We start from the raw sequence: 249,004 nt of genomic DNA on the forward strand, positions 1-249,004 counted from the left end.
ACACTGATGAAAGAAATTAAAGACTATACAAACAGATGGAGAGATATACCATATTCTTGGATTGGAAGAATCAACATTGTGAAAATGACTATACTACCCAAAGCAATCTACAGATTCAATGCAATCCCTATCAAACTACCAATGGCGTTTTTCACAGAACTAGAACAAAATTTTCACAAAAAGTTTTGTATGGAAACACAAAATACCCTGAATAGCCAAAGCAACCTTGAGAAAGAAAAAAGGAGCTGGAGGAATCAGGCTCCTGGACTTCAGACTGTACAACAAAGCTACAGTAATCAAGACAGTATGGTACTGGCACAAAAATAGAAATATAGATCAATGGAACAGGATAGAAAGCCCAGAGATAAAACCATACACATATGGTCACCTTATCTTTGATAAAGGAGGCAAGAATATACAATGGAGAAAAGACAGCCTCTTCAATAATTGTGCTCAGAAAACTGGACAGCCTCATGTAAAAGAATGAAAATACAACACTCCCTCACACCATACACAAAAATAAACTTAAAATGTATTAAAGACCTAAATGTCAGGGCAGAGACTATAAAACTCTTAGAGGAAAACATAGGCAGAACACTCTATGACATAAATCACAGCAAGATCCTTTTTGACCCACCTCAAGGAGAAATGGAAATAAAAACAAAAATAAACAAATGGGACCTAATGAAACTTCAAAGCTTTTGCACAGCAAAGGAAACCATAAACAAGAGGAAAACACAACCCTCAGAATGGGAGAAAATATTTGCAAATGAAGCAACTGACAAAGGATTAATCTCTGAAATATACAAGCAGCTCATGCAGTTCAATGTCCAAAAAACAAACAACCCAATCCAAAAATGGGCATAAGACCTAAATAGACATTTCTCCAAAGACGATATACAGATTGCTAACAAACACATGAGAGGATGCTCAACATAGCTAATTGTTACAGAAATGCAAATCAAAACTACAATGAGTTATCACCTCACACCATTCAGAATGGCCATCGTCAAAAAATCTACAAACAATAAGTGCTGGAGAGCGTGTGGAGAATAGGGAACCCTCTTGCACCGTTGGTGGGAATGTAAATTGGTACAGCCACTATGGAGAACAGTATGAGGTTCTTAATAAACTAAAAATAGAGCTAACATACGACCCAACAATCCCACTACTGGGCATGTACCCTGAGAAAACCATAATTCAAAAAGAGAAATGTACCAAAATGTTCATTGCAGTACTATTTACAATAGCCAGGACATGGAAGCAACCTAAGTGTCCATCGACAGATGAATGGATAAAGAAGCTGTGGCACATATATACAAGGGAATATTACTCAGCCATAAAAAGAAACAAAATTGAGTTATTTGTAGTGAGGTGGATGGACCTAGAATGTGTCATACAGAGAGAAGTAAGTCAGAAAGAGAAAAACAAATACCATATGTTAACACATATATACGGAATCTAAAAATAAAAAAGAAATGGTCTGACAAACCCAGGGGAAGGACAGGAATAAAGATGCAGACCTACTAGAGAATGGACTTGAGGACACGGGGAGGGGGAAGGGTAAGCTGGGACGAAGTGAGAGAGTGGCATTGACATATATACACTACCAAGTGTAAAATAGATAGCTAGTGGGAAGCAGCAGCATTGCACAGGGAGATCAGCTCAGTGCTTTGTGACCACCTAGAGGGGTGGGATAGGGAGGGTGGGAGGGAGATGCAAGAGGGAGGATATATAGGGATATATGTGTACATATAGCTGATTTATATTGTTATACAGCAGAAACTAACACAATATAAAGCAATTATACTCCAATAAATATGTTTAAAAAAAAGTGTACAGATAAGAAAAAATAAAACTGGCCCTCATCACAAATGACTTGATTGTCTATGTAGACGTTGTGAAGAAATCCATAAAAAGGACATTTTGTGGCATTTTCTTACCCTTGCCTCTTCCCTTTTCTGGCACAGGACAGCTCAATCAAATGGAACCTGCTCTATTCCCAACTCCTCCCTTTGGATTAAAAAGAAAACACTGGAAATGGCTTGCAACATTCTCGTTTGTCTGGGGGCTGCCTGAGGGAGTGGTTTCTGTCTATACTGACTTGAAGTACTGAAGGAAACGGTGGCATAGTTGGATACCTGGTTGGAGGCTGCTGAAAGAAGTAGTTGGCACTGTGGTACCTTAGAGCTGCAAGAAGTCTATAGTTACATGTGTGCCTTGGGGCAAGAGAGTATAGGCAGAGGAACACAAGAGAAATGCTAGGATTCTGAGAAGACACAGGGGAGAAAATATTAGGTAATCAAAGGCATTTAAAAGCAACTGTATTTACCAGGAACTGGAACAAAAGAAAACAGCAACCCCAGAAAAGTTTTAAAAGCACCTGGCCTCTATGCCAAGCTGATAAGTAAAGGTCTACCCTTTTATGAAGTCTGTCCACAAAGACTTGGAGAGGTGACTATTTTTACATGCCCAAATCTCAACAAAAGATCACAAAGCACACAAAGAAAAGGGAAACATAGCCCATTCAAGGAAACAAAATTAATCTCCAGAAACTGACTCTAAAGAAACATAGGTCTCTGAGTTACTAGATAAAGAATTTAAATCAACTGTCTTAAAGATGTTCAATGAGTTAAAAGAGAACACAGATAGTTGACTAAACAAAGTCAGGAAAATGATGCATGAACAAAATGAGAATACCAACAAAGAGACAGAAATTATAAAAAAGAATGTAACAGAAATTCTGGAGGTAAAGAACACAATAAATGATTTGAAAAAATTTACTAGAGGGGTTCAACTGCATACTTGAACAGGCAGAAGAGAGAATCAGTAAAGTTAAAGACAGATCATTTAAAATTATCTAATCAGGAGCAAAAAGGGAGGAAACAAGAACAAAGAACATGAACAGAGCCTAAGGAACTTGTAGGACACCATCAGGTGGACTAACATTCACACTACTGGAGTTCCAATAAAGAAGAGAGAGAGAAACGAACAGACATTATTTGAAGAAATAGCAACTGAAAACAGCCAAAATTTGAGGAAAGAAATAGACATACAAATTCAGAAAGTTCAAGAAATTCAATCTAAGATAAATCCACAGAAACTCACACCAAGACATGTGTGAGTCAAATGTCAAAGACAAAAAGAGAGTCTTGATAGCAGTAAAAGAAAAGCTACCCATCATGTAAAGGGAGTCTTTATAAGATTATAGGCAGATTTCTCAGCAGAAATTTTGCAGTTCAGAAAACAGTAGTATGATATATTCAAAGTGTTAAAACACAAAATACAGTATTCAGAAAAACTGTCAGTCAAAAATGGAGAACTTTTGACATTTCCAGATAAACAAAGGCTGATGGCATTTATTACCACTAGACCTGCCCTACAAGAATGCTAAAGGAAGTCCTTCAAGTTATAATGAAAGGACACTAGACAGTAACTTGAAGCCATACAAAAGTAATGAGTTGTGTGGTAAGGATAATATGGACAAATATTAAAATCTGTATTATCATAATTCTAGTTCATAACTCCACTTTAAATTCTTTTATAGGATCTAAAAGATAAATATAAAAATAATTGTACATTTATCTTAATGGGTACAATATAGAGAGATATAATTTGTGAAATCAATATCATAAAATGGGGGTGGAACTGTAAAGGTGTAGATTTCTTGTATGTTATTTAAATTAAGGTGTTATCAGCTTAAAATAGATGTTATAACTTTAAACTGTTTTATGTAATCCCAATCACACGTATAAATAAAATATTCTTAGAATATACAAAAAATAAATGAGAAGGGAATCACTTCTCATTTCTTCACAACAATTTTTATAGTGAATTTTTTTCACTATAAAAATTAATGAAACACAAAGAAAGGAAGAAAGAGAGGAAATGAGGGACAAAAAACTACAATACAAATAACAGAAATATTACAATACCAGAAAACAAATAGCAAAATGTCAATAATAAGTCCTCTCTATCATTAATTACTTTAAATGAAAATGGATTACACTTCTCTATAAAAAGACATAGATCAACTGAATGGATACAACAACTGGATTTGACTCTTGCTGTCAACAGGAGACTCACTTTAGATCTACAAATGTACAGAAGTGAAAAGTTAAAGGATGGAAAAGGATGGTCCATCAAGTACTAACCAAAAAGGAGCAGGGGTGGCTATACTAATAACAGACAAAATAGAATTTAATTCAAAAACCTTCACAAGAGACAAAAAAGAACATCATATAATGAAGAAAAACTTAATTCACCAAGATGTAAGAATTGTAAATGTACATACACCAAACAGCAGAAATTCTAAGTATATGAAGCAAACACTGACATAATTGAAGGGAGAAATAGGCAAATCTACAACAGTAGTAGAAAACTTTAATACCGCAGTTTCAATAATGGATAGCCGGACAAAAGCTCAATAAGGAAATAGTAAGCATGAATGATACTGTAGACCAACTGCACATAACAGATATATATATATATAGAATACTCCACACAACAGGAGTAGAATACACTTATTTCTCATGTGCACATGGAAAATTCTCCAAGATAGATCACATGTTAGGCTATAAAACCAGTCTTAAATTTTTTTAAAGATTGAAATCATGCAAAGTATCTTTTCCAATCACAAAGGAATAAAATTAGAAATCAATAGTAGAAGAAAGAGAAAAACTGGAAAATCCACAAATATATGGAAATTGAACAAAACATTCTTAAACAACCAATGGGTCAAAAAAGGAATCAAAAGTGAAATGAGAAAATATCTTGAGACAAATGAAAATGTAAATGCAACATACCAAAACATATGGAATGCAGCAAAAGCAGTGCCAAGGGGGAGGTTTATAGGTGTAAACACTTACACTAAAAAAGAATGACGCTCTCAAATCAACAACCTATATTTTCTCCTTAAAGTACTAGAAAATGAAGATCAAACTAAACCTCAAGCTAGAAGAAGGGAGGAAATAAGAGCAAAAATCAATGAGATAGAGAATATAAAAACAATAGAAAAAAATGAAATAAAGACTTAAAAAAAAAGATAAAATTGACAAACCCTAAGATAGACTAAGAAAATAAAGAGTGAAGACAAAAAATCAGAAATGAAGAGGGAACATTACAAATGATACCAAAGAAATTAAAAGGATTATAAGATACTATGAACAATTGTATAAAACAAGCTGGATGATCTAGAAAAATAGATAAATTCCTAGAAACACACAACCTACTGAATCATGAAGAACTAGAAAATCTGATCAGACCTGTAACTAGTAAGGAGGTTGAATCAGTAATCAAAAACCTCTGAAGGAAGAAAAAAAACAAAAACAGAACCACAAGGCTTCACTGGTGAATGCTAGCATACATGTAAAGAAGGATTAATACAAATTCTCCATGAACTTCCAAAAAATGAAGAGGAGAGAACACTCTCAAACTTATTCTATGAAGCCAGCATTAACTTGATATAAAAGGCAGACAAAAGCACCACAAGAGAGCTACAGACCAATATCCCTGATGAATACTGATGCAATAATCCTCAGCAAGATACTAGCAAACTGAATTCAACAGTACATTAAAAGGATTATACACTAGACCAAGTGGGACTGATTCCTGGAATGAAAGGATGGTTTAACATTCATAAATTGATCCATCTCTAAATTAAAATAATGTAGGGAGGAAAAACATGTGATCATCTTAATGCAGAAAAACCATTTGACAAAATTCAACACCTTTTCATGATAAAAGAAAAAGGCAACAACAACAAAGTAGGAATAGAAGGAAACTACCTCAACATAATAACAGTGATATATGAAAAACCCACAGTGAACATCATACTCAATGATGAAAGACTGAAAGTTTTTCCCTCTAAGGTCAGGAACAAGACAAGGATTCCCACTTTCACCACTTCTATTCAACATGGTACTAGAAGCTCTAGCCAGAGCAATTAGGTAAGCAAAATAAATAAAATTAATCCAAATTGGAAAGAAAGAAATAAAATTATCTCTGTTTGAAAATGATAAGATCTTATATGTAAGGAACCCTAAAGATTCCACAAAAAGATCTGTTGGAGCTAATACATGAATTCAGCAAAGTAGCAGGATACAAAGTCAACACACAACAATCTGTTGCATTTCTATACAGTAACAATGAACAATCTGAAAAGAAAATTATGGAAGCATTCAGTTTACAGTGGCATCAAAAAGAATAAAATACTTAGGAATAAACTTTATCAAGCAGGTGAAAGACTGTACAATGAAAACTAAAAAAACCTTGTTGAAATAAAGAAGACATAAATAACTGGAAACATATCCAATGTTCATCAATTGAATGATCTAATATTTTTAAAACGTCAATAATGCCCAAAGCAATTGACAGATTCGATTCAATCCCTATCAGTATCCCAATGACATTTTTTTTTTTTTGCAGAAAATAAGAAAACCTATCCTAAAATCCAATGGTAGTTAAGGGACCCCAATAGGTAATGCAATCTTGAAAAAGAACAGAGCTAGAGGATTCACACTTCCTGGTTTCAAAACTTACTGAAAATCTACAGTAATCAGAACAGTGTAGTACTGGCATAAAGACAGACACATACACCAATGGATTAAAATAGAGAGCCCAGAAATAGACTCTTGCATATATAGTCAAATGATTTTTGACAAGGGTGTCAAGACCATTCAATGGGGAAAGGACAGTCTTTCCAACAAATGATGCTGGGAAAACTGGATATCCTCATGCAAAAGAATGAAGTTGGACCCTTACTGAACACCATATACAAAAGTTAACTCAAAATGGACCTAAGACCTAAGTGTAAGACCTAAAACTATAAAACTCTTAGGAGAAAACATTTAGGGTGAAATCTTCTTGTCATTGAACTTGGTAATTATTTATTCACTATGGTACAAAAGTTGTAAGCAACAAAAGACAAACTGGACTTTAGGTAAATCTTTTAAAATTTGTGTATCAAATGATAATATCAACAAGGTAAATTGGCAATCCACAGAATGGAAGAGAATATTTGCAAATCATACATCTAAAGAATTAATATCCAACATATATAAAAAATTCCTAAAACTCAACAACAACACAAACCACGTGATTCAAATATGGCAAAGGAGTTGAATAGATTATTTCTCTAAAGAAGATATACAAATGGCCAATAAATTCATGAAAAGGTGCTCAGTATCACTGATCACTAGGGAAATGCAAATCAAAACTATGATGAGATACTACCTCACACCTATTAGAATGGCCTACTATCAAAAAAAAACAAAACAAAACAGAAAACAGCAGATGTTGATGAGGATGTAGAGAAGCTGAAAACCTTCTGTACTGTTGGAGGGAAAGTAAAATTATACAACCAATGTGGAAAACCCTAGGGAGTTCCCTCAAAAAATTAAAAATGTAATTACCATATTCCACTTCTGGGTATATAATCAAAAGGATTGAAAGCAGGGTCTAGAAGAGATAACTGTACACCATGTTCATAGCAGCAACATTCACACTAGCTAAAACATGGAAGCAACCCAAGTGTACATCAATGGGTAAGTGAAATGTGGTATATACATACAATGGAGTATTATTCAGCCTTCAAAAGGAAGGAAATTCTGCCGTATGCTATAACATGGATGGATCTTGAGGACATTATGCTAAGTGAATAAGCCAGTCACAAAAGGACAAATACTGTATGATTCCACTTATATGAGATACCTAGAGTAGTCAAATTCATAGAGACAGAAAGTAGAATGGTGGGTGCCAGGGGCTGAGGAGAGGGGAGAATGGTGAGTTAGTGTTCAATGGATATAAAATTTCAGTTTTATGAGATGAAAAGAGTTCTGGGGATGAATGGTGGTGATGGTTGCAATCATCATGAATATATAACTACTGAACTGTACTCTTAAAACACTTAAGATGATAAGTTTATTACTACAAAAATAAAACTGAAGAAAAAAATTATCTATCAAGCCATGAAACAACTGGAGGAGCCTTAAATTATTACTAAGTGAAAAAAGCCAATCTGAAAAGTCTATACACCGTATGATTCCAACCATATGACATTCTGGAATAGGCAAAACTATGGAAATAGTTAAAAAGAAAAACAAAAACAAAAATCCTTTCAGTGGTTGCCAGGGGTTAAGAGAGAGGGAGGGATGAACAGGTAGAGCACAGAGGACAGGAGAGTGGGGTGGGGCTGTTAATGGAGCCACGTTGGTGGGGTGGGGGGGTGGGAGGAATGCGGATGGGAAGAGCTAAGGGAGAAGCCTCTCTGCTAACAGCAGAACCCTACCAGCCCAAGAGAGCACAGAGCCTGCGCCCACCTTGGCTCCCTTCCCACCTCCATTCCTGCCTTGCCAGGTGAGCCAATGACGGGATGGAGTGGGGTCAGCTGCTGACGTGGCAATGTAAGGTCACAGTGCCCAGGACCTAGGCGGTTGGGCTTAAGGATTGGTTGAGTGGCCATGTTTACTGAGTCTGCAGAAGGTTAGTGTGTGTGTAGCGGGGGGAGCTGGGCGGGGAGGCAGTTCACTTTTGGAGATGTTTGGTTTTTAGATGAAGTGTTTTGTGTTCAAGTAAGATCTAAGGGGTGGATGTCCAGTGTGCGGACACCGTTGTCTGGAGATGAGGAAAGCAAGGAGGGCTGGATTCACCAGCATGTCTCTGTCACCACGTCCGTGAGACTCGCTGAGAACTAAGAGGGTAGTGTCTGCTGTCCACACGCTCCAGCTTCAGCTCCTCCCCCACCCCAGGAATGGTGCTGTGGTGGAGCAAGTCGGAATCCTTGATACGTGCGCACAATCAGGTTTTCCCGGCAAACTACCTGGGCTTGTGTCCATGTCTGATGCAGCACTGACACGGTTAGTAGAAACGCACACACCCGCAAGAGCATGGAGCTGCCTCCACATTGAACTGGTTCAGAGGGCTCTAGTCTTAATGAAGTCTTTGCGGGCACACAGCCGGGACAGAGAAGGGTAGTTCTGCCCTCCGCCAAACACCAGGAAGGTGGCAGGGCCCTCACCCCCTCCCCCAAACAAAATAATGAAACAGAGAGCGCCTCATCCAGTTCTGCTTTTTATTGATGTGTGTATGCAAATGAAGGGAGTCCTGAAAGACTGAGAGGTGCGGTCCCGCAGGGCCGGGCGTTCAGCGCACCTGGGCCAGGTTGTGTTTTTTGTACAGCACCGCCCGCCTCTTCTCACGTTCTCTCACGAACGCGCGCAGACTTGCGGTGGGGAAGGTCACGGCCGCAGGCTGGGAGCTGGCGGGGCCCTCCTCGGTCAGCCACGGGCACTGCAGGCAGCTGGACGCACATGGGCGGCCCCTGGAGCGCGCGGGAGGGTGGTGTTAGCCGTGCTCCCGCCCACGACGGGCAGGTCAGGTCATAGGGGGATGGGCCAGGCAGGGTAGGTGGGGGTGCCTACCAGGGGTGCGCGCACAGCGTGCTTCGGAGGAAGGCCACAGCGCCCCCGGACAGCCCCGCGTAGCAGCGGCTCAGCTGGATGAGCCCCTTGCGCAGCCCTTTCTGCAGGTCTCGCATTCCCTCGCTGCTCACCGGGTACTCAGCGCTCAACCTGAATGGGTGGGGGTCAAGTGACTGAGGTCATGCTCCATGGATGGGAGTCACAGGGACCTGGGGTCACCCTCAGTGTACCCCAGGCCTGCCCTTCCAGCCAGCCCTCCCAGTCCACAGGGCATGTGGAGACTTACATAATGAAGGCCGTGACACCTATGGCCCAGATGTCGGTCTGTGCAAGGGCACCCTGGCCCTCTAGGAGCTCCGGAGCTGGGGAAGGCATGGGTGGGGGTCACAGGTGAGGGGCTGGGTGTTTGCAGTGGAGCAGGCAGGGAGACAGGGCTGGGGGAAGGGCTTGCTCCTGGCACCCCCCTCCCCCAGATCAGGCTTGGTGTCTGCGCCCTGCGTACCCATGGTCTCCATGTAATCCTTGAACCTCTCCGAGGGCAGGACCCTCTCCTGGGCGGAGATCTGGGCGTTTCCAAAGTCGATAACCTTGAGCAGGTTGTACTCTGTGACAATCATGTTCTCGGACCTGAGGTCTAGATGCAGGATACCCTGGGCGTGCAGGTACTGGGCAGCACTTAGCATCTGCCACAGATAGTCCTTCACCTCTGATTCCGAGTAGGAGGACCTGGGGGCAGAGGGCCAGTTAGGGGGCATGTGGGGAGGGGCACCCAGGCTGTGTCCACAGCCGAGGGGCCACGGGGAAGCACCAGACTTCCCTGCTGGGCTTAGGAGGGAAGGCCCAGCTCTGCTGAGACACCCTGGTCAGCTGGCCGGTGCAGGCGGGCCCCGGAGGTGGGCCAGAGGTGGACCACAGTGCTGGCGGCCAGGTCCTGAGCCCCGAATCCAGGCCAGGCCCCGCCCTCTCACCTCTCGGCCAGACAAGGGAGCAGCTCAGGCCCAGAGCACAGCTCCAAGATGAGGACCAGGTGTCGGGGGCTGAGGTAGGCAGCCTGCAGCTGCGCCAGGTGGGGGTGGCGCAAGCCCTTGAGGGCCTCGTATTCCTGCAGCGCGGCAGTCCTGTCCTCGGGGTGGCAGGGCACGATCTTGGCAGCCAGCACGCGCCCACTGGCCTTCTCCCGGCACTGCCGCACCACGCTGAAGCGGCCCCTAGGGAGGAAGCACGGGCCAGGCTGGTGAGGGGCCAGCCCGCCGGGTGGCCCAGGCCGGACCCCAATCTCAGAGAAGCAAGCCCAGGGGGAAGGTCCAGGAGGGGCTGGCAGATGCACTGAGGCAAATGCAGGTGGAAGTGATCAGGGGGAGAGAAGATGGGGCTGGGGTGGGAGCATGAAGAGCTAGTGGGGCCGTGACGCTGCCACGCGCTCTCCCTGGAGGGCCCGTACCTTCGGATCTGTGTCTGGAAGGCGAAGGTCTGCTTGCTGGGGAGCGGCTGGGCTGGCCCTGAGGCACCGCTCTCCTCTTCAGAGGCTGTGGGAAGGGGAAGCCGATGACTGGTGGAGGGCACCCCTGCAGCCCCATCTCCCCCAGCCTTTTCTCCATCACCCCTTCCCTCTTTGAGCCCCCGAACACTCTGACCTCTCATTCCTCAGGCCATTTGTGGGGGGGGTGGGCTAGCAGGCAGAACCAACCATCCCAAGTGAGCGTGTGACTCACTGAAGTGGCAGGGCGCATTCCGTAGAGCCCTGCAGAGTGGCTCACCCAGGTGGCTGGGCCCTCCCAGGAGGACCTGCTCCGAGGGGCTGCTGTAGGGGCCCATGCCCGCCTTGCTGACACAGGCCGTCCGGAAGGTGTACACCCCGCCCCGAGAAAGCTTGCCGGTGAGGTAGCAGCAGTCAAAGATGTCTGAGGCCAGTGTGCTCCAGCTGCCGCCTGGGCCACACAGGAGTGGGTGAGAGGCAGCCCAAGGCCTCCCCACTCCATGTCAGGGTGGAGAGGCCCACGCAGGCCACCCAGGGGTGCAGAGCAGCCAGGTGCTTCCCCACGGTCCCCCCACAGCGACCCCGGGGCCCCCCAGGATGTGAGGATTCAGGAGTGGCCCCATACCTTCCAGGCTGCACTGCACAATATAGGTCACAGGGCCATACGACTCCACAGGCTTCCAGACCAGCAGCACCCCGTCCGCATACACCTCCCCGATGTCCGGGCGTGGGGAGGAAGAGGGGCGCTCTGCAGGGCCCACAGACAGCAATCTGAGGCGGGCTCCCAGGGGTTCTCTAATGAAGCTCTGAGCCCCAGCCAGCCCTGCCTCATCCTCCTGCACCGTGCTGCCAGGCCCCTGAGCCCACCCTCACTTGGTCCAGTTCATTCAGAGGTCCCTTCCAACGCTGACTAGCAGGAGGGGCTCAGCGCCTCTCCTCCGAGGGGCCTCAGGAGGTGTCTGCCCTACCCAACCCCGCCAGGCTCCCCTTCCACAGGTGCCTGCCCAGGAACCCCATGGAATGGCCCTTGCTCACAGCCCGCCACCAATCCCAGCCTCTAGTCAGAGGGGCCTCTCTTTTGCTGGGCTGTGGTGCAGGGCTCGTGGGGGTTAGCCCCCTCTGGGGACCAGGTCAGAGGTCTGAGAGCTAGGCCTGCAGCCTCTGTCTTGGCTCCCCCAGAAACACACCCCAGCACTGTGTTTTGAGAGCCTGGTTTGACTATAATAGAGATACAAAATGGGAAGCCGCCTCTTCCTGCATTTGCTGGAGACACAGGGAGGGAGGTACCATGGGAAATGCAAGGAGAGGAGCACCCAAAGAGGTGTCAGGGAGAGGGCCTGGCCGGCTGTGTCACCCTGCATCCCCTCCCGGATGCCTCCTGCGTCCCCTCCCGGGAGTCCCGGGCTGCAGAGCCGGCTACTGCCTTCTGTGACCCCTCCAGGCCCTGGTAGTGCCAGGATGTGGATGCCTGGGTGGTGAGCGTCACATTCCTTGGGCCCTGCTCGGCCCACGCACCTGCCTTCCGGAGGATGGCTGTGGTGGCCGCCGTCCCCAGCGCATTGTGCACACTGCACGTGTACACGCCCAGGTCCTCGGCAGTCACCACCAGGATGGTCAGCAGCTGGAAGTTCTTGAGCGTGGAGGAGATGAGGAGGCGGCTGCTGCTCTCGAGAAGAGCCCCGTCTGCAGCAGGATAGAGTGGACCTCGAGAGAAGCTCCCCACAGGTGCCCTGCCTCATGGTCACACCCGGGGCCCACACCCTCTCTGAGCCTCAGTTTCCCTCTGTACAATGAGAGTAATGCCCTAAAGGAGCACCCCCTGCCTCCCCGCCCCTCAGCCTCAGGAGAGCTCTTTACCTTTACTCCAGGTGGCCTGTACAACTGGCTGGGCCGACACCTGGCAGGCCAGAGTCACAGATTGGCCCAGGACCACCATCTCATCCGAGAGCTCCCTTAGGAACGATGGTGCTGGGGAAGGGAGGTGAGGTGAGCTTTCAGAGGTGACCCTAAGCCTGAGAGCAAGGCCTGGACTCCGCCGTGGGGATACAGATGAGCCCCACCCCCAAGCGGCTCATCTCCAACACTAGCACCTACTCCAGGAAGGCTTCCAGGACTGCAGGGCCATGACTGCTGGGGCACCAGAGTCCCTCTGTGTACTCAAGACCCCATGCGTGTGAGCTTCCCCCCGCCATGCACTGTCTTGGCAGGGTTCCCTTTCCCCACAGTAAGGTTCCTTGGGCTGCAGTGGGGGCCCAGCCCCCGGGCAGTGTACCCACCTCGGTCCCTGCTCTTCAGGCCTGATAGGCGGAAGGAAGCTAGGCCTGCCTTCTTCCTGGGGGGGCCCTCCTTCTCCAGACCTGCAGTACGGAAGTGGCCATGAGAGGTCACACGTTAGGGGCCTGGCTCCTCTGGGAGCATGGGAGGAAGGCTCTGGGGCCCCTTGTGGCCAACTGTGGGATTCCCATGTGGCAGAAAAGCCCAGATCCCAGGGGGTCTTATTGAAAACGACCTACATCTGCTGCAGAGGGCACCACCCTCCCTACACCATCAGCATCAGCCCATCCTAGGCAGGGCCACCACAGACAGGTAAGGGCAGCAGCTCAAGGGGCCACAGGTGCCTGGGGAGGCGTGGCTGAGGGCCCAGGGGTCAAGGATCAGGGAGGGCTGGTCTGGTTCCTACTTCCGCAGGGTTGTAACTGCAGTTGAATTACAACTGGGCCTCACATGCACATGGGGAGGGATCGAAGCTGCAAAGGTGACCTCGAAAACAAGCCACTGTGTCCCGGGAGGTGTGGGCAGCACCGGGACAGGGGAGGGCTTCCTGCATCACTCAGGTGAGCTCCTGAGCTGTCCTGTTGGACAAGGAGACCCAAGGTGCAGAGCGGGGAACATGGATGTGCCCAGTCCTGGGGCAGGGTGGGGGTAGTAACCTTCAGGCCTGCCCCTCAGGAGGCGGGAGATGTGGGCCACCGAGGCCCTCACTCTCTGGCGTAGCCCCAGCTCTGTGGACTCCTCCAGCAGCGATTGCCTCCCGGGGAAGTGGAAGGGCCTGCTGGAAGGGGGTGACCACTTGCGCTTCCTGCCACCAGCAGCCTCCCCGAGCAGGGCCTCCATGTCCTCTGGCTCCTCTGTGATCTCCAGGCTTGCTGGCGGGCCCAGAATGCCCGGCCATGTGGCCTCTGGGAGCTCAGCCAGCTCCTCCCCAGCCTCAGACTCAGGGGAGGGTGGCAGCTCTGGCTCCACAGGCTTGGGGACCTTCTTGAAGATCATGAACTCAAATGGGAGGTATTTGATGTCGTACAGGTCAGACAAATTGAGGTAGGCAGGATCCACCTCCGAGATGTCCAGAGACACAGTGTCAGCCGCTTCCAGGTCCCTGGACAGGTCCCGGATCTGTACGAGCGACACCTGAGAGCCCCCACTTAAGTCTTCCCGTGAGCTCACCTCCTGGGAGGCCCTCGGGAGGGCCCTGCCACCCTCAGGTAGAGGCACTGTGCTGGCCTGGGGTGGTGGGCTCTCGGCCCCTGCCTCCTCCTCTTCCGAGGACTGACAGGCAGCCCAGGACATTCTGGCCCACAGGGGCCCCTGACCCAGCATGCCACCGGCATCCCCACCAAAGGCAAAGGTGCCGTAGCCCACTACCCCCGCGTAGCCCCCTTGGAATCCCAGGGAGAACTTCCGTGTGGTCGCCAGCTTCCGAGGCCGCTGTGGACTGGGCGAAGACTGGGACAGGCCCTCTGTCTCCTGGGACAGGCTTTCAATGTCCAGGGAGGGGCCGGGCTCCATGCCCATATGGGAGGCTGGCTCTGGGGGTTTGGGTGGATCAGGCCTCCCGGCAAGAGGGGTGTCCTTCAGCCCTCTCTCAGAGTCTGACTGGGGGCTTTCTTGGGCTGGGGAGGGGGAGGCCTGTGGCTTTCCTGAGAAGAAAGGGCTCGGGGATGTCAAGAGCGGCTCTGTGCAGTGCCCTGGAGGAAAGGAGCCAGGAGGTTGTGATGCCAAAGCAGCAGGGGTGCCACAGTCCTGGGGGGCAGGACTCCTCTGGGGTTGAAGGAAAGGGGCAGCCTGCCCTCCACAGCTGTCCTGCAATGACCCCTCTTGCTGAGCGGAGCACCCATCACCACCGGTGGACGGAAGTAGCCTCAGCCCCTGCAGGGGCCCCTCTGGATGCTCCTTCTCCCTGGCATGTGCATCCCCTCCCGGCATGCTCTCTCCGTGGGCCCCCTGAAGGCTCGAGGGGCCCAGAGCGGAACACTGCCCCTTGCTGCAGGCCTTGGCAGAGGGGCTGGCTGTGTTCCGCCCGTCAATGTCCAGGGAGCGGCTGAAGCCAGAGGCCTCCTGGGTGCTTGCACTGGGCATCCGCAGGGAGGTCTCAAAGGAGGGTGCTTCGGCCATCAGGGTGGCCTGCTCCTCCCTGGCAGCCTCCTCCTCCAGCGCACGGTGCTCCAACAGTGGCTCTCGAAGGCCGGGCAGGACGCCCGAGAAGTAGCCACCCTTGAGAAGGTGCCGCCGCCGGGCGGGGTGCCGTCTGCTGCCTGCGGACAGGCCCCCTAGCTCTGGGCCCTCCCCCACCTGCTGGTAGAACAGGCTTCGGATGACACTCTGCCGGGGCACACAGCCCAGGGCAGCTGGTGGCTGTGCACCCTGGGGCGACGCTGCGGCGGGTGGGCAGGCCTCGGCCTCCTCAGGCAGGCTGGCGGAAGGCCGCAGGAAGCCCCGGGGGTGCAGCAGTGGGGAGTGGGTCACCGGGGAGGGGGGCAGCGACTTGGCCCGGGCGAACGGTGCCAGCTCGTTGTCGGAGGAGGAAGAGCTGCTGGAGGAGGCACTGATATCACCACGCAGGTGCCGGGCCACCCCGAGGGATGGGCTGTCGGGCGGGCCCTGGAGCAGCTCCGGGATGGAACGCATCACCAGGATGGACTTGTAGCTCATCAGGGAGCGCTGGGGTTGTGGAGGACAGGGGGTCGTCAGCTGGCTGCCCGCTGCCTTCCCAGCTCTCGGTGGGCCCAGAGGGGTGCTCAGGAAATGGTGGGCATTAAAAGACGTGGGCCCAGGGCTCTGCCAGTGTGTCCCCATCTTGGCAGGGGTGTTGCCTGTTGCCCCACCTCACCCCGGTGTCTCAGGGAGCAAAGACCTGAAATGAAGGATGCCCAGCCCCACTTCCCTGCTCTCCCAGACCCAGAAGGGGCACACACAGCCAGCCAGCCAGCTCTCTGGGCCTCATTCCCCTCTCTGGCCTCCCACCCCCTCCACACCCCACCCCCTCGCCCCCTCCACAGGGCAGCACAGCTCACCTGCCAGCGGCTGCGGGCCAGGAGGAACTTCAGCTGCTTGGTGTTGATGAAGTGGGCCTCCTCCGCAGGCACAGACTTCTGGGGGAGCCCAGGCGAGAGAGGCATGTTGCGGGGAGACCCTGGTGCACCCTGTGGCCCAGGCAGGCCCCCATTCCTCTTGGCCTCATTTTCCCTCCCCGTGAGCCAGGCCAGCCCGTGTCTAGCCTACTCACCAGGAACCAAGGGTGGGCAAGGCACTTGGCGGCACTGGGCCGGGCCCTGTGGAGAGAGGAAGGGCGGGATCAGTCCAAGTGGTCACTGGAGCAAGAATGAGGACCTCAGGCAGAGGGAAGGGTGTGTGTACTCACTCCACGGCCTTCTGCAGAGCAGCCTTGATAAAGCCCTGGGCATCCTCACTGAGGTGGGTGGCCATGGGGCTACTCCAGGACACCCGCCCTTCCAGGACATTCAGAAGGGTTGCTCGGTCACTCTCGCCAGCAAATGGGGACGAGCAGGTCAGGCTGAAAGCAGAGACATGACTAGCCTTCAGTCGGGACCTGAATTTCTGGGTCCATGGGAGGCAGGGTGCCAGGACAGGGAGTGCTGGGTCTCATGGGGATGGTGGTGGCTGGGGGCTCCCAGCCCTGACTAGAGATGCCTCTGAACACTGTCATCCAGCCCTGAGAATTCCAGCATATGTCTCAGATTTGCCCAGAGATCCAGGCTCAGCTTGGAGCTGGGATCCAGGCTAAGCCTGGAGTGGGTATCTGGTCCCAGGCTGGGGTGAGGCTCCAGGCTTGGTCTGGGATAGGGATCAAGGGTCAGCCTGGGGTAGGGATCCAGGCTCAGCCTGGGGCAGAGATCAAGGGTCAGTCTGGAGGGGGCACCTGGCCTTAGCCGGGGGTGGAGGAATAAGGGCTCCACCTGTAGAGGAAATCCAGGCTCAGTCTACACCACCGGCGTCCTCAGAGCAGCAATAACTGTTATAAGGGGGCTCTGGACAAATTACCTATACCCTTTAGGGAAATAGCTCAGTGCTCTGCCCCGTGACCCAGCAGAGCTCCCTGTGACAGGGTGTGTGTGAAAAGCACTTGGCAGAAACCCCTTATCGGAGTTGGCTGACTGCATGTTCCCAAGATAGTTGCCCCTTAGGTCTCGGGTCTCTGATCTGAGGAGCAGCCAGCAGTTCAACAGCTTCCCGTGGGCCTGCTGAGGAGGGGTCTGGGCCGGCTTTGGAGGAGAGAGCCGACAGGAGCCGGGGTCTGCTCACCTGAGGTAGGAGATGACCCCCATGGCCCTGCAGGAAAAAAAACCACCGCCGTGAGTCACCCCAGACCTGGCCCGGTGAGGGGGAGGAGGAGGCAGAGAGCGGGTGCCCCCCACTCACCAGATGTCGGAGGCCTCGCTCACAGGGGTCTGCTCGATGATCTCGGGGGCCACGAACTCAGGGGAGCCGTATTTGCTGTACTGCGGCTCTGCCGGGGTGATTTTTTGGGCAAAGCCAAAATCGCAGATTTTAATGTCTTCCCGAGCAGGGTGCACCATCAGGATGTTGGGGGGCTGTCGGGCAGAGTCGGGAGTGGGTGAGGCCGTACCCTAAGGAAGTGACTCCCAGGGCTGCCGGGCCTGGGGAGGACACTCAAGGGTCTTTGAGGGGCTGCCCCACAAGGATGGTGAGGCCAGCACGGGGTAGTGGGCAGCCCCGGGGACAGGTTTCAGTGCCATTTGGGGACAGCTTCTGCTCCATCGGACCTGCACCCCACCTGAAGGGGCCGTCATAGCATAGTGAGCTCCCAGTCCCCAGAGGCGAGGAAATCCTAACAGGAAATTTGGATGTGTTGGGCCTGCACCCTCTCAGCCTATAGGCTCCAGGCTCCCACCTGCCCCTCACTGGGCTCTGGGGGCGCCAGGGAGCCACATACCTTTATGTCCAGGTGGAGGATGCCTTGGCCGTGCAGGTAGTGCAGCCCCTCCACCAGCTGCTGGATGTAGACCTTGACCTGCAGCAAAGGCTGGTGCTCAGGTGAGCCAGCCTCGAGAACCCCCTCTACTTACCTCCCTGCCTGCTCCCACCCACACTGCTTCCAATTCCCTCCAGACCTGAGCCTGGGACGGTGGTCCCGCAGGGCAGGTCACATGCAAAGCCTCACGGACCCCCTGTAGCTGGGGGATTCCTCTGAGCCCCAAGGCGGGGCAGGTTTGGGTGTGTGAAGCAGCCTGTGCAAAGCAAGAGGCGACTGGGAGAGCAGGCGAGGCCTGGCCAGCTAGCTCAGTGCAGTCTGGGGTGGGGAAGAAGCGAGCCCCGGGCACGGGACGGCTCTGAAAGCCCGACGGGAGCTGCAACACCCTGTGAGGCCCTGGAATACCCTAGAAGGTCTCTGAGGTGGGCAGTACTATGCTGGGGAGCTAGTCTGAGGGACAGGTGGTCTGGGCCGGGGAAGCAGGAGGCCTGGCCAGGCATGCAGGCTGCCCTGAAGCTGGGTGGGCAGCCCAGGCGGCACAGTCACCTCGGCCTCTGTCACCACACTCTTCTTGAACAGGCGGTCCAGCAGTTCCTCCGACGAGCACCTGGGACTGTCAAGGAAAGCTCTAGGGTCTGGAACGCTCATGGCCTCACACCGCCTGGGGGGAGTCTTATCTAGGGGCGGGGGGCGGGGGGAGCTACTCTAGGGAGGCTAGTGCTTGCAGTTGAGGAGGATGTGAGGGACAAGATGCCCCAAGTAGAGGGGCTGAGGCCAGTGGGCAGCAGCAGAGTGGGAGTGGAGGTATCCTCTCCCCTCTGCACAGAGCCCACGTGTGCCCCCTCCCCCCGCAGGGGGCGCTGACTGGGGAGGTGGGGGTGTGGTGAGCACACACGGCATTCAGAGACCCTCAGCTGGGCCACGAGTGTGGCAGATGGATCCGGTAGGGTGTGTGCCCCTCCTTGGAGCATGGGTAGGCATCCGAAGCAGCGTCGGCGCTTGGGGCCTGCAGGAGCCAGGTAAGAAGTCCAAACTTCCTGCTGGAAAGGCAACGTGGACAGCGGGAGGAGCCCACAGGCGCACGTCTCGGACCTTCTGGACGCAGCCCTGCCCAAATTCCTGGCCCAAAGGCCTAGGAGCTATGAGGTCTGTGCAATGTGTTTGGGGTCGGGGAGGGGGTTAGTCACAAAGCATCGAGACGCCAGTGTTACCGGCTGCCCCCATGAGGCAGGCAGGGCTGGGATCACCAAAACCACAGGCCCCACGCAGCCCTCCTGACCCCTGTGTGTCTGGGGCACATCCCCCTCCCCCCACCACCTTGCACCCTTGGGGTGAGACAGGATACAGCTCCAGGATGAGGATCAGGGTCTTTCGGGTCTCAAACTGGTCCAGCAGTGCAGTGACCAGCGGGTGGCTCAGCCCTGCTAGGATGTCCCGCTCCCGATAAGCCTGGACACGTGTCCTGCTCCGCAGGGGAATGAACTTGGCGGCGCAGGACATCTGGTTGCCCTTGTGCTGCACCCTCTTCACGAAGCCGAACACACCCCTGGGAGGAGGGTACAGCGCGTTGGGGGTGGGGTTCCTGGGGGACGGGGTTTGGAAGGGGGCAAAGCTCCTGAGAAGGCAGGTTCTGGGAGAGCAGGGGCTGGGGCTGTGGGTACTGGAGGGGGCGGAATTCCCGGCAGGTGTGGGGCAGCAGGTACTCTGCGGGCAGGGGCTCCGGAAAGAGGTAGGGTTCGCAGGAGGCAGGGGCTCCAGAAGGTGAGGGCTGGAGGAGGCAGGTACTCGGTGGAGGCGGGGTTCCGGGAGGCAGGGTGGGCTTCTGCTAGTGCTGAAGTGGGGATTGTAGGGGTGCAGTGTGGGGGAGGGCTGGGAGCTCCTGGATGGAAACTCTGGGGTAGGAACTCCGGGAGGCTGCGGATGAGGGTCTTAGGGGGTGGGGGTCCAGCGGGTGAGGCTCCTGGGGCTGGGATGGGGGGCGGGCAATACCTTCCAATTTCCTCCTTGACCTCGTAGAAGGAGTGCAGTTTCCTCCTAGAGCTTTGCTCACTGTCGCCTGTAGCCAGGGAGGGGGAAGCTGTAGGTGTGAGCAAAGATGACCACCCCGTCTCTCTGTCCCCCAACTTTATAGTGCCCGAGCCTGTGGGAGCTCACAGGACCCCCATACCCACAGCCCCACACGCCTGCGTGGAGCCAAGACAGGCCTGGGAAGGGGTCCCCCACTCACCCCCATGGACCAGCAGCTCTGCCTTGCATAGCACCTGGCCGCCAGCGTTGTGGGCCAGGCATGTGTAGACACCAGCGTCATGCTGGGCCACATCCCTTAGTACCAGGGAGTACGTGGTCCCTTCCTGCTGCTGGCTGAGCCGGGGGCCATCCACCAGCTGGGCACCGTCCTGGAGACACAGGAGGGCAGGGAGGCCATCAGCCCACCATGGGTGACCCCAGCACCACGGCCCAGCACGACCTTCAGTGAGTGCTGTGTCCAGTCCAGTGGGGTTTCACACACTCCCCCTCCCGCCGGCAGGCCCCCAACCCTGGCCTGTCCCTACCTTATACCAGGTCACCGTGGGCTGCGGGTTGCCCTCAATGACAGCCTGGAATTGCGCCACGCTGCCCCTCTGGGCATGCACATCCTCAATGGTGACCTGCATGGATGGGGGCCCTGGGGGTAGGGGAGGGAGCCGTTGGGAAGGAGCCTGGCTCTGTCCCACCACAGCCTGTCCTGTGTTGAAATCTCTGATCCCTGGCCTACTTTCACAGAGACCCAGGTGGGCTGGCAGTAACCCCAGGTGTGTCCTGGTACCCTAGGTGGGCAGAGAGGCCCCGAGATATACCCCAGGGTGAAAGAGCCCACCTGCCTCCCAAGTGAAGGTGACCCCATCCTGACTCCCCCCAGGCCCCTGATGGTCCGGAAGTGCTTCCTTCAGTCTAACCCCTGTCTCTCCTGCTTCAACCTTGGCTCTCTGAGGGCAGGCTGCACAGAATATGCTAACTCTGAGTGGGGAAAAGGTCACTGCTGCCTGCATCTCCCCTCCCAGTGATGCCTTCTGAGGGGACACAGGGAGAGCGGGAGCAGGGGCCCTGGCCACAGTAAGGCTGGGCCATGCCAGGTGGCTTTGCAGGCCCCTCCATGCAAATGTCCCCCCTTGCCCAGGGCATGGTGGGCACACGTGTAAAGTGCCGGGCCCCCACCTACTTGTGGCATACATGTCGCTGGCCTGGTACACATATGTCCTGTGCTTGGTCTCTGTGAACACGTGGCTGTGGATGTCCCAGAGCTCCGTTGCACCTGCCCTGGGGCAGGCAGCGCCCTCCAACCTGGGGCCATGGAGTGGAGTTAGCTGTCTGCCCCACCCTTCCACTTTTGGGGTATGGGAGGCAGAGCTTCAAGATAAGATGGGGGCTGCAGCAGACTCTTTGGGAGGGGATGTACAGAAAGGGGCCCCAGCCCTGGGTGAGAAGGGAGCTCCCCCAACTTCCCTTGCTCCAGGGGTGGCCTCTCCTCCCTGCCCTACCCTTGGGCTTAGGGTGGGGCTGGTATGGAGAGTGCAGGGGTGCTGGGATTCCACCCCTTACTCTCCTGTCCCCGTGCCCGACCCTGCCCCCAGGATGTCCCCTCACGCCAGCCAGCTGGGGAAGTTACCGGATGGGCACCACGCGTTCCTGGACCTCAGCGTGTGCCCGAGAGTTCTGCTCCAGGCCCTCATGGGAGAGACGTTGCGGCACCTTCCGGGGCTCGCCTGGTGGGAGGCAAGGGGCCCAGTGAGATGGAGCCTGGGATAGGGCTGGAGACAATCCCTCATGACTTGCCTCTGCATCGACCTCCAGGGCCCAGAGGAGGGGAGGACAGCCAGAATAGGGGCTCCAAGAGCACAGGATCCGTGACCGCAAACCTAGAGCTCCAGCCATGCAAGTGCACTTCAGCCCCCTGGGCTGGGGGGAGGGGCCCCATAGCACATTCCAGGGGTCTGGTCTGCCTGGGGCACTGCTCACTTACTGTTCCTTCCTATTCCTCTCGTCCTCCTGGTCTCCCTCCTTCTCCTCTCCCCCCTCCTCTTCTCTCCCCCTTTCCCTCCTCTCCCCCTTTCCCTCCTCTCCCCCCTCCCGTCCTCTCCCCCCTCCTGTCCTCTCCCCCCTTCCCTCCTCTCCCCCTCCCCTCCTCTCCCCCTTCCCTCCTCTCCCCCCCTCTCCCCCTTCCCTCTTCTCCCCCTCCCCTCCTCTCCCCCTCCCCTCCTCTCCCCCCTTTCCCTCCTCTCCCCCCTCCCCTCCTCTCCCCCTCCCCTCCTCTCCCCCTCCCCTTCTCTCCCCCTTTCCCTCCTCTCCCCCCTCCCCTCCTCTCCCCCCTCCTCTCCTCTCCCCCCTCCCCTTCTCTACCTCTTTCCCTAATCTCTCCCCTCCTCCTCCTCTCACTCTCTGTTCCCTCTTCCTCCTCACCTTCCCAGGAGCGCAGGGTACCCAAGCTGTCCCCTGAGGGCTGACCACAGGAGGCCTTTGGCTCCTGGGACAGACATGCTCAGGGTGGGAAGGACCTCCCAGAACCCATCCACCCCTCTAGTTTCACAGGCTGAGTGAGGGGTGGGCCTTATCCAGAGTCCCCAACATGTGGAACCATCAGAATGTCGGGGGTCCCCAGGCTCTGCTAGTTCACCCCCATGGGATGGGCACCCAAATTAACCAAGGTTGGTGTCAGAACGGAGGGGAGGTTAGGGGTGGGGGGGGTGGTCCTGGAAGCAGGTGGTACTTTGCCTTCAGCCTGCTGCCAGGCCTCACCGGATGCATCCCCAGCCTCCACTCCTGGGGGATTCTGGCCGGCCTCCTGGAGTTCAGGTGGCCCCCCAGGTCTGGGGCCGGGGCTGGTATGTTCCCCTGTGGTGGGTCCCGGAGCCTCAGGGCACATCAGTGTCCTCTGGATGGATGTGCTCTCCTGGTCCTCTTGCCCCAGAGCACCTGGGGGTGCGATGGCAGCATCTGTAGGAGAGGCAGGTCCACGCATAGGAGTAAGGGTTGGCCTGAGCCCGGGGAGTGGGATACTGCCCAGATGAGCCAACCCCAGCCAACCCTTCCCACCTTCCTGCTCCAGCCACACATTGGGTGCAGGAAGGGCCGAAGGTGGAGGCCCCTGAGAGAAGAAGGGATCCCGAGACTGTGCCAGGGGAGATGGCACTCCAGGCAGCAAGCTCAGGGCTGGTCCACCCGCGGGGTGTTACACACATGCCCTCACAAGAATGTCAGTTCCTATAGGGGCAGCTGGGCCTGGACTCCCACCCATCACTCTGGGTGGCCCCTCAGTCTCAGCTAGTCTCATCCCTTCATCCTGGGGCTGGCCTTGCTCTGTAGCCCACTCTGGATCCTAGGGTACTGGGTCACCCAGGCTCAAGTGGACCCAGCCCCACAGTCTAGGGAAGCTAGGGACAGCCAGATTAGGAGCCATGAACTCCTCAGAGGGTAGGCTGCATTCCTGCCCTCCCAGGGCAGCCCCTGTCCTCCACCCAGCAGCTTTCTCCCTTCCACCTGCAGCCTGGCCTGACCCAGACCATTACACTCTCACCTGGTGCCAGCCCCGGGAACCTTCAGACTCTCCTGTGTCTCGGCTTCCTGCCCTCAGCCTTCAGTGCAGCTCCCTCCTCCACCTGGCTGCCATCCCCGTGTGGCCATTCAGAGATGCCCACCACTCCATTTCTAGAAGGTCCCCCTTTACGGAGCTCTCCCCTGCCTCTCTCCTGTTGATCTTCTGTATCCTAGGGCCCACCAGGCTGAAGAGGCAACTGGGCAGGCTGCCATCCGTTTGCCCTCTATGGCGTTGGGGCAACCATCCTGTCCTTCCCCACTCCAAGGAGGTCATCAGGAGCCCTGACACATCACACCCCCATGTCTGTCCTGACAAAGGACCCAGCTGCACAGGAGGCCCCCAGCAGGAGCAACCACTATGTGCTGCCCCAGCCACACTGTGTGCACCTGTCACCAGCCCCTTAGCCCACATGTGAGCAAGCCGGACAGGCGAACTATCACGTCTCCACCCAGGATCCCCAGGACTAGCCAGGACCCACAGGTCGATGCTGAGGGTCCACCCAGGGCTGTCAACGGAAAGGGCCTGGGCTGTCCACTGGTTGGTCTCCAGGGCCAGGCCAGGAGGGCCCCTCCCTCCCGAGTCATCGGAGTCACCAGGTGGAGAAGCAAAAAAGAGCAGAGCAAAGACAGTGCAAGGAACCAGTTTATTAGCATCATCAGGGCCGACTGACGGACGCTGCTCCCACACAGAGACCCTGGCCCACCCTGTAGAAAAGGCCTAGGAGGGTCTGTAGAGCTGGGCCCCACACAGGCCTCCTGGAGGCCAAGAAAAAACGTTCACGGGTAAGATGTGGCTTGGGGGAAGCCCCCTATCGAGAGGGAGGCTGGAACCCCCAGCCTGGGTGAGAGGCAGGGCTGTGCCAGGCCTGGCCACTGGGCAGACAGGGCCTATGTGGCAGCCACTGCCTCATGAACGGAGCAGGAAAGATGCCCAAGTGCCTTCCCTGTGCCTGGAGCCCCCGAACCCAGAGCTGCAGTCTGCGAGTCACTCCGGCCAGTGCTCTCAGAGCAGCTTCGGTACACTCTGAGATCACAAATGTGTGCAATGTCCTCAGCTGAAGACCGAGTCCTGTGAGGTAGGAAGCACCCAGGGAGGAAGGGGAGGGAGGTGTCCTGAGTTGTTGGAGAGCCAGGGCAGGGTCAGAGCACACGTGTCCGAGGGGTGCCAGCTCTGGGACTCTCTCCTGAGTTGAAAACCCAGGGCAGCTGTGAGGTGAGTTGATGCTGGTGCCAGGCAGGGTCCTCGGCCCCAAAGCCATTTGCCTCTTTCTGCTGCCCCATGCAACCACGGCAGCTTAGTCAGGGGTGTCCCAGCCCCAAGAGTCTCTCGTCTCAATCCTAGCCACCCAGCTCCTGATGGTCCTGGCCTCAGCCCTGGGAAGGGCTAGGGTCCACGTCCTCATCCGGGCAAATGTGCAGGGTGACAGTCTCCCCCACTGTCCCAAAGCTGACCGTCTGGGTGGAAACCTCCGTTTTGAAGCTGCTCTGGCCACTGTCCACAGAGTGCTGAACCTGAGTGCAGAAGGACGGCTTCCGGGACATGGTACCTCCAGCTCGGGCCTCCTGAAAGCAGAAGGAGATGCCCCTGGGGCCAAGGTCCTGCGGCCCTGATGGAAACGCCTCCCGGGAGCTGGGCGTGCGTGTGAAGAAGCCAGGGGAGGTTCGGGAACCTGGCGGGAGCCCCACGTTGAGCAGGACGGGCTGCCCCACGGTGGGCTCGCTGATCTCTCTCTGAAGCACTGAGATTTCACAGGGCGGGTCATCGGAAGCACTGGGCGTGGGGCCGCTGCAGCCAAAGGTCTCCCCTTCCTGGGGCACGTAATCCTCCAGGTCAGCCAGTGTGAGTGCACGGCCGTTGTGTGTGAGGATCTTGGGGTCCCGGCCCTGAAGACCATCGGCACTCAGGGGCTCTTCTATCTGGTAGGTACCTCTTTCCTCTGTCTCCTCCAGGGGTGCCTCCTCTTCAGCAGCCCAGGGAGGGGAAAGCTCAGGGGTCCCTGGCCCCGTTTCCACATGGAAGACTAGGGGCTCGCCAACACTGGCCATGGCTGGGGGCTCCTGGGTCAACAGCTTGTTGTTGGAGTTGTTTGTATTGGGGTCTCCTCCAGGCATCCTGCCAGGCAGTGTGGAGAGAAGCCCCTCCGAGCTGCCAGGCGTCTCTCTGGCCAGAGACGCGCCCGTCGAGCCAGTCTTCTTCACCCGAACTTCAATGGTCTCCTCGACCTCCACCCATTTGGGCTGGGGCCCAGCGTCCCCAGGCAGGGCTGACACGTGGGCCTCGGGCTCCGTCACGTACAGAGTGGGCACAGTGGGCCTCCAGCCTGGCTCTGCCTCGGGCCTGCAGGATTGGCTGGCTCCTGGCGAGGGCAGCAGCTCAGGGGCCAACAGGCCTGGCTTGGGCAGGCTGGCAGGCTGATAGGAGTGGGAGGGAGACTTGCTGGGGGACTGGCGTCGGCCACGGGGGCTCTTCACCACAGTGGTAATCGTCTCCTCTCTGTGGGGAGAGGGCCGAGAGGAGATAGGCACAGAGACCCACAGCCTCACCCAGCGCCCTTGCCATCAGCACATTCGGGGGCCAGCGAGAGAGATCAGGTTAATGTACAAGCAAGCAAGTGGCGAAACTGCATAAACTAACTCCTACACGTGGGCTTAAGCCGGACCTCCAGATCCCCATCCAGAGAACCAAAGAAACAAAGCACAGAGTCTCATCTGGCCAACCTCAGGCTCTAGTGTACAGATCTCAAAATGAGGGTTGAGGCATCAGGGGAAGCCCATGCTATATCACGCAGGTACCTCCAAACCCCAGACCGGTTTGTAACGTCATGTGTCAATCTCCCCTCCTTGTTTATGGCTGTCTCATTTTGGAGACACCAGCCCTCCTTACAGAGCTAATGAAGGGGTGCAAGCCACACAGCCCTCCTTGTTGAGCCCATCAGTGCTTTGTGCTTTGTAACATGGCAGGAGGGTGGTGGGGGTTAGAGGGGCTTTCAGACGGCAGGTGCCTCAGTGATCCTCGGTTAGGGACAGGCTGGGCAGCTGATGCCGCAGGCGCAGGAGGAATGTCAGAGTCTTGACCCGTGGCCTGTGCTCATGGCCTCCAGGTCTGGGGATGTGAGGCCGGGCAAGGACACCTGGCTCTAGGCATGGCTTGGCCAGTCATGGGCTGTGTGACCTCAGACAAGTCCGCCTCCCTCTTGGGCTCCATTTCCCAAAACAGGAGGGGGATGGAAGGGGACGAGGAGATAGAACTCAAGTCCATTTGCACGTGAGTGTGCATGGGGCGCTGGCCAGGGACCTTGCAGCAATTCTGGTGGATGGGTCTGACCCCCTTTTACAGGTGCAGACAAGGCTGAAAAGGGCTCGAAACTTGCCCAGAGCCAAGAGTCAGAAGCCCACCAGTCAGTCCAGGCCTTCCTATGCCAACCAGTACACCAGACCTTGCCAGGTGCTGAGGGTGCAATGAGTAATAGGCAGGGAGCAGGAACACATTTAGTAACACACAGCTCTCCTGGGCCCCAGGACCTGCATTTCCTCTCGGGTTCAGGCAGAGGGACCCGGCATGCATATGGTGGCAACTCAGTGCTGTCACCAGCTGCCTGCAATGACTAGGACTTTGTCTGTCTCTTGTTCAGCTTTACTTTTGTCTAACTCACAGCTCCATACAGGAGCAGTTACTCCCAGGCATGGGCCCAGAGATGTGTGGCCACACCTTGGGGTACACAGCAAGTACAGATCCTGCCTCCTCCAACCCTCACCCGGTAAAGGGGAAATGCCATGCCCCCTTAACTCACGGGGAAGCTGAGGCGTGGAGACATGGCCTACTCAGGGCCACAGGCCTGCCTTCCTGCTTCACGCAAGACTCAGTGGCACTAGGCTTGTCCCTGGCTCAGAGACTGCCCAAACCTGGGCAAGGCCCCATCTGCTGGCCTCGCACTGCCTGATTTGCTGAGCCAAGACAGTGAGTCCAGTGGAACTGGACAGCTGGCTCACTCCTCCTAAATGCACCCCCATGCTCCGCTCACTGCTGCCCCCACGAGGGCATGTAGGCACCCTGCTCTGAGGCCACTGGCACAGCATTTGAGGCTGCCAGGCGGCAGGGGTCTCTCTCCCGTTTCCTTCTGGTACCCCTTGGCTCCCTAGAGCCCCTCATCGTGCCGCAGGTGCAATGTGTGGCGTGCCCTTGCTGGGACGCTGTGCCAGGCAGTTGCCTCTCTCCATCCCTCAAGATGAAGGGGTACACGCTTCCTTGCAGGGTGAGGGTTGCTACCTCCCTAAGCCTGGAATAGACTGCCTCGGGAGTTACCTAGTCCAGCCTCCCATAAGCACGAGGACACCCTAATGCCTCCTCAGCGGGGCTGCCCGGCCCCATCTCTGCTCCTTCCTTTTGTCTTCCGTAAAATGTAAATAACACTGCTCCCCTCACAGATGAAAGGTAGAGGTGATCTGTGTAAAGCCCTGGCATGGTTGCGTACCTCCAGGGATGGGACTTACTTCTGCCCCAGGCAGACCCATCTATTGTGAGGTGGCAATCTGCTTTGGGGGAGAAACGAGAACGTCACGGAAGGGTTAACCCAGGAGCTTATCAAGACGGGATTCTCCAGCGATATCACCACCTGCAGGCACCTATAGGAGGTCTTATGCCTATGGGGAATTAAGAGGTTCCCCATCCTGGAGCCTCCCAGTCCCCTGGCTTTAGGAAATCATAGTCTTTCTTCCTCCTGGATTTTACAAGCTCTTCCACCCATCTGCTTCACACATCTCCTACTGGAAGTCCTTCCAGATTATCCAGGTCAAGACCAATCCTGCCTTCTGTGGGTTCACCTAGCTCTGGACCTCTTGTATTATTTAATTATCAACAACATGCGTGGCTTCTCCTCAGCCTTGAAGGCACTGAAGGATGGAGAATGGGACAGTGGGTGTGGCACTGAGGAAATGAGTTCTCGGCTGGCTTCCAGTTGTGAGCCACCCTCAGCAAGCCTCCTCTCTTCCCTGAACCTCAGTGTCCCCATATTCCTAGTGTGAGGGCTGAGTTTGGAGACCTCTGAGGGCCCTAGAGCTGTGCTGTTCACTATGGTTATGCTATTTTAATTAACTTCAAAGTGTTGAAAATCGAATAAATTTAAAAATCTAGTTCTTCAGTCACACTAGACAAGTCGCCACACGCGGCTAGTAGCTGCTGTAGTGGGCTGTGTAAATATAGATTATTTCCATCATCACAGAAAGTTCCATTGGACAATGCCCTAGGGTATCCTAGGGTAGCATTCTGCCTCTAGTACACTGGGGGAAGCAGCTTTCAGTCCCTGCTCCCCGCTAACTGGCATGATTCTGGGTCCAAGCCCTGGGTGAGCCACTGTGACGTACACAGAGTAAGTCTACCCTGCTGAGGCAACGGGGCCATGAAAAGGGTACTTAGACCCTGGAAGAGACAGCTTTGAAGTGTGAAGGTAGCCAAGGGCCCGGGGGAGGTGAATGCCCTGGGAGTATCTGCGAGGTGTTGGCAGTCTGCGTGGTGAACAAAGGCCATGTGGGCAAAGCAGTCAGGCAAGCAAGGGGCCAAGCTCCACAGGCAAGGTCCAGGGAGGTTAGTGGGCATGCAGGGAGCACTGCAGTCAGAAGGAAGGTTAGGAACACGCCTGCACTTACATGATGACGGTTTTCTTGGGGACTTTAGTCTCCTGCTCAGTGACTACAAAGAAAACAGTCGGAATAGCGAGGGTTACAGATCAGCCGGTGTTTGGGGGCTGAGCTATCTGAGTGGCATGGCAGGGTGGTAACCTGCTCAGCTTAGGAAACTGGATCCAAACCCTGCCTGACTGTGTGGCCCTGGTAGCAATGTCTCAGCTTAGAGTCCCAGGTCCCTCATCTTTGAAATGGAGGTGATAATGCCTGCCTTGAGTGGCTGGGGAATGAGGAGTTGTGATAACAGTGTGTCCCACGTGAGGGAAGAATCCCTCTTGAGGGGTTCTTGCAGGAGCTTCAAGGAGAGTAAGGGCTCTGTCTAGGCTGCCCACACAGAAATCCAAGCTTTTCCTTCAGCCCATGTGCCCAGGGAGCCCTGTGAACTTGTCAGGCCTGAAGTTCCACTTTTCATAGAAACCGAGGCCTAGAGAGGGAAAAGGAATGGCCTGTGGCTGATAGCCAAACTGGGACCGGGGTGGCTGGTGCCTATTTCACAAAAAAAATCTAAAGACCAAAGGGCGTCTCTCCAGGGCAGAATGACTCCGGAGTCCTAGAGGTAGCACATCTGAGTCCTGTCCCTCTGGGAGTGACCTGAGGATGCCTGAGCAGGGTCCTGAGCTCTGAGTGAGCAGGGAAACCTAGGTCTTCCCATAGGAGCACCCCACAAATTCAACTGTCTCTTGACTTTCCTAGCTTTCCTCCTTGCTGGAGCCAGCAGGATACGGCCTGTGGTTCCCATTTTGCTGATAGGGGACCCACGTCCCAGGGACAGGGCGGGACCCATTGGGGACCTGGCAGCAACTACTCCCCACCATCTCGAGGCCTCTTCCTCTGTAGCTTTTGGACAGGGTGAGGCTTGGCACAGAGATGCCTCTCCCAGCCTTGCCCAGCTGGATAGCAGGCAGCCCACCAGCTACCAGCACCCATACATCTCAACAGTCCCTCTCGCCATCCTGTGGGGAAAATTGAGGGGGAGGCTCAAAAAAGTCCAGTGGCATGGCCTGGGGCGCACAGCCTCCTAGTTCCTGGTCGATGGGATTTTCTGCTCTGTTGCAGTGCCACATAGAAAAAGAACTTCCCTTAGATGACTGTGGGTATCTTAACCTCGTCTCCGGTTAGATGAACGTGAAGTAAATGTACCAGCTGTGTCTGTATGGCACTTGGGAGCCACATTTACTGTGCGTGTTTGTGTGTGTCCATGCTAATGTGTGTGTCTGCATGCACACGTGTGTGTGTCCGTATGTGCTTGTGCAAGCTGCCTCCTGGAGAGAGACGAGTCCACTGGAAGAGAGAATGGGATCCAGCCAAAATATCCTGTGTGTTTAGACTTAGTCGGGCCCAGAGAGCACCAACTTGTTGTGGTCTGTAGTCCAAGCAGTGAGAGATCCAGGGCTCCTTGCCTCACCCTCCCTGACAGGGGCCTCATTCTGTTGCTTTTGCGGGGGGGTGGCTAGGGCACCTGTGGGCTGCTACATTCCTGGCACCTTTGTTCCTGACCTAACCTGCCACCAGGTGGCCTCTGGGCTCCAGTGAGTACTGGCTGTGGAAGGGGTGCAGCTGTGCAAAGTGCGGCTCCTGGCCCTGCGCAGTTTCACAAGCGAAAGGGCAGCGCCCCACCCCACAGGGCCAGCCAGGGCCCGTCCTGGCTGCAGAACCACCGGGTTAATGATGAAGCGGCAGGATAGGGTTAGGAAGCAGGAGGCAGCGGGCTCCAATTCCAGGGTCTGTGAAGACTGGCCTCTCCTCATGAGGCACGAAAGCCATTTCCGGCACAGGTGGGCCGCCCGTCCTCCACACCCTGTGTCCACGGGACCTTGACAGAGACCCATCATGACAATGAAGTAAATAGCTCTGTAGGACGTGCTTGTCACCAGTCGAGAGGGTGTGCTGAGGTGCATGCTGAGCCCTGATCTGTCCGACGTAAGATGCCACAGGGCAGGATAGAGGTGCTGGCAGATGCCATGGGGCCCTCCGATGGGAACCGGCTGGACCGGTGCCCTTTGGGGCTTGAGGAACAGGATCCCTGCCCACGAGGGAAGGAAGAGTCCCTAGAGGGCGTCAAAGGCCACAAGGCTGAGCTCCTGGCGCCAGGTGGCCGACTCTGTGAGGGTCCAGACAGACAGCAGCCCCTGCACATTGGGCCCTGGGAGGGATTGATCCGGTGGCTCAAGGCGTCAGAGAAGCCAACTTTCAGGACTTGGGAGGACACGTATCTCCCAGCCCATCCTACTGTGAGAGCTGCAGCTCCACCAGCTTTTTTAGTACAGCTTCTGCTTGCATGCCCCCGAGGATGGGAGGCTCAACATCTGTCCTGGCAGCCCCTTCCGGGTGAGGCGGTTCAGACTGGGAGAAACTCTCCCTGGGGCTGCTGCCTGCCCTGGGCCATCCCCGGGCTGGGCCCAGCTGGGACCCTGGAGCCAAGCGTGAGTGGAGGAGTGAGGCATCTTGCCACCCTTCACCTCCTGCCCGGGAGCACACGGCTCCCTGATGAGGCCCATTCTGCAGCCCAGACCCCTCGCAGCCTGGCCCAGGCCAGGCCAGGGAGGCCAAGCCACGGCATTCTCTCTTTTCCTCGGCCAGCCCCACCCAGTGTGGAAGGATCAGGACCCTGACACCTGTTCCCTCTCCCAGGAGCCAAGTTGGGATCCAGCAGCCTGCTTCTGTGGAGCCGTCCCTCTTACCATCCCTGCCACCCATCCTATAATACCCCTCCGACCACTGCCTGGCCGGCTTCTCAGGACCCAGGTCTGGGCTTTGTATGCACTTGTTATTCCCCCAGGGATGGTGAGCAGGGCTTAGGGCCCCAGCCCCTCGGACTGCCCCTCCAGCCTTCCCCAGGCTCTGGGTTCACAGCCCACCCTCCTCCGGCCCACATACATGCTGCTCCAGTCAGGAACTGGCAACCAGTGCTTGCCCCTCAACCTCTGAATCCCCTCCTCCGTCCTTGCTTCCCCTCATCCAGGAAGTGTGCTCTGATTAGAGGCGCTGATGGTTTCACCCCACCTGGCGCTGCCCAGGCATAGGGCGGGTCCAGCCCAGGCCGAGACTGGCAGAGGAAGCACTCACCTTCCACGGCAGCGAGCTGCTCCACGTGGTGCTGTTCTCGGGCCTGCAGCGCCGGGCTCTGCATGAACAGCTCCGCGCCGCCCCGTTTGGAGCCCAGCCGGTTCACCAACTGCAGGGCAGACAGCAGAGGCTCACTTAGAGCCCGTGGCTCCCCAGGGGGCCTGGGCAGTCTCTTGGAGGCCGTACAGGCCAGCTGTAGCATGGGGGGCCCACCACGGCTGTTCCTAGAGCTGCAGAGCCTGACCACAGGGAAAAGGGTACCGGGCGAGCCACTGTGTCCCCAGCGCTGACCAGGAGCTTCCTGTGATGGTGGGGACACTATCTGCTCTGTCCAGTGTAGTGGCCACGTGGGCTCTGAGTACTTGAAATAGAAGTGAATCTTCACCTAGAGTTAACTTTAACTGATTTAAATTTAAATCACTGTGTGTGGACAACAGTGACCGAAATGGACAGCACAGGTCCAGAGCTGACATGGGTCCATTTTTTCCCTGAGAGTTGCCATGCGGAGCAGGCCCCACACTTCCCCCATGAAGGCTGCCGGCAGCAGCAGTAGCTAGCAGCCAGGAAGAACCACAGCACACACCTTCCCCAGACCATTGCCAGCTCCCCCCGGGCCATGGGGACTGAGGGGGCTCCACCCAGGGCCCGCCTCCTCCGTCCCTGTCTTCTCAACATGGACAGTGGGTGACAGTGGCCTGCTGTCCCCTCATCATGGACAGTGGGTGACAGTGGCCTGCTGTCCCCTCATCATGGACAGTGGGTGACAGTAGCCTGCTGTCCCCTCATCATGGACAACGGGTGACAGTGGCCTGCTGTCCCCTCATCATGGGCAGTGGGTGACAGTGGCCTGGTGTCCCCTCATCATGGATGGTGGGTGACAGTGGTCTGCTGTCCCCTCTCTCATTGTGGTCAGGAATGGTGGTAACCAGGCAGGATCCCCAAGACAGGTCCCCTCAGCCCCCTCCCCCTGGGCCCACCCTCCTCACCTCACACTCATAGAGGCCCAGGTCCTCCTTGCCAGCTGCCTGGATCTCCAACACCAGCAGGCCGCTGCGGGGCTCACTCAGGGTCTGGTATTTGCCCCCAGGGGTCAGCAGGGCCCCATCCTTGTACCACCTAAAGCCAACCCCGGGGGTGGTCAGGTGGGGTCTCCCCAAGTCCCCCATACTCAGGACCCTCCCCTCACCCACCCTGCAGATCCAGATGTCCTTACAGAGGACATCCCTTACATCCCTCTTGAATGCCACCCACCCAACATCCTCTGTCCTCCTCGCTGCAGCTAGAGCTGTGTTCAGAACGTGCTGCAGCCCCATCACGCCCACTTCTCATCGGAAAGGCTGAGGTTCTGTGTCCAGCCTACCCCAACCCAGTGAACGGGCTGCCCACCCTCATTTTTCAGGCAGGCAGGATGGCCCCAGGGCAGGCCCACCTGCCCACCTCCACCCTGGTCCCAAGCTGCCTGGCCCACCTGATCTGAGGGTGTGGGACACCTTCGATGGTGCAGGTGATCTGGGCATCTTCTCCTTCCACAAAGGGCACTGCCCGGACCTTGTTCACAAACCGAGGCGGGACTGCAGGATCCAGCGAATGTGGGGAGAGGGGAGAGAGACAGAGATTGAGAGATGGAGAAAGAGACAGAGACACAGAGAGAAAGAGATAGACAGATAGAGAGAGACACAGAAACAGAGAGATGCAGACAGAGGAACAGAGATACAGGGAGACAAAAAGACAGAGAGAGACAGATAGATAGAAGGAGAGAGACACAGAAATGGATACAGAAATACAGAGAAAGAAACAAAAAAGAGATGGAGGCAGAGAGATGGACAGATAGAGACATAGAGATACAGAGAGAGACAGAGACAGAGAGAGACACCATGACGGAGCAGGACCCCACGCCCACCAGCGAGTCCCCCGACCTCAGTAAGATGTTCACACCCACCCCCTGCCAGCTCCATCCACAGGCCCGTGCCCCCCCCATGAGGGCTGATACCCTTCCAATGCCCAGAGGGGGGGCCTGGGCACTCACACTCTGGCCTTCCCCCCAGGGCTCACCTTGCACCAAGATCTTGCCCAGGGAGCTGGCATTGCCAGCAGCACTGGCTGCAAAGCACATGTACTGGCCAGAGTCGACACCAGTCAGGTTGTCCAGGATGAGGGCACACGAGCCATCAGGGTCTTCAATGAGGATGTGATGAGGGTCCACGTCTACTGGCTTCCCATCTGGAAAGGAGAGGAGGGCCGTCACAGAGGGAACCCCAACAGGGACAAGAGACTGGGCCTGCCTGGGGGTCACAGTCGCAGGGTTTGATGGAGGAGGCTGCCCCTGCAACACAAGAGCCAGTGTGGGTTCCCTGCCAGGGGTCTAGCCAGACAAGCTGACCTGGAGCCCTGGATGGAGACGTGGCGCACCGCCCCCCATCTGCTTCCCCAGACCTCGTTGGGCACAGTGTAGCCTCTTAAAGGCAGGCTCTTAGCTGGAGGCAGGGGCCAGGCTGGAGGACCCAAACCCAAGGAGAGGACATCTCCTTCTGATAACCAGACCCTCAATCACCTCACCAATGACTCTGCAACTATCCAGGGGCCTCCAAGGTACTGACCCCACCTAGTAGACATACTCGGACACCACCCATTTCTTTCTTTCTTTTTTTTTTTTGTGGTTCGCGGGCCTCTCACTGTTGTGGCCTCTCCCGTTGCGGAGCACAGGCTCCAGACGCGCAGGCTCAGCGGCCATGGCTCACGGGCCCAGCCGCTCCGTGGCATGTGGGACCTTCCGAGACCAGGGCACGAACCCGTGTCCCCTGCATCGGCAGGCAGACTCTCAACCACTGCGCCACCAGGGAAGCCCCCACCCAGTTCTTTAATCACCCTCATCCAAATGGCCATCTAACATGTCCAGCTGTAACACGTTTCTTATCTGGGAGAGGGATGGTGAGATGTGCATCTTTCACTACAAAGAATTCTTTCCTCCATAAATATGTAAAATTTCATAGCTGAACACTTTCCAATAACTCTGTACTTTCTGAACAAGGTTGTTTAAGTTATAACAGTTCATAAGCAGCACCTTGACTTCTGATTCACAGGGAACCTTAAGAAACAATTTAAAAATATATCCCCCCAAAAGCCTCCAGCTATCACCTCATTTCTCTGTGCCCCTGTATGATAATTCCAGGAAAGAGTTGTTCTCACTCTCTGTCTCCAGGTGCTTCCCTTTCCATCCTTTCCCAAACCCACACCTCTTGGCTTTCGCCTCGCACACAAAACAGCCCTTGACAAGGCTACCGGTGACACTGTCAATCTGTGGTCAAATCTCAGTCTTCATCTTGCTGTCAGAAGACAATTCTCCATGGACTTCTGGCATTCCTGCACAGTCAGATCCTCTGGGCAAAGACACCTACCGCAAGCACTGACACCCCAGGAGCCATCCAGGGCAGCAGGAACAAGCCCTCACCTTCCTTCTCTATGAGACATTTGCTTGTCTTCCAGGGCCATAAGTCACTTCTTGCTCTGGAGGGAAGGATGGGAAGATGTGCCAGTAGCCCCAGAAAAGCTCAGCATCTCCTAAAACTTGGGGGTTCTCTCTTGTGGTACAACCCACTGCATGAAGCTGACATCTGGTCCCTGGATGTGCAGATCAAGGCATGGGCAGCCCACGCTGCTTTTGCTGTGAGAAACAGCCTTTGTCTCTGACCTGGGGTCTTGTGTCTTTTGTTTGTATCTGGCTGGTAGGCTGGCTTGCTGGCTTGCAAGCCAAGAAACATCTCACAGTTTCTGATCTGCAATTTTGGCAGCAAGGAAGGGATACCTGTCAGAGACACAGCATCCCAAAAGAGAAAGAAAGTGGCCTGTGGGCCAGTTAACAGAACATGAGGGAGGTCCACAGGAATCAGTGGTGAACATACTGACCACACTTCATGGTCAGCTGGGCAGGAAACAGCTATTTGCTGTGAGTGGAGAGAAACTGAGCAGGTGGCTGCAATCTGAGCACTAAGTGGGCTCAGAGACAGACACTTGAATAGTGCCTTGGTGGATCTACTCTTTTCTTGCGGCGGGGACACTGCTGGTTCAGCCTCAGGCCAGCCCCACTTCCCAACAAATATTAGAACCCATGCTGAGTCCCAGGAAGGTTCCATTCCCTTCTTACCCCAGTCACAGAAACACACACCTACACCGAGTGCAAAGAGAGAGCCATCACCAATCCTGATGGGCAGAATGCAGGTAGGAGCAGGGCGAGAACTCAGGGGTGAGAGGCATGGGCACCAAACACGTGCAGCATTCTTTTAGAGTTAACAGTAAAGGACCTCAGTGTTTGCTGTGAACCCTGGCTCGGGACAACTCCCTGATATAGACAAACCTCTACAGGGAACCATCAATAGCTGGCACATGGGCTCGTGGCACCTGGATGGTGTCTAGAATGCTGGTGACACACTGGAGAAGGTGATCCAAAGAGATGTAAGTGCTTCCTGACAGGTGGCTCTGCCTCCTTGGAAAACCTACTCAGCCCTTATGGGAAGACCCAGAAAGAGGATGGGAGGTGTTACCATGGCTCTGGGCCAGTGGAAACCCCTGCTAAGTGGATCCCATCCAAAAGGTCACCACCATGCAAATTAAACCCCAGCCAGGCAAGGGGCACAGAGCCCCTGAGAACAATGTGATGTGGTTTCTAAGTCAAGCGGTCCCTGAAGCTAAAACAGATGGGATCAGTAGTGACAATCTTGCTGCCCGTTTAGGGCTTTGAGTGAGCCCAAAACACTGGATATTACTGAGCTATGGAAGTGTGTCTTGTTCCATCCCTGGCCCCTTCCTCGTCCTCCACCTTCACCTCTGTTTAAGAGAAAAATAATCAGAAGATGGGGCTTCCCTGGTGGCGCAGTGGTTGAGAGTCCGCCTGCCGATGCAGGGGACACGGGTTCGTGCCCCGGTCCGGGAAGATCCCATGTGCCGCGGAGCCGATGGTCCCGTGAGCCATGGCCGCTGAGCCTGCACGTCCGGAGCCTGTGCTCCACAACGGGAGAGGCCACAACAGTGAGAGGCCCGTGTACCGCAAAAAAAAAAAAAAAAAAAAAAAAATCATAAGTGGGCCTTCGTCTCCCTGTGCCCAGAGGGACCAGAAGCCCTACATGCCCATCTGATATGCCAGGCACCTGAGGCAGGGGGAGAACTTGGATTTTGATGGCTCTGCTGGACACAGGCATCTGATTCCACTGATGGGATGTGAGCAAGGTTCCCAGAGAGCAGGAAAAGTAATGTCACCTTGGGGTCAAGTCAGGGTGCTGTGACTGTGGCTTCTACCTCTGTTCGGAATTCCCTGCTCCACACAAGGGTGGGGACACCCTACACTTGGATAGGTGGCTATAGAGCATGTAACCAGGTCCAGCCCAGCAACCTGTCACTTCCCAAGATTGCCAACAGAACCCCAGGAGGAGAAAGGAAGTTCCAGGCCTCCTGGGTGATGTGAAAGGAGCCAAGCTAACGAGAGAGGCCGAGTCCAAAATCAACAGCCAGAGAGAGTGGTGGCTGGCAGGAGATTGTCACCAGCCCAATCCAGTCACTGGTCCTGTGGCTCCAGCTGGCTTGGACAGGGTGGCTGTAACAGGGTCTGCTGTGCAGGCTAACAGCTCCTGGTGGGAGTCCTGGGCATTGCAGCCACCTGCTTTTCCTTCCTGCTGGCATGCAAGGACCAAGACCAGAGGTCCCTGCATTCGCATGGGCATGATCTCTAATACACATCGCTGGTGCTCTCTGCTCCCTGCTCGCTGCCCCCCCGGGGGGGGGGGGCGCGTGGATCAGGACTTGGCCCTCACCCCCGACACTCAAGCTTCTGCCAAATGAATGACATTTTGCTGGCTGGTGAGTCTGATTTCTCCTGCCAGATGCTACTTTTCCTGGCAAAGGTTATGTGCTCACTGACCTTGAGATGTTGTGAACGCCCTGGCTATGTGGTTTGACACTTAACAGGCTATAGACAGGTGGGTTGAAGACACCCTTCCTTGGGTCCGTGAACCATGGAGGCAAAGTGAGGCTACTGATAGGGCTCCCACCAGGGTTCCTGTGTGGAACCGTTGCATTGCACGTGGCACTGAGTTCCAGTGCATGCCAGACAGGGGACTGCTGAGAGAGGCTCTGAGATGAGGGGGGTGCACATCACTTGGGGTGGACCCCCCATCTAGCAGATGGGTGCCTCTCAGGGCCATCTGTGGTGTTTCCAACTGAGATGCTGCTTTAGGTCGGTGAATGGCCAGCTCTGGCCACACCACATGGCTGTGTACGCTGCCTGGACCACCTGCGGTTTGAGAACCTGTGTCGTCTCTCACAGAAGCTGCCCAGCATGAATTGACCGTCTGACTGTCCCTTGCCTCCTCTACTCACTGGACACAGCTGTCCTCAGAGGGGGTCAAAGCCTGCAAGCTGCTCACAGGGTAATGGTCAGTGGATTGTCTGGATACAGCTGGGAACCTGGGATCCCACTCTGACTGTTCCTGGGCATGGTGCATCCCTCATTCCCCTCCGATGCAGCCCGGCGGGCACACTTTCCTGGGGGCAGCCCAGCTGAAAGGTGGCGGCTGAGGGGCTCATTCTTACTTCTAAATAACTTTTATGGGATGGTTTTGTCTCTCTGGACACATCGTCACAGGTGCAAGTTTGGGGTGTGAGAAGGGATGGCAGGGAAATGGAGCTGCACTACATATGGGTTCTGTGAGGCAGCTGGGAAGGGAGCTCCACAGACACCAGGACCCCACAGACTCCAGAAGGACGATCCCCAGGCTGCTGCGGGGGACCAGCTGCTGTTCCACTGACTCTGGCCTGAAGCTCTGACAGTGGGACTGGGACGGCCCCTCTTTCATGTCCCAGCAAAGTGCCCCTGCATGTCTTCTCCAGCCCCATCCTTAGCCATTCGTGGGTGAACAAATGCCCCAGCTGGCTGTGAACAAGCAGGACAGGAGGACTGACTTCCCTGGGACAGCTCCTCCAAAACCAGGACGGACTCGGCTACTGGGACTGAACTAAGGATTCAGGATTTACCTGCCAGCCCGGAGGAGACCTACCTGCCAGCCAGGTGAGGCCTAATAAGAGTATCTTGGTTTACCTGGGAACCTGGACCATGCCAGATGGTCTATGCCACACTGTGATTTAGGGTGGGGGCTTTAGGCCATACTGCATCAGCTTGACCTCAGAGGGGCCAGAGATTGAGGTCAGCCATGCAGGTGGTCAGCCTACGTGAATGCCCCAACAGAAACCCTGGACAACAAGGCTCAACAAGTGAGCGTCCCTGGTTGGCCACACTCCGTGTGATGGCACACATCTGTACTGACAGAAACAGGCATGTCCACACAACTCCACGGGGGGGACATCTGGACCATACCTGGTTCCCCAACTGGACCCCACCCCACGTGCCTCTTCCCTTTTACTGCAGTAAACCAGAACCCTGAGTGGAACGGCTCTGCTGAGTTCTGTGAGTCCTAGTGAATCACTGAACCTGAAGGCGGTTATGGGACCCCCAACCTTGCAGTTCGTGTCCAGTGAGAATGGTCTTGGGCTCCTGACCTCGGTGTTCCTGGGGACCCCCAAACTTTGCAGCTCCCATCACACACAGAGTCAAATCTGAGACCCACACGGCAGCCCTCAAGGCCCAGCATTCCCCAGCCTCATTCCCCACTACACCTGCCTCAGTGCCTCCCCCTCCCCTGTCCTCCTGGAGCCTCACTGCCTATTTGGAGTTCCTCCAACATGTCTGCATGATGACTACTCTCTGCCCTTCACTCTGCCTTATTTCTCTGGCTGGTCACAAATATTACACATTTGTCTATGTGCTTGTCATCTGTCTCCTCCCCTAGAAGGTCAGCCTCCTTGGACAAGGTTGATCTGCCTGTTCACTGCACCTTCCCTGCACCTGGAATGGTACCTGGGCACTCAGCACAAACATGGCAAATGAGAGAGCTAATGAGTGAGATTCGGTGGTGGGCAGAGTCACTGCGTCAGAAACACGATGCATACCTAAGCAGCCTCCGCCTCTGTCCCACCTCATCCACCCGTGCACGCTGGCCAGCCTGTCTTTGATTCAGGAGCAGGAGACTGGAACAGGAGGCCTGTCTCTTGTGTCCAGCCCCTCAGCCTGGGCATTGCAGCCACCCGCTTTTCCTTCCTGCTGGCATGCAAGGACCAAGACCAGAGAGGTCCCACCCTGGATCCCTGGTCCCCTGCCCAGCCTGATTCCCTCTGGGCAGCTCTTGCTTGTTGCAAGATCAGTATCCACTGGCCCCCAAATGCCTACCTTTGTACCAGCTCACAATGGGCTTGGGTGTGCCCGTCACACGGCAGGCTAGTTTGACTGTCTCGCCCAGCTCAGCCGTGCAGTCGGCCAGCTCCTCTTCAAATTCCGGGGGGCCTGGGGATACATACACAGGGCCTGGAGCACTCACCCGTCCCCTCAGGTGCACACCTGGCAGGGCCACAGCCCCATGACCAAGGATGTGGTTGCAACAGATACCACCCCTTGTGAGCCTTTATCCATAGTACCACACTAGGGCCTGGATGGGCATTAGGGTGAGCGACACAGGTTGGCTGTATACTGAGGAGTGGTAGGGACTGTGGAAAAAGAGGGCATGTTGAAATGGGATCGTCTCTCCTGTTCTAAGCGAGGAACTTCCGGGCCCTTCACATTCCTAACACAGTCTGGTCACCTGCCTTGTGCTGGAAAGCCCCAAGTGAACCTCGAGGCTCCCCTCAATTCTGGTCAGGGCCAGCCCTACACTCTGACTAAGGGCTCCCGAGAGGCTGGGCTAACCAAGGGTAGAGAGAGCCACTTGCCCCAGAATCGAGCCCCTTCCCTTGTGCCTGCCCAGGTAGGGGCAGGGCGCCAGGGCTCAGGACCTGCCAACCTGGGTGCCCGCAAGCCAGACCGCCAGGCTGAAAGGTTCAGCCTCCCATCCAGCCTCGCCTCATGAGCCCAGGCACTCACGCCACACGGGCAGGGCCAGGCGCTGCTGGATGCCACAGATCTCCTTCACCCAGGAGTTCTTGGTGATGACCGTCCGCGCCTGCAGCAGGTACTTGCGTACTGAGTCCTCCCGCTCGTGCCAAACCTCGAAGGCACGGTCATCGCCCTCCACCTTGTCATTCAGGTCGATGCTGCTCAGCTGTGGGGGGAGGATGCAGGCTGAGCCATGGTCACCCAGGACTGGGCTGCAGGACCGGCCAGCAGCCTCCACCTGCCTGCACATCCTGCATGGCCTCCCTCTGCCCACCCAGGCTCCGCTGGCACCCTGCAAACCTTCATCATGTTCCGGAAGACGTAGCTGAAGGTGTCAGTGCGCGAGTCCCGCTTGGGCTTGCAGACCACCAGGTGGTGGCGGAACAGGAAGACATGCCGGTGGTGGCCCTTCCACGGCATCCGCGCACCCGGTGTCCCCTCCCACACAATGAAGTGGCCCTGGGAGAGCGGTGAGCCTGTGGTCAGCCATGCCCAGCCTGGAGTCCAGCCCTCCACAAGCCCTGGCCACCTGCCCAGGCCCTCCACTGCACCCCTAGCCCCAGACCTGGCGGATGGGCTCGCCTAGAGCCTCCAGGGTGCCCGGGTAGTTCTCCATGAGCGACACGTGCAGCTGGTTCTCGGCACGCTGCGGCAGGGCTGACACCACTGCGTAGGCCTGCTCCAGCAGTGCACAGTTCTGTCCATTCCGCGCCTTGTTGCGGATCAGCTCCTGGGGGAGACTGCGGGTCAGGGCGAGACCTGGGGTGGCTGGGCATGGGGGTGGCCCCGCAGCCCCTGGCCGGCCGTGCCTACCTTGAGGAGGGCCTGGTACTGCTGGACCCGTTCCACCGGCTGCTCCAGGAAATGCTGCAGGGATGGCGGGGGTGGCTGCGAAGGATCTGCGGCTGACAGCACCTCCTCAGTGTATTTCTGTGGAAATTGCAGGGCTGGGTTCAGGGCGGGGGGGCACAGCCTCCAGATGGCTTATGTCCCCAGAGCCCCAGAGCTGGTGGATCAGGGTCCCACACACAGACCCTCCTCCCCAGGTGGGCCCCACCGCTGCCCCAGGTGATGGCCGGTGTCACTGTCTAACAGGTGAGCAGAGCTTGGGGTTGGGGGGGGTGACCCTGCCCGCTTTTCTAAGCTAGGGGCCAGGGGGCCTGGGCAGGCTGAAGTGGGGCCTGAGCAGGGTCAGGGAAGATGATCTAAGATCTGGAAGCCAGCATCAAGCCTGGCGAGTGGAGGCAGGGCTGACGGGCAGAGGAGCACCTTGTAGAACTCCTGCACGGCCGTGCTGACCATCACCGACTCAGCCTGCACTCGGCCCACCAGGAACTCCAGATACTTCTCAAAGGCTGCCTGGTTCTTGATGAAGCACATGGCCACGTCGTCATCCGTGTCACAGCTATGCAGCTCCTGTGAGAAGCTGCCATGGAGGGGAACAGTGGTCAGGTGAGGGCTGACATCAGGACCCTCACCCACGACCCACAACCCAGCCCCAAACCCTCAGGTTTGGGAAGAAACAGGCTCCTTCCCAGGGCCGGGTTCCTGCAGATGACAGTGAGTGTTCTGGGCTGTGAGGGCCACGCATATGTGGTATTGCAGGGTGTGCACTTATGTGCAGGTGTGCAAGCACGTAAGGGAGTACGTGTCTGTGGGTGTACATGTATTCATGTGTGTGCCATGTACATGTATGCCCACATGTGAAAGGCTGTGTGTGAGTGTGCAGGTATGCACATGTACTTGTGTGTGCCCATGTACATGTGTGCACACATTTCTGGGGTATGTCTGTGTACTTGGGTTGCAGTGGGTAGATGTGTCACAGGCACTTCCGGGGATAAGCCAGGTGCACGTGCCTGTGTTCCTGGGGACATGTGTGTACAGGAGTGTGGTGCACCAGTGGGTGAATCGAGTCATCAAAGGTTCTGTCTCTTCTCGACTCCTGCCCACTCTCCTGAGGTACAGCCCTGTCGGTACACACATGTGCGAGTGTGAGCATCCACGTGTGTATGCACATGTGTGGTGTGTGTCCGTGTGTGTAGGCATGTGTCTTGTGCATGTATGACTTGTACGTGCACACATGTATCTACACATGTGAACAGTGTGTCCAAGTGTGTGTCTAAGCATGTGTGGGTATACATGCATGTACACACAGACAGGGGAATAGCCTTGAGGCCCACCCTGCATGCCCACCTGCTATGGAAGTGACTGATGTCCTGCACATTTCGGAAGATGACTGCCTTCTGGCTGGCCACGGCCGTGGGCACGTGGGGGCAGTGGTCCAGGTACTTCATGTGGTGGTTCTGCAGGAACTGCAGCTTGCCCACAAAGGCCTGCTCCGAGCTCAGCAGCTCCTGGATGATGGAGCTGGGTGGGGAGACAGCCATGAGGGGAAGACCCAGGAGCTTAGCTGCTGAACCAGGCACTTCCAAGTCACATGCATCCTGCTGCCCACTTTCAGAATGGGCCTGGCAAGCTGGTGGAGGGAGGGCACCCTCACACACCAGGCAGCCCCACCACACGAAGTTTCCAGGCAAGGTCCCGCCAGCTAGAGGCAAGCCCCAGGGCACTTGGGTGTAATTAGCATCCTGGAGGCCCCCCACAGGAACCCAACTTCCCACAGTTCCTGCCCGGTGGCCCCTCACCTCAGCCTCGTCTTGTACTCATCCTCCGACACAGCCTCCCCGGGGAACTCAGGGGCCTCAGCTGGCCCCCACTCAGGTGACAGCTGGTGAGAGACAGGAGAGGGTCATAGACAGCTTGAGCACTAGCCTGTCCTTCCAGGGCAAGGCTCCCGCCTTCATGGGGAACGGGGGTACAACCCCAGGACCACCCTTCCAGCCATCCAGGTACCTTGAGCCGCTTGTCCAGGTAGGCAGGAGACACCCAGCCTTGCCGAGAGAGGCTGGACTTGGTGGGTTTGGTGCGCACAAGCCAGCGCAGCGGGTGCGCCGAGTCCAGTACCTCCACATACTGGCCCTCCCGCAGCGAGATGGCGTCCTGCTCAGCCCCCAGGGGCAGGTAGTCAGCCGTGACCACATAGATGTCAAAGATCTGGGGGGGAAGTCACTGAGTCAGACCTGGAGAGGGGCCAGTGGGCCTCCTAAGGCCCCAGGCTACAAGGCCTCTGGAATTCAGTGGAGAAGAAGCAGCCATCCTGAGATTCCATGAAGTTCTAGAACAGGCTCAACCCATCTCTACTGATGGAAATCCTACCGGGAGTGCCAGGTGGCCCACCCCAAAGGGACAAGGAGGAACCTCTGGGGTGCTGGGGGTGTCCTGGGTCGCAGTGGTGATATTGGCCACTCAGGTGTGTGCCCACCTCCTCTGCCCCAGCTCCCCCGGCCCCCTACACCAACTCCACCTTCACCCTGTCCCTGACACTCTCATACCCCCTTGCCCACCCTGCCCCACCCCTCGCCTGCCCATGCACCTCTCCCCGGTAGTCTCCATCCTCGGACTCTGAGGATGACTCCTGGACGCTGGAAGAGGGGCGTGACCGGCCATGCCGGGGGGACGCGGACGGCGTCTTGGACTCCTCATCGCTGTCACCTCCAGGCACCTGCAGCGTGGCTGGGGGACACAGGGCACATGATGCCTTCGAAGGGCCTGCCCCCCATGCTGCCCTCCCATGGGTCTACAGGGCGTTCCGGTGAGGAGGGGCCCCAGTCCTGGGGGCTCAGTCACGGCCACCCCTGGACCTCACTCCATCACCAGCTACCCTTACCCTGTGTGATCTTGGCCGACACCATCTCTGTGATCTGCGACGTGAGCTTCTTCAGGAACTCCTCCGTGCCCACCTCAGCCAAGGACAGGTGGCCACAGGCCTCTGATGACGGAAGCTCTCCTGGGGGCCAGACCCTAGCTCAGCCAGCCATGTGCTCCACAGATGTGCCCGCCTCCAGGCCCATCCTGGGCTTGGGGGTCAGAGCAGCCAAGGGACGCACAGACTCGGGCCAGAGCTGCCAGAAGCAGGGAAGGCTGACCACAACTAGGGGTCTCTTTGGCTCAAGGGCAACTGAGCCAAGGTGTGACTTAGGGGACCACAAACTCAGGTATGACAGTGGGGGCAGCAGGTGGCTGTGGGGAGAGCAGGCAGTCAGGGGACAGCAGGTAGCCAGCATGGTTGCAAGGCGGTGGGCAGGGGAAGCTGAGGGCAAAGCTGGGTAAATGGTCAGGCTGGGGTTGGAGCTTGGAGCTGTGGGGTCCCCAGTGGGGTTTGTGCCAAACCTCCATTCCTGTTGGCCACTTGGCCGCTGGTCTGGGAAGGGGCTCAGAAGGGACGGAGATCACAAGGACCTCAGCCAGGCAGTATAATACGAGGGCAGGTCCTGGACACTGAAGGCAGGGGGCAGGACCCCAAATTGCGGCCCGAGGGCTGGGGGGGGCCAGACCCCTGGCAGCTGTGGTTTGATGGCTTCAGGTCGACCTTGATGGAAGTGGGATCCTTTGCAGGTGTAAGGGGCTGGGAGCAGTTGCTGGGGTTACGGGGGAATGAGGGCGGCTTGGGATGGGGGCAGCACAGGGAAGGGAGGGCTGGGTGAATTAACAAAGCAGGTCAGTGGAGAAGTGATCCCAAAGGTGGGCAATGGGTACATGGGGTGCACAGCTCCCTCCTCTCGACTTCTGTGCAGACTCAGTATTCTCCATAAAATAATTTTTTAAATATGCCAAGGTGCTGGGGCCCTGTGCAGGTGGCCAGGAAGCAGCTGGACATGTCAGGGGGCAGGCACACTTAGAGGCTGGGAATAGGGGGACCCAGCTTGAGGGCAGGGGGAGAATCCCTGACAAAGTAGGGGCCCTGTCGGCAGCATATCCAGCACCCGCCTCCCCGAACTGCCCCCATGCCAGCCCTGACTCAGCAGCTGCCTGCTCCTAGGCACCCATACAGCCCCCTGGTTGTGAGCTCTAAGTCAAGGGCTGGCCCAGCCCAGGGGCCCCCACGAGCTTCCACATCCTTGAGGGTCAGAAATGGCCCGGAGACCAACCAAAGCTCAGAATTAGGCCCATAAGAGGGCAGGGAGGCCCAGCCCAGAGCCAGGCAAGCAGGTGTTCCTAGGGCCACACGGTCCTGGGGCCTGCCAGCTGGGCAGCCTCCTCCACACCCCCTGTCCCCCACCCTGCACAGATGTGTGCCCACTCAGCCTGTACCTTTCCTCTGCCCAGCGAGGTCAGTGAAACCTGAAGGTTGCGACATCTGTTCAGAAACAAGTTGGGTCCTAAAGGGGGAGGAGGTATCCTGAAGGGCCTGACAGAAAAGAGGGTCTGGGGGCAGTGGGCCTTGATGCCACAGTTGGGGCCCTGGGGAAGTCCTCTCTTTACAATGGGGACCCAAGCCACATGGCCCAAGAGGGCCAGAGCTGGGCTGGGATCTGTGATGGGGCTCCCTCCCAGCAGCAGCACTGCCCCCCACCAGGACCAGGACCCCACTCTCCCAGGACCTGCACTCCCAGGACCCACTCTCCCAGGACCTGTACTCCTGCACTCCCAGGACCCACACTCCCGGGACCTCACTCCTGGCCCCTCTGCCTCTTGAGCAGCCCCTCACTCACCCCTGCAGGAAGGTGGAGATGAGGGCCTCCTTCACCCCGGCCTGCTCCTCTGCTGCCCCAGCCTCCTTAGGTACTGTCAGGAGAACAGGGTGAGCGACCAGGATGACACCTCATACCCTTGAGCTCTGATTCTGATCGGGACCCCTGCCAGGGATGCCTGGACCACCCCCCAGGGGGCCTTGGCCCTGTCATCTGGAGCCCCGAGGAAGACTGTGCCCAGTGTTCCAGCTTGGCCCACAGTCATCCCACCACTGGTAGGGATGGGAATGGGGTCTGCACTTGACTCACCCGCCCTGGGAAGAGCTGAGAGTGACCCAGGAAGAAACCACTCAGGGCAGCAGGGGGCTTCTAGGAGGGTCTCAGCTAGCTGAATGGAGCCCACAGTGTAGGGCGTGGGAGCTGGCCCATGAGCTCTGAGGCTGCACACTACCCACACTGCCCCTCTCCCACTCCTGGCTGGGTCACCCATGCCCACTCACAGCCAGAGACGTGCAAGCTTGCAGAACAGAGGGCTTGGCCAGCAGTGTTTGTGGCGATGCAGGTGTAGGTGCCCTGGTGCTGTCGGTCCACATCCAGAAGGACCAGGCTGTGCTGCTGGGCAGAGCTGGCCACTGTGTAGCCCGGTGTGTGGCAGCCAATCCACAGCACACCCTGCTCAGCCTCCTCCCGCAGCCAATGCACGGCTGGGAGCGGGTCTCCTGCAGGCAGGAGTAGATGGTGGACAGTCTCCCCACACCAAGAGGGTGGCTCTGGGAGGCAGGGGTCACCTCTGAGCCTCCCTAGGAGGGTCCTGAGTGGGTGCAGGGAGGGGACCTCCCTGGGGGCTCTCCTGAGTGGGACAGGGAGGCAGGACATCTCACCTTCAACCTTCACTGAGAAGGTGATGCTCGAGCCCTTCTTCACCTTCTTGGAGGTGAACTTCTCCAGGAATCGGGGTGGCACCAGCTGTTGGTGTACATCTGGAGAGACATGGGGCGGTTGGTGGTAAACAGTGCAGAGCCCCAATTCCACGTGGTCGTCCCCCTCACGCACCCTCACGGAACCTGTCCCCAGGGTCCACCCCACCCTCCCTCCCTCTGCCCTCTGGAGTCGGCTCACCGAATGCTGGCTTCTCTTCTGGTTCATTGGGGCCTGAAGAAAGCACAGAAGTCAGATCTACAGCTCCAAGGTGCCCCCTCCCCTGAGTGGGCCTGCCTAGCAGGGTGTGAGTCCCGAGGGTGGCCCCGCCCACTCCTACACACAGCACCTTTCCTAAACCTGGCCATGCAGACATGGAATTCACTCAGTCCCCACGGACCAGATGGAATGTTACCCATGCCCGCCCAGGAGTCTGGGGCGTTGCTCTGAAACTAACTTGGGGATGCTTGTGCTCAAAACGCCACAACTGAAGCAATGCCACAGGCAGTGTTGGGTCCCTAGACCAGGGCAGATTTGGGCAAGACTTGGAATCACCTTGCAGTGCTCAGAACTTTGGAAAATAAGGAAGTTAAGACCTCTACTCCCCCAGTTACTACCTGCCTCTTCCTCCACAGTCTACGGAGGGCTCCATGCTTGCCTGGGCCTACTCCACCAGCTAGCTACCCTGCTTGCTGGTCAGTTTTCATGGGCCCCACGCCCTCTAAGGGCCCATGTTCTCGGGGAGCCAGCTTCTGGCCACCTGTGACTTTTGCACACAGGGGCAGTGACCACTGGGCCCTAGCTCCCAGGCTTGCCACAGCATGGTTTATAGGTGAACATCAACCTGGGTGTGGACACCAAGCTCTGCTGCAGCCCTGAGCACCCACCTCGGACCAGCAGCCAAGCAGATGAATAAGCAGCACCCACGGTGTTGCTGATGTAGGCCGAGTACTGGCCAGCATCCTCGCTGGTGACCGAGACAATCTCCAAGGTGTGCAGTGTCTTCCTGTCCGTCATGCAGATGTGTGCAGATGCAGTCAGGGGCTGCCCATCTTTGAACCAGTACAGTCGAGGCGTGGGGTAGCCTGGGGCCGCAGGGGGAGTGGTTAGCACAGGGCCACAGCCCAGTGGGCACCATGCCCTCCACAAGCCCTCATAGACCCCTGGGTGATCTAACCCTAACCCTAACCCTCCCTCTGGTGGGAGGCAGCTCCCTTCCCTTCATCTCTCTCCCCCTTACCTTTCACCTTGAGCTGGAACTTGGCCAGACGCGTGCCGGGGGCCACCTGGAGGTCTTTCAGGTCCTCCACGACCTGCGGCAGCTGTCCCTCCTCTGGGGTAGACTCTGTGCCCTCCTGCTCCCAGCTGGCAGGGAGAACCAAGAAGGGGCAGATGTGAGATGGACCAGTGAGGGGTCCAGGACAGGAGGGGACCAGGGTCAAGCATGGATGGTTTCTGAGGTCTCCTCTTTCCTGGACAGAGACTGCCATGGCCTGGTTGAAGGCTCCAGGATTTGGATTCTGTCAGTCCAAGCCAGCATTGCCACCCCCCGCAAAGGGCCCAGGACCACCCCTGCATGACCCTCTACCTGGACAGGTAGCCTTGGGCGCTGAAATAGGACGAGGTTTCCGTGGCATCAACAGCAGTTTCGTAGTCGGTGCTGGTCACTGAGGATGAAGGGTGGAGCTGAAGCGAGGCCTGCACCCCATCTGCCTGGGGAACGGGCCCCACCCCAGAGGCTACCTGATTCTCACTGTGCAGCCATTCCTGGGAGCCACTCACACTTCTGAGTCAGAAGGCATGGGGGACACAGCTACCCTATGGCCCCTCCTTGTCCCCAGGCTGTTACCAGCCCATGTTTCCAGGCCTATAACTAACTACAAGACCCAACAAATTATAAATACTGGGCTTCATAAATAGCAGGCAGTGGCAACAACAGCATCTTCCAGTTCCAGCCAACTAAGGAACAAGGATAACACAGGCCTCAAAACCAACAGCTGGGACTTCAACTTCTAGCCACAATGGAGAAGAGGGGCTGGATTTACCCTCTGCTAAGGTCTGAATGTTGTGTCCCCCCAAAATTCATATGCTGAAGTCCTAACCCTCAACATGACAGTGTTTGAAGATGGGATCTTTTTGAGGTGATCAGGCTTAGATGAGGTCATGAGGGTGGAGCCTAATGAATGGGATTAGTGCCCTTATAAGAAGAGACCCCTTCCCCCTTCCCCCGTGTGAGAACACAGTGAGAGGATGGCCATGTGCAATTCAGAAGAGGGCTCTCACCAGCACCCAACCATGCTAGCACCCTGATTTCAGACTTCCAGTCTCCACAACTTTAAGCAATAAATTTCTGTTATTTAAGCTGCACAGTCTATGGTACTTTGTTATAACAGCCTGAACTAAGACACTGGCCCCCTGAAACAACCAAAGGAAAACAAACACAATACACAAAACAATGGTTGTGATGTTGTGATTTATAATAAGAAATATGTGTTTGGTCTTCCTCCTGTTCCTGACTCAGAGCTCCTAAACCCTTGGAATTTCCTAAGTGAGGAGAGGCACAGAGGTGGGGTTTTTTATGTTAATGAAGTGATTTTCCAAAAGCCCCTAAGGATGGGGGCTGATTGCCAGGGTAACCAACCATGTGACTAGAAGGTTGAGACCCCCTGACATCCAGGGAGGGGAGAGGGGCTGGAGATTGAGTTCAATCCTAGGAATAAACCTACCTAAGGAGGCAAAAGACCTGTACACCAAAAATTATAAGATGCTGATAAAGAAATCAAAGACGACACAAACAGATGGAGAGATATACCATGTTCTCGGACCGGAAGAATCAACATTGTCAAAATAACTATACTACACAAAGCAATCTACGGGTTCAATGCAATCCTTATCAAATTATCAATGGCATTTTTCACAGCAGAACAAAAAATTTTACAACTTGTATGGAAACACAAAAGACCTCGAAGAGCAAAAGCAATCTTGAGAAAAGAAAAAAAACGGAGCTGGAGGAATCGGGCTCCCTGACTTCAGACTATACTACAGGGCTACGGTAGTCAAGACAGTATGGTACTAGTGCAAACACAGAAATATAGATCAATGGTACAGGAGAGAAAGCCCAGAGATAAACCCATGCACCTATGGTCAACTAATCTATGACAAAGGAGGCCAGAATATACAATGGAGCAAAGACAGCCTCTTCAATAAATGGTGCTGGGAAAACTGGGCAGCTACACGTAAAAGAGTGAAATTAGAACACTCCCTAACACCATACACAAAAATAAATTAAAAATGAATTAAAGATCTAAATGTAAGGCCAGACACTATAAGACTCTTAGAGGAAAACATAGGCAGAACACTCTTTGACATAAATCACAGCAAGATCTTTTTTGACCCACCTCCTAGAGTAATGAAAATAAAAACAAAAATAAACAAATGGGACCTAATGAAACTTAAAAGCTTTTGCACAGCAAAGGAAACCATAAACAAGACGAAAAGACAACACTCAGAAAGGGAGAAAATATTTGCAAACGAAGCAACTGACAAAGGATTAATCCCCCAAATATACAAACAGCTCATGCAGCTCAATATCAAAAAAACAAACAACCCAATCAAAAAATGGGCAGAAGACCTAAATAGACATTTCACCAAAGAAGACATACAGATGGCCAAGAGGCACATGAAAAGATGCTCAACATCACTAATCATTAGAGAAATGCAAATCAAAACGACAATGAGGTAGTTTTCACCTCATACCTGTCAGAATGGCCTGCATCACAAAATCCACAAACAATAAATGCTGGAGAGGGTGTGGAGAAAAGGGAACCCTCCTACACTTTTGGTGGGAATGTAAATTGATACAGCCACTATGGAGAACAGTATGGAGGTTCCTTAAAAAACTAAAAATAGAACTATCATGTGACCCAGCAATCCCACTACTGGGCACATACCCTGAGAAAACCATAATTCAAAAAGACACACGCACCCCAATGTTCATTGCAGCACTATTTACAATAGCCAGGACATGGAGACAGCCTAAATGTCCATGAACAGAGGAGTGGATAAAGAAGATGTGGTACATATATACAGTGGAATATTACTCAGCCATAAACAGAACGAAATTGAGTCATTTGTAGAGACGTGGATGGACCTAGAGACTGTCATACAGAGCGAAGTAAGCCAGAAAGAGAAAAACAAATATCGTATATACCGCATATATGTGGAATCTGAAAAAACTGTATAGATGATCTTATTTACAAAGCCAAAATAGAGACACAGACGTAGAGAACAAACCTATGGATACCAAGGGGGAAAGGGAGGGTGAGATGAATTGGGAGATTGGGATTGACATATACACACTACTGATACTATATGTAAAATAGATAACTAAGGAGAATCTACTGCACAGCACAGGGAACTCTACTCAATGCTCTGAGGTGACCTAAATGGGAAGGAAACCCAAAAAAGAGAGGATATGTGTATATGTATAGCTGATTCATTTTGCTGTACAGTAGAAACTAACACAACACTGTAAAGCAACTATACTCCAATAAAATATATTTTTTTAATCACCAGTGGTCAATGATTTAATCAGTTGTGCCTGTGTAATGAAGTCTCCATAAAAACCCAAAAGGATAGGGTTCAGAGAGCTTCCCGGCTGGTAAACACATGGACACTGGGGGAGAGTGGCATGCTTGGCCCTGCCCCTTGCCACACGCCTTGCCTATACGTCTCTTCCACCTGGCTGCTCCTGAGTTATACCCTTTTATAATAAAGCACTGATCTAGTAAGTGAAATGTTTCTCTGAACTCTGTGAGCCACTTTAGCAAATTATTAAAACCCAAGGAAGGGGGTCATTGGAACCTCTAATTTATAGCATGTAGGCCAGAAGCACAGGTGACAACCTGGACTTGCAGTTGATATCTGAAGTGGTGGGGGAGGCAGCCTTGTGGGACTGAGCCCTTAACCTATGGGATCTGATGCTATTTCCAGGTGGATGGTGTCAGAATTGAGTTGAACTGTAGGACACTTGGCTGGTGTCTCAGAGAATTTCTTTTTGTGGGAAAGAAAAAAACCCACACATTGGAATTGGGTACAGAATCATCAGAATGGTTAAGGTGAATGAAGGACAGTGATGCATTAGAGATAGGAAACAATGGTGAGCCCTATAATTGCCCCAGCTTCCTGACTTAAGTTTACGGGAAAAGGAAGCTGAGGCAGAGCCAGGCAGACCCTGAGTTGAGGAGACAGAGCTGATGTCCTGAGAGACAAAGGCAGCCTGTGCCCATGGAACAGAAAACCAGAGAAGAGAAAGCTGCACAGAGAGAGGGCCCCCTCCCTCGAGGATGCCACAGAGCACTGACTGGCACATGCACACAGGAAAGAGCCATCTGAAAGGACTGGAGGAAGTAGCACCAGAGGAGCACAAGGGCTGGAATAATGTCTGTTTGCAGTCAGATTAGAAACTTTCTTAATTCACAGGGCATCAGGTTGAGTACTCAGGGACACTCTCACTTCAGCAGACGAAGATGATCAGCTTTGGACTGAGCACTGCCTTGGCCCCACATAACAAATCACACAAGCCAGACCCAAAAGGATCGAGCTGCTTCCAAGTAACACACTGTATTGCTCAAGAAGACCTGCAGAAACACAAAATATCCAGCTCCCAACAGGGTTAAATCCACACTGTCAGGCATTCAGCCAAGACTGTCCGACATGCAAGGAGGCAGGAAACACACAACCTATGATGTGTAGAATAATCAATTGTCAAAACCAAGTCAGATTTGACACAGATGTTAGAACTGGGAGATAAGGACATTAGCACAGGTATTAGAACTGTATTCCATGTGTTCGAAAAGTTAAGATGAGATATAGAACATATAAAAAAAACTCAAGTAGAACTTCTAGAGATAAACAATACAATGGATGGGATTGATAGCAGATTAGATACTACAAAAGAACAGTGAACATAAAAGCATGGCAATAGAAACTATGAAAAATGAAATGCATAGAGAAAGAAGAATTTTATTAATAAAAATGGAAAAGGATTATTAGTAAGCTATAGTACAACTTCAAGTGGCTCGATTATTTGTAACTTAAGTTCCCAAATGAAGGGGGAAAGAAAAAATATTTGAAGAAATAATGCCTCCCCCAAATTTCAAACTTAATGAAAACTATTAACCCAAAATTCCAAGAAGCTCAATTAACTGCACAAGGAACATAAATGAAGACAATTGCACCAAAGACTATGATCAAATTACTCAAAACCAATGACAAAAAAAAATCTTAAAAAGTATCCAGAGATCATGTTTGCAGAAATTGACAAGCTGATCCTAAAATTCATAAGAAAATGCAAGAGACTCAGGATGGTCAAAAAATCTTGAAGAAGAACCAAGTTGGCAGACTCACAGTTAAAAATTTCAAAACAGTATTATACACGGCTACAATATTCAAAACAGTGTGGTAATGGCATAATGACAGACATCTGGATGAATGGAATAGAACTGCGAGTCAGAAATAAACCTACACATTTAATAGAAATTCGTTTCCGACAAGAGTTCCAAGACAATTTTATGAGGGAAAATAGTCTTTTCAACAAATAGTGGCGGGACAACTGGATTTCCACAGGAAAAAAATGAATTGGGGCCCTTACCTCATACCATATACAAATATGAACTCAAAATGTACCAAAGACCTAACTAAATATGAGAGAAGAAAGCATAAGTGTAAATCTTTATAACTTTGGATTAGACAATGGTTTCTTAGACGTGATAAGTAAAGCACAAGAAACCAAGGAAAAAGTAGATAAACTATACTCCATCAAAATTTAAAACTTTTGTGCATCAAAGAACAATCAAGAAAGTGACAAGACAACCCACAGAATGGGAGAAAAGATTTGAAAATCATATATCTGAGACAACTAGGGCACGTGCTGGATGCTGGTGGGGGACCCCGATGCCCAAGGAGACAGGAAGAACCCCCAAGCAAACCGGCAGGACATGAGGGGACTGAGGGGGAGGAGAAGTGGAGGCTGGACAGGGCCAGTGCCCGTGAGGGGTGGCTGAGGGGGGGGGAGGGGTCCCCATGCCTGGAGGGACCCGTGGGGGCTTGGATCAGAGGGGAGTGGGCCCAGCGTTTCCCGTGCCCAATCGGCTGGGGAAGTCTGCCCAGCTCTCGGGCCAGGTCCTACGCCCTCAGAGGTCCCCTCCAGGCCAGGTTGGTCCTGGGGATGTAGGAGGGAGGCCTGGGAGATCAGGAGAGGAAGGTGGGAGGGGCCCTCTGGGACTAGAGGAGCAGGAAAGGAGCAGAGGGCATTTGCCCCACCCACTCGAACCAAGGAAGCCTGCTGGGTTCCAAGGTGGAGTCCTGCACCCTCTGAGACCAGAGGTGGGAGACATGCCTGGGCCCCTTCTGTTCTGTTGAGCCTAAGCCCCACACCCCACAACTCCCAGGGCCTTTTCCAGCCTTCTGGGTCCTAGGCATAGGCCCCACCCACTGCCTAAACCTAGACCCTGCTTAGGCCCTGCCCTCCATAGCCAAGGCCTTTTCCACCTTTTTTTTTTCTCCTCCTCTTTTTTACTACTGTGATTCTGTTTTACCTTCCAGTTATTGTTTCATCTATATTTTTATTTTTATATTTTTTCTAACATATCTGTTAGTTTCCTAATCTAATTTTATTTTTTACTTTATTATTGTTTTTGTTTGTTTGTTTGTTTTTTTGCTGTCCTGTGTGGCTTGCGGGATCTTGGGTTCACAAGCTGGGGGTTGGGCTGAAGCTCCTGTGGTGGGAGGTCTGAGTCCGAACCACTGGACTAACAGAGGAACTCAGACCCCAGGGAATATGCATCAGAGTGAGGTCTCCCAGAGGTCCGCCTCTCAGCAACAAGACCCAGCTCTACCCAACAGCCTACAGACTTCAGTGTTGGAAGCCTGAGGCCAAAAAACCAGTAAGACAGGAACACAATCCCACTCATAAAAAAAAAAAAAGAGATAGCAAGAAAAATATGTCATGGATGAAGGGGCAAGGTAAAAACCTCCAAGACCAAATAAATGAAGAGGAAATAGGGAATCTACCTGAAAAAGAATTCAGAGTAATGATAGTAAAGATGATCCAGGATCTTGGAAATAGAATGGAGCCACGGATTGAGAAAATACAAGAAATGTTTAACAAAGATCTACAAGAACTAAAGAACAAACAAACAGATGAAAAACAAAATAACTGAAATGAAAAATACACTAGAAGGAATCAATAACAGAATAACTGAGGCAGAAGAACGAATAAGTGAGCTGGATGACAGAATGGTGGAAATAACTGTCGAGGAGCAGAATAAAGAAAAAAGAATGAAAAGAATTGAAGACAATCTCAGAGATCTCTGGGACAACACTAAACACACCAACATTCGCATTATAGGGGTCCCAGAAGAAGAAGAGAAAAAGAAGGGGTCTGAGAAAATATTTGAAGAGATTATAGTGGAAAACTACCCTAACATGGGAAAGGAAATAGTCACCCAAGTCCAGGAAGCACAGAGAGTCCCATACAGGATAAACTCTAGGAGAAACACACCACGACATATATTAATCAAACTAACAATTAAATTCAAAGAAAAAATATTAAAAGGGAAAAACAAAAAATAACATACAAAGGAATCCCCATAAGGTTAACAGCAGATTTTTCAGCAGAAACCCTACAGGCCAGAAGGCAGTGGCAGGATATACTTAAAGTGATGAAAGAGAAAAACCTACAACCAAGATTACTCTACCCATCAAGGATCTCATTCAGATTCAACAGAGAAATCAAAAGCTTTTCAGACAAGCAAAAGCTAAAAGAATTCAGCACCACCAAATCAGCTTTACAACAAAAGCTAAAAAAACTTCTCTAGGCAGGAAACACAAGAGAAGAAAAAGACCCACAAAAACAAACCCAAAACAACTAAGAAAATGGTAATAGGAACATACATATGGATAATAACCTTGAATGTAAATGGATTATATGCCCCAACCAAAAGACACAGACTGGCTGAACAGATACAAAAACAAGACCCATATATATGCTGTCTATAAGAGACCCACTTCAGACCTAGGGACACATACAGACTGAAAGTGAAGGGATCAAAATAGATACTCCATGCAAATGTAAATCAAAAGAAAACTGGAGTAGCAATACTCATATCAGATAAAATAGACTTTAAAATAAAGACTGTTATAAGAGATAAGGAAGGACACTACATAATGATCAAGGGATCAATCCAAGAAGATGATATAACAATTGTAAATGTTTATGCACCCAACATAGGAGCACCTCCATACATAAGGGAAATACTAACAACCATGAAAGGGGAAATCGACAGTAACACAGTTTTAGTAGGGGACTTTAACACCTCACTTACACCAATGGACAGATCATCCAAACAGAAAATAAATAAGGAAACACAAGCTTTAACTGACACAGCAGACCAGATAGATTTAATTGATATTTATAGAACATTCTACCCAAAAGTTGCAGAATACACTTTCTTCTCAAGGGCACATGGAACATTCTCCAGGATAGATCACATCTTGGGTCACAAATCAAGCCTTGGAAAATTTAAGAAAATTGAAATCATATCAAGCATCTTTTCTGACCACAACGCTATGAGATTGAAAATCAATTACAGGAAAAAATTGTAAAAACCACAAATACATGGAGGCTAAACAGTGCACTACTAAATAACCAAGAGATCACTGAAGAAATCAAAGAAGAAATTAAAAAATATATAGAAACAAATGGCAACACAAATACAACCACCCAAAACCTATGGGACACAGCAAAAGCAGTTCTAAGAGGGAAGTTTATGGCAATTCAATCTCACCTCAAGAAACAAGAAAAATCTCGAATAAACAATCTAACCCTAACCTAAAGCAACTAGAGAAGGAAGAACAAAGAAAACCCAAAGTCAGTAGAAGGAAAGAAATCACAAAGATCAGAGCAGAAGTAAATGAAATAGAAATGAAGAAAACAATAGCAAAGATCAATAAAACTAAAAGCTGGTTCTTTGAGAAGATAAACAAAATTGATAAACCCTTAGCCAGACTCATCAAGAAAAAAAGGGAGAGGACACAAATCAATAAAATTAGAAATGAAAAAAGAGAAATCACAACTGACACCGCAGAAATACAAAGGATTATAGGAGACTATTACAAACAACTATATGCCAATAAAATGGACAACCAAGAAGAAATGGACAAATTCTTGGAAAGGTACAATTTTCCATGACTGAACCAGGAAGAATTAGAAAATATAAACAGACCTATCACAAGTAATGAAATTGAAACTGTGATTAAAAATCTTCCGACAAACAAAAGCCCAGGACCAGATGGCTTCACAGGCGAATTCTATCATACATTTAGAGAGGAGCTAACACTGATCCTTCTCAAACTCTTCCAAAAAATTGCAGAAGGAGGAACACTCCCAAATTCATTGTACAAAGCCACCATCACCCTGATACCAAAACCAGAAAAAGATATCACAAAAAAAGAAAATTATAGACCAGTATCACTGATGAACATAGATGCAAAAATCCTGAAAAAATACTAGCAAACAGCATCCAACAACATATTAAAAGGATCATACACCATTATCAAGTGGGATATATCCCAGGGATGCAAGGATTCTTCAATATACGCAAATCAATGTGATACACCATATTAACAAATTAAGGAATAAATACCATATGACCATCTCAATAGATGCAGAAAAAGCTTTGGACAAAATCCCACACCTATTTATAATAAAAACTCTCCAGAAAATGGGCATAGAGGGAACCTACCTCAACATAATAAAGGCCATATATGACAAACCCACAGCAAACATTATACTCAATGGTGAAAAACTGAAAGCATTTCCACTAAGATCAGGAACAAGACAAGGATGTCCACTCTTGCCACTCGTATTCAACATAGTTTTGGAAGTCCTAGCCACAGCAATCAGAGAAGAAAAAGAAATAAAAGGAATACAAATTGGAAAAGAAAAAGTAAAATTGTCACTGCAGATGGCATGATATTATACATAGAGAATCCTAAAGCTGCCACCAGAAAACTACTAGAACTAATCAATAAATTTGGTAAAGTAGCAGGATACAAAATTAATGCACAGAAATCTCTGGCACTCCTATACAATAACAACAAAAAATCAGAAAGAGAAATTAAGGAAACAATCCCACTTACCATCACAACAAAAAGAATAAAATACCTAGGAATAGGGCTTCCCTGGTGGTGCAGTGGTTGAGAGTCCGCCTGCCGATGCAGGGGACATGGGTTCGTGCCCCGGTCCGGGAAGATCCCACATGCCGTGGAGCGGCTGGGCCCGTGAGCCATGGCAGCTGAGCCTGCGCGTCCGGAGCCTGTGCTCCACAACGGGAGAGGCTGCAAGAGTGAGAGGCCCGCGTAATGCAAAAAACAAAAACAAAAAACAAAAACCTAGGAATAAACCTACCTAAGGAGGAAAAAGACTTGTTCTCAGAAAACTATAAAACACTGATGAAAGAAATCAAAGATGACATAAACAGGTGGAGAAATATACCATGTTCTTGGATTGGAAGAATCAATATTGTCAAAATTTGTCACTATTGTCAAAATACTACCCAAAGCAATCTACAGATTCAATGCAATCCCTATCAAACTACCTACCAATAGCATTCTTCATAGAATAAGAACAAAAAATTTTACAATTCGTATGGAAACACAAAAGATCCCGAATAGCCAAAGCAATCTTGAGAAAGAAAAACAGAGCTGGAGGGACCAGTGTTCCTGACTTCAAACTATACCACAAAGCTACAGTAATCAATGCAGTATTGTACTGGCACAAAAACCAAAATATAGATCAATGGTACAGGAGAGAAAGCCCAGAGATAAACCCACACACATATGATAACCTAATTTACGATAAAGGAGGCAAGAACATACAATGAGAAAAGACAGCTTCTTTAATAAGTGGTGCTGGGAAAACTGGACAGCTACATGTAAAAGAATGAAATTAGAACACTCCCTAACACCATACACAAAAATAAACTCAAAATGGATTAAAGACCTAAATGTAAGACCAGACACTATAAAACTCTTAGAGGAAAACATAGGGAAAACACTCTCTGACATAAACCACAGCAAGATCTTTTTTGACCCACCTAGAGTAATGGAAAAAAAAACAAAAATAAACAAATGGGACCTAATTAAACTTAAAAGCTTTTGCACAGCAAAGGAAACCATAAACAAGATGAGAAGACAACCCTCAGAATGGGAGAAAGTATTTGCAAATGAAACAATGGACAAAGGATTAATCTCCAAAATATACAAACAGCTCATGGAGCTCAATATCAAAAATCCAAATAATTCAATTAAAAAATGGGTGGAAGACTTAAATAGACATTTCACCAAAGAAGACATACAGATGTCCAAGAGGCATGTGAAAAGATGCTCAACATCACTAATTATTAGAGAAGTGCAAATCAAAAATACAATGAGGTATCACCTCACACCAGTCAGAATGGCCATTACCAAAAAGTCTAGAAACAATAAATGCTGGAAAGGGTGTGGTGAAAAAGGAACCCTCCTGCACTGTTGGTGGGAATGTAAATTGGTACAGCCACTATGGAGAACAGTAGGGAGGTTCCTTAAAAACCTAAAAATAGAGCTACTGTATGACCCAGCAATCCCACTACTGGGCATATACCCTGAGAAAACCATAATTCAAAAAGACACATGCACCCCAATGTTCATTGCAGCACTATTTACAATAGCCAGGACATGGAAACAACCTAAATGCCCATCGACAGATGAATGGATAAAGAAGATGTGGCACATATATACAATGGAATATTACTCAGCCATAAAAAGAAATGAAATTGAATTATTTGCAGTGAGGTGGATGGACCTAGAGTCTGTCTTACAGAGTGAAGTAAGTCAGAGAGAGAAAAACAAATACCGTATGCTAACACATATATAGAATCTAAAAAAGAAAATAATGGTACTGATGAACCTAGTGGCAGGACAGGAATAAAGATGTAGACATAGAGAATGGACTTGAGGACACGGAGTGGGGCACGGGAAGCTGGGGCAAAGTGAGAGTAGCATCGACATATGTACACTACCGAATGTAAAACAGATAGCTAGTGGGAAGCAGCAGCATAGCACAGGGAGATCAGCTTGGTGCTTTGCAATGACCTAGAGAGGTGGGATAGGGAGGGTGGGAGGGAGACTCAAGAGGGAGGGGTTATGGGGATATATGTATGCATATGGCTGATTCACTTTGTAGTAAATCATAAACTAACACAGTATTGTGAAGCAACTGTACTCCAATAAAGATCTATTACAAAAAAAAAGAAAAGAAAAGAAAAAGAAAATCATATACCTGATAAGGATCTATCAATAGTACCCAGAATATACAAAAAACTCTTACAACTCAAAGTTTAGAAAACAAAGAATCTAATTTTAAAATGGACAAAGTATTTCTCCAAAAAAAGTTACACAAATGGCCAATAAGCACATGAAAAGATGCTCAATATCATTAGTCAGTAGGGAAACGCAAATCAAAACCACAATGAGATACCACTTCACATCCATCAGGACGGCTATAATTGAAAAGATGAACAAAAACAAGTGCTGGCAAAGATGTAGGGAAATTGGAACCTTTGTACACTGCTGGCAGATATGTAAAATGGTGCAGCCGCTGTGTAAAAGAGTTTGTCAGTTCTTCTAAAAGTTAAACATAGAGTTTACCACCTGACCCAGCAATTCCACTCCTAGGTATAGATCCAAGAGAAATGAAAACGTATGTCCACACAAAAACTTGCACATGAATGTTCATAGCAGCATCATTCACAGTAGCCATAAACCAATGGATAAACATCATCCAATGAATGGATAAATCATCCATATACAGTGAAATATTTTTCAGCCATAAAAAGGAATGGAGCACTGATATTTATTACATGAATAGACCTTGGAAACAAGCTCAGTAGGGCTTCCCTGGTGGCGCAGTGGTTGAGAGTCCGCCTGCCGATGCAGGGGACACGGGTTCGTGCCCAGGTCCGGGAAGATCCCACATGCCGCGGAGCAGCTAGGCCCATGAGCCATGGCCGCTGAACCTGCGTGTCCGGAGCCTGTGCTCCGCAACGGGAGAGGCCACAACAGTGAGAGGCCCGCATACCGCAAAAAAAAAAAAAAAAAAACAAGCTCAGTAATAGAAACCAGACATAAAAAGTCACATATTGTATAATTCCATTTACATGGAAAATTCAGAATAGTCAAACCCACACAGACAGAAAACAGATTAGTGGTTGCCAGGGGCTGGGGGAGGGGGAATGGGGAGTGACAGTCGATAGGTATGGGGTTTCTTTCTGGGATGATGAAAATGTTCCGGAGTTAGATGGTAGCATAACCTTGTGAATATATTAAAAACCACGGAACTATACATTTTTAAATGGTGAATGTTATGGTGTGCAAATATCTAAAAACTTTTAAATCCCAATAGAAAAGATAAGTTATGTACAGAGAAACAAAGATAAGAACGACATCATATTTCTCATTGGAAAGAATGCAAGCTAATAGATGGTGGAGCAACATCTTTAAAGTATGGAAAGAAAAACTTGTCCTAGCAAAAATATCCTCAAGAAAAGCAAAATAAAGACATTTTTCAGATATACCCACACTACAGAAATTGCTAAAAGATGTCCTTCAGGCAGAAAGAAAGTGTTACGAGATAGAAATCTAGCCCTACATAGCAAAATAAAGAGCTTGGAAACGGAACTACTTAGGTAAATATAGAAAATCTCGTCTTATTTAAGATACTAGACTTGTTATATTTAATAGTTTTATTTTCCTTTTTGTTGAGAGAATTATAGATTCTCATGCTGTTCTAAGAGATAATACAGAGATCCCATTTACTCTTCACCCAGTTTCCAGCGATGTTAACTTGTCTCATAGCTATAAAAGGTGACATTGTTATGATCCCTCGATCTTGTTCAGATTTCACAAGTTTCACACGAACTCCACTGAGTATATGTGTGTTTGTTTAACTTTATGCAATAAAATGAAATTGTATCATAATTGTTGCACATGTTAATAATTTGTTCCTTTTCCTTGCCAAGTAGTATTCCATAGAATAGCCATACCACAGTTTGACAGTTGGGTCATTACCAGTTTTTGGCTATTGGGAATAAAGTTGCTATGAGTATTTGGGCACAGGTTTTATTATGAATTTGAGTTTTTATTTCTCTGGGATAAATACCAAAAAAGGCAATTGTTAGATCATACAGTAGCTACATAGTTTTGTGAGCAACTGCAAACTGTTTTTCAGAGTGGCTGCACCACTTTACACTCTCACCAGCAATGCATGGGAGATTCCATCAGGGAAATGGAAATAAAAACAGGCACATCTTCCGTGTGCTTATTTGCCTTCTGTATGTCCTCTCCCTTGAAATGTATGGAAAGGTCTTTTGCTCCTATTCTAAGTGGATTTTTAAAAAAATTTTATTGCTTAATTTTGAGCTTTCCTTTACATAGTTTTTAGTCCTTTATAAGATATGTGATTTGCAGGTATTTTCTCCCAACCCATAGCTTTTCATCCTCAACACCTGGTCTTTCTCAAAGCGAAAGGTTTGAACTCTGAGGAGGTCCAGTTTACCAATTTTTCCTTTTATGGGTCAAGTCTAAGCAGTCTTTTCCTAGCCCTGGGTCCTGAGGATCTCCTCCTACTTTTTTCTAAAAGTTTTATAGCTTCATATTTTACATTTAAGTATTTAATCCATTTTGAGCCAATTTTCACATAAGGTCAAAGTTCATATTTTTGACTACGAGTGTTCAAATTACTCCAGCATCATTTGAAATTCCATCCTTGAATCTGAAATTCTATCCTTACTCCATTTAATTGCTTTTGCATTTTTGTCAAAAATCAGATGGCTATATTTGTACTGAAGCTGTCTAGGGCCCGCCAGGAATCAGGGACAAAGACCAAATATATATTTCTTATTGTGCCACAGTGCCGTTAACCACCCACTGCGCCCATGGGGTACCTCCAAACCTTTCCAGGTTCCTCCCCAGCCCAGCCACCTCTCAAGGGGGCTCCAAGAGAACACTCCATCCTCCACAGACATTCCAGCCCCAAATCCTGCCTGGCCTGAGGCCAATGGTCTCCAGCACTGCCTCTCCCAGCCAGGATCCCACCCTGACCCATCAGACCCGAGCGTGCACTCACGGTCCACGCGGAGCTCCGCTTTGGTAGAGGACACACCCACGCTGTTCTCAGCCAGGCAGCGGTAGACACCCATGTCTGCTGGCACCACAGCTGTGATGATGAGCTGGTGGCCGCCCTGCTGGTCCTCACTGATCATGTAGTGGTCATTCTCCTCCAGCACCCTCCCGTCCTTGAACCAGCGCACACTGGGCACGGGCTGGCCTGTCACCACACAGTCAAAGCTCACGGGGTACCCATCCAGCACCTCCTGATTCTGTAGCTCGGTCAGGAACACCGGGGCTGGGAGGGACGGGCAGGGCATACAACACGTTAGCCTTAGGCTCCCCCAAGTTGCCCCAGCTGCCAGCGGTTCAATGTGCGTGATCTGCACATCACCCATTCACATGAGCGCTCACAGAATGGGCGGCTAAACAGAATTCTGTCTCTGCCAACTGAGCTCTTCCCTCCGCCCCATGCTCTAGAAGAATCCTCTCTTCATTAGCCTGGTTCCCAAGCTACCATGAGGCCAGAGAGATAGCAGACAGGAAATGGGGAAGAAGGGGAAGTAAAGGGAAGACCAAGGCTTGTTGTCTGGGATTGGAAGCACGCTAGTAGCTCAGGATTAAAGAGGAGGAATGATGCTGTGGGTTATTAATGATACTCCCTTTGCTGTTCCTAGGGAGATGCAAGTAAACAGTGAAATGACTTTTTAATTAACTTTAGTTGCTGGAGTGGGAAATGGGGTTCACGCTGGACTATGTGGAACCCCGCCTTTTGTACAGATTATATCTGAAACCCTCACGGGGGAAGAAATAACCCTAAACTCTAGGGTGTCAGTATTCCCGAATCCATTTCACAGAACAGAACTCTGAGGCTCCGAGAGGCTAATCAGTAGCAGGCAGAGCGGGGATTTCAGTTGAGCTCTGTCTAACCCCAAAGTCAGGGCTCCTCCCAGCTCAGTGGGCTGCATGTGCGAACAGCCAGAAGCTAAAGCCCCTTGAGCTAAACCTCCTTGAGTTTTCAGCTGACCCTGGTCACCGCTGCTGCTTTCGCTCTTCCTCTCCCCCGACCCCTGACCCAGGCAGCTTGCAGACTCACCTGCCTCTGCGGCCAGTACTGGCTCCGGAGGCGCTGCAGGGGTGGGGGCCACCTTGCCAATGCGCATCTCCACCCCATGCAGCCCCTGCTCTGACAGGCTGATGTCCACTCTGTTGTCCAGCGTGCCAAACATGTCCCGGAAGCAGGTGGCTGCCCGGCGGGCCTCGGCAAGCGTCTCGAAGCGGATGCAGATGGACTGTTCATCTTCGCGGTATGTCTGCCAGTCCCCAGGCTCCTCGGGCTCTGCCTTGCCCTTGTCAGCGCTGAAGATCTCCTCGTCTGAAACCTCTGCCGGGCCCTTGGTGCGGAACAGGCGGTGCAGCCGCCGGGCGGCCCGGCGGAAGTTGTCATCCAGCTCAGTCCCGGAAGAACTCTCGGTCTCACTCTCCATCCCACTGACCACCACACAGGCACTGTGGGCCACACGGCCAAACTTGTTGCTCACCTGACAGGTATAGTGGCCAGCGTCGGCCCGGCCCAGGCTAGTGACCAGCAGAGAGCAGGTGCCATCCCCAAGCTGGTCAATGTGGTGGTGCCGGCCATCCGTCAGCCGCACACCGTCCTTCAGCCAGTGGGCATGCACATCTGTCTTGCTGGACACTACACACTCCAGACGCAGGACATCTCCCACCTGTGCCACGGTGTCCCCAAACGTGTGGCAGAACACAGGCCCCTCCTGCTGCTGTATCTCCTTCCGGACCTTATAACCCTTGAAGGCAGCCTGGATCTTCACTGCTGCCTTGTCCACGGATAGGTCACCCAAGTCCCCAACGCTCAGGTCTCCTGGTGGTGGGGGTACTGAAGCTGGCTTCTCCTGCTGCTTTTGTGGCTTCCCAGAAGGGGCGGCTGGGGCCTCAACCTGTGTGCACAGATAAGGTGGGGCACCTGAGGCCCGGGACAGGGAAAGGATCGTGTAGGGACACACACAGGGCAGGGGGAAGCAGAGCCCAGGTCTCCTGCCCCAGCTCCACGCCTTGCTCCTGCATGCCTGCTGCCTGCTACCTGCTGTCAACTGCACTACCTTCACTGAGGCCAAATGCCTGATGGCTTCTGTTGCTTCCAAAAAGCAAGCCCACCCTCCCTAAAACTGCTTTCCCCAGAGCAGGACAGAGTTGTGAGAAATACCAAGGAGAGATAGGTTCCAGCTCTTCAGAAAAGAAGTTTTAACAGCCAGGTGGATGGATGGGTAGGTGGATGGTCGCTGGATGGGTAGATGGATGACCAACAGATGGGCAGATGGTGGGTGGGTGGAAGAAAGGATAAACGGATGGTGGATGGACCGACGGACAAGAGCGGAGAGATGATGTGTGGATGAATGACAGAGTGGCAAAGATCTAAGAGACCCAGGCCTCTCCTTGTAGGTCAAGCTGGAGACTCACCTTGCTGGCCAGTGGTGAGGCAGTGGCCCTCCCAGCCTTCTTGAGGTAGGTCACCAGGGAAGGAGTGCCCGCACGGGACTCGTCGTCAGAGCTGGTGTGTGAGAGGTCAGCCTCGCCGGTGCGTGCCAGCTCGTCAGCTGTGGAAGAGTCCTCCGAGAGGTCGGGAGCCTCCTGCTCTACCTCCTGCCGCAGGTGCTGCGGGCGTCCGTCCTCCTCGGGCAGCTCGCTGATGGAGTCCAGCGTAGGCTCTCGGCTCATGCGGCGCTTCCGGGCCAGGGCCTCCCACAGGAGATGCAGGTCGCCTTCCTGGGCCGCCTCAGGGGGCAGGCTGGGCTGTGTGGGGACCTCATCTCCAGATTCTGGGGTCAGCACCACTGAGGAGGGCAGGAAACGGGTCAGTCAGGCAGGGACAGAGCCATAACCCCAGGCCGGCCTTAGCTACTGACCACGGTTCCCCTTATAGGCCTCTGCTGCCTGCCTGGGCCCCCAAGAGTTCTGATGCACCCTGCGTACAAGGTTTTCGAGGCTCCGAATGGCCCTCTCTAGGCCTCAGCATCCCCTGATCAACCCAGACCTCAGTCTTCCTCCTGCACAGGAGGGGATGACCACAGGGAACACCAGGCCAGGGTCAGTGCAGGTGCAGGGGGCTCAGAGTGGAGGGCAGCTGACAGTGGAGGGGAGCTGAGAGTGTAGGGGGCTCAGAGTGCAGGGGGCTCAGAGTGTAGGGATCCAACGCTTTAAAGAACCAGCAGTGGGCACTAAGGGCTTCATTGGCCAGGATTCCACTCAGAGAGCGATGTGACCTCAGATGCCAATGATGTGGGCTCTGACAGGAGGCTGAGCCACAGGGATCTGTGCATCTCCCCACCCCGGGCCTCAGTCTTTCTTGGTGTGAGGCAGTGTCCTCAAGAGGACCTCCTGCAGTTCCCCGAGAGAACCAGTGAGCAAAAGAGCTGGCCCACTCCACATCCCAGGGCTCCTCCCTCCACTGGGCACGTTGGGCCCTGGAAGACATACCCTGGAAGGCAGCAGCCGCCACAGAGACAGGGTCCCATGCAGGGGCGCAGCGATACTCGCCCTGGTCCTCCGCTGAGAAGTCCCGAATCAACAGCGTCTGCTGCCGACCCCGGCTGAGAAGCTGGAAGCGCCCACTGGGCTGGATGCGCTCTGTTCCCTTCAGCCAGATGACCTCACCAGCCTCGGCCACCTCACACTCCAGACACAAGTCCTCCCCAGCTGCCACGTGCCGGCTCTCAGGGGCAGGGGGTGCAGGCGTGGGCTCCCGGGGCTCTGCTGGGAGAAATAGTCAGGAACAGGAGGGGCGCATCAGTAAGGACGTGGGCAGGGACCCCTAGCTTAGAGAGGCCTTGAGGTCTCCAGGCTGGACCCCCACCATTATAAACCAGGACCAAGGCAGCAACTCACCAAGCCTCACTGTCTGGGGCAGGTACACAGGCTCCCCAGCGCCTGCCGCGCCCACTGCGGCCACACGGAAGCGGTAGGTCTCCCCGGGGACCAGGCCATCCACCAGGCACTCGGGCCCGGGCACCAGCTCGTGGCACAGCTGCCACTCTCCTGTGGCCGCTGCCTTCACCTCTACCCGATAGCCACAGAGACCGCCTCCGCCGTCATTCGTGGGAGCCACCCAAGACAGTGTCACGGAGCTGCCACTGCGCCCCACCACCTCGGCGTCCTCTGGGGGATCGGGGAGGCCTGCGGGAGCGGGCAGGAGGCACAAGGTCAGTGCAGCGGCTGGCAGTCAGCACCCGCAGCCCCGCCCATCCTGGGGTCTGCTGGTGGGGCACAGTATGGTCCACCCCTCAGAGTCCTGTGAGCAGCTGTGCCCTACAGCCCGGCCTTTCTGAAGGGGCGAGGATGGAGCATTTAAGTCACAGGAAGACTGTGTGCCCAGAGGCCACCGAGCATGGGGGGCCACGGAGAGCCCCCAGCAGCCTCTGAAGCTGAAACCTCCTGCCCCCCGACCTGTCTCCCCGAGAGCCCTGGACCCGAGCTGCAGCAGGCAGACCCAAGCCACCCACCCAGCACAGCGAGCCTCGCAGAGGCCACGGCATCACGGGCGGCGAAGGTGACCTCGCCGGCGTGGTGCGGCCGGGCCCGGTGCAGCAGCAGGGTGTGGTGGTTGCCTTCGGCGGTGACTGTCCAGTCTGCGTCGTCAGGCTGCACCGAGGCTCCGTTTATGTACCAGGTCGCCTCACCCACCGGCACTGTCTCACTGAGCGTGCAGCTGAAGCTGGCCCGTCCCCCGGCCAGCACGGCTGCGTCCCGGGGTGCCTCCAAGACCTCCAAGCGCCAGCCTGCGGGGCGGGGTGGCAGTGTGAGCTCAGGGGCCAAGGGGTGGCCTGGGGCGGGGTGGGGCTCAGAGACACCCATGCCACCCCCTCCCGTCGCCCCCGAGAAGAGGAGGGCACCAGCCTCAGGTGGGAGTGGCCTCAGAGATCAACGTCCCCACGGCTACCACCCCGTGCTCCTGTAGGCAAGTCTCAGAAATTGATGCCCTTCCCAGAGGCCCCAGCTTCCCCCCCAAACCCCGCACTCCACCCCTGACCAAGCAGCTGGGTACCCAGTGGGAGGAGTCTCTGAGACCCACGACCCCTGCTGCCCCAGCCCTGGCCTACTACCCACAGCCAAATATCCAGTGAGAGGGGTCTCAGTAACCTATGCCCTCTCCTAGGACCCCACCCCCCTCGCACCCCACAGTGTGATATCCCGTGCTCGTGGAAGGGTTCCAAGAGGCTCATGCCTCCTGCATCCCTGGCCTCAGCCCCTCCCACTGCACCCAAGCAGTGAGGTATCTGGTATCTGGTGGGAGAGGTTGAAGAGTCCCAAGTTCCCACACAGTGGCCCTAGCCCACCCACCCCCGCCCCCTGCAGCGTGTGGTATTTGGTAGGATGGGTCTGAGAGACTCACACACAGCCTGTGGTCCCAGCTCCACCCCCAGCATCCCTGCAGTGGGTGATCCCATGGGAGGGGTCTCAGCGACTGACCGCCCCCCTACATCCCCACCCTCCCACACTCTTGCAGTGGGGTATCAGTGGGAGGGATCGCAGAGAACCACCCTCCGCCCTTGGAGCCAGCCCACCCTCCCGACCCCACAACTCTAACCCCGGACTGTGAGGAAGGCAGATGTCACCACGTCCCCCGCCAGGAAGGTCACCCGGCAGCTGTCTCGAGGCCGCAGGTTTTTGAGCAGCAGCAGGTGCCGCAGGCCGTTCTCAAAGTAAACCACCTCGGCGTTCTCAGAGGTGCGCACCGGCTCATCATCCAGCAGCCAGGTGTGGGTGGCCACCTCCGGCTGAGACAGGAGGCACTCGAACAGCGCCTCACCGCCCTCAGGTGCCTCCACGTTTTCCAGGCCTCTCACCACAGTGTTCTTGGCTGCAGAAAGAAGGTGGCTCAGGGCGTTCTCAGGGCTTCTCCAGCCCAGCACCCCCAAGAGTCACGTGGAAGAGCCCCCCTCAGGACAAAGGGCCTAAGAGAACTCAGCCAGGTGGGGGGCGTCTGGGTGTCCACCTGACGTAGCCACACAGGGACTTCCCGAGGCCCTGCCCATCCCCATGCCCTCACCAGCCCTGCGGCTGGGAAGGAGGGTCCTCCCCACCTCACATGTGAGAAGCCTCACGAATGTTCACAGACTGAAAGTTCACTGGCAGCCACAGCCGGGCTCAAACCCAGACGGAGGCTTATGCCTCTCAGCTTTGCTGCAGCATGGGGCTCTGGAAAAGTGCTCCATTCCTTTCCTCCCCCAGCCAGGCTGGCAGACCTGTCGGGCTCTCCCCTCACTCACTCAGACCAGACAGACCTCTGCCCTAATTTTCAGCCTGACCTAATTCTCCTGTACATACAGCCCAGGGGTCAGTCATAAGCAGCTATGCATTTTTCCTGGAAGCCATGATGTCAGGCCTGGGCATGCCAAGCCCCAGATCCAGCTCAATGCCTGGTCCCCAAGGGCTTGCCACCTCCAAGAGTCAATTCCCATGACAGGCCACCTGGACCCAAGGTGATCCAGTGGGCTTCAAAGTCCACGGGGGCTTCCTGAATGAGGTGGATCTCTGAGGATGGGTAGGGGAGGTGTCCAGGCAAGGGAAGAAATAAGAGGGGACACCATGATGGGACTGAAAAGGGATTCGTGGCAGGGGGTAGCAGGGAGCCAGGCCAGTGGGGTGAAGGATGTAAAACAAGGTGGGGGGCGATAGGCAGGGGTAAGGGCAGGCAGGAAAGGAGCACCACATCACCCAAGGCTGTACAGGATGCCGGGGAGGTCTGGCCTTGACCCACACGACAGCAAGGAGCCACTGCGGTCACTGAGGGGGTGGCAGCCTGGCCGAAGCTCCAGGTCCACAGCCCCAGCTGCTGTCTGGGGTATGCACCCCGAATGGAACCAGCACAAAGCCCTGATGCTCCCTCCTAGCTCGTCCACAGAGTCCACACACCCCTCAGGCAGGGGTGCCCACTCTGGACAGGGGTCCCCGAGGAGTTAAGAGGGGAGGGCATCTCAGAGCAGAGGACCCACGGGGCCCATCCACATCCCTCTCCTTGCCACCCTCCTGGCCCTGGTCTGCTCACATCACAGACCAGACTCCCCCCCATAACCCTGGCTCCTTTCCTCCCTAGGTCAGAACTGACAGAACCAACGGGGACCTAGGAGTGCATCCCACATCTCCACTGTGCTTGGACGGCCGCGACCAGTCCCATCAGGGCTGCAGCTGCTCTTGGCCGCGATGAGATGGGTCGCGGACAGGGAGAAGGCTGGGCCTGCAATCAGCGCTGGAGTTCACCCTCCTTAGCTGCTATCCAAGGATCAAGGCTGCTTTATTTCTATAAAAGCCCAGATATTAAAGCAGCAGTGGTGAGCCCCTGAGGCCTCCCTCCTGCCACATCTCCTGCTTCTCTGCATTTTGTTCTCTACTCCCTGCCTGAGGCCTGAAGGCTCTGCCCCAGATGTCCACAAGCCCCCACCCCCGCTGCCTCCTTCAGGCCCAGGTCCACACTGCAGCCCCTCCCCACAGCTCTTCTCACATTTTCCTTCAGCTCCCACAGGAATGTTACCCCCTGAAGGGAGAGAGTTTTGTCTGTTCACTGCTGTGCCCCCAGGGGCCAAAAAAAAAAGTGTTTAAAAACTTAAGTTCTTGAACTAGTGTGTGAATGGGGTGTGAGCGACCTCAGGCGGCCAGTGGCCCAGACCAGGTCCCACCTGCTCTTCCCAGCTTGGATGGCCCCTTGACCACTGCCTGCCAGCTGCCAGCTCACTCACCACTGGGAACCTTTCAGGTTTTCCCCAATAGAGAGTGGCTTCAGCCAAATGGCACCTCCGCCCCTGCAGAGCTGCAGCCCATTGTCTCCCCTCCCTGGCCCCCCATAGGGTATCCTGGCTGTATTGCAGGTAGGGAAGTGGGGCTCAGGGCGTCCTCTGAGTGACCAGCCCGGGAAGGGGCAGAGCTGGGGTCTGAGCTCAGTATTCGTGGAGCTCAGCCAGTGGCCCTCCTCTGCTCTAGGACACAGCCCCGTCTATGGCCACACAGGTCCCAGGCCTGCCCACCCCACTGCGTGCCTGGAAGCTGCCTCCCTGCCTGCCTCTACCTCCACCCCTCCCCCACAGGCTGTGCTGGATACAGATTCTTCAAGCAGCCTCTGCCCTTGTGTTTTCTAGCTGTGCTGTCCTGTCAGGCTGCCTGGGGAGGAGAAGGGGTCTGGGTGGGTAGGCTCAGAGCCTAGGAGCTGCTTACTGGGGTCCCACCTTTCTAGCATGCTGTCCCTGCCTGCCATTTCACCACCATGGCTCCACGTGAACAGCACCATAGCTATGCTGGGCCTGGGGCTGCCCGCCAGACGGCCTCACCTTGCACTTGCAGCAGGGCCACCACGCGGGTGCCCGCGGCCTCACAAGTATAGATGCCGCTGTCGCAGGGCAAGGCCGGCCTGAAGGACAGCCGGGCCACGGTCCAGTCCTGCTCTATGATGACACGGCGCCCATCAGCGCACACCTCCTGCTCGTTCTTCGTCCACGTGGCCTGCACGGGCCGTGAGTACTGGCAGAGGAGTTCAGCCGGGCCACCCTCCTCCACTGCCAGGTCCTGCATGGCACTGACCACTTCCACTGTGGGATCTGTCGGCCGACAGGCCAGGCACGCGTCAGCTGGAGCAGTGTGACTGCGGCCCACCCACCCTCTGCAGTCAGCATCAGCGACTCGGAGGCCAGCAAAAGCAGGGCTGTGGTAGAAGGGGGACTCACCCCGGTGACCCAGGGCCCTCCATGTGGGGCAAACCTTGCCCCCATACACCCCCGCCCACAGCAGACTGTTGGCTCAGTCTCCATCCACTGGGCCTCTCCTAGCCACTGTTTCCCCTGAGCCCTCACTTCCTCTAGCCCAGGGCGCATGTTGCCCCAGTAGGACACAACCACCACTCCTGAAAGCCCTTGGGCCCGTTCGGGCTCCACAGCTCCGATGGGCACTTGGCACCCCCAGCCCGACTTATCCCTTCTCCAGGGGCCTTGTCGCCCACCCCCTCAGGGCTCCCATCCCATCCCCATCTGCTGAAATCCTATCAACAAACGGTTTGTCCCTCTGACCTGGGCAAATGTCCACATTTATTCTGCAAGAGCACGGAGGAAGCCAGTTGACAAATATGCCAGTCGAAGCCACACTGGGCTGCTGTGCCAGAAGTGCCCAGTGCCCTCACTGGGAGGGGGGCTGAGGGGGTTCCCTGGAAGCCCACTACCCTCCCCAAGGACTAGCTCTTTCCCAGTAAAGGTGCAAGACCCTGACCAAGCCAACAGCACAGGAAGCAGCTACAAGCAAGGACAGTGCAGGCCATGCCCGGGGCTGGGAAAGCTGCCTTCACCTCTAGGCTGCTCTCTGGGTATGTGACTGAGGGAGGGGCAACCGCAGAGTGGTGGCCAGGTGGGCAGCCGTGCCCAGGGCCCTATAAGCAGGTGGGAATGGGGTCGGCCTCCAGTTTCACTGCTGAGTCCAGCCTTCTTTCTCATCCCCCAGGTGGGACTGCAGCCCGCCCACAGTGCGCACTCATGGTACACACGGAGAGATGCCCAGTCTGTGTGCTGGAGGCCAGTCCCTGAATTCCCACCCTGGGAGCCCGCAGGAAGCGTGCAGGGGCAGCAGGGGCAGAAGCTCCAGCATAGGGCAGGGTTCCATCGGCTGGTACCTTTGACCAACAACTTGGCCCTGGAGACCAAGGGCCCTGCCCGGAAGGTGATGGTGCCTGAGTCAGCGACCCCCAGGCCTGAGAGCGTGAGAGAATGGAAGGTCCCATCACGCACGGAGATGGCACTCTGGGGGCCGTCCTGCAGCAGGGTCCCATCCAGCCACCAGTGGGCCTCCGGCCCACCCGCACGGGACACCTCACAGGAGAATGTGGCCACCTCCCCCGCAAAGACGTCCACGTTCTGTAAGCCACGTACCAGGCACGGTGCTGCCTCTGTGCAAGAGGGTGAAAGGAGGGGAGCTGGGGGTACCCTGGGTCTGTGGGGCCACCCTGAGGTCCACCATGCTGGAGGCAGCCTGGGGCTGGGGTCTAGAAATCTACCCAGGCCAGCTGGCACACCTTGCTCACAGAATGAGACATGAAGACCACCCATAGCCTGTGGAAAGCCAGCTCAGCCCCCCTGCACCTCACAGCCCCCTTCAGAACATGTTCGGTTTCATCAAAGGAGACCAATGACCTGCAGCTCACCCTTTTCAGAAGGCAGAATTGACAAGCCCCAAGTCCCATGGCTGCCATCTTTATGGGGTTCGGTGTGGGATAGAGAAGAGAGGTCATGGGGTTCACCTCTCTGAGATGGAGGGGGTCTGCTCAGGAAGTGAGCCTTCCTTCCTGGGAGTGTGGAAGCAGATGCTTCTCCCATCCCCAGAGGGCCATTTGTCCAGATGTCCCCTAAGGTCCCTTTGGCCCTAAGATTCTGGGGCCCTAATGCAAAATGGCAATTTCCCCCTGACCTGTCACACAGCAGGGCGTGAGCCCAGGGGGTTTCCCAGATGCCTGCACACCCGCCCCAGCCAGGCTCTCCCTCAGAAGCCCTCCACGTCCCTCCTAGGCATGCACAATCAACCCTCTAGTCCCAGGCCCACACCAGCCCCTCCATGTTCTCCCAAGAGCGCACATCTAACTGTATCCCCAACCTGCTCCACCAGCTCCCCATTCCCATCTTCAGCACAGTTCCCAAGCTTCCCTGTATCCCACCAACCACCCATCTGCACAAGCTCATGCTCATGGCTCTCTGCCTGAAGCCATAGCTGCTGTCTGTACATGAGCCAGTTTGCCCCAGCTGGGGACACCAGGTTGAGAGGGGCCAAGGCACTTCCCTCAGTGGGATCTGCAAGACCCAACCCAGCTCCATGCTGCCTCTCACAGACACCCACGCTGATGAATACATGAGGCCCCTCCTGGCCTGACTCTGCTCAGGACACACAGGATACTGCCCCTTCCCATCACTCAACTTGAGGGCACTGCACTCTGGAGACTTTCCCAGCCCCACAGGCCACATGAAGACTCGAGGTGGGGACACCTGGGACTCAGGACACACTGTCTCCATGTACAACTCCCCCAGCAGATTGGGGACTCACTGAGGGGAGAGCTGCAAATGGCCCCTCTTGAGGTAGATAGTAAATATATGATGGACAGACAGTGGATGGATGAGTGGATGGATGGGTGAGTGGATGGATGGGTGAATGGATGGTGGATGGATGGACAGATAATGGATAAATGATGGCTGGCTGGATGGCTGAATGGTAGATGGATAAACGGATGGATAGGTGGATGAATGGGTAGATGGTGGACAGATGGATGAATGGATGGACATAGGGATGGATGGTAGTAGAATGATGGTTAGATGGATGGATGGTGGATGGATGGATGATTGATGGTGGATAGATGGTGGACAGGTGGGTAGATGTTAGATGCATGGGGAGATGGTGGCTCGATGGACGGATAGACGGATGAATTAATGACGGATAGATGGTGGATGGGTAAATGTATTGATGGTAGATAATGGTGGGTGGATGGATGGATGGACGATGGATGGTGGATGAATGGATGGATGCTGAATAAATGGATGGACGGATGGATCGAAGGATGGATGGAATAGAGGGGTGGATGGATGCATGCATGCATAGATGGATGGGTAAATGGTGGATGGGTTGATGGCCAGTGGATGGTAGATGGACAGGACCAGTATGAGAACCAGGAGTAGGACAGCAAGGGAGGGTCTCTCATGGCCAGGTATCCAGAGATGACGAACTCTGGGGACAAGGTATAACAAGTTGAAGGTCCTTAAATCCTATTTGCATGTCTGGGCTCAGGTACACTATGCCCCAAACCACTCACGTGTCACAGGTGTGCTATTGTATCAACATCTGGGAGCCTGTCAGGTATGCAGGTGTGTGTAAATGTGGACAAGAGCACACAAACCTGCATCACAAGGAGTAGCTATATGGAGGGTACAAGTCCAGAAGGCCCTGCCTCCATCTCAGGGCCCAGGTCCCCAGCAGCCAGACTCCCCATCTCCCCTCCTACACACAGCACTGATCCCACACAAGGACCCAACATACACCAGAATTTCTCAGGCTGATCTTCACTAGCCCACCTCCAGTGGCTTTAGTGGTCAAGAGTGGAAAACTGTCACCCCACAGCAAGATCACTGCTGGAAGGCTCAGGTTTCTGGCCTTACCACCTGCCAACGGTTCCTTGAGTAGGGAAACATGGACACCTACAAGCAGGAAGGCTGGGTGTAGGAGGGGGCTGCCCACCTGTGACCTGCAGCTGGGCCTCTGAGCGACATGAGCCCACTTGGAAACTGATGGTTCCGGCATCTTCAGGGGTCACCTGTGGAAGCAGAGATGGGGGCATCAGCCCAGCAGTGCCATTTCAACCACCCCTACTTTGCAAGTCCCCAGCCCATTTCCACTGGAGTTGAAACCTTCCCTCTCCCACCCCTGGGGGGTGGGAAGGCCCCTGGATGCATTGCAGGGCACAGGCAGGTCTGGGGAACACCACCTTGTGCAGGGTGAGCAAGTGGAGTGTGCCATGCTCCACTGTGATGTCGTTCATCTCGTTGGCCTGCAGGGGCACCCCTTCCAGGGCCCAGTGGGCCTCCTGGCCCAAGGCCCTTGACAGTCGGCACTGGAAGTGGGCGTCCTGGCCCTCGCTGAGCTGCACATCCTGCAGGGACTCCAGGATGGTCACCTCAGGGGCTGCATGGGTTGGGGGTGGGGTAGAGGCATGGCATCAGCCTCCGTGTCTGGGATGCCCCTCCCCCACCATCAGGAGCACCTCCCAGTCCCCAGGGTCTGCCCCCAGCACCCCTGCCCCAATCCCCGAAGACAAGCACACTGGGCACCACTCTACCCCAACATTTTGGGTCACCCCAGAATCACTCATTCACCACCAGTTCCCCATCCTCAAAGGCAGGAAACCTTGTCATCTATCACTGTCCCTTGACAGGGCCTGGCCCAAGGAGGACCTGGATGTTCTGGCCCCAAGCGCAGTGAGCAGTGAGGCCCAGCTCCTGCTACCTGTGACGGTGAGTTGGGCAGAGGACGTGTGGGGGCCCACGCGGAAGGAGACAGTGCCCGCATCCTCGGGAGTCACGCTCTTCAGCCGCAGTGTGTGGGTGCGGCCACCCCGCACGGCCACTTCTGTCACCTCACTGCTCTGCAGTGGCAGGCCCTGGAGGCGCCACTCCACATCCACGAACCCAGCCCGTGACACTTCACAGCTGAACTCTGCTTCTCCGTCGGCCTGCACCTCGGTGTCAACCAGGCCCCGCACAATGGTCACCTCAGGCTCTGGAGTGTGGGCAAAGGGGGCCTTTACCAGCCAGGTCAGAGCACCTGGGCCAAGCTCCCATGCCCCCCGCCCCAACTCACCTCCAGGAAGCCCTCCCAGGCACTCTCATGCTCTTCTCCTGCCACACAGCCTCTATCTGCCCCACGTGAGATTCATCACCCAGCTGGCTCACAACACAGCTCCCTACCACGACACTGAGCTACTGGGGACAGAGCTTGGGCTGGGGGCACCTCTGTCTGGAGGAAGCGGGCAAGGGACTGTGGGGTGGTGGGCTGCTTTTGTTCCTTCCCCCACCTGTGGCCAGCCCTGCCCTGGCTGGGACACCAGGGAGGCAAGACCTTCAGGACAGACAGGCAGGAGCTCACAGAGGGTGGCCCAGGCCAGGCTGCCCCACCTACTGGCAGGGGCGGGAGGCAGGGCAGTGTTTAGGGCTACGGTTTCCTCACCGTCGACGCTCTTTTCTAGGGGCACCAGCTCCAGAGTGGTGCAGAGAAAGCTTGTAACCCCAGGGGTCTTACAGCCACCCCAGAACAGCACCCGGCAAGAGGGGGTACCGTGGTGGGCCAGGTGTGACCCCAAGGCAGCTATGTGGGGAGTGGGTGTGGCAGGGAGGGCTCACCTTTGACTGTGAGGGAGGCCAAGGTTTTCTGGCTGCCCACCATGCAGGTGTACTCGCCCGTGTCCTTGGCCTCAAGTCCGTGGATCAGCAGCTCACACGTGGCCCCCTTGCGTCGCATCTCATACTTGGGACTCCCTTGCAGTTCCACACCCTCCTTGAGCCACAGCACGGGGACCCCAGGCTCTGAGTCATTCAGCTGGCAGCACAGCCGGGCCACACCACCCGCCTCCTGCTCTGCACTCTGCAGCTCCGTCTTAAACGTGGGCCTAGGGGCTGGGGGGTCAGGGAGGGGCTCTTAGGGCTGCTCCTCAAGGCGCCTGCCAGCTCCATGGGGGCTGAGGGGCCCGGGGAGGCCAGGGGCCCTGGGAAGCTCACCGCGGACAGAGAGGCTGGCAGTGCTCTGTGCATGGCCTGTGTCGCAGGTGTAGGGGCCGGCATCCTCCTGCTCTGCACCGTGCACCAGCAGCTCAGCGGCTGTGCCCTCCAGCACCATCTGGTACTTGGCACAGGGGAAGAGCTGCAGGTAGCCCTTGCGCCACTCCACGCTGGCACCTGCCCGGCTCAGTTCACAGCGCAGGTGTGCTGTTGCACCCTCGTCTACCTCCTGGGCCTGCAGCTCCCGAAGGAACCTCACGGGTGCAACTACAGGGGTGAGGGAGAATATGAGGGCAGGTGCAGGAGCAGCTATGAGGGCAGCGGGGCCCAAAGGCGTGCAGCTAAGGCGGAGGGGTAGCGGGGGAGAAGAGCTTCAGGCCAGGTCTGCCCCGCATTGCACGCGCAAGCCCATGTCACCTCCAGGGTGGAGGTGCGGCCCTGACAATCTCCCACAGTACGTGGGGCCAGCCTCGGGGCCCACCTGTGACGGTGAGGGTGGCACTGGTGGCCTGGGAGCTGCAGGTGCAGGTGTATTCTCCAGTGTCCTCCCGGCGCAAGTCCTGAAACACCAGCTCCGCCACGTGGCCCCGCTGCTGTGCCTCCCAGCGCTCATCAGCCTGCAGCTCCAGGCCACCCTTACTCCAGACCACAGTGGCACTAGGCTCAGACAGCTCACACCGCAGGCTGGCTGAGGTGCCCTCCTCAGCCTGCAGGCTCTGCAGTGGCTTCCTGAACACCACCTGTGGGGCTGTGGGGTGGGGGTCAGGGGGTGGAGGGGAGAGAGAAGGTCAGCCCCGAGGCTGGTGCCCAGCCAGGAGACTGGCACCCCAAAACCCAGTCAGACCCACCCAGGACCTAGGCCAGTTGTGGCCTGTGGCTTCACCCCAGCTGCCCGACCTGCCCAAAGCACCCAATGCCACGGGCTCCTGAAGGCTGTGGGTAGAAGTAGAGTCATGGGCCTGGGTCCACTCTAAGGGGAAGGAGGGACTGAACTGGGGGCTATAAGAGGAGCTCTGGATCTGACCCAGGCTATTCTCATGCTAATCTCCACCCAGGAAGCCCACAGACAAGCCTGTATCCCTCCAGGTCATCAAGGTGGGGGAAGGGGGATCTCCTTGGACCCCTAGGGCGGGGCCATGACTGTCAGATCCTGACTAGAGGCTTTGGGGTATAAGGAGAAAGTTGACTGCATTATGACGGGTGGAGGGAGGGGAATAAGGTGGGAGCTCTTTCCCTACAGCAAGCATAAGCCATGTGAGGTCATTTGGCTGGAGATCAGTACGCAGACACAAGGACACTGAACAGAGCTCTAACGGGGGAGCACAAGGGTGACATAAAGAAACTGCACATGGCACAGAGGAGGCAAGCACTCATGGGGGGCCAGTGTGGGCACAAGAGACAAGGGCACAAGTACAGGCACCCAAGTGAGTCCACAGGGCCATCTTTACCCCTAATGGTCAGCGTGGCAGAGGTCCTCTCCTGCCCGCACACACAAGAGTACTCCCCGGCATCCGCCATAACCAGGCCATGAATCTCCAGCTCACACACGGCCCCGTCCTGCCTCAGGCTCACTCTGTCCCCGGCTCTGAGGATCTCGGGCCCCTTCCTCCATTCCACGGGGGCTGCCTTGCTCAGTTCACAGTGCAGCATGACCATGGCCCCTTCCGTGGCCTCTTCCTTCCTCAGACCCTTTGTGAACTTGGCAGGAAGGCCTGGAGATGGTCAGAAACAAACACTATCACGCTCTCTGAACACACAGAAGAATCAGGACGTGCACAGTACAGAGAGGACACAAAACCCAACTGGACACTGACCACCTGCTGGGTGTGCCCAGTACACACTGTGGACTATGACTTTTACAGGTCCAACCTGTACATGTGCCACACAACAGACAGGGACCATGACAGGGACAATAAAAGAATTATGGAAGGAAAAGGATAGTGAGACACAACAGTAGAAAAGGAAACTGAGAGCAGAGAGGTGATGGGCAGCCACCAAATGCCAGTCCACGTGGTCACATGTGGTCTTTACCCCTGATGGTGAGCGTGGCTGATGTCTTCTCCTGCCCACACATGCACGAGTACTCCCCAGCATCCTCCACGGTCAGGCCACGGATCTCCAGCTCACACACGGCTCCATCCTGCCTCAGGCTCACTCTGTCTCCAGCTCTGAGGGTCTCAGGCCCCTTCCTCCACTCCACAGGGGCTGCCTTGCTCAGCTCGCAGCGCAGTGTGGCCGTGGCCCCTTCTATGGCCTCCTCCTTCCTCAGACCCTTTGTGAACTTGGTGGGAAGGGCTGGGAAAGTCAGAAAGACACAAACACTATAACACTCTCTAAAGGCACAGATTAGACAGGACATGGACATCACAGAGAAGACACAAAACACAACTGGACACGGGCAATGTGCTGGGTGTGCCAAGCACACGCTGTGGACTGGGGCTTCCCTCGGCCCAGTCTGTTCAATGTGTGGCTGTGACACCTTCCGCAGACTCCTCAGGCAGCATGTTTGTACGAATCTGCTGGGCAGGGCTGGAGAGGGTAGGACGGTGTGGGGAACATCAGATTCTCCGGAGATTACTGGGGAACAGCACATGCCTGGATGGAGTAAAAGACACAGACACTAACAGGAAACAGGACAGAACGTGCAGTGACATGAGGGGTGGAACGTAGCTCAGATGTTGGTTGCTCGTGGTTCACACAGTAGCCCAGAAGGAGGAAGGAATTCTGTGGAGTTATGGGAAGAGGGTGGCACTGAAACAAGGAAGGTAGGGAGGATAAGTGCAGGGTGATGCCATGAAGTCAATAATTGGACAACAAAACACAGCTCTGCTTGGCCACATGGGTCTTTACCCCTGACAGTGAGTGTGGATGAGGTTTTCTCCTGACCACACACACACGAGTACTCCCCGGCATCTGCCACAACTAGGTCACGGATCTCCAGCTCACACACGGCCCCATCCTGCCTCAGGCTCACTCTGTCCCCGGCTCTGAGGGTCTCGGGACCCTTCCTCCACTCCACAGGGGCTGCCTTGTTCAGCTCACAGTGCAGCGTGGCTGTGGCCCCTTCCATGGCCTCTTCCTTCTTCAGACCCTTTGTGAACTTGGCAGGCAGGCCTGGAGATGGTCAGAAACACACAAACACTATCACCCTCTTTAAACACACAGAAGAATCAGGACATGCACAGTACATACAGGACACAAAACCCAACTGGACATTGCCCACCTGATGGGTGTACCCAGTACACACGGTGGACTATGACTCTTAAAGTTCCAACCTGTACATGTGCCACACAACAGACAGGGACCATGACAGGGACAATAAAAGAATTATGGAAGGAAAAGGATAGTGAGACACAACAGTAGAAAAGGAAACTGAGAGCAGAGAGGTGATGGGCAGCCACCAAATGCCAGTCCACGTGGTCACATGTGGTCTTTACCCCTGATGGTGAGCGTGGCTGATGTCTTCTCCTGCCCACACATGCACGAGTACTCCCCAGCATCCTCCACGGTCAGGCCATGGATCTCCAGCTCACACACGGTTCCATCCTGCCTCAGGCTCACTCTGTCTCCAGCTCTGAGGGTCTCAGGTCCCTTCTTCCACTCCACAGTGGCTTCCTTGCTCAGCTCACAGTGCAGCGTGGTCGTGGTGCCTTCCGTGGCCTCCTTGCTACTCAATCTTCTTATGAACTCAGTAGGTAGAGCTGAGGACAATCAGACAGACACAGACATCAGAGTCATGGGAGAACTTCAAAGGCAGCACATGACAGGACAGAGGAAAAGACACATACTCCTACAGGATAATAGGACAGAACCTGCAGTGACACAAGGGGTGGAAAGTAGTTTAGATGCTGGTTTCTCGTGGTTCACACAACAGCCCGGGAGGGGGAAGGAATTCCGTGGAGTTATGGGAAGAGGGTGGCACTGAGGTGAGGAGGGTAGGTGGGATGAGTACAGGGGGATGCCAGGAAGTCAATAATTGGACAACAAAACACAGCTTTGTTGGGCCACATGGGTCTTTACCCCTGATAGTGAGCGTGGATGAGGTTTTCTCCTGACCACACACACACGAGTACTCCCCGGCATCTGCCACAACCAGGTCATGGATCTCCAGCTCACACACGGCCCCGTCCTGCCTCAGGCTCACTCTGTCTCCAGCTCTGAGGGTCTCAGGCCCCTTCCTCCACTCCACAGGGGCTGCCTTGCTCAGCTCACAGCGCATCATGGCTGTGGCCCCTTCCATGGCCTCTTCCTTCCTCAGACCCTTTGTGAACTTGGCAGGCAGGCCTGGAGATGGTCAGAAACACACAAACACTATCACGCTCTCTGAACACGCAGAAGAAACAGGACGTGGATAGTTCATAGAAGATACAAAACCTAACTGGACATGGACCACCTGATGGGTGTGCCCAGTAAATACTGGACTGTGACATTTAAAGGTCCAACCTGTACATGTGCCACATAACAGACAGGGAACATGATGCGGACAACAAAAGAATTGTGGAAGGACAGGAACAGGATAGTGAGAGAGCAGGGTAGAAAAGGAAATTGAGAGCAGAGAGGTGATGGGCAGCCACCAAATGCCATTCCACGTAGTCACATGTGGTCTTTACCCCTGACGGTGAGCGTGGCTGATGTCTTCTCCTGCCCGCACACACACGAGTACTCCCCAGCATCCTCCACAGTCAGGCCATGGATCTCCAGCTCACACACGGCCCCGTCCTGCCTCAGGCTCACTCTGTCCCCGGCTCTGAGGGTCTCGAGCCCCTTCCTCCATTCCACGGGGGCTGCCTTACTCAGTTCACAGTGCAGCATGACCATGGCCCCTTCCGTGGCCTCTTCCTTCCTCAGACCCTTTGTGAACTTGGCAGGGAGGCCTGGAAATGGTCAGAAACAAACACTATCACGCTCTCTGAACACACAGAAGAATCAGGACATGCACAGTACATAGAGGACACAAAACCCAACTGGACACCGACCACCTGATGGGTGTGCCCAGTACACACTGTGGACTGTGACTTTTAAAGGTCCAACCTGTACATGTGCCACACAACAGACAAGGACCATGACAGGGACAATAAAAGAATTATGGAAGGAAAAGGATAGTGAGACAGCAGAGTAGAAAAGGAAACTGAGAGCAGAGAGGTGATGGGCAGCCACCAAATGCCAGTCCACGTGGTCACATGTGGTCTTTACCCCTGACGGTGAGTGTGGCTGATGTCCTCTCCTGCCCGCATATGCATGAGTACTCCCCAGCATCCTCCACGGTCAGGCCACGGATCTCCAGCTCACACACAGCTCCGTCCTGCCTCAGGCTCACTCTGTCTCCAGCTCTGAGGGTCTCAGGTCCCTTCTTCCACTCCACAGGGGCTGCCTTGCTCAGCTCACAGTGCAGCGTGGCCGTGGTCCCTTCCATGGCCTCCTTGCTTCTCAGTCTTCCTATGAACTCAGCAGGTAGGGCTGGGCAGGGTCAGATGAACACAGAACATCAGAGTCTCAGGAGAACTTTGGCGACATGACAGGACAGAGGATAAAACAGACTCCAACAGGACAGCAGGACAGAACCTGCAGTGACATGAGGGGTAGGAAGTAGCTCAGAGCTGGTTTCTCATGGTTCACACAACAGCCCAGGAAGGAGGAAGGAATTCCATGGAGTTATAGGAAGAGGGTGACACTGAGACAAGGAGGGTGGATGGGATGAGTGCAGGGGGAAACCAGGAAGTCAATAATTGGACACCAAAACACAGCTCTGCTTGGCCACACGGGTCTTTACCCCTGACGGTGAGCATGGCTGAGGTTTTCTCCTGCCCACACACGCATGAGTACTCCCCAGCATCTGCCACAACCAGGCCACAGATCTCCATCTCACACATGGCTCCGTCCTGCCTCAGCCTCACTCTGTCCCCAGCTCTGAGGGCCTTGGGCCCCTTCCTCCACTCCACCGGGGCTTCCTTGCTCAGCTCACAGTGCAGTATGGCAGTGGCCCCTTCTGTGGCCTCCTTGGTCTTCAGATCTTGGATGAACCGAGCAGGTAGGGCTGCAGAGGATTAGATGGACAGAAACCATCAACCCCTCAAAAGGACTGGGCGTATGACCGGAACATTCAGGATGAGAACAGAAGCAGCAATGTGGAGGACATGTGAAGAGACAGACCAACGCATATATGACAGTGTGATCATCTTGCATCTTTCCCAGTGAGGTGCAGGGTGGCAGGGGACTGGTTCCATCCAGGCCTCTTGTCTTCTCAGAGTGCATCTGTCCTACCTATACCCATTCATACTGTCTAAGCACTGACCTCGTCTGCTCCCAGAGTACGAACCAGGCTCCTCCAGCTCATACATGCAACAATGCAAGGTACATCTCTCCTGGGAGAACCCCCAGAAGGCACCTTCCAGTCATGACATCAAGTGCCCCACTGACATCCCTCAGTTGTGCTCCCCACCCCAGGTAGAGTGTCAATCCAAGCACTGCCCACATCTGGGCTCACTGCATGCCTTCCCTGCCCACAGCAGGCCCCACCTCATCCACCTCGCACATTCCTTTCCTTACCCCACTGGACTTGCACTCTCCTAGTTCAGGTCTCCTAGACCCTAATGGATTCTAGCTGTGGCCTTCTAACCATGCCCCAAGCCCTCCAACCTGCAGTCTTCTCCTCCATCCCAACTCCAGGAAGAGTGTGAGCTTCACAAGTTATAGCTGACCAGAGCCCACCCTGGTTACAACCTGTTGTGGGGTGAATAGTGTCCCTCAGAAATCATATGTTGGAGCCCTAACCCCCAGGACCACAGAATGTAGATGTATTGGGGGATGTGGTCTTTAAAGAGGTGACTGAGGAAAAAGGAAGTCACTGAGGTGGAACCTAACCCAACATGACTGGTGTTCTTGTAAGGAGAGGATATTAGGACACAGACACACACAACACACAGAGGGATGACCATGTGCGGACATGGAGAGAAGATGGCCGTCTACAAGCCAAGGAGAGAGGTCTCGAGGGAAACCAGCCTTGCCCACACCTTGATCTCAGACTTCCAACTCCTAGGAATGGGAGGAAAAATTTTTCTGATGTTTAAAGCCACTGTTATGTTGTTAAGCCATTCAGATTTTGGTATCAGGAGTGGGTCGCTACTGTAACAAATACCTAAAATTATGGAAGTAGCCTTGGAACTGGGTGATGGGTCGCAACTGGAAGAGTTCTGAGGTGCATGTTAGATAAATCTAGATTGCCTTGAAGAGATTATGGGTAGAAATATTAATGCTAAAGGTGCTTCTGGTGAGGCCTCAGATGGAAATGAGAAATGTGTTATTGGAAACTGGAAGAAAGGCAATCCTTTAATAAGCAGCAAAGAATTTGGCTGAAACGTGTCCCAGAGTTTTGTGGAAGGTAGAACTTACAAGTGAAATTGGATATTTAGCTGAGGTGACTCGTAAGCCAAGCATTGAAGACACAGACTGATTGCTCCTTGTTACTTATGGTAAAATGTGAGAGAAAACTAAGTTATGTCAAAGAAGGAAGTATTTAAGCAAACGGAAACCAAAAGTTGAGGATTTAGAAATTTTCCAGCCCACTGAAATTGCAAAAAAATGAGAATGCCTGTTCTAGAGAGAATACCAAGGGTGTGGCTGGAAAATCATTCAGTAAAGAGATTATGAGTGTGAGTCCTGGATCCAATCAGCCACCTCAGCAAAGTCAGGACTAGAGATGGAATTATCCAGGAAGGCTGTGTGGAAGGCTCTTGTCTGAAAGCTTGGACTCCTGTGAATTGTAAAGAAGACCAACAAGGCTTTTGAGAATTTTATATCAGCAGAAACCCTGCCAGCCATGACTTAATCAGATACGGAAGGGACAAAATGATGGAAGCTGGGATTTCTATAGGATGGGCCAATACAGCTATCCAGCTGGGAACATGTGCTATCCTTCAAAGTTGGGAAGAATAACCCCAATGGCAATTCAGAGGTCAGCAGGGATGCCACTGCATCCATGGTCCCAGAGGGCCACGCCACCTCTGTCCAGGGCCAAGGGGGTGAGGTCACCACTCTGGTGGGCCCAGAGACAGAGCATTGAGCCAGAGGATCATTCTCCAGCCTTAAAATCTAACAGAATCTGTCCTACTAGATGCTGGGTTTCTGTGAAACCAGTGGCCTCTTTCTTCTTTCCTATTTCTCTCTTTTGCAATGGGAATATCTATCCCATGCCTGTTCCACTGAAGTGTTTTGGAAACGTATAACTTGTCTGATTTCACAGGTTCAGAGCTGGAGAGGAATTTTGCCTCAGGATGAATCGTAACTCTAGTCTCATACATACTTGATTTAGATGAGATTTAGATTAGATTTTTGACTTAGCTTGACACTGGAATGGGTTAAAACTTTTGGGTTTGGGGGATGAGGTAAATGTACTCTGCATGTGAAAAGAACATGCATTTTGGGGGACAAGATGACAGAATCATGTCTCCCCTCAAATTCATATGTTGAAGCCTTAACCCCCAAGAACTCAGAATGTGAATTTATTTGGAAATAAGGTCTTTTTAGAGGTAATTAAGGATAGAATGGGGTCACGGGCGGGGGGGGGGGGTACTAATTCAATCTGACTTATAAGTGTCCTTATAAGAAGAGGAGATTAGAGCACAGGAACACACAGGGGATGCCCAGGTGAGGACAAAGGGAGAATACAGCTGTCTACAAGCCAAGCAGAGAAGCCTCAAAAGAAACCAACCCTGCAGACACCTTGGTCTTGGACTTCCGGCCTCCAGGACTGTGAAACGATAAATGTGTGCTGTTAAGTCACCTATATGTGGTATTTGTTATACAGCCCAAGCTTTCTGAGACAGAGCTCTTCAGAGCCTCCACACAATCTCCAAGGTCAATCAAATGCTGTTACCACACACAGGAGGGCCTGGCCTGTCTGGCCACCTGCTCCCTGAGCCCCTCAATGCTGCACCTCAGTCTTTCTGTGCACATCCGTCACTAACATGAATGACTCCACTCCACACCTGAGGTCGAGACCCCATGCATACCCACAGCCCCAGCCACGTGCCAGTGGCCCAGAGCAGCTCTCCTGGACCATGATGCCTCCCTGGGGGTGTCCTCACACCACCTGCCCCTTGGGTCTGTACCCGCAAGGTCTAGACAGGGCTGGCCAGTGCGTTTTGTGAGATGGATCAGACAGACGGTGATTGTAACCCTAAGACGACAGTGACGTTGGGAGAGCACAGAACAGGTGGCAGAGAGAAGTCATTCAGGTGGCCACATGCAGTCTTTACCCCTGATGGCCAGTGTGGCAGAAGTCCTCTCCTGCCCGCACACACACGAGTACTCCCCGGAGTCCGCCACAACCAGGCCATGTATCTGCAGCTCACACTTGGCCCCATCCTGCTTCAGGCTCACTCTGTCTCCAGGTTTGAGGGTCTCGGGCCCCTTCCTCCACTCCACAGGGGCCGCCTTGCTCAGCTCACAGCACAGGGTGGCTGTAGCCCCTTCCATGGCTTCTTCATTCTTCAGACCCTTTATGAACTTGGCAGGCAGGGCTGGTCAGAAAGACACACACACAATCACACTCTGTGAGCACACACAAAAGGCAGGATGCGAACAACACAGAGGAAGCACAAAACCCAAGCACACATGGGCCATGTGCTGGGTGTGCTGAGGACACACTGTGGTTGGTGGCTTCCCTCAGCCCAGCCCCTTCTGTGGACTCCTCAGGCCTAATACTTTGTATTAACCTAGCAGGCAGGGCTGAGAAGGGTCAGAATGACATGGAGACCATCGGATTCTCTGGAGAAGTTTGGGGGCAGAATGTGACAGGATGGAGGAAAAGACACAGACTCCAACAGGACAACAGGACAGTACCAGTGGTGACACGAGGGGTGGGAAGTGGCTTAATTGCTGGTTTCTTCTGGTTCACACAACAGCCCAGGAAGGTGGAAGGGATTCCACCGCCTTATGGAAAAAAGGTGGCACCGAGACAGGGAGAGAACGTGGAATGAATGCAGATGGATGCAATGAAGTCAATAACTGAACGTCAAAATATGGCTCTGCTTGATCACACGTGGTCTTTACCCCTGACAGTGGGCATGGCCAAGGTCCTCTCCTGCCCGCATATGCACAAGTACTCCCCAGCATCCATCATAGCCATGATCTCCAGCTCCCACACGGCCCCACCCTGCCTCAGGCTCCCTCTATTTCCATCTCAGAGGGTCTCGGGGCCCTTCCTCCAATCCACAGGGACCATCTTGCTCAGCTCACAGCACAGTATGTCCATGGTCCCTTCTGTGGCCTCTTCATTCCTCAGACCCTTTGTGAACTTGGCAGGCAGGGCTGAGGAAAGCTAAGAAGTCACTGAGAACATCAGACTCTCTCAGGCGACTCTGTGTCCAGGACACCACAAAAAACACACAAACTGCAAAAGAGCACAGTATGAACAAGTGGACAAATGCACAAATGGTGATGGAGGCAAATGCCCCAGAGGGAACAGAGAACACAAAGCACTGGACATGACATCTACTGGACAGGGAAGCAGGAGCCATGAGACAGCTGGGGGAATCCAGTTGAAAAGATACAGAAAGCCACAGGATCCAACAGGGGAGGTGGTGACATGGAAACAAGTCCATTTGGCCTCACGTGGTCTTTACCCCTGACAGTGAGCGTGGCTGAGGTCCTCTCCTGCCCGCACACACACGAGTACTCCCCAGTGTCCGCCACAGCCAGGCCACGGATCTCCAGCTCACACACGGCCCCGTCCTGCTTCAGGCTCACTCTGTCCCCGGCTCTGAGGATCTCGGGCCCCTTCCTCCACTCCACGGGGGCCGTCTTGCTCAGCTCGCAGCGCAGTGTGGCCGTGGTCCCTTCTGTGGCCTCCTCCTTCCTCAGACCCTTTGTGAATTTGGTGGGCAGGGCTGGGCAGGGTCAGAGTGACACAGAAAACATCAGACTCTGGAGAATTTCGGGAGATCAGGATGTGGACACTTGACAATAAAACACTCACACTTTGGAGCAAATAAGGAACAAAAGCTTGGACCCACAGACACATGGGTAGGTGGCAGTGCATGGGGGCAGAGGACAGACTAGGCTGAGCCCATCTAGATACAAACCAGCAAGGAAATGGAATCCTCAGTGAGGACGTCATGACATGGACAGACACATAGAAATGGCCACAGTGCCCACAGGATGGATGGAAAGGGACAGTATTCAGAAGGGATGTCCTCTCAGCATCTTCCATGGCCCATCCTGCCTCAGAGTGTATCTGATGCCAGATTCAAGGGCCCAGACCCCTTCCCCCACTCTACATGCCAGGCTGCCCAGCTTACACCACACCATGGCTGTGGCCCCCTCCAGGCCTCATTTCTTAGCAATTTTATGATCTTGAGGGATATATCTGGGGACGGAGACACAAAGAGAGCTACCTAAACTTTCCCACGAGTTTGCACCAGCACTCCCGCCTTGTTAACTCCTGCTGCTGCTGGGGCCAGAGCCCCGGCATGACTGGGCCTGAACAGGACTGACAGAGCTAGGAACACCACAGCTATAAGGGAAGCCAAAGCCACCCTCCTCCTGGCCTGTCGTCCTGGAGTAGGTGTCCTTGGGACCTGCATACTCTTAAAAGCAGCTCTCTTGGGCTGCTTGCAGCTGGTCAGCTTGGGTCCTCCGCTCCTTGGCCACTGGTGGTGCCTCGTGCAGTGCAAGTTGCTCTTGACCGTGAGATAGGCCTCCAGGCCCACATCCCCTGTGGTCTCCTGGTGGGTCTGAACAGCGTGAGTGCCCAGTGTCTCTGCGCTGGAGACGCTGCACTCCATTCATGAAGTTCAAGGTGGCATGGTGGCCTGGCCTCTCCCCAAAGATCCGCGTATCTGTGCACATGACGGCCCTGCCCAGCCTCCAGAACCCTCTTCAGGGTCCACCTTGTCTTGTGAGCATGGCCCAACAGGGCCCAGGATGTGAGGCCCCTGTGCACCTACAGAGCTGTCCTTCCTTCTGCGCTGAGATGCCCCCGGGCCCCTTCATCAATGTTGCTCACAGGACCCTCTTAGGACATGGTGGGTGGCCTCATCCTCTGTCCCATCTGCTACCCCCACAGGAAGTGCCTAGGCCCTCACTAGGGCAGGCCCCTGAGGACCTGGACCCCCAGCACAGGGAGCTGACCGAGCCACACCACAGCAAAGCCCCGTCCTGAGTCCTCATCTCTGAGGGTCTCAGGCCCCTTCCACCACTGCATGGGGCTGCCTTACTCAGCTCACAACACAGCACGAATGTGGACATGGCTCCTCCCATAGCCTGCTCACGCTTCATAACTTTTTTGAATTGGCTGGTCAGGCCTGGGGAAGGTCAGACGGACACATAGACTGATGGACTCTGGAGCTTGCAGACAAGGAATGGGCCACAGACACCATGCTGGCCACACAAGCACCCGTTGGAAGGGGGGCCCCGAGGGGACACCAGGCAAAATGCCCACAGTGGGCTGCTCTGATGCAAGGGGACTCCCACTACCCCACTTCAAGGATATCCACCCAGCTGGCCGTCTTCCACCCCACAAAGGAAGTGGCTCTACTGGCCCCTAAACACATGGGCCAGCCCTCCTGCTCTAGCTGACTGTGCCCCACCCTCAAACTGTGACCTCTCATCCCATGTCCCAGCCACAGGTCACCACGCCACGCCTGATGGACCCCCTTCTGTGGCAGTTGCCTAGAGCCAGCTTACCTGCCACAGATGCCAGACAGGAACCCCAACGCCAGCACGGGTGTCCACCTGCCCTTCCTGACTCTGGCTCTGCGCCTCTGTGCAGCTCTTCCTGCCCCTCCTTCCTCTCCTTCCACAGTCAAGCACTGTCCATACCCACTTCACCTCCACCCTATCCCTACACCCAGCCTCACCTCTCCTAACCACCAGGAGCTGGACAACAGAACCTAGGACCTCCCATCATGGCTCTCCCATGGCCCAGCATGCATGTCCCAGCTTCCACCTCTTGACACCCCGTTTGACATCCCACCCTCGAGGGCCACGCTTTGATCGACTTCCTAGCTTCTCTCTTGGCATGCCCCCTCAAGAGGACCATACTTCCACTCTTATACTGTGTGGGTGCCCTCCTTCTCTCCCTCAGGCATGAGCCCCTGAGAGGAGGGAGGACCGTATTCTCTGCTCTTTATCTGAGACGAGCCTCACAGAAGCAGGTGCTGGGAGACTCGTGCTGCAGGAATGCAGGAGATGCACACAGAAGCGAAAGACTGTACACAGACAGGGCAGAGCTCAAGGACGTGATCAAGCCCTCAGACACGAAGCCACTGCTCCATGTGGCCACACACAGTCTTTACCCCTGACAGTCAGCCTGGCCGCTGTTCTCTCCTGCCCGCACACGCACAAGTACTCCCCGGCATCTGCCACAACCAGGTCACGGATCTCCAGCTCACACACGGCTCCGTCCTGCCTCAGGCTCACTCTGTCTCCAGCTCTGAGGGTCTCGGGCCCCTTCCTCCACTCCACAGGGGCTGCCTTGCTCAGCTCACAGCGCAGCATGGCCGTGGCCCCTTCCATGGCCTCTTCCTTCCTCAGACACTTTGTGAACTTGGCAGGCAGGCCTGGAGATGGTCAGAAACACACAAACACTATCACGCTCTCTGAACACGCAGAAGAAACAGGACGTGGATAGCTCATAGAAGATACAAAACCTAACTGGACATGGACCACCTGATGGGTGTGCCCAGTACACACGGTGGACTGTGACATTTAAAGGTCCAACCTGTACATGTGCCACACAGCAGACAGGGAACATGACAGGGACAAAGAAAGAATTATGGAAGGAAAAGGACAGTGAGACAGCAGAGTAGAAAAGGAAACTGAGAGCAGAGAGGTGATGGGCAGCCACCAAATGCCAGTCCATGTGGTCACATGTGGTCTTTACCCCTGACGGTGAGCGTGGCTGATGTCTTCTCCTGCCCGCACACACACGAGTACTCCCCAGCATCCTCCACGGTCAGGCCACGGATCTCCAGCTCACACACGGCTCCATCCTGCCTCAGGCTCACTCTGTCTCCAGCTCTGAGGGTCTCAGGTCCCTTCCTCCACTCCACAGGGGCTGCCTTGCTCAGCTCACAGTGCAGCGTGGCCGTGGTCCCCTCCGTGGCCTCCTTGCTTCTCAGTCTTCCTATGAACTCAGCAGGTAGGGCTGCAACAAGGTCCGATGGACACAGACATCATCTTCATCCCCCCACAAAGGATGAAAGGGGCTGTATGGAACCACATAGGGTCACATGGGCAGAGTTAGTAAGTATACTTACCCTGTACGGTGAGCCTGGCCGATGTTATCTGGTCCCTGAAGCAGCAGGAGTACTGCCCGCTGTCCTGAGGCCGCAGGTCCCGGATGAGCAGTTCCAGCATGGTACCCTCCTGCCGCAGGCTGTACTTGCCTCCAGGCTGCACAACCTCATCTCCACGACGCCACTCCACGGGCATGGCCACCGATGACAGCATGCAGTGTAGTGTGGCAGCACCACCCTCCAGTACCTCCATGTCCTTCAGCCCCTCTTCGAACCGCACTGGCTGAGCTGTGGACAGGCATGAGCTCAGCTCAGCCCTCACCCCGCTGCCTCCTACAGGGGTCTCCCCTGTGGTCAAGCATGGCTGAGAGCAGCAGCTGCAGGGTGCAGGCAGGCCCACCTCACTGTCTACACTGGGGGCTAGTGACGGTGACCTCAAGACCTCTGCCTCTCCAGGAGGGTGAGCCAAACAGCAGGAAACAGAGAAGGGTGGAGTGTTATGGGCTACATTGTGTCCCCCAAATTCATCTGTTGGAGCCCTAACCCTCAGGACCCAGAATGGGGCCGTATTTGGAGATGGGGGTCTTTAAAGAGAAGACTGAGGTTAAATTACGTCACTAGGGTGGGTCTTAATCCCACAGTATTGGTGTCCTTACAAGAAAAGGAGATTAGGACACAGACACACACAGAGGGATGACTGTGAAGACACAGGGAGAAGACAGCTATCTACACGCCAAGGAGAAAGGCCTCAGGAGAAGCCAGGCCTGCCAACACCTTGATCTCAGACTTCTAGTCTCCAGAACTGGGAGACAATAAACCGGGAGACACGTTTTTTTTATGCTACTCAGTCTGTGGTATTTGTTACCCAGAACCCGAGCTGACTGAGACAGATGGAGATGAGCCAAGCCAGGAGAAGGGAGACACGGTGACGTCAGAACACAAAACAAAGTTGGGAATGAAGTAAAAAAGAGATTGCTGGTCAGAAGACCGAGAGAGGGTGAGGGATGCTATCAGGACCATCAGAGACCCAGAGATGGGCAGTAGAGAGCAGAGTGAGATGGGTGAACTGCTGGAAAGATACAGGTGGACAGAAGGAGCCTCAGAACAGCACCCCCCCCACACACACACACAGAGGGCAGAGATAGACAGGGTCAGATAGAGTCCTGGAGTCCCCCTTGCCGTTAGCAAGACAAGAAACAGGGGTGCCCAGAGTGCGGCTGGAGGCTGCCCAGCACCCCCTCCAGGGGCTCACCATGGACCCTGACAATGGAGCTGCTCCAGGCACCGCCAGCCTCACACTTGTAGCGCCCACCGTCCTGAAGGGTGGTGTCAGTGATGACCAGTTGGGCTCGGCGGCCCTCATAGCTCAGACGGCACCGGGCCGACGGCCGCAGGGCCTTCCCGTCCTTGGTCCAGCACACAGGGTTGTCTAAAGCAGCAGTCTCACAGACCAGGGTCAGATCTTCCCCCTCCATGACTGTGGCATCTGTGAGCTCCCGGGAGAAAACACCTGGCTTCTCTGAAGACAGAGAGGGATGCATATGACACTTGTGGGCTCCTGCAGGAAAAGCCCCAGGTCTCACTGCAGACCAGGCAACACTCCTGGTCAGTGCCCACCTGTCCCCCTCAGTCTGGGCTGCAGACAGGACTGCTGGGGGAACAGGACAGGCTCTGTGTGGCTCCACATACCAGAGGGGTGGGCCCAGCCTCTACACTGACCTTGAGCTCACCTCTGCATACCATGTGCAACAACGCATCTTGAAATAGTGCCACTCAGCCTCCCAAGCCCCGCTCCCTGGGATCCAAGGCCCCAGCCCATGGGAAGTCCATGGTGCCTTCTCTGTAAGCCCCAGGGCCTCACCCAGCGTGTGGCCAAGCCACTGTCTTGAGGTTGCATGCTTAGTCACACAGACTGGCCCCCACGACGGCACTGGGCACATGCAGCCTACCTATGACCTGCAAGGCAGCTGAGGTCCGCTGGTCGCCTGCCTCAAAATGGATGGTGCCTGAGTCCTTGAGGGCCAGCTGCCGCAGGGTAAGCACATGGTAGCCACCTGGCTGGACCTTGATCTCACTGAGTTTGTTGGCAGACAGTGGGGTTTTGTCCAAGAACCAGTGGACGGGCTTGTAGTCGGCAGGGGAGATACGGCAGCAGAAGGTGGCCGAGGAGCCCTCCTGCACCTCCAAGTCCTTCACGTCCTCCGTGATGAGCACTTTCTGGTCTGCAGGGACACAAACGGGCATGTCAGTGACCCTCTGGCCAGCTGCCAAGGGAAACAGGGTGCTCCCAAGACCTGGGGTGGGCTCACGACAGAGATCGAGCAAATGACTCTAACGGGCTCCGAATGACAAAACATAAAACGGTAAGTGGATCCGAGCTGAACTGTCCAAAAGTATTTGTTTTAGATCCATCAGTGAGCCCCAATCCACCTCTGGGGTCCTTCTGCAGAGCACACAAGGTGACCCACTGTAAGGGCCCCTCCATTAAGCTGTGCTCCCTAACCTGTCTAGGCCAGTTATGCCTGTCACAGAAATCCCTTAACGCAATTAAATTTTGTATTAACAGAAGAAACGAGTGTGAGAAAAGATGCATGGCTACGATAACATTTAAATTGAATGCATTGGAGGACTGACAACGTGAATCGCTAGAAAAAAAAGTTTTGCTCTTGTCTTAGGTATGGTGAAACCTTAGGAAGAAGTTATAAATATAGAGATAGATTGGCCGCCAGATTCCTTCTGCATTCACAGGTGTCTTGAAGCTATTGCACACCAGAAAGCATAGAGAGCACATTAGGAGGGCGATGTACACAAAAAGAGATACGGAATTCTGATTCGTGAACTGATACACAAAGCAAAGGCTCTGGCTGACACTATTAGACTGGTACAAGTCTGTGTGTTTTAAATGTTTTTAAAGACCATATGTTGTTATCATAGGACACTCTGACTTTTTTAAAGTATGAACATCTACTGGGTTGGCCAAAAAGTTCGTTCGGGTTTTTCGTAGCATCTTACGGAAAAACCTGAACGAACTTTTTGGCCAACCCAATACTTCATTAGATAGCGGTGCTTCTACTGCACTACCAAAATGTTTTCACTGAGCTCAGTGGATTCACTGTATTTCACCGAAAAAACAGAAAGAAATCAAGAGTGAGGCTTCTTTCTTATTCTTTTGGGTTTTTTTTTTCTGTGGAGAGACCCCCCCAGGAAGGACCTCCACCTGACTTCACCCTGGACACCGGCCCTGGGATCTGGAGGGCTGGGCTCAACCCTGCCCTGATGCCTACTTGTCCTACAACCCTGAACCAGCCAACAACCCCGAGTAGAGGCCCAGTCTCCCTATCTGTGAAGTGGGAGAGTGATAACCCTCACCCTGCCTGCCAGGTGAAAACTGCTGCTCCAACCTGAAAATTTCCCCGAGCAAGTCTCCTTCCACAGGAGCAGAGGCGGTACCTCTGCATGTAAGTACATGCAGAGCTCATGCAGGGGCACACGCTGGAAGGGTTCCAGCAACATTCATCCAGCAAATGGAGGCACAAATAAATGAGGGCTGCTGACTCATTTACACAAGGCCCAGCTGGGAGCGCCAGAGACAGGACCACCCAGGACAACTCCCCTTGGAGATGGGGAAACCAAGGCTGGGTTTGTCTAGGGCCAGGCAGAGTTCTGATCTCTTCCCATCTCCAAGTCTACTTGAAACAAAGCTTACACCTGAGCACACCATGGGCCTTGAAATATAGTGTGCAAATGAGAGCAACAGCACGGTGACCGGGCCTAACCTTTCACCAGGAGCCGAGCCTGGGACTGGGCCTGGCCAATGTCACAGGTGTAAGTGTCACTGTCCGCCTTCTCCAGGGCGCTGATGGTGAGCCTCAAGGCCAGGCCCTCCTGGCTGGGAGCATGCTTCTCCGAGGTTTGCAGCTCTGTGAGGCCCTTGCGCCAGGTCACTGAGGCCGCGGGGCGCTCCGTCTTGCAGGCAAACACAGCTGTGCCCTTCTCCTCTACCTGCAGGTCAGCCAGCTCCTCCGTGAACCGGTTTGGCTTTTCTGTGGGAGAATGGATGGGAGGGAGAGGCCTGTGCAGACCCCATGTAGGCCCTCAGGACAGGAAATCACTCCCATCACAGGTGGTTCTCCTGGCCCACCCACAGAACCTCAGGGACCTGAGCAAGCCCCTTCCCTGCTGGGCGCCCCTCCATTCCTGCCTGGAAAGAGAAGCCACAGGGGCTGTCCCAGGGTCTCTCATGGGGGTTACCTTCCACTCGGAGGCTGGCTGTGCTTTTGGAAGACTCCGTCTCACACGTGTACTCGCCAGAATCTTTGAGTGAGGCTGCATGGATGACCAGCATGGCTCGAGTGCCTTCGATGAGAAGCTCATACTTCCGACTCTTACGAATGGCTTTCCCATCCTTCAGCCAGCGCACTGGAGTCCCCTCCCGTGACAGCTCACACCTCAGCACCACATCCTCACCCAGCATGGCCCGCTGGTCTTCCAGTGGCTTCGTAATGTCAACTGGCCTCTCTGAAAAGAACAGAGATGGTGGCCCAAGAAGCATGGCCGCAGCTCTACCCACGGCCACAGCCCTAGCCATGCCTGGGGTGAGGGCAAGGCAGGCATTCAGGAACCTTCAGGCTCTGAAGGTTGGGACCACAGAATCTACAGCTCTAAAACTTCCAACTTGGAACCTCAGACCCAGGGGCCTCAGAGCCCTGGAATACCAGGGAAGGACCCCGGGAGGGAGAAAGATTAGACCACAGAATCTTATGTTCTCAGCACTGTTCAGAGTCCTGTGACTCAAAGCATGGCCATGGGCCAGTGCTGACTACGGGCTGAGCTTTACCCACTGGCGCCAAGTACTCATGCTGGAAGTAGGAGCTCAGAAATGCCAATGGCAACTTCACTGGCTTCACGAGTCATGCACCCTGGGAGCTACCACAGCAGTCGAATCACGGACTGAAGATCAGAAACCCTGCTTCTGCCCCAAGGCTCCAGAACCTCATCCTAGAAGGTAAGCCCCCTGGATGACCAGAAGCCCCCAGTACTCTGACAGATGCCTTCAGGTGCCAACCAGGGGCTGGGGAGACAGTCCCCAGAGGCACCCCCTTCTGGCTTCCAAGCCCAAGGCCCCTGCTCCAGGCTGCCTGGGGAGGGCCCAGGCTCAGCAGCTCCCAAACCAGCCCCTAGAGACAGACCCCCAACCTGCCCTGGCCAGTCGGTTCCCACTGCCGCCATCACCCACCTCTGATGATGAGCGAGGCCTTGGAGGTGAGGCCCCGCACAGAGAAGACCACCTCCCCGGCGTCACTTAGCAGAGCATCTCGGACGGCCAGCGTATACTTGCGGCCCTGGCGTGTGGCCCGGAAGCGGCCAGAGCTGCCCACCGCTTTCCCACCAACCATCCACACAGCAACATCGCTAGTGTTCTCATGGGACAGGACGCACTCAAAGCTGCAGCTCTCGCCCTCCGTCACCTCCACTGTCTTCAGCCTCTTGGTGATGCCCACGTGCAGGTCTGTGGGCCAGAGGAGACAGCCGTCACGCCAGCCAGGCCCACGGAAGCCTGCCCCTCGAGACAGGCACCGTCAAGCCTGTAGCAGCCCCAGTCCACACTCCAGGAGGGACGAGACCAGCCCACCGTCCCCAACCCCACTCCCAGAGGGCCTGCTGCCCCTCTCAGCAAATGTCCGCTTGGCCTCCAGCTGTCCACACCTTGGTGTCTGGATGGCTGATAGCTACGCGTTATGACCAGGGCGGCTGCCTTCACATTTGCTATGGAACAATGTGGAGAGAATAAGCGCCGCACACAGGTGTCACCAGCTTCTATGCTCCAGAAGAAGAACAGGCACCCAAAATGAACAGGCAATCCAGCTCTAGGACAAACTCACCACACCGCCCTCCCTTTCCTGTCCCTTTCCTGTCTCATCAAACACTGGCCAGACCATCAGGGACCAGCCACGGGATCACAGGGCAGCAGGCCTGCCATGCACACAAGAGAGAGCAGGACTACGGGAGTGGAGCCAGGACAGTGACGCACCCAGGACGTCAGGCACCCACCCTATAGTTGGGGAACCAGGCCCAGATTGGCAGGAGCATGTGAAAAGCCTGTGGCCTGCCCACAGCCACCTTCGCCAGGCTGTGCCACGGCCTGGGAGCCCTACTGGGGCACCCCCTGCCTGACATCTGGGGCTCTCCCACCCGCCCACTCCAGGAGGCGCTCCTGACCGCCCCTCTGTGGCCCCTGTGCCTGCCCGTACACATCCCCTGGTGCAGAGTGAATGTTTCCAGCCTCTGTAGAACCCTTTACACCTTGGGACTCTATCAAGCAGAGCCAGTCTAGTCTCCCAAGCTTTGCTCTGTTGCCCATCATCCCTGGTCCACCTGCCTGCACCTGGGCCTCCTAGGAGCCTGCCCTGACCTCTCCAGGCTCAGCAGAGCAGCCCCTGGTCTCGGAGGGTTGGGTGGGCCCCCCAGGCGGAGGCACCCCCATGCCCAGAGCCACGCCCCCAGTGCCCTGGCCCCGCCAACTGAAGCCGCCGCAGCACGCACCGTGCACGCTGACATGGGCACGGGTCTCATCGGTGCCCACGTCGCAGGTGTACAGGCCAGCATCGTCCCTGCTCAGGTTGTGCACCGTGAGTCCCCGAGTGCCCGCTGTGTACAGGAATTCATACTTGTCACTGGGGCCCAACTCCATGCCATCCTTTCGCCACACCACACGAGCCTGGTGGTCAGAGACCTCGCACCGCAAGGCCAGCGTGCCCCACTCCTCCACGGACACGTCGTCCAGCGCCTTCAGGAACACCACCGGCTTCCCTGCAGGGAAGGTGTGGGCGACTGAGGGGACGAGCTGCCACCTCTGGCCCTCGGGGTGCCAGGTGCACATCCCAGGGGTCCCCAGAGACCCCACAAGGACACCTCACCTTTGACCTCCAGGTGGGCCGAGGCCATAACCTTGGGCGAGGAGGCGCATACGGTGCCCGTGTCAGCCCGTTGGACCTGCTTCAGCACCAGCGTGTGGCGGCGGCCCTCATGGGTAATCTCGTGTAAGCTGTCGTTATACAGTGGCGTCCCATTGAGCGACCACTCCACCTCCTCGTCCTCGTGGGACAGCTCGCAGGAGAAGCAGGCACAGCCCTCCTCCGTGACCTCCAAGTCCTGCAGCGGCTGCGTCACCGTCACCTCCCGCACTGCCAGGAGCACACCAAGCAGCTCAGCACGACCGCCATCACCGCCTCCCCTCGAGACCCTCTGGTGGCCCTGTGCCCCCTCGCTCTGTACCTTCCACAGTAACCTCAGCGCTGCTCTGGGCACTGCCGGCCTGGCAGCGGTAGACACCAGCATCCGCGGGGCTGAGCCGCAGGACGCACAGCTCTGCCATGTGGCCCTCCAGCCTCATCTTGAACTTGTCAGATGGCACCAGGGGTGTCTCCTCCTTGTACCACTGCACGGTCTTGGGGGATGGCTTGAAGTCACAGGACAGGACTACCGACTGCAGCTCGCGCCCCACCTTGGGCTCTAGTGGCCGCGTGAGCACCATGGGAATGTCTGTGGCGGAAGGAAAGAGGGAAGCACTGCGTAAAGTGGGCCAGACCACAAGGCCATAACACCTGCCCCTGCCCTGCCCGCTCTCCATCTGCAGCCAACCCGCCAGGCAGCGCACTTTTACCTGAGACGACCAGGCAGGCGGTGGAGCGTGATTTGCCAATGGTGAAGTGCACCGGCCCGGTCATGGTGGAGCAGGTACGCCGCAGCGTCAGCCGGTGCACTGTGCCCTCCTGTTCCATTCCCACGTCAGCCCCTGCCTGCAGCACTGTCTTCCCCAGGAGCCACTTAGGCGGCCGCACGGAGGGGATGGAGGTCTCACACTCGAACCAGGCAGGGGCGGGCTCCATCACCGTCACATCCTGCAGGCCCCGCACGATAGTGATGGATTTCTCTGTGGGCGAGCGGCCAGTCACTGGGGCAGTCCCGGGGGAGGATCGCCAGCCACCCCTCCTGCAGGGCTGGTGTTACTTCCTGGGAACAAACCCTCTCAGGCATGCTCACTTCCTCCCTGGGGTGACCCAACGCGCCCAGTCAGGTCCTTCTCAGACCTGGCCACCTCTACGTGCCACAGGCTGTAACACCTCCCCTGGCGGAAAAAAGGAACAGCTGCCCACCCAGCCCTGCCCGAACCTTCCACAAAGAACTGGGCACTGGTCTTAACGTCGCCAGCATCACAGGTATAAGTGTCCTCGTCCTCAGGCTGGACGGCATTGATGACTAGCTGGCGGTAGAGGCCGTCACTGACCATCTCATACTTGGCCCCAGGCTGCAGTTCCACGCTGCCCTTGAACCACCGCACCCGGGCACTGGCCCTCGACATCTGGCACTCGAGCACACCGCGGTGCTTCTCTATTGCGATCTTGTCCCGCAGCGGGCGTAGGATGGACACTGGCAGCTCTGTGGGTACACCCAGCAGGGTCAGGGCAGGTGCACAGTGACCCCGAACACCCAGGGCTGGGTGCTGCGGCTGTGCATCTTCCAACCAGCCGGACTGGGACACCATGCTCAGGCTAAACAGCCTATGCCGGCCCGCCCACCAGAGCCAGCAGATAGCTAGGCTGAGTGTTGCCCTCAGGCTAGTCTGGGACTCGCTACTCACATCTGACCACGAGGACACTGGGCACACACCCCCACCCGCTATCGTCCAGTGGGCCTCATCACACGCGTGCCTGCCCCACTCCCCCACCCCGCCCGTCCCCTCGCCACACAGCCTCACCCTCATCCTGCACACCCCCGAATCCCTTGCACCCTGCCCTCACCTTAGGCATCCAAATGTCCCACACCCCTGCCCCCTACCTGTTTCTAGACCCTTTCTCCCTCATGCCCCTCAGCCACTTTGACTGTCATCAAGGCCACCAGGTAAAGCCTTGTGTGCTTACTTCCTGCCAGGGCCTCACACCTTTTCTCTCCAGCACTTGCTGCAGTCCCAGGAAGGAGAATTCATTGGTACCTCCGTTTTACACAAAGAAGGAGACCCCAAGGCTGCCTCCCCTAGACCACTTTCTTCCTGCCAAGGAGGGAATACCCCCTTTCCCTCCTCCTGGATCACTGCTGTCCTCATTCCAGGAGGGACCCCAGGACAGGGACAGCTGGCCTTTCAGCCCTGTGAGACTCAGTACACACGCTTGTTCACACACACGCTGTCCAGCCCATGCCCTGCCCTGAGCCGCCATTACCTTTTACTCGGAGCTGGGCTCGTGATTCTGCCCGTTGTGCTACAAATTTGATTTCCCCTGCATCTTCCACCAGGACCCTCCGATAGATGAGAGTGTAGGTCCTTCCTGGGAACAAAGGCCACTCAGCACTAAAGGGAGGGGTGGCCTGGGGGCGGGAAGGAGGAGAAGCCCTGCTGAAGCCCACCCACTGTCCTCATCTCACCTTCCTGGCGGATCCGCACATTGTCACTGGGCCGAAGCTTGCTGCCCTCCCGGAACCACTGGGCAGGCACCTCATCGTGGGAGACCTCGCAGGAGAAGGTGGCACCCTCCCTCTCCATCACTTCCACATCCTCCAGAGGCCTCACGATCTGGACATTTCGGCCTGGGGCAAGAAGCAGGCCCTGCTATATCCTGACACGCAGAGCTATCTGACGGCTACCCCCCACCCCAGCTTGCTGAGGGAGTACAGGATGGGTGGGGCCAGAGCAGAGCCAGAGGGCCAAGCACTTGCTGGGTGACGCAGTGGGGGCCAGGAGGTGCTTGCACCCACCCGCCCAGCCCTCACCTTGCACCTTCAGGGAGGCCGAGCTCTGAGCATCGTGGGCATCACACACGTACACGCCCTGGTCCCCAAGCTCACATCGGTAAATGATGAGACTCCTGCAGGCCCCCTGGGCCCCCATGCCCACCGTCTTGCTCCCCCGCAGCTCCACACCGTCCTGTGGAGGAATGAGGCCAGGTCAAGTGCTGGAACTGCCCAGCAGAGTGGTCCCATTCCCGCCCACCCATGGTGAGAGGTAAGAGGGGGCAGAGGAGTCCAAGTTCCCAGGCACCTTCAACCAGCGCACATCCACATTGGGGCGTGAGAGCTCACAGTCCAGGACCACCTTGTCCTTTTCCGTGGCCACCACGTCCTGCAGAGGGCGGCTGAACTTTACAGGCAGCTCTGGAAAGACAGGAGGGGAGTGGTGAGAAGCAGGGCCTCTGGGCAGGGACAGGGCCTGAGCTGGTTGGAATCATTCAGCTGGTTAAAGGAATGAGCCCCAGGGGTGGCGCAGTGGTTGAGAGTCCGCCTGCCGATGGACGGGACACGGGTTCGTGCCCCGGTCCGGGAAGACCCCACATGCCGCAGAGCGGCTGGGCCCGCGAGCCATGGCCGCTGAGCCTGCGCGTCCGGAGCCTGTGCTCCGCAACGGGAGAGGCCACAACAGTGAGAGGCCCGCGTACCGCAAAAAAAAAAAAAAGGAATGAGCCCCCCGCTCCTCCAGGATTCCATATCCCTGCCCATAGCTGCCTCCCTGGGCCACCTTGGGGACAGGGGCAGGTGCTCTGGAGTGAGTCCCGCCCCACCTATGTCCACCTACCAGTGACCACCAGCCGTGCAGATGTGTGCACGCCCTCCGCCCTGAAGGAAACCAGGCCACTGTCCTGTCTCTGCAGCCCAGACAGCGTAAGGGTATGGGTGGGGCCGTGCACCACAAGCTGGCACGTGGGTCCCGGCTGGAGCCGAAGGCCATCTCGAGTCCAGCAGCCCTCCACATCAGCATGGGACAGCTCTACTTCCATTGTGGCTGTGCCCTGCTCCTGCACCTCCACTGTCTGCAGGCCCCGCACAAGCCGGACCTGGCGCACTATGGGACAAACAAGGGGAAGGATGAGCCACTGTAGCAAGACCCTGGCCCTCGGTCCAGCCCCCATCACTTCCCAAGGGAGCCTCAAGGTGCTCTGGAAGGGGAGGCCCGCCCCTCCAGGTGGGTGCCTGCCCCCTCCTTCACTCCCTTCCCCCCCTCCCTGGCCCCTGCAAGTGAAGGTCCACCCCTTCCTCCATCTTTCCCTTTTCACCCTTTTCCAGGGCCCTGCCCCCAGGGGGGAGATTCCCTACCCTCCCCAACTCCTCGATGCCCAACCCCTAGGTCAAGCCCCCTAAGCTGCTCACTTTCCACAGTCAGCTTGGCCTGCGTCTTATCATCCGCTGTCTCGCAGCCATAGAAACCACGGTCAGCGAAACCCACACTGCGGAGAACCAAGCGGTGACTTGAGCCCTCGGCGTGTATCTCCACGTTCTCGCCTGCCACCAGGGCCGCGGCGTTGCGTGTCCACTTGACCTCCGGCCATGGCCGCGTCAGCTCCACCTCCATGGTCACCAAGCTCCACTCTTCCACAGTCTGCGGCTCCAGCTTTTTTTTGAACAACACTGGGGCCTCTGGAGTCACAGGAGAGGGAGGTCATTACAGCCACTGCCACTCTCAGGAAAGCAGGGCAGAGGGACCCTGCCCCAACCCCCAGCCAGCAGAGCTGCCCTCCACCACATTCTGACTCCAAGCTAGGCAAGGCCTTGGCCATACTCAGGGCCCAGCTGCACACATGCACAGGCACAATTTTGTGGAAGGAAACCACACTTCAGGGGGGCTTCTCCTTTCCCAGTCCCCCTCCCACCTCCTGCTCCCCTGCTCTGAACAACTCCTGCCATCCCCCACCAGGGCCTGGAACTCCTAAGTGTGGCCGGTGGCCAGGAGCATTGGGACACAGGGAGCCACTGAGCTCCCAGGCCGGCTGCACCACAGTCTCTGCTTTAACTAGGCCCTGGATGCGTCACATGAAGGAAGAGAAACGCTAGAGTGAATCTCCCAGTCTCGGGCTGTGCCATGATCTCCGCAGAAGCGCATCTGGCCGCATGACTCCCTTACTCAAGAACCTGAGATGGCTCGGCTCCCACTTACTCTCAGGTAACGTGCTGGCCCTCCCCCATGCAATCTGGCTTCAGCGAGCAAAGCGCACCCCCATCGTCTGCATCCGCTTGCACTGGCTGCCCACTCCAGTCTCTCCCACCTTGCCATCCTTTGGGCTCGCAAGGATCGTCTCCTCTAGGATGACTCCCTGGAGTGTCTGAGCTTCCACCCACTCCCCGACCAGGTGTGCACTACAGGAGTTTACCATCTCCCCTTTAGAGCAGGTGCCTGGCCCCTCGGTCTGACCCTACTCTTCTCTCTGCAGCTGACAAACCCTGTGTCCTCTGAAGTCAGCCAGATGAGCTGGATACAGGCCAGCGGCAGGATGCCACCTTGGGACCAGCCCATTAGGAGACGCCTGCTGCGAGGAGCCAGTGCGTCCTTCCTGCTGCCCCACACACGCACCTCGGACCCGGAGGGCAGCCACGGTCTTGATGCCCTCAGCCTCCGCGGTGATCTGGCCGGCATCCTCCAGGGCCAGGCCCAAGATAGTCAGGCTGTGGCTGGCACCCTTCTGCGATATGAGAAACTTCTCGCTGGACTGTAGCTTGACGTCATCCCGGAACCACGTCACCACCACGTCGCTGGGAGTCACCATGCACTGGAAGGTGGCCTCGCAGCCCTCCTCCGCGACCACTGCGCTCAGCCCAGACGTGAACTTGACCACGCGGGGGACTGCAGACAAGAGCTCCACTTGAGAGGCGGTTAGGAGGGGCAGCGGCCCCCACCTAGCAGACGCCGCGGAAGGACACCTCTTCGGGAAGCAGCCCTGGAATGCTCCGCCAAGCCACCCACCCACCTGGGCGGCCCAGCCCCTGCGCCCCGCATCCGCATACCGCTCACGGTGAGCGTGGCGCTGGTGTGGTCGTCGCGGCTCTCGCACACGTACTCCCCCGCATCTTCTGCCCGCAGGTCCGACACGGTGAGCGAGCGCTGAAGTCCCGCTGCCGCCATCTGGAAGCGTTTGCCGGCCCGGAGTTGCGTGCTCCCGCGGCGCCACACCACCTGGGCCTGCGCCGGGCTCAGCTCGCAGACCAGCTTCACTGTGCCGCCCAGCTCCCCGCTCACGGGCTCCAGGGGACGGCAGAACTTGGCAGCCACCTCTGGGGGAGGGGAAGGGAGGGGACGTCAGCCTGGTGGGGCTCGGGCCATAGGACCAGCTCTGAGCTGCCCGGTCGTGCGCCTGGAGCCTCACCCAGTCTCCACTCCAGGACGCTGCAAACAAGGGGTTCCCAGACGGCCTCCCCGTGGCCCCACTCACCTTCCACCTGCACCGGGAAGTCCTGCTCCTCTGCGCCCAGGCGGCAGCAGTAGACGGCACTGTCCAGGATCTGCGCGCCACGCACAGTCAGGGTGTGGGTGTCCCCCAGGCTGGCCGTCTCGTGCCGCTTGCTGCTGCGAATCTCCACACCATCCTTGAGCCAAGTCACCACGGCCACAGAGGGTGCGGCCAGCGTGGCTGTCAGGACGATGTCCTCGTGTTCCCTGACCACCAGAGGTTCCCTGCGTCTGGGTCTCTCCAGGGTCGGGGGCTCAAGTTCCGGCTCTGGGGGGCAGGGGCGGGGGGTGACCAACAAGCATTAGAGGGGAGACCCTCGCATCCCTGGCCTGGGTCCCGTGCCCCCTCCAGGCCACGTGGTGGGAGAAGACTTGAAATGAAACTGCCCGGGCGGCCCAGCTCTCCACTGCTGCCTCTCTGCTGAGCAAGCCAGACAGTGAATGCAACAGGGCCACACTCTGTGCCAGGCACCAGCCCGGCTCACAGGGGCAGTGCAGGGCAGCCAGGAGGGACCACCTCGGGCCACAAGCTCTGTCCCACCAAAAGCTGAGAGTCGAGGATCCCTGCCCCCATCCCCAAGGGAAGATGGGCCCCATGAGCAGCTAATGCAGGGAAAGTAAGGCACACAGTGACCCTGACACAGCCAGGGGGCTGGGCCAAAATTCCAGAAGAGCAGTGGGGAGCAGGGCCAGGAAGGGAGGCAGAGGAGGACGGTCTCGGTAGAAGAACCCCCATGCGGAGTGGAGAGACCAGGCAAAGACGGAGAGGGATGAAACAGCCTGAGAGCCTCCAGCAGCCCAGCATGGGGGCAAACCCAAGGCAGAGAAGGGGGAAGGGGAAGGCCCTGGGAGGGGACCCAAGAGCGTCCCTGTGAGAGCTGACCCAGGGGAGCACTTGGAAGGACCACACTGGCTGCTGGATTGGGGGCAAGGGCCACAGCTGGGGACAGGGACAGTGTCAGCCACCTCAGGACACTGAAACCCAGTGATGTCATCGGCAGCCAGGAGGGACGGGAGCAGGCAACAAACCAGCTTGGCTCAGACCCAGGATAGGATGGGCATCTGAGCAGAGGCCGACACAATGGGCTGACCTCAATGCAGCTGGACGGTCAGGGCCCCAAGGCCAGAGACGGGGACTCCAGACCCCATGGGGGCAGGGGCATCCAAGGCCAGAAGCTCCTCAGAGCAGGACGGGGCTCCACAGCTGCCCACGAAGACTTAATATGGGAATAGTGCCCCTTGCCAACGACAGACAAACAATGGCCATGTCAGCAGACTACAGGCCTTAGCAGCCTGCAGATGACTGAGAAAGCCTGTGGCAGGTTTCATGCTGGGAGAGGTGGGGATGTGATGGAGAGATGCAGGAACATGGGGAAGCAGATGCCAAGAGTATCCTGGACCAGGGGTGTGGCAAGCATCCCGCAACTCAAGGACCTTCCCAGTGGACAGAGCCCTGGGGCTGACTGCATCAGAGGAGAAGCCAGCACAGGCCCAACACACACATGTCCCCCACCCTGCTGGAGACGTGCTAATTTCCCCCAATTTGTCAGGTGCTCAGCCTCTACACCCAACCCTGGCACCCACCTGTGACATCCAGGTGGAAGGAGACCCTCTGGCCCCCGGCCTCGCAGCTGTACTCCCCGGCGTCTGCCTTGCCCGCCTGCTGCACCACCAGCCGCCGCCCTCGGCCCGTGGCCTCCACACGCACTTTCGAGCTCGAACTCAACTTCTTTCCATCCTTGTACCACATCACCTCCGTCTGGGCCTGGGCCACCTCGCAGCTCAGCGTGGCACTGGACCCTGCCACGGCCTGCACTTCACTGCGTGCCGGCTGCTCCTTGGCAAACAGCACCTTGGGCTCTGGGGACAAGGAGGGATGCAGAGAGGCAAAAACACCATCTCAGTCAAGAAGGCAGCACAAGGGAAAAAAGGCCTGGACAGATGGGAAGGGGGGCTGGAAACTTCTCCAGGCTCTGGGCTAGTTGTGCGACAAGTACCCACAATTTATCTATACATTCTACCACTGATCTGTGCATGTTGTTCCAAGTGGGGACTTTGTGAAAGATTTCTTCCATGCACATATTCCTCTAGGAAAGGAACTGTGGGATCAGGAGGCATGCACACCTCAACCTTCCTAGAGGATGCAGAGTCTTTCCCACACGACTGAGCAGAGCACATTCCCACCCACAGCGCAGGAGAGTTCCTGAGGCTCCATGCTGTTGTCAACTGTTGGCAATCTGGTGGTTGTACTTCCTGAGCTCTCTTTTGCATGGTCCTGATGATTTAGAGTGGAGCACCATTTCTGATCTTTTTGGCTTTTGGTGTTTGCCCTTCTGTAGTGTCATTGCAAGGCTTTTGCCCAGTTAGCAGTAGCATTGTCTGTCTTTTCCTTATTCATTTTCAGGAACTCTTTATATATTTATGTTAGAACTTTGAGAATTATGGGTGTGTAAATAACTTCTCCATCTTTGTCACTTGTTTTGTCATCTTTTATGTGTCTTCTGTTGATATAGTTCTTAGTTTTAATACAGGCAAGTATGTCAATTTGTCCCTTGTGATTAATGCATTTATATCCTATTTAAGAAATCTTTTATTACCCTCAGGTCATTAAATAATCTATATTAGCTGCTAAGAGCTTGCTTTATCTTTCACATTGGAGTCTCTAACCCACCTGGAGTTGGTGTTTGTGTGTGCTGCGAAGGAGATGTCCATTTTTATTATAGAGGAGTAAATATAAAAATAGAGATATATGTATACAGTTACATGGTATTAGCACAGTTTATGAAAAGACCATCCTTTCTCTATACCACACACTAGCACTACAGAGTTAAAAAACAGAAAAGGGATGGGGGAGTCTGGTTATGTGTGGGGCTGTTTCAGAGCTCACTATTCTGTTCCTTTGTTCTGTGTATTTATCCCTGCATTGAAACCCAGTTGTCTTCACTACTGTAGCTTTATAATAAGTTTGGTATCTTGTAGATAAAATGCTGACTCTCACTTTATGAGTGCTTCGGTTCCACTTGACTCTTGGAATCAACTAGTCAATTTTGACACACCCACAAAAGGACTTTTCTTTGGGTTTTGATTAGGAGTGGACATCTTTGTGTCTCCCATGCATATCCCACCATTCATTTAGCACTGTCTCCCTAAAGTATTTAATAATATCCTCCTCAGAAGCCTTAAACATATTTTATTAGACATGGAATTAGAAGCATATACTTTTGATGCTATTATAATTGTCTTAAAATATCCTTTTCTGACTCTTTGTTGCTAGTACATCAACATAGAAGCGTTTTCTGTGTATTTTGTATGTGGCAGTCTTCCTTAACTTTCTTACTAACTCTAAAAATCCTTTTCTACCTTCTGCATTAATAATCTTCTCATCGGTGAAGTCCACTTTTACTTTATCTAAATTTTATTGCTTTATATTCCTCCTTATAGGCTGTACAATGTTGGACACAAGTTCTGATAGTGGAGCCACTTGAAATGCTCCAGTTAAAAAGAAAAGCTTTCAAGGTTTCCCTATAAGTGTGATGTTTGCTGTGGTTTTCTTTAGCACCCTGTATCAAATTAAGAAACTATCCTTTTGTTACTAGTTTATTAAGAAGTTTATTAATATGAATATATGCTACTACATTTCATAAAACTCTTATTCTGAATATGATGCAAAAAATTTATCAAGCACTTTTATTCTGCATTCTTCTAGGTAAAAACATGCTTTTTCTCTTTTAGTTTCTTAACATTATAGATTGTATTGATTTTTCTTATGTTCTGATGTTGAACCACCCTTGCATTCCTGGATTAAGATCTGAGTGTATTGTGCTTTTCAGGCATTGCTCCACTCACTTTGCCAATACTTTGTATAGGATTTTGATATTGACATCCATAAAAGATTGGCCTGTAATTCCAATTCTTTATACTTTCTTTGTCAGATTTTGGTATCGATGCTATATGCTAGCTACATAAAATGAGTTAAAGAGCATATATATATATATATATATATATATATATATACACATATCCATATATATCCATATATATGTATATCTCCATATATACATATATATATGTATATCCCCTTCAAAGCTTTTGCACAGCAAAGGAAACCATAAACAAGACCAAAACACAACCCTCAGAATGGGAGAAAATATTTGCAAATGAAGCAACCGACAAAGGATTAATCTCCAAAATTTACAAGCAGCTCATGCAGCTCAATAACAAAAAAACAAACAACCCAATCCAAAAATGGGCAGAAAACCTAAATAGACATTTCTCCAAAGAAGATATACAGACTGCCAACAAATACATGAAAGAATGCTCAACATCATTAATCATTAGAGAAATGCAAATCAAAACTACAATGAGACATCATCTCACACCAGTCAGAATGGCCATCATCAAAAAATCTAGAAACAATAAATGCTGGAGAGGGTGTGGAGAAAAGGGAACACTCTTGCACTGCTCGTGGGAATGTGAATTGGTACAGCCACTATGGAGAACAGTATGGAGGTTCCTTAAAAAACTACAAATAGAACTACCATCTGACCCAGCAATTCCACTACTGGGCATATACCCTGAGAAAACCATAATTCAAAAAGAGTCATGTACCTAAATGTTCATTGCAGCTTATTTACAATAGCCAGGACATGGAAACAACCTAAGTGTCCATCATCAGATGAATGGATAAGGAAGATGTGGCACATATATCCAATGGAATATTACTCAGCCATAAAAAGAAACGAAATTGAGCTATTTGTAATGAGGTGGATGGACCTAGAGTCTGTCATACAGAGTGAAGTAAGTCAGAAAGAGAAAGACAAATACCATATGCTAACACATATATATGGAATTTAAGAAAAAAAATGTCACGAAGAACCTAGGGGTAAGGCAGGAATAAAGACACAGACCTACTAGAGAATGGACTTGAGGACACCGGAAGCAGGAAGGGTAAGCTGGGACGAAGTGAGAGAGTGGCATGGACATATATACACTACCAAATGTGAAATAGATAGCTAGTGGGAAGCAGCCACATAGCACAGGGAGATCAGCTCGGTGCTTTGTGACCACCTAGAGGGGTGGGATAGGGAGGGTGGGAGGGAGGGAGATGCAAGAGGGAAGAGATATGGGAACATATGTGTATGTATAACTGATTCACTTTGTTATAAAGCAGAAACTAACACACCATTGTAAAGCAATTATACTCCAATAAAGATGTAAAAAAATACAAAAATATATGTATATCCCTTTTCCATTCTCTTAAAGAATCTCGATGAATATGGAATAATTTCTTTCCAGAATATTCTATATAAATTGCCAGTAGAGCCACTGAGCTTAATCTTGTTCTATGAGAAGATTCTTTTATTATGTTTCCATTTAGTTAAAAGGTTATTGGACTGTTCAAGTTGTTAATTTCTTCTTGCGTAAGTTTTGGTATAATTTTCTAAGAATTGGCCACTATTTCAAAACTTTTCAAATTTACTTGTGTGAAATAATATCGTGTTTTATTATAATAATGTCAAATGATTCATAGTGGGTTTCTTGGTATCTATATACACCTATGAATCATTATATACTAATACGATATCAAACTGTTATGTGGTGGCACTTAGGAGTCAGTGCAGGACCACAGCCCATCTCTATTTGAGGTTAACCTCTCTTAACAAAAGGAAACTAAAGTTAGTTCGCAGACATCTCTGTGAACCAGCCCAGAAGGTACAGACACACACAAGAGTCATTAGGAAATGATATGAAATAAATACCACTTTACCAGTCAGTGGCTGCTACTACCATACCTCATCTTTAACAAAGCATGCTAGTGTAAGAAAAGCTCCTTACTACTCTCCATTTCTAAATTTATACATCAAACTCCAAAGGAAATACTGACACAGAATATACTAATTGAAAGACAAAAGGAAACCAAAATTTGCTTTCAGATGAATGTGCCATATCTCAGAGGTGCATATCAAAGACATATATCTACCAACCCTCTTCTCTTGGTTTACTTTGCACAGACATTGCAACAGAACAGGAACCTATATTTTGCAACATTTGGGTACATACATAACTTCTACAACCATGTGCAAGGAAGGAAGAGTGTCCCAAGACAACTAAAACTTTGCTGATCCAAAATTCAGACTTGAGGTAATGCCAAGTATGATTATGTGCCTGAAACTTCCCCTTATCAGGTTCAAAGAAATACAAACGTCTCTGATTAGGGCAAATCCTCATATGGTGCTGGGTGAGGGAATCTGGATGCTGCTAGAACATCCAAAAGTACATTCACATATCCTGAGGTGAGAGACATCTGGTCTACTCGAGACCCCAAGGGCAAGATGGAGCCAGGGTCCTGGACACCAAAGATCACCTGGAACATTACAACATGGAAACACCACTCATGGTGCACAAGAGGGGACACTCTTCCTTCCATACACACCCTTCCCATCCAGTGTCCCCGGGATCAGGCACAAGCATGAAAGTGGGAGGTGGGGAGATGGGAGACGTAAAGAGATTAAATGTGATGGAAAGACCACTGGGTCTGTCACGGCTATAAGCCAGTCACATCATCTCCATAAAGGGCTAATTTAGCATCCCTCCCAAATAACTGACCTGTGACATCCAGGTGGAAGGAGACCCTCTGGCCCCTGGCTTCACAGCTGTACTCTCCAGCATCCACCTTCCCTGCCTGCTGCACCACCAGCCGCCGGGTGCAGCCCTTGGCTTCCACACGCACTTTCGAGCTCGAACTCAGCTTCTTTCCATCCTTGTGCCACGTCACCTCCGTCTGGGCCTGGGCCACCTCGCAGCTCAGCGTGGCACTGGCCCCCGCCACAGCCTGCACTTCACTGCGTGCTGGCTGCTCCTTGGCAAACACCTCCTTGGGCTCTGGGGGAAGGGAGGGATGCATAGGGTCAAAGATACCATCTAAGTCAAGATGCAGCACTGTGGAAAGAACGACTAAACAGGAAGGCAGGAAGACAGGAAACTTCTCCAGGCTTTGCACCAGCTGTGTGACCTAGAGAAGCTCCACCACCTTCTCAGCAACAAGTGACACACTTTATTTCTACGTTCTCCTGATCTATGTAGGCTGTTCCGGTGAGAAGCTGGGAAAGACTTCTCCCCTGCACAAATCCTCTAGGAGAGGAGCCGTAGAGTCATGCATTCCTCAGCCTTCCTAGATGAGGCCAGAGTCTTTCCCATACAGTTGTGCAGGTCATGTTCTCATCTGCAGTGAATGAGAGTTCCTGAGACTCCACCCTCTTGCCTATTCTCAGTATTGTCGACTGTTGGCAACCTGGTGGGAGTGAAGTTACACCATCTGGCTGTCTATTGCATGGTCCTGATGATTCACAAAGTGAAGAATCTTTATGAATTTTTTGGTCATTCTGTGGTTTACTCTTCTGTGGTGTCACTGTTCAAGTTTTCCACAGTTTCAAAATTAGCATTGTCTGTTTTTTCCATATTCATTTAGGAGCTCTTTATATAAATAAATGCTATAGAGTGTTGATGCTTATGTGTGTTTACCTATCCTCCCCATTTTCGTGCTCTACCTTTTCATTCCTTTATGATGTTTCTGGTGAAATTAAGTTATTTAATTAAGTCTGTTACAGGCAGATATATCAATTTGATATCAATTTGTCCTTTGTGGTTTCTGCATTTATGTTCTGCTTAAAAATCCTTCATTATCCTGAGGTCATTAAATAACCTCTATTATCTGATAAAAGCTTGTTCTACCTTTCACACAGAGGTCTCTAACCTGCCTGGAGTTGGTTCTTTGTGTTCTAGGCGGTAGATTCCAGTGTTATTTTATTTTTCCATATAGTTAATGGTCTTAGTACCATTTATGAAAAGACCCTCCTTTCTCTCCACCTCAGTGTGAACTCACCATTCCAGTCCCTTGGGCTATTTATCTATCTCTGCACTGAGACCCACTTGTCCAAACTGCTGTAACTTAAAATAAAAGTCTTGATTTAGGTTAGAGCAAATGTCCTCATTCTGTTCTTTGACTGGCTTTTGCAATCAACTTGTCAATATTCTCACACCCAAAAGACCTATTATTTGGGGTTTAATGGGAATTGAACACTTCTAGGTCTTCCATAGATTCGTATCCATTTATTTGTATCTTTTTGCCTGCCTCTCTACAATGTCTAATCATTTCTCCCACAAAGTGTCTCAAGATCCTTTCTTAGACTTGGAACTGGTAAAATGACCCATCTAATGTTATTGTAACTCTGAAAATTTCATTTTCCAGTTTCTTGTTTCTGGTATATAGATATAGAACTGTTTTCTGTATTTTTTTTTTTGGTACACGGGCCTCTCACTGTTGTGGCCTCTCCCGTTGCGGAGCACAGGCTCTGGACACGCAGGCTCAGTGGCCATGGCTCACGGGCCTAGCCGCTCCGCGGCATGTGGGATCTTCCTGGACCAGAGCATGAACCCATGTCCCCTGCATCGGCAGGTGGACTCTCAACCACTGCGCCACCAGGGAAGCCCTCTATATTATTTTTGTATGCGGTAATGTTTCGCAACTCTCTTACTAAGTGTAGTAATTAATGTTTCTAGATTTTCTAAACTGATAATCATATCATCTGTGAGTTCCAATTTCCCTCCTTACCATGCTATAAATGTAGCATTACAGTGGTGAAAATTGGTTTCCTTGTCTTGTTCCCTACTTCAAAGGCAATGCTTTCAAGGTTTCACTTTATGTGCGATGTTAGCTAGTTTTCTCTACACTACCAATTATTAAATGAAAGAAGAACATTTTATTGATACTTTGGTAAGAATTTTATGGCAGGAATTGATGCTAAATTTTATCAAGTATTTCTCCTGGATATATGATGTTATATTTCATTGAGTATTTTTAATCTCCATTTATTGGGGAAATAGTATCATTTTTCTTTTATTTTCTTGACGTCAATCTTTCTATACATTTTCTACTGTTCCTTGTGTTAGATAAACCTTGCACTCCTGCAATAGGACTGTTCTCAGAGTGTATTTTCCTCTTGATAACCGGTTGAATTCAGTTTGCTACTATTTTGTTGAAGATATTAGCCTTGATATCATCAATAAATTAAACTGTGTTACTTCTTCATATTTACCTTATCAGATTTTGGTATCAATGATATGTTCTACACATAAAATGAATTAGAGAGTGTATTCCATTTATCAATACTACAGAAGAATCTGTATGAACATGGAATAATTGCATTCCAGAATACTCAGCACAATTTAACAGTGGAGTGAGTGGGTTTAGATTTCTGCTGTGAGATTATTTATTATGGTTCCATTTATTTAAAAGACTATCAGCTGGCAGAAAAAGCTTTCGACAAAATTCAACACCCATTTATAATAAAAACCCTCCAGAAAGTAGGCATAGAGGGAACTTACCTCAACATAATAAAGGCCATATATGACAAACACACAGCCAACATCATTCTCAATGGTGAAAAACTGAAAGCATTTCCTCTAAGATCAGGGACAAGACAAGGTTGTCCACTCTCACCACTCTTATTCAACATAGTATTGGAAGTTTTAGCCACAGCAATCAGAGAAGAAAAAGAAATAAAAGGAATCCAAATCGGAAAAGAAGAAGTAAAGCTGTCACTGTTTGCAGGTGATATTATACTATACATAGAGAATCCTAAAGATGCTACCAGAAAACTACTAGATCTAATCAATGACTTTGGTAAAGCAGCAGGATACAAAATTAATGCACAGAAATCTCTTGCATTCCTATACACTAATGATGAAAAATCTGAAAGAGAAATTAAGGAAACACTCCCATTTACCATTGCAACAAAAAGAATAAAATACCTAGCAATAAACCTACCTAAGGAGACAAAAGACCTGTATGCAGAAAACTATAAGACACTGATGAAAGAAATTAAAGATAATACAAACAGATGGAGAGATAGACCATGTTCCTGGACTGGAAGAATCAACATTGAGAAAATGACTATACTACCCAAAGCAATCTACAAATTCATTGCAATCCCTATCAAACTACCAATGGCATTTTTTACAGAAGTAGAACAAAAAATTTCAATTTGTATAGAAACATAAAAGACCCCAAATACCCAAAGCAATCTTGAGAAAGAAAAACAGAGTTGGAGGAATCAGGCTCCTGGACTTCAGACTATACTACAAAGCTACAGTAATCAAGACAGTATGGTACTGACATGAAAACAGAAATATAGATCAATGGAACAGGATAGAAAGCACAGAGATAAACCCGTGCACATATGGTCACCTTATCTTTGATAAAAGAGGCAAGAATATACAGTGGAGGAAAGACAGCCTCTTCAATAAGCGGTGCTGGGAAAGCTGGACAGGTACATGTAAAAGTATGAAATTAGAACACTCCCTAACACCATATACAAAAATAAACTCCAAATGGATTAAAGACCTAAATGTAAGGCCAGACACTATAAAACTCTTAGAGGAAAACAAAGGCAGAACACTCTATAACATAAATCACAACAAGATCCTTTTCGACCCACCTCCTAGAGAAATGGAAATAAAAACAAAAGTAAACAAATGGGACCTAATGAAACTTAGAAGCTTTTGCAGAGCAAAGGAAACCATAAACAGGACGAAAACACAACCCTCAGCATGGGAGAACATATTTGCAAATGAAGCAACTGACAAAGGATTAATCTCCAAAATTTACAAGCAGCTCATGCAGCTCAATATCAAAAAAGCAAAAAACCCAATCCAAACATGGGCAGAAGACCTAAATAGACATTTCTCCAAACAAGATATACAAATTGCCAACAAACACACGAACGGATGTTCAACATCACTAATCATTAGAGAAATGCAAATCACAACTACAATGAGGTATCACCTCACACCAGTCAGAATGACCATCATCAAAAAATCTACAAACAATGAATGCTGGAGAGGGTGTGGAGAAAAGAAAACCTCTTGCACTGTTGGTGGGAATGTAAATTGATACAGCCACTATGGAGAACAGTATGGAGGTCCCTTAAAAACTAAAAATAGAACTACCATATGACCCAGCAATCCCACTACCTGGTATATACCCTGAGCAAACCATAATTCAAAAACAGTCATGCAGGGCTTCCCTGGTGGCGCAGTGGTTGGGAGTCCGCCTGCCGATGCAGGGGACACGGGCTCGTGCCCCAGTCCGGGAAGATCCCACATGCCGCAGAGCGGCTGGGCCTGTGAGCCATGGCCGCGGAGTCTGTGCGTCTGAAGCCTGTGCTCTGCAATGGAAGAGGCCACAACAGTGAGAGGCCCGTGTACCCCCCCCCAAAAAAAAGAGTCATGTACTACAATGTTCATTGCAGCTCTATTTACAATAGCCAGGACATGGAAACAACCTAAGTGTCCATCAACAGATGAATAGATAAAGAAGATGTGGCACATATATACAATGGAATATTACTCAGCCACAAAAAGAAACGAAATTGAGTTTTTTGTAGTGAGGTGGATGGACCTGGAGTCTGTCATACAGAGTGAAGTAGTCAGAAAGAGAAAAACAAATACCATATGCTAACACATATATATGGAATCTAAAAAAAAAAAAAAAGGTTCTGAAGAACCTTGGGGCAGGACAGGAATAAAGATGCAGACATAGAGAATGGTCTTGAGGACATGGGGAGGGGGAAGGATAAGCTGGGACGAAGTGAGAGAGTGTCATGGTCATATATACATTACCAGATGTAAAATAGATAGCTAGTGGGAAGCAGCCACATAGCACAGGGAGATCAGCTCGGTGCTTTGTGACCACCTAGAGGGGTGGGATAGGGAGGATGGCAGGGAGACGCAAGAGGGAGGAGATATGGGGATATATGTATATGTATAGCTGATTCACTTTGTTATAAAGCAGAAACTAACACACCATTGTAAAGCAATTATACTCCAATAGAGATGTTAAAAAAATGATTATCGGCTGTACAACTTGTCTATTTTCCATTGTGTGAGTTTTGCCATAGTTTCTAGGAATTGATCAATTTGTAATCCTCTGTTCTTTGTGAATTTTGTATTCACATTGCAGCAAAATATGGATCTATATTTTGCTCCATCTGTGTTCAGAGAGCTTACTTATCAATGTGAAAATTGCTGTCCCAGGACACCTGAAACTTTATAATACAAAATTCAGCCATGAAATAATTCCAAGTATTATTGTGTGACCAACATTTTCCCTTATTCTGCTTCAATGAATTGAAACATCTCTTACTAACAGGAACCTCAAGTGTTCTTGGTAAGGATCTAGATGATCTGCCACAAAAACCCCAGTGGACAGATATCTCGTCTACCTCAGTCCTATGCAACAGGTAGACCCAGAGTGACAGACACCAAAGACCACCAATGGAGTCTGAAAAAGCTAGGAAAATGTGACTTAGGATTATTACATGGAAAACAACCCATGATATATAAGAACTGCCTCTCTCCCTCCAGGATACACCCAACAATCCATGTTTCCATGAACTTAGATTTAGAAATGTTTTCTGCATATTGACTTCTTTAAACACGAATCCTACTCAAGAATCGTACACAGTCAAAAAATAATTTTGGGGGTTCTCTGAATTGATAATCACATCATCAGCATATTCCAACTTTAGATTCACGAAAACTCTTGCCAGTGATTTTATGATCCTTCATACTTGACTCAGTGGTTAGTCAGTGTACTGTCACTCACATCAGGGTCTCCAGATACCCATTAACTGGGACGTTGCTGTTGCTACTATTGTATATGTATTTTACAATATAAAAAAAGAACACTTTTATACAATTTGCTAAGAATATTATGGAAGGAACTGATGCTCCATTTTATCAAATTTTTGCCTCGATACAGGACATTTAAATTTAATCAAATATTTGATTCTGTGCTCATTGAGATGATCACATTTTTTGCATTTAATCTCTTAATGTCAAGCCTTACATCTATTAATGTTGCCAACATTCAACCCAAGGTGCAATCCTAGACTATGACTTTCATAACTGATCTCTACCCCCTGCATACATGACTGAATTCCTTTTACTAACACTTAATTTATGATTTGGGCTTTGATAACCACAATAGATACGTCTGGAATTTCACTCATTCTTCCTGCCTTTCTTGTGTGGTTCTGGTACCTATGTCATATTCTTTGCATAAAGAAAGTTATGGAGTGCATCTCCTTCTTCTGTCTCTAAGACCATCTCCGTAAGCATGGAATAATAGTTTTTCAGGATATTTTGGAGAGTGTACCAGAGAACTACGAGGTAGTTCTTGAGAATATTTTTCACTATTCTTCCTACTGATTGAAGAGTCAGACAACTCTTTGAGATTTCTATATCTTCTTGTGTCAGTTTTCATACAGCTGACCAGGATTTAGTCAAATTTCACAACTTTTCAAAGCTTTTATTTAAAAACACTCTCTAATATTCTCCAAATGCCACATTTTACAGAAATGCCAGGTCGGATCTGGGATATCTATAGACATCCATAAATCATCCTATGGTGTCACGGTCTCAAACAGTTACGGGTTGGCACCTAGGAGTCAATGTGGATTGGCAGCCCACCCCTACTCAGCATGAAGGCTCTCTGCACAGAAGATGAGTAACCTGACTTCTTAGACTGCCCATTCTTCCAGCCACGAGGCAGAGACACTCACTAACCTTTCGGAAAATGCAACGAAATAAAGACTACTTCGCCCGTCAGAGACAGCAGCTGGTACACTAACTCCTCATTAGCAAAGCAGACTGATGGGGCAGAAGCGAATTTTTCCTTTCCGTTCCTAAATTCATCAAAACAAGGCCATGGGGAATAGCGACCCAATTCATCCAAACAGTTTGAAGACAAAGACAAAATCCTATTGCATTTAAGAAGATCACCCTACATAGCACAGGTCACTCTATACCATTCCTCCTTTCTTCCTCCGTTTACAAGATCGTGACAAAACTTGGGCCTATCTTCTGCTACCTACAGGCAACCGGAGCTTCCCTATCCAGGAAAAGGAAGGAAGGGCATCCCAGAAACATGAATCTGATCATCAAAAGTTCACTCCTAAGATAATTCCAAGCTGGATTGTGGACCAGTATCTCCACTAATCCGGGATCAAGGAAGTTGAAACCCCATCTGACAAACTAAGACGCGGCATGAGCTGCCGGATGAGGACATGTTGTAGGTGTTATGATAGATATATGATGAGAGGAAAGCCACATATTCCCAGGCTGACCTAAGACGCCATGCCTCAGGGAGAGCCAGGAACAAGAGGAAGGCTCTAGGCACGTGCTAAGACAATGTGACTGGGCCTTCATGCATGGAAACAGGTGGACACAAAGGGCCCCTCTTACTTCCACACCCACCCTCTCCATCCATCCTTCCCCTGGCAAAAATGGCTATAAACGTGGGACGTGGAAGACTGGGAGGCTACAGGCGGGTGAACACCGTCTGTCAGGCCGCAAGACCATCCCTTCATCACCTCCAAACAGGCTAGCTTAGTATCCTCCTCCAGGACTGACCTGTGACATCCAGGTGGAAGGAGACCCTCTGACCCCCGGCCTCGCAGCTGTACTCCCCGGCGTCTGCCTTGCCCGCCTGCTGCACCACCAGCCGCCGCCCTCGGCCTGTGGCCTCCACACGCACTTTCGAGCTCGAACTCAGCTTCTTTCCATCCTTGTACCACGTCACCTCCGTCTGGGCCTGGGCCACCTCGCAGCTCAGCGTGGCACTGGCCCCCACCACGGCCTGCACTTCACTGCGTGCTGGCTGCTCCTTGGCAAACACCTCCTTGGGCTCTGGGGGAAGGGAGGGATACACGGGTCAAGGACACCATCTCAGTCACGAAGGCAGCCCTGGGCAAAAGAGACCTGAGTGGAGAGCCGTGGGGCAGGCGGGTGCGAGGGGTGCGGAGGTGGGGTGGGGGCCAAGCTGGAGATTTCTCCAGGCTCTGCACCAGCCGTGTGCCCCGCAGAAGTCCCCCTGCCTTTCTCAGCGACAAGTAACACAAGTGATGCATTCTCCCCCGCGTCCGCGAGAGCTGGTCCGGGGAGTGGGGGGCTGGGGGGAGGGTGCGCTTTTTGAAGAGACTTCTCCCCTGCTCATAGCATCTGCGGGTCACACGCAAGTGTTCCCAAACCTTCCCAGATGGGGCCACAGTCCTCTCCATACACCTAAGCAGGGAACTTTGCACCTGCAGTCCATGGAAATCACTGAGGCTCGGTGCCCTGGCCTACACTTAGTACGGTCACCTTGTGGCAATCTCTGGGGAGTGCTGGCACCTCCCCGTGGCTTTCTTTTCCAATGTCTGAGGAATAAAGAAGCTGTGAACCTTTCCCCGTATGACTGGGGTCCCCATTACTCTTTTGTTCTTCGTGGTGACACTATTCAAATTTTTGCCCACTCACCAACAGTAGGCTCTGTCTTCTCTCCATCTCTAAGCACTCTTTATGCATTGAAATACTAGAGAAGGACAGATTGCTAGCTTTCAAGGTTACTCCCAACCGTGGGACTCTCATTTTCACTATGTGATCGAGTCCTCCGATGAATCAAAGTTATTCTCTTCAGTAGTGTCACCAATGTCCATTTCAGCACTTTGAGTTTGGAGCATTTGTGTTCCCTTTAGGAAATCTTCCCTTACCTTCCGTCTTTAAAGACCCACGGTATCACCGGACTGTCTTTTGGTTTGTACCTTTTCACACTGAGGTTTCTAACCCACCACGAGTGTACTTTTGTGTGTGCTGTGAATTGTCAGTACAGTTAAAGTTTTCCCTGTGGGTAAGTGGTCCAACCACTATTTATGAAGACAACATCCCTCCTCGACTTCTCGAACGCACAGCACAGCAACAGATAAAATTGTGAGGGCGGAGAGGGGGCTTGGAGACAGACGGAGGGGGGATTTGTCCGTGGTAGTGCAGGAAACCACTGCTGCAAAGAGCTACTTCTGACCTCACTACTACGTTCCTCTGATGCGGTAAATATCGCCGCACTGGGATCCCCTTATCTTGAAAACTATATAGCCTCACAATAATTCTTGACTACGGTTCCCAGGAAGCACTCTCACCGCGCTTCTGCAAGCAAATAGCATGTTGGCTGTACCTTGCCTTTGGAATCTGCCTGCTATTCTACCATCCGACCACCCAAAACACAAATTTGCTTCGATTTTCATTGTTAATCAACATCGCTGATTTTTCTCCTCAGATTACGTTCCATCGATGGAAACCTCTGACTCTCTCTCAAGGTTGTGTGCTAATTTCCCCACATAGTCTCGTAGCACCTTTTATCAGACCTGGAATTAGGAACATGATACAATTGTGCCATTTTAACTCTTTCACAAAAGTTTCACTTGCCAAGCGTTTCTCACCAGGACTTAGCTGTGGAAATGTCTTCTGTATGTTCGTTCTCTTACACCCTAATCTTACTCAACAATCGTACACAGCCTAATGATTAATCCATCGCATTGTCTGAGTTGATAATCACACCATCAGCAAATTCTACGTTGAGTTTTTCTAAACCCTTTGCCAGTGATTTTATGCTCCTCCTGAATCCGCTCACTTGCTACATAGGCCCACGTGTGTTCTCCCTCACATCAAAGATTTCCAGGGACATGATAAGTGGGATACTGCTCTTGTTGTTGCTGTTGTTGCTGTTGGAGGAATTTTATTATAACGTTACAAAAGAACACTTTTGTACAATATGCTAAGAATTATATGGCAAGAACTGGTGCTCAGTTTTCTTACACTTTTTGCCTGGATTTCGGACGATCAAATTTCATCAACCATTTGATTCTCTATTCGTTCAGAGGACCACATTCTTTTGCATTCAATCTCTTAATGCCAAGCTTTATATATATTAATGATGCCAACATTCAGGCCAACATGCAATCCTGGACTAGAACTCTCATCACTGATCTCCACCGCGTGGATGCATGGCCGAATTCCTTTTGCTAACATTTCATTTATGATTTTGGCTGTGATATTCGCAATACATACGTCTGGAATTTCATTCATCCTTCCTGCCTTTCTTCAGCAATTCTGGTATGCGTCGATGTTATGTTCTGAATTTAAACAGACTTATGGAGTGCATCTCCTTTTTCTATCTCTAAGACCATCTCCACAAGCATGGAATAACAGTTTTCCAGGATAGTTTGTACACTGTACCAGAGAAGTACCAGGTAGTTCTTGGGAAGATTTTTCATTATTCGTCCTACTGACTGACAAGTCATAAAACTCTTTGAGTTTTCTACATCTTCTTGTGTCAGTTTTCATACAGTTGTCCAGGATTTAGGCAAACTTCACAACTTTTCAAAGCTTTTATCTTAGAACACTCTCTAATATTCTCCGAATGCCACATTTTACAGAAATGCCTGGTGGGATCTGGGATATCTATACACACCCATAAATCATCCTGTGGTGTCACGGGCTCAAACAGTTACGGGTTGGCACCTAGGAGTCAATGTGGAATGGCAGCCCACCCCTACTCAGCATGAAGGCTCTCTTCACAGAAGACGAGTAACCTGATTTCATAGACTGCCCTATGTTCCATCCACGAGGCAGAGACACTCACTAACCTTTAGGAAAATGCAACGAAATAAAGACTGCTTTGCCAGTCAGAGTCTGCTGCTAGTACACTAACTCCTCATTAGCAAAGCAGACCAATGGGGCAGTAGCGACGTTTTCCTTTCTGTTCCTAAATTCATCAATATAACACCATTGGGAATACTGACCCGCAGCATCCAAACTGTTTGAAGACAAAGGCAAAATCCTACTGCATTTAAGACGATCACCCTAAATAGCACAGGTGACTCTATTCCAATCCTCCTTTCTTCCTCCCTTTGCAAGATCGTGACAACAAACTTTGGCTATCTTCTGCTACCTACAGGCAACTGGAGCTCTCCTATCCAGGAAATTGAAGGAAGGGCATCCCAGAAACCTTAAATCTGATCATCCAAAGTTCACTCCTAAGATAATTCCAAGCGGGACTTGGTGGCCAACATCTCCACTAATCTGCGATCAATGAAATTGAAACCCCATCTGGCAACCCAAGACCTGGCATGAGCCATGCGGTAGGTGTCAGGAAAGACGTACCATGGGAGGAAAGTCACATATCCCCAGGCTTACCTCAGACCCCAAGCACTAGGGAGAGCCAGGTCCCGATACCAGGAACAACAGGAAGGCTCTGGGCAGGTGCTAAGCCACCATGACTGGGCCTTACCGCATGGAGACAGGTGGACACAAATGGCCCCTCTTCCTTCCATGCCCACACTCTCCATCCATCCTCCCCTGGGCAAAAATAGCTATAAATGTGGGACGTGGAAGACTGGGAGGCTACAGGCGAGTGAACACCCGTCTGTGGAGGCCGCAAGACCGTCCCCTCATCACCTCCAAATAGGCAAGCTCAGTATCCTCCTACAGGACTGACCTGTGACATCCAGGTGGAAAGAGACCCTATGGCCCCCGGCCTCGCAGCTGTACTCCCCGGCGTCTGCCTTGCCCGCCTGCTGCACCACCAGCCGCCGTCCTCGGCCCATGGCCTCCACACGCACTTTCGAGCTCGAACTCAGCTTCTTTCCATCCTTGTACCACGTCACCTCCGTCTGGGCCTGGGCCACCTCACAGCTCAGCGTGGCACTGGACCCCGCCACGGCCTGCACTTCACTGCGTGCTGGCTGCTCCTTGGCAAACACATCCTTCAGCTCTGGGGACAGGGAGGGATATACGGGTCAAGGACACCATCTCAGTCACGAAGGCAGCCCCGGGCAAAGGAGACCTGAGTGGGGAGCCGTGGACCAGGGGGGTGCGAGGGGTGCGGAGGTGGGATGGGGGCCAAGCTGGAGACTTCTCCAGGCTCTGCACCAGCCGTGTGCCCTGCAGAAGTGCCCCTGCCTTTCTCAGCGACAAGTAACACAAGTGATGCATTCTCCCCCGCGTCCGCGTGAGCTGTCCGGGTGTTGGGGGGGTCGGGGTAGGGTGCGCTTCAGAAGAGACTTCTCCCCTGCTCATGGCTTCTGTGGGGTCACACGCAAGTGTTCCCAAACCTTCCCAGATGGGGCCACAGTCTTCTCCATACGCCTAAGCTGGGAACTTTGCACCTGCAGTTCATGGAAATCAGTGAGGCTCGGTGCCCTGCCCTACACTTAGTACGGTCAACTTGTGGCAATCTCTGGGGAGTGCTGGCACCTCCCCGTGGCTTTCCTTTCCATTGTTGGAGGAATAAAGAAGCTGAGTGCCTTTCTCCGAATGACCGCGGTCCCCATTACTCTTTTGTTCTTCCTGGGGACCCAATTCATATTTTTGCCTACTCACCAATAGTAGGCTCTCTCTTCTCTCCATCTCTAGGCACGCTTTATGCATTGAAATACTAGAGAAGGACAGATTGCTAGCTTTCAAGGTTATTCCCAACTGTGGGACTCCCATTTTCACTATGTGATCAAGTCCTCCAATGGATCAAAGTTTTTCCCTTCAAGAGTGTCACCGATGTCCATTTCAGCCCTTTGAGTTTGGAGCATTTGTGATCCATTTAAGAAATCTTCCCTTACCTTCCGTCTTTAAAGAAACCACGGTATCACCGGACTGTTTATTCGTTTGTACCTTTTCACACTGAGGTTTCTAACCCACCACGAGTGTCCTTTTGTGTGTGGTGTGAATTGTCAGTACAGTTTAATTTTTCCCTATGGGTAAGTGGTCCAAGCACTATTTATGAACACAACATCCCTCTTCAACTTCTCGAACACAGAGCACAGTAACAGATGAAATTGTGGCGGCGGGGAGGGGGCTGGGTTGGGGGCGGAGGGGGGATTTGTCCCTGGTGGTGCAGGAAACCACTGCTGCAAGGAGCTCTTGCTGACCTCACTACTAAATTCCTCTGATGTGGTAATATCGCCGCACTGGGATCCCCTTATCTTGAAAACTATATAGCCTCACGATCATTCTTGACAACGGCTCCCAGGAAGGGCTCCTACCGTGCTTCTGCAAGCAAATAGCACATTGGCTGTACCTTGCCTTTGGAATCTGCCTGCTATTCTACCATCCGACCACCCAAAACACAAATTTGCTTCGATTTTCATTGTTAATCAACATCTCTGATGTTTGTCCTCAGATTACTGCCCGTCCAAGGAAACCTCTGACTCTCTCTCAAGAATGTGTACTAATTTCCCCACATAGTCTCGTAGCAAATTTTATCAGACCTGGAATTAGGAATATGATACAATTGTGCCCATTTAACTCTTTCACAAAAGCCACGGGGAATACTGACCCGCAGCATCAAAACTGTTTGAAGACAAAGGCAAAATCCTATTGCATTTAAGATCACCCTAAACAGCACAGGGGACTCTATTCCAATCCTCCTTTCTTTCTCCCTTTGCAAGATCATGACAACAATCTTGGCGTATCTTCTGCTACCTACAGGCAACTGGAGCTTCCCTATCCAGGAAATTGAAGGAAGGGCATCACATTAGCCTCAAATCTGACCATCCAAAGTTCACTCCTAAGATAATTCTAAGCGGGACTTGGTGGCCAACATCTCCACTAATCTGCGATCAATGAAATTGAAAACCCATCTGGCAAACCAAGAGCTGGCATGAGCCATGGGGTAGGTGTCAGGAAAGAAGTTCCATGGGAGGAAAGTCACATATCCCCAGGCCTACCTCAGACCCCAAGCATTAGGGAGAGCCAGGGTCCCGATACCAGGAACTACAGGAAGGCTCTGGGCAGGTGCTAAGACGCCATGACTGGGCCTTACCGCATAGAGACAGGTGGACACAAATGGCCACTCTTCATTCCACGCCCACACTCTCCATCTATCCTCCCCCCGGCAAAAATAGCTATAAATGTGGGACGTGGAAGACTGGGAAGCTACAGGCGAGTGAACACCCGTCTGTGGAGGCCGCAAGACCGTCCCCTCATCACCTCCAAATAGGTTAGCTTAGTATCCTCCTCCAGGACTGACCTGTGACATCCAGGTGGAAGGAGACCCTCTGGCCCCCGGCCTCGCAGCTGTACTCCCCGGCGTCTGCCTTGCCCGCCTGCTGCACCACCAGCCGCCGTCCTCGGCCCGTGGCCTCCACACGCACTTTCGAGCTCGAACTCAGCTTCTTTCCATCCTTGTACCACGTCACCTCCGTCTGGGCCTGGGCCACCTCGCAGCTCAGCGTGGCACTGGCCCCCACCACGGCCTGCACTTCACTGCGTGCTGGCTGCTCCTTGGCAAACACCTCCTTGGGCTCTGGGGACAGGGCGGGATATACGGGTCAAGGACACTATCTCAGTCAGGAAGGCAGCCCTGGGCAAAAGAGACCTGAGTGGGGAGCCGTGGGGCAGGTGGGTGCGAGGGGTGCGGAGGTGGTGCGGGGGCCAAGCTGGAGACTTCTCCAGGCTCTGCACTAGCCGTGTGCCCTGCAGAAGTGCCCCTGCCTTTCTCAGCGACAAGTAAAACAAGTGATACATTCTCCCCCGCGTCCATGTATGCTGGTCCGGGGGGTGGGGGGGTGGGGGGAGGATGAGCTTTGGAAGAGCCTTCTCCCCTGCTCATGGCTTCTGCGGGGTCACACGCAAGTGTTCCCAAACGTTCCCAGATGGGGCCACAGTCTTTTCCATACGCCTAAGTAGGGAACTTTACATCTGCAGTCCATGGAAATCACTGAGGCTTGGTGCCATGCCCTATACTTACTATGGTCAACTTGTGGCAATCTCTGGGGAGTGCTGGCACCTCCCCGTGGCTTTTTTTTCCACTGTCTGAGGAATAAAGAAGCTGAGCACCTTTCCCTGTATGACTGGGGTCCCCATTACTCTTTTGATCTTCCTGGTGCAACTATTCAAATTTTTGCCCACTCACCAGCAGTAGGCTCTCTCTTCTTTCCATCTCTAGGCACTCTTTATGCATTGAAATACTAGAGAAGGACAGATTGCTAGCTTTCAAGGTTATTCCCAGCTGTGGGACTCGCATTTTCACCGTGTGATCGAGTCCTCCGATGAATCAAAGTTTTTCCCTTCAATAGTGTCACCAATGTCCATTTCACGCTTTCAGTTTGGAGCATTTGTGTTCCGTTTAGGAAATCTTCCCTTACCTTCCGTCTTTAAAGAAACCACAGTATCACCGGACTGTCTTTTGGTTTGTACCTTTTCACACTGAGGTTTCTAACCCACCACGAGTGTACTTTTGTGTGTGGTGTGAATTGTCAGTACAGTTTAATTTTTCCCTGTGGGTGAGTGGTCCAAGCACTATTTATGAAGACAACATCCCTCCTCGACTTCTCAACACAGACAGCACAGCAACAGACGAAATAGTGGTGGCGGAGAGGGGGCTGGGAGTCGGGCGGAGGGGGGATATTTCTGTGGTGGTGCAGGAAACCACTGCCTCAAGGAGCTCTTGCTGACCTCAATATTACGTTCCTCTGATGCGGTAAATATTGCCGCACTGGGATCCCCTTATCTTGAAAACTATATAGCCTCACGATCATTCTTGACAACGGCTCCCAGCAAGGGCTCCTACCGCGCCTCTGCAAGCAAATAGCACATTGGCTGTACCTTGTCTTTGGAATCTGCCTGCTATTCTACCATCCGACCACCCAAAACACAAATTTGCTTCGATTTTCATTGTTAATCAACATCTCTGATTTTTCTCCTCAGATTACGTTGCATCGATGGAAACCTCTGACACTCTCTCAAGAATGTGTACTAATTTCTCCACATAGTCTGGTAGCACCTTTTATCAGACCCGGAATTAGGAACATGATACAATTGTGCCATTTTAACTCTTTCACAAAAGTTTCACTTGCCCAGCGTTTCTCACCAGGACTTACCTGTGGAAATGTCTTCTGCATGTTCATTCTCTTACACCCTAATCTTACTCAACAATCGTACACAGCCTAATAATTGATCCATCGGACTGTCTGAGTTGATAATCACATCATCAGCAAATTCTACCTTGGGTTTTTCTAAACCATTTGCCAGTGATTTTATGCTCCTCCTGAATCCGCTCAGTGGCTACAGAGGCCCACGTGTGTTCTCCCTCACATCAAAGATTGGCAGGGACACGTTAAGTGGGATGCTGGTCTTGTTGTTGCTGTTGTTGTTGTTGGAGGAATTTAATTATAACGTTAAAAAAAGAGCCCTTTTTTTTTGTTTTGTTTTGTTTTTTTTGCGGTACACGGGCCTCTCACTGTTGTGGCCTATCCCGTTGCAGATCTCAGGCTCCGGACACGCAGGCCCAGTGGCCATTGCTCACGGGCCCAGCCGCTGCAGCGGCATGTGGGATCCCAGCGGCAGGTGGGATTTTCTTGGACCGGGGCACGAACCCGTGTCCCCTGCATCGGCAGTTAGACTCTCAAACACCGCGCTACCAGGGCGGCCCAAAAACACTTTTGTGCAGTATTCTAAGAATTATATGGCAGGAACTGGTGCTCAGTTTTCTCACATTTTTTGCCTGGATTTGGGATGATCAAATTTCATCAACCATTTGATTCTCTGCTCGTTCAGAGGACCACATCCTTTTGGATTCATCTCTTAATTCCATGCATTATATATATTAACTTTGCCAACCTTCAACACAACGTACAATCCTGGACTAGGACTCTCATCACTGACTCCATCCCGTGGACGCATGGCTGAATTCCTTTTGCTAACATTTCATTTATAATTTTGGCTGTGATATTTGCAATACATACGTCTGGAATTTAATTTATCCTTCCTGCCTTTCTTCAGTGATTCTGGTATGTGTCGATGTTATGTTCTTAATTTAAAGAGACTTATGGAGTGCATCTCCTATTTCTATCTCTAAGACCATCTCCACAAGCATTGAATAACAGTTTTCCAGGATAGTTTGTAGACTGTACCAGAGAAGTACCAGGTAGTTCTTGGGAAGATTTTTCATTCTTGGTCCTACTGATTGACAAGTCATACAACTCTTTGAGTTTTCTACATCTTCTTGTGTCAGTTTTCAAACAGTTGTCCAGGATTTAGTCAAACTTCACAACTTTTCAAAGCTTTTATCATAGAACACTCTCTAATACTCTCCGAATGCCACATTTTACAGAAATGCCTTCTCGGATCTGGGATATATATACACACCCATAAATAATCGTATGGTCGCACAGTCTCAAACAGTTACAGGCTGGCACCTAGGAGTCAATGTGGAATGGCAGCCCACCCCTACTCAGCATGAAGGCTCTCTTCACAGAAGACGAGTAACCTGATTTCATAGACTGCCCTATGTTCCATCCACGAGGCAGCAACACTCACTGACTTTTAGGAAAATGCAACGAAATAAAGACTGCTTTGCCAGTCAGAGTCTGCTGCTAGTACACTAACTGCTCATTAGCAAAGCAGACTGATGGGTCAGTAGCGACGTTTTCCTTTCCGTTCCTAAATTCATCAATATAACACCATTGGGAATACTGACCCGCAACATCCAAACAGTTTGAAGACAAAGGCAAAATCCTACTGCATTTAAGACGATCACCCTAAATAGCACAGGGGACTCTATTCCAATCCTCCTTTCTTCCTCCCTTTGCAAGATCGTGACAACAAACTTCGCCTATCTTCTGCTACCTACAGGCAACCAGAGCATCCCTATTCAGGAAATTGAAGGAAGGGCATTGCAGAAACCTCAAATCTGACCATCCAAAGTTCACTTCTAAAATAATTCCAAGCGAGACTTGGTGGCCAACATCTCTACTAATCTGTGATCAATGAAATTGAAACCCCATCTGGCAACCCGAGACCCGGCAAGAGCCATGTGGTAGGTGTCAGGAAAGAAGTACCATGGGAGGAAAGTCACATATCCCCAGGCCTACCTCAGACCCCACGCATCAAGGACAGCCAGGGTCCCGATACCAGGAACAACAGGAAGACTCTGGGTAGGTGCTAAGACACTGTGACTGGGCCTTACCGCATGGAAACAGGTGGACACAAATGGCCCCTCTTCCTTCCACGCCCACACTCTCCATCCATACTCCCCCTGGGCAAAAATAGCTATAAATGTGGGACGTGGAAGACTGGGAGGCGACAGGCGAGTGAACACCCATCTGTGGAGGCTGCAAGACCGTCCCCTCATGACCTCCAAATAGGCTAGCTCAGTATCCTCCTCCAGGACTGACCTGTGACATCCAGGTGGAAGGAGACCCTATGGCCCCCGGCCTCGCAGCTGTACTCCCCGGCATCTGCCTTGCCCGCCTGCTGCACCACCAGCCGCCGCCCTCGGCCCGTGGCCTCCACACGCACTTTCGAGCTCGAACTCAGCTTCTTTCCATCCTTGTACCACGTCACCTCCGTCTGGGCCTGGGCCACCTCGCAGCTCAGCGTGGCACAGGACCCCACCACGGCCTGCACTTCACCGCGTGCTGGCTGCTCCTTGGCAAACACCTCCTTGGGCTCTGGGGACAGAGAGGGATGCATGGGTCAAGGACACCATCTCAGTCAGGAAAGCAGCCCTGGGCAAAAGAGTCCTGAGTGGGGAGCCGTGGACCAGGGGGGTGCGAGGGGTGCGGAGGTGGGGTGGGGGCCAAGCTGGAGACTTCTCCAGGCTCTGCACCAGCCGTGTGCCCCGCAGAAGTGCCCCTGCCTTTCTCAGCGACAAGTAACACAAGTGATGTATTCTCCCCCGCGTCCACGTATCCTGGTCCGGGCGGTGGGAGGGTGGGGGGAGCATGAGCTTTGGAAGAGACTTCTCCCCTGCTCATGGCTTCTGCGGGGTCACACGCAAGTGTTCCCAAAGCTTCCCAGATGGGGCCACAGTCTTCTCCATACGTCTAAGCAAGGAACTTTGCACCTGCAGTCCCTGGAAATCAGTGAGGCTCGGTGCCCTGGCCTACACTTAGTACGGTCAACTTGTGGCAATCTGGTGGGTGTGCTACCACCTCCCCATGGCTTTCTTTTCCATTGTCTGAGGTATAAAGAAGCTGAGCACCTTTCCGCGTACACTGGGGTCCCCATTACTCTTTTGTTCTTCCTGGTGCAACTATTCAAATTTTTGCCCACTCACCAATAGTAGGCCCTCTCTTCTCTCCATTCACCTCTAGGCACTCTTTATACATTGAAATACTAGAGGAGGACAGATTGCTAGCTTTCAAGGTTATTCCCAACTGTGGGACTCCCATTTTCACTGTGTGATCGAGTCCTCCGATGAATCAAAATTTTTCCCTTCAATAGTGTCACCAATGTCCATTTCACGCTTTCAGTTTGGAGCATTTGTGTTCCATTTAGGAAATCTTCCTTTACCTTCGGTCTTAAGGAAACCACGGTATCACCGGACTGTCTTTTGGTTTGTACCTTTTAACACTGAGGTTTCTAACCCACCACGAGTGTACTTCTGTGTGTGCTGTGAATTGTCAGTACAGTTTAAGTTTTCCCTATGGGTAAGTGGTCCAACCACTATTTATGAAGACAACATCCCTCCTCGACTTCTCGAACGCACAGCACAGCAACAGATAAAATTGTGACGGCGGGGAGGGGGCTGGGAGACAGACGGAGGGGGGATTTGTCCGTGGTAGTGCGGGAAACCACTGCTGCAAAGAGCTATTTCTGACCTCACTACTACGTTCCTCTGATGCGGTAAATATCACCACACTGGGATCCCCTTATCTTGAAAACTATATAGCCTCACGATCATTCTTGACAACGGCTCCCAGGAAGTGCTCCCACAGTGCTTCTGCAAGCAAATAGCACATTGGCTGTACCTTGCCTTTGGAATCTGCCTGCTATTCTACCATCTGACCACCCAAAACACAAATTTGCTTCGATTTTCATTGTTAATCAACATCTCTGATTTTTCTCCTCAGATTACTCTCCGTCGATGGAAACCTCTGACTCTCTCTCAAGAATGTGTACTAATTTCCCCACATAGTCTCATAGCACCTTTTATCAGACCTGGAATTAGGAACATGATACAATTGTGCCAGTTTAACTCCTTCACAAAAGTTTCACTTGCCAAGCGTTTCTAGCCAGGACATAGCTGTGGAAATGTCTTCTGCATGTTCATTCTCTTACACCCTAATCTTACTCAACAATCGTACACAGCCTAATAATTGATCCATCGGATTGTCTGAGTTGATAATCACATCATCAGCAAATTCTACCTTGAGTTTTTCTAAACCCGTTGCCAGTGATTTTATGCTCTTCCTGAATCCACTCAGTGGCTACAGAGGCCCACGTGTGTTCTCCCTCACATCAAAGATTTCCAGGGACACGTTAAGTGGGATGCTGGTCTTGTCGTTGCTGTTGTTGTAGTTGGAGGAATTTTATTATAATGTTAAAAAAAGAGCCCTTTTATTTATTTATTTTTTTTTTTGTGGTACACGGGCCTCTCACTGTTGTGGCCTATCCCGTTGCGGATCACAGGCTCCGGACGCGCAGGCTCAGCGGCCATGGCTCACGGGCCCAGCCGCTCCACGGCATGTGGGATCTTCCCGGACCGGGGCACGAACCCGTGTCCCCTGCATCGACAGGCAGACTATCAAACACTGAGCTACCAGAGTGGCCCAAAAACACTTTTGTACAGTATTTTAAGAATTATATGGCAAGAACTGGTGCTCAGTTTCCTCACACTTTTTGCCTGGATTTCGGACGATCAAATTTCATCAACCATTTGATTCTCTACTCGTTCAGAGGACCACATCCTTTTCCATTCAATCTCGTAATGCTAAGCTTTATATCTATTAACTTTGCCAACCTTCAACACAACGTGCAATCCTGGACTACAACTCTCATCACTGACTCCACCCCGTGGACGCATGGCTGAATTCCTTTTGCTAACAATTCATTTATGATTTTGGCTGTGATATTTGCAATACATACGTCTGGAATTTCATTCATCCTTCCTGCCTTTCTTCAGTGACTCTGGTATGCGTCGATGTTATGTTCTGAATTTAAAGAGACTTATGGAGTGCATCTCCTTTTTCTATCTCTAAGACCATCTCCACAAGCATTGAATAACAGTTTTCCAGGATAGTTTGTACACTGTACCAGAGAAGTACCAGGTAGTTCTTGGGAAGATTTTTCATTATTCATCCTACTGACTGACAAGTCATACAACTCTTTGAGTTTTCTACATCTTCTTGTGTCAGTTTTCAAACAGTTGTCCAGGATTTAGTCAAACTTCACAACTTTTCAAAGCTTTTATCTTAGAACACTCTCTAATACTCTCTGAATGCCACATTTTACAGAAATGCCTTCTCGGAACTGGGATATATATATACACCCATAAATAATCGTATGGTCGCACGGTCTCAAACAGTTACGGGTTGGCACCTAGGAGTCAATGTGGAATGGCAGCCCACCCCTACTCAGCATGAAGGCTCTCTTCACAGAAGACGAGTAACCTGATTTCATAGACTGCCCTATGTTCCATCCACGAGGCAGCGACACTCACTGACCTTTAGGAAAATGCAACGAAATAAAGACTGCTTTGCCAGTCAGAGTCTGCTGCTAGTACACTAACTCCTCATTAGCAAAGCAGACCAATGGGGCAGTAGCGACGTTTTCCTTTCTGTTCCTAAATTCATCAATATAACACCATTGGGAATACTGACCCGCAGCATCCAAACTGTTTGAAGACAAAGGCAAAATCCTACTGCATTTAAGACGATCACCCTAAATAGCACAGGTGACTCTATTCCAATCCTCCTTTCTTCCTCCCTTTGCAAGATCGTGACAATAAAATTTGCCTATCTTCTGCTACCTACAGGCAACCAGAGCTTCCCTATTCAGGAAATTGAAGGAAGGGCGTTGCAGAAACCTCAAATCTGACCATCCAAAGTTCACTTCTAAAATAATTCCAAGCGGGACTGGGTGGCCAGCATCTCTGCTAATCTGTGATGAATGAAATTGAAACCCCATCTGGCAACCCAAGATCCGGCATGAGCCATGTTGTTGGTGTCAGGAAAGAAGTACCATGGGAGGAAAGTCACATATCCCCAGGCCTACCTCAGACCCCACGCATCAGGAAGAGCCAAGGTCCTGATACCAGAAACAACAGGAAGGCTCTGGGCAGGTGCTAAGACACTGTGGGCCTTACCGCATGGAGACAGGTGGACACAAATGGCCCCTCTTACTGCCACGCCCACACTCTCCATCCATCCTACCCCGGGCAAAAATAGCTATAAATGTGGGATGTGGAAGACTGGGAGGCTACAGGCGAGTGAACACCCGTCTGGGGAGGCCGCAAGACCGTCCCCTCATCACCTCCAAATAGGCTAGCTTACTATCCTCCTCCAGGACTGACCTGTGACATCCAGGTGGAAGGAGACCCTCTGGCCCCCGGCCTCGCAGCTGTACTCCCCGGCGTCTGCCTTGCCCGCCTGCTGCACCACCAGCCGCCGCCCTCGGCCCGTGGCCTCCACATGCACTTTCGAGCTCGAACTCAGCTTCTTTCCATCCTTGTACCACGTCACCTCCGTCTGGGCCTGGGCCACCTCGCAGCTCAGTGTGGCACAGGACCCCGCCACGGCCTGCACTTCACCGCGTGCTGGCTGCTCCTTGGCAAACACATCCTTGGGCTCTGGGGACAGGGAGGGATACACGGGTCAAGGACACCATCTCAGTCACGAAAGCAGCCCTGGACAAAAGAGACCTGAGTGGGGAGCCATGTGCCATGCGGGTGCGAGGGGTGCCGACGTGGGGCGGGGGCCAAGCTGGAGACTTCTCCAGGCTCTGCACCAGCCGTGTGCCCTGCAGAAGTGCCCCTGCCTTTCTCAGTGACAAGTACCACAAGTGATACATTCTCCCCCGCGTCCACGTATGCTGGTCCGGGGGGTGGGGGGGTGGGGGGAGGATGAGCTTTGGAAGAGCCTTCTCCCCTGCTCATGGCTTCTGCGGGGTCACACGCAAGTGTTCCCAAACGTTCCCAGATGGGGCCACAGTCTTTTCCATACGCCTAAGTAGGGAACTTTACATCTGCAGTCCATGGAAATCACTGAGGCTTGGTGCCATGCCCTATACTTACTATGGCCAACTTGTGGCAATCTCTGGGGAGTGCTGGCACCTCCCCGTGGCTTTCTTTTCCACTGTCTGAGGAATAAAGAAGCTGAGCACCTTTCCCTGTATGACTGGGGTCCCCATTACTCTTTTGTTCTTCCTGGTGCAACTATTCAAATTTTTCCCAATCACCAATAGTAGGCCCTCTCTTCTCTCCATTCATCTCTAGGCACCCTTTATGCATTGAAATACTAGAGAAGGACAGATTGCTAGCTTTCAAGGGTATTCCCAACTGTGGGACTCGCATTTTCACTGTGTGATCGAGTCCTCCGATGAATCAAAGTTTTTCCCTTCAATAGTGTTACCAATGTCCATATCAGCCCTTTGAGTTTGGAGCATTTGTGTTCCATTTAAGAAATCTTCCCTTACCTTCCGGTTTTAAAGAAACCATGGTATCACCAACTGTTTTTTCGTTTGTTACTTTTAACACTGAGGTTTCTAACCCACCATGAGTGTACTTTTGTGTGTGCTGTGAATTGTCCGTACAGTTTAATTTTTCCCTATGGGTAAGTGGTCCAAGCACTATTTATGAAGACAACATCCCTCTTCAACTTCTTGAACACAGAGCACAGTAACAGATGAAATTGTGGCGGCGGGGAAGGGGGCTGGGATGGGGGCGGAGGGGGGATTTGTCCCTGGTGGTGCAGGAAACCACTGCTGCAAGGAGCTTTTGCTGACCTCACTACTAAATTCCTCTGATGTGGTAAATATCGCCACACTGGGATCCCCTTATCTTGAAAACTATATAGCCTCACGATCATTCTTGACTACGGCTCCCAGGAAGCGCTCTCACCGCGCTTCTGCAAGCAAATAGCACATTGGCTGTACCTTGCCTTTGAAATCTGCCTGCTATTCTACCATCCGACCACCCAAAACACAAATTTGCTTCGATTTTCATTGTTAATCAACATCTCTGATTTTTCTCCTCAGATTACTGCCCGTCCAAGGAAACCTCTGACTCTCTCTCAAGAATGTGTACTAATTTCTCCACATAGTCTCGTAGCAACTTTTATCAGACCTGGAATTAGAAAAATGATACAATTGTGCCCATTTAACTCTTTCACAAATGCCACGGGGAATACTGACCCGCAGCATCCAAACTGTTTGAAGACAAAGGCAAAATCCTATTGCATTTAAGATCACCCTAAACAGCACAGGGGACTCTATTCCAATCCTCCTTTCTTTCTCCCTTTGCAAGATCATGACAACAAACTTGGCCTATCTTCTGCTACCTACGGGCAACTGGAGCTTCCCTATCCAGGAAATTAAAGGAAGGGCGTCGCATTAGCCTCAAATCTGACCATCCAAAGTTCACTCCTAAGATAATTCCAAGCGGGACTTGGTGGCCAACATCTCCACTAATCTGCGATCAATGAAATTGCAACCCCATCTGGCAACCCAAGACCTGGCATGAGCCATGCGGTAGGTGTCAGTAAAGACGTACCATGGGAGGAAAGTCACATATCCCCAGGCCTACCTCAGACCCCAAGCATTAGGGAGAGCCAGGGTCCCGATACCAGGAACAACAGGAAGGCTCTGGGCAGGTGCTAAGACACCATGACTGGGCCTTACCGCATGGAGACAGGTGGACACAAATGGCCCCTCTTCCTTCCACGCCCACACTCTCCATCCATCCTCCCCTGGGCAAAAATAGCTATAAATGTGGGACGTGGAAGACTGGGAGGCTACAAGCGAGTGAACACCTGTCTATGGAGGCCACAAAACCGTCCCCTCATCACCTCCAAATAGGCTAGCTTAGTATCCTCCTCCAGGGCTGACCTGTGACATCCAGGTGGAACGAGACCCTCTGGCCCCCGGCCTCGCAGCTATACTCCCCGGCGTCTGCCTTGCCCGCCTGCTGCACCACCAGCCGCCGCCCTTGGCCCGTGGCCTCCACACGCACTTTCGAGCTCGAACTCAGCTTCTTTCCATCCTTGTACCACGTCACCTCCGTCTGGGCCTGGGCCACCTCGCAGCTCAGCGTGGCATTGGACCCCGCCACGGCCTGCAATTCACCGCGTGCTGGCTGCTCCTTGGCAAACACATCCTTGGGCTCTGGGGACAGGGAGGGATGCATGGGTCAAGGACACCATCTCAGTCACGAAAGCAGCCCTGGGCAAAAGAGACCTGAGTGGGGAGCCGTGGGCCAGGCGGGTGCGAGGGGTGCGGAGGTGGGGCAGGGGCCAAGCTGGAGACTTCTCCAGGCTCTGCACCAGCCGTGTGCCCCGCAGAAGTCCCCCTGCCTTTCTCAGTGACAACTAACACAAGAGATGAATTTCCCCCGCGTCCGCATGAGTTGGTCCGTGGGTTGGAGGGGTCGGGGAAGGGTCGCTTTAGAAGAGACTTCTCCCCTGCTAATGGCTTCTGCGGGGTCACACGCAAGTGTTCCCAAACCTTCCCAGATGGGGCCCAGTCTTCTCCATACGCCTAAGCAGGGAACTTCGCACCTGCAGTCCCTGTAAATCACTGAGGCTCGGTGCCCTGGCCTACACTTAGTACGGTCAACTTGTGGCAATCTCTGGGGAGTGCTGGCACCTCCCCGTGGCTTTCTTTTCCACTGTCTGAGGAATAAAGAAGCTGAGCACCTTTCCCTGTATGACTGGGGTCCCCATTACTCTTTTGTTCTTCCTGGTGCAGCTATTCAAATTTTTGCCCACTCACCAACAGTAGGCTCTCTCTTCTTTCCATCTCTAGGCACTCTTTATGCATTGAAATACTAGAGAAGGACAGATTGCTAGCCTTCAAGGTTATTCCCAGCTGTGGGACTCGCATTTTTACTGTGTGATCGAGTCCTCCGATGAATCAAAGTTTTTCCCTTCAATAGTGTCACCTATGTCCATTTCAGCCCTTTGAGTTTGGAGCATTTGTGTTCCATTTAAGAAATCTTCCCTTACCTTCCGTCTTTAAAGATATCACGGTATCACCGGACTGTCTTTTGGTTTGTACCTTTTCACACTGAGGTTTCTAACCCACCACGAGTGTACTTTTGTGTGTGCTGTGAATTGACAGTACAGTTTAATTTTTCCCTATGGGTAAGTGGTCCAACAACTATTTATGAAGACAACATCCCTCCTCGACTTCTCGAACGCACAGTACAGCAACAGATAAAATTGTCACGGCGGGGAGGGGGCTGGGAGACAGATGGAGGGGGGATTTGTCCGTGGTAGTTCAGGAAACCACTGCTGCAAAGAGCTACTTCTGACCTCACTACTACGTTCCTCTGATGCGGTAAATATCGCCGCACTGGGATCCCCTTATCTTGAAAACTATATGGCCTCACGATCACTCTTGACAATGACTCCCAGGAAGGGCTCCTACCGCGCTTCTGCAAGCAAATAGCACATTGGCTGTACCTTGCCTTTGGAATCTGCCTGCTATTCTACCATCCGACCACCCAAAACACAAATTTGCTTCGATTTTCATTGTTAATCAACATCTCTGAGTTTTCTCCTCAGATTACGTTCCATCGATGGAAACCTCTGACTCTCTCTCAAGAATGTGTACTAATTTCTCCACATAGTCTCCTAGCACCTTTTATCAGATCTGGAATTAAGAACATGATACAATTGTGCCATTTTAACTCTTTCACAAAAGTTTCACTTGCCCAACGTTCCTCACCAGGACTTAGCTGTGGAAATGTCTTCTGCATGTTCATTCTCTTACACCCTAATCTTACTCAACAATCGTACACAGCCTAATAATTGATCCATCGGATTGTCTGAGTTGATAATCACATCATCAGCAAATTCTACCTTGGGTTTTTCTAAACCCGTTGCCAGTGATTTTATGCACTTCCTGAATCCACTCAGTGGCTACAGAGGCCTATGTGTATTCTCCCTCACATCAAAGATTTCCAGGGACATGTTAAGTGGGATGCTAGTCTTGTTGTTGCTGTTGTTGTTGTTGGAGGAATTTTATTATAACGTTACAAAAAGAACACTTTTGTACAATATGCTAAGAATTATATGGCAAGAACTGGTGCTCAGTTTCCTCACACTTTTTGCCTGGATTTCGGACGATCAAATTTCATCAACCATTTGATTCTCTACTCGTTCAGAGGACCACATCCTTTTCATTCAATCTCGCAATGCTAAGCTTTATATCTATTAACTTTGCCAACCTTCAACACAATCCTGGACTACAGGATTGTGCAATCCTGGACTACAACTCTCATCACTGACTCCACCCCGGGGACGCATGGCTGAACTCCTTTTGCTAACATTTCATTATGATTTTGGCTGTGATATTTGCAATACATACGTCTGGAATTTCATTCATCCTTCCTGCCTTTCTTCAGCGATTCTGGTATGCATCGATGTTAAGTTCTGAATTTAAACAGACTTATGGAGTGCATCTCCTTTTTCTACCTCTGAGACCATCTCCACAAGCATGGAATAACAGTTTTCCAGGATAGTTTGTAGACTGTACCAGAGAAGTACCAGGTAGTTCTTGGGAAGATTTTTCATTATTCGTCCTACTGATTGACAAGTCATACAACTCTTTGAGTTTTCTACATCTTCTTGTGTCAGTTTTCATACAGTTGTCCAGGATTTAGTCAAACTTCACAACTTTTCAAAGGTTTTATCTTAGAGCACTCTCTAATATTCTCCGAATGCCACATTTTACAGGAATGCCTGGTGGCATCTGGGATATCTATACACACCCATAAATCATCCTGTGGTGTCACAGTCTCAAACAGTTACGGGTTGGCACCTAGGAGTCAATGTGGAATGGCAGCCCACCCCTACTCAGCATGAAGGCTCTCTTCACAGAAGACGAGTAACCTGATTTCATAGACTGCCCTATGTTCCCGCCACGAGGCAGAGACACTCACTAACCTTTAGGAAAATGCAACGAAATAAAGACTGCTTTGCCAGTCAGAGTCTGCTACTAGTACAATAACTCCTCATTAGCAAAGCAGACCGATGGGGCAGTAGCGACGTTTTCCCTTCTGTTCCTAAATTCATCAGTATAACACCATTGGGAATACTGACCCGCAGCATCCAAACTGTTTGAAGACAAAGGCAAAAGCCTACTGCATTTAAGACGATCATCCTAAATAGCACAGGTGACTCTATTCCAATCCTCCTTTCTTCCTCCCTTTGCAAGATCGTGACAAGAAACTTGGCCTATCTTCTGCTACCTACGGGCAACTGGAGCTTCCCTATCCAGGAAATTGAAGGAAGGGCGTCGCATTAGCCTCAAATCTGACCATCCAAAGTTCATCCTAAGATAATTCCAAGCGGGACTTGGTGGCCAACATCTCCACTAATCTGGGATCAATGAAATTGAAACTCCATCTGGCGACCCAAGACCCGGCATGAGCCATGTGGTAGGTGTCAGGAAAGAAGTACCATGGGAGGAAAGTCACATATCCCCAGGCCTACCTCAGACCCCACGCATCAGGGACAGCCAGGGTCCCGATACCAGGAACAACAGGAAGGCTCTGGGCAGGTGCTAAGACACCGTGACTGGGCCTTGCCGCATGGAGACAGGTGGACACAAATGGCCCCTCTTCCTTCCACTCCCACACTCTCCATCCATATTCCCCCCGGGCAAAAATGGCTATAAATGTGGGACGTGGAAGACTGGGAGGCTACAGGCAAGTGAACACCTGTCTGTGGAGGCCGCAAGACCGTCCTCTCATCACCTCCAAATAGGCTAGCTCAGTATCCTCCTCCAGGACTGACCTGTGACATCCAGGTGGAAGGAGACCCTCTGGCCCCCGGCCTCGCAGCTGTACTCCCCGGCATCTGCCTTGCCCGCCTGCTGTACCACCAGCCACCGCCCTTGGCCCGTGGCCTCCACACGCACTTTCGAGCTCGAACTCAGCTTCTTTCCATCCTTGTACCACGTCACCTCCGTCTGGGCCTGGGCCACCTCGCAGCTCAGCGTGGCACTGGCCCCCGCCACGGCCTGCACTTTACTGCGTGCTGGCTGCTCCTTGGCAAACACCACCTTGGGCTCTGGGGACAGGGAGGGATACACGGGTCAAGGACACCATCTCAGTCAGGAAGGCAGCCCCAAGCAAAGGAGACCTGAGTGGGGAGCCGTGGGCCAGGCTGGTGCGAGGGGTGCCGACGTGGGGCGGGGGCCAAGCTGCAGACTTCTCCAGGCTCTGCACCAGCCGTGTGCCCTGCAGAAGTGCCCCTGCCTTTCTCAGCGACAAGTAAAACAAGTGATGCATTCTCCCCCGCGTCCACGTATCCTGGTCTGGGCGGTGGGAGGGTGGGGGGAGCATGAGCTTTGGAAGAGACTTCTCCCCTGCTCATGGCTTCTGCGGCATCACACGCAAGTGTTCCCAAACCTTCCCAGATGGGGCCACAGTCTTCTCCATACGCCTAAGCAGGGAACTTTGCACCTGCAGTCCATGGAAATCAGTGAGGCTCGGTGCCCTGGCCTACACTTAGTACGGTCAACTTGTGGCAATCTCTGGGGAGTGCTGGCACCTCCCCATGGCTTTCCTTTCCATTGTTGGAGGAATAAAGAAGCTGAGTGCCTTTCCCCGAACGACCGCGGTCCCCATTACTCTTTTGTTCTTCCTGGGGACCCAATTCATATTTTTGCCTACTCACCAATAGTAGGCTCTCTCTTCTCTCCATCTCTAGGCACGCTTTATGCATTGAAATACTAGAGAAGGACAGATTGCTAGCTTTCAAGGTTATTCCCAACTGTGGGACTCCCATTTTCACTATGTGATCAAGTCCTCCAATGGATCAAAGTTTTTCCCTTCAAGAGTGTCACCGATGTCCATTTCAGCCCTTTGAGTTTGGAGCATTTGTGATCCATTTAAGAAATCTTCCCTTACCTTCCGTCTTTAAAGAAACCACGGTATCACCGGACTGTTTATTCGTTTGTACCTTTTCACACTGAGGTTTCTAACCCACCACGAGTGTCCTTTTGTGTGTGGTGTGAATTGTCAGTACAGTTTAATTTTTCCCTATGGGTAAGTGGTCCAAGCACTATTTATGAACACAACATCCCTCTTCAACTTCTCGAACACAGAGCACAGTAACAGATGAAATTGTGGCGGCGGGGAGGGGGCTGGGTTGGGGGCGGAGGGGGGATTTGTCCCTGGTGGTGCAGGAAACCACTGCTGCAAGGAGCTCTTGCTGACCTCACTACTAAATTCCTCTGATGTGGTAATATCGCCGCACTGGGATCCCCTTATCTTGAAAACTATATAGCCTCACGATCATTCTTGACAACGGCTCCCAGGAAGGGCTCCTACCGTGCTTCTGCAAGCAAATAGCACATTGGCTGTACCTTGCCTTTAGAATCTGCCTGCTATTCTACCATCCGACCACCCAAAACACAAATTTGCTTCGATTTTCATTGTTAATCAACATCTCTGATGTTTGTCCTCAGATTACTGCCCGTCCAAGGAAACCTCTGACTCTCTCTCAAGAATGTGTACTAATTTCCCCACATAGTCTCGTAGCAAATTTTATCAGACCTGGAATTAGGAATATGATACAATTGTGCCCATTTAACTCTTTCACAAAAGCCACGGGGAATACTGACCCGCAGCATCAAAACTGTTTGAAGACAAAGGCAAAATCCTATTGCATTTAAGAAGATCACCCTAAACAGCACAGGGGACTCTATTCCAATCCTCCTTTCTTTCTCCCTTTGCAAGATCATGACAACAATCTTGGCGTATCTTCTGCTACCTACAGGCAACTGGAGCTTCCCTATCCAGGAAATTGAAGGAAGGGCATCACATTAGCCTCAAATCTGACCATCCAAAGTTCACTCCTAAGATAATTCCAAGCGGGACTTGGTGGCCAACATCTCCACTAATCTGCGATCAATGAAATTGAAAACCCATCTGGCAAACCAAGAGCTGGCATGAGCCATGGGGTAGGTGTCAGGAAAGAAGTTCCATGGGAGGAAAGTCACATATCCCCAGGCCTACCTCAGACCCCAAGCATTAGGGAGAGCCAGGGTCCCGATACCAGGAACTACAGGAAGGCTCTGGGCAGGTGCTAAGACGCCATGACTGGGCCTTACCGCATAGAGACAGGTGGACACAAATGGCCACTCTTCATTCCACGCCCACACTCTCCATCTATCCTCCCCCCGGCAAAAATAGCTATAAATGTGGGACCTGGAAGACTGGGAAGCTACAGGCGAGTGAACACCCGTCTGTGGAGGCTGCAAGACCGTCCCCTCATGACCTCCAAATAGGCTAGCTCAGTATCCTCCTCCAGGACTGACCTGTGACATCCAGGTGGAAGGAGACCCTCTGGCCCCCGGCCTCGCAGCTATACTCCCCGGCATCTGCCTTGCCCGCCTGCTGCACCACCAGCCGCCGCCCTCGGCCCGTGGCCTCCACACGCACTTTCGAGCTCGAACTCAGCTTCTTTCCATCCTTGTACCACGTCACCTCCGTCTGGGCCTGGGCCACCTCGCAGCTCAGCATGGCACAGGACCCCACCACGGCCTGCACTTCACCGCGTGCTGGCTGCTCCTTGGCAAACACCTCCTTGGGCTCTGGGGACAGAGAGGGATGCATGGGTCAAGGACACCATCTCAGTCAGGAAAGCAGCCCTGGGCAAAAGAGTCCTGAGTGGGGAGCCGTGGACCAGGGGGGTGCGAGGGGTGCGGAGGTGGGGTGGGGGCCAAGCTGGAGACTTCTCCAGGCTCTGCACCAGCCGTGTGCCCCGCAGAAGTGCCCCTGCCTTTCTCAGCGACAAGTAACACAAGTGATGTATTCTCCCCCGCGTCCACGTATCCTGATCCGGGCGGTGGGAGGGTGGGGGGAGCATGAGCTTTGGAAGAGACTTCTCCCCTGCTCATGGCTTCTGCGGGGTCACACGCAAGTGTTCCCAAAGCTTCCCAGATGGGGCCACAGTCTTCTCCATACGTCTAAGCAAGGAACTTTGCACCTGCAGTCCCTGGAAATCAGTGAGGCTCGGTGCCCTGGCCTACACTTAGTACGGTCAACTTGTGGCAATCTGGTGGGTGTGCTACCACCTCCCCATGGCTTTCTTTTCCATTGTCTGAGGTATAAAGAAGCTGAGCACCTTTCCACGTACACTGGGGTCCCCATTACTCTTTTGTTCTTCCTGGTGCAACTATTCAAATTTTTGCCCACTCACCAACAGTAGGCCCTCTCTTCTCTCCATTCACCTCTAGGCACTCTTTATACATTGAAATACTAGAGGAGGACAGATTGCTAGCTTTCAAGGTTATTCCCAACTGTGGGACTCCCATTTTCACTGTGTGATCGAGTCCTCCGATGAATCAAAATTTTTCCCTTCAATAGTGTCACCAATGTCCATTTCACGCTTTCAGTTTGGAGCATTTGTGTTCCATTTAGGAAATCTTCCTTTACCTTCGGTCTTAAGGAAACCACGGTATCACCGGACTGTCTTTTGGTTTGTACCTTTTAACACTGAGGTTTCTAACCCACCACGAGTGTACTTCTGTGTGTGCTGTGAATTGTCAGTACAGTTTAAGTTTTCCCTATGGGTAAGTGGTCCAACCACTATTTATGAAGACAACATCCCTCCTCGACTTCTCGAACGCACAGCACAGCAACAGATAAAATTGTGACGGCGGGGAGGGGGCTGGGAGACAGACGGAGGGGGGATTTGTCCGTGGTAGTGCGGGAAACCACTGCTGCAAAGAGCTATTTCTGACCTCACTACTACGTTCCTCTGATGTGGTAAATATCACCACACTGGGATCCCCTTATCTTGAAAACTATATAGCCTCACGATCATTCTTGACAACGGCTCCCAGGAAGTGCTCCCACAGTGCTTCTGCAAGCAAATAGCACATTGGCTGTACCTTGCCTTTGGAATCTGCCTGCTATTCTACCATCTGACCACCCAAAACACAAATTTGCTTCGATTTTCATTGTTAATCAACATCTCTGATTTTTCTCCTCAGATTACTCTCCGTCGATGGAAACCTCTGACTCTCTCTCAAGAATGTGTACTAATTTCCCCACATAGTCTCATAGCACCTTTTATCAGACCTGGAATTAGGAACATGATACAATTGTGCCAGTTTAACTCCTTCACAAAAGTTTCACTTGCCAAGCGTTTCTAGCCAGGACATAGCTGTGGAAATGTCTTCTGCATGTTCATTCTCTTACACCCTAATCTTACTCAACAATCGTACACAGCCTAATAATTGATCCATCGGATTGTCTGAGTTGATAATCACATCATCAGCAAATTCTACCTTGAGTTTTTCTAAACCCGTTGCCAGTGATTTTATGCTCTTCCTGAATCCACTCAGTGGCTACAGAGGCCCATGTGTGTTCTCCCTCACATCAAAGATTTCCAGGGACACGTTAAGTGGGATGCTGGTCTTGTCGTTGCTGTTGTTGTAGTTGGAGGAATTTTATTATAACGTTAAAAAAAGAGCCCTTTTTTTTTTTTTTTTTTTTTTGCGGTACACGGGCCTCTCACTGTTGTGGCCTATCCCGTTGCGGATCACAGGCTCCGGACGCGCAGGCTCAGCGGCCATGGCTCACGGGCCCAGCCGCTCCACGGCATGTGGGATCTTCCCGGACCGGGGCACGAACCCGTGTCCCCTGCATCGACAGGCAGACTATCAAACACTGAGCTACCAGAGTGGCCCAAAAACACTTTTGTACAGTATTTTAAGAATTATATGGCAAGAACTGGTGCTCAGTTTCCTCACACTTTTTGCCTGGATTTCGGACGATCAAATTTCATCAACATTTGATTCTCTACTCGTTCAGAGGACCACATCCTTTTCCATTCAATCTCGTAAGGCTAAGCTTTATATCTATTAACTTTGCCAACCTTCAACACAACGTGCAATCCTGGACTACAACTCTCATCACTGACTCCACCCCGTGGACGCATGGCTGAATTCCTTTTGCTAACAATTCATTTATGATTTTGGCTGTGATATTTGCAATACATACGTCTGGAATTTCATTCATCCTTCCTGCCTTTCTTCAGTGACTCTGGTATGCGTCGATGTTATGTTCTGAATTTAAAGAGACTTATGGAGTGCATCTCCTTTTTCTATCTCTAAGACCATCTCCACAAGCATTGAATAACAGTTTTCCAGGATAGTTTGTACACTGTACCAGAGAAGTACCAGGTAGTTCTTGGGAAGATTTTTCATTATTCGTCCTACTGACTGACAAGTCATACAACTCTTTGAGTTTTCTACATCTTCTTGTGTCAGTTTTCAAACAGTTGTCCAGGATTTAGTCAAACTTCACAACTTTTCAAAGCTTTTATCTTAGAACACTCTCTAATACTCTCTGAATGCCACATTTTACAGAAATGCCTTCTCGGATCTGGGATATCTATACACACCCATAAATAATCGTATGGTCGCACGGTCTCAAACAGTTACGGGTTGGCACCTAGGAGTCAATGTGGAATGGCAGCCCACCCCTACTCAGCATGAAGGCTCTCTTCACAGAAGACGAGTAACCTGATTTCATAGACTGCCCTATGTTCCATCCACGAGGCAGCGACACTCACTGACCTTTAGGAAAATGCAACGAAATAAAGACTGCTTTGCCAGTCAGAGTCTGCTGCTAGTACACTAACTCCTCATTAGCAAAGCAGACTGATGGGGCAGTAGCGACGTTTTCCTTTCTGTTCCTAAATTCATCAATATAACACCATTGGGAATACTGACCCGCAGCATCCAAACTGTTTGAAGACAAAGGCAAAATCCTACTGCATTTAAGACGATCACCCTAAATAGCACAGGTGACTCTATTCCAATCCTCCTTTCTTCCTCCCTTTGCAAGATCGTGACAATAAAATTTGCCTATCTTCTGCTACCTACAGGCAACCAGAGCTTCCCTATTCAGGAAATTGAAGGAAGGGCGTTGCAGAAACCTCAAATCTGACCATCCAAAGTTCACTTCTAAAATAATTCCAAGCGGGACTTGGTGGCCAACATCTCCACTAATCTGGGATCAATGAAATTGAAACCCCATCTGGCAACGCAAGATCCGGCATGAGCCATGTTGTTGGTGTCAGGAAAGAAGTACCATGGGAGGAAAGTCACATATCCCCAGGCCTACCTCAGACCCCACGCATCAGGAAGAGCCAAGGTCCTGATACCAGAAACAACAGGAAGGCTCTGGGCAGGTGCTAAGACACTGTGGGCCTTACCGCATGGAGACAGGTGGACACAAATGGTCCCTCTTACTGCCACGCCCACACTCTCCATCCATCCTACCCCGGGCAAAAATAGCTATAAATGTGGGATGTGGAAGACTGGGAGGCTACAGGCGAGTGAACACCCGTCTGGGGAGGCCGCAAGACCGTCCCCTCATCACCTCCAAATAGGCTAGCTTACTATCCTCCTCCAGGACTGACCTGTGACATCCAGGTGGAAGGAGACCCTCTGGCCCCCGGCCTCGCAGCTGTACTCCCCGGCGTCTGCCTTGCCCGCCTGCTGCACCACCAGCCGCCGCCCTCGGCCCGTGGCCTCCACATGCACTTTCGAGCTCGAACTCAGCTTCTTTCCATCCTTGTACCACGTCACCTCCGTCTGGGCCTGGGCCACCTCGCAGCTCAGCGTGGCACAGGACCCCGCCACGGCCTGCACTTCACCGCGTGCTGGCTGCTCCTTGGCAAACACATCCTTGGGCTCTGGGGACAGGGAGGGATACACGGGTCAAGGACACCATCTCAGTCACGAAAGCAGCCCTGGACAAAAGAGACCTGAGTGGGGAGCCATGTGCCATGCGGGTGCGAGGGGTGCCGACGTGGGGCGGGGGCCAAGCTGGAGACTTCTCCAGGCTCTGCACCAGCCGTGTGCCCTGCAGAAGTGCCCCTGCCTTTCTCAGTGACAAGTAACACAAGTGATACATTCTCCCCCGCGTCCACGTATGCTGGTCCGGGGGGTGGGGGGGTGGGGGGAGGATGAGCTTTGGAAGAGCCTTCTCCCCTGCTCATGGCTTCTGCGGGGTCACACGCAAGTGTTCCCAAACGTTCCCAGATGGGGCCACAGTCTTTTCCATACGCCTAAGTAGGGAACTTTACATCTGCAGTCCATGGAAATCACTGAGGCTTGGTGCCATGCCCTATACTTACTATGGCCAACTTGTGGCAATCTCTGGGGAGTGCTGGCACCTCCCCGTGGCTTTCTTTTCCACTGTCTGAGGAATAAAGAAGCTGAGCACCTTTCCCTGTATGACTGGGGTCCCCATTACTCTTTTGTTCTTCCTGGTGCAACTATTCAAATTTTTCCCAATCACCAATAGTAGGCCCTCTCTTCTCTCCATTCATCTCTAGGCACCCTTTATGCATTGAAATACTAGAGAAGGACAGATTGCTAGCTTTCAAGGGTATTCCCAACTGTGGGACTCGCATTTTCACTGTGTGATCGAGTCCTCCGATGAATCAAAGTTTTTCCCTTCAATAGTGTTACCAATGTCCATATCAGCCCTTTGAGTTTGGAGCATTTGTGTTCCATTTAAGAAATCTTCCCTTACCTTCCGGCTTTAAAGAAACCATGGTATCACCAACTGTTTTTTCGTTTGTTACTTTTAACACTGAGGTTTCTAACCCACCACGAGTGTACTTTTGTGTGTGCTGTGAATTGTCCGTACAGTTTAATTTTTCCCTAAGGGTAAGTGGTCCAAGCACTATTTATGAAGACAACATCCCTCTTCAACTTCTTGAACACAGAGCACAGTAACAGATGAAATTGTGGCGGCGGGGAAGGGGGCTGGGATGGGGGCGGAGGGGGGATTTGTCCCTGGTGGTGCAGGAAACCACTGCTACAAGGAGCTTTTGCTGACCTCACTACTAAATTCCTCTGATGTGGTAAATATCGCCACACTGGGATCCCCTTATCTTGAAAACTATATAGCCTCACGATCATTCTTGACTACGGCTCCCAGGAAGCGCTCTCACCGCGCTTCTGCAAGCAAATAGCACATTGGCTGTACCTTGCCTTTGGAATCTGCCTGCTATTCTACCATCCGACCACCCAAAACACAAATTTGCTTCGATTTTCATTGTTAATCAACATCTCTGATTTTTCTCCTCAGATTACTGCCCGTCCAAGGAAACCTCTGACTCTCTCTCAAGAATGTGTACTAATTTCCCCACATAGTCTCGTAGCAACTTTTATCAGACCTGGAATTAGAAAAATGATACAATTGTGCCCATTTAACTCTTTCACAAAAGCCACGGGGAATACTGACCCGCAGCATCAAAACTGTTTGAAGACAAAGGCAAAATCCTATTGCATTTAAGATCACCCTAAACAGCACAGGGGACTCTATTCCAATCCTCCTTTCTTTCTCCCTTTGCAAGATCATGACAACAAACTTGGCCTATCTTCTGCTACCTACGGGCAACTGGAGCTTCCCTATCCAGGAAATTGAAGGAAGGGCGTCGCATTAGCCTCAAATCTGACCATCCAAAGTTCACTCCTAAGATAATTCCAAGCGGGACTTGGTGGCCATCATCTCCACTAATCTGCAATCAATGAAATTGAAACCCCATCTGGCAACCCGAGACCTGGCATGAGCCATGCAGTAGGTGTCAGGAAACACGTACCATGGGAGGAAAGTCACATATCCCCAGGCCTACCTGAGACCCCAAGCATTAGGGAGAGCCAGGGTCCCGATACCAGGAACAACAGGAAGGCTCTGGGCACGTGCTAAGACACCATGACTGGGCCTTACCGCATGGAGACAGGTGGACATAAATGGCCCCTCTTCCTTCCATGCCCACACTCTCCATCCATCCTCCCCAGGTCAAAAATGGCTATAAATGTGGGACGTGGAAGACTGGGAGGCTAAAGGCGAGTGAACACCCGTCTGTGGAGGCCCAAGACCGTCCCCTCATCACCTCCAAATAGGCTAGTTTAGTATCCTCCTCCAGGACTGACCTGTGACATCCAGGTGGAAGGAGACCCTCTGGCCCCCGGCCTCGCAGCTGTACTCCCCGGCGTCTGCCTTGCCCGCCTGCTGCACCACCAGCCGCCGCCCTCGGCCCGTGGCCTCCACACGCACTTTCGAGCTCGAACTCAGCTTCTTTCCATCCTTGTACCACGTCACCTCCGTCTGGGCCTGGGCCACCTCGCAGCTCAGCGTGGCACTGGCCCCCGCCACGGCCTGCACTTCACTGCGTGCTGGCTGCTCCTTGGCAAACACCACCTTGGGCTCTGGGGACAGGGAGGGATACACAGGTCAAAGACACCATCTCAGTCACGAAGGCAGCCCCGGGCAAAGGAGACCTGAGTGGGGAGCCGTGTGCCAGGCGGGTGTGAGGGGTGCGGAGGTGGGGCAGGGGCCAAGCTGGAGATTTCTCCAGGCTCTGCACCAGCCGTGTGCTCTGCAGAAGTGCCCCTGCCTTTCTCAGCGACAAGTAAAACAAGAGATGCATTCTCCCCTGGGTCCGCGTGAGCTGGTCCGGGGCGTGGGAGGGTGGGGGGAGGGTAAGATTTTTGAAGAGACTTCTCCCCTGCTCATAGCATCTGCGGGTCTCACGCAAGTGTTCCCAAACCTTCCCAGATGGGGCCACAGTCTTCTCCAAATGCCTAAGCAGGGAAATTTGCACCTGCAGTCCATGGAAATCACTGAGGCTTGGTGCCCTGGCCTACACTTAGTACGGTCAACTTGTGGCAATCTCTGGGGAGTGCTGGCACCTCCCCGTGGCTTTCTTTTCCACTGTCTGAGGAATAAAGAAGCTAAGCACCTTTCCGCGTACACTGGGGTCCCCATTACTCTTTTGTTCTTCCTGGTGCAACTATTCAAATTTTTGCCCACTCACCAATAGTAGGCCCTCTCTTCTCTCCATTCATCTCTAGGCACTCTTTATGCATTGAAATACTAGAGAACGATAGATTGCTAGCCTTCAAGGTTATTCCCAGCTATGGGACTCGCATTTTCACTGTGTGATCGAGTCCTCCGATGAAACAAAGTTTTTCCCTTCAATAGTGTCACCAATGTCCATTTCACGCTTTCATTTGGAGCATCTGTGTTCCATTTAAGAAATCTTCCTTTACCTTTGGTCTTAAGGAACCCACAGTATCACCGGAATGTCTTTTGGTTTGTACCTTTTAACACTGAGGTTTCTAACCCACCACGAGTGTACTTTTCTGTGTGCTGGTAATTGTCAGTACAGTTTAAGTTTTCCCTATGGGTAAGTGGTCCAACCACTATTTATGAAGACAACATCCCTCCTCGACTCCTCGAACGCACAGTACAGCAACAGATAAAATTGTGACGGCGGGGAGGGGGCTGGGAGACAGACGGAGGGGGGATTTGTCCGTGGTAGTGCAGGAAACCACTGCTGCAAAGAGCTATTTCTGACCTCACTACTACGTTCCTCTGATGCGGTAAATATCGCCACACTGGGATCCCCTTATCTTGAAAACTATATAGCCTCACGATCATTCTTGACAACGGCTCCCAGGAAGTTCTCCCACAGTGCTTCTGCAAGCAAATAGCACATTGGCTGTACCTTGCCTTTGGAATCTGCCTGCTATTCTACCATCCGACCACCCAAAACACAAATTTGCTTCGATTTTCATTGTTAATCAACATCTTTGATTTTTCTCCTCAGATTACGTTCCATCGATGGAAACCTCTGACTCTCTCTCAAGAATGTGTACTAATTTCCCCACATAGTCTGGTAGCACCTTTTATCAGATCTGGAATTAGGAACATGATACAATTGTGCCATTTTAACTCTTTCACAAAAGTTTCACTTGCCCAGCGTTTCTCACCAGGACTTACCTGTGGAAATGTCTTCTGCATGTTCATTCTCTTACACCCTAATCTTAATCAACAATCGTACACAGCCTAATAATTGATCCATCGGATTGTCTGAGTTGATAATCACATCATCAGCAAATTCTACCTTGGGTTTTTCTAAACCCGTTGCCAGTGATTTTATGCTCCTCCTGAATCCGCTCAGTGACTACAGAGGCCCCCGTGTGTTCTCCCTCACATCAAAGATTGGCAGGGACGCGTTAAGTGGGATGCTGGTCTTGTTGTTGCTGTTGTTGTTGGAGGAATTTTATTATAACGTTAAAAAAAGAGCCCTTTTTTTTTTTTGCGGTACACAGGCTTCTCACTGTTGTGGCCTCTCCCGTTGCAGATCTCAGGCTCCGGACGCACAGGCTCAGCGGCCATGGCGCACAGGCTCAGCGGCCATGGCTCACGGGCACAGCCACTCCAGCGGCATGTGGGATCTTCCCGGACAGGGGCACGAACCGTGTCCCCTGCATCGACAGGCGGACTCTCAACCACTGGGCTACCAGGGCGGCCCCAAAACACTTTTGCACAGTATTTGAAGAATTATATGACAGGAACTGGTGCTCAGTTTTCTCACATTTTTTGCCTGGATTTGGGATGATCAAATTTCATCAAGCATTTGATTCTCTACTCGTTCAGAGGACCACATCCTTTTGCATTCAAACTCTTAATTCCATGCTTTATATATATTAACTTTGCCAACCTTCAACACAACGTGCAATCCTGGACTAGGACTCTCATCACTGACTCCACCCTGTGGACGCATGGCTGAATTCCTTTTGCTAACAATTCATTTATGATTTTGGCTGTGATATTTGTAATACATATGTCTGTAATTTCATTCATCCTTCCTGCCTTTCTTCAGTGATTCTGGTATGCGTCGATGTCATGTTCTGAATTTAAAGAGACTTATGGAGTACATCTCCTTTTTCTATCTCTAAGACCATCTCCACAAGCACTGAATAACAGTTTTCCAGGATAGTTTGTAGACTGTACCAGAGAAGTACCAGGTAGTTCTTGGGAAGATTTTTCATTATTCGTCCTACTGATTGACAAGTCATACAACTCTTTGAGTTTCCTACATCTTCTTGTGTCAGTTTTCATACAGTTGTCCAGTATTTAGTCAAACTTCACAACTTTTCAAAGCTTTTATCTTAGAACACTCTCTAATACTCTCAGAATGCCACATTTTACAGAAATGCCTTCTCGGATCTGGGATGTATATACACACCCATAAATAATCGTATGGTCGCACGGTCTCAAACAGTTACGGGTTGGCACCTAGGAGTCAATGTGGAATGGCAGCCCACCCCTACTCAGCATGAAGGCTCTCTTCACAGAAGATGAGTAACCTGATTTCATAGACTGCCCTATGTTCCAGCCACGAGGCAGCGACACTCACTAACCTTTAGGAAAATGCAACGAAATAAAGACTGCTTTGCCAGTCAGTCTGCTGCTAGTACACTAACTCCTCATTAGCAAAGCAGACCGATGGGGCAGTAGCAACGTTTTCCTTTCTGTTCCTAAATTCATCAATATAACACCCCGGGGAAAACTGACCCGCAGCATCCAAACTGTTTGAAGACAAAGGCAAAATCCTACTGCATTTAAGAAGATCACCCTAAGCAGCACAGGGGACTCTATTCCAATCCTCCTTTCTTTCTCCCTTTGCAAGATCGTGACAACAAACTTTGCCTATCTTCTGCTACCTACAGGCAACCGGAGCTTTCCTATTCAGGAAATTGAAGGAAGGGCATCCTAGAAATCTCAAATCTGATCATCCAAAGTTCACTTCTAAAATAATTCCAAGCGGGACTTGGTGGCCAACATCTCCACTAATCTGGGATCAATGAAATTGAAACCCCATCTGGCAACTTGAGACCCGGCAAGAGCCATGTGGTAGGTGTCAGGAAAGAAGTACCATGGGAGGAAAGTCACATATCCCCAGGCCTACCTCAGACCCCACGCATCAGGGACAGCCAGGGTCCCGATACCAGGTACAACAGGAAGACTCTGGGCAGGTGCTAAGACACTGTGACTGGGCCTTATTGCATGGAAACAGGTGGACACAAATGGCCCCTCTTCCTTCCACGCCCACACTCTCCATCCATACTCCCCCCGGGAAAAATGGCTATAAATGTGGGACGTGGAAGACTGGGAGGCGACAGGCGAGTGAACACCCGTCTGTGGAGGCCGCAAGACCGTCCCCTCATCACCTCCATATAGGCTAGCTCAGTATCCTCCTCCAGGACTGACCTGTGACATCCACGTGGAAGGAGACCCTCTGGCCCCCAGCCTCGCAGCTATACTCCCCGGCGTCTGCCTTGCCCGCCTGCTGCACCACCAGCCGCCGCCCTCGGCCCGTGGCCTCCACATGCACTTTCGAGCTCGAACTCAGCTTCTTTCCATCCTTGTACCACGTCACCTCCGTCTGGGCCTGGGCTACCTCGCAGCTCAGCCTGGCACTGGACCCTGCCATGGCCTGCACTTCACTGCATGCTGGCTGCTCCTTGGCAAACACCACCTTGGGCTCTGGGGACAGGGAGGGATACATGGGTCAAAAACACCATCTCAGTCAGGAAGGCAACCCCGGGCAAAGGAGACCTGAGTGGGGAGCCGTGTGCCATGCGGGTGCGAGGGGTGCAGAGGTGGGGCGGGGGCCAAGCAGGAGACTTCTCCTGGCTCTGCACCAGCCGTGTGCCCCGCAGAATTCACCCTGCCTTTCTCAGCAACAAGTAACACAAGTGATGAATTTCCCCCGCGTCCGCGTGAGCTGGTCCGGGGGTTGGGGGGGTCTGGGGACTGTGCGCTTTAGAAGAGACTTCTCCCTTGCTCATGGCTTCTGCGAGGTCACATGCAAGTGTTCCCAACCTTCCCAGATGGGGCCCAGTCTTTTCCATACGCCTAAGCAGGGAACTTTGCACCTGCAGTCCATGGAAATCACTGAGGCTCGGTGCCCTGACCTATACTTACTATGGTCACCTTGTGGCAATCTCTGGGGAGTGCTGGCACCTCCCCGTGGCTTTCTTTTCCACTGTCTGAGGAATAAAGAAGCTGAGCACCTTTCCCTGTATGACTGGGGTCCCCATTACTCTTTTGTTCTTCCTGGTGCAACTATTCATATTTTTGCCCACTCACCAACAGTAGGCTCTCTCTTCTTTCCATCTCTAGGCACTCTTTATGCATTGAAATGCTAGAGAAGGACAGATTGCTAGCTTTCAAGGTTATTCCCAGCTATGGGACTCGCATTTTCACTGTGTGATCGAGTCCTCCAATGAATCAAAGATTTTCCCTTCAATAGTGTCACCTAGTCCTTTTCAGCTGTTTGACTTTGGAGCATTTGTGTTCCATTTAAGAAATCTTCCTTTACCTTCGGTCTTAAGGAACCCACAGTATCACCGGACTGTCTTTTGGTTTGTACCTTTTCACACTGAGGTTTCTAACCCACCACGAGTGTACTTTTGTGTGTGCTGTGAATTCTCAGTACAGTTTAATTTTTCCCTGTAGGTAAGTGGTCCAACCACTATTTATGAAGACAACATCCCTCCTCGACTTCTCGAACGCACAGCACAGCAACAGATAACATTGTGACGGCGGGGAGGGGGCTGGGAGACAGACGGAGGGGGGATTTGTCCGTGGTAGTGCAGGAAACCACTGCTGCAAAGAGCTATTTCTGACCTCACTACTACGTTCCTCTGATGCGGTAAATATCGCCGCACTGGGATCCCCTTATCTTGAAAACTATATGGCCTCACGATCACTCTTGACAATGACTCCCAGGAAGGGCTCCTACCACGCTTCTGCAAGCAAATAGCACATTGGCAGTACCTTGCCTTTGGAATCTGCCTGCTATTCTACCATCCGACCACCCAAAACACAAATTTGCTTCGATTTTCATTGTTAATCAACATCTCTGAGTTTTCTCCTCAGATTACGTTCCATCGATGGAAACCTCTGACTCTCTCTCAACAATGTGTACTAATTTCTCCACATAGTCTCTTAGCACCTTTTATCAGATCTGGAATTAGGAACATGATACAATTGTGCCATTTTAACTCTTTCACAAAAGTTTCACTTGCCCAACGTTCCTCACCAGGACTTAGCTGTGGAAATGTCTTCTGCATGTTCATTCTCTTACACCCTAATCTTACTCAACAATCGTACACAGCCTAATAATTGAACCATCGGATTGTCTGAGTTGATAATCACATCATCAGCAAATTCTACCTTGGGTTTTTCTAAACCCGTTGCCAGTGATTTTATGCTCTTCCTGAATCCACTCAGTGGCTACAGAGGCCTATGTGTGTTCTCCCTCACATCAAAGATTTCCAGGGACATGTTAAGTGGGATGCTAGTCTTGTTGTTGCTGTTGTTGTTGTTGGAGGAATTTTATTATAACGTTACAGAAAGAACACATTTGTACAATATGCTAAGAATTATATGGCAAGAACTGGTGCTCAGTTTCCTCACACTTTTTGCCTGGATTTCGGACGATCAAATTTCATCAACCATTTGATTCTCTACTCGTTCAGAGGACCACATCCTTTTGCATTCAATCTCGCAATGCTAAGCTTTATATCTATTAACTTTGCCAACCTTCAACACAACATGCAATCCTGGACTACAACTCTCATCACTGACTCCACCCCGGGGACGCATGGCTGAACTCCTTTTGCTAACATTTCATTATGATTTTGGCTGTGATATTCGCAATACATACGTCTGGAATTTCATTCATCCTTCCTGCCTTTCTTCAGCGATTCTGGTATGCATCGATGTTAAGTTCTGAATTTAAACAGACTTATGGAGTGCATCTCCTTTTTCTACCTCTAAGACCATTTCCACAAGCATGGAATAACAGTTTTCCAGGATATTTTGTAGACTGTACCCAAGAACTACAAGCTAGTTCTTGGGAAGATTTTTCATTATTGGTCCTACTGATTGACAAATCATACAACTCTTTGAGTTTTCTACATCTTCTTGTGTCAGTTTTCATACAGTTGTCCAGGATTTAGTCAAACTTCACAACTTTTCAAAGGTTTTATCTTAGAGCACTCTCTAATATTCTCCAAATGCCACCTTTTACAGGAATGCCTGGTGGCATCTGGGATATCTATACACACCCATAAATCATCCTGTGGTGTCACGGGCTCAAACAGTTACGGGTTGGCACCTAGGAGTCAATGTGGAATGGCAGCCCACCCCTACTCAGCATGAAGGCTCTCTTCACAGAAGACGAGTAACCTGATTTCATAGACTGCCCTATGTTCCAGCCACGAGGCAGAGACACTCACTAACCTTTAGGAAAATGCAACGAAATAAAGACTGCTTTGCCAGTCAGAGTCTGCTGCTAGTACACTAACTCCTCATTAGCAAAGCAGACCGATGGGGCAGTAGCGACGTTTTCCTTTCCGTTCCTAAATTCATCAATATAACACCATTGGGAATACTGACCCGCAGCATCCAAACTGTTTGAAGACAAAGGCAAAAGCCTACTGCATTTAAGACGATCACCCTAAATAGCACAGGTGACTCTATTCCAATCCTCCTTTCTTCCTCCCTTTGCAAGATCATGACAAGACACTTGGCCTATCTTCTGCTACCTACGGGCAACTGGAGCTTCCCTATCCAGGAAATTGAACGAAGGGCGTCGCATTAGCCTCAAATCTGACCATCCAAAGTTCATCCTAAGATAATTCCAAGCGGGACTTGGTGGCCAACATCTCCACTAATCTGGGATCAATGAAATTGAAACCCCATCTGGCGACCCAAGACCCGGCATGAGCCATGTGGTAGGTGTCAGGAAAGAAGTACCATGGGAGGAAAGTCACATATCCCCAGGCCTACCTCAGACCCCACGCATCAGGGACAGCCAGGGTCCCGATACCAGGAACAACAGGAAGGCTCTGGGCAGGTGCTAAGACACCGTGACTGGGCCTTACCGCACGGAGACAGGTGGACACAAATGGCCCCTCTTCCTTCCACGCCCACACTCTCCATCCATATTCCCCCCGGGCAAAAATGGCTATAAATGTGGGACGTGGAAGACTGGGAGGCGACAGGCGAGTGAACACCCGTCTGTGGAGGCCGCAAGACCGTCCCCTCATCACCTCCAAATAGGCTAGCTCAGTATCCTCCTCCAGGACTGACCTGTGACATCCAGGTGGAAGGAGACCCTCTGGCCCCCGGCCTCACAGCTGTACTCCCCGGCATCTGCCTTGCCCGCCTGCTGCACCACCAGCCGCCGCCCTCGGCCCGTGGCCTCCACACGCACTTTCGAGCTCGAACTCAGCTTCTTTCCATCCTTGTACCACGTCACCTCCGTCTGGGCCTGGGCCACCTCGCAGCTCAGCGTGGCACTGGACCCCGCCACGGCCTGCACTTCACTGCGTGCTGGCTGCTCCTTGGCAAACACCACCTTGGGCTCTGGGGACAGGGAGGGATACACGGGTCAAGGACACCATCTCAGTCAGGAAGGCAGCCCCAAGCAAAGGAGACCTGAGTGGGGAGCCGTGGGGCAGGTGGGTGCGAGGGGTGCGGAGGTGGTGCGGGAGCCAAGCTGCAGACTTCTCCAGGCTCTGCACCAGCCGTGTGCCCTGCAGAAGTGCCCCTGCCTTTCTCAGCGACAAGTAACACAAGTGATGCATTCTCCCCCGTGTCCACGTATCCTGGTCCGGGCGGTGGGAGGGTGGGGGGAGGGTGCGCTTTGGAAGAGCCTTCTCCCCTGCTCATGGCTTCTGCGGCATCACACGCAAGTGTTCCCAAACCTTCCCAGATGGGGCCACAGTCTTCTCCATACACCTAAGCAGGGAACTTTGCACCTGCAGTCCATGGAAATCAGTGAGGCTCGGTGCCCTGGCCTACACTTAGTACGGTCAACTTGTGGCAATCTCTGGGGAGTGCTGGCACCTCCCTGTGGCTTTCCTTTACATTGTCGTAGGAATAAAGAAGCTGAGCGCCTTTCCCCGAATGACCGGGGTCCCCATTACTCTTTTATTCTACCTGGGGACCCAGTTCATATTTTTGCCTACTCACCAATAGTAGGCTCTCTCTTCTCTCCATTCATCTCTAGGTACTCTTTATGCATTGAAATACTAGAGAAGGACAGATTGCTAGCTTTCAAGGTTATTCCCAGCTGTGGGACTCGCATTTTCACCGTGTGATCGAGTCCTCCGATGAATCAAAGTTTTTCCCTTCAAGAGTGTCACCGATGTCCATTTCAGCCCTTTGAGTTTGGAGCATTTGTGTTCCATTTAAGAAATCTTCCCTTACCTTCCGTCTTTAAAGAAACCACGGTATTACCGGACTCTGTTTTCGTTTGTACCTTTTCACACTGAGGTTTCTAACACACCACGAGTGCACTTTTGTGTGTGCTGTGAATTGTCAGTACAGTTTAATGTTTCCCTATGGGTAAGTGGTCCAAGCACTATTTATGAAGACAACATCCCTCTTCAACTTCTGAAAACACAGAGCACAGTAACAGATGAAATTGTGGCGGCAGGGAGGGGGCTGGGTAGGGGGCGGAGGGGGAATTTGTCCCTGGTGGTGCAGGAAAACACTGCTGCAAGGAGCTCTTGCTGTCCTCACTACTAAGTTCCTTTGATGCAGTAAATATCGCCGCACTGGGATCCCCTTATCTTGAAACCTATATAGCCTCACGATAATTCTTTACTACGGTTCCCAGGAAGCGCTCTCAGCGCACTTCTGCAAGCAAATAGCATATTAGCTGTACCTTGCCTTTGGAAAATTCCTGCTATTCTACCATCCGACCACCCAAAACACAAATTTGCTTCGATTTTCATTGTTAATCAACATCTCTGATTTTTCTCCTCAGATTACTGCCCGTCCAAGGAAACCTCTGACTCTCTCTCAAGAATGTGTACTAATTTCCCCACATAGTCTCGTAGCAACTTATATCAGACCTGGAATTAGAAAAATGATACAATTGTGCCCATTTAACTCTTTCACAAATGCCACGGGGAATACTGACCCGCAGCATCAAAACTGTTTGAAGACAAAGGCAAAATCCTAATGAATTTAAGAAGATCACCCTAAACAGCACAGGGGACTCTATTCCAATCCTCCTTTCTTTCTCCCTTTGCAAGATCATGATAATAAACTTGGCCTATCTTCTGCTATCTACAGGCAACTGGAGCTTCCCTATCCAGGAAATTGAAGGAAGGGCATCGCAGTATCCTCAAATCTGACCATCCATAGTTCACTCCTACGATAATTCCAAGCGGGACTTGGTGGCCATCATCTCCACTAATCTGCGATCAATGAAATTGAAACCCCATCTGGCAACCCGAGACCTGGCATGAGCCATGCAGTAGGTGTCAGGAAACACGTACCATGGGAGGAAAGTCACATATCCCCAGGCCTACCTGAGACCCCAAGCATTAGGGAGAGCCAGGGTCCCGATACCAGGAACAACAGGAAGGCTCTGGGCACGTGCTAAGACACCATGACTGGGCCTTACCGCATGGAGACAGGTGGACACAAATGGCCCCTCTTCCTTCCATGCCCACACTCTCCATCCATCCTCCCCAGGTCAAAAATGGCTATAAATGTGGGACGTGGAAGACTGGGAGGCTAAAGGCGAGTGAACACCCGTCTGTGGAGGCCCAAGACCGTCCCCTCATCACCTCCAAATAGGCTAGCTCAGTATCCTCCTCCAGGACTGACCTGTGACATCCAGATGGAAGGAGACCCTCTGGCCCCCGGCCTCGCAGCTGTACTCCCCGGCGTCTGCCTTGCCCGCCTGCTGCACCACCAGCCACCGCCCTCGGCCCGTGGCCTCCACACGCACTTTCGAGCTCGAACTCAGCTTCTTTCCATCCTTGTACCACATCACCTCCGTCTGGGCCTGGGCCACCTCGCAGCTCAGCGTGGCACTGGACCCCGCCACGGCCTGCACTTCACTGCGTGCTGGCTGCTCCTTGGCAAACACCACCTTGGGCTCTGGGGACAGGGAGGGATACACGGGTCAAAGACACCATCTCAGTCACGAAGGCAGCCCCGGGCAATGGAGACCTGAGTGGGGAGCCGTGTGCCAGGCGGGTGTGAGGGGTGCGGAGGTGGGGCAGGGGCCAAGCTGGAGATTTCTCCAGGCTCTGCACCAGCCGTGTGCCCTGCAGAAGTGCCCCTGCCTTTCTCAGCGACAAGTAAAACAAGAGATGCATTCTCCCCTGGGTCCGCGTGAGCTGGTCCGGGGCGTGGGAGGGTGGGGGGAGGGTAAGATTTTTGAAGAGACTTCTCCCCTGCTCATAGCATCTGCGGGTCTCACGCAAGTGTTCCCAAACCTTCCCAGATGGGGCCACAGTCTTCTCCAAATGCCTAAGCAGGGAAATTTGCACCTGCAGTCCATGGAAATCACTGAGGCTTGGTGCCCTGGCCTACACTTAGTACGGTCAACTTGTGGCAATCTCTGGGGAGTGCTGGCACCTCCCCGTGGCTTTCTTTTCCACTGTCTGAGGAATAAAGTAGCTGAGCACCTTTCCGCGTACACTGGGGTCCCCATTACTCTTTTGTTCTTCCTGGTGCAACTATTCAAATTTTTGCCCACTCACCAATAGTAGGCCCTCTCTTCTCTCCATTCATCTCTAGGCACTCTTTATGCATTGAAATACTAGAGAAGGATAGATTGCTAGCCTTCAAGGTTATTCCCAGCTGTGGGACTCGCATTTTCACTGTGTGATCGAGTCCTCCGATGAAACAAAGTTTTTCCCTTCAATAGTGTCACCAATGTCCATTTCACGCTTTCATTTTGGAACATCTGTGTTCCATTTAAGAAATCTTCCTTTACCTTTGGTCTTAAGGAAACCACGGTATCACCGGACTGTCTTTTGGTTTGTACCTTTTAACACTGAGGTTTCTAACCCACCACGAGTGTACTTTTCTGTGTGCTGGGAATTGTCAGTACAGTTTAAGTTTTCCCTATGGGTAAGTGGTCCAACCACTATTTATGAAGACAACGTCCCTCCTCGACTCCTCGAACGCACAGTACAGCAACAGATAAAATTGTGACGGCGGGGAGGGGGCTGGGAGACAGACGGAGGGGGGATTTGTCCGTGGTAGTGCAGGAAACCACTGCTGCAAAGAGCTATCTGACCTCACTACTACGTTCCTCTGATGCGGTAAATATCGCCGCACTGGGATCCCCTTATCTTGAAAACTATATAGCCTCACGATCATTCTTTTTTTTTTTTTTTCTCACGATCATTCTTGACAACGGTTCCCAGGAAGGGCTCCTACCGCGTTTCTGCAAGCAAATAGCACATTGGCTGTCCCTTGTCTTTGGAATCTGCCTGCTATTCTACCATCCGACCACCCAAAACACAAATTTGCTTCGATTTTCATTGTTAATCAACATCTCTGAGTTTTCTCCTCAGATTACGTTCCATCGATGGAAACCTCTGACTCTCTCTCAACAATGTGTACTAAATTCCCCACATAGTCTGGTAGCACCTTTTATCAGACCCGGAATTAGGAACATGATACAATTGTGCCATTTTAACTCTTTCACAAAAGTTTCACTTGCCAAGCGTTTCTAGCCAGGACATAGCTGTGGAAATGTCTTCTGCATGTTCATTCTCTTACACCCTAATCTTACTCAACAATCGTACACAGCCTAATAATTGATCCATCGGATTGTCTGAGTTGATAATCACATCATCAGCAAATTCTACCTTGAGTTTTTCTAAACCCTTTGCCAGTGATTTTATGCTCCTCCTGAATCCGCTCAGTACTACAGAGGCCCACGTGTGTTCTCCCTCACATCAAAGATTGGCAGGGACACGTTAAGTGGGATGCTGGTCTTGTTGTTGCTGTTGTTGTTGTTGGAGGAATTTTATTATAACGTTACAAAAAGAGCCCTTTTTTTTTGCGGTACACGGGCCTCTCACTGTTGTGGCCTATCCCGTTGCGGATCACAGGATCCGGATGCGCAGGCTCAGCAGCCATGGCTCGCGGGCCCAGCCGCTCAGCGGCATGTGGGATCTTCCCGGACCGGGGCACGAACCCGTGTCCCCTGCATCGACAGGCGGACTCTCAAACACTGGGCTACCAGGGCGGCCCAAAAACACTTTTGTACAGTATTTTAAGAATTATATGACAGGAACTGGTGCTCAGTTTTCTCACATTTTTTGCCTGGATTTGGGATGATCAAATTTCATCAACCATTTGATTCTCTACTCGTTCACAGGACCACATCCTTTTGCATTCAATCTCTTAATTCCATGCTTTATATATATTAACTTTGTCAACCTTCAACACAACGTGCAATCCTGGACTAGGACTCTCATCACTGACTCCACCCCGGGGACGCATGGCTGAATTCCTTTTGCTAACAATTCATTTATGATTTTGGCTGTGATATTCGCAATACATACGTCTGGAATTTCATTCATCCTTCCTGCCTTTCTTCAGCGATTCTGGTATGCGTCGATGTTATGTTCTGAATTTAAAGAGACTTATGGAGTGCATCTCCTTTTTCTATCTCTAAGACCATCTCCACAAGCATGGAATAACAGTTTTCCAGGATAGTTTGTAGACTGTACCAGAGAAGTACCAGGTAGTTCTTGGGAAGATTTTTCATTATTGGTCCTACTGACTGACAAGTCATACAACTCTTTGAGTTTTCTACATCTTCTTGTGTCAGTTTTCATACAGTTGTCCAGGATTTAGTCAAACTTCACAACTTTTCAAAGCTTTTATCTTAGAACACTCTCTAATACTCTCCAAATGCCACATTTTACAGAAATGCCTTCTCGGATCCGGGATATCTATACACACCCATAAATAATCATATGGTCACACGGTCTCAAACAGTTACGGGTTGACACCTAGCAGTCAATGTGGAATGGCAGCCCACCCCTACTCAGCATGAAGGCTCTCTTCACAGAAGACGAGTAACCTGATTTCATAGACTGCCCTATGTTCCAGCCACGAGGCAGCGACACTAACCTTTAGGAAAATGCAACGAAATAAAGACTGCTTTGCCAGTCAGAGTCTGCTAGTACACTAACTCCTCATTAGCAAAGCAGACTGATGGTTCAGTAGCGACGTTTTCCTTTCCGTTCCTAAATTCATCAATATAACACCATTGGGAATACTGACCCGCAGCATCCAAACTGTTTGAAGACAAAGGCAAAATCCTACTGCATTTAAGAAGATCACCCTAAATAGCACAGGGGACTCTATTCCAATCCTCCTTTCTTCCTCCCTTTGCAAGATCATGACAAAAAACTTGGCCTATCTTCTGCTACCTACAGGCAACTGGAGCTTCCCTATCCAGGAAATTGAAGGAAGGGCATCGCAGTATTCTCAAATCTGACCATCCAAAGTTCACTCCTAAGATAATTCCAAGCGGGACTGGGTGGCCAACATCTCCACTAATCTGCGATCAATGAAATTGAAACCCCATCTGGCAACCCAAGACCTGGCATGAGGCATGCAGTAGGTGTCAGGAAAGACGTACCATGGGAGGAAAGTCACATATCCCCAGGCTTACCTCAGACCCCAAGCATTAGGGAGAGCCAGGGTCCTGATACCAGGAACAACAGGAAGGCTCTGGGCACGTGCTACGACACCATGACTGGGCCTTACTGCATGGAGACAGGTGGACACAAATGGCCCCTGTTCCTTCCACGCCCACACTCTCCATCCATACTCCCCCCAGGCAAAAATGGCTATAAATGTGGGACGTGGAAGACTGGGATGCTACAGGAGAGTGAACACCCGTCTGTGGAGGCCGCAAGACCGTCCCCTCATCACCTCCAAATAGGCTAGTTTAGTATCCTCCTCCAGGACTGACCTGTGACATCCAGGTGGAAGGAGACCCTCTGGCCCCCGGCCTCACAGCTGTACTCCCCGGCGTCTGCCTTGCCCGCCTGCTGCACCACCAGCCGCCGCCCTCGGCCCGTGGCCTCCACACGCACTTTCGAGCTCGAACTCAGCTTCTTTCCATCCTTGTACCACGTCACCTCCGTCTGGGCCTGGGCCACCTCGCAGCTCAGCGTGGCACTGGACCCCGCCACGGCCTGCACTTCACTGCGTGCTGGCTGCTCCTTGGCAAACACCTCCTTGGGCTCTGGGGACAGGGAGGGATACATGGGTCAAGGACACCATCTCAGTCACGAAAGCAGCCCTGGGCAAAAGTGACCTGAGTGGGGAGCCGTGGACCAGGCGGGTGCGAGGGGTGCGGAGGTGGGGCGGGGGCCAAGCTGGAGACTTCTCCAGGCTCTTCACCAGCTGCGTGCCCCTCAGAAGTGCCCCTGCCTTTCTTAGCGACAAGTAACACAAGTGACGCATTCTCCCCCGGGACCACGTGAGCTGGTCCGGGGGGTCGGGGGGTTGGGGGAGGGTGCGCTTTTTGAGGAGACTTCTCCCCTGCTCATGGCTTCTGCGGCATCACACGCAAGTGTTCCCAAACCTTCCCAGATGGGGCCACAGTCTTCTCCATACGCCTAAGCAGGGAACTTTGCACCTGCAGTCCATGGAAATCACTGAGGCTCGGTGCCCTGGCCTACACTTAGTACGGTCAACTTGTGGCAATCTCTGGGGAGTGCTGGCACCTCCCCGTGGCTTTCTTTTCCACTGGCGGAGGAATAAAGAAGCTGAGCGCCTTTCCCCGAACGACCGGGGTCCCCATTACTCTTTTTTTCTTCCTGGGGACCTAATTCATATTTTTGCCTACTCACCAATAGTAGACTCTCTCTTCTTTTCATCTCTAGGCACTCTTTATGCATTGAAATACTAGAGAAGGACAGATTGCTAGCTTTTAAGGTTATTCCCAACTGTGGGACTCCCATTTTCACTATGTGATCGGGTCCTCCAATGAATCAAAGTTATTCCCTTCAAGAGTGTCACCGATGTCCATTTCAGCGCTTTGAGTTTGGAGCATTTGTGTTCTATTTAGAAATGTTTCCTTACCTAAGTCTTTAAAGAAACCACGGTATCATCAGTGGGGTTTTTTGTTATTACCTTTACACTGGGTTTCTACCCCACCACGAGTTCACTTTTCTGTGTTGTGGGAATTGCTAGTACAATTTAAGTGTTTCATATTGTTACTTGGTACAAGCGTCTGATGGGGATACTCTGATAAACTTCCTCTTTGCACAATTCTTCTAGGACAGAAACTGTGGGGTCATTATGGGTGCATTCCTCATCCCTCCCAGATGAGGCCAGAGTCTTTTCCCACAGGAAAGTGCAGGGCATGTTCTCATCTGCAGTGAATGAGGTTTGCTGAAGTGCTACCCTCACCTACTCTCATTGTCAGCAGTCTGGTGGGAGTGAAATGTACCTCCTGTGGCACTCTTTTGCATTTTTTGTGATGATTCAAAATAAAGACCCATTTCTGATGTTTTTGGTCATCAGTGTTTGCTCTTCTGTGGTGTCACTGCTCAACGTTTTTGCCCTATTTTCAATAGCACTGTCTGCCATTTGTATGTTCACTTTAAGGACATTTTTATACATACGAATGCTAGGCACTGACAAGTGTGTGTGTTCTAAATGTCTTCCACATCTGTGTGGTTTGCCTTTTCAGTACTTCATGCTATCTTCTGATGAATCTATCAACACATATTTAGTTTTAAGGTAGTCAAATATGTCAAATTTTTTTCATTATGGTTAGTGCACTTGTATTTTACGAAGTCATTCTTTGGGACTTCCTTGGTGGTATAGTGGTTAAGAATCCACCGGCTAATGCAGGGGACACAGGTTTGAGCCCTGGTCCGGGAAGACCCCACATGCCGCAGAGCAACTAAGCCCGTGCACCACAACTGCTGAGCCTGCTCTCTAGAGCCCGTGAGCCACAACTACAGAGCCTGCGAGTCACAACTACTGAAGCCTGCACACCTAGAGCCCATGCTAAACAACAAGAGAAGCCACTGCAGTGAGAAGCCCGCATACCACAGTGAAGAGTAGCCCCATCTCGCCGCAACTAGAGAAAGCCCGCATGGAGCAATGGAGACAAAAATAATAAGTAAAATTTTTCTTAATTATTTATTTTAAAAAAGAAAGAAATCATTCTTTAGTCTGAGGTAATTAAAACCATCTATGTTATCATCTAAGAGTTTTATGATTTTCCCTTCTATTCTGTGGTGTTTAACCCAACATGAGTTGACCATGGGGCATATGAATTACTGGCCTAATCGTTTTTCTATATGGTTAAATGGTTTAAGTGTCATTTATTAAAACCATGTTGTCTCTACTCCTTGCATGATTCCACATTTTTTTTTAAAAAAAAGGAGCAGGGGAATGTGGGCATCCATTCATGTGCAGATTTGTGTCGGAGATCACTACTCTGGTCCTTTGGTCTGTGTATCTATCCTTGCAATGAGACACTATTGTATTCATTACTATAGCTTTATAACAATCTTGATATTGGTATAGCAAATACCTCACTTTTTGCTCTTCTTCAATAGTGTATTGACTGTACATGGTCTTAGCAATTTAATTCTGAATTTACAAAATCCCCACTAAACAAACATTTGTTTGGATTTTAATTGGTATTGAACATTTTTTATTCTTCCCTGGATTTCTACCCAACTATTTAGAACTTCTTGACTGTCTCTCAAAACATTTTTAATAATTCCCCCCCACACACAGAGCCTCTCACCACCCTTTATTAGATTTGGAATTAGAAAATGATTCTTTTGATGCTATTGTATCTCTTTTAAAAATTTCATTTTCCAGATGTTTGTTGCTACTACGTAGCCATAGAAGTGTTTTCTTCATATTGATTTTTTTACATGGTAATCATTCTCAACTATCTTATTAAGTCTCATAATTTATCCTTTGGATTAATCATATTATCCATGAATTCAACTTTTGTTTCTTCACACGTTTAGGTCTTTTACTTTCTTTTCCTCCTATCTCTGTTGTACAATGTTGGTTAAAAGTAGTAACAGTTGGCTTCCTTGTCTGGTTCTCTATGTCACAGACAAACTTTCAAACTTTCACTTTTTTGTGTGCAATTAGCTGGTTTGTCTGAAGCGTCATTTATCAGATTACGAACTGTTTTATTTATAATTCGTTAAGAATTTTATATCATGAATTGATGCCAACTTTATTAAACTTTTTTTCTGTATTTATAATGCCAAATCTTACCAAATACTTTATTCTGCATGTCATGAACAGATTGCTTTGCTAATGTTTCTAGTGTTTGAACAGCCTTGCATTTCTGGACTATGACTTTTATCACAGTGTATTACCAATTTTCCTCTTAATATATTGTTAAATTTATTTTGATAATATTTTGTTTCAGATATTGGCCTTCATATCCATAATAGGTTTGTCTGTAATTTTAATTCTTAAAATTTTTTTGTCAGATATTTGTATCAATGTTATGCTATCTACATGAAACAAATCAGAGACTGTTTATCTCCATTTTCTATTCTCTAGAAAAATATCCATGAACATGGATTTTCTTTCCAAAGTATTTCATATAATTTACCAGTGGAACTACTGGGCTTAGATCTTTCTCTATGAGAAGATTTATCGTTATGGTTCCAATTATTTAAAAGATTATAGGACTGGGCTTCCCTGGTGGCGCAGTGGTGAAGAGTCCACCTGACGATGCAGGGGACATGGGTTCGTGCCCCGGTCTGGGAAGATCCCACATGCCGCGGAGCAGCTAGGCCCGTGAGCCATGGCAGCTGAGCCTGCGCGTCCGGAGCCTGTGCTCCGCAACGGGAGAGGCCACAACAGTGAGAGGCCTGCGTACCGCAAAAAAAAAAAAAAGATTATAGGACTACTTGAGTTGTTGAATGTTTCTTGTGTCACTTTTTATATAGTTTTCTAAGAATCTGATCAATTTGTCAAAACTTTCACACTTATTGCCATGAAAAAATATTGTCATATTCTTCTGAAATACCATTCTTAAAAGATATATACACGTTGGTATAGGAGAAGCTACTATTCCTCTCCAAGTCTAAATCTATAAATCAGACTCCATGGGGAATTCTGACATAGAATGTTCTAACAGAAAACAAAAGGAAATCACTATTTGCTTTGAAAAGAGAATTCCAGACCTCACATGTGCATATCTCAGGCACATATCAACTAACCCTCTGGTCTCTGTTTACTTTGCACACATATTGCAAGAAAAATGGATCTAGATTTTGCTACATGTAGATGCACAGATAACTTCTATATCCACGTGCAAGGAAGAAAGAGTGTTCAGAACACCTAAAACTTTGATAATCCATAGTTCAGTCTTGAGATACATCCAAGTATGACTGTGTGGCAGAAATTTCCCCTTGTCCTGGTTTAATGAAATTCAAACATCTCTCCCTAGTGTGAACCCACATGCGTTGCTAGGTGACAGCGTCTAGGAGCTGTCAGGACATCCAGGAGGAGCAAATTCACATACCCACAGTTAAAAGACATCTGGTCTACCTCAGACCCCAAGTGCAAGACAGAACCAGAGTCCCAGACACCAAGGAATACCCAGAAGGTTCTGGGCAGATGCTGGGAACTGAAGACTGTGCATTACTGTGTGGAAACACCACTCAGGGTTTATAGGAACACCATTATCCCTTCTGTTCACAGCCTACCCATCCAGCCTCCCTTGGTCCAGCCATGGGTATGAAAATGGGAGGTGGGAGGATGGAAGGCTAAAAGAGATTAAGTCTAGTGGGAAGATCATCGGGTCTATTGGGGGATGCAAGCCAGTCCCATCACCTCCACACAAGGCTAAGTTACTACCTCCAAGGACTGACCTGTGACATCCAGGTGGAAGGAGACCTTCTGGCCCCCAGCCTCACAGCTGTACTCCCCGGCATCTGCCTTGGCCACCTGCTGCACCACCAGCCTCCGGGTGCAGCCCTTGGCCTCCACATGCACTTTTGAGCTTGAATTCAGCTTCTTCCTGTCCTTGTACCACATCACCTCCGTCTGGGCCTGGGCCACTTCGCAGCTCAGTGTGGTGCTGGCCCCCACCATGGCCTGCACCTCTTTATGTGCTGGCTGTCCCTTGATAAACACCGCAGAGGACTCTGGGCACAGAAAGGGAGACACAGTGTCAGAGACACAAAGCTGGTACCAGCCTGTGAGACCAAAACTTAAGAGTTCAGTAAATTTTCTCCTTGGAGCCAGTGATGCCAAGTGCCCAGGAAGGTGTAGAGTTGTGTTTACAAACATATATCTCAAGTGTACATTTTGGTGATGTTCTGACACAAGGTCAATTCCTAAGGCTGGAGGAAAGTGGCCAAAGTTATTCTAGCATCGGTCACAGCTAGTTCATTGTCTTTCCCATGTGACAGTCACCTCTGGCAGGCAGGTTGGGTTGTGTGCACTTGTATCCCCTATATGTATAAATACATATAGTATCTCAGAGAGTCCATGCTGTATATGCAGTCATTCATTCATTCATTCATTCAATCACTGATGCAACTAATGTCAGTGGAGGGCCCATTATCTGCAGGCACTATGGTGGTGCTGGGAACGCTATACCATAGCTGGAAACGTGAGTAACACAGTCTCCGTTCTTACAGATCTTACCTTCTACTGAGGAAAAACAAACAAACATACAAACATGACAATGATTTAATGCTACGGTCAATGCTGTGATGAAATAAGACAGAGTGATCCGCTAGAGAGAAGGGACTGACAGTGTCTTAGATTTGGTGGTCAGAGAAAATCTTGGTAAGGAGTAATGTTTAGGTGAAGTGCTAAATGATAAAAGGGAGGCAGCTTTGATGAAAGCTGAGGGGAGTCATTCTAACGGAGATGAGAGCTAGGGCCAGGGCTCTCCTAGAAGGATAGATGTGAAGTGAGTGAGGAAGGTAAAAGGGAACTGCACTTTTGGAACCACACTGGGCATCTGATTTTCTCCTCTGGACACTGCTGCTCCTTAGTACAGCATGACACTAAAAGGCATAGGGCTGCTACTACGAAACAGGAAACCTGGTCAGGCTATGTACACCTTGTATAAGCAGAAAGATAAAGTTAGAGATTGAGGAGCCAAGCCTCCAGGAAAAAGAGATCTTGTAGAATTGAGCCCCACACTCAGCCACATTCCCCTCAAGATGTTTGATGAGCTCCACAACTGCATGGCCCAGGAGACTACGAAGCCAAGCAGAAAACCTCTGAAAACTATAGCAGACGTTTTAGCACCTTGCATTACCAGAGACAAAGATTAGAGTTGAGTGTCTGCCTGAAAAGAGACCCCCCTCCATACCCCAAGTCTCTGTAGAAATCCTTGGAGGACTATGCCCAGGAATGGGGGCAAACCGGAGATAGATGACCCTGATCAAAACGGTAATGCAGCCTTGAGTCAGTGCAGTCCTTGAATAGACTAAAGTTCTTAGTTGTTCTCTCCCTCCCTAGCAAAGGAAATACTGATCCTCTGTCTGAAGTAAGATAACATCATCCATATTCAAAAAGTTTTCTCAAACGATGTCTGACAGTCAACTGAAAATTCCCTGGCATGCCAAGGACAAGAGTGAATAGAAATCCAAAAAAAAGCAATATCAGATGATCAGACCAGGATATAACCATGATAATATTTCTTTAATGTGAAAGAAAAGAAAATATATCAAATACAAAAATTTTACTACAGAGTCTAGAATCTATAGAATCTATAAGAAACTAAACAAATGGAAATTATGAAACTGGAAAATACAATCATTGAAAGTAAACACACTATAAATGGGTTTGACAACAGATTAGATATAGAAGAATAGAAAATTAGTGGATTGGAAGACAGATCTAAAGAAAATATCCAGACTAAAGCAGAGAGAGAAAAAAAATTAAGAGGTGGAGAGAAAGAGAGATACATATGAGACATGTGAGAAACCACACTTTATGGTTGAGGAAAGACAAAACTCCACAGACTCAAAATGCTCTGCAACCCTAACCAGGATGAATACAAAGAAAATCACACCTAGGTTCATCAATGTAAACTGCTGAAAATCAAAATCAATACCTTAAAAACAACAGGAAAATTAAAAAATGACCCTTGAGGGAACATAATATATATGACAGTAGATAGTCCAAAAAATACATGGAATCTGGAAGACAGTGGAATAGTCTCTTAAAAAATTTTTTTTAAATATGGGCAGGGGATTGTTAAACTGTAATTTGATAACCAGAGAAAATAGCCCTCAGAATATTGGGCCTAAATCCTGGCTCTGTAATTCTCTGGCTATGTGAACTTTGGCAAGTTATGGAATTTCCTTGTGCCTTATCTTAAAATGGGAATAATCAGAATTCCTCTTCCTGAGGTGGTTGTGAAGTTTAGACAAGTAAAAAGACAAGAAGCACTTCATAAAATCTGGCCCTTGGCATGTAATTAATACCCGCTAGCTGCTATGTGGTAAGTTTTGTGAGAAAACACACTTTTAGGTGGCATGACCACACACCCCTACTCCCTAATAATTAAGCTGAGGAACATAAGAAGGACCTCAAGGAACCCACCTGTGATGTTGAGGTGGAAGGAGATCTTTCAGCCCCGGCCTCTCAGCTGTATTCACCCAGCATCTACCTTGCCCACCTGATGCGCCACCAGCCTCGGGGTGCAGCCCTTCCTTGGCCTCCACACACACTTTTGAGCTTGAACTGTTTCTTTCCCTCCTTGAACCATATCACCTCTGTCTGGGCCAGGGCTACCTCACAGCTTAGCATGGTGTTCACCCCCACCTCAGCCTGCACTTCCCTGCATGCTGGATGCTCCTTGGCAAATATCAGTGTGGCCTCTGGGGACAGGGAGGAAGACAATCAAATTTCTAGAATTGGATGAGGGCCCACCTTCCAGATCTCAAAACCATGATGCCTTGGCCACAAGCCAGTCCTATTCCTAGCCTTCTCAACACAGAGAACTTCACACTCAGAAGATGTACAAAGCAGGGAACAGGTTAGTTCTCAGAATCTGAAGGCTCCCAGTTCAATAATTTTCACACTGGTATATGTTACAGTTCAGGCTCTGGCATCTACGTAGCACCTGTGATCTCATAATTACCCTAACAAAGAGAGGCATAATTTGTGGCTGGCATATCATAGCATTGGTATTTTCAGGGAGAATTTCTTATACCATGTCACCAAGAACAGGCAATACCCCTGAGTCACAGGAACACTAATATGTTAATGCAGTCTACAACTTCTAGCAGGCCAGTCACCATTAGTGTAATCAAATCCTTGGCCTTGGGAATCAGATGCTGCTTTTTATTAACTTACTCTATTTGCTTGACATCACATTACTCTAGAACAGAGGTCCCCAACCCCCAGGTCACAAACCAGTACCAGTCCACAGCCTGTTAGGAGCTGGGCCTCACAGCAGGAGGTGAGCAGTGGGTGCGCAAGCAAAGCATCATCTGCTGCTGCCCATTGCTTCCCATTGCTCCCCATCACTCACATTACCACCTGAACCATCCCCCCATTGCTTGCATTACCGCCTGAACCATCACTTGCTTTACCACCTGAACCATCCCCCCCATAGCTCGCATTACCGCTTGAACCATCCCCCCTCCCTGGTCCGTGGAAAAATTATCTTCCACAGAATTGGTCCCTGGTGCAAAAAAAAGGTAGGGAACCACGCTCTAGAATCCATTCTACTACTCTAGACTTGATTTTCTTCTTTATAAAGTATATTCATTGGTAATTCTTTCAGTGAGATTTTATGAATGATAAATTCTCTCCATTTACTCTCTGAAAATGTCTGTATTTCACTTAACTTTTGAATGATAGTTTAGCTGGATACAGAATTCTAGATCAACAGTTATTTTCCCTCAGTGCTTTGGAGACTATAACATCTTTTCTGTGCTCTTCATTGCTGTTGAAAAATCTACAGGAAGAATAACTATCATCCCATTAATCTTTTTTCCCTTTGGAGGTTAAGATCTCCTCTTGGTTTTTGGCCTTCTGGAATTCACTAGCTGTGAATTTTTTTTTTTTTTTACAATTCCCATTATTTCTTATGAATCTTGACGTTTAGGATTCATGTCTTTTACCGTTTCTTAAATTTCTCCACATTATTTCTTTCATTATTTCATCTTCCTCATTATCTCTAGTCTCTCCTAGAAGTCCTTTTAGACATACGTGTGGCCTTCTACTTCTCTTCTCTATGTCTGTCATTCTCTCTTATTTTTTACCTCTTTGTGATTCATCCTGAGTAATTTTCTCAGATCTATCTTCCAATTCAATAATTCTATCTTCAGCTATGTCTAATTTGCTGTTTATCCCTCCACTGAATTGTTATTACAAAAGTTGTGTTTCTTATTCAAGAAATTTCATTTGGTTCTTTAAATCTGCCTGCTCTTTTTCCTAGTATTTCACTTTTTCTTACATTTTCTAGTCTTCCATACATATCTTTAATCATTTTAAGTAGACTTATTTGACATACTCTTTCAGATTGTTTTTCTATCATCTGAAGTTCCTGAGTGGAACTTCTGATCTTCTAATACTGCTCTTGTTTGTAAGTTCCAACTCTCATTTATATTGGATCATTCTTCTGGTGCTTAGATAATTCCTTTTATTTCTTATATGACTTAAAATACAAATGCATAAACACTAATTATAAAACTATAAAGTTAACGGACACACTATGTATGAAGACATAACTTGTGACATTAACAACATTCAGCTTGGGGCACAACCTGTAAAGAAGCAGAGGTTTTCTATTGAAACTAAGATGATATAATTTCAAACTTGATTATTACAAAGTTAGATGTTAATGACAATCCCCAGGGTAATCACTAAGAAAAAATGAATGTGCATATACATAAGGAAATGAGAAAGTAACAAAAATGGCACACTAAAAAAAATAAATTAATCATAAATGACAATAATGGAGAAAATAATGGCAAAAAGATATGACATATGAGAAACAAAGAGTAAAATAGCAGAAGGAAACACTTCCTTATAAGAATTAACTTAGTACAAAATGAATTTTTTAAATGCTGTCTACAGGAGATTCACTTTAGATCCAAAGATACAAATAGGTTGAAAGTGAAAAGATACTCCATACAAATAGCAATCAATAGAGACCTGAGGTGGCTATACTGTCAAACAGAAGGAAAAAAACATTACAAGACATTATATTTAATATACACAGATATAGATTAAGGATGTTATATATTGATTAAAAGGGTCAATTCATCAAGAAGATATCACAACTATAAACATAAGCACAACTAACAGGAGAGCTCCAAAATATATGAAACGAAAACTAAAAGATTAAAGGGAGAAATAGACAGTTCTCCAAGAATAGTCAGAGACTTCAGTACCCTACTTTCAATAATGGATAGAACAACCAGACAGATCAATAAGGAAATAGGACATGGATAACACTATACAAGAAACTAGACCTAACTGACTTACAGAGTACATTTCACCCAACAGCAACAGAAGACACATTTTACTCAAGCACATATGGAACATCCTCTAACACAGACCACATGTTAGACCATAAAACAAGTCTCAATAAATCTAAAAAGACTGAAAGCATACAAAGAATCTTTTTGATTATGATGGAATGAAACTAGACAGCAATACTAGAAAGAAAACTGGAAAATTCAGAAGTATGTAAAGGCGGACCTTGAAGATGGCGGAAGAGTAAGACGCGGAGATCACCTTCCTCCCCACAGATACACCAGAAATACATCTACACGTGGAACAGCTCCTACAGAACACCTACTGAAGGCTGGCAAAAGACCTCAGACCTCCCAAAAGGCAAGAAACTCCCCACGTACCTGGGTAGGGCAAAAGAAAAAAAGAAAAAACAGAGACAAAAGAATAGGGAAGGCACCTGCACCAGTGGGAGGGAGCTGTGAAGGAGGAAAAGTTTCCACACACTAGGAAGCCCCTTCACGGGCGGAGACTGCGGGAGGCGGAGTGGGGAGCTTCGGGGCCGCGGAGGAGTGCACAGCAACGGGTGCGGAAGGCAAAGCGGGGAGATTCCCGCACAGAGGATCGGTGCCGACCGGCACTCACCAGCCGGAGAGGCTTGTCTGCTCATCCGCCGGGGCAGGCGGGGCTGCGAGCTGAGGCTCTGAGGCTCGGGTTTCGGTTTCGGACGGAGCGCAGGGAGAGGACTGGGGTTGGCGGCTTGAACATAGCCTGAACGGGTTAGTGCACCACGGCTAGCCGGGAGGGAGTCCGGGGAAAAGTCTGCACCTACCGAAGAGGCAAGAGACTTTTTCTTCCCTCTTTGTTTCCTGGTGCGCGAGGAGAGGGGTTTAAGAGCGCTGCTTAAAGGAACTCCAGAGACGGGCGCGAGCCGCGGCTAACAGCGCGAACCCCAGAGACGGGAGCGAGCCGCAGCTAAAAGCGCGGACCCCAGAGACGGGCGGGAGACGCTAAGGCTGCTGCTGCCGCCACTAAGGGGCCTGTGTACGAGCACAGGTCACTCTCCACACCCCTCTTCCGCGGAGCCTGTGCAGCCCGCCACTGCCACGTTCCCGGGATCCATGGACAACTTCCCCGGGAGAACGCACGGTGGGCCTCAGGCTGGTGCAACGTCACGCCGGCCTCTGCCTCCACAGGCCCGCCCCGCACTCCGTGCCCCTCCCTCCCCCCCGCCCCCGGCCTGAGTGCGCCAGAGCCCCCGAATCAGCGGCTCCTTTAACCCCGTCCTGTCTGAGCAAAAAACAGACGCCCTCCAGCGACCTACACGCAGAGGCAGGGCCAAATCCAAAGCTTAGCCCTGGGAGCTGTGAGAACAAAGAAGAGAAAGGGAAATCTCTCCCAGCAGCCTCAGAAGCAGCGGATTAAAGCTCCACAATCAACTTGATGTACCCTGCATCTGTGGAATACCTGAATAGACAACCAATCATCCCAAATTAAGGAAGTGGACTTTAGGAGCAAGATCTATGATTCTTCCCCCTTTACCTCTTTTAGTGAGGGTGTATGTGTATGCTTCTGTGTAAGATTTTGTCTCTATAGCTTTGCTTCCAACATTTGTCCTAAGGTTCTATCCGTCCCTTTTTTTTTTCTAAATAAGAATTTTTTAATTCAATAACTTTATTATACTTTATTTTATTTTTACTGTATCTTCTTTCTTTCTGTCTTTTTTCCTTCTTTCCCTCCTTCCTTCCTTCCTTCCTCCCTCCCTCCCTTTCTTTCCTTCTTGCCTTCTTTCCTTCTTTGCTTCTTTCTTTCTTTCTTTCTTCCTTCCTTCCTTCCTTCCTTTCCTTCTTTCTTTCCTCATACTTCTACTAATTCTCTCTACTTTTTCTCCCTTTTATCCTGAGCCGTGTGGATGAAAGGCTCTTGGTGCTCCAGCCAGGAATCAGGGCTCTGCCTCTGAGGTAGGAGAGCCAACTTCAGGACACTGGTCAACAAGAGACCTCCCAGCTCCACATAATATCAAATGGCGAAAATCTCCCAGAGACCTCCATCTTAACACCAGCACCCAGCTTCACTCAACGACCAGCAAGCCACAGTGCTGGACAACCTATGCCAAACAACTAGCAAAACAGGAACACAACCCCACCCATTAGCAGAGAGGCTGCCTAAAATCATAATAAGGCCACAGACACCCCAAAACACACCACCAGACATGAACCTGCCCACTAGAGAGACAAGATCCAGCCTCATCCACCACAACACAGGCACTAGTCCCCTCCACCAGGAAGCCTACACAACCCACTGAACCAACCTTAGCCACTGGAGACAGACATCAAAAACAGGAGGAACTACGAACCTGCAGCCTGCAAAAAGGAGACCCCAAACACAGTAAGATAAGCAAAATGAGAAGACAGAAAAACACACAGCAGATAAAGGAGCAAGATAAAAATGCACCAGACCTACCAAATGAAGAGGAAATAGGCAGTCTACCTGAAAAAGAATTCAGAATAATGATAGTAAGGATGATCCGAAATCTTGGAAATAGAATGGACAAAATGCAAGAAACAGTTAACAAGGACCTAGAAGAAATAAAGATGAAACAAGCAATGATGAACAACACAATAAATGAAATTAAAAGTACTCTAGATGGGATCAATAGCAGAATAACTGAGGCAGAAGAACGGATAAGTGACCTGGAAGATAAAACAGTGGAAATAACTACTGCAGAGCAGAATAAAGAAAAAAGAATGAAAAGAACTGAGGACAGTCTCAGAGACCTCTGGGACAACATTAAACGCACCAACATTCGAATTATAGGGGTTCCAGAAGAAGAAGAGAAAAAGAAAGGGACTGAGAAAATATTTGAAGAGATTATAGTTGAAAACTTCCCTAATATGGGAAAGGAAATAGTTAATCAAGTCCAGGAAGCACAGAGAGTCCCATACAGGATAAATACAAGGAGAAATACGCCAAGACACATATTAATCAAACTGTCAAAAATTAAATACAAAGAAAGCATATTAAAAGCAACAAGGGAAAAACAACAAATAACACACAAGGGAATCCCCATAAGGTTAACAGCTGATCTCTCAGCAGAAACCCTACAAGCCAGAAGGGAGTGGCAGGACATACTGAAAGTGATGAAGGAGAACAACCTGCAGCCAAGACTACTCTACCCAGCAAGGATCTCATTCAGATTTGATGGAGAAATTAAAACCTTTACAGACAAGCAAAAGCTGAGAGAGTTCAGCACCACCAAACCAGCTTTACAACAAACGCTAAAGGATCTTCTCTAGGCAAGAAACACAAGAGAAGGAAAAGACCTATAATAACGAACCCAAAACAATTTAGAAAATGGGAATAGGAACATACATATTGATAATTACCTTAAATGTAAATGGACTAAATGCTCCCACCAAAAGACACAGATTAGCTGAATGGATACAAAAACAAGACCCTTATATATGCTGTCTACAGGAGACCCACTTCAGACCTAGAGACACATACAGACTGAAAGTAAGGGGATGGAAAAAGATATTCCATGCAAATGGAAACCAAAAGAAAGCTGGAGTAGCAATTCTTATATCAGACAAAATAGACTTTAAAGTAAGGACTATTAAGAGAGACAAAGAAGGACACTACATAATGATCAAGGGATCGATCCAAGAATAAGATATAACAATTGTAAATATTTATGCACCCAACATAGGAGCACCTCAATACATAAGGCAAATACTAACAGCCATAAAAGGGGAAATCGACAGTAACACATTCATAGTAGGGGACTTAAACACCCCACTTTCACCCATGGACAGATCATCCAAAATGAAAATAAATAAGGAAACACAAGCTTTAAATGATACATTAAACAAGATGGACTTAATTGATATTTATAGGACACTCCATCCAAAAACAACAGAATACACATTTTTCTCAAGTGCTCATGGAACATTCTCCAGGATAGATCATATCTTGGGTCACAAATCAAGCCTTGGTAAATTTAAGAAAATTGAAATTGTATCAAGTATCTTTTCTGACCACAATGCCATGAGACTAGATATCAATTACAGGAAAAGATCTGTAAAAAATACAAACACATGGAGGCTAAACAATACACTACTTAATAATGAAGTGATCACTGAAGAAATCAAAGAGGAAATTAAAAAATACCTAGAAACAAATGACAATGGAGACACAATGACCCAAAACCTATGGGATGCAGCAAAAGCAGTTCTAAGGGGGAAGTTTATAGCAATACAAGCCCACCTTAAGAAGCAGGAAACATCTCGAATAAACAACCTAACCTTGCACCTCAAGCAATTAGAGAAAGAACAAAAAAACCCCAAAGCTAGCAGAAGGAAAGAAATCATAAAAATCAGATCAGAAATAAATGAAAAAGAAATGAAGGAAACAATAGCAAAGATCAATAAAACTAAAAGCTGGTTCTTTGAGAAGATAAACAAAATAGATAAACCACTAGCCAGACTCATCAAGAAAAAAAGGGAGAAGACTCAAATCAATAGAATTAGAAATGAAAAAGGAGAGGTAACAACTGACACTGCAGAAATAAAAAAAGATCATGAGAGATTACTACAAGCAACTCTATGCCAATAAAATGGACAATCTGGAAGAAATGGACAAATTCTTAGAAATGCACAACCTGCCAAGACTGAATCAGGAAGAAATAGAAAATATGAACAGACCAATCACAAACACTGAAATTGAAACTGTGATTAAAAATCTTCCAACAAACAAAAGCCCAGGACCAGACGGCTTCACAGGCGAATTCTATCAAACATTTAGAGAAGAGCTAACACCTATCCTTCTCAAACTCTTCCAAAATATAACAGAGGGAGGAACACTCCCAAATTCCTTTTACGAGGCCACCACTACCTTGATACCAAAACCACACAAGGATGTCACAAAGAAAGAAAACTACAGTCCAATATCTGATGAACATAGATGCAAAAATCCTCAACAAAATACTAGCAAACAGAATCCAACAGCACATTAAAAGGATCATACACCATGATCAAGTGGGGTTTATTCCAGGAATGCAAGGATTCTTCAATACATGCAAATCTATCAATGTGATAAACCATATTAACAAATTGAAGGAGAAAAACCATATGATCATCTCAATAGATGCAGAGAAAGCTTTTGACAAAATTCAACACCCATTTATGATAAAAACCCTGCAGAAAGTAGGCATAGAGGGAACTTTCCTCAACATAATAAAAGCCATATATGACAAGCCCACAGCAAACATCATCCTCAATGGTGAAAAACTGAAAGCATTTCCACTAAGATCAGGAAGAAGACAAGGTTGCCCACTCTCACCACTCTTATTAAACATAGTTTTGGAAGTTTTAGCCACAGCAATCAGAGAAGAAAAGGAAATAAAAGGAATCCAAATCGGAAAAGAAGAAGTAAAGCTGTCACTGTTTGCAGATGACATGATCCTATACATAGAGAATCCTAAAGATGCTACCAGAAAACTACTAGAGCTAATCAATGAATTTGGTAAAGTGGCAGGATACAAAATTAATGCACAGAAATCTCTGGCATTCCTATATACTAATGATGAAAAATCTGAAAGTGATATCAAGAAAACACTCCCATTTACCATTGCAACAAAAAGAATAAAATATCTAGGAATAAACCTACCTAAGGAGACAAAAGACCTGTATGCAGAAAATTATAAGACACTGATGAAAGAAATTAAAGATGATACAAATAGATGGAGAGATATACCATGTTCTTGGATTGGAAGAATCAACATTGTGAAAATGACTCTACTACCCAAAGCAATCTATAGATTCAATGCAATCCCTATCAAACTACCACTGGCATTTTTCACAGAACTAGAACAAAAAATTTCACAATTTGTATGGAAACACAAAAGACCCCGAATAGCCAAAGCAATCTTGAGAATGAAAAAAGGAGCTGGAGGAATCAGGCTCCCTGACTTCAGACTATACTACAAAGCTACAGTAATCAAGACAGTATGGTACTGGCACAAAAACAGAAAGATCAATGGAACAGGATAGAAAGCCCAGAGATAAACCCACACACATATGGACACCTTATCTTTGATAAAGGTGGCAGGAATGTGCAGTGGAGAAAGGACAGCCTCTTCAATAAGTGGTGCTGGGAAAACTGGACAGGTACACATAAAAGTATGAGATTAGATCACTCCCTAACACCATACACAAAACTAAGCTCAAAATGGATTAAAGACCTAAATGTAAGGCCAGAAACTATCAAACTCTTAGAGGAAAACATAGGCAGAACACTCTATGACATAAATCACAGCAAGATCCTTTCTGACCCACCTCCTAGAGTAATGGAAATAAAAACAAAAATAAACAAATGGGACCTAATGAAACTTCAAAGCTTTTGCACAGCAAAGGAAACCATAAACAAGACCAAAAGACAACCCTCAGAATGGGAGAAAATATTTGCAAATGAAGCAACCGACAAAGGATTAATCTCCAAAATTTACAAGCAGCTCATGCAGCTCAATAGCAAAAAAACAAACAACCCAATCCAAAAATGGGCATAAGACCTAAATAGACATTTCTCCAAAGAAGACATACAGACTGCCAACAAACACATGAAAGAATGCTCAACATCATTAATCATTAGAGAAATGCAAATCACAACTACAATGAGATATCATCTCACACTGGTCAGAATGGCCATCATCAAAAAATCTAGAAACAATAAATGCTGGAGAGGGTGTGGAGAAAAGGGAATACTCTTGCACTGCTGGTGGGAATGTGAATTGGTTCAGCCACTATGGAGAACAGTATGGAGGTTCCTTAAAAAACTACAAATAGAACTACCATATGACCCAGCAATCCCACTACTGGGCATATACCCTGAGGAAACCTTAATTCAAAAAGAGTCTTGTACTAAAATGTTCATTGCAGCACTATTTACAATAGCCAGGACATGGAAGCAACCTAAGTGTCCATCAACAGATGAATGGATAAAGAAGATGTGACACATATATCCAATGGAATATTACTCAGCCATAAAAAGAAATGAAATTGAGTTATTTGTAGTGAGGTGGAAGGACCTAGAATCTGTCATACAGAGTGAAGTAAGTCAGAAAGAAAAAGACAAATACCGTATGCTAACACATATATATGGAATTTAATAAAAAAAAATGTCATGAAGAACCTAGGGGTAAGGCAGGAATAAAGACGTAGACCCACTGGAGAACGGACTTGAGGTTATGGGGAGGGGGAAGGGTGAGCTGTGACAGGGCGAGAGAGAGTCATGGACATATACACACTAACAAACGTAGTAAGGTAGATAGCTAGTGGGAAGCAGCCGCATGGCACAGGGATATTGGCTCGGTGCTTTGTGGCAGCCTGGAGGGGTGGGATAGGGAGGGTGGGAGGGAGGGAGACGCAAGAGGGAAGACATATGGGAACATATGTTTATGTATAACTGCTTCACTTTGTTATAAAGCAGAAACTAACACACCATTGTAAAGCAATTTTACCCCAATAAAGATGTTAAAATTAAAAAGTATGTCAAAATTAAACAACACACTCAAAGGAGAATTACAAGGAAAATTAGAAAATATTTTGAGATAATTTAAAATGAAAATACAGCATACCAAAACTTATGAGGTGCAGTGAAAGCAGTGCTCAGTTTCCTGCCATCTATAGCTATAAGTTATAGGCCTATCTTAAAAAGAAGATCACAAATCAATAACCTAACTTCATACCTTAGGAAACGAGAAAAAGATTAAGTTAAACCCAAACTTAGAACAATGAAAAAAATAAAGATTAGAGCATAGATAAGTGAAATGGAGAACACAAAAGCAATAGAAAGAATCAAGGAAACCAAAAGGTGGTTCTTTGAAAAGATCAACAAACTTGACAAAATATTAGCTAGACTGATCAAGAAAAAAGATAGAAGACTCAAATTATTAAAATCAGGAAAAAAAAAACTGGGGACATCAATAAAGACCTTACCAAAAAAAAAAAAGGATTAAAAGAGAATACTATGAACAACTGCACACCAACTAGATAACCTAGATGAAATGGAGACATTCCTAGAAACACATAAACTATCAAAACTAACACAAGAATAAATGGAAAAACATCTGAATAGACCTATAACAAGTAAAGAGATTTAATCAGTAATAAAAACAAAATGAGAGGCAACCAGACTGGAAATGAAGTAAAACTACCTGCAGATGACATGATTTGTGTATAGCAAATCCTAAGGCATCCACAAAAGAACTAATAGAGTGAATAAATGAATTCGGAGGAGCTGCAGGATACTAGACCAATATACAAAAATCAATTCTATTTCCATACATTAGTAATGAACAATTTTAAAATGAAATTAACAAAATTCCATTTACAGTAGCATCAAAAAGAATAAAATACTTAGCAACAAACTTAACAAAATAAGCACAATTCCTGCACACTAAAAACTATAAAACATAATTGAAAGAAATTTAAAAGACCAAAGTAAATAGAAAGTCATCTCATATTGTGGATTAGGAGACTAACACTGTTAAGATGGCAAAGAGGACTTCCCTGGTGGTCCAGTGGTTAAGACTCTGCGCTTCCACCACAGGGGGCACGGGTGTGATCCCTGGTCAGGGAACTAAGATCCCACATGCCACATGGTGCAGCCAAAAAAATAAAATTAAAAAAGAAATCTGGGGCTTCCCTGGTGGTGCAGTGGTTGAGAGTCCGCCTGCTGATGCAGGGGACACGGGTTCGTGCCCCGGTCTGGGAGGATCCCACATGCCTCGGAGTGGCTGGGCCCGTGAGCCATGGCCGCTGAGCCTGCGTGTCTGGAGCCTGTGCTCCGCAACGGGAGGGAGGGGCCACAACAGTGAGAGGCCCGCGTACTGAAAAAAAAAAAAAAGAAATCTGATACCAGTCATTTGGGTACATCCCTGGTGGTGCAGTGGTTAAGAATCTGCCTGCCAGTGCAGGGGACATGGGTTCAATCCCTGGTCCGAGAAGATCCCACTTCAGCACCACAACTACTGAAGCCTGCATGCCTACAGCCTGTGCTCCGCAACAAGAGAAGCCACTGCAATGAGAAGCCTGCGCACCCCAACGAAGGGTAGCCCCTGTTCGCCACAACTAGAGAAAGCCCACATGCAGCAACAAAAACCCAATGCAGCCAAAAATAAATAAATAAAATTTTTTAAAAAAATAAAAAGATGGCAATATACCCCAAATTGACCTACACATTTTGATGCAATCCCAATCAAAATACCAGCTGCCTTTTTTGCAAAACTTAAAAAGATGATCCTAAAATTCATCTGGAAATGCAAGGGACCTCAAATAGCCAAATCAATGTTGAAAAAAAAGTTAAAGAATTCACATTCCCAATTTCAAAACATACCACAAAGCTACAATAATCAAGACTGTGGTAGACATATATATCAATGGAATAAAATTGAGAGTCCAGAAGTAAATATTTAATTAATGGTTAATTGACTTTCAACAAGGATGCCAAAAAAATTCAATGGGGAAAAATTCTTTTCAACAAATGGTGCTGGGACAACTGGATATCCAATAGAAAGGATGAAGCTGGACCCCTAACTCACACCATACACAAAAATTGTCACAAAATGGATCAAAGACCTAAATACAAGGGCTAAAATTGGAAAACTCTTAGAAGAAAACATAGGTGTCAATCTATTTGACCTTGGATTGGGCAACGATTTCTTAGATGTGACATCTAACACACAAGCAACCAAAGAAGATAAACTAGATTTCATCACAATTTTAAAACTTTTGTGCATCAAAGGGCACAATTAAGAAAGTGAATGGAAGAAACTATTTGCAAATCATATATCTGATAAGGCTATACTATGCAGAATATACAAAGAACTCTTTCAACTGAGTAATAAAAAGATAAATAATTAAAAAACAAGCAAAGGATCTGAATAGACATTTCTTCAAAGAAGATACACAAATGGCCAAATACATATGAGAATATGCTCAACATCATTAGTCATCAGGGAAATACAAATCAAAACCACAATAAGATACTACCTCACATCCACCAGGATGGCTATAATCTGGTGGTTCCAGGCATCCCGGGGTTTGTGACTGCATCACCCCAATCTCTGCCTCCATTGTCATTGGCCATGTCCCTGTGTATCTGTATCGTGAATATCCCTCTTCTTTCTCTCAAAGGACACCTGTCATTGGAGTCAGGGCCCACCCTAATCCAGGGTCATCTCATCTTGTGATCCTTTCCTTGATGTTGTCTGCAGAGACCCCATTTCCAGTTAAGACCACATTCTGAGTTTCCAGACAGACTTCAGGGGGACACAACACTGACGACTTGCCTAAGGTCACCTGTCTCTTAGGAGGCAGGAGTGAGGTCTGACCATGTTCACTCTGATCCCTCCATAGCCTGCCTCGAAGTCAGTGTCCAAAACCAGGGCACAGCCACCCTGATGTGGGCATGGGCCAGTGCCGCAGGACAGATCCCTCAGCAGAACCAGGCCAGCCACACCACCAGATGCCCACCTCTACCACCCTCAATGTTCCACTGCTGAAGCTGGAAGATTAGGACTCACTTTCCCAGGTGTCTGAGCAAGGCATGGCCATCGGACCCACACAGTACTAGGAGGCATAGGGAAAATCTGCTGTGGGCTCCTCAGAGAGCATCTGTTCTCTGAATAGAAGAAAGAGCAGGTGACACCCTGTGCTAGGTAGGACTGCCTCAAGATCCGTGCACCACCGTATGCATGCACCTTCTCCAAGCTATTCCACCAAACACTAATCCAGGCGCTGCTGTGAAGGGATTCTGCAGAAGGAATGTAGGTCCCAGATCAGTTGGCTATGAGTTCATTAACAAGGAGATTATCCTGGTTGGGCCTGACCTAATCAGGTGAGACCTTAGAAGGGAGGGGGTTCTTCCTGGCCAAAGAGATTTGGAGCATAAGAGCGAATGGACATGAGGGGCCATGTGGCAAAGGACCTAAGAGCAGCCCCTGGCTGCCAGCCAGCCAGGAAATAGCCTTAGACCCAGAACCACAAGGAAATGAATTCTGCCAGCAACTTGGATGAGCTTGGAAAAGGACCCTGAGAGAATTCAGCCAGATGGCATATGGATTCCAGCCCTTGAGACCCTGAAAAGAGAATCCAGAATCCACATCTTGAATTCTGATCTATAGAACTGTGAACTAACAGATGGGCATTATTTTAAGCCACTGAGTTTGTGATAATTTACTGCACAGCAGTGAAAAGGAAAAAAACAAACACACACACAATCCTTACATGTTCTTCCCACCTTGAACATGATGGCTGGAGCTAGGGAAGCCATCTTGTGACCATGAGGCAATAAGCTTTAGAAAGATCTTTATCTTATGCTCAAGAAAGCAAAGATCTAGACAGATAGAGCCTGTGTCCTTGTGGTAGATTGTTAGAAATTGTCCCCAATTAACTAGGGGACTTCTCATCAACAGTGAGGTCTACTTCTCCAACTCCTTGGAACTAGGCTGGCCTTATGTCTGGCTTTGTGCAATAAAACACACAGAATGTAATATTCTGGGACTGGTGAAAACAAATCTTAACAAACCCTGTAGCATCTCCTAATCCCTAAAGAGAACCCAGCCAGAAGATGAAGGAGCTCAGGCTACCCACGTGGAGAAAGAGGCCTTGAGAATGAGATGTCACAAGGAGAGCATAGCCCCAGAGGAGAGAACAGCATGGTCCCAGACAGGAATGAGCCCAGACAACATCACTAGAAGAGAGAGGCCTGTCATCACAGCCAGCCCCCTGACTGGGACATCAGACACACAAATGAGGCCAGACTGGATCCTCCTGTCCCAGTCAACACCAGGTGGAGCAGAGATGAGCCACCCACGCTGAGCACTGCTTGAATTCCTGCCCACAGACTGTTCCATTGGGCCACTAAGTTCTGGGGTTATTTGTATAACTGATACGGGCCTGATGAGTCAGCTGAGCACTGCCGTCACCCGCACTGAAAACAGGCCCAGGCCTGTTCCTATGAAATGGTCAACTGACCTGTGACACCCCAGGCGGAAGGAGACCTTCTGCCCCTGGCCTCACAGCTGTACTCCCCAGCGTCCCTATTCCCCACCTGCTGCACCACCAGCTGCCGGGTGCAGCCCTTGGCCTCCATGCACACTTTTGAGCTCACACTCAGCTTCTTCCCATCCTTGTACCATGTCACCTCCGTCTGGGCCTGGGCCACCTCACAGTTCAGTGTGGCACTGGCCCCCACCTCGGCCTGTACCTCCCTGAGTGCTGGCTGCTCCTTGGCAAACATCGCCGAGGGCTCTGGCAACAGGGAGAGATACACAGCAGAGGCTCTGCCAAGGTGAGGTTTCCCGAGTCCTGGAGCCATGACAGAGCTTTGCTCTAGACCCCAGGCAGCCTCGGATCCCACCCCCCATGAGGATCCTTTGTGATGAGGTGCTGTACCTGGAACCCTCCATGGGCACAGTTGGTCCAGGTACCCCAACCCCTCCTGGGTGTGATGGGAAGCAGCCTCAGAGCTCCATGATGGGCAGCCCAGCCCCAGTGCCTGTGCTCAGATGGAAGGAGGCATGGGCAGCATGGCAGAGACCCTTCTGAGGGCCAAGATGGGGCAGAACTGGACTTGGAGAATCTGCCAAGAGACCTCAATGGCTTCTAGAAAGAGCCAGGGCCTCAGATTCACCAAGATCCAAATCTAACCTTCCAAGGACACTTCCAGCACTTTCTAGGTCTGCTCTGCCTCATTTCCTCATCTTTAAAAAGAGAACAAGGGCTTTACATTTCCTTCTTATCTTTTATTTTCCAGGCCTGCATTCTTCACCTATATATATTAGTTTCATGGGTCGTTTCTTCACCCAAATTCAGAAGTAACTGCCCCTACCCCCAAGTATTCTCAGAAGAAATGAAGGGAGAGACAGCTTGGCCTTGCCAGTGCTGCACAGCTGGATGCAGCCAGACCTGCTCCCCGCACACCAAGCCTGGGAGGCAGTGCACTAACCACAGACACGCGACCGCAAGTCCACAGAGTCCTCGCCCACTTGGCACAAGTAGGTGCCCTCATCCTGCACGGTGACTGAGGTAGCCACCAGCCGGTGCCATGTGCCCATGTCCTCCTGTGAGAAGTACCGGCAGGAGTGACCAAGCTCCACCCCATCCTTGTACCAGTGTACACACATGTGGGCCTCTGAAGTTTGGTATTCAAAGTGGGCTGAGCCCCCGGCCATGGCGTCTACACAGCCATGTCCTTGTGCAAAACAGGATGTGAGGCCTACAAGGGCACATGGGCAGGTCAGGGGGCCGACAGAGCCCTAACCACACACGTGCCCAGGCAGCTAACAGAGGAAGGGGCTCAGGGCTTCAGGATCATAGGAGACACTGGCCCTCGCCCCAACCTAGGCCCCTTCAGAGACAGGGCCAGCCTCAGCTGCTGACTTTCAACCACCCAAGTGCCACCCACTCATAGGAAGCTCCTCCCCTACTGAGCAGAGTCCCTGACCCCTACCCTCCCAACGGGGTTGGCAGGGTCCCTGGTTCCCCACTCTACCCTCAGGGGTCACCTGAGCCTGCCCGACCCCCTACCCTCCTCACAAGGTCAGCAGAGCTGCCCAGACTCCTGCCCTCCCCACATGGTCACCTGACTCCATCCCACCCCCCCACTGTCTCCATAGCATGGGCTGAGCACCCCACACACACCCCTGCCCTCCCCACAGGGTCACCTGAGCCTATCTGACTCCCCACCCTCCTCAGGGGGTTGGCAGAGCCCCTGATCCCCCACCGTCCCCATGGGGACAGAAAACAGCGGCTCCTGCTACCCAGGTCCCCCAGAGCCTATCCAGAGCTGGGGGACAGAATGCGCGGCCCTGGCCACGGCGGCGGCCCAGGGAGGACATGAACACACACACACTGGTGTCACCTTGCACCAACAGTTGGTAGGTGATGTGGTCCCCGTGGCTGACACACTCATACAGGCCTGCGTCTTCTTGCTTCACGTCCCGCACTATCAGTGCCCGCTGCCCGGCTGACGCCTGCACCTCATACTTGGGGCCTGGAGACAGTGCATGTCCATCCTTGAGCCACGTCACAGCTGCAGCCTGGTCCGATAACTCGGCCAGGAGCTGGGCCTCCTCGTGCAGCCGGGCCAGCACCTCCCGGGCTGCCACTGCTGCTGCCGGACCCTTGGTCGTCAGCCCCAGGGCTGCTGGAAGTCACAGACAGGTGGAAAAAGGGGGTGTGGGTGAAGGGGGAAGTGGACAGGGGGGAGTGGAACGAGGCAGAGTGAACAGAGGGGGAAGAGCCAGATATGGTGGAGGGGAGTCAGAGAGGCAAGAAAGGCGGAGACAGGACAAGAAGTGGCATAGAAGGAATCAACAAAGAGGGAGGAGGGGAGAAGGGGAAGGGAAGGGGGGCATACAGACAGAGAATTGAAGCTTGGCGCCACCGGGGACACTTTAGCCCCTCTTCCACTCACACCCGGGGACCTTGCACACCCCACCACCTGGCCCCACTTCATCCGGCAGCCCGCCTGCGCCAGGAGCAACGACAGATCTTCCGAGCCCTGAGACCCCAGGGACCCCATCCCGCCCCCACTCCTGGAGGAAACGGGGCTCAGAGGGGCCCCAGGGTCAGGGGATGGGGTCCCCCTACCTCGGACCTCCATGCGGATGCTGCTCTCGATACCATTGGCCACGAACTTGAGCTCGGCCCCGTGCAGGCTGACAGGCACCAAGCGAATGGTGAGGGTGTGCCGGGTGCCGTCACAGTGTATCACGTACACGCTGCTGGCCTTCAGGGCCTGCCCGTCCAGGAACCACTCCCCTGCTGAGGCCGCAGTGAGGTCCACAGAGAAGGTCACCTCGCCGCCTTCCACTGCCTCTACCGCCTTCAGAGGTGTTTTCACAGCCAGCTGCGGGGCTGTGGGATGGGGGCTTCAGGAAGGAGCTGGGCCCCTGCCCTCCTCTCCTCCAATGCCTGGGCCCAAATAACCCCTGCACTAGGAAGTCCACTGGACAAGCGCATGGAGACCACGAGCAAAAGTCAGACGCAGGGTGGAGTGAGGACAAGTTACAGCCACCCGAGATCCCCTTCAGATCCCACAAACCCCGTGTGGCAGGGCAGCTGTGTAGCCCAGTACCCGGGGGCTGGTGGGTACAGATAGGTTCCTGTGGGCCTTGAGTCCTGTCTTTGGGTCCCCTGGCCTTCCCACAGAAAAGTCTTCAATAGCATCAGGACCCTGGGCCCACCCCACTACCGTAAGGAGGACCCATGAGTCACTCTGGCCTCTCCAAGGCTGGGCCACACTCTGGGTCTGGGTGATTCAGGGGCAGATGGCCCCACAGGTTGTCACCAGGGTGCCGGGGAGAACAGAACCTTCCACACTTACCCAGGTGTACAGTTCCCGGGAACTCGAGGTAGGGGCTATGGCCAAAGCTGTTCACAGCTGACACCCTGAACTGGAATTCCCCCTCCTCTGCCACGCCAGCCACAGTCAGCTCAGGCACTGCCACCCACTCGTCCTCATGGCACCGGCTCCAGGGGTAGGTGCCCACTCTCTTCCTCTCCACCAGGTAGCCATCGATAGCAACAGGGCGGTCCCCATGGGGTGGCGGCGACCAGCCAAGGGTCACGGAGCTCTCTGTCCTGGCCTTCACCACAGGGGCCTCAGGAGCACGCAGGAGCGGCCTTCTGGGGGCTGAGCAGAGCACGGGCCCATGTCAACAGCTGGGAGCCCCCTCCCCAAGCCCTGGCTCCAAGGTCCCAGGAGGATAAAGGGGTTGTCACAGAATTCCCAGCCCTCCCCAGGGACACTGCCCTGGTGGTCTGAAATGGCCTCAGCCCAAGGGGACTGCCAGCCCAAGAGGGTGCTGTGAGCCCATAACCCCAGTCTCAGGTGTGGCCATTTCTCTGTTTGCAGTGGAAAGAGTGCCCGGGCTTCAGGGGCCACCCTGAGCTGTCCACGTGGCCTGGAAAGGAACTCTTTCCAGTCCTCAGCCTTGACTCCATGGGGATCTTGGGCTGGATGATGGTTGAGGCAAGGCACAATGACCCTTCCAAGGGTGCTGAGACCCACGTGCAGGGCCCCTATCCCCAGCAAAGGGCTGACCCTGGGGGAGCCAATCTCAACACCAAAGGCCACAGAAAGAGGACACACCCGCAATGCCACCCCCTACACGCCGTGCTTCTAGAACAACCTGCACTTTCTAATCTGGTTCACAGGGTGGGGGGCCACCAGGACTCCTACTTTGCAGATGCCTAGTGTGACCACAGTCGAGGAGGGTGTCAAACAAACCATGAGCCCCAGAGAACCAGAGCTACAACCTAGGCATTCCCTGCCCCGCACGGCGCTCCCCGCAACAGGCGACAACGCAGAGCAGGGCCCAGTGGACTGTGGGCAGTGTACCCTCTGTGTGACAGGTACTCCCTAGGCCCTTACCTGACACGCAGAACTGGGTGGATGTCCGGCAGCCCCCAGCCACAAAGGCCACCTCACCGGCATCGTCCAGGCTGCACTGGGAGACGGTCAGCGTGTGGCACGTGCCTTCGGCAGTAATGGCCACTCGGCCCCCGGCCACCACCTCCTTCTGGTTCCACAGCCAGTGGATGGGGCCTTCTGGCTTGGCCAGCTCCACACAGAACACGGCCGTGTCTCCCACTCGCCCAGCTGTCTTCCTCGGGAGCTTTCGAAGGAGGTTGCCTGGGGTGGGCAGAGGAGCAGTGGGGAAGGGGAGGGGGAAGGGCTGCAACTGGTCAGAGAGACCCCTGTAGGCCTGTCCCACCCCTACCTCCTTCCCGCCCCTGTCCCCCGAGTGCCCACCCCACCCCTCCCCGACGCACCCCTCGTGCCAGGGTCCTGCCCACCCCACCCGCCCACTACCTACGCCGCTTGCCCAGCTCCTGTGAGACCCGGACCCTGCCCAGTCCCTGGGCCCCCTGCCCGCCCACCTTGCACCGCCAGCTCGGCCACCGTGCGACTGCCCTCTGCCGTCTCGCAGATGTACACAGCATCGTCATCGGAGGTGACGTTGAGCACGGTCAGCCGGCGCTCAGCACCTGCTTCCTCGATGAGGTACTTGGCACCGGCCCACAGCCGCGTCTCCTCCTTATACCACGCAGTCTCCATGGGCGGCTGCGGCACCTCACACTGGAATGTGGCCGACGCTTTCTCTGGCACCTCCAGGTCCTGCAGCCGCTTTCTGAAGGGCACCTTGGGCTCTGCAGAAAAAGAGCTCAGGTGAGTGGGGCGCGGAGAGGGAAGAGGGGCAGGCAGGAGGGGTGACGGAGGGGGCGGTCAGGGGGCGAGGAGGAGGGTGAGCAGGAGGAGGGGGGCAGGGTAAATGGACGTGTAAGGCTGGGGTGGGGGCAGGGAGCCGGGACAGGGGTTGGCGGGGCTTTGGGGGCAGAGGGTGGTGGGTGGGAGGGCAGAGGAGCTGTAAGGAGGGGACAGAGGGAGGTAGGGGTATAGAAAAGGAGGGAGGACAGAGGAGAGGGAAGAGAACTTAAAGGAAAGAGCCCCCCGCCCAAAATATAAGGAGAAGTCTGGAAGAGAAAAGGAGAAATGAGGCAGGTGAAGCCACAGCAAGCAGCCCCACTGAGCAGGCCCCTAGGCTGGTCCTGGACAGGCAGGATGGGTTGGGTTCACACAGCAGTGAGGCCACTGGACAAGTACTGGCCTGCGGAATGGCTCAACTCCAGGAGCGCACTTCCGTGCGAAAAACGAGGAAACTGAGGCACACACACAAAGGTTGAAGCGCCCTGCTGGAGATCCTACAGCTGGTAAAAAGTGGAGGTGGGACTCCAACCACTTCAAGAGGCTGGTCTTAGGAAACAAGAGTAAACAGCCCTCCAGCAAATTCTGATGGTGTTGCCTACAGCTGCCCCGGTGCCCTGGGGGAGCCCCCAGACCTGGACGTGAGCCTGCACACTGACCCAGAACCACCTTCAAGCTGCACCCTGGTGCACCCCCAGCCTGAGGCCTCCGACAGCGCAAGGTTTGTCCTTGCTCCTGCCCTCCTTCCAGCTCTGCCAGGGAGACCCCCTTAGCATCCTGTAGGAGAGGTGGAGAGCCAGGTCACCCTCAGCCTGGAGAGAGCAGGCTCAGCCACTGGGCACCCTGACCATCTCCCAGAGGGAGGGGGTGTTAGTGACAAAGCACTTTGTTGTATACTCGTGTTCCTCTCACACAGACAATGGAACAGAACAGCGAGAGCTGCCAAGACCTCCAACCACGGATTCCTCTACCAGACAGGCACAGGGTGGGGAGATGGCAGCAGCAGCCAACGCTGGAAGGAAAAGACAGGAGGCCTGGGGAGGAGCCTCTGCCTGTGCTCACTGCACACAGTGACCTCGTGCCCGGCGCCAGGAGCTCACCTCGCACGACGACTAGCACGGAGCTGTAGGTCTGGCCCACGAGGTTGGACGCCGTGCAAGTATAGAGGCCACAGTCTGACTGCTTGCAGAAGAGGATCTTGAGCACGAAGTTCTCCTGCGCGTCCTCATACACCACATGTCGCCGGCCCTCGGCCACCAGCTGCCCATCCTTCTTCCACACTATCTCAGGCTTGGGCTCACCCGTCACGAAGCAGCTGAGGCGCGCGTGCTTGCCCTCAGTCACCGTGCAGGTGCGCGTGCAGGCGCTGCGTGGCGAGGCCGGGGCGCCCTCGGTGCGCATGGCCTCGCGCCGCAGCTGCAGGTGCGCCAGGAGCATGGCTGTGGAGGCCCCAGGCGGGCAGTCTGTGTCTGTTTCCTTGTCCACTGAAAGTCCGGCGGCGGCACTAGCGGCGCCCAGCGGGTTCTCCGCGTGCACCGTGTAAGTGCCGCTGTCGCGCGGTCGCGCAGCCAGGATGCGCAGCGCGCTCGCCTCGCCGCTCGCCTCCACGCGCACTCGGGGAGCGTCCAGCGCGCCCAGGCGCCGCCCATCCTTGGCCCAGCTCACAGACATCGGCGGCGAACCGCGCACGCGGCAGCGGAAGGTGGCCTCGGCTCCCTCGCGCACGCGGATGGATGTGGGCCGCAGCAGAAAGTGGGGTGCCTGCTCGGCGCACGCTGCCTCGGCGTCCACCTGCAGGCCGACCGCCGCGAAGGCTTCACCGATGGCGTTGCGCGCACGGCATACATACTGCCCGCTATCACCCAGCGCCAGGTCCAAGATGGTGAGGCGGTACAGGTCGCCGTCATGGGCCAGGCGGAAGCGAGTGCCCGCCTCCACCTGCTGCAGGTCCTTCTCCCAGCTGACCTGCGGCGTGGGGTTGCCCACGATCTGGCAGCTCAGCGTGGCGTCTTTGCCCACCGACACCACGAAGGCCTTGGGCCGGGTTAGGAAGCGAGGTGCACCGCTGAACGAGGAGTGATCCATGGTGGTGTGTGTGTGTGGGGGGTGAGGGAACCTGCGAGTGGGGTGAGGGGGAAGGACAGAGTGGGGATGAGACTCTGCTGTGCTTAGAGCCCCCCGCCTTTTCCCCACGTGGCCACTTCACCTGTCCTGGAAAATCCAGCTTAATCCAGGGTAAAGCCCTCCACATGGTCCCTCTTCCCCATCCGGGTGCCGTCTCCCCTGACACACCCCATCCCTGCAGGTAGCATCACCAGATGGTATGGTGGTCCAGAAGTGTCGATTTGCCTCTTTCTGGACCCCCCACCCCCCACCAAATGGGCTCTTTTTCATTGGCAGGAGCGTCTCCTCCCTCTCGTCCCAGCGCCAGGCCTGCTGCCCCAACTCAAGGTCCAGCTGAGCACCTGTCCCAAAACACCACACCAGCACCAAGCTTGCCCTCCTCCCTGTGCGGCATGTGCCACGCTGTACCTCATCACAAAGACCTTCCTTCCCTGTCCCACCTGGGCCACTCCACCTGCCAGTAGGTGTCCTGTCCCCTCCCCACACACTGTTGCTTCCTAGAGTCTGAAACTCCAACCTACGTAGTCTCCCCCAGTCACAGAGAGGCCACTGTCTGCACTCTGACAGGGCCTGGCTGTGGAAGCTCACAGTAAGTGCCCACTACTGGCCTGTCCCCTCTCTCTAAGGCACACCAGAGGTCACAGGTTCTTCACCCCAACAGACTCTCGTACGAGCCATCTGTTTGGCATGTCCGCTTTGTTCCCCATCCTCCCACCTCGGTGACTTCCCCCACCCAAGCGTTTGGGCTCCACTGCAGGCTGTGTGCACAGCTGCCTAGCCCTCCTCACTGGGCATTCCACAACAGAGAGCCCTCTACACAGGGCCTGTCCCGCCTGAAGCTGTCCTGGGCCGGGTCACATCTCACCTCTCCTGAGATCCCCCTCCTCCTCTGGACCCCTGAGGGGGTGTGCTCATCAATGAGCAAAAAATGGAAATCCTGCAGCTTGTGGGGTGGGGGCTCCTCCAGCGCACAGGGCTGCCCACCCCTCCTCACCCTGAGTGCCTGCTTCCTTCCCCCAGGAATTGGAATGGGGAGGGGCAGGGGCAGTCAGTCAATGGTGTGTCTGTGGAGGACAATCAGAGAATCCCCCAGAAAGAGGCAAGGAGTTCCAGGCTGAGAATGGGCAGGCCGGCTAGCCAGGCCCAACTGGGGTTCCTGCAGGTAACGTAGTCACTCTGCAGATCTTAGCTGAGGCTCCACTGGCTGTGGCTCTGCCGACTGGACACCATGCAGGGATGGGGCTGGCGCCATCAATGCCAAAGGCCCCAGGCTGACTCTGGCCTCTGCCCACTCCAGGTTGGGCACCGCTGGCCTCCAGCACAGGTGGGTGAGGTGAAACTGGGCCTTGCCTACACAGGGGCTTCTGTAAAGAGAGCCAACACAAATGGACCCCACGGGGCCCTGGGCTGTCCCCAAGTGCCTTAACTCTCTTCACCCCAAGAGCCGGGCCATCAGCATGGGCTGCCCACCATGGGACAAATGGGGCAACGTCCCCAGGCCCTCCAGCTCCCCATCCTGTGATTTAGGACCTAATCCCCTTAATCCCCTTCAAGGAGGTGAGCTGGGACCATGCTGCTGACTCACTGTGCAGTCAGCACCTCTGCCCCGCCCCCAGCTCCCCCACGGCCTGGCTGGGCTCTTGGCCTGGGAAGGACCCGGGCAGGTGGCCACCCGCCTCCATGGACACCCTCCTGGGCCTCAGCGTCCCCCTGTGGAAAGATTACTTTGACACCAGTTCCCCAGGGCCCTGAGTTCTGGGCTCTTCCCAGCACACCACCGCCTCCTGAATTACACAGTTGCTCTGTGGGTTCCCCAAGGCAGGACGTGGCATCCTCCCCCTGCCACACCCAGAGCAGCTGTGGGAGACAACTGTTCTGAGCTCATAAGTGAGTATATGCAGGGGACAGGGGGCCAATTCCACAGCTGGCAGCCTCTGGGGGCCAGGAGGACAGGGATGGGGAGGGAGGTCTCATCTCTGCACAGGCTCAGGGGGAGCCAGCTCTCAGCAGGTGCAGAAGGGTGGGCAGAGACCCCAAGAACCTCTAAAGCCACCGGGGATGCGCTCCCTGTCTAGGGCCTATATGCCCCACCCTCACTGTGGCAGACCCATGGAGGTCTAAGGGGGCTCACCCAGACAAGATATCCCTTGACACCCCATACCAGGCAGGCATCCCCACTGGGCAGCAGGGACAAGGCACCCCAAGGTATGCCCCAGGACTCTGGAGCTGCCTTCATCCAAGCTGAGTGTGGGGCAGTGACCACCCAAGGCCCCTCTGGGCATAGGGTCACCTGCAGTGTCCTCCTCCTCCCCCTGCCATGTTGGGGGCTGGGGCTACTGGAGCTGCAGCCACAAGGGAATGACAGGAGTTTCAGGAGGAGACACTGGGCCAGGACCTCAACCCCAGCTTCTCAAGGAAGCCTCTTCCTCTCACAGATGCCCACCTGGGAAGGCAGTTCCCTGTGGACCCCACTCGGGCTCCTTAGCCCCTTGGAGGCCCCAGCTTGGCACTGGTAGGATCTTCACTCTGAGGACAAGACCCGCCCCCCTTGCAAGCCTGCCAGGGAGCCTTGTGGCTGACCCATGCCACACCCACAGCCCCTCCACCCTTGCTTTTCCAGAACTTGGGGTCCTTGTGGGTCTTGGGCCATTTTCCAGATGAGTCCAGAGTGGGAAGTGGCTCACAGCCTCATAGCAGAACCTTGGGCGGCCCCCTCCCAGAAGCCCTGTCCCCCCAGTTTGCCCCCAACCCTGTGGCCCCCACACCCTTCCAGAAAAGACTTCAAAGGGAAGCTCCCACAGTCTGTGCCTTTCCCTGAGACCCCTGGGCCTTCCAGCTTCCTGAACTCCAGGAGAAATTCTTTCCTGGAGTCAGGTGTCACCGGCCCTCTGGCTGTCCCCTCCGCTGAGCCAACAGGCCCAAAATAGCCCCAGCTGTCAGCGGGCATCCATCTCAACAGAGCTGGGGGCAGGGCCAGCCAGACCCTCAGGGCACTGGGCAAAGGAGGAGGTGGGTGCTTCTGACGCCCCCCTCCTCCCCCAGCTGCTCCCTCCCCACATGAGGGTCTGGCTCAGCTCACCAATGGGGCAGGGGCTAGAATCCATGGCCCCAACCCCAGGAGCAGCACCGCCTGGCTGAAACCCTACCCCAGGTCCCTCCATCCCCCAGAGCCATGACCTTCAGCAGAGCCCTCCTCAGGGGCACTGGATGGCCCCCCACCCCGCTTGCTCTCTGCCTCCTCACCTGTCTCTACCAGGGGCACTGGGCAGCACCAGGTGAGGCGCTCAGATGCTGGGGCAGGGGCTGCTGGGTCTCACCTCCCTCCGAGGGCCCAGGACCGACAACGCTCCCACCCAGCAGCCCGCACTCCTGCCGGTCCTCAAACTGGACAGGGACAAAAGGACAGGCGGGTGCTATCAGCTGAAGGAGACTGGGCCCGCCCCCACCCCGCCCCCACCACCGCCAGCCCGCCCAGCCGAGCTCCAAAATAGCCTGGGTGTCACTGCCCCAGATTTGGTTTCACCCCTGGCCCCAGGGAGGCAAAGGGCAGAGGCTCGGGGCGGCTGGGGGAGGAGGAGGCCTGTGTGTTCCAGTAATGTTGCAGGTGGGGCAGGGGCCCCAACTCGTGAGGACCCCTGCTCAGACCAGCATCCTGGAGTGCAGGGAGGGAAGGAGAATGGGGGATCCATTACCACCCCCAGGAGCACCCAGGACCATCCCCCAGAGGGGAACAGAACCACCCCAAGATGACCAGTCACCTGAGAGTCCTGCAGCCTCTTGGTAGAGGCAAGCAGCTAGGAGCCCAGCACAGATGCCCAAGGGTCGGCGCCCCTCCACCCTAACCACACATGCGACTGGGGTGGGTTCTTTATCCTTGGTCACTCCAGGCAGCACCTGGCCTGGCTGGGTGTCCATGGCATCTATACATGGGAGTGAGGGTCCCTGACACCCCATCCTGAGACCTTCACTTCCCAGGGACTAGGGACCCAGCCCCAAGGGGTGGGCAGGCAGGACAGGGGCAGGTGGTGTGGGTGGTACATGATACTTCACGCCCCAGGATGGCTGCCCCCCATCCCCATGACTCCAGTGCGGCGACAAGGGTGAATGGGATGCTGGGCCCACCGAGGAGAGAAGGTGGGCTTCGCTTAGCAGGGGCCTAATGGGGAGCCAGAGAAGGCCATCTGGTAAGAGTCCTGGGGCCTCTCTTGGGAAGAAGCTGACCCACCAGTGTTAGGCGGTGGGGGAGCTGCTCTCTGCCTGCCATCACCCCCTGCTCCTGAGCCAGCACCAGGGCATTATGTTCCTGCCCGGTACCCGCAGCCTGGGGGCTGAACCACATCCTCAACCCATCTATGCCCTCTACACCCAGGCCTGTATCCAGTGGGAAAACCCAGGCTCTGAGCACAGACCAGTACCTGAGCTACCCAAAGTCTCAGTCAGCTCAGGCCACCAAAACAAAGACCACAGACTGGGGGACTTAAACATAGACATTTATTTTAGAGTTCTAGGGGCTGCAAGTTCGACATTGGCAGGTTCCACGTTGGCTAACAGACTTTCCTTCTGGTAAACAGATGGCACATTCTCTCTGTGTCCCAACTTGGCAGAGAGAGTGAGCTCTGATGTCTCTTCCTCTTCTCATAAGGGCAATAATCCCACCATGGGGGCCAACCCCATAACTTCATGTAACCCCATTCATCACCCCCCTCCATCCCCCTCCCTGCCTGTGGTCCTCCACAGCTCACCCTCCTCCTCTTCTGTCCTCCCTCCCTGTCCTGTGATCTACCTCCATGCCTCAGCTGCTCTTAGGACCAGCCCGACTCCACTCTGCTTGCAGACAGATCCCTGGTCACCAGCTACAGCCAACGGACCTACACATCACTGTGCACTTGAAAGATGTCAGCTCTCCTGGGTGTTCTCCATCTCTGCAGAGAAGGTGCCTAGTGCCCAACCAATGTATTTTTCAACAATCCACATACTTGCTGCACCCCATGGAAACTGCATCGTCCACCCTCATCATCCTTGGCAGGGAGAGTGGATAACATCACCCACCAGGTCACCTTGGACTATGAGTCACCCACCCACCTTGGACTATGAGTCACCCACCTGTCAATCTGGGGGGACCACAGGCTTCAAGGGTCCTGGGCCCTATCTGTCTTCTCTACCTGGCCTGAGACTCTTGTGCTAACATTCCCATGAGTAGAGTAAATGCAAAACCAAGTGGGTCCCCCAGGGTGTCTCAAATGTTATCATGTACAAGTCCTGTGTGATCATGTCAAAAGTCTGTGGTTCCAGTGCAATTGTGAAGATGAAGTTTTGTATTCTGGGGAGAAAGAGGGTTTCATTTCCCTTCTGAATGTTTTAAATGCTTGACCAGCTTGTGAATAACACAGATGAAGGAGATGCAAACTCACATATGGAAAACAAACACACAATAACACTTTGCAGTGTTTCATATCAAGAGTTTATTGGATCTTCCCCAAAATGGTGTTTTTGAAAATTTTACTGCAGAAAGACCTGAGGTTCAGAGAAGTTAGAATGATTTGCTTATTTTTATACAAATGACAGTGCTTAACCAAGTTTCTCCTGAGAATAAATGACAAACAGCCTGTAAGACCAGGGAGATGTAACAACTCAGTGTATCACCACAGCCTGCATAACATCCTGGAACAAAAAGGGGACATTAGGGCTTCCCTGGTGGCGCAGTGGTTGAGAACCCGCCTGCCAATGCAGGGGACATGGGTTCGTGCCCCAGTCTGGGAAGATCTCACATGCCGCGGAGCGGCTGGGCCCGTGAGCCATGGCCGCTGAGCCTGCGCGTCCAGAGCCTGTGCTCCGCAACGGGAGAGGCTGCATCAGTGAGAGGCCCGCGTACCGCAAAAAAAAGGAAAAAAAGGGGACATTAATGGGAAAGCTGGTGAAATCCAAATAAAATCTGGAGTTTGGTTTTGAAAAATTGTGTAAATGGTTAAAAATTCCTTGGTGGGGGGATGGGGGCAGGGTGAAAAAGCAAAAAGTTTGAAGAGAGATGACCAGGTGAAAATTCTGCACGTATGTAGGTAGATAAGGGTTTGTAAATCATACTATTGCTTTTAGTGGAGAAACTTTGGAAAGAATTTAATGCCCACCTATATTATAATGGATAAAGAAATGATTGTGTCATTGGGCAATGTGTGCTACACATCAGTTTAAAAAATGAACTGGAATTGTAGCCACAGGGCTAACTCTAAAAAACATAATGTCAGTAAATAAATTAAGTAATCAAATGAAAAAAAAAAACCAATCCAAAGTCAGGAGCTCGCATTTCCCCGAGCCTCTGTTGGTTTCTGGTGTGCCCATCACCTCCCCTTGGCCACAAGAGGCTAAACCTGCAGCTGGAAGCTGAGGGAGGGGGAGGAGGGGCAGGTGGAGGGTCAGAGAGGAGCTGAGGCCAGAGCTAAGCAGGGGAGAAGAATGTGCCAGAAACACAAGGGAGGGAGGCCCTGCCAGGCAGGACAGCCTAGGTGAGGATCGCAGGACCTGCAGAGACCTCCCAGGGCCTTCGTCTGTCCACAGGACCTTTGGGACCCTGAGCTCAGAAGTGCAGACCCCGGAAACAGCCCCAGGATGTCCTCCCCGTGGCAGGACTAGAAAGGGGCCTGGGGTTGAGGGGCCAGGAGGAAGAGAGGAACCCAAGGGATATCCTGGGCTGACTGCTGACCACCAGCTATGCAGACCGGCAGCGGGAGAGGCTAGCGACCAGGCCTGGCTCTGCACAGGTAATGGCCTCGCTCATCAGGTGGAAGTGGGGTGGCACCAAGAAGAGGGAGCTGGCTCTGGGCGTACTGGGCTGGACGGGCCTCTGGGAGAAGGCATCCGTGGGCCCCCGGGGACAAGGAGAGCTGGCACTGTGAGAGGCAAGGCCAGAGCTCCAGGGACACTCACATCCGAGGAGAGAGACCAAAGGGGTGAGGGGCTTATCAGCACCCCATTTGTCTTCCCATCCATATGGTGGACTGTCTCCTTTTGGATCTGAGTGCACACCCCATGCCAAGGCTGGAATTGTCCTGGTCCCCACCCGGGGACCTCGTTCCAGGATGTGTGCCAGTCACCTCCAGGCCTGAGCTTAGCGTCCCCGCCAGGACCACAGTGAGCCCCAAGATAGGGGACTGCTTGCTCCAGTCCAAGGACCCCAACTGCCCAGGGGCCAGGCCCACGGCAAGGTGGCTACAAAACCCAAGAGACAAGACAAGTGCTACTGAGAGGAGGTTATCGCAAAATTGCACCGTGTGCAGTGCAAGAAATGGTGAGGCCCAAACTTGGTTTCAAGAAAATGCTACACAAGACACCACAGTTATTTGGAAGATGAAGCACCTGATTTCCTCAGCAACGGCCACAAAATGTTGTCTCAGTGATTGACAGCTTTCCAAGATGTTAGGAGAACTGACAGCAGAGAAAACAATAAAATGGATCGTGCTTGACATCAGGGTCGGTGTAGGTAAGACTGGCTTTTAGTGGAGAAGCCTCGAGAATCACCAGGGAGTAAATACGTGCCCAGGGCAGGAACGGAGCCCACCATCACCCACGTTCCAAGGTCAGAAACCACAAAAGGACTGAGAAGAACATCCAGAAAACTCTTGGTAAATTGATAACTGTGGTTATCATTAGAAGTGGGGGAGTTTTAACTTGACGTACTTGTATATTATTTAAAATTTGAACACCAAGCACGTATTCCTTTGCAAGAAAAAGAAGTGAAAGACAGGACTTCCCTGGCAGTCTAGTGGTTAAGACTCTGCACTTCCACAGCAGGGGTCAGGGCTTGATCCCTGGTCGGGGAACTAAGACCCCCACACGCTGCACAGTGTAGCAAAAAAAAAAAAGAAAACAAAAAAAAAAGAAGTGAAAGACAAAAATGAGTTCCAAGAAACTGAGTGGCTGTGGGAGTTCCCTGGGGTGAAGGTCTCCTCACCCGCCCCTTACTGACAGCCCCCCCACAAAGGTGACCCAAGAGTGGAGCAGAGTGGACACTCCACCAAGACCACGCAAGAGATAAAGTCCAGCTGTCCCAGGGGGTGGGAAATGCAGGTTCTAAATAAAGCTTTCTATAAAGTGATGCTGCAATGTTTTAATGGAAACACCAGATTTCTTTTCAACTAGCTTTAATACAGATATCCCACTTCAAAGTAAACTTTCTCCAGTAATATTTCAGGATCAAAATAAAATCTATTTGGAGAAAATAAAGTTGATTCTGCCCCGAGCAAAGTACTGACAATAGACACCAGACACAATAGATTGATAGTAAAGTCTTGATAGACATATAGTAAAGTATCGACAATAGATACCTCAAAAACTAAAATCATTTCCCTTATGTAATTCAGTTTTTGAAAATAGAACCTTAATTCTAATTCAGTTTTTGAAAATAGAACCTAATTTCAGTTTTTGAAAATAGAACCTTATTCGCAATGTTATTAATGTGTGTTAAATTGTGAAAATAGAACCTTATTCGCAATGTTATTAATGTGTGTTAAATTGCACCATAAAGCTAGGAAGATCTCTGTCTTCTTCCGTATGTTGCCCTGGTCTGCTCCTCTCTGTAGTAATACACATCAGACTACTTCGTAACGTTCATACAACGACAATAAAATGTTATTACGGTGGAAAAGATCTCTGATTCCAATCCTCTCATTCTCCTAAACATAGTTCAAAACTGGGTTATCCTTTTTGTTTCCATTTCAAGACCAAAGTTTGGAGCCTCCTCATTTTTATTTTTAGATGCCACTTTTTTTTAAAAAAAATCATCCATTACAAACTTAGGCTGATTAATGCCAGAATTGAGAAATCTAAAGGAAATGTTACTTTCTCAAACAAAGTAAATTGTTTGGAAAATTACCAAATGAAATACAAGCTCACTTCTGTCACTGTAAGATTGAATTGTAGGTGTTTGTAACAATGAAGGCTCCATGCCCATCAGGCAAAACAGAGGCCACATCATTCAAATGCTTACATCCGGTCTACATCTGGGCACTTCTGGCCGAGGTTTAGAAGAAAAAGGACATAATGCAGGGGTTATTCTGTGTTCAGAATTCTGCAAAGCTTTTATACGAAAGGAAAGACAGGGACAGATGTGGAACAGACACTCGAAGGCAGAGGCGCTGGGGACCCTAATGCCCCAGGACAGACCCTCCTTAAGGAAGTGCACCTTGATTTTGTATCTGTTCCTCAGGTGCAGGCTATAAGCTCTTCTGCCCCACCAAGGCAATGCACACACATCTCTCAACACCGGTTATATACTGTCTTAGCTGAAGGCATTGGCAAAGGCCTTTTAAAATCACGCATATTTTCTGAATGCAGTCTTATATGTTTATCTCTAGCATATCACAAGTGTGCAGGAAACGTGTTGGCTTAATTTTAAAATCCTACCTGAGCCAAACCCAAAGAAAGCAAAGTCACAGCCTCAGCCTCCCTCCTAATATAGTCTGGTGGCCTCATGAGTGGAGAAAGGGGCCTTCACCTGCAGGGGGGCCTGACCTTCAGTCTCACCCCGAAGGCTGTCCCTCCCATGGGGAGTCAGCTGTGCCCACTCCCATTCAAACAGGTGTGTGTTTGGGACGAGCAATTTGGTGCCTTTCTTCATTGGCAACCCAGGCAGGAACACATTTAGAGATCCTTTTATTCCAGAAGGAATCTGAGAGAGCTCTGAGTCCACAGTGCAGACCTAATGGACTCTCAGAGGGGGCTGGTTTTAGACTACATGTTGTTCCATCAATTAGGGGCAGCACAGCATGACACTGGGAGCTAAACCAGCTGCCACAGACTAAACGTTTGTGTCCCCCCAAAATTCATATGCTGAAATCTAACCCCCAGTATGTTGATATTAGGAGGTGAGGCTTTTGGGAGGTGATTAGGTTATGAGGGTGGAGCCCTCAGGAATGAGATTAGGGTCTTTATGAAAGAGACCCCAGAGAGCTCCCTTGCCCCTTCCACCACAGGAGGACATAGTAAGAGGTTGGCCGCCTATAAACCAGGAAGCAAGCTCTCACGAGACACCAGAACTGCCAGGACTTAGATCTCAGACTTCCAGCCTCCAGAACTGTGAGAAATATATGTCTGCTGTTTATAAGCCACCCGGTCTATGGTATTTGGCTATAGCAACCCGAAATAAGACACCAACTACAGAAGCAGTTATTGGAAAGGCGACACCTGCATGCTCAAAATTGTAGTTTTCACATCCTCATGACAAAGAATTTCATAAAAAGATTTTTAATGGATTAAACAACTTTAATTTGGTAGACTCAGAGGCAATTGCTGAATCTTACTGAGAACCAAGTCTGCACACCACCACCAAGCCTCATCAGAGAGTTCATGGTCAGGTACTGGGCAGCTGGGTAGCTAAAACAGTTCAGGGTCTGTGGCATAATGAGAAATATATATCTGGTCTTTGTCCCTGGGTCCTGACACTGAGCTCCTATATCCCTCGGAATTTCCCAGGTGATAGGACTGTCTTTTGTTCTAATGAGGTGACTCTGGGCGGGCTCTTGGATGCTTCCTGGATGGAGGCTGGTCACCAGAAAAATCAAGCTGTGATTAGAAGCTTGAAATCTTCAACCCCACTCCACCCCCATTCTCCAGAGAAGAAAGAGAGTCTGGAAATGGAGTTAATAATTGATCACACCTCCTTTATTATATAATAAACCAGTAAAAATACATAAGTGTTTCCTGAGTTCTGTGAACCATTCTAGCAAATGACTGAACCTGAGAAGGGGGTCATGGGAACCCTGATGTATAGCCAGTAGGTCAGAAGTGTGGGTGGCTCTGGACTTGCAACTGGCATCTGAAATGGGGGTGGCCTTGTGGGACTGAGCCCTTAACCTGTGGGGTCTGACGCTATCTCCAGATAGTTAGTGTCAGAATTGAGTCAAATTGTTGGACACCCAGCTCATATCCACTGAGAATGGGGGAATGGGTTGTAGTTGTTGGAAAACACCCCTGGATCCATCTACTTCTAAAATCTTAAGGGGCACTGTAATAGTAACAAGAAAACTTTACTGAGGATACACTTATTTAACACATGTGAAAAAATAATACCATAAAGTTACAAGGATTGATCATGTTACGTGCATACCCACAGCCATCCTTTATATCCATTTAAAAATTCAAGTTAGTATTTCAAGCTTTGATTCTGTTAACATCTGATAAAATGCTATCATACAATGGAATACTGTAAATGTTGAGCACTTGAAATAAATAGCTATCTTGCTTGCAAAATATTAGTCACCTGCAGAAATTACCTAGTGCGAAAAGGCTCTACCTCTCCCTGGGACCTCATGCCTCTGGAAGAATTCTTCTTGCGCCCTTTAAAAGATTTCATAACCAAGACTAAAGAACCATCACATATTTTTGCAAATAATGCTGGGAGGTGCATCGGCATCCACAGCTATGTTGAACGTCCATCCAATGTTGGAATGAGGCTGGCATTTCTCCAAAACAAGTCTACAAAGCCTTGTGGGGCTTCATAGAGAGAAGGCTCCTTTGTCATCTCCCATTTCTTACCCCATGATATTCACATCAATGCAAAACAGTCCAATCGTCAGGTGGCAGGGGTTTTAAGCCTCTTCCAACACCTTGAGGTTTGAGAACCACAGGCATCAGCCTTAGTTCAGAAACAAGGTTCAGAGGGTCCACTTCTGGGATAGTAGCATGACGAGCTCTGCAGACCCACTCCACAGCAAAACACATATAACTGGTGAATACTACTACTAATAATAAAAATAAATTATAATCTTAGAAAATTGTCCTCAGCGCACACAGCAAAAGAAGAGATGTTGATTCAAGAAAATCTACTAAAACTTGGTAAGAATGATGAGTCTGAGGTGATTGACCCAAACGACCCCCAGCTCTGTTTGACAGAACTCCACCTGGGGTGGGTATGGCCAAGAAGATGGGGGTCCCTCTCCCTTCAGCTCCTCATCAGGGGGTATGGCATCTTACCAAGGGGGCAGGCCACCAGCATTTCTCATTCCCTCCAGCTCCAAGGCTGAAGCAGCGAAATTCCTGGTGAGTGTGGCTGAGAGTTTGGGGGCACCCTTCCCCTATGCAGTGCCTACTCGCTGAATGGAGGCACGGTAGACTGAACATATGGGGGTCCTGATGATCCCGACCCCAAATCACTCATAGAGCAGAGGTTCCACACCAGGAGAAGCAAATCAAGAAGACCAGAGGCTGCCGCTGACAAGAGCGTTAGCTCACAGATTCTTCCCAGGGGAAAGGCAGTTCACAGAGGGCTCCAAAGCTCTCCACAAAGGAACTGACCTCACTTGAAACAGAGTGCGGGAATGTTCAAGCCTCAGGGTGCTCTTGAAAACAGTAGCTCCTCTTAATTAAGAGAAAAAAGCTAAACCAAGCCAGTTCACCAGCGAGAACCATGGAAAGAGACAGCTAAGGGGCTTCCCTGGTGGCGCAGTGGTTGGGAGTCCGCCTGCCGATGCAGGGACCGCAGGTTCGTGCCCCGGTCTGGGAGGATCCCACATGCCGCGGAGCGGCTGGGCCCGTGAGCCACCGCCGCTGAGCCTGCGCGTCCGGAGCCTGTGCTCCGCAGCAGGAGAGGCCACAGCAGTGAGAGGCCCGCGTACCGCGAAAAAAAAAAAAAGAGAGAGAGACAGCTAAGAAGAACCTCCTGGGGTAAGAACAAACCTCAGAGACTGGCCTTAAAACTGAACACTAGCCAGAAAACTGTGCAGCAGTTTATGGGCATTGCTGAAAACAGCAGACCAGTCAGCCAACAGTTAGTGGAGCCCAACAGCTGGGTGTGATATCAACTGAAACAGCTTAATGGAGGGGTCAGGAAAGAGATAGTCAGAGAGCCCTCTGAAAATCCCTGCATCCCAGGGTGACTTTGCTTATGCTTAAATTGCACCCTCTGAGGAGTGACACCAAAGGCTTTGCACTGGCGGGGAAACAGACTCACTAAAAGAGTCTAGCTGTATCACTAAGCAAATAAATAGGCAAACAACTGCAAAAACAAGCCCAGAGAAAAAGTAGGGGAATCAGTATCCAGAGTTACCAAAATATATTACCTAAAATATCTGGCTTTCAACGAAAAAATTATGAGACATGCAAAGAACAGCAAAGTGACACATATGCAGGAAAAAAAAACAGACAACAGAAACTGTGAGAGGGACCAGATGTTGTACTTAACAAAGTTTCACAGCAGCTATCATAACTGTTCAAAGAACTTAAGGAAGCCATGCTGGAAGAAGTAAAGGAAGGTTTCATGATGATGTCTCATTAAATAGAGAACAGCAGTAAAAAAAAATTATAAAATGAAACACACACTGGAGGGGTCCAATGGTAGATGTCAATGGCAAAAGAAAGAATCCATGAACTTGAACATAGAGACTGATTGAGATTATGCAATCCAAAGAACAGGGAGAATAAAGAATGAAGAAAATAGACAATCTTAGAGAAATGTGGGACACCATTAAGTGCACTAATATACGCACAAGAAAAACAACTCACCACACACAGGAGAAGCCCAATACGATATACAGCTTATTTCTCATCAGAAACCATGACTGCTACAAGGCAGTGGAGATAGGTAGCAAAGAGCGGACTTCCTGGGCACATCATTCTCTGCCACCAAAACAGCATATCAAACAAAACAGGATCTTAAAAAATGCCAAATCAGAACATTAAAGTAAATACAACATGCTTGAAATTATGTTACTACTATTCAAATTAGTAACTATCATTAAAATTGATTTCAAATCCTGGGCAACGCTTTAGGCCACCTACTGGGGGAACCGTAATGCTATTGGTTAAATTCTAGAAATTCTCTCATCAGTCCTGGAAGTTTTTTCACAGTGTTCAAGAGGAATTCAGTTGTGATGACTAACTTGGGTGAAAGTCCAAAAACGATCCTGTAATTTGAGAGTTTCAGGAAGCAACACTGATATAAGAATTTAAACAATTTAGGGACTTGCAGTGGCGCAGTGGTTAAATCCGCCTGCCAATGCAGGGGACAGGGGTTCAAGACCTGGTCCAGGAAGATCCCACATGCTGAGGAGCAACTAAGCCCACGCACCACAACTACTAAGCCTGTGCTCTAGAGCCCGCGAGCCACAACTACGGAAGCCCACATGCCTAAAGCCCATGCTCCGCAACAAGAGAAGCCACCGCAATGAGAAGCCTGCGCACTGCAACGAAGAATAGGCCCCGCTCGCTGCAACTACAGAAAGCCCACGCGCAGCAACAGAGACCCAACGCAGACAATAAATAAATATAAATAAATAAATAAATTTATGTTTTAAAAAAAGAATTTAAACAATTTAAAGTAACACAAGGATTTTAATAATATATCCTGTATCCACTAAAATAAATGCCAGGGAATGTATATGAAAAACATTTTTTTGGCCCAAAAGTATTTGCCAAATCTTTGAAAAGGCTTGTGGAAGACCTTTTTGACGTGTCCAAGGAAAATGAACTTCTGGGTGCCCTTGTACTGGTGTCAGCAGTACAGTTGTGAGCCCTCCCTCCCCCTCTCATGGTTTAAAATTAGAGCCCATGGGGCCTGGGAGCCACTATGGAACTGCCTCCTGCCCCCAACAGCTGCCTTCCCTCCCTGCAAATGCTAATATTAGGGCTGCACAAATTCCTAGAGTAGAAATTAAGGGCCACAATTAACTGGGTGACTTAACTTGGCAATCTTGCCCTTTTATCATGGTTAGAAACTGGACCTTTTCACAGCCATGGCTTTGCTACAAAGTCACTCAGTTTCTTCAGCTCAACCCCTGTATCTTTGGCCTTTCCAAAGAGCTTCAAGACTCCAACTTATTTTCTCCTGGGCATTACATTCTGGGCATCAGTTCATACAACATCCTTGTCACCTCGGCCCAGGGCTGTGCTGGACATGCTCTGGACAAAGTTATTTCTAGGGCATACCACAAAGCTGTTCCAGGGCCTCCATGTGGTCACTGTTGGACCTTCAATGGCCAGAGCCAAGGTTAGCACATATAAAAGGGTCACAAGAACAGAGAAAGCTGTCCAAGCAAGAAACAGACCCTATTTTTCTAACCACTGACTCTTGGATGTGAGAGCTCAATTAGGAAGCTGTAGTAATCAAGACAAGACAGTGGCTCAAGAATAGAATAGGAGAAAAGAGAAGAATAGAGAGCCTGGAAACTGGCCTGCACACATTCAGACACTGAGATGTCCCTCCAGAGGACTGGGAAGAATTTTCTAGACAACCAGCTCTCTGAAAAAAATGAAAGCGAGATCACTACTTTGCACCTATCATGGGATGAATGGTATCCCCAGAAAAAGATATGTCCAAGTCCTTACCCCCAGAATCTGTGCTTGGGAGCTATTTAGAGGTAGAGTCTTCGCAGATGCAATAATATCAAGAGGTCATTAGGATGGGCCCCAACCCAATAACTAGTATCCTTATAAGGGGAAATGTAGACACAGAGGCAAACATGCACTGAGGGAAGATGATGTATGTAGGAACGCAAAGGAAGAAGCCCTTGTGAAGACAAAGGCAGAGATTGTAGTGATACAGTCACAAGTCCAGACCTCCTGGGGCACCAGGAGCTGAAAGAGGCAGAAAGGATCCTTCCTAGAGCCTCTGGAGGGAGCTTGACCCACTGACACTTTGATTTTGTACTTCCATAGGAGAATAAATTTCTGGTGTTTTAAAGCCACCCAATTTGTGGTAATTTATTACAGCAGCCCTAGGAAACAAATATAGTGTCATACACAAAATTCAAGCGGATTAAACATGGAATTACCATATGACCTTTTAATTCCATTCCTAGGTATGCACTCAAGAAAACTGAAGCATGTCCACACAAAAACTTTCACAGCAACTATTCACAATAGCCAAAAAGTGGAAAAAACTCAAATGTCCATCAACTGATTAACTGATGAATGGATAAACAAAATGTGCTCTATCCTTACAAGTGAATATTATTCAGTCATAAAAAGGAATAAAATACTGAAACATGTACAATGTAGATTAATTTTGAAAACATGCTCAGTTAGAGAAGGCAGACACAGAAGGCCATAAACTATATGATTCCTTCATATGAAATGTTCAGAACAGGCAAATCCAGAGACAGAAAGTGGATTAGTGGTTACCAGCGTCTAGGGGAGGAGAAGGGGGAGTGACTGCTTAATGGGTATAGAGTTTCCTTTTGAGGTGATGAAAATGTTTTGAATCTACATAAAGGTAATGGTTGTACAACACTGTGAACGTATTAAATGCCTCTAAATTGTATACTTTAAAATGGCTAACTTTATGTTTTACGAATCTTACTTCAATTTAAAAAAATCAAGCTGAAATGAATTTAAAAACCTGACTAAAAGGCTCCACCCCAGCTCCACCATGTTGGGACTTGTGGGTCGTGTGCCGCTGCCTCAGCCTCTGAGGGCTTGCGGGGACTCAGCCCTTCAGCACCGCTACCCCAAGCCCAGCTCTTACTGCGGGCCGCTTCGGCAGCGCTCCAGCCTGCCAGAGACTATGCTGCTCAAACATACCCATCGCCAAAGACGGGCACCGCCACTGGGCGTGTCGTGGCGGTCATTGGTGCAGTGGTGGACGCCCAATTTGATGAGGGGCTGCCACCCATCCTAAATGTCCTGGAAGTGCAAGGCAGGGAAACCAGGCTGGTTTTGGAGGTGGCCCAGCATTTGGGTGAGAGCACGGTAAGGACCATTGCCATGGATGGTACAGAAGGTTTGGTTAGAGGCCAGAAAGTCCTGGATTCTGGTGCACCAGTCAAAATTCTTGTTGGCCCTAAGACCTTGCATAGAATCATGAACATCACTGGAGAACCTATTGATGAGGGAGGTCCCATCGAAACCAAACAATTTGCTGCTGTTCATGCTGAGGCTCCTGAATTCGTGGAGATGAGTGCTGAGCAGGAAATTCTTGCTACTGGTATCAAGGTTGGGGATCTGCTGCCTCCCTATGCCCAGGGTGGCAAAATTGGGCTCTTTGGTGGCTCTGGAGTTGGCAAGACAGTACTGATCATGGAGTTAATCAACAGTGTTGCAAAAGCCCATGGTGGTTACTCTGTGTTTGCTGGTGTTGGTAAGAGGACCCATGAGGGCGATGACTTATACCATGAAATGACTGAGTCTGGTGTTATCAACTTAAAAGATGCTACCTGCAAGGTCGCGCTGGCGTACGGTCAAATGAATAAACCTCCTGGTGCTCGGGCCCGGGTAGCTCTGACTGGACTGACTGTAGCTGAACACTTCAGAGACCAAGAAGGTCAAGATGTATTTTGCTGTTTATTGATAACACCTTTTGCTTCACCCAGGCTGGCTCAGAGGTGTCTGCTTTATTGGGTAGAATCCCTTCTGCAGTGGGTTATCAGCCTATCCTGGCCACTGATATGGGTACCATGCAGGAAAGAATCACCACCACCAAAAAGGGATCTATCCCCTCTGTACAGGCTATCTACGTGCCTGCTGATGACTTGACTGACCCTGCCCCTGACACTACCTTTGCCCATTTGGATGCTACCACAGTGCTGTCCCGTGCTATTGCTGAACTGGGCAGATATCTAGCTGTGGATCCTCTGGACTCCACCTCTCACATCATGGATCCCAACATTGCTGGCAATGAGCATTATGATGTTGCCTGTGGGGTGCAAAAGATCCTACAGGACTACAAATCCCTCCAGGACATCATCGCCATCCTGGGTATGGATGAACTTTCTGAGGAAGACAAGTTAACTGTGTCCCGTGCATGGAAAATACAGCGTTTCTTGTCTCAGCCATTCCAGGTGGCTGAGGTCTTTACCAGTCATATGGGCAAGGTGGTACCCCTGAAGAAGGCCATCAAAGGATTCCAGCAGATTTGGGGAGGTGAATATGACCATCTCCCAAAACAGGCCTTCTATATGGTGGGACCCATTGAAGGAGCTGTGGCAAAATATGATAAGCTGGCTGAGGAGCACTTGTGAGGAGGTCCTTTTGGCAAACTAAGCACTCATCCTCTGTGCTGTCCCTCTCCTTGCCCCTAATCCAAAAATCACAGTTTCCTCTGTAAGCCACATGAGAGCCTAGACTGAAGACATTGTGTTCTGTCTGAAGAGTATTTCAGGTTTACAATAAAATGTACATCCCTCAAAAAAAAAAAAAAAAAAGAACCAACACATGAGAATTCCTTGGCAGTCCAGTGGTTAAGACTTGGCGCTTTCACTGCTGGGGCCTGGGTTTTATCCCTGGTCAGGGTGTTAAGATCCCGCAAGCCATGTGGCACAGCCAAAAAAAAAAAAAAAAAAAAAAAAAAAACACAGTTTTTAGAAGAAAATTGAGAACATATATATGCAAAAATTTCTTGAACAAAACATAAGACGACAGACATCCTAAAAGGAAAATAATTATTTTGACTACATTCAAATTAATGATGGGGAATTCCCTGGCAGTCTAGTGGTTAGGACTCCACACTTGCAGTGCAGTGGCCTGGGCTCAATCCCTGATCAGGGAACTAAGATCCTACAAGCCATGCAGTGTGGCCAAAATAATAACAATAAAATAAAATTCATGATGGCTGCCCAAAAGAAGATACCAAAAACAAACTTCATAAAGGATGCCTACCACATGTGTGAGTTGCAGGAATTCTTACACATGTGCGCTATAGTACAGATACAAGGATGTTCAAGGTGGTACATGGCAGCAAAATATTGTCAGCAAACCCACTTGCCAGGGGGAGAATCAAATAAATTGCAGGACATACCTGGCGAACGCAGGATGCAGTCATAGAAAGAATGCAAGAGGTCCTCGCCCACTGACATGGGAAGACACCAGTATCAGGGTTTTCTAGAGAGACAAAACCAACACGCACATATATATGCCTCTGAGTTGGCAAACTGGAGACCCAGGGGAGCCAATATTCCAGTCCAAGTCCAAGGACAGAAGACTGATGTCAAATAGTCAGACAAGAAGAGTTGCCTCTTCCTCCACCTGTTTGTTCTATTCAGGCCTTCAAATGATTGGATGAGGCCCACCCACACTGGGGAGGGCCACTTGCTTTATACAGTCCACCAATTCAAGGTTAACCTCATCCAGAAACACCCTCACAGACACTCCCAGAATCATGTTGGGCCAAATGTTTGGGCTCCCTGTGGCCTACTCAAGTTGACACATGAAATTAGCCTTCACAACACATGTACCCAGTACAGAAATGTGAGTTGCAGAACATAGAGGACACAATTCCATTTAAGTTTGGAAAAGTACAACACAAAACACTGTGTGTGGGCACAAACATACAAATAAATCTATGTCTGTAAGTGCACAGAATTGTCTGAAAGTGAGCACAGATGGCTAATTATGGTGACTTTCGGGAGGGTGGAAGGGAGGACACAGGCTTTTCACTCTATGTGCTTCTGTGCCATTAGGTTGTATTCAACAGGCACACATCCCATTTGCAGTTAAAAAATAACAAGGTAAGTTTTAAAAGAGGAAAACAAAGCCAATGGGCTTTGCTCATGGAACTCCACAAGGGAGATCTTCCAGGAGATGCAGCCCTGGGCAGAGGGAGCCAGACGTGACAAGGAGAGGGGGCCTGAACAGCAGAATCCTGGAGAACTCAGTCAGGAAGAGATGCTAGGAGGACCAAAGCCGGGAGAAGACCCAGAGCTGCCTAAATTGGTGTTTTGTGTCCCAACTCTGAGTAGTGTGGACAGCATGCAGCCTGGCTCATTAGAACAAAGAAAACCTGTAACAACAGGAGAAGCAGCAGCCCCCCAAGTGTGCTGTGCAGGAGGCCGAGCCTGAGCAGGGCTGGGGTGAGGGTTAGGGTAAGAGCCATGGCCAGGCCAAGGTGAGGACCACAGTGAGGGTCATGGTAAGGGTCAAAGTAAGGGCCATAGTGAGGGCCACAATGAGGGCCAAGGTGAGGGCCACAGTGATGGCCAAGGCGAGGGCTATGATGAAGATCAAGGTGAAAGCCAACTGATGGCTATGGTGAGGGTCACCAGGAAGGCCAAGGTGAAGGCCACAAGGCTGGTCCATCTGGGCTGATGGCAGAAGTAGCCTCATTGCAGTAGTGAGTGCCAGGCCTGGGGTTCAGGCATTCCCCTTCACCCTGCACTTTTCAACCTGCCTTCAGAGTTGTTTCTTTCAATGAAGTCTTAATCAGAGCTCAAATATAAGAAGCTGATCAGAGTAGAAATATTATAGTGCCGTGGTTCTTAAAGTGTGGTCCCACCAACTTGTGGGTCCCTGAAGCCCTTTCAAGACACCTAGCAGTACGGACAGTTTCCATGTTGCCTCTTTCACTCTTACTCTCTCACCAGTGTGGCATTGTCCCAAGGTTGCAGGACTCCAGAGCAGAGAATTCAGCTGTCCTGTATGAAGCTGGGTATTAGAGAGATTTGCACACTAATAAATGCCACTCTTGTCTCTACATTTTGTTCTTTGTTGGTTTTAGAAAATACAGGGGTTTTTCCATTAAAAATACGTTATTTATATTAACATATAATGGGCTTATTATTATTTTAAATGAATTAATAAACATTTAAAATTTTCTCAGTTTTGATATCAATAGATTTATCACACAGGAACTAAAGCTCTTTGAGGTCTGCGGGAAAGTTTTTAGGAGTTAAAATAATTCTGAGGCTGAAAAGCTCCCAGGGAATCCCTGATTGGTACAGGACATAAGTCTAAAGCAACAGCACTAAACAAGAAAGAACACAATGGTTTTGAGCAACAGAGTTCAAGACTCACAGTTCATAAACTAATGGCTGTGGGTGTGAGTTGTAGAAATAGACCCAGAATTAACGTACGTATGTGTGTGTATACATGCACACATGCATATATGTATTCTGGCCAAACAGAAAAGATTTGGGGATGAATAACAACAAGAAAAATCTAAATAATGCTTTTCATTAGAAACACACCTAAAACATAAGGATATTAAAAAGTTCAAAGAAAAAGAACAGAAAAATACAGAAAAGGCAAATATAACCGAAAAGAAAACTGATGCAGCTATATTACCAGCAAACAAAATTGGCTTTGTGGGAAAATAGTAACTAAAGTTCAGAGGTCATTTGAAAAGGTTCAATTCAGCCATAAACTTCAAAGGAAAGGCATAACATAGTTGATGGCCTCTGACCAGAATGTTAAAATTCAGCAAAAACAAAACAAAGACAAGCTCCATTCATTTAGATATAACCTCTAAATAACTTAAGGACTAAAAAAATTGCAATGGAAATTTTTAAATATTTAGAACTAAAACATATCAAAAACATGGCCTGTCAAACCAATGGGATACTGTTGAGAAAGAAACAGCCTTAACAGCTTAGAGTAGAAGAAAAGAAAGGCCAAAATCTAAAAGTTAATCATCTAATTTCAGAAGCTAGGAAAAGAATCATCAAACCAAACACAGAGAACATATAAGGAATGAAAGAATAATGATAAGAACAGAAATTAATGAATAAAGAGTAAAGAGAAACCAGAGAGGATAAATAAAACTACATGTTGCTTCCTTGACAAACCTCTGTCAAGACTGACCAAGAAAAGGAGATGGCAAAAATAGCCCACATTAGGAATGAAGTGATGGCAGAATTACAAACACTGCACAGATTGAAAAGATAAGAAGATTCAAACTATATTACAAAGCTATAGTAATTGAAACAGCAATGGTACTGGCATTTAAAAAAAAGACATATAGACCAGTGGAACAGAATCAAGAGCCCAGAAGTAAACTCTCACATCTGCAGTCAACTAATCTTTGACAAGAGCACCAAAAACACAAAATAGAGAAAGGACAGTTTCTTCAACAAATGTGGTTGGGAAAACTGGACATCCACATGCAAAAGAATGAAAATGAACCACTATCTTATATCATACACAATAATTACCTCAAAATGGATTAAAGGCATAAATGTAAGACCTGAAACCATAAAACTCCTAGAAGAAAGCATAGGAAAATTTCTCCTTGGTCTTAGAAATGATTTTTTGAGTGACACCTAAAGCACAAACAACAAAAGCAAAAACAAACAAGTGGGAGTATATCAAACTAGAAACTGCTGTATAGCAAATGAAACAATCAATAAATTGAAAAGACAACCTACAGAATGGGAGAAAATATTTATAAACCATATATCTGATAAGGGGTTAATATCCAAAATATATAATGAATTCACAACTCAAGAGCAAAAAACCACAAACAATCTGATTAAAAACTGGCAAAGGACTTGAAGACATGTTTCCAAAGAAGACATACAGATGGCCAACAGACACATGAAAAGATGCTCAGCATCACTAATCATCACAAAAATACGAATCAAAACCACGAGATATCACCTCACATCTGTTAGAATGGCTACCATCCAACTACAAGAGACAACAAATGTTGGTGAGGATGTGGAGAAAAGGGAACCCCTGTGCACTGTTGATCAGAATGTAAATTGGTGCAGCACTGTAGAAAACAGTAGGGTGGACCCTCAAAAATTAAAAATAGAACTACCATATGATCCAGCATTTGACTATTGGGTATTTATCCAAAGGAAACAAAATCGATATCTCAAAGAGATATCTGCACCTCCATGTTCATTGCAGCATTATTCACAATAGCCAGGACATGGAAATGACCCAAGAGTCTACCAACTGATGAATGGATAAATAAATTTGGTATGCATATACAATGAAATACTACTTAGCCAAAAAGAAAGAAGGAAATCCCGCCATTTGTGACAAAATGAAAGGAGCTGGAGGGCATCATGATATGTGAAATAAGTCAGAAAGAGAAAGACAAATACTGTATGGTATCACTTATATGTGGAATCTTAAAAAAAATTTTTTTTAAGTTGAGCTCATAATAACAGAGAATAGAATGATGGTTTGTAGGCGTTATGGGGATGGAGGAAAAGGCGAGATATTGGTTAAAGTGTACAAATGTTCAGTTATCAGATTTTTTTTTAATGTACAGCATGATTTTTTTTTAAATAGGATATTTTCCAAAACTCATTGGATTGTATACTTTAAATGGATGCAGTTTATTACATATCAACTATACCTTATTATAGATTATTTTTTAAAGCAGTATAGTATTATGAACAATGTTATTACAATTTGAAAACTTAGATGTTATAGACAAATTCCTAGAAAACACAATCATCATTTCAATTCATATCCCCCCCAAAATCAATAAACTTTAACAACCAGTCATGATTTTTTTAAAAAACTTAGCAAACTAGGACTTCCAGTTATAAGAACTATCTTAGGGCTTCCCTGGTGGCACAGTGGTTGAGAGTCCGCCTGCCGATGCAGGGGACACGGGCTCGTGCCCCGGTCCGGGAAGATCCCACATGCCGTGGAGCAGCTGGGCCCATGAGCCACGGCCGCTGGGCCTGCGCGTACGGAGCCTGTGCTCTGCAGCGGGAGAGGCCACAACAGTGAGAGGCCCGCGGACCGCAAAAAACAAAAGGAACTATCTTAATCTGAAAAGGGATATCTACCAAAAAATCTCAGCAACAATCAGGCCAAGTGGTAAAATTACAATGGCATCTCTCTTAAGATCAAAAATGGGGTGTGGTACCACATCTCTACCCAACTCAATCCATCATAGAAAGACATGGAAAAAGGTAGAGGTGTAGGGATTGCAAGAAAGAAAGAAAATTCTCGTTCACCTCAGGTTATATGATTGTCTACAGAAAAAGCCCCAAATCACTTACAGAAAAGACTCATTTGCAAATTTATTTCTATACATCTGTGAACAAAAATTTACATAAATGCAGTTTCACAAGGATACCATTTGCAACAGTATCAAAATTATTTTTAACAACACATGAATAAATTTAACAAAAGATATATAAGAACTTTAGGAAAATTATACAACTGTTGTGAAAGACATCAAAGTAGGCCTAAACAAATGGAGAGACACATGATGTTCATAGATTTGAAGATTCAATAACACTAAGATGGTAGTTTCCCCAACTTGACCTACAAATTTAATGCAGTGTTGAGCAAAATGCTATTGTGTGTGTGTGCGCACAAGTGTGTGCGAACAGATTATAAACAATCTGACTCTAAAATTCACATTAATAATCAAAGCACCAAGAATAGCCAAGATGCTAGTAAAGTTGCAGGATGCAAAATCAACATACAGAAATTTGTTGCATTTCTATATACTAATAACAAACTATCTGAAAGAGAAATTAAGAACACAATTCCATGTACAATTGAACCAAAAAGAAAAAAATAACTGGAAATAAATTTAACCAACGAAGTGAAAGATCTGTACACTGAAAACAATAACACACTGATGAAAAAAAAATTGAAGAAGACACAAATAAATGGAAAGATAGTCCATGCTCATGGGTTGAAAAAATAATATTATTAAAATATCCATACCCAAAGCAAACTATAGATTCAATGTAATCCCTACTTGAGGCTATGGGGAGGGGGAAGGGTAAATGGTGACAAAGTGATAAAGAGGCATGGACATATATACACTACCAAACGTAAGGTAGATAGCTAGTGGGAAGCAGCCGCATAGCACAGGGAGATCAGCTCGGTGCTTTGTGACCGCCTGGAGGGGTGGGATAGGGAGGGTGGGAGGGAGGGAGATGCAAGCGGGAAGAGATATGGGAATATATGTATATATATAACTGATTCATTTTGTTGTGAAGCTGAAACTAACATACCATTGTAAAGCAATTATACTCCAATAAAGATGTTAAAAAAAGATACATATAACTGGAAAAAAAAAAAAAATCCAATGGAGTTTTTCACAGAAACAGAACAAACAGTCCTAAAATTCGTATGGAACCCAAAAGACACCAAATAGCCAAAGCAATCTTTGAGAAAGAAGATCAAAGCTGGAGGCATCACACTCCCTGATTTCAAGCTATAGTAAAAGCTATAGTAATCAAAACAGTAGGATAAAGGCATAAAAACAGGCACATAGATCAATGGAACTGTGTAGAGAGCCCAGGAATAATTAATTTATGACAAAGGAGCTGAGAATATACATGGGGGAAGGACAGTCTCTTTAGTAAATGGTGTTGGGAAAACTGGACTGCCACATGCAAAAGAATAAAACTGGACCACTGTCTTACACCATACACAGAAATTAACTCAAAATGGATTAAAGACATAAATATAAGACCTGAAACTCTTAGAATAAGACATAGAGAGTAAGCTCCTTGACAAGGGATTTTGGATTTGACACCAAAAGCAAAGGCAACAAAAGCAAGAATAGATAAGTGGGACGACATTGAACTAAAAAGCTTCTGCACAGCAAAGGAAACCATCAACAAAATGAAAAGGCAATCTACTGATTGGGAGAAAATATTTGCAAATCATATATCTGATAAGGGGTTAATATCCAAAATATATAAAGAACTCATACAACTCAATAGCAAAAACAAACAATCCAATTTAAAAGTGGACAGAGGATCTAAACAGACATTTTTCCAAAGAAGACAGACAGATGACCAAAAAAAAAACACATGAAAAGATGTTCAACATCACTAATCATTAGGGAAATACAAATCAAAACTACAGTGAGATATCACCTCTCACCTGTTAGAATGGCAATTATCATAAAGACGAGGAATAGCAAGTATTGGCAAAGATGTGGTGAAAAGAGAATCCTTTTGCGCTGTTGGTGAGAATGTAAATTTGTGCAATTGCTGTGGAAAACAGCATAGAGATTCCTCAGAAAAATTAAAAATAGAAACACCATATGATCCAGCAATTCCACTTCTGGGTATTTATCTAAAGAAAATGAAAACTCTAACTCAAATATATATATGCACCCTCATGTTCACTGCAGCATTATTCACAATAGCCAAAGTATGGAAACAACCTAAGTGTCCATCAACTGATGAATGGATAAAGAAAATGTGGTATTTATATACAATGGAATATTATTCAGCCTTAAAAAAGAAAGAAATTTTACTGTTTGCAACAACATGGATAGACCCTGAGAGCATTATGCTAAGTGAGATAAGTCAGGCAGAGAAAGACAAATACTGCATGATCTCACTTGGGAGTTGCCAGAGGTGGGGGGGGGGTGGTGAAATAGGTGAAGGGAGTCAAAGGGCACAAACATCCAGTTATAAAATAAATAAGTCATGGGGCTATAATGTACACCATGTGATTATAGTTAATAATACTGTATTGCATATTTAAAAGTTGCTAAGGAGGGACTTCCCTGGTGGCACAGTGGTTAAGAATCTGCCTGCCAATGAGGGGACATGGGTTTGAGCCCTGGTCCGGGAAGATTCCGCATGCCACAGAACAACTAAGCCTGTGAGCCACAACTACTGAGCCCACATGCCTGGGGCCCATGCTCCGCAACAAGAGAAGCCACAGCAATGAGAAGCCCACGCACTGCAACAAAGAGTAGCCCCCGCTCACTGCAACTAGAGAAAGCCCGCATGCAGCAAAGAAGACCCAATGCAGCCAAACATTAATTCATTAATTCATTAATTTAAATTTTTTTAATAAATAAATAGAATTATCTGCTTAAAAAAAGTTAAGGATGTAGATCTTGAAAGTTCTCATTACAAGAAAAAATCTGTTAACTATATATGGTGATGGATGTTAACTAGATTGTTGTAGTAATAATCTCACAATATATAAAAATATTGAATCAGTATATTGTACACCCAAAACTAATATAATGTTGTATGTCAATTATACATTAATTTTAAAAAATAGCCAAGATTCTATCTCAAGGTCTTGGCTTGCTATAGAGACATATAAGTTCTAAGAATTAACCTCAAGATGCAGTAATTAAGACAACATGGTACTAGCACAGGGATGGACAGATAGAACACTAGAACATGTGGAGCAGAATGAAAAACCCAGAGACAGACCCACATAGGTAGACCTGTGGGGGTGACCAAGAACACTGTGGGTCAGTGGGAAAAGATGGATTGTTTGGTGAGCAGGGTTGGGACCACTGGTTACATAAACAGGAAAATATTAAAGTTAACCTCCACCTCACACCACACATCAACATCAGTGCCAGGTAGATTAAAACCTAAGTGTGAAAAGTACAACAGCAGAAGTTTTAGAATCTGGTATAGGACAGCAACTTCCTGACCTCAGAGTGATGGGAATTTTTAAAGCAATGTACCTAAAGCATGCACCCTAAAAAAAAATTGAGAAAAGTTAACTGTGTTAAAATTTAAAGCTTCTATCCTAAAAAGACATTAAAAAAGTGAGAATGTTCTGTATATGTCTATTAGGTACATCTGCCTGGATGATCTATCCATTGTTGAAAGTGTTGTTATTATTATTATTATACAATTATTGTAATGTTGTCAATTTCTCCCTTCAGATCTGTTAGGATTTGCTTAATATATTTAGGTGCTCTGATGTTGGGTGTGTATATATTTATGATTGTATATATTCTTGATGAATTGACCACATTATCATTATAAAATGACCATCTTTGTCTCATTACCATTTTAGTTTAAAGTTTATTTTATCTGATATAAGTATAGCTACCTGCTCTCATTTGGTTTCCACGGAGTATCTTTTCTGACCCCTTCACTTTCAGTCTGTGTGTGTGTGTGTGTCCTTACATCTAAAGTGAGTGTCTTATAGGCAGCATATATTTGGGTCTCTTTTATATTCATTCAGCCACTCTATGCCTTTTGATTAGAGAATTTAATCTATTTACATTTAAAGTTTGTATTGATAGGTAAGGACTTACTGATGTCATCTTAATTGTTTTCTGGCTGTTTGTAGTTTCCTTGTTCCTTTCTTTCTATCTTACAATCTTCTTTTGTGAATTGATTTTCTATAGTAGTATGCTTAGATTCCTTTTTATTTATCTTTTGCGAATCAACTGTAGGTTTTGCTTTGTGGTTACAACGAAGCTTATGTAAAACATCTTTTAGGTATAAAGGTCTATTTTAAGCTGATAACAACATAACTTCATCCACATACAAAAGCTCTACCTTTCACTCCCCACACCACATTTTTTTTCTTGGTGTCACAATTTACTTTTTTTAATATTGTGTATCCATTAACAAATTGTTATAGCTATATCTATTTTTTAACATTTCTGTCCTTTAACCTTTATTCTAGAGTTAAGTTGTTAACACAACACATTACAGCATTACTGTATCCTAAATATGACTATATACTTACTTTCACCAATGTGTTTTACATTTTCATGTGTTCATTTTACAAATTAGAGGGAAAAAAGAAAAAAAGGTTAGAGACGAGTCCCAAACTGAGAGAAAATATCTGCAAGGCATACAACAACTGATGATGAACTAGTATTCGAAATTCACACATAACTCTTATAAAATCTAGGAGAAGATAAAGGCCACCAGAGACAATGAACAAAGGATTGAGACACTGTACAGAAAGGAAACGATGGTGGTTGACTAGCAGATGATGATGCACAATACCATTTCCAATTGGAGTATTAAATCAAACTGAAGAAACACTGATTCTGATCCATCAGCCCCCAACCCAGAACTCCCTGTGGTAGGATGAACCTACCCTATGGACCCAAAATTTCCTGCATGCACTCCAGCACAGCACTTGTGATGGGCTGCAGGAACAAAAAGATATATTGTCGGGACCTTCCTGGTGGTCCAGTGGTAAACAATCTGCCTTCCAATGCAGGGGACGCGGGTTCGATCCCAGGTCAGGGAACTAAGAGCCCACATGCCATGGGGCAACTAAGCCCATGCGCCACAACTACTGAGCTTGCACACCTCAACTAGAGAGCCCACATGCCACAACTACAGAGCCCATGCACTCTGGAGCCCACACACCACAACTAGAGAGAGAAAAGAAACCTGCACGCCACAACTAGAGAGAAGCCTGCGCAATGCAACAAAGAGCCCATGCGCCCCAACAAAAGATACTGAGATCCTGCATACTGCAACTACAGCCCAATGCAGCCAAAATAAAAAATAAGAAAATAAAAAATAAACATATATTGTCTTTCTCTAAGTACAGTTTCTAAACACTCCCCCTAAACTCCCCACAGTGGTTAAGATCATAGGCACAGTGCCTGGCTATGTGTCCCCCATTCTAGGCTGATCATTTCCACCTCTCCTATGGAGGTGATGAAGGTCACATGGAATGCTGTCTAGGATTGTGTTGAAACCTGAATTCCCATATTTACACACCTGTGTTCATAGTAGCATTATTCACAATAGCCAAAAGTTGGAAGCAACCTACATGTCCATCCATGGATGAATGGATAAACAAATTGTGGTCCATCCATACAATGGAATGTTATTGAGTCTTAAAAAGAAAGGAAATTCTGACACGTGCTACAACATGGATGAACCATGAAGACATTATGCTAAGTCAAATAAGCCAGTTACAAAAGGACAAACACTGAATGATTCCACTTACATGAGTGACTTAGAGAAGTCAAATTCATAGAGACAGAAAGTAGAAGGGTAGGTACTACAGGTTGAGGGGAATAGAGAGTTATTGTTTAACATGGACAGGTTTCAGTTTGGGAAGATGAAAAATTTCTGCAGATGGATGGTGGTGAAGTTTACACAACAATGTAAATGTGCTTGACACTGGAATCTACACTTAAAAATGGTTTAAATGTTAATTGTTACGTTATATATATTTTACCACAATTTTTAAGTAAAAGTTTTTATTAAAAAAACTGAATTGCCATTTTTCATTGATTCCTAGAACAACTTCTTCCTGCTTTTCCAGCCTCCCTCTCCCACTGTCATCCCCCTACCACCACTTCGCCATCCCCACCCTTGCCCACTCAGCCAGGTCAGCCGAGGATGTCTCCTGAAGGGATCCTACCTACTTGAGAGCTGACTCACAACTGGGTTCACTCTCCGACTGTTCCAGGGACTGGAAAACACCACTGAACCCTGCCCCTGCCCCTCCTCTCCTGTCCGCATCCCCCCCCAACGCCCACCCCCCCCAATCCCCTCCTATCCTAAGTGCCCTCTCCTGCCTCCAAAATCCCACCTCTGCCACCCCATGGCCCACCCCTTGCTCCCCAGGCAAGCTCCCATTCCCACGTACCCGCCTGCACTGCCCCCACTCTCACCCCCATGGAGTAATGCAGTTCACTCTCTCCTGGTCCCTTACCCCACACCCAGGTTGCATCAGGGCAAAATAAACACCAGAAGCAGCTGATGAAGAAACATGACTTCTGATTTGGAGGGGGATAGGGAATAGTGGAGTCCAAGCTGCTTGGACCCCTTGGTGATGTCCACCAGTTACTTTTTGGTGACCTCCAGTCTGTTGGTGCCTATGGGGCCTCCCCCTCCCAGGCAGTGCATTCCTAGCAGAGCCCCTACCCTCCTCCCAGGTAGTCTGTTCTATGACAACTGGTGCACACCTGCTTGGGCTGCTCCCCAAGGGCCCCAAGGGCAGGGGGGACCCTCAGAGGGGCAGCTGACAGCCTAAGCACCAAGAACAGACCAAAGTTCCACCCACTGCCTGAGCAAGCACCTCAGGGCCCATGAGGGTGGGCACAGTGGAGCTGTGTGTTCCTCACCAACTTGGCAAGCAGGGCCATGGGGGCAAGACCTTGCCAAGGGCATGTGATCAGGATGCAGGGACATCCCAGGAACTGTGGACCACACCTGACCACAGCTACGGCCAGGCTGGCCCATGTGGTGTCATCTTCTTATTGAAAGTCAGTAAAACTGTGACCAGAGGGCATTGCTGGCCAAGATTCCCTGATGAGACCTTTAAAGCACTTTATTAGCACTTTAAGGACAGGAGCTTCTGAGAACAGAAGATCCACCGTGCGGTGGGTGGACAGGCCCACCATGGCCACACAGAACTTTTGGGGTCAAGACTATCACCCTGCTTCACAGAACAGGTTAGTTCTCCCCAAAATGCTCTGTAAGTCTAATGCAATTCCTATCGGAACCCCAGCAAAATAGAGATCAGCCAAAATCTTAAATTAACTGAAGCTAACTTTAGAAACTATAAAGGTTTGCAGAACAGCTGCAGATCTGCAGATTTGTTCCCTGAAGCCAAATGCAGCCTGATGCTGATCTGTTGGCTGTCTGAATTCTCTGGTATCTTAGCCCTGCTTTGCTTTTGTGCCCCTTCCTACAACACACACACTCACTTTCCAGAATGCTGTGACCTGCAGTCTGCTTAGCTCAACTATGCTTGCGCGTTTTTTCTCTCCCTCCCTCCTTCCCTCCCTCCCTCCCTCTCTCCCCCCCTCCCTCCCTCCCTCCCTCTCTCTCTCTCTCTCTCTCTCTCTCTCTCTCTCTCAGAACTCGGCATTTGCATCTGACTTGATTCTCCCTATAATGATTATATTTCAATGATGGCACTAGATCTGAATTTGCATCACTTGATCTCTGCCATTGGACAGAGCCTGGATGAATTACAAGGTTTGATGCTTGCTGTATTTGCACCCTTACCTACATTTTAAAAATCTACAAGTATTGGGAATTCCCTGGTGGTCCAGTGGTTAGGGCTCCATGCTTCCACTGCAGGGGGCACGGTTTCGATCCTTCGTCAGGGAACTAAGATCCCGCAAGCCACGTGGTGTGGCCAAAAATATAAAAAATAAATTAAAAAAAATAGGGACTTTCCTGGTGGTGCAGTGGTTAAGAATCTGCCTGCCAGTGCAGGGGACATGGGTTCAATCCCTGGTCCAGGAAGATCTCACATGCCCCAGAGCAACTAAGCCTGGGCACCACACTACTGAGCCTGCACTCTAGAGCCTGTGTGCTGGAACTGCTGAGCCCATGCGCTATAACTACTGTAGCCTGCGTGCTCTAGAGCCCACAAGTCACAACTACTGAGCCCGTGTGCTGCAACTACTGAGGCCCACATGCCTAGAGCCCATGCTCTGCAACAAGAGAAGCCACCGCAATGAGAAGCCTGTGCACTGCAACAAAGAGTAGATCCCACTCACCACAACTAGAGAAAGCCCAAGCGCAGCAAGGAAGACCCAATGGAGCCAAAAAAAACCCCAGCAAAACCAGCTGGGCTTACTTTCAGGAGACCCAGAGGGCTGTGGGAAATAGAGACTCCACTCTTAAAGGAAGAACATAAAATCTCATATGTGGACTTACCTGGTGGCACAGTAGTTTAGAATCCACCTGTCAATGCAGGGGACGTGGGTTCGAGCCCTGGTCTGGGAAGATCCCACATGCCGCGGAGCAACTAAGCCTGTGTGCCACAACTACTGAGCCTGCGCTCTAGAGCCCACAAGCCACAACTACTGAGCCCGCATGCTACAACTACTGAGGCCCACGCACCTCCACAACAAGAGAAGCCACTGCAATGAGAAGCCCACGCACCGCAATGAAGAGTAGCCCCCACTCTCTGCAACTAGAGAAAGCCTGCATGCAGCAATGAAGACCCAACACAGCCAAAAAAAAAAAAAAACCCAAACAAAATAAACAAACAAAACAAAACAAAATAAACAGGGAATTCCCTGGAGGCCCAGGGGTTAGGACTCCACACTTTCACTGCCAAGGGCACAGGTTCGATCCCTGGTCTGGGAACTAAGATCCTGCAAGCCGTGTGGTGCAGCAAAAAAACAAAAACAAACAACCAAAAAAATCTCAAATGCTCCAGGACCCAAGGCAGAAGCAGTAATTTGAAAGGAGCCTGGGTCACCTCACCTGCTGATCTTGGAAAGTCTCCTGGAGAGGCAGAAGGCAATTGGAGCTCACCCGGGGACACAGATAATGGAGGCACCCATTTTGGGGAGCTCCTTCCACCACAAGGACACTGGTGCTGGCAAGTGCCATCTTGGAGTCCTCACTCTAACTCATTAGCACCAGGAACCAGCCCCATCCACCAGGGGGTCAGCACCAATACTGGGATGCCTCAGGCTAAGCAACTAGCTGGGCTGGAATACAGCACCATCCACTAGCAGGCAGGTGGTCTTACGACCCCCTGAACCCACAGCTACCCTGGGACACAACCCTGCCCACCATAGGGTCCACTACCCAATCCCACACACCACTGTAAAGGCAATAGCCCCGGGACTCCCAGGGCCCCCCAGTCAGAGACCACAGGACCCAGCTCCACTGACGAGTGGGCAGATGCCAGCCCCAGGACCCCTTGGGCCCGAGTCCTGCCCACTAACTCCAGGACCCCTAAGGCCCTGCAGCCAGAAACCCTGGGACCTAGCTCCACCCACCAGTGAGCTGGCACTAGTCCCAGAACACCTGGGCTCCAGCTTCACCCACCAGAGGGATGGCACTAGCCCAAGGACCAGCCTCACACACCAGTGCGCAGACACCAGCCCCACAGCCTGCCATGGCAGGGCCCAGCCTACCCACCAACAGGCTGTACCTAGCCCCAGGAGCCCGTGGGCTCTGCTCTCACCCACCAGCAGGCCAATACCAGCTCTAGTACACACTGGATCCACCAGCAAGCTGCCCAAGGATTTGGTTCCACCCACAAGCAGGCCAACTTAAGCTTCAGGACACCCTGGACCCCATAGCCAGCTGTGTCAGGAACCAGCCCAGCCCACTAGCAGGACAACACAAGCTCCAGAACCACCAGGTCCCCGCAGCCAGAGACCCCAGGACCCAGCTCTGCCCTCCAGTGGGTTGGCACTAGCATCAGGATCCAGCTTTCCCCACCAGTGGGCAGGCACCAACCCCAGGAACCCCCAAGCCCCAGCTGCACCCACCAGCAGGCAAAGACCAGCTCTAAGATACCCTGGACTCCTAAGCCAGCCACCCAGGATCCAACTGCATGCACCAACAGGTCAGCACCAGCTTTAGGACATTCCAGAGCCTGCAGCCAGCCAAGTCAAGAAACAGCCCCACACACTGGCAGGCCAACACTAGACCCAAGAAACCTGACCCCAAAACCACCCACCCCAGAACCCGCTGTACCCACCAGTGAGCCAGCACTAGTCTCAGAACCCTCTGGGGTTCCTCATCCAGCTGCCTGGAGACCAGGCTCTGCCAACCAGCAGCCAGCAGCCTCCTCACAGGCAGAGCCTGGCAACCAACCAGACTGGGGGCCAGCCACACCTACCAGACCACCCACACACAAGGGCCTGCCACAACAGAAGGACCCATGAAGGGGCACCCCTAGAGAATATAGCTCTGGTGACCAGAGGGGAGTGCACTGCTGGGTTGCATAGGATGTCTCCTACAAAGGGCCATTTATCCAAGGTCAGGAAACATAACCAACCTACCAGATACATCAAAATAAAAACAGCAAATTAGGCAAAATGAGGCAACAAAGGAACACGTTCCAAATGAAGGACCAAGACAAAATCCCAGAATAAGAACTAAGTGAAGTGGAGATAGGCAATCTACCCAAAAAAGAGTTCAAGGTAATGATCACAAAAATGATCAAAGAACTCGGGAGAAGAATGGATGAAAAGAGTGAGAAGTTAGAAGTTTTTAACAAAGAGTTACAAAATATAAAGGACCAAACGGAGATGAAGAAAACAATAACTGAAATGAAAAATATACTAGAAGGAATCAACAGTAGATTAAATGATACAGAGGAACAGATAAGAGAGCTGGAAGATGAGTGGTGGAAATCACTAAAGCTGAAGAGAAGAAAGAATAAAAAGAAATGAGGACCGTTTGAGAGACCTCTGAGACAACATCAAGCATACTAAACATTTGCCTTATAGGGGTCACAGAAGAAGAGAGAGAAAAGAGCAGAGAACATATTTGAAGACAATAGCTGAAAACTTCCCTAACCTGGAAAAGGAAACAGACATCCAGGTCCAGGAAGCACAAACAGTCCCAAACAGTATCAACCCAAAGAGAAGTACACCAAGACACACTGTAATTAAAATGGCAAAAGTTAAAGATAAAGAGAGACTATTAAAAACAGCATGGGGAAAGCAACAAGTTATGCATAAGGAAACTCCCTTAAGGCTATTAGTTGACTTTTCAGCAGAAACTCTGCAGGCCAGAAGGGAGTAGCCCAATATATTTAAAGTGATGAAAGGGGAAAACCTACAACCAAGAATACTCTACCAGGCAAGGTTTTCATTCACATTTGATATAGAGATCAGAAGTTTTACAGATGAGCAAAAGCTAAAAGAGTTCAGCACCAACAAACCAGCTTTACAAAAAATGCTAAAGGGACTTCTCTAAACAAAAAAGAAAAGGTCACAACTAGAAACATGAGAAGTGTGAAAGGAAAAACTCATTGGTAAAAGCAAATATAAAGTAACAAAATCAACCACGTATATTGGAATTCCCTGGTGGTCCAGTGGTTAGGACTCTGTGCTCTCACTGCCAAGGGCCCAGGTTCAATCCCTGGTCAGGGAACTAAGATCCTACAAGCCATGCAGCATGGAAAAAAATGTATAAAACTAGTATGAAGGTTAAAAGACAAAAGTAGTAAAACCATCTATACCCACAATAAGTAGTTATGGGACACACAAAACAAAGATGTGTAAAATATGATGTCAAAAACAGTAATTGTGGGAGAGGGCAGTAAAAATGCAGGGTCTTTAGATTGCTGTATATAAACCTCATGGTAACCACAAACCAAAACTCGATAATAGATACACACACAAAAGAGAAAGGAATCCAAATATAACACTAAAGATAGTTATCAAATCACAAGGGAAGAGAACAAAGAAGGAAGGAACAAAAAGAACTACAAAAACAACCTTCCCAAAAAATTAAATGGTAATAAGTACATACCTAATTACTTTAAATGTAAATGGACTAAATCTTCAATCAAAAGTCACAGGGTGGCTGATTGGATAGAAAAATAAGACTCGTATATATGCTGCTTATAAGAGACTCACTTCACAGCTAAAGACACACACAGAATGAAAGTGAGGGAATGGAAAAAGGTATTCCATGCAAATCAAAATCAAAAGAAAGGCAGGATAGTAATACTTATATCAGACAAAATAGGCTTTAAAACAAAGACTGTAACAGGAGACAAAGAAGGACATTACAGAATGATCAAGGGATCAATCAAAGAAAATATAATAATTATAAATATATATGCACCCAACATAGGAGCAACTAGACATAAAGCAAATATTAACAAACATAAAGGGAGCAACTGACAGTAACATAAAAATATTAAGGGACTATAACAGCCAACTTACATAAATGGACAGATTATCCAGACAGAAAATCAATAAGAAAACACTAGCTTTAAGTGACACTTTAGACCAGATGAACTCAATAGATATATCTAGAACATTCCATGCAAAGGCAGCAGAATATATCTTCCTTTCAAGTGCAAAAGGAACATTCTCCAGGATAGATCACACGCTAGGCCACAAAAAAAGTCTCAGTAAACTTAAGATCACTGAAATCATATCAAGCATCTTTTCTGACCACAGTGCTATGAGACTAAAAATCAGCTATTAGAAAAACTGCAAAACAAACAAACAAAAAAATGTGGAGGCTAAACAATATGCTACTGAACAACCAATGGATCACTGAATAAATCAAAGATGAAATTTAAAAAATACCTGGAGACAAATGAAAACGAAAACACAGGGAGGGACCTTCAAGATGGCAGAAGAGTAAGATGTGGAGATCATCTCCCTCCCCACAAATATATCAAAAATACATCTACATGTGGGACAACTCCTACAGAACACCTACTGAACACTGTCAGAAAACCTCAGACTTCCCAAAAGACATGAAAATCCCAGGTACCTGGGGAGGGCAAAAGAAAAATGAAAAAACAGAGACAAAAGAATAGGGATGGGACCTGCACCTCTGGGAGGGAGCTATGAAGGAGGAAATGTTTCCAAACACTAGGACACCCCTTCACTGGCAGAGATGGGGGATGGGCGCAGGGGAAGCTTCAGAGCCACGGAGGAGAGTGAAGCAACAGGGGTACAGAAGGCAAGGCAGAGAGAGTCCCACACAGAGGATCGGTGCCGACCAGCACTCACCAGCCCGAGAGGCTTGTCTGCTCACCTGCTGGGGTGGGTGGGGGCTGGGAGCTGAGGCTCGGGCTTCAGAGGTCAGATCCCAGAGAGAGGACTGGGGTTGGCTGCGTGAACACAGCCTGAAGGAGGCTAGTGCACCACAGCTAGCCAGAAGGGAGTCCAGGATAAAGGCTGGACCTGCCTAAGAGGCAAGAGACCATTGTTTCAGAGTGTGCAAGGAGAAGGGATTCCTTCCCCGTCTGCCCACAGAAGGCAGAGCACCGCCTAAATGAGCTCCAGAGATGGGTGTGAGCTGTGGAACGCAGAAACATGTGTGAGCCGTAGACCCCAGAGACAGGCATAAAACACTAATGCTGCTTGGACCCCAGAGACAGGCATGAAACGTTAATGCTGCTGCTGCAGCCACCAATAATCCTGTGTGCAAGCACAGGTCACTATCCACACACACACACACACACACACATACACACACACACACCAGGAGCCTGTGAAGCCCGCCAATGCCAAGGTCAACTTCCCCGGGAGAACACACAGCACGCCTCAGGCTGCTGCAATGCCACACCGGCCTCTGCCACCACAGGCTCACCCCACATTCCAATTATAACTACTATACCCCTCCCTCCTCCAGGCCTGAATGTGCAAGAGCACCCTAATCAGCCGCTGCTTTAACCGCCTCCTGTCTTGGTGGGGAACAGATGCCTGAGGGAGAACTACACGCAGAGGTGGTGCCAAAACCAAAGCTGAACCCCACGAGCTGGGCGAACAAAGAAGAGAAAGGGAAATTTCTCCGTGCAGCCTGAGGAGCAGCAGATTAAATTCCCAGAATCAACTTGCTGTACCATGCCTCTGTGGAATACCTGAATAAACAATGAATCATCCCAAAATTGAGGCGGTGGATTTTGGGAGCAACTGTAGACTTGGGGTTTGCTGTCTGCGACTGATTTGTTTCTGATTTTTATGTTTATCTTAGTTCAGTTTTTAGCACTTGTTATCATTAGTGGATTTGTTTATTGGTTTGGTTGCTCTCTTTTTTAAATTATTTTTTTATTTTAATAATTTTATTTATTTATTTTTTCTTTCTTTTTTTTCCCTTTTCTTCTGAGCCGTGTGGCTGATAGGGTCTTGGTTGCTCCAGCTTGGGAGTCAGGCCAGAGCCTCTGAGGTGGGAGAGCTGAGTTCAGGACACTGGACCATCAGAGACCTCCTGGCCCCACATAATATCAATCAGCGAGAGCTCTCCCAGAGATCTCCATCTCAACAATAAGACCCAGCTCCCCACAACGGCCAGCAAACTCCAGGGCTGGACGTCCCATGTCAAACAACTGGCAAGAGAGGGACACAACTCCACCCATTAGCAGAGAAGCTGCCTAAAATCATACTAAGTTCACAGACACCCCAAAACACACCACTGGATGCGGCCCTGCCCAGCAGAAAGACAAGATCCAGCCCCACCTACCAGAACACAGGCACCAGTCCTGTCCACCAGGAAGCCTACACAAGCCACTGAAACACTCTTACCCACTGGGAGCAGACACCAAAAACAACGGGAACTACGAACCTGCAGCCTGCGAAACAGAGACCCCTAACACAGCAAGTTAAGCAAAACGAGAAGACAGAGAAACACACAGCAGATGAAGGAGCAAGATAAAACCCCACCAGACCAAACAAATGAAGAGAAAATAGGCAGTCTACCTGAAAAAGAATTCAGAATAATGATAGTAACGATGATTCAAAATCTTGGAAATACAATGGAGAAAATACAAGAAACGCCTAACAAGGACCTACAAAAACTAAAAAGCAAACAAACAATGATGAACAACAAAAAAATGAAATTAAAAATTCTCTAGAAGGAATCAATAGCAGAATAACTGAAGCAGAATAACGGATAAGTGACCTGAAGATAAAATACTGGAAATAACTACTGCAGAGCAGCATAAAGAAAAAAGAATTAAAAGAATTGAGGACAGTCTCAGAGACCTCTGAGACAATATTAAACGTACAAACATTCGAATTGTAGGGGTCCCAGAAAAAGAAGAGAAAAAGAAAAGGTTAGAGAAAATATTTGAAGAGATTATAGTTGAAAACTTCCCTAAAATGGGAAAGGAAATAGTCAATCAGGTCCAGGAAGTGCAGAGAGTCCCATACAGGATAAATACAAGGAGAAACACGCCAAGACACATATTAATCAAAAATTAAATACAAAGAAAAAATATTAAAAGCAGCAAGGGAAAAGCAACAAATAACACACAAGGGAATCTCCATAAACTTAACAGCTGATCTTTCAGCAGAAACTCTGCAAGCCAGAAGGGAGTGGCAGGACATATTTAAAGTGATAAAAGGGAAAAACCTACAACCAAGATTACTCTACCCAGCGAGGATCTCATTCAGATTTGATAGAGAAGTTAAAACCTTTACAGACAAGCAAAAGTTAAAAGAATTCAGCACCACCAATCCAGCTTTACAACAAATGCTAAAGGAACTTCTCTAGGCAGGAAACACAAGAGAAGGAAAAGACCTACAAAAACAAACCCAAAACAATTAAGAAAATGGTAACAGGAACATACATAAAATCAATAATTACCTTAAATGTAAATGGATTCAACGCTCTAATCAAAAGACACAGACTGGCTGAATGGAAACACAAACAAGACCCGTATATATGCTGTCTACAAGAGACCCACTTCAGACCTAAAGACACATACAGACTGAAAGTGAGGGGATGGGAAAAGATATTCGATGCAAATGGAAATCAAAAGAAAGCTGGAGTAGCAATTCTCATATCAGACAAAATAGACTCTAAAATAAAGACTATTGCAAGAGACAAAGAAGGACACTACATAATGATCAAGGGATCAATCCGAGAAGAGGATATAACAATTGTAAATATTTATGCACTCAACATAGGAGCACCTCAATACATAAGGCAAAGGCTAACAGCCATAAAAGGGGAAATCGACAGTAACACAATCATAGGAGGGGACTTTAACACCTCACTTTCACCAAAGGACAGATCATCCAAAATGAAAATAAATAAGGAAACACTTTAAAGCTTTAAATGACACATTAAACAAGATGGACTTAATTGATATTTATAGAACATTTCATTTATAGAACATTATAGAACATTTCATTTATAGAACATTTCATCCATAAAGAACAGAATACACTTTCTTCTCAAGTGCTCAAGGAACATTCTCCAGGATAGATCATATATTGACTTGTCACAAGTCAAGCCTTGATAAATGTAAGAAAATTAAAATCGTATCAAGTATCTATTCTGACCATAATGCTATAAGACTAGATATCAATTACAGGAAAAAAACTGTAAAAAATACAAAAACATGGAGGCTAAACAATATGTTATTAGATAACCAAGAGATCACTGAAGAAATCAAAGAGGAAATCAAAAAATACATAGAAACAAATGACAAAAACACGACGGGGCTTCCCTGGTGGCGCAGCAGTTAAGAATCCGCCTGCCAATGCAGGGGACACGGGTTCGAGCCCTGGTTTGGGAAGATCCCGCATGCTGCAGAGCAGCTAGGCCTGGGCGCTACAACTACTGAGCCTGCGCTCTAGGGACCACAAGCCACAGCTACTGAGCCCATGCACCACAACTACTGAAGCCTGCATGCCTGGAGCCCCTGCTCCACTACAAGAGAAGCCACCGCAATGAGAAGCCCATCGACACAACTAAAGAAAGTCCACATGCAGCAATGAAGACCCAACGCAGCCAAAAAATAAATAAATAAAATTAACAAAAAAAAACATGACGACCCAAAACCTATGGGATGCAGCAAAAGCAGTTCTAACAGGGAAGTTTATAGCAATACAATCCTACTTCAAGAAACAAGAAAAATCTCAAATAAACAACCTAACCTTACACCTAAAGCAATTACAGAAAGGAGAGCAAAAAAACCCCAACATTAGCAGGAGGAAAGAAATCACAAAGATCAGATCAGAAATAAATGAAAAAGAAATGAAGGAAACGATAGCAAAGATCAATAAAACTAAAAGCTGGTTCCTTGAGAAGATAAACAAAATTGATAAACCGTTAGCCAGACTCATCAAGAAAAAAAGGGAGAAGACTCAAACCAATAGAATTAGAAATGAAAAAGGAGAAGTAACAACTGACACTGCAGAAATACAAAGGATCATGAGAGATTACTACAAGCAACTATAGGCCAATAAAATGGACAACCTGGAAGAAATGGACAAATTCTTAGAAAAGCACAACCTTCTGAGACTGAACCAGGAAGGAATAGAAAATATAAACAGACCAATCACAAGCACTGAAATTGAGACGGTGATTAAAAATCTTCCAACAAATAAAAGCTCAGGACCAGATGGCTTCACAGGCGAATTCTATCAAACATTTAGAGAAGAGCTAACACTAATCCTTCTCAAACTCTTCCAAAATATAGCAGAGGAAGGAACACTTCCAAACTCATTCTACGAGGCCACCATCACCCTGATACCAAAACCAGACAAGGATGTCACAAAGAAAGAAAACTACAGGCCAATATCACTGATGAACATAGATGCAAAAATCCTCAAAAAAATACTAGCAAACAGAATCCAACAGCACATTAAAAGGATCATACACCATGATCAAGTGGGGTTTATTCCAGGAATGCAAGGATTCTTCAATATACGCAAATCTATCAATGTGATACACCATATTAACAAATTGAAGGAGAAAAACCATATGATCATCTCAATAGATGCAGAGAAAGCTTTTGACAAAATTCAACACCCATTTATGATAAAAACCTTCCATAAAGTAGGCATAGAGGGAACTTACCTCAACATAATAAAGGCCATATATGACAAACCCACAGTCAACATCATTCTCAATGGTGAAAAACTGAAACCACTTCCACTTATATCAGGAACAAGACAAGGTTGCCCACTCTCACCACTATTATTCAACATAGTTTTGGAAGTTTTAGCCACAGCAATCAGAGAAGAAAAATAAATAAAAGGAATCCAAATCGGAAAAGAAGAAGTAAAGATGTCATTGTTTGCAGATGACATGATACTCTACATAGAGAATCCTAAAGATGCTACCAGAAAAATACTAGAGCTAATCAATGACTTTGGTAAAGTAGCAGGATACAAAATTAATGCACAGAAATCCCTTGCATTCATATACACTAATGATGAAAGAGAGGGCTTCCCTGGTGGCACAGTGGTTGAGAGTCCACCTGCCAATGCAGGGGACACGGGTTCATGCCCCAGTCCGGGAAGATCCAACATGCCATGGAGTGGCTGGGCCTGTGAGCCATGGCTGCTGAGCCTGCGCGCCCAGAGCCTGTGCTCCGCAGCGGGAGAGGCCACAACAGTGAGAGCCCCGCGTACCGCAAAAAAAAAAAAAAAAAAGATCTGAAAGAGAAATTAAGGAAACAGTCCCATTTACCATTGCAACAAAAAAATAAAATACCTAGGAATAAACCTACCTAAGGAGACAAAAGACCTGTATGCAGAAAACTATAAGACACTGATGAAAGAAATTAAAGATGATATAAACAGATGGAGAGATATACCATGTTCTTGGATTGGAAGAATCAACATTGTGAAAATGATTCTACTACCCAAAGCAATCTACAGATTCAATGCAATCCCTATCAAACTACCACTGGCATTTTTCATAGAACTAGAACAAAAAATTTCACAATTTGTATGGAAACACAAAAGACACCGAATGGCCAAAGCAATCTTGAGAAAGAAAAACGGAGCTGGAGGAATCCGGCTCCCTGACTTCAGACTATACTATAAAACTACAAAGTAATCAAGACAGTATGGTACTGGCACAAAAAGAGAAATATAGATCAATGGAACAGGATAGAAAGCCCAGAGATAAACCCAAGCACATATGGTCACCTTATTGTTGATAAAGGAGGCAAGAATAAACAATAGAGAAAAGGCAGCCTCTTCAATAAGTGGTGCTGGGAAAACTGGACAGGTACATGTAAAAGGATGAAATTAGAACACTCCCTAACACCATACACAATAATAAACTCCAAATGGATTAAAGACCTAAATGTAAGGCCAGACACTATAAAACTCTTACAGGAAAACATAGGCAGAACACTTCATGAGAAAAATCACAGCAAGATCCTTTTTGATTCACCTCCTAGAGAAAGGGAAATAAAAACATAAATAAACAAATGGGACCTAATGAAACTTAAACGCTTTTGCACAGCAAAGGAAACCATAAACAAGACAAAAAGGCAACCTCAGAATGGAAGAAAGTATTCGCAAATGAAGCAACTGACAAAGGATTAATCTCCAAAATATACAAGCAGCTCATGCAGCTCAATATCAGAAAAACAAACAACCCAATCCAAAAATGGGGCAGAAGACCTAAATAGACATTTCTCCAAAGAAGATATACAGATTGCCAACAAACACATGAAAGGATGTTCAACATCACTAATCATTAGAGAAATGCAAATCACAACTACAATGAGGTATCACCTCACACCAGTCAGAATGACCATCATCAAAATATCTACAAACAATAAGTGCTGGAGAGGGTGTGGAGAAAAGGGAACCCTCTTGCCCTGTTAGTGGGAATGTAAATTGATATAGCCACTATGGAGAACAGTATGGAGGTTCCTTAAAAAACTAAAAATAGAACTACCATATGACCCAGCAAGCCCACTACTGTGAATGTACCCTGAGAAAACCATAATTCAAAAAGAGTCATGTACCACAATGTTCATTGCAGCACTATTTACTATAGCCAGGACATGGAAGCAACCTAAGTGTCCATTGACAGATAAATGAATAAAGAAGATGTGGCACATATATACAATGGAATATTACTCAGCCATAAAAGGAAACAAAATTGAGTTATTTGTAGTGAGGTGGATGGACTTAGAGTCTGTCATACAGAGTGAACTAAGTCAGAAAGAGTGAACTAAGTCATACAGAGTGAACTAAGTCAGAAAGAGGAAAACAAATATCATATCTTAACACATATATATGGAACCTAAAAAAAATGCTTTTGATGATCCGGGGCAGGACAGGAATAAAGATGCAGACATAGAGAATGCACTTGAGGACACACGGAGGGGGAAGGGTAAGCTGGGACGAAGTGAGAGAGTGGCATGGACATATATACCAAATGTAAAATAGATAGCTAGTGGGAAGCAGCTGCATAGCACAGGGAGATCAGCTTGGTGCTTTGTGACGACCTAGAGGGGTGGAATAGGGAGGGTGGGAGGGAGACACAAGAGGGAGGGGATATGGGGATAAATGTATACATATAGCTGATTCACTTTGTTATACAACAGAAACTAACACAACATTGTAAAGCAATTATACTCCAATAAAGACGTTAAAAATATAAAAGTAAAAAATAACCCCCCCCAAAAAAAACACAATGATCCAAAATCTATGGGATGTAGCAAAAACAGTTATAAGTTGGAAGTTTATAGCGATATAAGCCTACCTCAGGATACAAGAAAAATCTCAAATAAACAACCTAACTTTACATGTAAAGGAACTAGAAAGACAGGAAAAACCCAGAGTTAGTAGAATGAAAGAAATCATAAATATCAGAGCAGTAATAAATGAAATAGAGACTAAAAAGCAATAGAAAAGTTCAACGAAACTAAGAACTAGTTCTTTGAAAAGATAAACAAAATTGATAAACCTTTAGCAAGACTTAGCAAGGAAAAAGAGAGAGGACCCAAATTGACAAAATCAGGTATGAAAAAGGAGAAGTTACCAACTGATACAACAGAAATACAAAAGGCTCATAAGAGATTACTATAAACAACAATACACCAATAAAATGGACAACCTAGCAGAAAGGGAAAAATCTTTGAAATGTATACTCTCCCAAGATTGCACTAGGAAGAAATACAAAATATGAACAGACCAATCTCCAGTAATGAAATTGAATCAATAATTTAAAAAAAAACTCCCAAAAAACAAAAGTCTAGGACCAGATGGCGTCACAGGTGAATTCTATCAAACATTTAGAGATGAGTTAACACCTATCCTTCTGAAACTATTACAAAAAATTGAAGAGGAAGGAATGTTTCTGAACTCCTTCTATGAGACCAGTATCACTCTGATTCCAGAATCAGACAAAGATATCACACACACAAAAAATTACAGGTCAATATCACTGATGAACACAGATTCAAAAATCCTCAACAAAATAATAGCAAACCAAATTCAACAATACATTAAAAGGATCATACACCATGATCAAGTGGGATTTACCCCAGGGATGCAAGGAAGTTTCAATATATGCAAATCAATCAATGTCATACACCACATTAAAAAATTGAAGAATAAAAATCATACAATCATCTCAGTATATGCTGAAAAAGCTTCTGACAAAATTCAACATCCATTTATGATAAACACCCCACAAAATAGGTATAGAGGGAACATACTCCATCATACTAAAGGCCATACATGATAAGCCAACAGGTAACATCATACTCAATGGTGAAAAGCTAAAAGCATCCTCTGTAAGATCAGGAACAATACAAGGATGCCCTCTCTCACTGCTTTTATTCAACATAGTATTGGAAGTCCTAGCCAAGGCTAGAAAAAAGAAAGACAAGAAAAAAGAAATAAAAGGAATCCAAATTGGAAAGGAAGAAGTAAAACTGTCCCTGTTTGCAAATGACATGATATTATACATAGAATATCCTAAAGATGCCACCAAAATAATACTAGAACTCATCAATGAATTTGGTAAAGTTGCAGGATACAAAATTAATATATAGAAATCATTTGGGGACTTCCCTGGTGGTCCAGTGGTTAGGATTCTGTGCTTCCACTGCAGGGGACATAGGTTTGATCCCTGGTCGGGGAACTAAGATCCCACATGCCACATGGCATGTCCAAAAAATAGAAAAATAAGAAAGAAATTGGGTTGCATTTCTATACATAACAATGAACTATATGAAAGAGAAATTAAGGAAACAATCCCATTTTCCATTGAATCAAAAAGAATAAAATATCTAGGAATCAACCTAAGGAGGTAAAAGACCCATACTGAGACAACTTTAAGACACTGATGAAAGAAACTGAAGATGACACAAACCCATGTTCTTGGATTGGAAGAATTAATATTGTTAAAATGACCATACTACCCAAGATAGATTCAATGAAATCCCTATCAAAACACCAATGGCATTTTTCACAGAACTAGAACAACTAATTTTAAAATTTGTATGGAAACACAAAAGACCTTGAATAGCCAAGACAAGAAAGAAGAACAGAGCTAGAGGTGCCACACTCCCTGACTTCAGACTAATCATAAAGTTATAATAATCAAAGCAGCATGGTACTTGCACAAAAACAGTCACTCAGGCGAATGGGACACAACAGAGAGCCCGGAAATAAACCCATGCACTTACGGTCAATTAATCTATGACAGAGAAGGCAAGAATATACACTGGGGAAAAGATAGTCTCTTCAATAAGTGGTGCTGGGAAAAATGAACAGCCACATGTAAAAGAATAAAATGACAACATTTTCTCACACCTTATACAAAAATAACCCCAAAAAAGAACAGACACATGTTGGACTTCCCTGGTCGCACAGTGGATAAGAATCCTCCTGCCAATGCAGGGCACATGCGTTCAATCCCTCCTGCCAATGCAGGGCACACGGGTCCGGGAAGATCCCACATGCCATGGAGCAACTAAGTCCATAAGCCACAACTACTGAGCCTGGGTGCCACAACTACTGAAGCCCGTGAGCCTAGAGCTCCGCAACAAGAGAAGCCACCGCAATGAGAAGCCCACACACCACAACAAAGAGTAGCCCCACTCGCAACAACTAGAGAAAGCCCACGCACAGCAACGAAGACCCAAGACTGTCAAAAATTAATTAATTAATTAATTCAAAAAGAATAGACACATGAATATGTATAACTGAATCACTTTGCTGTACACTTGAAACTAACTCAACATTGTTAATCAACTATACTCTAATGTATAATATTGGGTTGGCCCAAAAGTTCGTTCGGGTTTTTTCCATAATATCTTTCAAAAAAACCCAATGAACTATTTGGCCAACCCAATAAAGTGTTAGGTAATAAAGTAATAAAGAAGGTTTGATGAAAATAAAATAAAGACTCAATATTAAGATTTAAAAAAAACAAAATGGACTAAAAACCTAAATGTAAGACCAGAAACCATAAATTCCTAGAAGAAAGCATAGGCAGAACACTCTTTGTCACAAATCATAGAAACATTTTTGTGTGATTTGTCTCCTAAGGCAAAGGAAACGAAAGCAAAAATAAACAAATGGGACCTAATTAAACTTGAAAGCTTTTGCACAGCAAAGGAAACCACTGACAAAACAAAACAAAAAGACAACATACTGAATGGGAGAAAATATTTGCAAATGATATGACCCGTATGGGCTTAATACCCAAAACATATAAAGAGCTCATACAACTCAATATCAAAAGAAAAACAGGGCTTCCCTGGTGGTGCAGTGGTTGAGAGTCCACCTGCCAATGCAAGGGACGTGGGTTCGTGCCCCGGTCTGGGAAGATCCCACAAGCCACGGAGTGGCTGGGCCCGTGAGCCATGGCTGCTGAGCCTGCGCGTCCGGGGCCTGTGCTCTGCAACGGGAGAGGCCACAACAGTGAGAGGCCCGCGTACCGCAAAAAAAAAAACCAACAAAAAAAAGACGATTGTAAAATGGGCAGAAGACCTGAATACACATTTTTCCAAAGAAGGTAATACAGATGGCCAACAGGTATATGAAGAGATACTCAACATCACTAATCATCAGAGAAATGTTAATCAAAACCACATCACCTCACACCTGTCAGAATGGCTATCATCAAAAAGATCACAAATAAATAACAGATGTTGGTGAGGATGTGGAGAAAAGGGAACCATTGTACACTGTTGGTGGGAATGTAAATTGGTGGAATCACTGTGGAAAACAGTATGGAGGTTCCTCAAAAATCTAAAGAGAGAACTACCATATGATCCAGCAATTCCACTCCTCGGTATATCCAAAGAAAATCAAAACCCTAATCTGAAAAGATACATGCACCCCAATGTTCATAGCAGCATTATTTACAATAGCCAAGATAAGGCAGCAACCTAAATGTCCATCAACAGATGAATGGATAAAGAAGATTTCATACATATATACGATGGAATATTACTCAGCCAAAAAAAGAATAAATTTTTGCCATTTGCAACAACATGGATAGACCTGGAGGGTATTATGTTTAGTGAAATAAGTCAGAGAGAGAAAGACAAATACTGTATACTATCACTTATATGTGAAATCAAAAAAATAAAGTGAATGAATATAACAAAAGAGAAACAGGTGCACAGATATGGAGAACAAACTAGTGGACACCAGTGGGGAGAAGAAAGAGGAAGGGCAGAATAGCAGTAGGGGGACTTCCCTGGTGGCACAGTGTTTACGAATCTGCCTGCCAATGCAGGGGACACGGGTTTGAGCCCTGGTCCGGGAAGATCCCACATACCACGGAGCAACTAAGCCCGTGCACCATAACTACGGAGCCTGCACTCTACAGCCCGTGAGCCACAACTACTGAGCGTGCACGCCACAACTACTGAAGCCTGTGCACCCTAGAGCCCGTGCACTGATAGAGCCTGGTACTGCTCCATGGCCTGTTAGAAATCAGGACACACAGCAGGAGGTGAGTGTCAGGTGAGCGAGCAAATCTTCATCTGTATTTACAGCCACTCCCCATCGCTCACATTACTGCCTGAGCTCCACCTCCTGGCAGATCAGCAGGATCCTAGATTCCTAGATCCTAGATTCCTAGATTCTCATAGGAATGCAAGCCCTACTGTGAACTGCATATGCAAGGGATCTAGGTTGCATACTCCTTATGAGAATCTAATGCCTGATGATCTGAAGTGGAGCTGAGGCAGTGATGCTAGTGCTGGATAGCAGCCGCAAATACAGATTATTGTTAGCAGAGAGGTTTGACTGCACAGAGACCATAATAAATCAATTGCTTGCAGACTCATATCAAAAGCCTATCAGTGGGACTTCCCTGGTGGCACAGTAGTTTAGAATCTGCCTGCCAATGCAGGGGACACAGATTTAATCCCTGGTCCAGGAAGATCCCACATGGAGAAACTAGGCCCATGCACCACAACTACTGAGCCTGCACTCCACAACTACTGAAGCTCGCGCACCATAGAGCCCGCGTGTTGAAACTACCAAGCCAACATGCTGCAACTACTGAAGCCTGCGCGCTCTAGGGCCTGCGTGCCACAACTACTGAGACCGCGTGCTGCAACTACTGAAGCCCGCGCGCCTACAGCCCATGCTCTGCAACAAGAGAAGCCACTGCAATGAGAAGCCTGCGCACTGCAATGAAGAGTAGCCCCCACTCACCGCAACTAGAGAAAGCCTGCGTGCAGCAACAAAGACAAAACACAGCCAAAAGTAAATTAAATTTTTTAAAAATTTCATCAAAAAAAAGCAAACCTATCAGTGAGTGGCAAGTGAAAACAAGCTCAGGGCTCCCACTGATTCTGCATTATGGTGAGTTGTATAATTATTTCATTATATATTACAATGTAATAATAATAGAAATAAAGTACACAATAAATGTAATGCACTTGAATCTTCCCAAACCCATCCCCCCACCCCAGTCCATGGAAAAATTGTCTTCCACGAAACCAGTGTCTGGTGCCAAAAATGTTGGGGACCGCTGTTGTACAGCACAAGGAATACAGCCAATATTTTATAATAATTTTAAATGGAATATAATCTACAGAAATTTTGAATCACTATGTTGTACACCTGAAACTAATATAATATTGTAAATTAACTATACCTCAGTGAAAAAAATTTTAATAAAGTATACAGGAGGCTGTGCATAGGTTATACACAAATACCACACCATTTCATATAAGGAACTTGAGCACCCTTGGATTTTGGTATTCAAGGAGGTCCTGGAATCAAGCCCCCCAGGACCAAGGGACAACTGTATTTCAAACCACATTCAATCCTCATTACCCTTGGTGTTTCTATTTTCAAATTCGCCTACTCCCTAAGTTTATTTGTGACCCCAAAATCAATACTCGAGGTGCTTTCGCAGTCCTTGCAGACATGCCCAGAGCAGTGAAAACGCGACTCTCCCAATGCTCACGTTCCCAGCTGAGGTGGAACAAGCCATACTCTGTCTTTGTGTCCCGGCTCTCAGACAAATGTCCTTTTCATAGTTGATTTATTACACATTTTTTGAATTTTTGTACTTTTTGTGGATTTCACTGTTTAAAATGGCCCCCAAGCGTAGAGCTGAAGTGTTATCTAGTGTTCCTGAGCACAAGAAGGCTGTGACATGCCTTATGGAGGCAATACATTAGGTGGGCTTCATTCAGGTATAAGTTATAGTGCTGTTGGCCGTGAGTTTAATGTTAATGAACCAGCCATATATAGGTGTCTTTAAACAGAAACACATATCAAATAAAGGTATCTGTTGATCAGTTGATAAAAATGTAACCAGAGGCTGGAGGGAACCTAACTCCCTTCTTTCCACAGGAGCAGTGGTTCAATATTCACTAATTCAGTGATGGCAGGGAAGTTATGGAATATAACTCCAGCAAATAATGAGAATCCACCACATCGACAAAGGACTGGTATCGAAATATATACTCAACAGTAAAAATCAAACAACCCAATTAGAAAAGGGGCAAAATTCATGAAAAGACATGTCACCAAAGAGGATACATAGATGGCAAATAAGCACATGAAAGGAGGTTCAACACCATTAGCCATCAAGGAGACTCAAAGTAAAACTACCGTGAGATACCTCTGCATGCCCATCAGAAAATTATAAACAGTGAAAACCCCAAATGCCAACAAGGATGCAGAGAAACTGCATCTCTGGTACATTGTTGGTAGGAGTGTAAAGTGATATAGCCACTCTGGAAAAGTTGGCAGTTCCTTATAAAACTAAACATGAAACTAACATATGACCCAGCCATTGCTCTCCTGGGCATTTATCCCAGAGAAATAAAACTTGAGTTTACATGAAACCGGTATATGAATGTTTATAGCAGCTTTATTTGTAATCACTCCAAACTGGAGACAACGCAAATGTCCTTGAACAGGTGGATGGTTGAACAGACTGTGGTAGTTCATACCATGGAGTTGGACTGAGCCACAAAAAGGAATCAACTATTGACACAGCAGCAACCTGGACAGATCTCCAGGGAGTTATGCTGAGTGGAAAAAGTCAACACATAGAGGTTACTATAGGATTTCATTTACATAACATTTTTAAAATGACAGAATTTTAGAAATGAAGGACAGATTGGTGGTGGCCAGGGGTTAGGGACAGGTTAATATGGGATAGAGGTGTTCTGTACCTTGACTCTAGTTGAGACAGAAGTCAACACATGGACACAAATGAGCACAAAGAAAACGGTGAGATCTGAATAAGGCCAGTGAATGGTATCAGAGTCAATATCCTGGTGTGATATTGTAGCACATTTTTGCTAAAAGTTACCATGGGGAGGAACTGGGTAAAGGGTACTGGCACCTCTCTGTATTATGTCTTACAATGGCAATGATCTCTGTAAAAATACCCATTAAACAAAACAGCCCAACACAAGGTGATGGGGTATCTGAAGCAGGTCAGGAGAGGCCGCACAAACTCAATCAAAGCCCTGGGCCAGGTGTGTCTGCGAGCAGCCCTGTCCCCTGATGCTCTTCTGCGTCGGTCTGCACCCTCTCGGTGGGACCCCCTCTGTGCCCACGACCTCCAGGCCACCCCACACCCACCCCTACTGAACCCTACCCCCATGAGGACAGCCACCACAGCACCCCACAATTCCTACAAGCCCCGTGTGCTTTAAGACAAACTCAGTTCTGCCCACTCTGCTGGCACCCCCTCACCCATCACCCAGGGGCAGGGGCTCTCCTTCAACCCCCACTCTGCCCCAGGATAGTGCCAGGCCCTGTGCAAACCCCTCGCGGGCTCTGCCCGATGTGGCCTCCTGTAATCCTGCCCCAAGATGCATTGGACTCAACTATTTGAAGGATATTCCAGACATGCAGTAGTCTCAAGGCCTTTCCTTGCTGTGTCCTCTGTCTGAACACACTCAGTACATATGCCCCCCAACCTCTATCCCTCATGTGCCCAGTCCCCCCATGTGCTCCATGCCCCCATGCACCCCAACCCTGTCCCATCCCCCCAGTGCACCCAGTCTCCGCATGCACCCCGACTTCACACATGCCCCATTCCTCCAATGCACCCTGACCTTGCCCTATCCCCCAAATGCACCTCGTCTCCGCATGCACGCCAACCCCACCCTCTCCTTGTCCCCCCAATGCTCCCTGACACCACACACACTCCATCCCCCAATGTGCACCATCCCCACACTTGCTCTGTCCCCCCAACATATCCCGACTCTGCACCCACCCTGTCCCTTAATTGCCCCAACCCTGCTCCATCTCCACCTGCACCCCAACCCCAAACAAGCCCAGTCCCCCCAATGCACTCCATACCTGCTCATGCCCCATCCCTCCAACGGCCTGGGCCCCACCACATAACCCATCCCCACCACCAACAGACAGCCCATCCCCCCAATTCACCCTATCTCCGCACACACCCCATCCCATTCTCTGCTTTATTCTTGACCACAGAGCTACGGCAATCCAGTATATTTTGTATTTTACTTTTACAGTTTGTAGGCACTCAATAATTTGTTGAATGAATAGAGGAATGAATGAGTGAAATGTAGATCAGAACTCAGCAATCTCCAGATTTTTCATCAACAGGGTCCCTGCTGTCATTCCTTTCCCTGACGAACTTCTTGAGAGATTTCTGAATAATATTCAGAAGTAATTCCTTTTGCCCACAAACACTAATGTGACCAAACTGAATCAACATCGTTTGAAAAGAAACTGAAGACAAGGACACTGAGTTGGCTAAGTGCCCAGATCACAGAGAGTGCAAGGGGGCTCCCCCCAGGGTTGAAGAGTGGAATGCTCCCCCAGCTTCCCCTCAGCACAGCCAGGCATCTGACCAAGATGTTTGAAATGTAAACACCAAATCTCCAGATGGAATTAGAAAGACTGACAGCACCAAATGTTGGCATGGACTAGCTGCTGGTGGGAGTGTAAAACGGACTGGTCACTGTGGGAGAATGCAGGCAGCTTCCTCCTATGTGTGGCCCACAGGCCCACCCCAAGGCGCTGACTTGGCGAGTTGAAAGCCTGTGTCCACAAAGGGCTTGTTCGAGTGTGGGAATGAATGGAGATGGCCGGAGCAGAGAACGGGCAGAGGCTCTCTGCTCAGAGGTCGCTGCAGCAAGGGAGTGAGGGGCAGTCAGGGGTGGCAGAGCTTCCCTGTGGGAAAAGGGAAGGCCCTGGTGTGCCAACAGAGGCTGTGGGCCTGCGGAGCTGGAACAGCTGACGAGCAGTGGGGTGTCCCGTGGGATGGGTTAGGGAGCATATTTGGCTTGCTCTGGTTGGTTCCAAGTTGGAAGCAGGACAAAAGATAGGGAAGCATCAGTTATTGATCAAGTCCTGTGGTTTGGGGCTGATGGCTAATTGCAGGGGTTGTTGTTTGGCTGCCTGGACTGTTGCTAGAGATAGCAGGCTGACATCCTGCAAGTCTGACTATAACAGGCTGGCTACTGGAGATGGTGGGTTGGTTTCTTGGGCTGGTGGCCAAAGGTTGTAGGTCAGATTTCTATTTTTACAGATGGTCTGGTCATGGTTTGTATGCTCACTGCTGCTTTCCCCATAACAGCCCAAACTGCAAATATCCCAGGGGTCCCTCGATAGGAGATGGATAAGCTAACTGTGGTCCGTCCACTCAACCAGCACTACTCAGTAATAAAAGGACTGCACCAGGGACACATGCATCGTGGGGGAGGCTCAAAAATGTGCCGAGAACAAAACCTCCCTTGGAAGTGCAGCATCGTGTGATTCCACTGACATGAAGCTTTAGAGCAGGTTCAGCACATCTGTGATGGTTGGGGCATACAGCCTGACTAGGAAGGGGCAGGAGACAGCTACCACAATTGTATGTATTTTTCAGAATTCATCAAACAGCAGGA

General features: G+C 49.9%; 3 protein-coding genes across 3 annotated transcripts; 1 reads left to right on the forward strand and 2 right to left on the reverse strand.

The window, feature by feature from the left end:
- Nucleotides 1-9,063: 9,063 nt before the first annotated feature.
- On the reverse strand, nt 9,064-130,694 carry OBSCN (obscurin, cytoskeletal calmodulin and titin-interacting RhoGEF; the record flags this gene model as incomplete). The annotated part of the gene is made up of 107 exons (XM_082834991.1): nt 9,064-9,319; nt 9,420-9,569; nt 9,706-9,781; nt 9,922-10,145; nt 10,388-10,627; nt 10,861-10,945; nt 11,177-11,347; nt 11,522-11,644; nt 12,412-12,579; nt 12,754-12,864; nt 13,173-13,253; nt 13,827-15,834; nt 16,188-16,265; nt 16,400-16,445; nt 16,535-16,687; nt 17,437-17,463; nt 17,554-17,726; nt 18,089-18,166; nt 18,674-18,734; nt 19,473-19,709; nt 20,117-20,183; nt 20,355-20,523; nt 20,680-20,792; nt 21,327-21,448; nt 21,774-21,870; nt 22,901-23,098; nt 23,198-23,249; nt 25,151-26,192; nt 29,342-29,384; nt 30,880-30,958; nt 31,249-31,400; nt 32,444-32,552; nt 33,430-33,559; nt 33,912-34,014; nt 34,496-34,663; nt 40,713-40,826; nt 41,400-41,577; nt 41,712-41,870; nt 41,977-42,141; nt 42,225-42,341; nt 42,681-42,837; nt 43,605-43,778; nt 44,057-44,139; nt 44,265-44,465; nt 44,845-44,984; nt 45,139-45,258; nt 46,563-46,630; nt 46,964-47,036; nt 47,443-47,661; nt 47,824-47,922; nt 48,748-48,945; nt 49,101-49,225; nt 49,449-49,527; nt 64,086-64,364; nt 65,163-66,021; nt 66,542-66,915; nt 67,559-67,831; nt 67,967-68,254; nt 68,581-68,856; nt 69,666-69,938; nt 72,400-72,666; nt 72,726-72,770; nt 73,725-73,997; nt 76,325-76,400; nt 76,572-76,768; nt 77,090-77,362; nt 77,983-78,255; nt 78,358-78,624; nt 78,839-79,105; nt 79,806-80,069; nt 80,389-80,652; nt 81,253-81,471; nt 81,795-82,058; nt 82,378-82,641; nt 82,968-83,231; nt 83,551-83,814; nt 84,128-84,391; nt 87,612-87,875; nt 88,980-89,243; nt 91,653-91,916; nt 92,240-92,503; nt 92,616-92,882; nt 93,847-94,113; nt 94,544-94,816; nt 96,371-96,637; nt 96,846-97,112; nt 97,831-98,103; nt 99,138-99,404; nt 99,512-99,778; nt 99,870-100,136; nt 100,258-100,527; nt 100,767-101,033; nt 101,813-101,917; nt 102,015-102,176; nt 102,360-102,513; nt 102,628-102,740; nt 103,159-103,425; nt 103,731-103,997; nt 104,929-105,198; nt 105,360-105,626; nt 105,785-106,069; nt 107,386-107,661; nt 112,408-112,683; nt 120,274-120,549; nt 124,172-124,447; nt 126,698-126,973; nt 130,637-130,694. 107 exons carry the CDS (start codon nt 130,692-130,694, stop codon nt 9,142-9,144), a joined length of 23,544 nt encoding a protein of 7,847 aa, XP_082691117.1. The 3' UTR covers nt 9,064-9,141.
- A 30,420-nt stretch (nt 130,695-161,114) lies between these two features.
- LOC309958846 (obscurin-like) lies at nt 161,115-195,103 on the reverse strand (the record flags this gene model as incomplete). The annotated part of the gene is made up of 13 exons (XM_082834992.1): nt 161,115-161,419; nt 165,273-165,548; nt 170,182-170,457; nt 187,780-188,055; nt 188,753-189,022; nt 189,668-189,952; nt 190,399-190,665; nt 191,135-191,443; nt 192,185-192,445; nt 192,694-192,963; nt 193,678-193,795; nt 193,975-194,030; nt 194,119-195,103. The coding sequence occupies 13 exons, from the start codon at nt 195,101-195,103 to the stop codon at nt 161,115-161,117; spliced, it is 3,954 nt and encodes a 1,317-aa protein (XP_082691118.1).
- Nucleotides 195,104-211,496: 16,393 nt separating this feature from the next.
- Nucleotides 211,497-213,558, forward strand: LOC309960073 (ATP synthase subunit beta, mitochondrial-like; the record flags this gene model as incomplete). Its single annotated transcript, XM_082836661.1, is given in 3 exon segments — nt 211,497-211,515; nt 211,518-212,398; nt 212,401-213,558. Coding segments are annotated over 3 exon segments (1,584 nt in total). The 3' UTR covers nt 213,085-213,558.
- Between the last annotated feature and the right edge of the window lie 35,446 nt (nt 213,559-249,004).

This window comes from Leucopleurus acutus, assembly GCF_964270905.1.
Source record: "Leucopleurus acutus genome assembly, chromosome: 3".
Classification (NCBI taxonomy): domain Eukaryota; kingdom Metazoa; phylum Chordata; class Mammalia; order Artiodactyla; family Delphinidae; genus Leucopleurus; species Leucopleurus acutus.